Below are 288,358 nucleotides of genomic sequence, written 5' to 3' on the forward strand. Positions count from 1 at the left end.
ACACGGTGTGATAGGCTACGTAAATCTTTACGTAGCCTATCATGGCTGGGTGGGTTAAAAAAACCCAAAAAACCGCATACACAAATGGCGGCGGCTATGGCCGCCACCATTTGCTTTCCTTATTTTTGCCCGTCTTAGTCTACATAAATATTTAGGTAGACTATGACAGCGAAAATAAAGGGGAACGCAAATAGCATAGCGGGCGCTATTTGTGTCCCTTTTTGATTCCCCATTTTAGCCTACGTAAATCTTTATGTAGGCTAAAACGGCGAATCAAAAAGGGACGCAAATAGCGCCCGCTACGCTATTTGCATTCCCTTTTATTTTCGCCGTCATAGTCTACGTAAATATTTACATAGATTAAGAGGGCAAAAATAAGGAATGCAAATGGCGGCGGCTGTAGCCACCGCCATTTGCGTACGCCGTTTGTTTTTTTACCCAGAGCCCTCCGCGGCCGGAAATCTGGCTGCGGACGACTCTGGCCTGGCTGGGCCTGGCCAGCTGCTCCGCGGAGCTGCCGTGGAGCACAGCCGGCCGCAAAGGATTCCGGGGGGAGGGACGGAACGCCTCCCCCCACCACCAACATAATCCGCGAAAGGTAAGTGACTTTCGTACATCCCTAGTGAGGTGCTTGGTTTTCTGAGCAGAAAGTGTAAGAGATAAGATCAACACATTTGTTTCTTATTAAAAAAAAATTTAAATTTCCTTTTCCATTTGATAGTTTTTACATCTAGTACACGTTAATTGGAGAAAAGTGAACTATTTGACCCAGGCAGACCATTCTTCATGTCAGAACCCAGTTCTCCCTAATTTAGCACTCAGTGCAGAAAGCTAGAGCCACACATCACAAGCCACCTTCCTTTTTGTGACATTGACAAAAAAGTACAACAAACATAGCCACCCAATCTTATAGTTTACTGGGAAAGATCCAGCTGGGGTTAAGCACTTCACAGCTTGATTATATACATTTTTAAATGAAATTATGTTCTGTCAGTTCAATAGAATTTACTTCCTAATGAGTGTGTTTAGGATTGTAGGCTTGAGAGATTTACTGAGTTAAGCACATGATCAGCTCTCTCAGTTGAGAGAGCCGATCATGATTAACTTTGAAGTGCTTAAGTGCATCATGTTGACATTATATGGGACAAGGACTCAAATATCACTGGAAAATATGAGCTCACCAGAAACCTGAGATGTTTCAGTTTTGCTTTTGCTGTTTTCACTAACAAAAGAGTCAAAACGTGGGGCGGGGGGAAACCAGAGAAATTATTCTGCTAAAGTCAGCATATGTCATTTTATCCTAGGCAGAGCCACCTGTCTATACATAAGCATGCCAGATTACCTGCTGATATAAATAAATTTAGCTTTGTTGACATTAATGGCACTGTGCCAGGGTAAAGCAGCTATGCCTTCAACTCTGTCCATGTGTTTTTACAATCTGTACTAGAGATTGAAACAATTTTGTTTTAAACAAAACAAAATAAAAATGCACACATGTAACTGCTTTTCAAGAAAGTTGTGAAAGCATTTTTGAAAATGATGTTTAAAACTCCCATAAGCTAGCTAGGAAATACCCACACAGCTGGGTCAAATGCACTTTTTCTTAGTGCATTTAATTACCAGTACAGTCAAGAAAGGCTTCCACGTACATTGGTCTTTGCTAGTCCATGCAGCTGACAATGACTGTTGCATGAACAACCTGGGCAAGTAGATGGATAGCTTCCCACTTTGGTACTGTCCATGAAGTGTGCCAAATTTTTAAAACTCCCTTTTTCCTTGTGACCATTTTTCATTTTTGGACTTGCGTACATGCAGACACACACACCAACAAATGCCACGTATCATGACTAGGGATGTCTGGATTTTGTGAAATCCATCCTGTGTGTGTTTCATGGATTTCATGGTTTCTGTTTCATGGTTTCTGTTATAGGCAAATAATTCCGTAAGGGGGTTCACAACTATTTATGTAATTTACATTAATACATAACATTTAGTGTATTGTCCCCCATTCCATTCAACTTTCCTCCACATATATTTTCCAGGATGGCATATGTCTCTGCAGAAACTTGCGTATTTTCCTACAAATAAATTTGTGGAAATTTAGGGATTTTTTTTTAAAAAAAGACTCTATGCAGCCTAAGGAAGCCAGTCTGCAGCAGATTCCACAGGTCAGATTCGTAGAAATCTGAATTCATTTTAGTCCATTTCTAATTTCTCCAGCATGCCTAATCATGACACAAGCACACATTTTTATTGTTTATAATGTGTCGGCCCATTCATTACAGAGGTTGAATGGGGGTTACATGAAAGGATGGCAAGTCAAGGGAAAGCAACTTAAGGGCACTTCTTGGCACTGAATAAATTACAACCTTAATTATTTGTTTGGAGAAAACAAGTTTGACATCACTAACACCCTTTCCCTCTTTCGATAGAAATAGTAACAACTTTGCTACTCTTTCCTCTCCCCATGATGTGTGACATACTTCATGAATTGAGTGTAGGCTTGATTTAGTTTTATTTCTTCTATTTTTAGCCTAAAGGCTCACAGTGGGTAACAAGATGTTAAAATCTTATTATTGCAGAGCACAGGAGGAGGGAAGGTACCTGTCTTTCACTGAACACTTTTCAGTTGTTTACAACTGCCATCTGGACATCTCGTAAAAGTGACATGAACAGGGATGGACAAATATATGTTTTTGTGCTAGCAATTTACCCTAATATATGCCATTTTGTACACAATTTTCCATAACGTATGCATTTTTGTGCTCATTTTTTGATCAGAAAACTGTATTGCAAAAATTGGAGAAACATGAAAACCAAAAGACAATTGCATTCTGGTTCACATATTACTATGGGAAGTGCAAATAAAGTAAGTTTTTATTAAAATGAGAACCAAACTAATTTCTCCCCATTCCGAGCTATGAATGATAGTTGTATTAAATTCAGGCCTGCCACTTGGGTAGGCTCTGACTTGAGTCTTAGTCATTTTAATCGCATTTTCATAGCTGAAATTTCTGGTGGATTATGCACATTGTTATTAAAGTAATATGATTGGAGCTTTAAAAGAATGTAATGTTAACCAAGAAATGTACCATTTAAAGGTACTTCCAAGACTTTCACTATTTTCTAAACTGTCCCCAAAGCAGCAAAAAGAACTGACGATAGCTTGCAGCTTCCTGAATTCTCATTTTTAATTTAAAAAAATCACTCAGAGAGGCTACAATCCTGTTCCAATTTACCTGTGAATAAACCCCACTAAACTTAAACACTTCTTACTTCTGAGTAGTTATATACAGGAATGTTGTGAGAATTACTCAGCTTGCCAACAGAGAACACTTCTGAAAAGTAACACTGAAATCTCAGGAGGAGGGGAGTACGGACCAAACAATGGCATAAAAATAAGAAACAGAATCCAGCCAGATGAGACATTTGCATTGCTATTTGGACATGTGCAAGAAAAGAAACAAAGAAAATAGTTGGTGTATTTTTTTAGCACTAACTTGAGAAGCACTCATAGAACCGTCTGCAACCTGTGCTGTATATACATGCTGCTTATTATTATATGCAGCACCACATGGGGTTTTAAAAGCTCCAGTCAATATTGCTGCCTCTTTGTATTAGGGTGCTTTATAAGAGCCATCTGTGAAAACAGCTAAATAGAATAGGTATGTGTGTGTGTGTGTGTGTGTGAGGGGGGGGAAATAGTTGTAAAGTGCGAAAACATTTGCATTATTGCAATATATTATACATGGGACTGCTTTTGAAAATTGTCCAGAAACTTCAGCTCATCCAAAATAGGAAGACTGTTAATGGGGACTGGTTGATATATTATACCAATGCTCTGTGAACTGCACTGGCTTCCCTTCCATTTCCAGGTCCAATTCAAAGTCCTGGTTTTATCTTTAAGCCCTAAATAGCTTGGTGCCATTTCCTCCCATATATACCTGCCCAGACCCTAAGATCATCTTCAGAGGCCTCCTCCGGGTGCCTCTGCCAAATGAGGTGAGGTGGTGCCTACCCTGGTTGTGGAATGCCCCCTCCAGAGAAGCTTACATGCCACCTACATTGCTGTCTTTTAAAATGTGTTTTTAGATACCCTGATGTTGGTTTTTACTTTGGTTTTATTCTTTAAAGGTTTTATTTAAAGGTTTTATATTACATTTATCATGTGGTATTTTACGGTTCTAATTTTGGGGAACTGCTTAGAGAGCTTTGTCTATTGGGTGATATAGAAATTTAATAAATAATTAAAAGTGGGTCAGTTGAAAGCAGAAGGGCTGCACAAATGGCCATGGTGGGCTGCATGTAGCCCACACTTAGACTAAACAGCTTTGACAACAACACAACGCACATCTTAGTATGGGAGAGGAATGCTGAACCCTGCCCCCACCTGCCCTTTTCCCTCCATAATCACTACCCAGCCACATTTCCCCTTGCTGGGTGGTGGGTAATAAGCACAGCCTGGAGAAATACATCTGGAGAGAAGTGGTTGGAAATGGGGAAAGTGTTCAGCACCTCTTTCCCATTCTAAGACACAGGTCATGCTATTGTCACATGTATTTAACCCCTTGGTAACATAGGGATATTAGTTGAATTTGACCCCATAGGGAAGCTATTTAGAAACTACAAAAGGGAAATCTGAAGCCCAGTAGTTTGTGATGTGATTAGATATGGAAGCTTGAGCAAAATCTAAAAATTAGGAGTGTGTGCCCAGTAAAAGATTAAGCATTCTGTAATTGCTCTACACATTCACTTAAGTTTTCCACTGAAGACTCTTTGCTGCTAACTCCTTCCAGAGATGGGATACTAGGACTTTCTGGTCCATCTTTTGCTTATAGTGAGTAGATTGTAACAATTATAAGAAAAAGTTATGAAAAATAATTTTAGGTATCACTGGGTAAAATCCAAAATAAGTCATACTTAGAGTAGACCCACTGAAATAAATGGGACTTAAGCTAGTGATGATTAACTTAAATCTCAGTAATTTCAAATGGTCTAATTCTAAGTAAGAGTTATGGCATATTTTACCCATAGGTACCTTCAGAAAACATGATACAGAAAATCTAATAAGAATGATAGTTGCTTCAGAAATTGAAGCACTATATAACTCACCATCATGGTCCTTGGCATACAAGCAAAATGATTCCTCATCATATTTTATTTGACTTCTGTGAATTAAACACTTATATTAATAGTTTTCCACCACAGTTTTAACATTTAATTCTGTATTCCACCACAGCAATGATCAATATGTTTGCAAAAGCTTTTTTTATATGAAATATTTATCAGGATTTCTCTTTGGACTAGTTTTTCATCGTTAAGGAGCAAGTAAGCATTCCACACCAAAGCCACTTTCAAAACGTTTTATTTTAATTTCCCCCCACCCCATCCTTCATGACCTCACACAGTGACTCTGTTATATGGCTTGCTAAAGAATGATAATTAAATCTCTTACGGGTTGAAAAAGTTGGAGTGTGATGAGGCCTGTGCGGCTTCATAAATAAACAATGCTGAAATGTTGAAAAACTAACTCAGTGTCTTCCTTTTAACAGGATTTAAAGTAAGGTTGGCTAGATTCAGTCTCCAGATTTGGTACATAAGAAACTACGAATGAAAGACAGGCATGTTCCCAACTGACAGTCTAAATACAGTCAAAGATGTTACCATCATACTTGGTAGCTAGCATAAAAATGAAATATATTCACCAGCGTAGTCTTATGTGCTCCCATACCTGCCTAATCTTCCTATTGTTTTGCAATAGTATAACACACATGACCGTATAACTTCATAAATTAATGCTGTTCCATTAAGGTCACGAATTATAAGCTTTGGGTTTTCTCAAAGTAGGGTATTGGCATTCTAGATATTTTTCTTGGGGTTTTAGGGTGTATATTTAAGGAGAGGTAGATTGAAGCAAGATAGTTATGCATCTTTAAAAGCTGATTACAGGTTTAACTGCCAATCCTCAATGTATTTACTTGGATGTAAGCCTCACTGATTTCAACAGAACTTACTTCTTATCAAGGGTGCTTAGAAATGCAATCTAAGATTGTAAAAAATAAAAGAGAAAAGGGGAAAACAGGAATATCTGCTCCAGTGATATCTATAGAGTAAGGACTGACATCATTATAAGTTGCATTCAATCAATCAGGCATAACGAACAGCACTGTCTACTCCAGAGTTTTACTTCTTATCAAAAGAACAGTGATCTCAAGTAAGCATTTTGCTACAAGTTATTTTAAAAACAACAATATCTAATATATATCCCAAAACAACATTTTAGTTCAGCAGATGCCAAAGCAGGTCACGACACATGATGATGTAATGGTTTAGGCCACAATTTTGGGAGGTGGGTTGCTAAGTGGGAAACCACCTCCAGTGAAGCGTGGAACTCTGCTTCTCTGTCCTGCGTAGTCACGTTCCATGTTACTCAAGGCTCTCTCCTTTTCCCTGAGATGAGGAAAAACAAGAAAGAAGAAAGGAAAGGGATGTGATGTATTTTTTACACTTTCTCTCTTGATATAATTTCCAAAAGTTCCTAAAGTTTTCATAGCTGCAACTATTTTATCAGGAGATCATTAAAAATACGTTGATGAAAGCCTGTTAAGTTAAACAGCTACATTTAGATGCCTGTTTGGATCTAATTAAGTGACTGCTGATGGTACGCAGAATTATTAAAAATTAGAACTAAATGAGCTCTCCTAATGTTACCCTTCTTGAAATGGTCAGTGTTTCTCATTAGAAGCAGAATAAGTGTAAGGTTTGTCACTTGGAATTTCTAATCTTAGTACTGCTCATCCAAATGATAATTTGTTTTCAAATGAAAGACTGAAATCATCAAAGACAAAAAGGGGAGATATTTTTCCTTTGTTGAATTTTAATGAATAAATCATGTTAGCTACATTTAACAGACCTAGAGTGACAATTATCCAGTTTGTTCTTTCTACACAATACCAACGCTGCCTATATAACTTTGAACCATTGCAGCTACTAGAATTTATGCTGTAGGATGAACAATTATAGCTTGCCTTTAACACTTAAGAGAAAAGAACACAATTTAATAATTCACTCAGTTATTTAATGAGAAAAGGGAGGAGTTCCCAACAGAGCAATGTGATGGGCATATTTTCCTGAACTGAGATACAAAAATACAGCAAAATATTCCAATAAATTCATCAGACCATTGTGAAGTGATAGTATTCTTTGGCTCCTTTTAGACATCACAATGGCTCACATAGGTTTGTTCCATCACAATAAACCAGACTCACATGCTCTCTCTTTCCCTCTCCTTCTCTTACATGACCACAGATTGTTGTTTTGTTTGAACCCAATAAAGTGTGGTAAATCTTAACTGTGTTTTCTTAGAAACAAGTCAGCTTTAAACCAGGGGTTATGACGCTTGCTAGTTTTTTAAAAAAAAAACATACTTAAGATTAATCACAGTTAATGGTTTGGACACAATGCTAAAGTGCAGTTAATCAAAAATAGAAGTGAAAACTTCTATTTCCATGTGGCCACGCTGGAGGGGGGAGGGGGAAAGCAAGCAAGCCCCAAGGTTTACACAGGCTTATCCAGATGCAACCTGTTTTTTATAATAATAATAATTATTATTATTAACAAGATTTGTGTGTGTTCTCAAAAATTCCTGAAGAGAACTATGGTTCAAATAACTACATTGTCATTTAATTGTTCTATTTTACTGGTAATGACAAGGTATGTTCGCCGCTTTGATAACCTCATGGGAAGCCCTAAATTCGTATAATAAATAAAATAAACTATATGGTTTCTTGGAGTTGGTTGTACTGTTTTTATAATGTCAAGAGTGCCCTAGCAGCCTCTTTCAGTAGACTCCAATAGCCAACTAAAGACACAGATGAAAGGATTCTTTTCAAGGCTTTAATCCTTTTACAACTTAATGACTCTTTCAGATGCTAATTGAAACTCCTCCCCCCTCCACCTACACCAGAGGTGGGGGGGAGCAGTCTGAGCGATGTGGGTCACCAGAGGCTAGTGGGGAAAGTAAAGAGCAATGGAAAACAGGATGCACCTTCAGGAAGAGGGGGACAGCCAGTCGAAAAGCGACAGGGTTAATCTGTGCCGTAATCTGGAAAGGGCCTGTCCATCAGGCTGCGAGCTTCTTGGTGGAGGTGGGGGTGGGAGGGGAGGTATCAGGTGGACAACCACACCCAGTCCCCAACGTGCTGGGGCAGGCTGGGCTGGTGATGCCGGTCTAAAGTTTCTTTATACGCTACTTTAGCTTGTTCGATGTTGATCTGTAAGAGGTGGTGTACAGAGTGCAATTCCTCTAAAAATTCATGGGCAGCGGGCACTGAGGCAAGGCCAAGCGAGGAGGGGAAGGCCTTGGGATGGGACCCAAAATTGCAAAGAAAGGAGTTTGGCACCTGGAGGCATGACACACATTGTTATAAGCAAATTCCGCCAGAGGCAGCAGGGCGACCCAGTTATCTTGGTGGTAGCTTCCATAACAGTGTAGGTACTGCTCCAGCGTGGCATTGGTGCATTCGGTCTGCCCATCCGTCTGGGGGTGGTGAGCCAAGGAAAGCCGGAGTGTCACATTTAGCACTGCAAGCAACTCCCGCCGCCAGAAACGAGCCGTGAATTGGGACCCCCGATCCGAAACAAGCCCTTCAGGCCAGCCATGCAGCCGGAAAACATGTGTCAAAAAGAGTTCTGCTGTGTCCCTGGCTGTGGGCAGCCCTGAGCAAGGGATGAAATGGGCCATCTTAGAAAATAAGTCCACCACCACCAGAATGGTGGTCTTACTTTGTGAGCGGGGCAAGTCAGTACTGAAATCGAGGGACAGCAGCTTCCAGGGGCTAGAGAGCATAGGCAGGGGATAGAGCAAGCCACCAGGTTTGCCTGTGGAGTCCTTTGCTTGTTGACAGGTATCACAGGAGGCGACATAGATCTTGACATCCCAACGCACTGAGGGCCACCAAAAGTCCTGCGCAACACCATATAAGGTCTTAGAGAAGCCAAAATGCCCAGCGGTGGAGGAGTCGTGGCACTGATAGAGGACTTTTTCTCGGGGACATTTGGAAGGCACATAGACCCTGCGTGAATGGTAAAGCAGTCCACCTTGCAAGGAGAAAGGGGTAGACTTGGGGGCGCCAGCGGCCTGTCCCAATTCTGCCACCTTCTTGCGCACATAGGGATCCCGAGCTTGTTTGGTGCGAAGGAGCTGTATCCAAGAGTGAGGTTCAACAGCAGCCGCCAAACTTTGGGGGGAAAGATCAGGGCAGGGCAGGGGCTCTCCTCACCACCCAGCTGCAATTCCGGCTTACGGGAGAGTGCATCCGCCTGTTGGTTGTTGGTGGCTCTCACGTGACGGATCTGGAAGTTAAATTGTGAAAAAAATAAAGACCACCTAATTTGATGCTGATTTAAGGCCCAGGCTGTCCAAAGATGTTCCAGATTACGATGGCCAGTTCTCACCTCAACTGGGTGCTGTGCCCCCTCCAAAAGATGTCGCCACATCTCTAAGGCAGATTTTATGGCTAACAGTTCCTTCTCCCAAGTCATATAGTTCCGCTCGGACATGCTTAATTTCCTGGAATAGTAAGCACAAGGCTGCAGCTCACCCCTGCTGTTCCTGGCTGGAAGAGCACGGCCCCCACTGCAAAATCAGAGGAGTCTGTTTGCACTACAAAAAACTTCCATGGGTCGGGATGTAAAAGGATCGGCTCAGAGCTAAATAGACTCTTGAGCTCCTCAAAAGACCATTGGGTGGAGGCGGGCCAGTGAAAGGGAGTTTTCTTGCCTTTGAGGAGGTCTGCAAGAAGAGTTGTCAGCTTTGCACAGCTGGGCAGGAATTTTCTGTAAAAATTGGTAAAGCCCAGGAAATGCTGCAAGTCCTTTTTAGTGGATGGAGCCTGCCAGGAGAGAACTGCTTAGACCTTTGCAGGATCCATTTTGATACCTTCGGCTGAAATAATATAACCCAGGTAGTCCAAGGATGTCAAATCAAACACACATTTCTCCAGCTTAACAAAGAGATGGTGCTCCCGGAGGTGCTGTAGGACAGCTGTCACATGATGTTGATGTGAGTGGGGTCTGAAGAAAATATAAGTAAATCATTGAGATAAATAAGAAAAGTGTCCAAATAATCCCAGAAGATGTCATTCATAAAGCGTGAAAACGTAGAGGGAGCTGACGCTAGGCCCAACGGCATGACTAAGTATTCGTAGGATCCGTACCGGCAGGAGAAATTGGTCTTCCACTCATCCCCCTCCTAGATGCAAATCAGATTGTAGGTGCCACGCAGGTCCAACTTAGTGAAAATCTTGGCTTGCCCCAGGCGCTCCAGCATCTCAGGGATAAGGGGGAGGGGGTATTTGTCAGGGATAGTAATGGCATTGAGGTTTCCGTAGTCATGGACAGGACAGAACTCCCCCAATTTCTTCTTCACGAACATAGTAGGAGTGCTGGCAAGGGAGGTGGAAGGGCAAATGAAACCGCGCTGCAAGTTAGTGTCCAAAAATTCCCTGATTGCTCAGAGTTCTGGCTCTGACATGGAGTATAGTTGGCCAGCCGGGATGGTAGCTCCTGGGATCAGGTCAATGGCACAATCATAGGGCCGGTGGGGGGGCGGCAGTTGGTCAGCTTCTTTCTTGTCAGAAACATCCTGGTAGGCTACATATTTTTCTGGTAGGTTCACTGGAGCAGAAAAAGTGCTTGAGGAAGACGAGGAGGGAGCAGAAAGGGTTAATGCTTGAGCCAGGGCTGGCTTAGCTCCCGGGAAACAATGCTGCTGACAGTAGGGGGATGAAAACTGTACTTATGAAGCTTCCAAGAAATCTGAGGATTGTGTTTAGAGAGCCAGGATATGCCCAGCACAATTGGGTATTGGGGCACCTTGGCCAGGTGAAATTGGATTTGCTCAACGTGCCCCTGGGAACGTAGGGTGACTGGAGTTGTAATCTTGAGTGACTGCTCCAGAAGAGAGAGGACACCCATCAACAGTCTCCATTTTCAATGGGGCAGGCAGGAGCAGAGCAGGAATGTTGTGTTGCCAAGCAAATGTTTTGTCCGTAAAACTGGTAGTAGCCCCAGAGTCCACCAGCACCATGACATCTTCCCTCCCCCCATTGGGAAGAATGGAGGTGCACAGGAAGCAGCAGATGGGCCAGGGGAGAGATGTGTAGGAGGCGTACCCTGGTTGCGGATGGTCCCGCCTCACTAGAGACCCCCAACAGACTTGGGGAGTGACCTAGTCAGGCTTGGGGACAGGAGGTGGAGTCGGAAGTGGGGCTGTCGGTCGGGACTGGCAGAATCTAGCAAAGTGACCCTTCTTTCCACACCTGAAGCACCGACATTCAGCGCGCCACTGCTCAAGTTCTTCCGGCAACAGTGTGGATCGGATTACTTCCAGTTGAATAGGGGTCTCCTCTGCTCCTGCGGCAGGGCTGTGGGGGGGGGGCAGCAGCCACGGGGGAATGGGAGGGAAATCCCAGCTAACAGAGCTCTTCTTGGCTTGGCGGCGCCCTTCCAGCTGACTGTCGATCTGCAGGCACGACTGGATGAACTCAGCCAGCATCGGGGGGAGGTGGCACCTGCGCTAGCTCATCTAAGATCTCATAATTCAAGCCATCCAAAAATTGGGCCACTAGAGCCACATCATTCCACTGTAAATCCTGCAAGAGCAAGCGAAAACTGGTTGCATAACCAGAAACAGAGTCCTTGCCTTGCTTGAGGCGGCGAATATCCCAAGTCGCCATCTCCGCAAGAAGGGGGTCACCAAAAAAACCCCCCATAGCAGTCATGAAACCCTGGCAGTCTGCCAGCAGGGGGTCATTAGTGTGGAGAAGTGCCAAGGCCCATTTAGCCGCCACACCAGAAAGCAGGTTAATGATAAACTCCACACGAATCTGGTCCGTCTGGAAATCCTCTGGCCGGAGATGCATATACAGTTCTGATTGGGCACAAAAAATTTGAAACAGTCCTTTGTCTCCAGCAAATTTCTCCGGCAGTGCTACCGGGCACTTTTGATGGGGAGGGATCAGGGTGGAGGGGGTTGAGTGGCCACTTGTAAGGCTTGAACAGCACCCGTCAAATGATTGAGCTGATCGCAAAGAGCCTGGTTCTCCTGCGTCAATGTGTTCAAAGCCTGTTCCATGGCGCCACCCGAGAGTGCAGGCACTGAAAGAGACCGATGAAGGGAGGAGAGGAAAAAAAAAGAGGAGATGGTGGGCAAGCTGTCAGGATTCCTTTAGCCCCCACTTTATTTCAATGCCAAAGACAAACACAGACAAGAGGCTTCAATCTACAGCTTTTAATCCAATTACTTCACAGTGTCATACAGATGCAAATTCTCAGTGACTTTCAGTCTACAAAGGAATGCTTTCAGGGGAATTCAAAAGGAATTAAGAGAGTTGCCTGCCATTTGAAGGGAAAGGCAGTCTCACTAGCCTAAATTGGGGGGGGGACCTCTCTTGCACGAGGCTTCTGAGCACAGCTTCTCACGCAAGGCAATCAGGTAGACCGTCTAAGTTCCGCCCCTGCCTTCTCTCTCTTTGCTCTGCATCTGTGCCTGGCATCCATTAAATCAGACTCTCCAACCCCCCCCCCCTTTTCTGTTTGCTGTCTCTCACAGGGGTGGGTGAAGAGGAGCCCTCATCCTCAGCCAGCTGGGTATTTGTAACCTGAGAAGCCGGCCCAGTCATGTCTGGACTAGCCTGGGAAAACACCTTCCCCATGTCTGGCGGTTCTCCTTCAGAATCTGAACTGCTATCCTACTCCCTGCACTCAGAAACAACCCTGACAGTACTAGTGAAGGTTCTTAGGGTAGGAAGTGGGGAAATAGGAAGATATCATTTAATTCATTTATTTATTTACTTCATTTATTTGAACTGCATGATATACATCTAATCCACAGATAGAGGGAAAAGCATGGATGCAAAAATCTGGACTAGGGGTGCACGAAAGTCACTTACCTGGTCTCGCAGCTTGCTTCGCAGTGGGGGGGAGGCGCTTCGCTGCTCCCCCCGAAGTTCAGGCCAGGGGGGGAGGCTTCCCTCCTCGCCCAGCCGAAATTCAGGCCGGGGGGGAGGCTTCCCGCCTTGCCGAAATTCAGGCCGGGGAGAAGCGCCCCGTCTCCCCGGCCGCAAACTTCAAAAGAAAAAAGAAAAAAAAAACACCCCTGTGATAGGCTACGTAACGATTAACGTAGCCTATCACGGCTAGATCTGCAAAGTCAACCGTGATAGGCTACGTTAATCGTCACGTAGCCTATCACGGGTGACTTTGAAAAAAAAAAAAAAAAGCGCGTACGCAAATGGCAGCCCCCATAGGGAGCCGCCATTCGCGTTCCTTATTTGGTCCCTGTAGTCTACGTAAAGATTTACGTAGACTACGGCGAAAATAAGGGCAACGCTATTATTATTATTATTATTATTATTTTAAAGTCACCCATGATAGGCTACATGACGATTAACGTAGCCTATCACAGCTGACTTTGCAAATCTAGCCATGATAGGCTACGTTAATCGTTACGTAGCCTATCACAGGGGCGTTTTTTTTTTTTTTTACTTTGCTTGTAATGGCGGCTGCCGCCCCCGCCCCTGACGACCTGCCGAACCGCCGCCGGGACCCGCCGCTGGGAGGGACATTCGTGAAAGGTAAGTCCCATCCCGGGGGGGGCAGGGGGTGGGGGGGCGGAGAATTTCTCCCCGAACAACCTTCGGAGGACCAAATGCGTTGGCGCTTGGCCCCCCGAAGTTTCAGGGAGAAATTCTCCTCCATCCCTAATCTGGACAGACAACTGCAGAACAAAATCAAGAGAATATTAGGTCAGTTAAATAGCCAAACATATATACAGAGCTAAATGGATATGTGCCTGATCATCACACATGAAGCCCTGGTCTTAAACGCTATTACACTGGTTTCCCCCCACCTGCATGTAAGCGTTTTCTCTATTAGAAAATTGCAGTGTCTTAAGTGGTCATACAAGTGATTGGATAAAGAGCACAGTTCTGTTTAACCAAACCACTTGAGATGTTCTTGGAGCCAAGCATAAAATGACAGAAAATCAGAAAATTAAGTAATGCTTTTCAGTTGGCAGCAGCGATCTTGGGAATCTTCAAAAATGGGGATGGTCCAAGATCTTGTACACAATAGCTGAAGTAGGGCAGACAAACTGTATACACAGCTTGCATATTATGGGAGTGGATTCAGACTCTAAGGACTATCTGTAAGAGCTTTCCACTGATATGAAAAGAGAGCAAAGGTATATCTGTAATATCCTAGTTATGAGAGAATAAAGCTCTCACTGAAAAAGGAATAATTGGGAGGGACTGGAACTTATTAACATAAGTCTGGAAATGGCAAACCCAGCATAATGGCAAACTGAGGGATGTACAAGCAGGGGCAAAGAGAAGAGAGGGGTGGCTGAAAAAACCAGGGCATTGGAGGATGGAAAAAGCTAGGCAATGACAAGGGAAAGAGACAGAATGCTCTGGGTCTGCAAATTCTTTCTACTGCACTGCACAAGCTATTTACTCTCAAGATACCCAACAGATTCCAGGTGCCTTGATCATCAGACATAAGCAGTAGCCTGTGTGAACTTTTTGCAAGAATGAGCTGTAACTCATTTACATATCCAATTATCATAAGGCACACAGAGCCCATCCTATTAGACCAATCTACTTCTCTACCTGTCCACACAGGCAGCAATTGACAACAGCAGTGAGGCCAGTGCAGGCTGCACACGCTGCACCACCCAAACTTCAGTAGTGACTTGGGTTTCTATCATACCACATTGTAATACATCTCTCAAACTTATGGGTTTGCACTAAATTGGTGAACACGAATATCCTCTATAGGGAAATCCTTTGGGAGATAGCCAATTCCTTACCACGACAAGGGCAGACATTTGCCACCTTCGATTTGGGGAAAACTCAAAGGCTAGACTAGGGATGTCGGAGGAATCTGTCTGGGGGATGAAGTTTGCCGAGTGTTCAGCAGCTTGGCCCCTCAGACTCCAGCGAGCTGGCCTGACTCGATCTGTATCAAGTCAGGCCAGCTTGTGGATTTTTGAGGGGGGAGTTCCCTTAAAATCACCATTTATGCAAACTGCAACCACAATTTGTGTAATTTATGCAATTTTGCCTTAATTTGCATCATTTGTGCAAATTGTGGCAGTAATAAAAACCCAATTCCAAGAAAAAACTCGCAGATGCAAGCCAAGCTGAGGGCTCCGGGGAAATCTGGCAAGGCCAAAAAGGCCCTTTCCCTTTCCATGCGATGGCCATCCCTAGGCTACACAGGCAGAAAAGACACTAAAAAGTGCCTATAAGCTACTCTTGGGCTACTTGTGCCACATATAATGGGGTACGGTACGGCTACCCTTGAAAGACCAGGTCCGCAGCCTGGGGGTCATTTTAGACTCCCAGCTGTCCGTGGAGGCTCAGGTGTCAGCTGTGAGCCGGACAGCGCTGTATCAACTCCATCTGATACGGCGGCTGCGCCCCTTCCTTCCAGACCAAGTGCTCCCATCAGTAGTACATGCCCTGGTCTCCTCTCGTTTATACTACTGCAATGCGCTCTACGTGGGGTTACCCTTGAAGACGGTTCGGAAGCTGTAGCTGGTACAGAACGCGGCGGCTCGCCTGATTAAAGGCAGCCGCCGGCGAGATCACATCACTCCAGTGCTGAAGGAGTTGCACTGGTTACCAGTTGTTTTCCTGGCCAAATTCAAGGTGTTGCTTTTGACCTTTAAAACCCTATATGGTTCCAGCCCAGACAGGCCGCTTAACAAGATCAGCCTCGGATGGCCTTCTCTCTGTCCCATCAGCCAGGACAGCTAGAGGTGGGGACGAGGGAGAGGGCCTTTTCTGTGGTGGCCCCTACTCTGTGGAACTCCCTCCCTAGGGAACTCCGCCATGCCCCCTCTTTAACGAGCTTCCGTCGTGCATTAAAAACATGTTTGTTCAGGCAGGCATTTGGGGTGGGTTAGGGTATTTTAGAAAATGTTTTTATTGTAGAATTTTATTGTTTTAAACTGTTTTATTGTACGTTGTACATCGCCCAGAGTGGCTGGGTGAACAGCCAGATGGGTGATTAATAAATTTAATAATAAATAATAAATAAATATACACATGAATTATCTTGATATAGGATGAATCTAAGAAGAAAAATCGCATTTACACTCTCATCAATGTAAGTTTTATATTCTCATTATACACTGATTCAAAATAAAGACTATTTGAGGGCATTTCCACACATAATGCTTAGAGAAAGTTCCCAGTAATGGCCAATTTCTCCAATGTCCCCCTGGGAACAAACACCCACATGCACACACACAGAGGTGACCTTAAAGGTGCTGTTAGTACCATATCTCAGATGGACAGCAATGTAGTATTAAATACTGTTGCTATTATTATTTCCACCACTAGCATTGTGTCTTACTTGTTTTCATGTTCCTTGCGTTTTTGAGTGAGGTATTTCTTCTTTACATTCAGAAGCTCATTGGCAAGCCTTTCAATTTCATATTTGTATTCTTGACTCTGTGATTCGTACATATTCAGTTCAGAAGACAAAACCTTAAAAAGCCAAAGCAAAACCAATTACAACAAATAAATACCACAGGTGTTTTGCTCTCTTCCCCTTCATGTTTGGCTTTTAAAGAATTGTGGCTGAAGGCTGTCTCTTGTAGCCCAAGAGCCCATGTCAAAAACCTTGCGCCGTAAGGTACAAAAGGTTTGACTATCCAGATATCTTATAAAAGTTGTGGCATCTCCAAAACTGCCAGTCTTATGTGCAACTGCTGGGGCATTTAGGGGGTTGCACCCCCCCCCACACACACACACACACAGTTTTTTGGGGCCAATAATTACATCATAAGGTACATGGATGAAACAAGCAGCATCTGCTTGGGAATAGTGTATATAATTCCAGACTGTCCAATCTGACCGGCTTTGTTGGGGCATATGCCCTTTCTGACCACTCCAAAAAGGGGAGAGTTAATTATGTCATAAGGTACCTGGCTGAAATGGATACCATTGGATAGAGATCACTTGCCTGTATCTTAAAACCTGCACTGAGCAAATTTCAAGGGTCAAAATTAAGCCCCGCAGTCTGCACAATACCCTGCACATAACCAGCTTTCATCAGCACTGCAAATGGATATTATTTTAAGATCAAGGCAAGGAGCTCTGTCTGCACCAGTTCTGGAATTCATCCCCCCAGTATGGCAGTAAACATGGGGCTCCAGAGCAACTCACCGTGAGGTTTTGTACAGCACTGAGCCATATTTTTGCACTGCCATGATATGCATCTTCACTCTCTCATCAATCCTTGGCCCACCATCTCTTCTCTTAAGGCAGAACTCAACTAATTTGTTCATTTCAGATCTAATTTAACAAAAGACTGAATAGGGCTTCTTCCTCTCCAATCAAACCAAAAGCCCTGCCTCACAGCAGCAGAAGAAGACACAGTCAGCACAAAGACACACAGCTGGGAGAGAGCTAAGAAACAGGAAGGATGTTTTAATTCTTTGTTACTGCTGCATCCAAACAGAGTGGATGCAGCAGCTCCTCCTCCCAGGGGCATCAACATCCAGCTTCAAGCAAATCTGAGGGAGAGGATATCTGTCCAGCCTGTTGTAGGTGACGGCAAAACCAAAAGGGAGTCTCTCCTTTGGGGGAGCCTCTGTGGGGGTGGAACAAGGGCAAGGGCCACCCCATCTGACAGAGATAGCAGCGAAAAGTAATGTGTTTGGTCCCTAGTTTAAGGGTTGTGGATTTTAGTGGCCAGAGTGAGAGACAGGAGGCTGAGGTTTTGAATATAATGAGTCCAGGCTTGTATGTTTTGGAAACTGTCTGTGGTGTGGGGGTGACAACCTTATCCCCATGTTTGTACCATCTGGCAAATCCGATTAATTGCCCCATTGTCACCTGTGAAACTGTTGTATGGATTAATTAAACTAACTAAACAACTGAGAGAAGTGGAATGTAAACAACTGGGAGAGTGGAGGCAATTAATGAGGTTACAGGTAGGGGAAGCATAATGTTGGTGAACTGATATGCTGGGTAAGAGAAAGACATGTTAGACATCTATCCCCCTCTTCTGGTCTCTCCCCCAACCAGAGGGTCTGTGGTTGCATTACTGGCCTGCCCTCAGCCCAGCTGATGCTGCTTTTGAATGCCAGATCAGTTCAAAATAAAATCTACGTCATTCAAGAGTTGATTATGGATCAGGAAACTGACCAGATGTGTATAACTGAGACTTGGATTGGAAGCTGGGGAGTTAGGTCCCAGTTGTGCCTCCAACAGTACTCAGTTCAGCACCAAAATAGGGTCTGGGGTTGCGGACGGTGGGTCACTGTAGTCTACAGGAATTCCATCTCTCTTTTCAGGCTTCCTGTCCTTTCAGTGCAAATCTGGAGTGTTTATGTTTTATATTTTGAGTAAGCTGAACAGATTGGTGATTCTATTGATGTACTGCCCACTCTGCTGCCCATCAATTTCCCTGAGTGAGTTGATGGTTGTCTCAGGATTGGTGTTGAGGATTCTCAGGACAATTGTTGTGGAGATTCTCAACATTCAACAACATTTATGGGTTTTTTATTATTATTTTGGTTGTTAGCCACCCTGTGTTTCAGAACTGGAAGAAGGGTAGGCTACAAAAACACTGAATAAATTGAAAAACCATACTGAGGCAACTGGATCTGGGGCAGCTCAGAACTTCATTACTGCCATTACAATCATGAAGCTTCTCAAGATGACATAAACCCACACATGTAGCAGGACACATGCTAGAATTGGCTTTCTCTACCAGACAGGAGGTTAGTGGTCTAAAAGTAGAGGATTTTATAATCCCTTCTCATCACCAGATCACTTCCTGTTGAGATTGAAAGTTGTGGCAACCATTTCCCTCTCTAACAGCGGAGGCTCTATTTGGATGGTCCACTCCCAGGGGCTGATGCATTCTCATGGATTCCAAAAAGCTTTGGGGTGTTTTCCAGCTTGTATGGCTGGCACTCCAGTCGAAACCCTGGTCAATCTGTGGAATGCAGAGATGAGCTGGGTGGTTGACACGATCACTCCCAAGTGTCCTCTCCCGCTTAGCTGTGTAGCTCCTTGGTATACATCTTCACTGGGGGAAAGTCTGCATGAGAGTGAGTGTGTGAGTGAGCCTGGACAATCACACTGGGAGCCCATGCCAGCAGTAGAGTGGTCACACCCACTTTGGGGTGTTGGCCCTCACATGTCAGAACCAATTCAGCCCTTGGGCTCAAAGAGGTTTCCCACCCTGTAGAATGTTCTATGACAAGAGAAAGACAGAGGAGGTGCAATGCTGTTTTCTCCTTAATCTCTTGGTGGCGTTTTGATACCATCAACCATAGTACCTTGAATATGTTGGATAGTAATCCACAACCAGTAGACTGGACACAGTTATTTGGAGTCAGGTTGGGCCACTTTTGCAAAGTCTAAGATTTTTAACATATTTTCAAGGATGGGGGTGTGTTGTGATAAGGGTACAGATCAAGGAATCCTTGGGATATGGTGTTAAGTTTCAGAGGGTGTTATCAGATGGTGTTAAGTTTCACCTGCTTTTTTGTTACACTCCTGAATAGAGTGTATTGTACTTTACCTTTCAAAAACCAAATGTGAAACAAGGATATGATTTTTTTTTAAAGGATATGACAGGCAGGGACCCATAATACCATGTACATTCATTCTTTTTCATATCACTTGAGCTGTATAATTATTTCTTATGTAAATAATGTGAAACAATGAAAGATTATTATTATTTCTACAGGGACTAACATTTACTAGACTTAATATGATCATGTTAATATTGGTTGGAGTAAAATATGCCTTTGAAAAGAAAATGTTGAAATGCTACAGGCAGTTCTGTCAAAATTTTGGTCACTCCTTGGAATGGGGGGATGGCCCACGCAATTGACGCTATCGACCCTGAACATGCTCTCCCACCAAAGAGACCCAAGCTACCTCCCTGGTTCATAAGGCATAATGAAACAGCAAGGACAACAGCTATAGAGTTGTTTATGGAAGACTTGAAATGAATCTAACTAAACACACTCCATGGCAATGACAGACAAAGAAATAATACTTTTTCATCATCATCACAACTGCACAGCTGTCCAATGGAGTTATTTTAGGTAGTCAGAGGGCTCTTATATTTTGGCCGTTTTAGCGACCACTGCCTTGTTGTGGCGAAGGGGCTTGCGTAACTCAGTGAAGCCATAAGCTATGCCGTGCAGGGCCACCCAAGACGGACAGGTCATGGCAGAGAGTTCTGACAAAATGTGGTCCACTGGAGAAGGAAATGGCAACCCACTCCAGTATTCTTGCCAAGAAAACCCCATGGAACATATCACAAGGCTAAAAGATATGACGCCGGAAGATGAGCCCCTCAGGTCGCAAGGTGTCCAATATGCTACTGGGGAAGAGCAGAGGGTATTTCCAAGTAGCGCCAGAAAGAGTGAAGTGGCTGGGCCAAACCCGAAAGGACACTCAGCTGTGGATGTGTCTGGTGGTGAAAAGAAAATCCGATGCTGTAAAGAACAATATTGTTTAGGAACCTGGAATGTCAGATCAATGAATCAAGGTAAGCTGGAGGTGGTCAAACATGAGATGGCAAGATTGAACATCGACATCTTGGGAATCAGCGAACTAAAATGGACAGGCATGGGCGAATTTAATTCAGGTGACCATCATATCTACTATTGTGGGCAAGAATCCCTTAGAAGAAATGGAGTAGCACTCATAGTCAACAAAAGGGTGGGAAAAGCAGTACTGGGGTACAATCTTAAAAATGATAGAATGATCTCAGTATGAATCCAAGGCAAACCATTCAACATCACAGTAATTCAAGTCTATGCCCCAACCACTGAGGCCGAAGAAGCTGAGGTTGATCGGTTCTGTGAAGACCTACAACACCTTCTAGAACTAAAACCCAAAAAAGATGTCCTCTTCATCATAGGGGATTGGAATGCTAAAGTAGGAAGTCAAGAAATCACCGGGATAACAGGCAGGCATGGCCTTGGTGTACAAAATGAAGCAGGACAAAAGCTAATAGAGTTTTGCCAAGAGAACATGCTGATCATAGCAAACACTCTTTTCCAACAGCACAAGAGGCGACTCTACACATGGACGTCACCAGATGGTCAATATCGAAATCAGATTGATTATGTCCTTTGCAGCCAAAGATGGAGAAGCTCCATACAGTCAGTCAAAACAAGACCTGGAGCTGACTGTGGCTCAGATCATGAGCTGCTTCTTGCAAAATTTCAGCTCAAATTGAAGAACGTAGGGAAAACCACTAAACCTTTCAGGTATGACCTAAATCATATCCCTGATGAATATACAGTGGAGGTGAGGAATAGATTTCAGGGATTAGACCTGATAGACAGAGTGCCTGAGGAACTATGGATGGAGGTCCGTAACATTGTTCAGGAGGCAGCAACGAAATCCATCCCAAAGAAAAAGAAATGCAAGAAAGCCAAGTGGCTGTCTGATGAGGCTTTACAAGTAGCTCACGAAAGAAGGGAAGCGAAAAGCAAAGGAGAAAGGGGAAGATATACCCAACTGAATGCAGAGTTCCAGAGAATAGCAAGGAGAGACAAGAAGGCCTTCTTAAATGAACAATGCAAAGAAATCGAGGAAAACAACAAAATGGGAAAGACTAGAGATCTCTTCAAGAAAATTGGAGATCTCAAGGGAACGTTTTGTGCAAAGACGGGCATGATAAAGGACAAAGAAGGCAGGGACCTAACAGAAGCAGATGAGATTAAGAAGAGGTGGCAAGAATACACAGAAGAACTATACAGGAAAGATCTGAATGTCCCTGATAGCCATGATAGTGCGGTCACTGAACTTGAGCCGGACATCCTCGAGAGTGAAGTCAAGTGGGCCTTAGGAAGCATTAGTAACAACAAGGCTAGCGGAGATGACAGTATTCCAGCCGAGCTATTTAAAATCCTAAAAGATGATGCTGTTAAAGTGCTGCATTCAATATGCCAACAAATCTGGAACACTCAACAGTGGCCACAAGACTGGAAAAGGTCAGTTTACATTCCAATTCCAAAGAAGGGCAACGCCAAAGAGTGTTCAAACTACCGCACAATTGCGCTCATTTCACATGCCAGCAAGGTGATGCTCAAAATCCTACAAGCTAGGCTTCAGCAGTATGCGAACCGAGAACTACCGGAAGTACAAGCTGGGTTTCGAAGAGGCAGAGGAACTAGAGATCAAATCGCCAACATTCGCTGCATCATGGAGAAAGCAAGAGAATTCCAGAAAAACGTCTATTTCTGCTTCATTGACTACGCTAAAGCCTTTGATTGTGTGGATCACAACAAACTGTGGCAAATTCTTAAAGTGATGGGAGTACCAGACCACCTAACCTGTCTCCTGAGAAACCTGTACGAGGGTCAAGAAGCAACAGTAAGAACCAGACATGGAACAACCGATTGGTTCAAAATTGGGAAAGGAGTACGACAAGGCTGCATATTGTCACCCTGCTTATTTAACTTATATGCAGAGTACATCATGAGAAATGCCGGGTTGGATGAATCACAGGTCGGAATTAAGATTGCCGGGAGAATTATCAACAACCTCCGATATGCAGACGATACCACCCTAATGGCAGAAAGCGAAGAGGATCTCAAGAGCCTCTTGTTGAGGGTGAAAGAGGAGAGTGCAAAAGCTGGTTTGAAACTCAACATTAAAAAAACTAAGATCATGTCATCTGGCCCTATCACTTCCTGGCATATAGAAGGGGAAGAAATGGAAGCAGTGACAGATTTTACTTTCTTGGGCTCCAAGATCACCGCAGACGGTGACTGTAGCCATGAAATTAAAAGACGCTTGCTCCTTGGGAGGAAAGCTATGGCCAACCTAGACAGCATAGTAAGAAGCAGAGACATCACCTTGCCGACAAAGGTCCGTCTAATCAAAGCTATGGTTTTCCCAGTAGTAATGTATGGCTGTGAGAGCTGGACTATAAGGAAGGCTGAGCGCCGAAGAATTGATGCTTTCGAACTGTGGTGCTGGAGAAGACTCTTACGAGTGCCCTGGACTGCAAGGAGGTCAAATCAGTCCATCCTAAAGGAAATCAACCCTGAGTGCTCATTGGAAGGACAGATAATGAAGCTGAAGCTCCAATATTTTGGCCACCTAATGCGAAGAGAAAACTCCCTGGAAAAGACCCTGATGCTGGGAAAGACTGAAGGCAAAAGGAGAAGGGGACGGCAGAGGATGAGATGGCTAGATAGCATCACGGATGCAATGAATATGAACTTGAGCACGCTCCGGGAGAGAGCGCAGGACAGGAAGGCCTGGCATGCTATGGTCCATGGGGTCACGAAGAGTCGGACACGACTGAACAACAACAACAACAAGCCGTAACTAATTTATTATACAATTTGTGGATAAAGTCACATGGATTCAGTCAGACTTGGGTGCCATCATCATTAGAGCTGGTCATCAGGATGTACCTTTGGAAATTACCTGTCCAGTTGTTATGGATACATTCAATTTGTAGAATGTGGATAGGATTCTTGGAGGGGCAAGGCCTAACATATGTGCCCATTCTGTCTTATTAAGGTTGCCAGGGGGAGATTGGATGAGTGGATTTGAGGACTGCTGAATGCTAAGACAATTTTTAGAGCCATGTGCTTGTTCAGTTGATTATGTAAATTTGTTGTATTTTATGTTGTTATTTGTATTGTACACTGCCTAGAGTGGCCGGGTAGCTGGCCAAATGGGCGGCTAATAAGTCTAAATAAATAAATCCTTTATAGAAAAGGGGGGAAATACCTTGAACCTCACCCATGCTGGATAACCTCCAGCCAGTCTCTAATATTCCATTCTTGGGCAAAGTGCTTGAGCATGTGGTGGCTTCTCAAGTCTAGTTTTTTGGCAGGCAATCTAGACCCATTTCAATCTAGCTTCAGCTATGAAATGAAGACAGCTTTGGTCACCCTAGTAGACAAGCTACACCTAGAATTGGACTGGGCAAGTGTGTCATTATTGGTTCTGCTGAACCTTTCAGCAACTTCTGAAACCATAAACCATGGTATTTTTCTGGATTACCCAGCCAGGATGAGATTTGGGGGCACTGTCCTACAGTGGATCAGGTTTTTTCCTGGAGGGTGGGTTACAGAAAGTGTCACTGAGAGATTGCTGATCATCACCATTCCATTAAACTGTGGAGTCCTGCAGGACTTGTCCCCTCTTCAGATCTCCATGAAACTAATGGGGGTGTTTGGAGATTGGTATGTGGAACTGTCAGTATGCTAATGTCACCCAACTCTCTCTCTCTGCTTTCCATTTGATTCCAGGGAAGCTGTTGAGGTTCTGAACCAGTGTCTGAGGTCAGTAATTGGCTGGATAAGGGTGAACAAATTAAAGCTCAATCCAGTCAAGACAGAGGTGTTGCTGGTCAGCAGAATGGCTGATCTGGAAGTAGGAATGTAACCTGTTTGGGATGGGGTTTCACTTTTCTTGAAGTCTCAGGTTCACAGTCTGGAGGTACTTCTTGACCCAATGTCAAACTTGAATGCTCAGCTGTCAGCTATGGTCAGGTGTGCCTTTCCCAGCTCAAGATTACTGCACCAACTGCACCCATTCTTAGAGATGTCAAATCTGGCACAGTGACCCATGCCTTAATTACATCCAGATTGGACTACTATGATGCACTGTATGTGGGGATGCCCCTGAAAGATCTTCACAAACTTCAGCTGCTGCAGAATGTGGGCTCCATTACATGTGGCTTTTATCATACAATCGTGGTGGGTCACTCATGGAAATTTGTGGGTCCTTTTCATGATGTCGTCATCTTCTAGTGCCTCTCCTGAAGTTTTTTGGGTTAACCCACAATTATTTAACTCACCGATAATGCAGTAATAAATTATACCACCATTAAAGAGGACATGTATTTCTGGGAATGCACGATATCGCCGTAATGTCGCAGCACCATCTAGTGGCTGTATAAACGGAACACAGGGAACTTCCGCACAAGGGAAATGGCCAAAAAAAAAACCCAAAAGGGTGAGGCACGTTTGTTGTGCCGATCGTGATGCCAGAAAGACTCCGGAAGAAGAAAGCCTGATAGGGTGAAGGATTTCTGCCTCATGTGAGGACACCTTGTGACAGCCAAACTGGGATTATGTTACTTCCTTGTCATAACAGCTACACTGGCTTCCAGTCTGTTTCTGGACACAATCTGAAGTGCTAGATATGACCTTTAAAGCCCTAAATTGCATAGCACTAAGATACTTGAAAGACTGCTTGCTTTCAAATGAGTCTGCTCAGTTGTTAAGATCTGGATAGTAGTGTTGTTACAGTAAAAACCCTATCGCTTTTATTGCTGTTTTTATCACTTCTAATATTTTAATTGTTTTTATGTATTTCATTGCTGTAAGCCACCTTGGGAACGGTTCTGCCCTGAAAGGTGTCCAAGAAATGTTCTAAATAAAACAAACAAATAAATAAATAAAATCATATTGTCAGCATTAAATCTTCGGTAATATTTTTCACATATTAGCATCACACCAGCATTTAGCCATGAGAATCTGTTTGCACATTAAACTAACAAAAACACTTTCCCAGAAATAATGTATCTTTCACAAAAAATACTTATGGAAAGCATTCACTTGGAATATGCAGGTAAACCAACCAGAAGCCTGCGTACAGAAAGGTTGAAATCTACATGACAAAAATTTAACAAAAAGCTAGAACCTGAATGGAAAACATTAGAAACATATGAGCCAGTAGAGTCTGGGTGATCTGCTTCATTTAGTTACATTAGTACTAATATTAATAGCATAGTTGTGACATATAGGCTATTTTAATTAACATATTACATGCACAGGTATACTGTGTTGCTTGTCAGCAGAATGGCTGTGACATTCTGATAATATGAAAAACCTTAAGATAGTCATGGCAAATCTTAAAACAGCTTAGATGTCATAAGGATTAGAAAAAAATGACCTTTCATACTTCTCTCCTTGTTTCTCAGATATTAGCATATACTGCTATTTTATGTTCCCAAGCCAGTTTTATAGCTATGAGAGCCATAAACTTTAAACACATATGTAACTGCTAGGTTTTATCAAACATATTTTATCAAATGCATAATACATTGAATCAATATAAAAAACCTTGATGGCCATCTCCTATCCTTGGTATACACTATATCCCTAGTTACTACCATCTATGGCAAGTGGTTAAGATTTTTGTTTCTTGCAGACATCCTTAGTATGCATGGACAGAAAAAAAAATTCAGAGTATACTCTATTACATTTTCATGCCAATAAAAATGAAGGAAGAGCACCACATTACATATAACCCATGTTGCTTCTTAACATGGAGCTTCAAGTGATTCCAGAAGACATAAACAAGCTTTTCTCACCAAGGAAATCCTGCCTTACAGGGACAAGGGTTTAAGAGAGATTACTGTTGTCAGCCCCCTAATAAGATGCGAGACTAATATACAAGGATGTACTGTTAGAAAAAGATGAAGGATTTAGAAATGTTTTCTCAATCCATTTCTGCTAGCTTGTTAAGGACAGAAGGAAAATGGTTTTGACTGGCACATTAGAAAATCTTGCTCATTTAAAAAATAAATTAAGTCTCATACAAAATTCTGGCACTGTCTCCAAAGGCCCAAGTGGGATGCACATTTATAGTAATAGGCTGTAAATTAATGCTCTAATTAGATTTTCATTTCTTAATTTTATAAACAAACATTATACCACAAAATGCTACTCTCAACACAGTTAAGAAATTTACACACTAGCTTTCTTCAGCAAATCATGTGTAAAGAATTTATGGAAATTTCTCTAAAAGCATACTTCATGTGATTCACTGCTATAAGCCAAAAGATTATTTTTTTCTATGCTTACTGGTTTGTAATCGGCTTAAAGAGTTAAGAATGTAAGAGGAGGTCTGCTGTATTGGAACAAAGCTCCATCTAGACCAGTATTCTGTTTCTAATTTGGCCATCTAGAATACTTCCTAGAGCCCCACAAGCAGGGCACAAAGGCAACACCATCCCCACCACCAACCCCATTGCTTGTCATCAGCATCTGGTATTTTTAGGCTGCAATCCTATACCTGACAGTAAGTCCCATTGAACACAATGGAACTTACTTCTAAGTAGATATGCATAAGATTGCATTGCCAGTCTGGTATTCAGAGGTATGCTGTCTCCAATCATGAAGGTTCCATTTAGCTATGATAAGTAATAGCTGCTGATGTGTTGTGAAAAGTAATTGAAGTGAGGACTGTAAATCACATTGCCCTCATATATAGGGCCAGCCCTCCCATTAGGCAGAGTGAGTTAGTCACCTCAGGCAGCAGAGTTTGGATGTCATAAAAGGGCAGCAAATTGTTAGTTGCTGCCAGGCAGGGAGACAAGTGCTTGTGGGATTTTCTGCCTGAAATGCCAAAACAACTTGCTTTGCCTTGAGAACTACGCAGCATGCCTTGTGTATGTGGGAGACATCTGCTGCTCCATATCAAGTAACAAAATGTGATCCCTTCTCACATATTACTACATGAATTATTATTTGCACCCAACTGCTGAAAGCCTTAGAGTGTGATGAAATGCATGTTTAGACAAAAAAAAGTCCTGCAACTCCCAGCATTCCCCAGTAAGCATGGCTGGCTGAGGAATTCTAGGAGCTGTAGGATGTTTTCTGTCTAAACAAGCATAGGATTATGCCCTTAATTTGTGTATATGCATTGTCTCTATTCTTGTACTAGACTATCACGGGCCAAAGCGTACATAATAAGAGAACCAGTGTGATGTAGTGGGTAGAGTGCTGGGCTGGGATTCAGGAGATCTGGGTTGTAGTCCCCATTCATCCATGAAGCTCACTGGATGACTTTGGGCCAGTCGCTGACTCTCAGCCTAACATACCTTACAGGGTTGTTGTAAGGATAAAATGTAGAGGAGGAGGATCATGTAAGTCACTTTGGGTTCCTTGCGAGAGTAAAAAGGCGGGATATAAATGTAATAATAAATAACTAAAATAAGTAAATAATAATTGCTTCTTTGTGGTGAAACTCATGGTGTAGTGAAAAAAAGAGATAAATGAATACTTCCTCAACTTCAGAGGAATTTTTAGAGCACAAGTCTTCCTGTGCCTGATAATAATGACTTTTTACTTCCTGGGGCTGGGGGAGTACAATGTAGACCTATTTCTATAATGAATTTTTGGAAAGAACTCCTACTTTAAGTTGCTTGGTCTTCTCCCGCAGGGTATGCCGATACAACTGCAACTGTTCTGCTGCTTCTGGTCCTGGCTGACGAGCTAAGATGTGTTTCAGTTCTACATACAACTTCTCTTTCTCCTAGGAGACAAAATGGAATGAAACCAACTTGTAAGTTACACCTACCCTCTTCCCATTTTAGAACATAAAGAAGGAATGCTAATATAAGGACACCAGTACAGAAAGATAAGAAAGAACCACAGCATAAATACATTTCTAAGCTAGCTCTGTTTGTTGAACTGTAGTGCCTTGCTTCTTGCCAACCTGAAAATCATCTTTGTTATCTTAGCGTGATAGATATAAATGCAGAAGTAATTCCACCTGACCCTCACATTGGACAACTGGACAATCTACTGTGCATCATATCTAAAACACAACAGGGCACACATGCAAAAAAGAGTTCTGCAGTATTTTAATGAAAAATACTGCACCATATATTTATAATAAATCAACCTTTCACATTTCCATACCTTCCTATTGGTTTATTTTAAAGAAATCAGTTTACAATTCCTAATGTTCAGAACTGATCATAGTAAGAGCTTATTCTATTTAAATACTGTTGCTCTGAATCTTGCTTATAATAATAAAAAATAATATATAAACATCTTCATCTTTTCAGCATTAATTTGAGCTGTATTTTGCAAGGTCTCTCACTATAGTTCTTACACATCATTTTGTTGTTGTTGTTCAGTCGTTCAGTCGTGTCCGACTCTTCGTGACCCCATGGACCACAGCACGCCAGGCCTTCCTGTCCTGCACTCTCTCCCGGAGCGTGCTCAAGTTCATATTCATTGCATCCGTGATGCTATCTAGCCATCTCATCCTCTGCCGTCCCCTTCTCCTTTTGCCTTCAGTCTTTCCCAGCATCAGGGTCTTTTCCAGGGAGTTTTCTCTTCGCATTAGGTGGCCAAAATATTGGAGCTTCAGCTTCATTATCTGTCCTTCCAATGAGCACTCAGGGTTGATTTCCTTTAGGATGGACTGATTTGACCTCCTTGCAGTCCAGGGCACTCGTAAGAGTCTTCTCCAGCACCACAGTTCGAAAGCATCAATTCTTCGGCGCTCAGCCTTCCTTATAGTCCAGCTCTCACAGCCATATATTACTACTGGGAAAACCATAGCTTTGATTAGACGGACCTTTGTCGGCAAGGTGATGTCTCTGCTTCTTACTATGCTGTCTAGGTTGGCCATAGCTTTCCTCCCAAGGAGCAAGCGTCTTTTAATTTCATGGCTACAGTCACCATCTGCGGTGATCTTGGAGCCCAAGAAAGTAAAATCTGTCACTGCTTCCATTTCTTCCCCTTCCATATGCCAGGAAGTGATAGGGCCAGATGACATGATCTTAGTTTTTTTAATGTTGAGTTTCAAACCAGCTTTTGCACTCTCCTCTTTCACCCTCAACAAGAGGCTCTTGAGATCCTCTTCGCTTTCTGCCATTAGGGTGGTATCGTCTGCATATCGGAGGTTGTTGATAATTCTCCCGGCAATCTTAATTCCGACCTGTGATTCATCCAACCCGGCATTTCTCATGATGTACTCTGCATATAAGTTAAATAAGCAGGGTGACAATATGCAGCCTTGTCGTACTCCTTTCCCAATTTTGAACCAATCGGTTGTTCCATCTCTGGTTCTTACTGTTGCTTCTTGACCCTCGTACAGGTTTCTCAGGAGACAGGTAAGGTGGTCTGGTACTCCCATCACTTTAAGAATTTGCCACAGTTTGTTGTGATCCACACAATCAAAGGCTTTAGCGTAGTCAATGAAGCAGAAATAGACGTTTTTCTGGAATTCTCTTGCTTTCTCCATGATGCAGCGAATGTTGGCGATTTGATCTCTAGTTCCTCTGCCTCTTCGAAACCCAGCTTGTACTTCCAGTAGTTCTCGGTTCGCATACTGCTGAAGCCTAGCTTGTAGGATTTTGAGCATCACCTTGCTGGCATGTGAAATGAGCGCAATTGTGAGGTAGTTTGAACACTCTTTGGCGTTGCCCTTCTTTGGAATTGGAATGTAAACTGACCTTTTCCAGTCTTGTGGCCACTGTTGAGTGTTCCAGATTTGTTGGCATATTGAATGCAGCACTTTAACAGCATCATCTTTTAGGATTTTAAATAGCTCAGCTGGAATACTGTCATCTCCGCTAGCCTTGTTGTTACTAATGCTTCCTAAGGCCCACTTGACTTCACTCTCGAGGATGTCCGGCTCAAGTTCAGTGACCGCACTATCATGGCTATCAGGGACATTCAGATCTTTCCTGTATAGTTCTTCTGTGTATTCTTGCCACCTCTTCTTAATCTCATCTGCTTCTGTTAGGTCCCTGCCTTCTTTGTCCTTTATCATGCCCATCTTTGCACAAAACGTTCCCTTGAGATCACCAATTTTCTTGAAGAGATCTCTAGTCTTTCCCATTTTGTTGTTTTCCTCGATTTCTTTGCATTGTTCATTTAAGAAGGCCTTCTTGTCTCTCCTTGCTATTCTCTGGAACTCTGCATTCAGTTGGCTATATCTTCCCCTTTCTCCTTTGCTTTTCGCTTCCCTTCTTTCGTGAGCTACTTGTAAAGCCTCATCAGACAGCCACTTGGCTTTCTTGCATTTCTTTTTCTTTGGGACGGATTTCGTTGCTGCCTCCTGAACAATGTTACGGACCTCCGTCCATAGTTCCTCAGGCACTCTGTCTATCAGGTCTAATCCCTGAAATCTATTCCTCACCTCCACTGTATATTCATCAGGGATATGATTTAGGTCATACCTGAACGGTTTAGTGGTTTTCCCTACGTTCTTCAATTTAAGCCGAAATTTTGCAAGAAGCAGCTCATGATCTGAGCCACAGTCAGCTCCAGGTCTTGTTTTTACTGACTGTATGGAGCTTCTCCATCTTTGGCTGCAAAGGACATAATCAATCTGATTTCGATATTGACCATCTGGTGACATCCATGTGTAGAGTCGCCTCTTGTGCTGTTGGAAAAGAGTGTTTGCTATGATCAGCATGTTCTCTTGGCAAAACTCTATTAGCTTTTGTCCTGCTTCATTTTGTACACCAAGGCCATGCCTGCCTGTTATCCCGGTGATTTCTTGACTTCCTACTTTAGCATTCCAATCCCCTATGATGAAGAGGACATCTTTTTTTGGTGTTAGTTCTAGAAGGTGTTGTAGGTCTTCACAGAACCGATCAACCTCAGCTTCTTCGGCCTCAGTGGTTGGGGCATAGACTTGAATTACTGTGATGTTGAATGGTTTGCCTTGGATTCGTACTGAGATCATTCTATCATTTTTAAGATTGTACCCCAGTACTGCTTTTCCCACCCTTTTGTTGACTATGAGTGCTACTCCATTTCTTCTAAGGGATTCTTGCCCACAATAGTAGATATGATGGTCACCTGAATTAAATTCGCCCATGCCTGTCCATTTTAGTTCGCTGATTCCCAAGATGTCGATGTTCAATCTTGCCATCTCATGTTTGACCACCTCCAGCTTACCTTGATTCATTGATCTGACATTCCAGGTTCCTAAACAATATTGTTCTTTACAGCATTGGATTTTCTTTTCACCGCCAGACACATCCACAGCTGAGTGTCCTTTCGGGTTTGGCCCAGCCGCTTCACTCTTTCTGGCGCTACTTGGAAATACCCTCTGCTCTTCCCCAGTAGCATATTGGACACCTTCCGACCTGAGGGGCTCATCTTCCAGCGTCATATCTTTTAGCCTTGTGATACGTTCCATGGGGTTTTCTTGGCAAGAATACTGGAGTGGGTTGCCATTTCCTTCAGATTGCTAACTATGACACATGCATCTGAAACCATATAGTTCTTCTTATCTACTTTTGCAGGTGTAATAAATCATGTTTCATATGGTGGCTGATGCAAGACTCTAGTAGTTGCAGTTGTCCATTTTAGTATCTCCTGACTGTGGGATCAGGCTTAAAAACCTCTGAGTGTTTTGCATATAACACACTGCAAATATAATCAGAGGAAGTGGTAATGACATGTGCAACATTCACTGTTGGAGGTTAATGTACAGTGTCAAACTTAATCCTTGCCATCAAGAATTACTTGACACAATTTTCATATTGCATTTTGTATTCCCAAATACACTCCGCATAAATACATCAGTAATTTGTACCCAGTTATAAGTTAAGACTGTTATTCAACAGCAATATTCTGTTGAAATAACATAATGTTTCAAATCTGCATACATATACAAACAACATTTATTTAACCTTCCCAAACAGAAACCTGAGACTATTTTGTTTATCGTATTAATCCTGCTCTTCCTGCAAGGAAGCTGGCAATGTTATTTTATCCTTGCAAGATAGGTCAGGCTGAGATAACCCAAGGTCATCCAGAGGGTTTCAGGACTGAAAGGAAAATTGGTTTCCCAGATCCAAACTAGCTCTCTAGACAAAGCAGTATACTGGCTTTCAACCTGTTGGGATATCACAGTATGTAATAGCATAAACAAAAAAGAAGCATTATCATAAGGTTGTCACAGACAGGAAGACCAGGATCTCTTCTCGATCATCCCAGAGTGCAGGACATGGAATAATGGGCTCAAATTACAGGAAGCCAGATTCTGGCTGAACATCAGAAAAAACTTCCTGACTGTTAGAGCAGTACGACAATGGAACCAATTCCCTAGGGAGATGGTGGGCTCTCCCACACTGGAGGCATTCAAGATAAAGCTGAAGAGCCATCTGTCAGGGATGCTTTGACTTGGATTCCTGCATTGAGCAGGGGGCTGGACTCGATGGTCTTATAGGCCCCTTCCAACTCTACTATTCTATGATCTATGATCTATTGTTTCATGCACTGCTGTAATACATTGATTTTATTTCAGGGGAAGAGCAATCCTATGGCCAATAGACACTGTCTAGACGGCCATAGGATTTTTTGGCTTCTGGGAACTGAGCTTGGAGCCAGCACTCCAAGCTCGATTTCCAGAAACCACGCTCCTCACCCCATCTCCTGCCCCATCGTAGGCAGCATAGCTGCCCATCTCTGCGCTTGGAAACGGAGCGCAGAGAGGATGAAATGAGAGTGTTCCGAAGAGCAGGGAGACCACAAAAGCTTCATTACGAAGCCATGCAGCCTCCCCACCCCCCCCCCCCTGAAGTGTCCTGCCTAGACAGCAATAATTGGCTGTCTGGCCACAAAAGCAGGGCGGGCAGAGCGCGTAGGAGAGGATCGGCTGTGCATAGGATAGTCAGCTGCCTCCGACTTTGGTGGCGGCCAACTATCCCAATAGGACTGTGCCCTAAATATTGTAGCCTATAGAGATACAGCTTTGTTCTCAGGCTACCGAGCTTCTTTTCCCTGTTCCTGGGGAAAGGACTGGTGTCTTGCCTCCCGTTTATGGCCTTATATCTCTATATTATGTCCTGTGCCTTTAACTCTTTGTCTGCCATCTACTGCTCATGCTTCACAGCTCTTGCAGGACTACGGGAGAATCCCAAGCAATATCAACATCCATATCTCCAATGACCATGGCTGCCTATTGTGCTGCTAGGGGCAGTCTGGTGGGAGCCAACCACTCTCTCATCTCCTCAATAATCTGGTCCCTTGATTTGGTTTCTGTTGTCCACTCCCATTCATGCCTCATTTCAAACTCTCCTCCTACTCTTCTCTATAACCTCCTTTGACCCCAAGTACCTTTTCAGGCCAACTTCTATTCACTCCTCACTTTTTTCTCCCCCACCCCTATATTCCAACTTCTCTCTGCCTGTTTGTCTCTCCCCAGCTTCTCTCTGCTCTCCTCTCTCCAGCTTTTTTCCTACTTTCTGTTCTATCTTTGTTCTTCCTTCTCACTTTCTGCTCTCTTCCCTACCCATCATCTCTTCTTCCAGCAGTCTTTGAACGTTCCTGGCTCAGGCTCTGGTTAATTTTTCTTAGGGTCCAAGCTAATATTTCTAAAACACTTTCAAACAACAACCATTTTTAAAAATCACATTATACCCTTGTCTGGGATAAACAGAAAAATCAGGACTTTCCCACTTACTTATGTCTATCTAGCATTATTTCTCCAAGCCCTCATGCTATTGCACTGTTGAAGAGTGGAGGGCTCCCCTGGTGTGCTTAAATCCTAAAATAATTGTCTCAGAGGATTTACCCATGAGCCCCCAGGGCTTCCTTAACACCACTCTAATAAGTAGGGGTTAGGAAAACCATTTCTTCTGAATCCAGAGATTGTCTTTGTTGATATACTTCTGCAAGTGCTCCAGGTAAACAAGCATTCCATGTCTTTCAGAAAAATCACTCTAGAATACAGGGGGAAAGCTCACTCCAGTGACTTTTTACCATCCATCCGTAGATCACAGGAGCATGTGGTGACCACAAGTTATTCAGCTAGGCCCACAAAGCTGTGAGTTTTAGGATCAAACTAGCATGGGACCATTCCACTGACAGTACATTATTAGATTACATGATTGCAAGTGTACAGTGTAGTGTAATGTGCATGTTATATAACATGAGACTTACTTGAAGTTGTGATAACCAACAGTACAATCTGTATTAAACATCAAATTCTTTGAAAGACAGGTAAAGTTAGGGGTGTACGAAACCCCGCTTACCTGGCTCCACCGGGTTCCGCTGGGGAGGGAGGCGCTCTGTGCCTCCCCCTGGAATCCATCATCCGATATCCGGCCGCTGGCTAGCAGGGACGCAAATGGCAGCAACCACAGCCGCCACCGTTTGCGTCCCTGAATTCAGCCGTGATAGGCTACATAAAGACTTACATAGCCTATCACGTCTGGGTTAAAAAAAACGCATACACAAATGGCGGCAGCTATGGCATCCACTACAGCATCCACTACGCTATTTGCGTTCTCCCTTATTTTCACCGTCTTAGTCTACGTAAATATTTACGTAGACTAAGATGGCCAAAAATAAGGAACACAAATGGCGGCGGCCATAGCCGCCATTTGCGTACGCATTTTTGTTTTTGTTTTAACCTAGATGTGATAGGCTATGTAAGTCTTTACGTAGCCTATCACGAAGGGGGGGGGGAACAGACTGCAAATGGCGGCGGCAGCCGGTCGGAAGACCAGCCGCTGCCGCTGAAGCCACCACTGGAGCCGCCGCCGTCTGGAACTTCCGCCCCAGGTAAGTCTCGTCCTGGGGGGATCCTCGGGGGGGCAGGCCGTTCCGCCACAGAGTTCAGGGGGACGAATGCACTGGCATTCGGCCACACCGATATCCATGGCAGAATTCTCTGACATCCCTAGGTAAAGTACAGAAACAATTGTGTTGCTTTTGTTCCCACCTCAGTAGCCAGAAGCTATCTGAAGTTCTTGTGATAGCAATTGGATAGGTCATTAACTGAAAGAGCTAACTAATGTTTAATTAGAATTAAGTATTCTTATTTGCTTGCATTTGCAAATCTAGCTTGCCACTAGATTTGTTTCTAGCTTGTGTAGATAAAGCTTAGTCAATGGAAACAGCTACAGAGAGAGGTCTTACACTGAAGATATTATTCATTCACACAAACACTGCTGTTGTCCCACTGAAGCCAATAAATCACTTCCTAACTAGGGATGGCCCAGGTGCTCGATTCAGTCTGGGAATCCAGCAGACCCGCTCCTGCCTGCACCGCCGAGCCCCGCTCACCAAGCCCATCCCTGCTCGCCCCCTGCCAGTGCTCGGCAAATGGCCTGCACTCACCCTGGCAGACTCGTCAAGCTTTGCAGTTGCCATTTTTTGAGAAATAAAATGGCCATCACAAAAATGCACATCTTTGCACACATGCGAAAATGCGTATCTTTGCGTATGTGCATATTTGCATATGTGAAAATGCGCATCTTTGGAAGTGCATGTTTTTGAGTATGCGCGAAAATGCACATTTTCCAAAAATTGAACATTTTCGCACACCTACTGTGTGCCTTTGCAAAAACGTGCATTTTGCACATGAGAATATGCGCATTCGCCTGTGTGGTGTAATGGCGAGAGTGTTGGACTAGGAGTCGGGAGATCCGGGTTCTAGCCCCCATTCAGCCATGGAAGCTCACTGGGTGACTTTGGGCCAGTCACAGACTCTCAGCCCAACCTACCTCACAGGGTTGTTGTTGTGAGGCTAAAATGGAGAGGAGGAGGATTATGTATACCGCCTTGAGTTCCTTAAAGAGGAAAAAAGGCGGGATATAAATGTAATAAATAAATTAATTAAATAAATAAAAACATACGCATTTTTGTGATCACCATTTTTTTAAAAAATGGCAACCACAGAGCTCGACGAGGCTGCTGGGGTGAGTGCAGGCTGCTCACCGAGCGTGGGAGGGGCTTGGGTGTGGTCCAGGGACCAACAAGTAGGGCAGGGGCTGGGCGGGCATCCGGAGGACCTGGATGGAGATGAGTTCGCACATCCCTATTTCTAACATTGTAATTGCACCAATCAGAAAGGAAAAATACTGGAAGGAGAAATACTGAAAGCTTAAAGACAATATCTAAGAACTACCCTCAGAACGGAAACAATGGATTGTAGGAGGATGTGTATCAGGATTTCACAAGGCACAGTTGTTCAGTTTATATTATTCAAAGTCTGCCCTCATTTTATAACGAGATACATTTCAGAGGAAGGTGAGTGGACAAGACCTTAATTTAACAGAGGGGCACAAAAGAGACAAAAAAGCCCTGTTCAGCACCACCAATTCCACGTCACCATCATGCACATACACATGCTGCTAAACTAGGCTTGTAAATAACCTAGCTGCCTGTAGCAAGGAAGAATTCCCTTCAGCCAAACAGTCAGGGTAATCTTACAAAAGTTGGTTCTCTCCCCTGCCCTCACTTTAATGCCACAAATAACCAATATGGACATTTGTGGACAGGCATGCTATTAAGATATTTTTGTGGGCTAGCAATATTTCTGTTAAAAGGTAAATTTAAGTATATGCGCTAAAAGGCAATTTAAGTATGTTGGAATATTACTGCATGACCTCTTTCAAGGCCCCTCACACCTATTTTGATACACTCTACCTTTCCCCACTCTACCTTTCCCCCTTGGATGGGTGCAGACAACTCTGCACCCATCCAAGCCCCAAGTTTGCATCCAAACCGGTGCAACTGACAGACTAAAACTGACAGATCATAGCCTAAAAGTTCAAAATCATCTCAATAACCTCAGTGGCTGGGAGGACAAACATAATCTGCTACGGGTTTTAAAAAATGAACGGCAAAACTATAACTAGTGCAGACCAGTTAGGCAGTAGTATTCACAAGTAAGATTTAGGAGCTATAGTAACAAAACGAACACGAGTCAAGAGTATATGTAATTCAGAGGCACAAGAGGGCAATCCCATTTTAAATTGCATTAACAGTGGTTTATATCCCTGATTCAGGAGTAAAAATACTACTGCTCTGCTCAGACCTCATTTGAAATACTGTGCTCATTTTGATGCATAACAGTTCAAGAAGGACACTGACAAGTCAAAGAGGCTTCAAAGAGTAGCAAAAATTATAAACAGTCTAAATGGCAAGTCATATGGGAATAGGCTGAGGGAATGTCTGTATTTAGTTTAGAGGGTGGGAAGAGGGTGATGGGGGACATACTGGCTTATTTAATATTTTAAAATGCAGTCAATGAAGGAAAACAGTTGCTCAACATTTCCTAAGATCGAGTGGGGATGCCCTCTTGATGGTACCATATTTGCCTAGAGTTTGATACACTGCAACCCGAAAGAGGGCGTTCTCAATACAGGCACCCTGACTGTGGAACTCCCTCCCCCCTCATATATGAGTGGTGCCTAGTCTTACAAGCTTCAAGACCAGCTAAAGACCTATATGTCTACCCAGGCTTCTGATTAAATTTTCTGCTTTTCTTCTGCCATATTATGTAAACTTATTTATCTGCTACTCCTCTCTTCTGTTTGATTATGCTGTTGTTAATGCTGCATTATTTTACTGTGTTTTATTGCTTGTACCTTGCTTTGGGATTATTTTATAATGAAACGAGAGTAAGAAATTTAGTAAATAAATATGATGATAGGACGCAAAGCAATGGGCTTGAACTACAGGAATATAGCTTTAGGTCAAACAGCAGGGGCTAACAATGTTAGGGATGATGGAGAATTTAGTTTGGTCCAAACCTCCTTAAACAATATACAAATTGGAACGCAGTATTCTTCAGTAGACACACTTCTCAGAATTTTGGGATGCAGTTCTCCAAACAGAAAATATGCACACAAATGTGTACATTAATGAAAAGTACACACAAAAATGTGTTAGTGGTGGTGGTGGTGAGTACAAAAAAGAAATCTACTTGCAAAAATGCATATACAGTATTTAGCAAAAATGCATACAAACCTGTGTATATTAGGCGAAATGTGCATGACAATACATACAAATTTATGTATGGATTTTTATTTTTAAAAGTATGCAAAAATTATGCAAAAATGGGATGGAATGAATTGAAAATTGGAAAAATGAGAAACAAAGAGAAACTGAAATTGACGTATTTGTCCACCCGTAAGCTCAAATATTTTGGCCACCTAATCGAAGAGAACACTCACTGGAAAAAACCCTGATACTGGGAAAGATTGAAGGCAAAAGGAGAAGGGGACAGCAGAGGATGAGATGGCTACATAGCATCACCGATGCAACGAATATGAATTTGAGCACACTTCGGGAGAGGGCAGAGGATAGAAAGGCCTGGCGTGCTATGGTCCATGGGGTCACGAAGAGTCGGACACGACTTAACGACTAAACAACAACAAACAATACTAGAACTGTTCAGGAATAGCTGAGTAGGGAAGCTGTGAAATTTTCTTCTCTTAACATTTTCATGAAGAGACTGGAACTCCCATTAGGAATTCTTTTGGCATAAGTTATTCTCCATTAGAGGACACATGGGATCCCTTCCAGTTCCAAGAGTCTGTGATTCAAAGAATGTAACTATAACTTAAAAATCGCTCAGCTTTATGGTGACTTGAACACTGTTCAGTATCTGCTGAGGTGTCTAATGCACTGTCTGCTTCAGCTGTATGGGATCAGTTTCAGTTTTTGAGGCCTGAGGATATAGATAAGACACTTGTAGCTGTTCAGCCCACAGCCTACTCTCTCGACCCTTGCCTATCCTGGATCATTTGAGCTAGCTGGGAGGGGTTGGCCGAGTGGATCCAGGGAGTGATGAACGCATCTCTGATGATAGAGTGGTGTCCAACGCATTGAAGGAGGAGTGGTGCATCCACTCTTGAAGAAGGCCTCCTTCGATCTGGACATTTATACCAACTACTGCCCAGTCATTAATACCCCTTTTCTGGGAAAGGTGCCCAGGTGGCTGGGCAACTGAGTCCTTGGAGGATACTGATTATTTCGATCCATTTCAATCTGGGTTCAGGCCTCGTTTTGGAAGAGAATCAGCTTTGGTAGCCCTGATAGATTACCTCTTGTGGGAGAGAGACAGAGGGAGTGTGACTCTGTTGGGCCTGCTTAATCTCTCAGCAGCTTTTGATACTGCTGGTCACAGTATTCTTTTGGACTGGCTCTGTGAGTTGGGAAGTGGAGGCACTGTGCTACAGTGGTTCTGTTCCTACTTGTGGTGACAGTTCCAGAAAGTAGCACTGGGAAACTGTGCCAAGGCTTCCTGGCAACTATGCTGTGGGATGCCACAGGGGATCATCTTGTCCCCCATATATTTAACATCTGTATGAAGTCCCTAGAGGCACTCAGGAGTTCTGGGGCAAGATGCCATCTGTATGCTGATGTAGGGATGGCGGAGAATTCTGCCACGGATTTCAGTGAGGCTGAATGCACTGGCATTTGGCCCCCCGAAACCCGTGGCAGAACGGCCTCCCACCACCCACCACCTTGTGGAATCCCCCCGGGATGAAGCTTACCGGGGGCGGATGCGGTGGCGGTGGCTCCGGCGATGGTGGCTGATCTCTCAGCTGGCTGCTGCGGCCACAAATGGCGGCCGTCATTGCGGCCGCCATTTGCGTCCTGCCAGGCTGCTGTGATAGGCTACGTAAGTATTTACATAGCCTATCACGGCGAAAAGCAGGGACGCAAACGGCGGCCACTACGCCGTTTGCACCCCTGCTCTTTCCGTGATAGGCTACGTAATTATTTACGTAGTCTATCACGGTAAAGGCAGCCACGCAAATGGCGGCCACTACACCACTTGCGTGGCTGCCTTTACCGTGATAGGCTACATAAATACTTACATAGCCTATCACAGAAAGAGCAGGGGTGCAAACGGCGTAGCGGCTGCCGTTTGCATCCCTACTTTTTGTCGTGATAGGCTACGTACTTACATAGCCTATCACGGCAACCTGGGAGGACGCAAATGGCGGCCGCTACAACAGCCATTTGCAGCCGCAGCAGTCCGGCCGCGGCCGGAACTCCGGCTGCGGATGGCCCTGGCCAGCGGCTCCACAGAGCCACCACAGAGCCGACCAGGGAGGATTCTGGGGGGAGGGACGGAGCGCCTCCCCCCCACCGCGGATCCCCCTGCACGGAGCCAGGTAAAGGATTCATACATCCCTATGCTGATGACACCCAGCCCTATTTCTCTGCAACATCTGGATCAGGAGAGGCCGTGCATGTTCTAAACTGGTGCCTGGATGCAGTGATGGGTTGGATGAGGACCAATAAACTGAGACTGAATCCTGACAAGATGGGAACTCTATGGGTGGGTGGTTCCCAGGTATGGGAATTAGAGAGTTTGACCTAGGGATGGCAGAGAATTCCGCCACGGATCTCAGTGAGGCCGAATGCCAGTGCATTCAGCCCCCCGAACTCCGTGTCGGAACGGCCTGCCACCCCCCCACCCACCCCGCGGATACCCCCCGGGACGAGACTTACCTGGGGCAGATCTTCCGGGCGGCTCCAGCAGCGGCTCCGGCAGTGGGCGGTCTTCTGACCGGCTGCCGCCACCGCCATTTCCAGGCTTGTGGGAAAAAAAAAAAGACGTGATAGGCTACATAAAGATTTACATAGCCTATCACGGCTAGGTTTAAAAAAAAAAAGACAAAAAAGACGTGATAGGCTACGTAAATCTTTACATAGCCTATCATGGTTGGGGGTGGGTTTAAAAAAAAAAAAAACACGTACGCAAATGATGGCGGCTACGGCGGCCAAAAAATAAAAACAACCCCCCCCAAAAAAACAACCGCGTACACAAATGGTGGTGGCGGTGGTGGCGGCCATTTGCGTTCCTTCTTTTCACCGTCTTAATCTACATAAATATTTACGTAGACTATGACGGCGAAAATCAAGGGGAACGCAAATAGCGTAGCGGGCGCTATTTGCATCCCCTTTTGATTCACCGTTTTAGCCTATGTAAAGATTTACGTAGGCTAAAACGGTGAATGAAAAAGGGACGCAAATAGCGCCCGCTATGCTATTTGCATTCCCCTTGATTTTCGCCATCATAGTCTACGTAAATATTTACGTAGATTAAGACAGCCAAAAAGAAGGAATGCAAATGGCCGCCACCACCGCCACCACCATTTGTGTACGCGGTTGTTTTTTTTTGGGGGGGGGTTACCCAGAGCTCTCCGTAGCCGGAAATCCGGCTGCGGATGACTCTGGCCCGGCCAGGCCAGGCCTGGCTGGCTGCTCTGCAGAGTTGCCGCAGAGCACAGCCGGCCGTTCGAGGATTCCGGGGGGAGGAACGGAGCGCCTCCCCCCCAGCCAGGATTCCGGGGGGAGGGATGGAACGCCTCCCCCCCCCATCAACATAATCCACGAAAGGTAAGTCACTTTCGTACATCCCTAGTTTGACCATTCTAAATGGGGTTGCACTCTCTCATAACGAACAGGTACATAGTTTGGGGGTGCTCCTGGATTCATCATTGTCATTAGAGGCTCAAGTGGCTTCTGGGGCAAGGAGCACCTATTACCAACTCAGGTTGGAATATCAGCTCTGCCCTTTCCTGGACAGGAATAGCCTGGCCATTGGTAACCTCATGTTTAGATTACTGCAGTGTATTTTATCTGGGGCTACCCTCATGGTTGGTCCAGAAGCTGCAGCTGGTGTACTATGTGGCAGCCAGGATGCTGAGTGGGGTGCCTGCCAGTGCACATATTACACTGGTGTTGAAGCAACTACATTGGCTACCTAATAGCTACCAAGCTGAGTACAAAGTCATGGTGTTGGCATATAAAGGCCTGAACAGCTCAGGACCAGGTTACCTGGCAGATCGCCTTCCCCAATACAGTCCTGTGTGATCATTAAGATCATTGGAGGAGGCCTTGCTCATTGTACTACAGCCTGCAGATTGCCATCTTGCAGCAACCAGAAAGCAGGCCTTCTCCAGGGTGGAACCCACCTTGTGGAATGACCTCCCCCAGGTACTTGGGAGGTAACAACTGTAGCATGCTTTAGGTGCCAAGTAAAGACCTGTTATGGAATAGCTCTCTTTTGAGTGAACAGTACTGACTCAATTTTGAGAAAAAGCGAATAAGCCAGGCATCTTCATCCCCAGCTTCAGCAAAGGTGGGAGAATGGGGTTGAGAGTGATCAAGTAAGACTAGATCAAGCAATTCAGTTCCTAATGGACTTTCTAAAATGAATGCCCCAAAGGCAAAGGTAGAGGTAAAAACTGAGCAGAACACAAATGTGCTGAAAACCAAGAGTACTCCAGAGACACTTAGCGTCGCACTTGGAGATGCATGGAACAGCACATGAAGACCCACCCACCACCTCTCCAGAGACACCAGCAGCTACAGATACCAGCAGCAAATAGCAACAGCAGAGGGCAGCAGTGTTAAAGACCAGGGACAAAGGGGTAAACAAAGATTTTATCTGCTCCTTCTTAGCTGCTGTTCTCTTTTATCTCTTTTATCTTTTATATTCTTTTATATTCTTGTATATTTTATATCTTAATATTTTAATATGTGCCTGGGAGGACTATTGAGCAACTCAGGGGGTTGGGGAGGTACCACGATAACTGTGGTCACGGGCAGGGGGAGGTATGGCGTTTGGGGATTAACAGGCCAGCTGAGGAGAAGAGGGGCTAGACACCTTACAGCTGTGCCCTCTTCTGGTTCTTCCCCCAACCTGATGGTTCCTGGCGGCCTTACCAGTCTGCCCTCAGGTCTGGTGGTGCTGCTGCTGCATGCCAGGTCAGCCCAAAATAAAATCTCCCTCATCCATGATTTGATTGTGGATGAGAGCCCAACCTAGTACATATTACTGAGACCTGGGTGGGGGAATTGGGAGGGATCACTCTCTCCCAGCTATGCCCTCCTGGGTACTCAGTACAGCACCAACACCGACTTGAGGGTCTGGGAGCGGGGGTTGCCATAGTCTACAGGAATTCAATCTCCCTCTCCAGGCTTCCTGCTCATTCAAGTGCAGATTTTGAGTGTTTGTACCTTGTGTTGGGTACCCGAGACAGATTAGGGATTCTGTTGGTGTACTGCCCACCCTGTTGCCCATCAGACTCCCTGTCTGAGCTGACGGAGGTGGTCTCTGACTTGGTGTTGAGGACCCCTAGGATGATGGTCCTGGGGGATCTCAACTTCCATGCTGAGGCCGCTGTATCCGGGGCGGCTCAGGACTTCATGGCCACCATGACAACCATGGGGCTGTCCCAACATGTCATCGGCCCAACGCATATAAAAGGACACACACTTGATCTGGTTTTCTTGACTGGGCAGGAGAATGGTGATCTGAAAGTGGAGGAATTAACAGATGTCCCTTTGTCATGGTCAGACCACTTCAGTCTGTTTGTAATTATGGTGTTCTGCCCAGTCTGTTTGTAATTATGGTGTTTGTAATTACGGTACGGCACAATCCTATGGCAGCTAGAAAGCAGCTTAGATGGCCATAGGTGTTTGTAATTACAGTAGGGCACAATCCTATGGCAGCTAGAAAGCAGCTTAGATGGCCATAGTATTGGTCAGTTTCTGGAAACCAATCTTGGCACACCCACCCCACCCCTGCCACCTTGTAGGTGGGGTGAATTGTCCCCAGGCTCTGGGCTCATAAGAGTAGCGCGGAGCGGGGCAAAAGAGGGCATTCCTGGGGGCAGGGAGGGGAGTGCAGAAGTGCTGGTATGACACTTCCTACACATCGTCCGGCCTCCCCACCCCATGCTCCAACATCCCACAGCTAGGTAGCCGAAATCGGCCGTCTAGCCATGAATGCAGGGCAGCTAAAGCACGGAGGAGAGGATCCCCTCTGGGCTCCTCCTGCCGTGCATTGGATAGGTGGTCACCTCCGAGTTCAGAGGCGGCCACCTATCCACATAGGATTGCTCCCTCCATGTTCTTATTAAGTTTTAAATAAATGTCTTAGCAATTATTATATATTTTAGTTGTATTTTATTGTATAGTGTGCATTTTAATGCACTGTAAACCATATTTTTAAATATGGTCAGCAGGTTATAAATATATTAAATAATAATAAATAATAAATAACTTGAGGGAAAGATACCTGTATCTGACTGGCCCTTGAAAAGATTATAAGAAGGATAATTTGTCTATTCTAAGTTCAGTACTAAAGCATAAATTTATCAAATGAAGCTCTGACGTGTTTTTGGAAACCAATAGAGGACAAGTTAGATACACACAATTGGCAACAGTCCATGTATGTTCATAAATAAAATCATAAAGTCTGGTGGGATAAAGTAGCACAGGCAGTTTACAGGGAGTGTCTGCCCTGTGGTGGACACAGCTTAGAAATGGTTCAGATGCTAGAAGATAAAGAAACAAAAAAGTGTTGGTGGTTTCAGAATGCTTCTCCACCTGGCCTCCTTCCATTCATAATTTCTTCATGAAGCAGAAATTCCTTAAAGAAAGAAAACTGTCCCCTGAGTTTATCTACCACAGCCAAAAGTTCTATTTTATGACAGATGGGATATCTTCTGTATCCAACTTCCATATTGGATCGGACCAATGGTTTATTCAGTCCAATGCTCTTTCTTGAATCGTGGCCAATGCTGGCTTATTCAGTGGAAGATTGGAGTTTTAGGGTATTCTGAGAAACCCATATGAAATTACTTCTTCCTAGATTGGAAAAGTCAGAGATGGGGACATACTAATGGTCAGGATTGTAATTCCTTGCTAGTATTAAATTAGACTCATGTCTTCTACAAATGACTTGAATCCTTTAAAAACCACTATAACATTTGATTTTTGCAGTATTCACAAGAAAGAGTTCTACTGGCCATTGTACAATCAGTTAACAAAACTCTTCCTCTAGCTTGCTATAAACTTGGTACCTTGGTGCCCTTAGGTTGTTATAATCAGTGAAAATAAGCAAAAGTTCTAATTCACTAAATATGACAGACACACACCCCCAGCCCCGCACACACACACACAGTTTTAATCTTCCACCTCATCCCAACCAAAAACTTCTGGTTTTAGAAGCCTAAACATGCATCTTGGGCTGAGTTGAAAAATGGTCTGGGGGTGTGTGTGTCACATTTTCTCTTCCATCATGAAAAGTATCCTCCCTTTTTGGAGATTTGTCATTGGTAGGGGTATTTGTTGATGATCTTTTGTTGTTGTGGGCACGCAAAGAGAAGATGCCCCATGACACAAATTCACACAGCCCACATCCCTCTACGTCATAATCCAATTGTGGCAGGCTGGCAGCACCAATGAGTCACAATGAGTCTCAACTGGCCGTAGCTTTGGCACCATTTCTCCCCTTCAAACAGGCGTTCCTCTATATTACTATGTTACTGAGGGCAAACAAAGTTAATTCAGAGCAATGTTTCCTAAATAAGCATTGCCTCTTTCCAAATTAGCTTTTTCACCATAGGAAGAAAGTTGATTTTAAAACATAAGAATTGTGCTGAAGAATAAGCTGGGGCGGTAACGTCATGAAACAGTTTCGCTCATCTAAAAACCTCTTTTCATGGAGAAAATATTTGCCGGAGAACATGCAATTCATTCCAGATGAATAATTAGAAACACAACATACCTTTTTATCTATCTTTCCATTTCTATTAGCTCTTTTAGGAATTTAAAATATGTGTTTGTCCAGGCTTAGCCCTTCCTCAAAGGATTTCTGTTTTACTGGTCCTGCTGCTGCTGCTGCTGTTCAGTCGTTCAGTCGTGTCCGACTCTTCGTGACCCCATGGACCATAGCACGCCAGGCCTTCCTGTCCTGCGCTCTCTCCCGGAGCGTGCTCAAGTTCATATTCATTGCATCCGTGATGCTATCTAGCCATCTCATCCTCTGCCGTCCCCTTCTCCTTTTGCCTTCAGTCTTTCCCAGCATCAGGGTCTTTTCCAGGGAGTTTTCTCTTCGCATTAGGTGGCCAAAATATTGGAGCTTCAGCTTCATTATCTGTCCTTCCAATGAGCACTCAGGGTTGATTTCCTTTAGGATGGACTGATTTGACCTCCTTGCAGTCCAGGGCACTCGTAAGAGTCTTCTCCAGCACCACAGTTCGAAAGCATCAATTCTTCGGCGCTCAGCCTTCCTTATAGTCCAGCTCTCACAGCCATACATTACTACTGGGAAAACCATAGCTTTGATTAGACGGACCTTTGTCGGCAAGGTGATGTCTCTGCTTCTTACTATGCTGTCTAGGTTGGCCATAGCTTTCCTCCCAAGGAGCAAGCGTCTTTTAATTTCATGGCTACAGTCACCGTCTGCGGTGATCTTGGAGCCCAAGAAAGTAAAATCTGTCACTGCTTCCATTTCTTCCCCTTCTATATGCCAGGAAGTGATGGGGCCAGATGCCATGATCTTAGTTTTTTTAATGTTGAGTTTCAAACCAGCTTTTGCACTCTCCTCTTTCACCCTCAACAAGAGGCTCTTGAGATCCTCTTCGCTTTCTGCCATTAGGGTGGTATCGTCTGCATATCGGAGGTTGTTGATAATTCTCCCGGCAATCTTAATTCCGACCTGTGATTCATCCAACCCGGCATTTCTCATGATGTACTCTGCATATAAGTTAAATAAGCAGGGTGACAATATGCAGCCTTGTCGTACTCCTTTCCCAATTTTGAACCAATCGGTTGTTCCATGTCTGGTTCTTACTGTTGCTTCTTGACCCTCATACAGGTTTCTCAGGAGACAGGTAAGGTGGTCTGGTACTCCCATCACTTTAAGAATTTGCCACAGTTTGTTGTGATCCACACAATCAAAGGCTTTAGCATAGTCAATGAAGCAGAAATAGACGTTTTTCTGGAATTCTCTTGCTTTCTCCATGATGCAGCAAATGTTGGCGATTTGATCTCTAGTTCCTCTGCCTCTTCTAAACCCAGCTTGTACTTCCAGTAGTTCTCGGTTCACATACTGCTGAAGCCTAGCTTGTAGGATTTTGAGCATCACCTTGCTGGCATGTGAAATGAGCGCAATTGGGCGGTAGTTTGAACACTCTTTGGCGTTGCCCTTCTTTGGAATTGGAATGTAAACTGACCTTTTCCAGTCTTGTGGCCACTGTTGAGTGTTCCAGATTTGTTGGCATATTGAATGCAGCACTTTAACAGCATCATCTTTTAGGATTTTAAATAGCTCGGCTGGAATACTGTCATCTCCACTAGCTTTGTTGTTACTAATGCTTCCTAAGGCCCACTTGACTTCACTCTCTAGGATGTCCGGCTCAAGTTCAGTGACCGCACTATCATGGTTATCAGGGACATTCAGATCTTTCCTGTATATTTCTTCTGTGTATTCTTGCCACCTCTTCTTAATCTCATCTGCTTCTGTTAGGTCCCTGCCTTCTTCGTCCTTTATCATGCCCGTCTTTGCACAAAACGTTCCCTTGAGATCTCCAATTTTCTTGAAGAGATCTCTAGTCTTTCCCATTCTGTTGTTTTCCTCGATTTCTTTGCATTGTTCATTTAAGAAGGCCTTCTTGTCTCTCCTTGCTATTCTCTGGAACTCTGCATTCAGTTGGCTATATCTTCCCCTTTCTCCCTTACTTTTCGCTTCCCTTCTTTCGTGAGCTACTTGTAAAGCCTCATCAGACAGCCACTTGGCTTTCTTGCATTTCTTTTTCTTTGGGGTGGATTTCGTTGCTGCCTCCTGAACAATGTTACGGACCTCCGTCCATAGTTCCTCAGGCACTCTGTCTATCAGGTCTAATCCCTGAAATCTATTCCTCACCTCCACTGTATATTCGTCAGGGATATGATTTAGGTCATACCTGAAAGGTTTAGTGGTTTTCCCTACTTTCTTCAATTTAAGCCGAAATTTTGCAAGAAGCAGCTCATGATCTGAGCCACAGTCAGCTCCAGGTCTTGTTTTTACTAGACAAGTAAAAACAAGACCTGTATGGAGCTTCTCCATCTTTGGCTGCAAAGGACATAATCAATCTGATTTCGATATAGACCATCTGGTGACGTCCATGTGTAGAGTCGCCTCTTGTGCTGTTGGAAAAGAGTGTTTGCTATGATCAGCATGTTCTCTTGGCAAAACTCTATTAGCTTTTGTCCTGCTTCATTTTGTACACCAAGGCCATGCCTGCCTGTTATCCCGGTGATTTCTTGACTTCCTACTTTAGCATTCCAATCCCCTATGATGAAGAGGACATCTTTTTTGGGTTTTAGTTCTAGAAGGTGTTGTAGGTCTTCATAGAGCCGATCAACCTCAGCTTCTTCGGCCTCAGTGGTTGGGGCATAGACTTGAATTACTGTGATGTTGAATGGTTTGCCTTGGATTCGTACTGAGATCATTCTATCATTTTTAAGATTGTACCCCAGTACTGCTTTTCCCACCCTTTTGTTGACTATGAGTGCTACTCCATTTCTTCTAAGGGATTCTTGCCCACAATAGTAGATATGATGGTCACCTGAATTAAATTCGCCCATGCCTGTCCATTTGAGTTCGCTGATTCCCAAGATGTCGATGTTCAATCTTGCCATCTCATGTTTGACCACCTCCAGCTTACCTTGATTCATTGATCTGACATTCCAGGTTCCTAAACAATATTGTTCTTTACAGCATCGGATTTTCTTTTCACCACCAGACACATCCACAGCTGAGTGTCCTTTCGGCTTTGGCCCAGCCGCTTCACTCTTTCTGGCGCTACTTGGAAATACCCTCTGCTCTTCCCCAGTAGCATATTGGACACCTTCCGACCTGAGGGGCTCATCTTCCAGCGTCATCTCTTTTAGCCTTGTGATACGTTCCATGGGGTTTTCTTGGCAAGAATACTGGAGTGGGTTGCCATTTCCTTCTCCAGTGGACCACATTTTGTCAGAACTCTCTGCCATGACCTGTCCGTCTTGGGTGGCCCTGCACGGCATAGCTTATGGCTTCACTGAGTTACGCAAGCCCCTTCGCCACAACAAGGCAGTGATCCATGAAGGGGTTACTGGTCCTGCCTATTAGCAAAGAAGCAAAAGCTACCACTATCTGAATTGCCTTTAAAAAAACAAGAACAGTACTACAGTGCAAACAGATGACAAATATCAAGAATCTTCTCTGCCTAGTGAAACCAACATTTGAAATGACAAATGATGCAGAATTACAAGAGAAAAGGAGAGCAAAGTTAAAAGGGACATCATTGGCCATGGTTTTTATGGTTTTACTAAATGTATTTAACTGCCGATAAGTTTCAAACTGCACTTCTGCAAGATGTATACATCATAACTCCTCGACTGGAAAGGAGGAAAGAAGTATTTAAATAGAAAGAGACACAGAAGGAAGATAACTGAAGCTATATAAATATTTTACTTCACATTTAAGCTGGCTTTGCTGATCATCTTTTTTGGCTGTTTTACTTGCTGCTATGTAACACCATAACTCTTCCTATCAGGATCCTGGGTGTGGATAAAGAAATGTACCAAAAATGTGTAGCTACTGTACACATTCTTATAATTAATCTCTCAATTGCATGGAATGGGCCAACATTTTCAAAAGCAATTCACGATTTGGAAGATGGCACTTGAGAGCCTGCTCTTGTTATGATTAGAACTTACAAAAACTTGTTATGATTAGAACTTACAAAAAAGTCTAAAATTAGGCATCCATGAACTAAGACACCAAGATAAAATAAAAAATACCTGAAGTTACACACCATTTATAAGTTCAGTTTCCTTTCACAAGGAAATCTCATAATAATCACAGAAATTGCCACTATATAATATGCTCACAATATACAGTAACATTTACTGTATATTCTGTATAAACTGAACAAAAATATATCTAGAAATAAACTTGCCCACAACAAAGTACCAATGTAAATTTTCTTTCAGATTTATTCTTAAATGAAATTTCATTATGCCATTGAAAATGGGATTGAACCTTTTCACCTTGTTTGTATTTTCCATCCGTAGTAAGTGTAGAAAATTGCAGCAAATAATAAAGGTTTCAGAACAAAGTTAGCCAGTGTTCATGTTCCAGCCTTGAATGTTGTGGGGATTTGTAGTTTGTGAGTGGGCCTAGTAATGTGAGTAAAGTTGATGGACGGCAGGTCTTATTTGCAATTGGTTTCCAATTTATTTCTCATAACCATCAACAAGGACCAACCAAGTCCTTTGAACATTGTGCAATGGGGTGTATAATAACCCTATTTAGAGACAACACATGCATTTCTGTTAGAAAGAGAAATCTATCTTACACAACAAAAACTGGTTACCTGTCCAATATATATTACCTCCATAATCTAGCAGCAGCAGAACCACCTGTCTTGTATTACATCCACTGTCCTTCTCCACTAAACACTGTCTACATCTATCACAATGTGTGCCCCTCTGCCACAGGGAACATGTCCCTCTGTCGTCTTTCCATCCCAAATAACTACGGGGACCACATAAATGCAGCAATTATAGACTTTATTAATTCCTGTTACAGCACAGGATCAGTAAAATCAGTAGCTGCAGGATCTCCTCACAGCACCTGTAGTAAGTAGTTCCAGGATAAGGCACAGAGTCTCTCGATCAATAACTGAAAGTATCTGCATGGTCCTGGATACAAGGTCACAGTATGAGGTAAGGCTCTCAAGGCAATACTGGTAAGTATCTGCTGGAGCAGGCTGAAGGTCTACAATGTAGGCAGCTGTGGTTGGGTAAAACCAGAGCAGTAGCTGTAGAATCTGAGGGACTGCTGACATACTGCTGCTTGAGGTTGATGAGTACTTACTTGCAGAGTCAGGATGACCTGTTCCTGAGCTTGCTCGGGAATTAAGCCTGTCTTTTCTCATCCACCAGTTCCTGTAGGCTGCTGACTACACAGGTAGGTCTTTTGGGGTTTGCTAGCAGACCCTCCTTTGCTTTAGGTCCCTGGCCTTCAAGGAACCCAACTGCTCTTCTCCCCTTGCTCTTCCCCCTTTCTTTATCTTCCAGTCTTTGTTACTTCTAGTTGCTCCTTTCAGCCACTCTTCCTGAGCTATTTACTCCACCTCCTTCTTTCCTCCCCCTTGAGCTTCTTGCCTTCAGGCTTTTTTGTTCCACCTCTTCTGTTCCACTTCTTCCTCCTCCCTCCTCCTCCCATTTAAAGAGCCCCTGTCCTGATTCCCTTTTCTTCTGTTTAGCCAGCCCTAACTGTGGCTGGCTACTGCTGCTAGGCAACCAGGAATACCTAAGAGGACTGTACAGTGATCCCTGATGCCTCCTCACAACATCTTTTAAATCTTGCCAATTAATTTGTCACTGGGTTAAGAGTGCCATGTGTCAGGGGGACATCAAAAGGAAATCCAAGGTACTTCTTTCCTCATCAGCAAAACCTTATCACCAAAAAATGACAGTGTGGCATTTCCAAACCCTCTGGGATTGTAGCCCAGTATGCAAAAGTTTAGCAGGGCTAGGAGAACTCCTAGAACTCCGCGAACTCCAAAGTTTAAAAAAAAAAAAGCGCGTACGCTAATGGCGGCCCCCATAGGGAGCCGCCATTCACATTCCTTATTTGGTCGCTGTAGTCTACGTAAATCTTTACGTAGACTACGGCGAAAATAAGGGCAATGCAAATAGCGTTGCCCTTATTTTCGCCGTAGTCTACGTAAAGATTTACGTAGACTACAGCGACCAAATAAGGAATGTGAATGGCGGCTCCCTATGGGGGCCGCCATTAGCGTACGCGCTTTTTTTTTTTTAAGTCACCCGTGATAGGCTACGTGACGATTAACGTAGCCTATCACGGCTGACTTTGCAGATCTAGCCGTGATAGGCTACGTTAATTGTCACGTAGCCTATCACGGGGGCGTTTTTTTTTTTTTCTTTTATTGTAATGGCGGCAGCGGCAGCCGGTCAAAAGACCGGCTGCCACTCCCGCCCCGCATGAACACCCGCCGAACTGCTGGCCGGACCCGCCACCGGGAGGGACATTCGGCAAAGGTAAGTCCCGTCCCGGGGGGGATGCAGGGGACGGGCGGAGAATTTCTCCCCGAAACTTGTTCGGGGGGCCGAACATGTTGGCGCTCGGCCCCCCGAAGTTTCGGGGAGAAATTCTCCGCCATCCCTAATCCTGCCCAATTTTGTTTCATCTGCCAATCTGATCAGCATTCCCTGCACCTCCTCCTCCAAGTTATTAATCAAAATGTTGAAGAGCACCGGGCCCAGGACTGAGCCCTGCGGTACCCCGCTCGTTACCTCTCCCCAGTTTGAGAAGATCCCATTGATAAGCACTCTTTGAGTTTGATTCTGTAGCCAACTGTGGATCCACCGGATCATTGTTTCATCTAGCCCACTTTGAGCCAGTTTGCTCATCAGGTTATCATGGGGCACTTTGTTGAAAGCTTTGCTGAAGTCGAGGTATATTATGTCCACAGCGTTCCCACAGTCCACAAGGGAGGTTACCTGATCAAAAAATGAGATCAGATTCATCCAGCAGGATTTGTTCTTGATAAATCCATATTGTTTTCAAGTAATCACTGCATTGTTTTCAAGGTGCTTACAGACTGATTGCTTTATAATCTGCTCCAGAATTTTCCCAGGGATTGATGTAAGGCTGACTGGTCTGTAGCTCCCAGGTTCCTGTCTGTAGTTCCTCCTTTTTGCCCTTTTGAAGACATGGACAACATTAGGCCTCCTCCAGTCATTAGGTGTTCCTTGACCATATGCCTATCAATCTCAAACTGCAATCCTGCCCCTTCAGCCTGTACTTCACCTTTGCCAGGGGGGTCATAGACCCTCTTTCGGGAGAACACTGAGCCAAAGTAGGAATTGAGCACTTCTGCCTTTTCTTTGTCATCTGTTATAATTTTGCCATCCTTATTTAATAGTTGAACCACCATTTCTTTCCTCTGTCTTTTACTATGCACGTGTCTGAAGAAAGCCTTTTTGTTGCTTTTAGCCTCCCTTGCTATGTGTCCTTTTTTGTTTTCAGGTCATCTCTAAGCTTGTTGTGAAGCCACACTGGCGTCTTCTGTTGTCTTCCACCTTTTTTCTTGTTGGAATTCTTTGTAATTGTGCCTTGAGAATTTCCTTTTTTTTAAACTCCCACCCATCTTGGACTCCTTTTCTCATTACAGTCACTTGCCATTAGACCTTACTTATCATTGCTCTGAGTTTATTAAAATTGGCTTTCCTAAAATCCAGGGTAGGTGTTTGGCTACACTCAACTTTTGCTTCCTTTAGAACCAAGAACTCAAGTATAACATGGTCACTTTCCCCCAGAGTCCCTGTAACTGCTACTTATCCACTAAGTCATCTCTGTTGGTTAGGACCAAGTCAGTGATAACTGATCCTCTAGTTCCTTCCTCCACTTTCTGTAGGAGGAAGTTATAAGCAACACAAGTCAGGGATTTCTTGGAGGGGCCATGTTTTGCAGAATTTGTCTCCCAACAAATATCGGGGAAATTGAAGTTCCTCATTACTACTACATCATGCTTCCTTAAAACAATGGCAATTTGCTTTTCAAAAGTTTCATCCTCATCTTCTCCTTGATTGGGTGGCTGGTAGTAGACTCTGACCACCATGTTCTTTTTACTCTTTGCTCCACTTATTTTAACCCAGATGCTCTCGATACATGACATAACAAAACAATTATCATGGCACTGACAAATTTTGCCTTTGCAGCCCAAAGCTATAGAGGAAATGTTTTGACTTTGCAAACCGATTAAAAATGTGTAACATATCTTTTATCTGATTTTACTCATCTGTGTTTTTTGTATGCTTCTTGTAACCATTGGTTGAAACAATAAAGGCTTTATTAAACTGAACTGAATAAAATGCAGTGGCATAATGCTCAGATTGCTTCATATAATGGTCTCTGTCCTTCACCTTTGAGATGGGATGGACTATGAGATCCTAATGATATAGGGCAGGATATAAATGTTTAAATAAATAAATAAGGGTGCGATCCTATGGCTGCTAGACAGCAGCTAGACGGCCATAGGATTGGTCAGTTCCTGGGAACTGACCTCACAGCCCGTGCTCCAAGGACGGTACCCCCCCCCCGCTGCCTCGTAGGCAGCACAGATCATCCCCACACTCCACGCTTGTAAGAGCAGCGCAGAGCAGGGGGAAAGGGGGCGTTCCTGGGGCCAGGGAGTTCGTAAGTGCCAGCACGACACTTCCTATGTATTGTCCAGCCTCCCCACCCCATGCTCTGATATCCCGTGGCTAGACAGCCAAAATCGGCTGTCTAGATATGAATGCAGGGCGGCTGGAGCATGGAGGAGATGATCCACTCCACATTCCTCCCACTGTGCATTGAAAAGGCGTTCTTCTCCAAGTTCGGAGGTGGCTGACTATCTTCATAGGATTGCTCCCTAAATAAATATGCACAATTGAATACATAAATGATGAAGTCTTAGAAGGAAAAGATAACAAAGTGAATTCATGTAAAACACCTGGAAAATTATGACAATAAGGATAGAGCAAAGATAAATTCTGGATGGGGACAGTAACTACAGAAGGGCCAGCCACAAAAAAGGCCCTGATTTCTTGCCAATCTCCAGTCCCCTTCTCACCATGAGTATTGCATACAAGTATTCCACATCAAAATTTAGAGTGAAAGTTTGGGGGATTTCACTGTTTGTGTCAGTGCCTGCCTTGAATATACTTTGTATAAATAAAGCTCAGGAGCTTGAGGGGGTGCAATCCTGCCAGTCCGAGATTTGTTTTTTTAGTAGCACTCGAAGAATTTTATGGATCTGCTTCTACACTAAAACATGACAATGTATTTCTGAACCTGTCTCTCAATTTATTTTAATACCCTGTGTTTCCTTCTTCTTCTGAATGTGAACTAGCTACTGTCTTAATCAAATTTTATTCTGGCTAGTGCCCTAGCTAAATTCAGGTAGAGAATTGCAACTACAAAGCCAGGTCAAGGAACCTACCTGATCTCTACTGTGCTATGCACAACATGCGACCAACTTAGGGTTGCCAACTCATAAGATAAAATTTTAAAAATCTTATCCTGGATCAGGGCAGGACCTAGCAGTAGAAGAACAGAACCCACAGAAAAACCTCTGCTAATCTGATGTGTACAGCATGTGATTACTTGTCCCCTGCCACCAAGCAATATATCCACAGGCCAGCTCATATAACGCAACAAAATCCGAACTACAATTGTATCACAAGCACAAAACGAGAGAGAAAAGACAGCAAAGAAGTTTTACACTAAAGATGCAATTCATGTGCTGAAGAACACTGCTTGCCCGCTTTGTGCTCTCAAGTCAAGTTGGTTAACAAAAGCCAGTATCTCAAACTATTGAATTACATGCACCTGTAGACCTCTTCCCTAGAGGTAACAGAATGCTGCCCGGGGAAAAGCCAATGCAGTAGCTAATAATTCTGAACACACTAGGGTGTTTATTTTGATAGGGATTTTGGTTGGGGTTTTTTTTTGTGAGTCAGGATGTTGAAGTTGTCTAAAAAATGACACAAATACTAACTCTGTCATTAGGAAGCCCAGTCTGTCATTTTAACTGGAAATGATCAATGGTCTTACTCCTAATGAAGATGTATTCACCCTCAAAGTGGCTGTTACAGATCTGGTATTCCAGTGGTGTTGGCTTGGTTACGTATTTCAGAAATAACTAGTATCTTTGTTACACACCAAGAGCCTTCTTGATACATTTTGCAAATCCCTGTTATACATTTCTTCAGCATTTCTTCCTGTCTCTTATGCACAAATATGAGCAACATCATACATTTTACTGAGAGACAAAAATTCACTTGTTCCAGACATCTGCAAGCCTCAGCAAATGAAAGTAATGTTTTATATATCTCCATCCCTATATGGTGAGACATTCAAGAGTGCCTTTGTAGGGCTTATGGTGTCTTTTAGGAAATCAAATTATTAAGAAATGTACAGGCTGAGCAAATATTAGTGGTTCTAGCATGTATGTCAGATGCTAGGTGCCACGTAATCAGTTCAACATCAATCTTCCCAGAAATCTCATCACCATCTAGAGCATGTTAGAAGCCAAAATGGCTTCTCACAATCTTTCTTAGCAACTACCTAGACAAAAACAGGCTAAAAGTTCCACACACTCTGCTTAGTAGTAGATTTCCATAACAGTTTGGGGTATTGCAGGAAAAGATTTTTTGAGATCATGCAAAATGGAGGTATACTGAGCTACTGTTATTCATTAGAGTGAGATTGATGTCCTAATCAAAGCTCCAAAGAAATCTCAATTATGAGCCACATTTTAACTGTAAGTTTAAAATATTTTAAAAACTTGTGATGCTTATTATTTTAAGGCCAAAAACATTTAATCTGGCAAAAGCCTTAATAGTAATTACTGGAGAAGGAGAGAAACTTTAGTAAGTCTACATGTCTATGCAGTTTGACACAGCATTGCTGAAGAAAACAAGAATCAGCTGATCTGCTTTGGGGGTTTTGTGTTTCTTGGCATTATAAATAAAATGTCAACAGCACTGAACTCCAAAACCATTTTGTTTATGATGTCATGAAGCACTGACGTTTCCAACAGGGCTAAGAACTCTTCTGCAAGCTGTTGCATAGGAGGGTGGTATATTTTGTTAATATAATTATACATTGCTCTATTCATTTTACTTCCGTAAGCTCAGTGAGGTTGTGTGTTTTTTCTTTTTAAGATTTGGCATAATAAAATAATTTTCAGCTCTGAATATCTGTAATGAAATGTTTTATGTGGCACATGAGAAATTAGCATACTGTAACCTTCACTTCCCAACAGTAGGAAAAAGTTGCCTCAAGCTTCCCAAAATATCTGCAATATGAATGTTCTTAATCAACTGTTCTCCAAAGGTCTTATTCTTGTGCTAAAATTTCATATATGTCAGCAAACACCACTAAAAGCTGCTGCTTCCTAAAACAGTTCACTACATATAAATCAGTTAGTCTGCATCTCTCACTCATTGTGGTGTGCATGCCATTTTTGACTTCATTTTAAAAAGTTGTTCCACCTCCTTTCATCAGCATTGCAAAGCTTCATACCTTCAGTACAGGAGAACATGGACAATATAACAAACCCTATATTCTAACCAACATATCCCCCCAGAGCATCTGAAATTTAGCCCACTTCATCTGCAGACCTGAATAGATAGATATCCAAACCTTTGTTCTCCGGTAAAGCTCTTTTTCACAATGCCACATCTTGATGGAACCAGTTACCTCTTTTATAATGTACATTTAGAGTCATTAAGAAGGTGGGTTCAGTTCTAAGTAGTTTTCAGATTTGCTAGTTGCTAGTCAGAAATATAGCTATGCTTTCACTGGTGTCAGATGCCCATAAATATGTGAGACTTCATCCTCCATGAGTCTTCCTGGTAACAACTACCCTCAGTCCCTCTTCTCTGCAAGGAACACTGCACATGCTCTAAAATCCAAGATTCTACTCAAGAAAGAAAAAATTACTATCTAAGTTAGATTGGCGTTACTAATTTTTGTTTGGTATTCTGCACGTGTGGAATTGTTGCCTTCCCTTTTACCCCTTTCCCCAAAATAAATTTTCTTTATATTTCTGGACATCAGGCTACATTGTTTTAAAAGGAAATTTCTTACTCAAACCTTCCCCACACATATGACTGCATGGTTGCTATGCTACCTCTTATGTTCTATTTCACAAGGTAAATTCTAAATCATTTGGGAAAGTAAATCCAAAACACCTTTCTTTTTGTTTTATTTTGTTTTTAGAGCTGGACTGAAGGAAGGGGTCCTTGGCAATAGGTCTTAGAATATTCTCATACAGCTGGACAGCCTAGACTGTTCAGATGAAGATCAGCCTGTGATGGCAACCAATCATAATTGTGTGTTAGAGTGTGGTGGTGGTGGTGGTGGGAATGACGCTCTTACAAAGAAGGGATCCACCTGTAGTGAAACTTACCCCTCCTCCCACTACTGTAACAGGCACACAGGGCCAATTTTATGACACAAAACCAATAGATGTGGGACAAGATACAGAATGGTGCAGAATGCAGTGGTGAGGAAACTAACTGGGGCCCTTTTCTGACAATAGGTTACACCTTTGCCAGCCAGTGCAGGGTTGTTGTTGTTTTTTAGTAATCAGCTACCGGGCCAAGTTTAAGGTGTTGTTGCTAACGTATAAAGCTCTAAACAACTTGGGACCAGATTACCTTAGGGAGCATCTCATCCCTTATGTCCCTGCCTGATCTCTGCAATCATCAGCAGGAGCACTTCCGATGGTGCCACATGCAGTAGAGCATTTAGCACTGCAGCACCCACCCCTGGAACACTTTACCAACTGACATTACACAGGCCCCCACAGTTCTGATGTTTAGACATCTTCTTAAAACTCATCTCTTCACATAGGCTTCCTTGAAGTGTGACCCAGCCAACTATGGTTTGTAGTGTGCAGTTTTACTGCTGATTAAGTTTGTATTGTGTGTTTTATTGTTATATTTATTGTGGTTTCAATGACATATTTTATGTTCACCGCTTTGATACCTTTGTGGAAAGGGGTATATATATTTGAGTAATAATAAATTACATAAATAAATAAGATGTTAATTTGGCTGTAGGTGACTAGTGACATTCATTCCAAAACAAAAACAAAAAACCCCCCATGTTTTTCCATGTTTTCAGATTTTACCAGTTGTGAAATCAGGCCTCATGTCCCCATGTTGGGCTGATTATGGTTGGCATGTGATGGGGGCACCAACATTAATATCAAAGGAGAGACACATTGTTAATGGGCAAGTAGACAGGAAAAAATTGCATACAATTTGATGCATTAACTTCATAGTTGCTTGCCAGTGAGGGGCAGATATGAAGGCAAGCGCTAATTTGGCAATACAGACAGTCCCTTGTTGCTTAGTAAGGTACTCCTTCAAAGGGAACCTACCTATTCACCAACGGAATCTCAAGGTGTAAGACAGTCAGTGTTTTCATAAGACATATGTTCCACTAAGATCATGTTAAATTATGTAAAATCCCTCCTATAGGACCTGGATCTACCTTAGTTCTTGCTTCAGGTCTGGGTTGCAGACAGAGGTTACTCTGGTTGCCCAGGTGGATGCCCTATGGTGGGAGATATACAGGGGAGTGTGATCCTATTGATTCTCCTGGACATCTCAGAAGCTTTTGATACCATAAACAATGATAACCTGAGCTGGAAATAGGAGGGTACTACAATGCAGTGACTCCATTCTTACAATTGAGAAAATTCCAGAAATTGGTTCTGGGAGAATTCTACCCCACCCCATGTCAACTGCTATATGGGATGTCACAAAGTTTCATCTTATCTCTTATGCTATCTAACATGTACATGAAATGGCTAGAGGAAATTGCCTATGAATTCAGAATAAGGCCATCACTTGCTGATGGCATTCACTTCATTTTCTCCTTTTCATCTAATCTAGGTGTAGTGTATTTTCATTACAGGAGACTGGAATGGTAAGGTGGGTAGTCAAACTACACCTGGAATTACAGGCAAGCATGGTCTGGGAGATCAGAAAACATTTACTTCTTGGGAGGAGAGCAATGACAAATCTTGATAAAATTGTTAAAAGCAGAGACATCACACTGACAACAAAGGTCCGCACAGTTAAAGCAATGGTACTCCCCGTAGTAACCTATGGCTGCAAGAGCTGGACTATAAGGAAGGCTGAGCGAAGGAAGATAGATGCTTTTGAACTGTGGTGTTGGAGGAAAATTCTGGGAGTGCCTTGGACTACAAGAAGATCAAACCAGTCCATACTCCAGGAAATAAAGCCAGACTGCTCACTTGAGGGAAGGATATTCAAGGCAAAACTGAAGTACTTTGGCCACAAAATGAGAAGACAGGATACCCTGGAGAAGATGCTGATGCTAGGGAAAGTCAAAGGCAAAAGGAGGAGGGGCTGACCAAGGGCAAGGTGGATGGATGATATTCTGGAGGTGACGGACTCGACCTTGGGGGAGCTGGGGGTGGCGACGGCCAACAGGAAGCTCTGGCGTGGGCCGGTCCATGAAGTCACGAAGAGTCAGAAGCAACTGAACGAATTTTAAAAAAAAAGTGTAGTGGCTAGCATCCTAAAGGCATGCTTGGAATTAGTAATGGACTGTATGAAGACTAATAAACTGAAGCTTAATTCAGGGAATATAGAAATGTTGGTGGTGATTGTTAAGTGATCCCTGGAGTTGGTATTCAAACTGGCCTTGAGGATCAGGTTCACAGTTTGAAGAATGCTGCGAGACCTGGCTCATTTCTGAATACTCAGGTGGCATCTATTGCCAGGAGCGCTTTTTATCAGCTTTAGTTGGTTTTCCATTCAATGGCCAGGTTGTTAACCAAGACGTATCACTCTGACCATATTATACCTTTACTCAAAGATCTACAATGTTTCCCAGTTGATTTCAGGGAACAATTCAAAATGTTGGTGCTTACCTTTAAAGCATTTAATGTTCAGGGCCTAGTATACCTGAAGGATGTCTACTACCTCATACGAACCTGTGTTTGTGCGTAGGAGATTAAAACAATTCTGTTTAGTTGAATCTTTGGAGGAGGATAATCTTTTTAAAGATACTGCTTACTGCTAATTTTAGACTTTTAGTTAATGTATTGATTTGATGGTGTTTTACTGTTTTTATTTGCCATTGCCTGTATTTTTGTTGTTTTAATTTGTTAACCTCCATTCCAAGAGACAGCATTATCTTCATAGACAGAGAGGTTCATGATTTAACAAAATGAAAAACTATGGGTGAAAATTCCACAGAGTTGAAGGGATGCACAATTATCTCCCTGCTTCAGATTGAATTCATAGTAGCCTAGATACTGCAATATCATCCCTCTCTGGCCCTTAAAACTGCTTTTGAGGAGTATATTTTTTTTCCCTGCAGTATGAGGCAGATTGCACCAAAATGACTAACATTTTCAAAACAACTTAATGAGAGAAGAAGATACCTTACAGCCTCTCACAAGATGTTCGCTCTCACCCTGCCTTCCAATGACATGAGTTGAACATATTATCACTATACTCAGCATGTTTTCTAAGGACAAAGTATAAACATTTTCTGCAATAAGGAAATTGTTTTCTGCAATTTTGTTGGCTTGCCTTCCTCTTTGGTTAAGGGCAAGGAGGAGTTTTTCCCTTACTAAGATAACAAATCAATAGTTAAAGTGCCCTTTTGTGGGACACTAAGGCTGCCATCCCATACACATTTACATGGCAGCAAATCCCATTGTACATAGTAGGGCTTACTTCCAAGTAAACATACTGAAAATCACTAACAGAATAAAGGATTAGCAGAAATTAAGTGAGATCCTTTGTGCAAAAGATAGGCAACAAAACAACAGTACTGTAAGATGATACTAAAACAGAACATAGAACCTCTTCATATCATCACAGATGCTCCTAATCTGTTGAACACAGTAGAAGCCATGTAAACTTTGCTTCTTGAGCCATCTCTGTATAGCCAATTTAGAGTTACAAGATTATCTCAACTAACATTACATGTTAGTGGTTACCATGGTAAGAGGCAACAGCTGTCGTTGCCTCTTGTAGCTAGTGAAGTAGCCCGGGTTTATGATTTTCTGGTTCAGAATGTGAACTTCAAGGACTCGTAATGCTCACCTCCATTTGTATTGTAATCTGAACTCCCCACTCCCAGGTTCCATTTCCATACCTAATTCCAAGTCGAGCTGCAGGGGAGTGAGTACCATCACTACTTGCAGCCACCTACTGACAATTCAGAAGAGGTAGGTAAGACTCTAGAAGCGGTTAACCACAATTATTCCAAGCAAAACGGGGGGGGGGGGGGATAACATGCAGCAAGCCCTAAATGTACTTTATTCATTTAAAACATTTTTATCCCACCTCTCTACAAGCTCAAGGGAGTTCACAATAATTTAAAAATCACATGAACCAAACACACCTATATAAGAATAGATCCTCAGCTGTAAAAATAAAATCGAAGTATATTGTTCTTAGCAGATAACTTCAGACATACTTTACCCTTGAATGATAAAGAAAACTAGTTCCAGAAATTGGTGGTATTAGTCAGTTGTCCAAAAAACAAAAAAAGATCATGTGGTATCTCACAGTCTAAATTATTTATTGTGGCATGAGCTTTCATAGACAAGAGCCCCATGCACTCACTCAGATACCCATTATGTTACAATTCAGAATTCAAGGTCAAACTGCAATCTTAACTAAACTTCCTAGGGTGTAAGAATCAATGGAGACCTACTTTAGAGAAAACAAGTTTAAGACAAGGTAGTTAAAGCTAATCATATTCTGCAACTTCTTCTCCCAACACTACACACTGAAAGCTGCAGTTACGTTAACTGCAGGAAAAAAAATATTAGAGTCTTGGGCTTCTTTCTTGAAACCCGGAACAGTTAAGAAGGTTTAAATTCATTTGCAGAGCAGACATGCTATCGCTAAACTTCTGGTTTCTTCAGCTATATCTCAATGTCTGTTAGAAGGTCCACTTAAATATTTGGATGTACACAAGATATGGCTGGAATTGCTGTAGTTACTAATAATCATCATATTGAAGTGGCCCTATAAATGACAGATTTTACTTACCTCTCATTAGCTTTATTCATACCTCTGAGTACGAATAAATCAAACCTTGATAGACAAAAAACAAAAACTCATTGGGTGAGTTTCAGCCATCTTCTAGCATTCCATGGGAACAAGACCCTTGAAGTTCTGAAACCTACCCTGGGGTAAGTGCAATAATAATATAATATGTGCACATAAATCACATCTTGGTTTAGCCTGCCAGTCAGAATTGCAGCAAGTTGAGTGCACCTAGAGCCCATGTTTCACCTGAATAATAACATTTATGCATAGGGAGCACATCCATTAAAATGCAGAGAACAAAGGCTTCCTTGACACCCATCTATCAAGGATAACTTAGATGAAATTACATAAATCCCATCTGATGCATGGGTGAAATTTCATGACCCTGTAGAATTACATTTTAGCTCTAAGGGAACTTTTAAATAAAAACATAAAAAGGATTAAATATTCATGGAGGTTTCCTAACAATAAACTCAAACTAATTCCTGTTCTGGCTGCAACTTTCTCCTCTTCATAACTGGCACCTTTGGCATGAAAATATCTCAAGCTGAGATACTATCAACATAGCTAAAAATGGTAAGGATTCCCCAGGGTTGTAATTTTGATCCAATTTTGTCTAATCCCTCTGTCAAATTTGCATCTTGCTGTTGTCCACAAGAACATTTATCACAAAAAAAAATCTTCTTTCTTTGTGCACATAAAGTAAATGCACAAGGCTCAGTAAGACCTACATTGAGGGGGAAAATTATTACAACTACATTATTTGCGTGCTAAGTGATCTACTTTATTTTCTCCATCTCTTGATGCTAGATAATCACAATTGGCTTTTATTGGAAAACAATTTTCCTTCAGTTAAATGCAGCTGATTACCTCCAACTGATGCAGTTAACTTGATCATTACCATTCCTGGCTTGTTTTTTGAAGTGCAGATTAAAGTGTCCCCCTCCTTCCCTTTGAAGGTTTTGTTCTCATGTGTCTACCTGGGAGGGGAGGAAAAGCTAGCGCAAACATCAGCATTTTTCAAATAAGTTACTTATACTTCTCAGTATAAGTAGCAGCTTTCCTAGCACCCAGCATATGAGTAAACTCTGGAAAATGCCATCAAAAAATTCCACCTGTGACACAATATGATGTTGTGTCACTCCCAAGGCATTCCAGGAAGTGTGGTCAGTGGGAAGCTGCAGAGAGAAACTTGCAGGACTTTAAAAAAAAAAAAAAAAAAAGCAAGGGGAAAAATGGAAGGTAAGGTACGTAAGGTGAGTGATGTACACACACACACACATTTACAGCCCATTCTAGGACAGTCAAAATCTCAGCCAGTTCTTTTTCAACCCGTTGTTGGGTGAAAGCAAAACAAAGACACACCCATAGATTATAGGGGAGAAGAAATTTCCGCAAAATTTGGGGGAAGGGGTTGCTAGTTACCTTACTTAACCGTACAAGATGGTTGAGTGTTTGGGTCTGTGCCATTTCTCTGTGGCTTCCCACCGGCAGCACTTCCTGGAATGCTTTGGAAGAGACGTGACACAATATGATATTGTGTCACTCCCAAGGCATTTCTAGGAAGTGTGGTCAGTGGGAAGCTGCAGAGAGAAACTTGCAGGGCTTTTTTTTAAAAAAAAGCAAGGGGAAAAATGGAACGCAAGCTACATGAGTGGTGTGTACACTCTCTCTCTCTCTCTCTCTCTCTCTCTCACACACACACACACACACACACACACACCCCAAAATGGTGAGGACATTTCTCCACTCCTAGAAAACAGCATCCCCTTTGGCATTTTTATGGGGTGGGGGAAACTTGAGGGAACATTTCAGCTCAGCATTAGTTTAATTCAAGGCCACAGCTAGCATAGCTAGGGTGGGTGGGTAATCTGAATCATAGAACTGGTGGTGCAGTCCCAATCAGACACCTCAAGTAAAGGCTGCAAGATGTTAGGCTCTCTGTACAGTGACCCAGCATGCACATAATGGCTAACTATCGGTTGTTTAACCCAACAAACCATGGGTTAATTCTGGATTGTTTAACCCCTAAACAAGGTTCGGCTGTAACAATAACTCGGGGCAATCCTGAGTTGTTTAGGAAAGCAGAAGCAGGTGAGGGGGCAGGAACCAGCACACTCACTTGCTCCCATGCATTCACAAACAACTCATGGCTTGTTAACCATGGGTTGTTTGATTGTGCAAACTGGGTCTGTGTTATGCCTGTGATCATCCAAAACAGATCAGAGGAAAAAGGGAACGACTATTACTGGTGGCAAGGCAGGCACCCTGGCTATGCTCAGCATCCACTATGATGGAATACCTTCCTTTTCAAGGCAACCAAGGTCACCAGTTATTCAGGCACACAGACACATGACCATTGACAATGCATCAGTTCTGGGCAGTCATCTGGCAGGCACTTCAAACAACAGGGCATCAAGCAATAAACTTTGGGACCCCCTAGGGGCTACCTCTATCATGACAGTTTCAGTGACAAACAGATTAGGAACGTTGGCAGATGGCAATATACCACTTTTAAGTAATATGTTCAACCCATAAGGAACCAGGCATTTTCCTCACATCAAGTTGGGATTATTTAATTATAATCCCATCTTAACTGTAATTATAATTATAATTATTTAATTATGTTTAGAAATAGTCTTTAGTACAAAAAAGGGCCACAGTTGTAAAAACCAATAAGAGATTAGCAAACAAGCACACAACTATAAATGGGTCAGGTAATACTAGTACAATGTTGTAACAATATGAAAACACACAATGAACGTAGTGGTGATCTATTTAAAATAGGATTGTTGTTGGAACAATATAATTATACATATGAAAACAGTGTGATTACAATTGTACTTATACTGGAAGGTAACAGAAGCATCTGTATCACTGGTATATACATATTAATATTATAGTTTGTTCAAAGGATCTTAAAGTCCATCCAAAAAGTCTTTACAGGAATCCAGTGTAATCCTGTTTCACATATGAGTTGCTTCTTCAGATAAATAATAACGTCCTTGGACTCAACAAAAAACGCTGTGGCAGTACTGTAATCTGAATAGTTTTTCGAATGAGGCTGCTTAATCCACTAGCATAGCTTGCATTTTATCTCACAGAGCTCAAACCACAGGCTGATAATTTCTCCTGCTCGAACGTCAGTAAGTTGAGTCGGCAGCTGTCGCTAATTTCTTAGAAATAGTCTTTGCCAGTTCTATCTTTTACAAATGTGAGTGTGAGGGGAAAGTGTAAGATGGTCCTAATTTGCAATTACAGACTCACAGCCTTGTTTTCTGGGCTAATAAATGTATATGTTGCTCAAGCAATGGCTCACAGCTGGGAATCAGCGTATTTGCCAGAGCTGAGTGATGCAGAAAGTAAGACATGGTGTGGAACCTACTACTGCCAGCATTGTTGCACCAGCAGCACCCACCTCTGAAACTCCCTCCCAAAGCAGGTACACCTTGTCCCTTCTTTAATGCTTTCTGCTGTGTTGTCAAAACCTTTGTTTCTATTTTTCCTAGAAACTGATATTCAGAGGCTTATTGCTTCCGATATTGGAGGTAATACATAGTCATCATGATTAGTAGCCGTTATTGGCAGGCTGCCTGGCATTAGATCATTAGCATCTGGTCACATACCCAGGTCCAGATCTAGCAATATAACTTAATCAGCCACACTAAAATTGAGTGGCTCATGATGGAATCGGACATATTAATCAGGAGAAAGGCATAAATACACCCCAGGCAAAGAGTCACATACCTCCAATGTGTTGCATACTGTTAAATATGATGGTCAGATGGAAATCCCCAATCTTGGGTGCAGCACTCCGGGAAGACTACATTTTGATACGATTTGGCAGGGAAGTCCAATTTTTAATGCTGGTATTTATCCTGGCCAAGGTATTTCCCCTTTTTCTTTGGCTTTGTTTAAAAATACTTCATTTATTTATTTATTACATATAGATATCTCACTTTCCTTCAAGGAGCCCAAGGCGGCATACAGGATCCACCTTCTTCATGTTATCCTCACAACAACCCTGTGAGGTGGGTCAGACTGAGAGTCAATGACTGACCCAAAGTCTCCCCGTACGCTTCATGGCCGAGTAGGGACTAGAACTCACATCTCCCAAATCCCAATCCAACAGTCTTAACCACTACACCACACTAACTCCCTATATAAACTCTGGACTTCAGGTCCCTGGTGTTCCAGTGATCCCTACCAGCCCCATTGGCTCTTGGACCCTCATTTCATTGCTGAAATTCATGTTCCTGGCCTTCCAAAGGTGCGTGGTAAGCTCAGTAGTTCTGGCTGCATGCACTGGATCTCACTCCCTCCTGGCTGAGATCATTCTCAAGCCATGGAACATGGGGTTCTACCAGACAGCCTCATTAATCCTTTTTTCCCAGGACACCCAGTTCTGGCCACCTAAGTACCCACTTTTGCTGAAGCAGCAACCCATCTACGGCCCTTTTCAAGGCTCCATCTCCCCAGCAACCACAGGAATTTCCCCATACCCCAGCTCCATCTTCAGGAAAAATCCAGTGGGATCCCTGGAGAGTTAGCTTTTGTTGGGATTGGCCCAAACACTGCTATGGGCCCTATAGTTTTAAATTCAGAAGTGGACCGGGATGGTTTAAAGATCCAATTCAGTTGCAGAAAGCCTGGGGCCTGAAAGAGTTTAGTTCGGCCTGGTTTCTTATCAGATAGCAGGTAGAGAGTGGGGCTGATTGAGATTGCTTGGGCTGCGGAATGTCAGAATGGTGAAAGCTTCACTTTGCCTGGCTTTAACAGGGAGGGGAGTTGTAGCTAGCCAGCTACAAAGTTCATCCTTAAACATGCTTACAGCAAAGAAAGTTGATGGCCTATCTTTGGGAACCAGACAGGCTGGGGAAGATTCAGTTGGGGAAGACGGGGTTTCAAACTTGTTTCTTGGAATGGGAGTTTCTATAGAAAGTGGAGTAAAAATGCCTTCTTTAACGTAGTGCTGGCTTACAGGACAGGATCTCCTATCAGTTAGACTCATCAAGAAGGAAGGCTCTTGCTGCCCCCAACCTTGCATTTAAGCAGGTGCTGAGGCTACAGGGCTTTGCTAGGAACATCCTCATCTTTACTGCTCAAAATCCTTGCTGTTTGGATTTACCACCGTCTGAGCTGCTTGAAGAACTCTTCCCCTGGACTCTCCATCTGATTGGACCCATGTCCATTTGAACCTTGTATCATTAAGAATCTGCCATGGAATATGATGATGGAAACAATGTCTCTATTGCCTGGACCATTTTCTTGTTTGGATTTAACCTTTCCTTAGTGCCTGGGATCATCACAACACCTGGGTTTTTAGCTTGCCTAGAATCTAGCATAGTAGAGGCCCCCAAGGGGGAATAGCTCTACTGCTTGGGACTTCCACCTGCCTGCTGTTATTGTGATACCTAGACTTAGTCTGCCTAGAGCACGGACCAGAGAGACCCTGAAAAAAAAACATCTCTAACACCCAGGATAGACCAGAGAGGCCCTGAAAGAAAACATTTCTCTCTGCACAGACTTTCCGGGGCTCTTGAACTTTGGTCTGCCTTTATGTATGTCCAGTGGAGATTCTGACATATATGCTATTGCTGGAATAAGCGTGGCCTATGTGTATGTGTACTCTAGTGTGTAACTTGCTTTTGAACCACATCTTGAATTGCCTGAAATGTTATCCTGCTTAGATTTATTATGACCCTTGACTTTGCCTTGTATTCTGTGATGTAGAGATTGTGACTTGGAAACAATTGTTACATTGATCTGTGCTATGGTTGTAGTTAAGGGCTTTGGAGTGTTTCTTGAACTAAGCCTTGGGTCTATGGCTGTCATGGAGCTGTAAGAATTCTGAAGAGCGTAACCATTACGTTTTTACTGTTTAATAAATGATTTTGCTGACTTGGGTATCCTGTATCAGAATGACAGAGTGTGTGCCTGAAGGATCAGGTTCATGATAACTTTTCAATTCTGCTCTATTTTCTGGAGGTCCTTTCCCTATAAATTGTAACCTCCACTAGTTTACCTGTTTTTTCTGTCAAGTGACTGTGAGTGTGTGTGCACATGCAAGGTGCTGGAAATTAGTATAAGTATTGTGAATTTAGCCTCCCCAATTGTCCTGGCTTCCCCTCTTGTCATGGTGACTTTGCACAAGGATTAGCCACTGTGCTTCCACCACAGCTAGAGACAAACCATTATAGGTCTTTTCCGGCTTCAAGACCTCGCCATCCTTTAATCCCGTACCTATCTCTCCCCTTCCCAGAAAGCCTTTGTACCCCAATTTGACTAGACCCAACTTTTTCAGCTCTCCCAGAACCATAGTCCACCCCAATCTAGGTCCAGACCTATTGTGCATGTCTACATCCTAGCCTTCCATGCCCTACAGGTTTGGACCCAGGTGGGTATTTAAGCTAATTCCACCACTTTTTCAGGCCTGTGCATAGATGTCTATGTTATTCATTTTGTTTTCTGCCTTGACTGATTAGTATTCCTAGAGTTGTTCATTGTAGGGCTGTTCAACTGATTGAATCAATCTTGATTCATATAGAGCCTTTTACCATGCAACTAATTCCCTATGTGATCATTGTGTATATGCCTTGATTCCTGTGTGTTAAAAAAACCAACTTCCTTTGGAATAAACTTGCAGGCAGGCATGTAATAGGTACAAATCTGCTGAGAAGTGCTATGACCAACACTGGAAGATTCCTTTGGAATAAACTTGCAGGCATGTATGTAATAGGTACAAATCTGCTGAGAAGTGCTATGACCAACACTGGAAGATTCCTTAGATGCATATATCTCCAAATGTGTGTATTTTCCTGCATATGTTAAAAGAGAACATTCCTTAAAACCACTGATAGCCTTATCCTATATGAATTTGTCAAATCCCCTTCACTATATCTGGGTGGCCATCATTACATCTTGCGGTAGCGCATTCCATAGTTTAACTATGCACTGTGTTAAATACTCCATTTTACCTGACCTGCATCTTGCACCATTCAGTTTCATTCGGTGACCCTGATTTCTATTATTATGAGAAAAATGGGTATAGTTGGTGAGAAGTTTGGGGAAACTTAGCTGGTGTACTTTGGGGAAAATTAAAAGAACAATTTTCTTTAGCAACAGATACCATGAGCATACAACCATCGTGAACTCAGGAACCAGATGGCAACAAGATGTAGCTCTTGCTGAGTCATAGAAAGTTGGAAAGTGGAGTGATGGGACTCTAAGTGAGACAGTATTATGGAACTTTAGACTTCAGAAGAGAGCACATCAAGAGCAGCATGACAATCCACAAGGCTAGTAGGTAGCGGAACAGAACTAACAGCAATCAGAAATAAATGCATCTGATAAGTTAAAGAGGGTTCAAAAGAAATATTGTAGCATGCTGAGGACATAGCAACAACAAAAACTTTTAAACCAGGGAGCAGAATGCAAAAGCCTCTGAACAACATCCTATTTTGGCAGCCAAACTGCCAAATGTAAATAAAATAAAAAAGATGTCATGAAGTGAAGAGAGCCTGAGAAAGCACTCCTGGAGGACGCTGCAATACATGGAGGTACCTACATCTTTCACTTTATATATTACACTGGAGATTCTGGTCCAAGTCAGGTCCAAAGCAATTTGAAATAAATGTGGCAGTGTTCGCTCCATAGGCTGCTATGCATCAACACTATTATGCTGTATTAGACATCTGCTTTGAGGTGTGTGTTTTTTCTTTTTCCTTCTGAGAACAGCTCAAGAGGCAGACTTCATAGGGAGGAAATCCTTTTCTAAGGAAGAGTGGTGACCCTAAGCAAACCAAGATCCTGTAACAAAGCAATTTTGTAGAGAAATCGGTATACTAACTGCCTAATGTACAAAGTGAGGGCAAGTGTCTTCTCAAGTAGGAGTTTTCAATAAGGAAACAAAAAGAAAATACCAGGACCAAATTTGCTGGTACCGTGTCTTCTTTATACTAGTGGAATCAACTGATATCAGGACAACTAGCCTTGAATGGAATTAGTACAATGGAGAGTAAGGGCCATTTCCACTCCCTGCCTCTTAACATCTTGCTTTTTTCAGAGTGAAAAAAAGGAGTACATTCACATTTAGTGGGGAGAAACAGAATTTTGTGTTTGAACATAGTAATTCTCAAATATTTCAAACATATACTCACATATGATAAGCCATTTGCATGTGTTTTTTGCTCTTGATATTGGCATAAAGCTGTGACCTCGACAAAAGTGGTCCTGAAAGTTCAGAGTGAAAGTCTGTAGAAAAATGGTAAGCCCTGCTCCATCTCTATGGTGCCAGGCATACTGATGCCCAGCTGACACTCTTATCACAGTTAGTCAACAGGAGTGCTGCTGTGAGGTAGTCAGACATTTACAAAGAGTGTAAAGTGTTGAATTCACAACACTCTATTACTCCAACAGAACACACTGCACCCAGGACTGGGTATACTCATTCTATACATCTGATTCCCACAACATACATGCACCCTAAGCTAAATTGGCTCCAGTTCCCAATGGCACAGCAAAACAGGGAATAAAATGGGGGCAGCACATTCAGTCTGCAATCCCAGGTGAAATTTTAGACACTTTACCTGGTACTCCCACATTTGGCACTAAAGCACCAAAGCACTGAACAGATGGGGGCTTAAACTGGGGTGGGGGCAGGGGCACACATACAAGTTCCACCCCAGTGCCCCAAATGCACTGGCTCCATTTTTTAATTTTGCAAGTTCAGCAGGGTTCCCAATCACTGAGCCTTTAGAAGCTCTCTTCAGACCTTTGCACTGACTGTGCAAGGCCTGAAGAGGAGCCAGCATGAGCAAGGATGCTAGGGCAGGACTTGCATGCACACCTTGCCTACTTCCCAGTTTAAGCCTTCACAAATTCAACAAATGCCTGAATGGGCCTCTAACTGATACACAATACAGGATACATCACTGTGACACTCATAGATCCCATTTTTCTTACCAATACTTATAGCAGCCAAGAGAAAATGCAAGTAGGCCTTCTCCTCTCTTATAGCAGAGAGCCTTCCTATCAAATTTCTGGCTATAAGCCTTCTTAATGGCTAAGCTACTGATAATGAAACAGAACAAAACAAGTCATCCACTGATGTCACAGGGCATAGCCCATTGATTTCAGAGGAAATTTGCCTAATTACACCATGGCTGGGATCTAACCCAATATAATACTTCAACCACTGGAAGTTTATGGCATTTATACAATATGCAAGGTTCCAATGCTAGTATTTGGTCACTGCTAACATTAAAAAATACAATACATCTGGAACAAAATTTCATGTATACTAGAAATTTGACTAATTGTTTTAAGTTTTACTTTGAATTTTAGGCAACAATGAAAGGAACATTTGAAAACTTCTATCCCAATATCATCAGATTGAACCAATACAGCACACACTTCACAGTGACCTTTTTATGTTAAGATTAAAATTCTGACATTAAGGCTAAACATCAACTTCAGGTTGAAATTACTGCTCAAAAATTTGATATTTACATTTTTGAATGGAAATCTCATCACAAATATTTGCTTTGATTAACTGTACAAGAGCTATCTTAAACCAAAACGACATAAGGGTACAGAACTTTCAGTGCTTAAAAATGCCACTATCAAATCAATGTAAGAACTCTGCATATGTCAAGGATTTCACTATCCATTCTTGAATAAAGACAGTTCTTTTTGCATTTCCTCTCAGCTAAAACCTTTTCTGTATCTGCCTTCATTATGTTCATGACAAGTCTTTAGAGAAGATGACTGACAACCAGCAGGTAATATGATGCCATCCCACTGTTATCCAGTCTGAATTTGCAGTTAAGTAAGCCAGACTTTTACTCAGTTAGACAGAAAAATCAAATTTTAAAAAAGGAAGTTGCCCTGAGGGGAAACAGCTAGATTTTTAAACAAATAAAAAGGTGCATAATTCAGTTTTAATGGGACAATCTCCCAAAGCTATGCTAACCATATCCACAAGGTAATTACTATTACTTTGTTCATGTACTGTGTGTAATTTGCTCACTTACAAAATTAATAACAGTATGCAAATAAACTCACACCCGAAATAAGCAAATGCCTGTTTGTAAATCACTCTATGGCACCCTTTGCCATAGGCATCCAAAATATAATCAGTATTGTATTTTATTTAAAGTTTTTTTTAAAAAAAAACTTTAAATTCTAACATAAACCACCATTCTAACATAAACAACCAAAACATGGTTTAAACAAATATATAACCAATGGTAATTAAAAAATTAAGACAATAACCATTAAGAATAAAATAGGGGGTTAAAAATACAAACGACAAGCAGTCACATCAAGAAAGATCCTAATTGCCATAAAAAGCTCAGATGAACATGACGGACTTAGCCTGGTATCCAAAAGGTTACAAAGATGGTGCCAGGTGAACATGGCTCAGGAGGGAGTTTTGCAACACACATATTTGCAGTGACTTTTTACTGCTGTCCTGAGTGGTGGCTAAAGACGGCTTTGCTCATGTTGCAAAATGCAGAATATAGACTCTGGGGTTGCTTTCAAGATGAGGTTTATTGTGCAATCACCCTGCTTCATTCACAGAATTTTATGGGGGTCCAGACAATAAGGTCTTCCATGGGTAATCCTCCCATGTTGTCCCACTACTACTTCTGTCTTTTTCCTTACCACAGAAAATCTGTTAAAGAGGGAATAGCTGCACACTGTGTTTTGAATGGTAAGCTAGAAGCTGTCCATCTAAAAGTACCCTAACATGTGATAGTTTAAAAACTAACCACCACTGGAAGAATCCAGAAAAAACAGGTCTGCTTGCCTGTAACTGTCCTTCTTCAAATGGCTTTCTGTGCAATGTAATATACAAGTGATGCAGATAAGCAGATAGCGAAGCAGAACTTTCTAAAACATTCTGCCTTTCCTAAAGTTCAAAGTAAGAAACAGTTTACCTAACTGCACAGCCAATATAGTTGCACACAAATTCATATGCAAAACTGTCCCAGGCTGCAAACCTACGAAGAGATGTATGCCACATTGGCAGTACCATGTGTTCAGCCAGAGGCATATGTGGCATTTCGATTGCAGCCACTCAGATGTCTGAACAGATAACCCAGTTTCAAACTAAAATTTCCACAGCGTTATCTGAGATTAAGTCCATCTATCCTTGATCCAAACATGTTACTGGAATGAACCAATTCAAGTTGCAGGAGCTTAGATATGCTTCCCACCCCAATTGCAGGACTCCCACATTAGATCTGAAATGGCTTCTCAGAGCTGAAGCAAGTCAGGCTTCATCCTATTTGGATCTAGTTCCACTAGGTCACTGAGTGTGCCCACAACCTTGCCATCTCTGTCCAATTCCCTTCTAAGTAGTGTTGCAGCTTGCAGAATGGTGCTTGAGTCATAAAAAAAAATATTGAACTGGATGACTGAGGCAAGTAAGGAATGTATGTCGTCTCTCATGATTTATTTCTTCCTTAGTATATGAGAGTCTACAAAATACCATCAAGTTAATCTGAGAGAAGTCCACATCAGCATTGTAGACAGATGGCCTTGGTGATGGCTTTCTTGACAGGTCTATGATATCCTGTACCTGTCTGAAAGACTCTTGTCCTGGATCCAACAACCCTGGTTTAGAATTTGGGGCAACATCACCTTTTTAGTCATAGACTTTACTTCTTCAGCATCAGGTCTAGTAAAAGGTTTTCCATGACTGTTTATATTAATTTTAAGGGTTTATAACATTAGTTCATAGAGATTACTGATATTTTACTGTGCAATTTGCATTATTTCAAAATGTGATGAATGACTTCCACAGGGCCTCCAAACCCTTAGGTTGCTTCCCTTTTGTCCATCACTGAAACAAGAGTTTAAACTTCTTGCTCTTGGAGTCCAAATGGCTTTTGATGCAAGCTTTATAACTTTTAAGTACACCTCTTCGTCATCAAGCAAGGTAAGTCTTTTGTCATCATGCTCCAGGGAGAAAGAAGCAATTGGAGATGGCTCTCAAAATGTATTTCATATTTCCTCCCTCAGCCTACTCAGCTAGACTAGATGAACTACTTAGCTGCTGAAAAGGAAACAAAGTTTGTCAGATACTGAAAGCTCTTCTGTGCGTCTGCTCTCCACAGTCATTACAAAAGAGTCAAGCAATAAGGTGCTTGCCCCATCCTTTGGCTGGTGCTAGAAGCACAAAAAGCATTTTGCTGGAGGTCAGATATGTTTCCTTCTAGGTCTTCCACCTTGACAACAATCACCCAATGTAAACAGAACTGCAGCCTATACGAATGAAGTAAACCAAACATTAATTTTTGAAAAGACAGAGGTGACTGAAATAAGGGTTAAGAGACACCAATGCTCTCTTAATTATAGAGATTTTAATTTTTCTCCTCTACAAACATTTTATTGCTGCTGTGTTGAATGCAGCACAATAGATGTTCTCCACACTTTGCATGTAATCATAACTAATGGAGTGGGCATAAGGGAGCTCTCTCTCTAGTCACTTTTATTATGAATAATATGAAATCCCAAAAGTTTATTTAGCATAACATCTAATTACACACCCAAAATATACTGAATGCCCCAACAGTAGACAAAGATCTTTGTTTATTTTAATCTTCTTTGTGCATTGTATTTCCCATTGTTCAAAAAAGCAGGAATAGCTCTTTGAACACTGTTTTCTAATCAAACTACTGCAATCTCAGTTTAGCATGGCAAAAGTATCACCCTAGCAAAAATTTCACTCTTCCCAGGCTTAGGAGGCCAAACTTACCTGAATGTAAAGAAAGACCCATAAAAATTCATCTCCTCTTGGAAGTGGCAAATCTTCCTGCAGCATTTACAGCTGTGGTGTATAGGGACCCATTTATTTCCAGGTTATCACCTTCTACCCACAGCCACATAAAAGAAAGGCTTAGAGAGTGACAGGAATCAACAAACGACCTCATTTCTTCCTGCAATGGCAGAGCAGCTCCTGGGAGAGCAGGGCAATTTGGAACAGTAGCTAAAGGTGGGAAAATGTCAACAATGTGTGGACACAAGGGCCTTCATCAAGATTATTTACAAAAAATACATGGTAGAAGCTTTTGAGCTATGCTTTCAGGCTATGCACAGTATATTCTATCCTGACAACAAAAATCATTACAATGGTTAGCAATTGGGTTATACCAAACAGCCAAGATCATTCTGGACAATACTAGCATTTATTCTAGTTCAATATTTCAGACTATCTTCACCAATGAAATATCGTATCCAGGAATAAAACTGTATACATTGCCATGGTATATGCACATTTACACCCGCTTCTCAGTTCTCTCATTCCCAACTATGAATCCTATTTTTAGTCTCTAGATAAAAGGAAGATTTCAGTGTACAATTATTTTCTGGTTATATTTCTAGTTTCATAATTGTAGGAAAGATGCTTGAAAATCATAAATCTCATTGGGAGTAGGGAGTGTGTTGGGAGTAAGGGACATGTGAATCAGCAAAGCTTGAGCTCACTGAAGTTCCCAAAATTGAATCTTGAAGCTCATTCCGACTTGGAAGCATTTTGTTTTTGTTTTCTTTTCTCATAAAAACCTGTATATTGTTGTGTGTATTTTCCCAAATGTATGCATTAGTTGTGCACATCTCTGAAATGTGTGCATTCTTCTCCCATTGATTAAAGTGTATTTGTGCGCATTTTTCAAATGTACGCATTTTTCATATGTCAAATTCATTTTTTTAGTCCATAAATCACATTGCTAGCTCAGAAACACACGGACTTAGACTGCAGATTGCATCCAAGTCCATGGATAAATCCTACTCAAAAACAAACTGAAATGAAGTTCTTATACATCCCTAGTTGGGAGTTACAAAAATCACCTTTGATCATTTCAGTTGGAAAGGAATTTCATCTGATGAGAGGTAGTTTCTCCCTCTTTCAAAAATGTCAGAATTTGTTTCCAAGTATCAATTAGAACCCATTTGTGAGCAAATATATGCCAAACACTCACCTTGGGTCAGTCACTCTGTCTCAGCCTAACGTATCTCACAGGATTGTTGTGGCAATAAAATGTGGGGCAGGAAGAGAAGGATCATATATGTCACCATATCATTCTTTGGAGGAAAGGAATGATATACATTTAATTAAGAAAGAAATACAAACTGTTTATTTGCTGAGATCTCAATTAATTAATCACACTGGACACTACACAAATGGTAAGAAAGAAGTAGTGCATCACATCAGCTATCTGTTCGTCCAATATCAAGGTATGAACAATTAACTGGTCTTACACACATGGGCAACAAAAAATGACTCAGATTCTGCTAAGGTATATAAAAATACTTTCTGCTGATACATGTTGATATGCAGACCTCTAACTTCATGGATGACAGAAGATGAAAAGAAGAATGTTACCATAGGATGCCTATGGGGAGTTACTGCAGGGCCATCTGCGTTTTAGGAGTAAAGTTCATTTTGCTATTAAGGGGCAAATTAGGGGTTATATAGGATAGTATCCAAGTGTGCCCCAGTGCTAGTGCTAATGATGCTGTGCTAGAGAAACATAAGCCTAATTTTAAAAGGAAACATTTTGCTGGTCTCTCTCCAATCCTGGAGTGTCAATGCTTCCCAATTTCCATGAAAGGGCTTCTGTCTAGGGAAAGATATACAGCTTTTGGAGGGTCTTCTATAAACATATCCTACACCCGCCCTCTCTGAGTAATCCCTGCTTTCTGAGTAAATGTGTGTAGGCAGGTGTGTGTATGTGTGCTGCAAAGATAATCTGGCTCTAACCTTTAAGCTGCTCTTGGTCAGAGCCCCAACCACTTTTGTGCAGCCTGCCTTGGTAGCAGGGGTTATGTCTGAGGCCCCTACTTTGGTTTCGTGTATCTCTGGTGTCCCCTCCTTGAACACTTGTGAAGAAGACAAGTTCTTTGAAGCATCTGTCTTGCCCCACAACCTTGTTCGGAAGTTTTCATAGGCAAGAGACACCAGAGAAAAGTATACAGATTACATGAGTGTGTTTACAAGCTCCAGGTAGATCCCTAGCCATTGCCTTATAAACTATATTGAGGAATGACAGGTGTAGCCAGATCACAACCCCCTTCCCTTTAGCTTAGCTTTCCCTCTAACTAGCCCCATTCCCCCCACTCCCAGCTCTCACCCTGCTCACCCTTGCTGAGAACATAGCTGATTTCCCTGTAACAGGGTACAGTTCTCAGAGAAGGTTAGCAGGTCCATCATTACTATTATGTTTGTGTTCAGACTGCATTGCTTTACCAAGTTAATTTCCTCATAATCAACTTGCGCATTTTAAGTTCATTATAGCAGTTAATAAATGTGCCAAGTGGTGTTATCCTGAAATCTCCGTGTATGAGGATAATTTTGTATTATTCACATTATTAATTTTGGTTCCTATAGATGCTCTATTGACCAATTTCAAAGGTCATTTTAAGCAAATGTGTGTCTCATAGAACGAGCGCATGTTTGTACACATGTCTAGAGTAGCACATGTCCAGAGTAGAGTAGTTCAGTAACAATATTCAAGATGTCAAATTCCTGGAATTTCTGCCTCCACAACTATTGCCAATTTCAGTCTCCCCCTTTTCAACAAGGCACATACTATTATAAAAATATTATGACTTACTACATGTTGTGAGTTCAGATATCTTGGGTCAGATGTAAGGCTTGGACAGTTAAAACATTTCTCTCTCTCTCTCTCCAATTTATCTTTTAATGTTTTTTTTCATTATACAACTACAAGAAAAAGAAATTTTGCTACTCTTCCCCATCCTCTGCTGACAATAAGCCTATTAACAATAAAACACATATATATGCCATAATTTGAGAGGGAGGAGAGAGAAGGAGGAGAGAAAGGGAGAGGTGAAGTGAGAAAAGGTGAGGGAATGCATTAAATCAATCCATATTCCATTGGCATTGACCTCTAGAAGAAGGGAGCAGGCTTGATTTTACACATTAATTCATTAAAAGCACATTGTGCTGACCTGGTCCTCAAAAATGAGCTGGAGTGCAGATAGGACAAGTCAGATACCTGTTAAATCTTTATCTCACACTTACCTGTACTAAACTAGCAGCAGAGACCAGCTCAAAGGTGCCAAAGCAAACCCTAAGAATGAGCTACAAGGTGATGATAAATGAAGAGGTCACATCCTAGTGGAATCTACAGTCCATTTAACTTTTCTGACACTGTATTAATTGCTATATGGTTTTCTTACAGACCAATGTTTAACCTTCTAAGGAAATTAAAAACTCTCTCTCTCTCATTTTGTTTGTTTATTTATTTATTTATTTCATTTCTATACCGCCCAATAGCCAAAGCTCTCTGGGCGGTTCACAAAATTTAATTGTCTCTTCAGAGTTGTATTGACACAAGGACACTGGTTGTACCTATCTAATGGCAAAACACTGAGTAGAAAAATTTAATACAAGGTTCCACATTCAGCTTGTTCTTGCGCTTGCATTTTCCCCTCATATGAGCTTCTGAAAATAAATGGTTTTAACAAAGCCCAGCTTTCACAGAGAGTAAATTGCAAAGCATACTTCATCTAGAAAACCTGCTTAAATAAAAGGAAAAACTCCTGTTGACTTCCAATATGCACTCAATGTGCCTGTCTTTAGCTATATAACAGATTATCCCAGCGATGCAAAATTCCCACTTACTTGATGCATTTACATTCAGTATATTGATACCTAAAATCACAGGAGTCAGACAATTCCACTTAAGAAAAAACACATACATGAACTCAAGCATTGTCATGTCCTACCATCAGATTAAATCACCACCTCGCCCGGAATTTTAGCAGATTTTCCTTTGCTGGGAAAATTCAGGGTGCCTTTTTGGACACAGGGCATTGTGCTGAGTACTATATGAAATGGAGTATACACAGGTCTTTCAGGATATGCCATAAAGTTACGCAACCATCCTTTCAGGTATTAGTGGTACTCCCAACAGTATAAATATGTATCACACAGCATATACTACAGAAATCGTGTGTGAAAGAGGAAATACTTAGCATTCACTGAAAGCAAAGGCAATGATGTTGAAACACACTACCAGACACAGTGTCTGGTAATACAACCCAACTGAAATCTACCACCAGAAGCTATCATAAGCAAAAAATGAAATCCAACCAGCATTATTCTCTAGTGACCTGATAACTACTGGAATAATCAAAATGATTAAGAAAGGCCTGACCAAAGAAATGATGTAGCTTTTAAAGCTGTTGTGTGCAATTGTTGTTTTTTTTTTTGGGGGGGGGGGTGCTATAAGTGGAAGCAGACTACCCAGAAATTGTGGATTGCAGCAGTAACAGGCCAGGGATTGTCTATATGTGAATTAGTGCTGCCATCTAAAGTTCATTAAATTATATGCAGTTTGTTTAATTATACATAACAGCAGAATACCAGAACATCTCAACAACATTCAAGGCTTTTCCACACAATCAATCAATCAATCAATCAATCCACTTCCATACTATTAGACCTCTCAGAAATAATTCTGCAAGTTCTAGTGAGATTTGGTTTCTGGAGGGTGGGTGAGTAAAATGATGTTACTATGTGGTAGGGCAAGCCTTAAGCAAAACACAGTATAGCTTTGTGCCAGTTCAGAAGAAGGGAACTGCACAGGTGGAAGAATCTTGGGAACTGAAAACAAGCTTGCACCCATCATATGGAAGTGGTCCTGCACTGTTGCTGTAAAGCAAAGTAGTGCTAATCCAGCAAAATTATATGCAAGAATGAGTCAAGAATGCAGCAGGAAGCCTTTCTGAATTAGAGCTATCTCACACAAGGAGTGTGCTCATTAGAAATAGACAAATGGACTTCTGTTCCCTCCAATCGTTCACATCACAGGCACTATTCATCACATCACACATTCAGACAACCACATTCCAAACCATCACCACTGACTGCATTAGCTGGAAGAGGAATTGCATTTTCCCAGCAACAAAATATTATTATTTGAAAGCTTGGAAAATACAATATTCCTGAAATCGAAGCACAGCCCTGGGAAATGTTTGGATCCCTCACAGCAAATAGATAACACCTGTACATTTATTGTTGAAAAATCACTCCAATAATCTGGAAAGGACCCAACAGGAACATATAAATGTGAACAGGATACATCCAGCATGTCAACTGTACCTGCAGGAGCAACTCTTTTTCAACCACTTCTTCTGTCTTGCTGATAAGCCGTTTCTGCAAAGCATGTATCTTCTGTATCAACTCATAGGTACTTGGGTCGCTGGCCTGCATGACAAATATACTTTTTTAGTTCTAAGCTCTGTGCCTTGTAGTATGCGCCTGATTACTTATAACTGAAAAGCAGAATATCTTCCATTTCAAATGAGGGCAACTTTCTTACAGAATAAAGCTTAAATTTCAGAGCTGTTATTTATTACCTTAGCAACATGAACAGATCAGAAAGAAAAGAGAAGTTCATACAGGCAGTCTGAGACAGTCGGTGTGGAAAAATCTCCAACTGCTTAGGCTACCAACCTGAACAATACCAGGCTCAAATTGCTCCCACACAGAATAATCATAGAGATCTTCATATGCATTTTATTTAGGTTTTGAAGCACCATTAGAGTGTCAGTAGTGAAAAAGATTATGTGCAAACAACAGAGTATCTTGTGCACATCAGGGCATAGTCATATGGGTGTTATCTCCATTAGGTACTTTGTCTTCTGGCCAGTAGTTCAAGAAGCAGTCACTCTGGATTGTAGTATCTATACTATATTTTAAGTTCTGGTTCTTATGGAATACATAGGAGGCAAAAGGTTGTGTTGCCACAATGTTACAGAGTGAATGCTGTCATCAATTGCTTCCAAAAGTGGCACTCACATGGAATATTGTGTTGACATGCACATTGTCCCAGAACAGTTTATCAACACTAATCAACATTAGAGTTGTTTGCCTTGGGGCATCTGCCATTTAGCTCCAGGCCAGCCTCTTCACAATGTGAAAGTTTAGCCATCGCAACAAGCTGCAAGAAAAATCTCCTATGACAGCAATGTCCCAAGAGCAAAGGGAGTCCTATAATAACGCAGCCAATTACAGGGTTTTTCGCGGAGGGGGGGGATTAACAAACTTATTTTCCGTATATATGCTACACTATTTTCCCTTGTGATCCTAAAGGAGATGGACTGCTCATACTTTTATTTGGTGCTCAACAACCACAAAATAGATGTTGCCTAGAACACGCTGACAAGGGTTTCCTAGAATCCTCCCATCTTTTTACACAAATGTCTCCAATTATTTAAATAATTGCTAAGGACTGAAAAACTGAAGAGTTGTGCCGTCCTCAAGTCTTAGATAGCCAAAGTGTTGATTTGTGGAAATGAGACAGATGTCATATTATTTGTTTCAGATATGTCTCGATGTCTGAGACACTGCTGCAAATTATTTCACCTGGTTTTTGCTATATACTGGGTGTTCAAACTGTTCTAAAACCCCTCTAGTGACCTAGGGTTCAAAAGCTTCATTTCCTGTTATCACATTTACAATTGAATCCTATGCACATCTTGTCAGAAGAAAGCCCCACTGAGTTCAGTGGGACTTACTCCCAAGCAAGTGAGGATAACATTGCAGTCTTACTTATATTCTAGCAAAATTCCCATTATTATAATGGAATGCCATCTAATGACAGTCAGGAAGGGAGGGAGGAATGCATGCACAGAAACACACTGCAGCCCCCTATGATCCCTATCTGGATTGCAATCTCCTATGGGATCCGTATCAGCAGAGGCTAGGTCACACAGCATTAGAGGTAAGCAGTAGGTTTCGCCTTCACCACAATTTTGGCTCCAAGTTCAGTATTTTATTTTTTCACCAAGGAGTGAATGGCAACCATTATTTTATATAAGATAAACTGGTGGGCCCCAGTATCTAGGACAGATAGGTATTTTGCTCCACTTGTGTCTGAGATTAGAATGCAACATTTTCACTTTGTCCCACAGAATTCAATGGGCACCAATGAGAACCAAGGTTGCTTTTATTGGCACAGACCCATCTACAATTCCATTTCTTGGTCACACTTGAATGTCAAAAGAGATTGAACCCAAGAACTGCCATTTACATATATGATTTGGACCCATAGGTTACTCTATTCCATTAGTTCAGGGCAGGTCAAAGCAAATATTTCTCCAATATAAGCAATTGCTCAGCATTTTAATTAAATCATCTTGGTTCCATGTTTTTGACTAGAACTGAATTATAATAAACTACACCATCCTAGATTCTATCTACTTCCAAAGAGAAAAGGTGATCATACTTTTATCAGTTAAAATATGACATAAAAATATCAGAACTGGCTACAGGGCAAGTCAGTACAGCCAAAACATTCAGCTGGACATCTTGAGGAAAATGAATGTTACACCTAATTTGGGAGGTCAGATGAATAACCTTCTGCATGGCATCCAAGACTAATGTGCATGCAAAACAGAAATCTCAACTAGCTTGAGAAATGTTCAGATGGATTTGGCCCACATTTAACTGATTTCATTTATTTAGCTTTCAATTTGGCAGCTAAGGAGTATGTATGCTTACAACACGATATACACAATGCTACATTATTTACTCAGATTCTTCCCCCACTTGTCCACCCAGAATTATAGCTGCCCATTCTGGTTGACTTGAACTACTCTCTGACCTGGATCAAAAAGCCCATGACTAGGGATGTTGGAGAGGAATCCATACGGGTGAAATTCGCTGAGCTTTAGTCAGCTCAGCCCGCTGGACTTCAGCTCACTTCCGCACGAGCTGGCCTGACTTGATCTACATTGAGTCAAACCAGCTCATTAATTTCCTTTAAAAAAAAAATCATTTATGTAAAGCAATTTGTGCAGATTGCAGCTGCAATTTGTGCAAATTATGCAAATTTCGCCTATAATTTGCACAAAATATGCAATTGTGGCTGCAATTTGCTAAAATTACACAAACTGAGGCCACAATTTGCAGACATTTCTATTTGCACAAATAAAAAGCATTTGTTCCCACTCAGCAGCACCAGCTTTGGCAACACAGGGAAAGCTGAAGCGGCACTTTCAGCCCAATGGTTCTGGAGGCTCTGCCCAGGGCAGGAGGCTGGGCAGTGCTGAGTTCCTGCCTGCGGCCTGCTCTGCAACCAGGCCCCACAGTAGGACACCATGCTGGGTTTTCTCCTAATGCCACAGTGGGTGGGAAATGGAGGCTTGGCCTCTCTTCTCCCCCAAGCTGCTTTAGTGGGGTGACCAGACAACTGTAAGGGTAAAGAAAGACCCAGCAGAGACCCACTGGAGGAGGCAGGGGGCAAGTTTAGCTCAGCAAGGACTCCCTTCCCCACCTTCAGTAGACCAGAAATATTTTACACCACCCCCTATTCCTGCCCCCCCACACGCCACCCGCAACAGAAATTACATATACAATATTCTATGCATGGCTGCCTTGTCTCAGAAGATGTGGGAAAGCCCAGCGGGTGCTTGGTAGTAAGGGAGAGTGCAAAGTTTCTCTAGGTGGTTTCTCTGGTTATTTAAAGGCTGCAGCCCTCCCAGCCTCCCCACCCCAGCTTTCAAAAAGGCTGAGTGGAGGAATGGAAGCTGTGTGCACCAAGGACTGAGGTTGAAATAAAACTCTCCTGTTCTAAACGAAATAATTTAAAAAGGGAAAAAGTTCCCGGATTTCAGGAAAAAAAACACATTTTGGCCCGCAAATGCGAACCGAGTTGGGTGGTCAGCGGGAGTCCATTGAGCCCCAAAAGGGCGGGAATTCCCAGCAATGGACATCCCTACCCATGACACAACAACCCCCAGTCAGGGTTGAATATGCAAAATGCTGGCCAGCATGCATCACATCTCACAAAGGCTTAAACAACCCACAGTGGGCTGTTTGATCATGCGAGTCGGCTCTCTGTGTACTCCATCCTACACAACATTTTACAGTTGACAATGGAAAGGTCATTCCTTTTCCAAGGTAGAAATCTCTTTGAACTGTTTAAATACTCCATCCTTCTGTCTAAGCCAATGAGCTATTACTCTTTGACCTGGTTTGCACAATCTCCACAGCCCACCATGGCTTAATTATGCTACAGTGGGTTGCGACATGTGTGGGTGTCCATTTTGAATATTCAACCCCCAGCAAGGCTTTGCCATGGTTAGTTGTATCATCTGAACCCAGGTGGCATGGGTTATTTGAGGGCTGTTTGACCCTCAAACAACCCATGCCATCTGGGTTTGGATGACATGACTAACCATGACAACCCCCTATTGGGGGTTGGATATTAAAATTGACACCCGCACATGCTGCAACCCAGACACCGCAACCCACTGTGGCTCCAACAATCATTCGAACCAGCTCTTTATGTCCAGCCCTTCTGGTTCCTCTATTCTCCGCCTGGGATTTGATCAGTTTCCATTTTGCAAAGCTTTCTCCAATCATACCATATGGAAGCAAAACAAATAAAACCTCCAAATGCACTGTGCATATGAAGACTGTCTGTCATTAACTGCTGTCAAATATAGTATGTAAATTTTAGCCTGTCTGCCCTTTGTGATGTCAATTTGCATAACATTAAAACAAAGTATGCTTTGTACCATGCTACTTATTTGAAAATCTGGGCTTTTTAGAATGTAACACTGTACCTCCAGTTTTCTCCATCTGTGAACATTCATGGGATTCTCCAGCTCTTCCTCCAAGGCTCTACAGCGTGTCCGTTCCTTCAGTAACTCCTTCTGCATATGATAAACTTCCTGCCTTCAAAAGGAGACACACACACACATCATGACCTCTGCAAACGAGCCCTTACAGCAACATATATATTAACTCACTCCTTTGATGAAAAAATTTGTGTAACCATCTATAGCTCAGCCCCATTCTTCTTTCCTATATATTTAATAGTGGTTTCAATTATTCAAGCAAAACATTCCCAGCATTTATTGTAGAAGAGTTCAAGAAGTAATGCTATTTTCAGACATCTCACTGTCTGTTTGTGGAAGAGACTGCCTTGGGAGGTTGTGGGTTCCCCTTTGCTGAAGGTATTTAAGCAAAGGCTGGATAGCCATCTGTCAGGGATGCTGTAGCTGTATCCTACACTGCACAGCCTGCACTGAACAGAGGGCTGGACTAGATGATCTCAAAAATCCATTCCAATTCTATGATTCTATGATTCATCTCTTGCCAACAGCAATAAACTATCCCCATTTACTGAAGGCTGTTGTTCATAGGTCTCTCTAATATGCAGGATACTAGCATGACCATTTGTCACAAAGGCTTTTTTTACTTATGCAATTGGAAACTGGAAATGTGGTTTCAAAAAGCAAACACAATACAATGTGGTAGATGAAAACATGGTAAGTGTAGCAAATATTACCTAGGATTTGATGCCATATGAGTGACCAGAGATGGCAAAATATTGGTGAAACTGTCCAAATATCATATTTATCCCATCATGCCTACTATCAGAAGAAGATAAACACAAGCTGGATCCAGCCTGTCAGGCTTAGACTAACATGCCACGACCAACTTATGACCCAGAAGAGAAAACAACAGAACATCACTTGTCATCTATAGTTCCTAGCTAAGACCACTCAAACGTATCGATAGTGATCTACAACCCATCCTGGAAAATGACACTCCCTTCTCACGGGCCTTGAATGGTAGGCCTGTACTTGCCTGGAGACAGCTTCCTAACCTAAAAAGGATACTAACGAACAACAACATACTTCATAACGGAGATACAGACACAGGAACCAGACCCTGTGGCAGACGCAGATGCAAACTCATCTATTCTGGCAACACTACTACAAAAACTAGTAATGCCATCCACTCCACAACCTAAAAAGTTCATGCACCTGCTCATCTTCCAATGTGATATATGCCAACATTTGCCAGCAATACCTTATGTAGAATGCAGTAGGGCAGAGATGGGCAACATACAGGCCGCAGGCCACATACACCCCCCCCAGCCCATCGCCCCCAAATTTGGGTGTGTGTGAAAAAAAATGGCAGCCACAGGTCTATGAAGTGTCAAAAAGGGTCAAATTTAGCTTAGGATTAAAATCAGCTTGTAAAGAATGCCTTCTGGCATTCCATAGCACTACAGATGCCTTATTCCTCCTGGTGCCCTACTGAGTGCAGCCTGTGGGGAAATCTGGAGTGGGGGGAATAGCCCCTAAACCTTCCACAGTTGCCCTCTGCATTCTATAACAGATAAACAGGCCGGTGTCTACACAAAAGAATAAACTGGCAGAAATCTGATATAAGGAAGGTTTAGAACCTAGTGGGAGAACATTTCAACCTCCCAGTACACTCTATGAATGACCTTAAGGTGGCCATTCTTGAACAAAGGAATGTCAAAGACAGATATCAAAGCAAAATTGCTAAAATACAATCCATGATGAGATTCAACTCTAGTTCCTATGGTTTGAATAAGAACAAAGGTTTGTAATCACAGTGTGTATGGTAAATGGCTCATTTTTTTAATTATGTCTGTGTTACCACCCAAGAACGTTTTGTGAAAGACATTAAGGTAATCATCATATGTAGTTTTTCCATTTCAATTCCCTCTGACAATGCAGTTTACATCTCCACCTCTGCCCCCCACCACCTTCCCAGCATGTGTGTATAAATCTGCCAATCTGAGGTTAACACTTCATGCATCTGATGAAATTGACAGTGTTCATGAAAGCTTATGCCAGAATAAGTTTGTCAGTCTTTAAGGTCCCACAAGACTGCTGCTTTTGGTGCAACATTCTAAGATGGCTACCCCTCTGCTCATTTGTAATGTTTGAAACAATTCTTAGCCAGAGTGGTAAACCCAAAGAACTTTAATAGTAGTAGCAGCAATCAAAGCTACTTAGCTTTGCAAAGGATAAAATTACTCTTTTTGGCAGTTCTATCAATCGTTGGAGAGTTCACTAAAACACAGAACTGCTGATGCCATTAACATAAGCTAATCTTGCCATACTAATCGTGGCATATACTTGTATTTCCATTTGATAATCAGGCATCTAGCCACAGATCCAAAACTTATAATTGATAAAAGACAGAAAGACCAGGTTCGCAGGATCACTGCAGCCTACCGTGGGTTGCAATGCGTGCCAGCCACCCTTTTGAATATTCCATGGTGGGTCATTGCCGTGGCTTATCATGTCATGCAAACTTGGTAAAGGTGGCTTATGTGATGGTTAAACAAACCTTGCATAACCCATGGGCTGTTTTTGTCTTTCATCAATGATAAATTTTGGCTTTAACAAACCGCCGTGGGCTGTGGCAATCAAGTGAACTGGCCCATTGTATATCCCACATTTTCAAGCATTCTAGGATGCCAGCTCCTCAGAGAATCATAGAACACTAGACCTGGAAGGTACTTAAGGTCATCTTCCCCAATTTTTGCATTGTGACACAGTCCTCAATATTCTAACATTAGGCAATCTGCTCACCTCTCCTCTCAGTTTATGGTCAGTCTGGCCTGAGGGAAAATTCTCTTTTACCCCAAATATATCAAGCCACCCAACAGGAATTCTTAGCTCTCTAATGTAATTTCACAGTAAAAACTCCCATGGCCAGTTGTTTCACTTCAATGCACTTTTTAAAAAATCCAATTCTTTTCTTATGACCATAGCCACTACTGGAACACTAGCTTCAAATTTGTCATAGAATACCTTTCATAACAATCTTAGGCTGCATCGTATGCACACTCACTACAGAATAAAATTCACTGAAGTCAACAAGATTTACTTTTGAGTAAAAATGCTTAGGTTTCCACTGTTACTTACACAGCAATCCTGTAGCTCCAGACAGTGTAGACAGAGCTACGACCATGGAGGAGGAGATCCAATCACTGATCTTCCCTTCCACCCCCTCCTAGCTACCACAAAAAGCTTCTCTTATGAAGTTGCAACCAATTCCTTAGGATTGCACTCGTAATTGCCTAAAAGGTGTTTTGCATTTGTAGACAGCTGAGCGTTAGCTTCTTTTCTATTCAAGGCAGTGAAAGGTACTGTGGAATTTTGTATACTTTCACCAACCAAAATAAGTCCAATTAAAAACAAGCACCATACCTATGTTACTGTTCTTATCCTATGGGACTAACAGATCAACTCTCTCTAGGATGTCCTATTAATGTCTGTGAAGTTTGGCCAACAGCATAAATCTTACTTAACAGAAGGCAGAACTAAATCCTCCTTTGCCAAACCAGTAACTCACTGAAAGCACAGTCTTTTTCTTCAATCTACTTGTCTTACAAGCCCACAGTGACGATACAGCAATGTTTTCCCAAATAGACATGTATTTCAAGTATAGAAAAGCCCTTTTTGCTTCTTAAAAAAGTATTAGCCCAAAGAAAGGGGAGATAAATCCAGCAAACCCATAAAGTTTTAGTCTGAAGTAAGCATAATCCCCAATGAAAATTTCAGCAAATCTTCCTACTAGATCAAGCCACCTGATAAATTTGGAAGGATGGAAAACCGAGAATATATTACAGTTTCTTATAAATATGTCAAATGTTCTGTGTCCCCTATGAATTGCCTAATAGAAAGCAGTTCCGCTAATGTGGGCTCTGGGCACCACTAAGTAGTTCACTGAACTGTGAACATCTTTCCCACTGCTGTCTGTCAAGCTTATGTTGCCAGTAACTCAAACAAGGTAAATTTAGGAAGTAGGATAGTTTGATGCCAGCAACTTTCACTTAAAACAATACTGCTTTTTCCTCGCTATTGACTAGTTGGTTCATTTTAATTAAATCTAGTATGCATATGAGGTTAGCTGAAGCAAATTCTTCTTTGAAATAATTTACATGTCAACACAAATCTTTGTCATGCATGAAAACAAGCATCCCTGGTGTCTCAAAAGCAATGTCATGGCCACAGCCACAAGCAAAATTTATTCACTTTTGTCTTTCTACCTGAGTTCTTCCACATTAGCCACGCTCTTGCCAAGTATTGCCTTTTCCCGACGAAGTTTCTTGATTTCCAACTTGAGTAGTCGGATGTCTTCCACTCTTTGCCTGTACTGCATTTCTCCCTTGTTCAGAATTGATTGCTGGATTTTGATCTTCTCATACAGAAGAGCCAATTCATCGTTGCGGCGAACCAGCTGGCTCCCCAGGATGTCTCTTTCACTAATAACCTAGAAATGAGGCAGGCCAAGGCAAGATTCTACAGATGGGCTGAAAGTACGAAAACTGTCAATCATAAAGCATTAGGGACTGTATCTTTATCAGCAAAAGCACAGCATCAAAATGTTACATATCGACAGTACATAAAACATTATTGCCAAGGGTATTCAGCTGCCCAGGCAGACAGCCAAATATTTAGCTAGAATAAGTTGGCATAATTCTATTGTACAACATGTTACTTTTAGTGGGCTGATGCAAATGTACTCCAGATATGTCACATTGGACACTATAGGGAAACTTCTGCTGCCTACCTGGTCTAACTCTTTCTTTTGCCTCATCCTCTCTGCATCAGCTTCAGATATAATTTTCAAGAGTTTCCTTTCTTCCTCCTCTTGTTTCTCAATAAAATGTTTAGTCTCCAGAGCTTGTTGTCTCATTTTAAGTAGTTCACTCTGACAGAAACAAAAGAAACAGGAAAAGAAATTGTGTTTAGTAACAACTTCCCACTTCATAAACCTGGGAATTTAAGATTATTAAGATTTAGACAGTCCTGAACTCTTGTTTAGTTTTCTCATGTTTTGTTCGATTCAGTTAGCCGATTCTCAAGAGCAAATGAGAAATATCATGTAAATGTGCACTAAACTCTTATAAAAGAAAGGTTGTAAACATTATGTCCAACATCTTTGTATTGTATGTCATACCCATGAGAAACATCACTGTGATTTAGGCTCAGTTTGCAATTCTCAAGTACTTCTTAAACTACCAAGGAAAAAACATGAACAAAGCTAGATACTGGAAGATTCAGTTGTGTACAGGAATAACCCACCACCATCTTTACAACTCATCAGACCTGGCTGGAATTGTTACAAGTGGATGATATACATTTGCTGACATTATTGAAAGGTTGCAGTAGAAGTAAGGTCTACCGAATTCAATGAAATTTACTGCTGAGTAAACACACAGAGGATCTGGCTATAAATCATACAGAAGGCTGATCAAAATAATGAAACCATTACTATCAGATTACTTAACAGTATCACCCATGCAGAAGACACAGAGTACTTCGAGACAAAGCCCATAACCATGGCAGCAGTTCAGGTCACCTTCACTCATAGGTCACCTCTTGTAAACACAGAGAACTCAGAGGAACCTAACTAAAAACATGGAGAACTCAGAGGGCTATGTACGATCCTTTAATCTTTAATTAAAGGATAGTGCATAGACAAAATTATGCAGGAAGCAACAGTCCTAAATTCAAAGGAAAAGTGATCATGTTGAATGGGAAGTAGCAAACAGAAGAGAAATTCTCACATCTTTGCACAAGTGGCTCTTGTTTGCTTTTGCCAAGGTGCAGCTAGACCCTCATCCAATAACCAAGCATACATTATAGGTTGGGGTGGGCTACCTGTGGCCCTCCAGATGTTCTTGGACTGCAACTCCTATCATCTCTCACCTTTGATTATGCTGACTAGGGCTGATGAAGTTCAACATCTGGAGGCCACAAGTTGTTTTAGGTGCTGTTTTCATTGCTGGTAGTTCACTGGTAGCATCACAAAGTGTGCTGATCATTTTCAAATATCATACATATGCTATGCTAAGTATTCCTGTGGTACTTTAACCTCTGGTATTCTTAAAAATATCAGTCACTTCATTACAATCCCTGGGAGCAAAATCTCTCTAAAAGCAGCCCATTTCGGACATAATGCCTTCTTAGGACAGAGTATTCTGCAGAGGCATAGATATTTGACCCTACACTGTCACAACTGTTTCTGAAAAGGATCTGATACCAGTAAATGGGGATGGGTGTTTTGTCTCAAGAGAATGTGATGGACAAAGTAAGAAAATAAATGTATGGTGAAGCATATTTGGCTAAAACAATAATTTAAGTTGACAGAATTGTTCTATCACACTAATAAAATACTTTGTTCCACTACTGTTTTCTTCAATAAAACTTATTTTCCCACATGCACAATATTCATACTTCACTTACTCAGTTTTGGTTGCTGATCAAACTCCATCACCAGGACAAAAATGGATGCTGCCTGGTATTAAAACGCAATCAACAGCATGTAAAAGTAGCTGCCTGAAAGTGTAAAACTGCTCATGTGTTCAGCATTGCTGAATATTTTCTTTTTTATTATATCAAAATGCAGTGCTCTCTTTATGTCACAGAAAATACAAGCTGTAAATAATATGTAGCTTTAGATGTTGGCAGAAGCCATTGATATAAACAAATTTGCTGGTTCAAATGCATTAAGTGCATATAAATCTATGCTGTCTTGCATTGTAAAAGTCTAGCCACTGACACACAACCCTTTATGTTAGAAGCGGGTAACTTGTGGCTCTCCAGATGTTTGGCCTACAACTCCCATCAGCCCTAGCCAGCATAGCCAATGGTAAGGGATCATGGGAGCTGCAGGCCAAAACATCTAGAGGTCCATAAGTTACCCACCCCTGCCTTATGTTTAGCAGAGGTCTAAAGTGTATCTGGAATCTGGTGTAAAAAATAAATACAAGGGTGTGAATTAACAATCTGCATGTATAGTGGTTTCACATTCTCTTCTGTGATGGGAAACACATAACAGCTGTATTTGAGACTGCCCGAAAGGAATATGAGGTTCAAAAATTATGTTTGTTCTATCTAATCTCTCTGTTTTCAACAGAACGTATTTCCTAGCAAGTGTGCTTATCTGGTTAGGATTGCACCCTTTGCTTCCGTATTAGTGACAACTCTGTAGCAGGTACAATGCAACTTCAAACCTTTGATAACAAGATCATCTGAAGATGTGGCCTAAATTTATTAACACTATAACCAGATTCAATTACCAATTGATCAGGAACAACAAAAACAGCTTCTAGTCCCATTGCTAGTATATTTTTTGTGAAAAAGCCAGAATTTTACCAGATCATTAAAATATCTTTTGAACATTTAAACAGTTTTAAACCCAGCAAACTTTCATTACTGGGCACTCTAAAAGTGAAAGAATACCTTATGTAAACCAGAACATTTTGAGTAAAACTCAGCAGCAGCGTTTTCACTTAGAGTGCATGCTTAAATTCACTTAGTGTTCAACTGAGTCAAGGGTGACAGGGTGGGTATCAGAACGATGTGACAGTGGCAGGCATGGGGACTGCTCTCATACCTGTCCAAAGCCCTGGTCCCACTCAGGTAATAAAATCAAAAGTTGGTAGCCCTAATAGTTGGTGGCTAGTTAACACCATTTGTTTTCTGTTTGGGAAGGCAGTGGCTTTATTTTTTAAAATCCTCTTTGCAAAGCAAAAATACATAATCAGCAGGGGTGGGCAACATGAGGCTCATGGGCCACATGTCCTCCACCGATCCTTCTGTGTACCCCCTGCCACCCCCAAGTTACCACTGCCACATCGCTGAATTACTACCAAAATTGGCTCCTCAGACCCTCTGATGTTGTCCACCTTTGGATTAGGGTAAGAGGATTCAGGACCTCATTTCTTATGCATCCCAGAAAAATTACTTATTTGCATATTTTCTCAGGTCTGAATTCTTTCAACATCAGTGTTGCCACTATCTCCATTTGTACCATGTCATTTATTGTTGGGAACCATGGTGCCTTGCTACTACTTCTAATCCCTACAGTACTATAGCAGAAGGAAAGAGAAGACAGAGCCAAAGTCATATTTCCCAAATCCAAATATTATACAATTCTTGTGACAAACCTTCCTGACTTTCATTGTAGTTATCGAAGAAGGTAGGTCTGACTTTGCAGCAGCAACAACAAATCCCAAACATCCATGCAAACCTTATTTCTCCAGGCTATCCAATTGCCCCCAAACCTTGATTTGTTCCAGGGTTCCTTCTCATCAATGCAAATCAAAACCTAATAATTGGACAGTGCCACATTCTAGGTATTCAGCAGAAATTCTGTAAGTATCAGAGCAGAATGCCCTCAAGCCACTCACTAAAGTGATAGCAGGCCACAGACACTTTTGTTATCAATAAGTGAACAAGTAAAAAAGCATAGCAATCAAGCTGCTGTCAAACTGCTCGTGGATGACTCCATGGTGACAAGACAGCATTAGAGAATAGTTAAAGCAGAAGTTTTGCACAAGAAGTAAGGTTCTGAATGCTTTCTCCATAGTTCATATAACAACTCTCAGACGGATCAGGAACCCAAATTCATCACCTTTTAACAGAGTTCTATTGACATCCTGTCATAACAATAATGTGCTGACAATGGCTGAAAACCTACAGTCACTGGAGCACAGCACAAAATTGACAAAGAGAAAGCAAAGCAAAACGTGGCAAGGAAGGGATTTTCCCCCCTTTAGTGAAATTAAAAATGATCTCCTACAGAAGCTGTTTCTCTTGATCTTTTAAAGAAGAAAATTGGACTGAACTGAGAAAACGTACATATCATGCAGCCAGGCAGTGCTATATTCAGTGCCTTTAAATAAAAGAAATACTGAAAGTAATTTCCTGCTTTTCTTTTGATTTAGGACAGATTTATGGCTTTCCACTAGTAAATTTCTGCCTGGGCAAAAACAGAAACCCTATTCACAGGGAAATTGTAGTGACCAATTATTTGGTAATGAAAAACTAAAAACTCTTTGTCTGCATGTGTATCTTTTCTTCTGTTTTAATACAAGGGGGGGGGGCAAGAAAACCTCCTAAAATCACTATCTTCATGTAGCATCTCAAAGATTAATTGTAAATATTCATTAAAACCAAAAAATAAGTCTCCAGAGAGTCAAGTTATCCCCCACTCCCAGTCCCATAACACCCCATTAACATATTCCAAGATCACCATGCTTTTATTCAGCCCTACCTTGTTATCCACCTTAGGAAAGAGGGGGGAAATGGTATGCAGAAACTAATATAACCAGTGAGGTCAACATTAATCATAACTAATCCTGCTCTTAACTGAGACCAGCTCTTATCTGGGAACTCAGAACAACTCACTACTCTCACTAGTGGCTTTAAGAGATGAGAAAACTTCTCTACACTCCTATTCCAGTCATACTAGAGTGCCCCCACCTACAACCAAGATGGATAAAAGGACAAAAACAATACCCTTGCTTCACCCACTAAGCAACAACGGCAACCACTGATGGCAACCTGTGGCAGACAAGAGGGAAATAGCCCCCATCAGACAGTGTGCCCTCAAGCATCAAGGCTGGGTGACACCAGATGTTGATATCCGAAGGGACAGAGCTTCTCCTCTTCTGAGGAACAGAACTGGACACTCCCAGCTTTCCATGCTTTAGGTGGGAATAACTGGTGGAGCTGCTGCTAGTATAACTGAAGTTACGCTAAACTGTAAAAGTTCACCAGCAGCATCAGAGCAGCAGCTCCTGCCCTTGATCTACTTTGAAGGGGCATTCCAAAGAACCAATATACTTTGGTGCTGCCCTTCAGCAGCTGCCTGCAAAAAGCAGGAGTATTTTGTAGCTGACAGAAAGGGTTTGCTGAGGATACACAGGTGCGTGCAGGCAGGCAGGAAGTTTCTGCCAATTCAAGCACTTCAACTTTACCTCTGATGAATCCTGGTTCACTTTTTCAAGTGGAAATGCCTTACCTTTAAGGCCTCTTTTTCTTTTTCTATCCGCTGGTGGTCCAGATGTACTTTCACAAGGGCTGCCTCTTTAGCAGAGATCTCTTCTTTCAGCTGGTCTACCTGGTGTGTCATAATCTTCAGTTTCTTTCGCATTTCATTAATCTCATCCTAACAGGAGAGAATTAAGTGTTCATTATATACAAATAGCAATGGTCCAAAAGCAATGGTAGATATAAACCCCACAATAATTTTGTCACAATAGCCATGCACTCCTCACATCCCAGAACTAGTTGCTGGGGAAGGAGGAAGAACAGATTTTCCAAAAGCGGAAGGTGGAGCTGACAACTTGTATAGCCTTGGCCTCTGTGTCCAATAGGAGGCTGCTGTACTATGTGACTGTTACAAAACCTTGCCCAGTAAGTATGGATTATAAGTGATAAACTTTCCTTTCCCTTCACACTTGAAAAAAATAGTTTCCTAAGTTTACAGCTAAGCACAGGATAAATCTGAGTTGCAAACAATCTCTCAAAAGCCCATTTAAAAGTGTGACCTGCCTTAATACTTGTTATGGCTCACAAAACACTCTATGTGCATTTTGAAGAACAATGAGAGGAGACAACTCTTTGGCCTCTTAAACTGGGACTTGTGTTAGTTTCTACACAACTGTAATACAACTATAGTAAATTATAGCAATACAACTATGGTAAATTACAACCAGATGTGTCAAATAGTGTGTGCATTTTGTGGGAAGAGGCATATGTGTACATACAGTTTCAGTCCTTTCTACTATTTGCAAAATCTCCATATCAGCAACATTCCACAGAGTGTGGGGGCTCTTTAATAGAAAGGAAGTTTGTCAGGTGCAAAGTTCTACCATGCCAATAGAAGCACTCTGTAGTCTAGCCTTCCATATAGTGCCTGGCTGGGTATGCTGGCTGGGTATGATGGGAAATGTAGGAGGGCACCAGGTTGGGGAAGGTGACTGTAGTCTAAGTTGTCTGTTCCCAATGCTAACAAGAATATCAACAACAATTAAGATGGAATGGGGTTTTTTTTTATCCTTGAGATGCTTTTTGTTATTACAGTGTTGGACGCTGGGAATGAATGGCTTAGATGCCTACTGATTTTCCCAATGTCTCTTAAGAATTGGTATCAGAACATTGCTTCCTTTAGACCTACTAGATTCATATGAGGAAGATAAGTAAGAATGAAGAAATAATATTTTTGCCACAAAACCTACTGAATGTATGGAATAACAAAGATAAAACCAGAAAATACTAGGAGTGTATGGTAGGACTTTAATACCCCTAAACTCATTCCTCAGCTTTTACAGCCAGACATCTCTCCCTTTGTCCTCCTATTTCATCAGATATTAGAAGCCCAGGATGAAGAAAAGGAATAGTAAATAGATCACCCTTTCCCTGAAAATAGTATGGAAATTTGTGGGATGAACAAACTATTCCAAGCAGTCATAGAGCACATGAAGTTATTTTCAAGAATTAGTTATGGGAAAAGATTCACCAGCTGAATTTCTCTTTGTCATGCAGTGGTTTAGGACATGGGGACATTTTCAGGGGAAAAAACTTCCAAGCAATCCTAAATAGTACTCCAGTATTATCAAGGTACTATACAACTACAAAATAAAAACTCTGGTTCTTACTTAGGTAAATGCATCAGACAAAAAATATGACCTTTGAAAATTGAGCTCGTCATATTGATACACACACCATCACTCATCTGAACAGAACAGGAGAAAATTGAGTGTAATTCTTCTAGATGATTTACAAATGCTCAAGAAAGAAGCCAGCTATTTTAAAAGGTAGTATGCACATATGTTCTCATATATACTACTTCAGTACTGAAAAAACAAAAGGCCCCATTAATTTTTCAAAGGCTGAGGTTACATGCATTTAAATGAACAAGCAACAATTCTCAGGACCAGAAAGATCCAAAAATGTGAAACCATCCCAGCAAATACTGAAATTCAGCCAAGAACTCCTTGGCTGAATTTCAAAAGATTTTACTGTGTCTGCGCTTATATGACACCTTGGAGATCAGAAACACTGTCTGCAGGGCAGGGCAATTGGGGACCTTTTCTTATTAAATAATCTGAAACTGTCTACCAAGAGCTTTGCTCTCTCAAACAAGCTTGTGCCAATTTAGCTTACATCCCAAGAGGGATGACAATTCTGCATAGTTTTTAAGATACGACAAATTTAGTTTTCATGGCTGGCTGGCTTGTTACTGAACGATGAATGACTGTTTTATAGCTTGGCTATAATAAAAAGGAGGATGCTTTAACCCCAGATGTCTTGTCACATTCTTGAATGTTGCAGTTAACTGAAAATGTAAACAAAATAATCCATTAAAAAGTATATCAATAAGTGCAGAAGACAGTATCCTCCATAAGCCCCACAAGGTCTATTCATTTGCATACAAGACCTCAAGGTATTAGCTAATTATTGCAACACTACTTTAGCATAACTCAGGAATGGTAAACTGTTGCATATATTCCATGAAATGGTATCTCCATCATGGTACTAAGAAGGCATAACTAATATAGTGACATCATGCACAATAGTATAATTCTTGCCCCACTGCTTTGGAATAAATTCACAACTCACTATCATAAACACTCCACTCCATAAGGTGCAAGGGTACCTTTGCTAGTCAGACGCATATCTGTACTAGAAATCGCATGGTCAAATTTGGGTTATGCTGTCCTTACCATGCTACTTTTTCAGCTAACTTCTTTACTAACCTGTTCAGCTACCTTTATCTCAGAAATATTTTCTGTTTCTCTGTTTCAAGCCATGAATTTTGCCTTACCCCATATATATTACAGTTTTCCCTAACTAAACAAAGAAAATAATTTGCTGCTTAGTATATCTTTACACATTTCTGTCTATACACAAAACACAGTTGAACACCCAAGGGAATTTTCACCACTTTTCCTCAATTACTTGAGCTGTCACTGAGATACAATTCTATTTAACTCTCCTTTAACCCCCTTAAGCGTTGGATGTCCATCTACTTTCAAGATATCTATTTTCAAGTAACAGCGAATTCAAATAATCAAGTAATTGAAGGGCATTCATTTGTAATGCTCTTCAGTTAGGTTCTCCGGTGCAAATTTCTAAGTAATCTCTGGAATCTGACACAGGCAGCTGCTCTTTAACCCCAGAACCACCTGAGACGTGTCACTTGCTTAACCTGCCTCTTGGTGTTCTTCCATCTTTCAAATACATACATCATGGGATTATCCCCTGGAAGCACATAGAGAAGTCTGTTTCCACAAATATTTAGGCCAATGTCGAAAATGTTTCTGGTGAAACTGTTTCCACAGGAGGGACAAAAATACGGAAAACATCATGTCACCATTGGTCCTCATTATCCTCCCATTCCAGATGTTCCCCGAGAATGGTTGGCTCAACCAAAATGGGGGAAAGAACCTAAGAACAGAATTGCTTTTGGTACCTGAGCTTCAATCAAATTCTTACTGTAGAGGTTTCTGTCTGATCTCACAGCTTCATAGAGATTTTGTTGCTGTTTTAATTTTGTTTCGGACTCTGCTATCTTCTTTTTGTAGTCAAAGATCTGCATTTCCCGCACTTTGATATCTTCCATATGATGGAGGACCTGTCACAGAAAGCATAAAATTAGCACCATTAAAACCATCCTCCTATGATGACTGGCAATGCACTATATACAAATGTAGTTGAAGACAGGCTTGGGCTGACGATGGATTCTTTTTACATATATTTTTGTCTTATAAAAATAAAGTCACTGAGGTTGCAATTTAAAAAAGGGAGACTAGCACTGGGGGGGGGTCTTAACCCTTTCCCCTCCCACCATTTTGCCACTGAAAATCACCCCTTCCATCTGCTTTTACCCCACAAGGAAAAAAATGGGTGCCTCTAACTTTTCCCCCACAACAATAAAAACACCTAGAGTCCCAAGATATAAAAGCAGAATTAGGACACAATCCTGCCGATTGTGCCCTTGGTGATTGGAAGCACCTAAACTCAGAGGTGTCTAATTCTCCAAGGCAGGGCAAGAGGAGCAATCTCCACCGCCCCATCCTCTTGCCCTGCAGATTTTCTTAGATGGGCCCATCTAGCCCATCTAGTGAGAGTGCTTTGCAGGGGAAGGAAGGGGGATGGAAGAAGCTCAAGATAAGTCTCTCCTGGCATCTCCAGTCTCCTCCCCTCCCACCAGAACACCCCCTTTCCCCCTCTATGAGGTTGAGTTTCGGATTTCAGAGAGGCAGCCAGCACAGTTCTGTCCACAGGGGTGGGGGAGGGGGCAGATCTCCAACTCCCCCTTCCGAGGTTGGAGTGCTGTCTTCAACCTTGGAAGGATTTTACAAGCATTCCCACGGTCCCTGGGGTGCTCTCTCCCCAAACAAGCTAAGCTCAGCTGTACTCTGCAATGATAAAATACATTAACAGTGAAATCCTCTACATGTCTACTCAGAAGTATGACCCACTGAGTTTAGTGGGCCTTACTCCCAAGTGTTTATAGCATTGCGGCCTGTGAGTGTGTGTCTATTCACGGATAGGCAGTTGCCTCCGAGTTTGGAGGTGGCCACCTATCTAGACAGGATTTGTGCCCTAATAACTCATGCTCTTTCCCAAAGTGTGAGAGGGTTAAGGAGTGGCAATTAATTTCAAGGGGAGAGCAAAAGAGCAAAAAGAAGAAAAAAGGTGAAAATACATTCATACATACATGAATGTATGGATCATTTTACCCAATGAATATTCTTTATAGCACCAATGGAATTCAAATCCTTGTCATTCTTTTTTTCAAAACTGTCAGTTAATACCTTTTGTACTGCACACCTCATTGCAAGGCTAAAAGCACCCAAGGTTATTTGTCTAATCATGTCTGCATTAACTCTTGATTTTTTAAGGAAAACAAGCATCCATCTCAAGGAGAAAACAAAGAGAGAAATTAGCAGAAGCAAACAACACTGAGCAGTTTAAACAAAAAACAAAAAAAAACCCTGCAATTCTTCAGATAGTTTACTGTGTAGAAATTGCAGGTGCCAGGAATATTGCATTTTAAGACCTTTCCAGGTTACCAAAACATCTGGATTGTTTTCTTTGCTCTATACTATACCACATTGATTGAGAAGGAGGAAACGGTCGGTGGGGGGAGTGACAATCACATAATGGGTAGGCTTAGTAGGGGAGTTATGTCCTTCATCGTTAATGATGTCAGATACATAATCCATTAAAGGTGCAATCCCATGTGTGTTTAGACAGAAAAAAACCTCCTATGACTCCCAGCATTCCCCAGTCCAAAACATCTGGAAGGCAACAGACTGGGGAAGGCTGGCTTAGATACACAAAGGTTCATGCCCCTTCAAAGGCGGAGTCATCACTAATGTTCAGAACAGCTACTCAATAACCGCAGAGATTGCAATCAGCACAGTTGTCCCTACTGAAAAAACTGAAGCACTGCTGGCATACAGTTGGGCTATCAGTGTGCTAGCTTTGGGGTAAAGGCTTAATTAACTGATTACTCTATCAGATACTTCTGACAAACTCGGGAGATAAAGCACATCTAAATATAGGACATTGTATTACAGCAGTGGTGATGGTATTCCAGTGCATTTGTTGCTGACTGTAGAGATGCCTAAAAACTGCTTACAGTTTAAAATGAAAGCAGAGACCCAGTTTATAATCTAACTCCTTTTTTCCTTCTTCCTCGTTAAAAACAAGTTGCCAACAGTAATAAAAGTGAGATCAAAATCAATAACATGTACTTCAAATCTGAAGCTTAGCTCTGTGATTATATAGACTGGAACAAAATCAGAAAATAGGTCATTGAATTTGTAACAATGCAATTTGAAAGTTGATGAACAAAAATGCAATAATAAATTACTTGACTATGGGTGACATCCAATTAAATACTCCCACCAACAGAACTGCTTCTATCAGTGGAATGGGGAGGGGGTGATTTCCCCCTCTGCCCTGGAGCCCCCTACACACTCACAAAATCTGCTCCAGAGGACTGGAACCCTCCAGAGCAAATTTGTGGACTGGAGGGGGGAAAGGAAGAGGTGAAAGTTTGCTAATGTGATGTTACATTTTGCCCTATGTTTTCCAAGTTGGCATTCAAGATTCTGAGACTGGCTTTGCTATAGTAAGCATTTCTAAAACTGTTGTGCGGAAGCAACACCTCCCCTTGTTTCCTTAGCTCATCCAGACATGAACTGGATGAATTCATGAATATAGTTTATAAGGAATTCTAACCTAGTGTCTCAAGAGTTGCCTACTGAGACTGAAAAAACATTTCCCTTAGAATGTTGAGCTCTTTTTTTTCTTTTTCTGAGACATCAGTGACAATTATGACTACAGATGGGCTGGGTGGACAAAGTTTCTCTTAGTGAGCCTCAGTAGACTGATTTTGCTTTTGATGGTCAATTTTTTAAAACTATCAGCCATATCTAGAGATGGATGGAAATTTTGTTGCAGAACATTTGCTACATCAGTTCAAGGTATGAACAAGCCTTTTCTGTAAAAAAAGGCTGTATGCACATAAAAAATGTGCATACACATTAAAAAAAAAAGGCTGTATGCACAGGCAAAAAGCTCATTCATATCTTTAGGTTCATTAAGCTGAGCCCTGTCTGAACAGATTGTCTGAACATGGCCAAAGTCATGGGTTTCTTCTGCCTTCTCAGACAGATGTGCCATGGCTCAAATAGCTTCTACCATCTGAATTTTGTTTACTAACTCAAAGTATTTCTTGTCCTACAAGCACACATCTCACATAGCACTTATTATTCATACTTGGTCAATTTGTTGTATGCTGTCATTTGGAAGATGTAAGATAAACTGTAATAATAGTCTGAGAGAGCAATCCTATAGCCGCTAGACACTGTCTAGCAGGCAATAGGATATGCTCTATTCTGGGAACCAACCTCAGAGCCCACATTCCGAGGTCGGTCCCTGGAAATCTGACTTCCCCCCTTGTCCGCGCTGCCTCCAAGGCAGCATGGAGAAGCCCCATCCTCCATGCTTGGAAGACGAGCGCGGAGCAACTGAAAAGGGGCAGGGCTGGGGGACTGTCTAGAAAACGGCTAACGAAAAAGAGCAAGGCAGGAAAGGCACGGCGGGAACGATCCCGCCATGCCTCTCCTGCCTTGCTTTGGATAGGCAGTTGCCTCCGAGGTCAGAGGCGGCCGCCTATCTACTTAGGATTGCGCCCTGAATCTCTAGCTCTTCAGTATGATTTTGTGAACTCAAACATTCTTGCATTAGAAATTCAAAATGTATATGCTAGACTTTCTTCATTTTGTGGAACTGATCATATGCAAGGGGCAGAGCCTGATCATCTCAGACTGAGCTAGAAGCAGCTGGCATCCTTCCACCAAAATTCAGTTCAAAGTGCAGAAGGTGCATCAAACAATCTATGTAGCAATTAAATTGATAGTTCTAAAGTGGAAAAATAAGAAACGTAGTAAGAGTTATTTCTCTCACAAACAACTTTATCTTGCAATTTGGCACACCATACAATATTACAAATCAGTGCATAAAAATGAGCAGATCTACAAAACAAAGATTCTGCATGAAAATCTTAGTTGTGGCTAGCCAAATCAGCTCAAAAGATTCTAAATTCCATGATCCTGGGAAGCTCTCTGAAGCCCCCCTCCCCAAATATAAAGAGGCAACTGTTTCTCAGATGCTTCAAGAGGCAAATATATTAAAGCTATATCTAGCTGATGCCTTTCTCAATAACCTTATTCTAGGAAACCAGATCTAGGAAAATTACATTAGTGTTATTGTCTGACCCACCCGTCATGCACTGTAATGCTTCCCTAACCTTGTTCTGTTTGCATTTTGCTTTTTTTATTTCATCTTCACCCACTGCTGTACAACCATAAGCATGTTTATTCCAAAAAAGTATCATACCGTTCAATGTGTCTTACTACCACGTATCTATGCTTCAAACTGCAGCCATTGTTCAGTGAACTAAGTTGGTTATCTGCAAACTCTGCAGTAACTATACATTCTTTTCTTCATTCACTACTATGTGATCTTGTCTTTTCAGACTACATTTGAAAGGCTCCTTTGGATGGCATTAAGTGTACACACAATAAAAGGCAGTAAAAGAAAGAAAACAGATTTCTATATTGTCCTGCACAGAAAATTAGCCATGTAATGTGTTTCTGGATAACAACATTTTCTGTTTTTATGGTCTCTGTTTTTATGACCACAAGTGCTTACTTTCCTAAACTCTTAATGAGTTGTTATATTGTTCTGATGTTGCCAGAAGGAGCAGTGAGTCTCCCTACCTGGAATCACTGATGCCACTTCTTTTATCAAAGAAAGAGAACCATAATAAACTAAGAAGGGATTCTTTTCATTACATCTTGCATGATTGTACATGCGAAAGTACATGGAATAAATATTAGCATGACTGAGTTATTAAAGCTTCCTGGGCACCCTTCCTTGACTTAGCAGTATTCTCAAGTTTGTTCATTATATACACTAACTTAAAGGGGCTTTAGAGTTACTGACTGGGTTCACAAGATCACAGAGGGAAAATAACCCCCGCATGTGACAGCCACGAGCCACATAATTAGCATAAACATCTTCATCAGGCGTGGGTTGTCATGACATCTGAACCCGGCGAAGGTGTGTAGCTGGGATGGTTTACAAACCACCCTGAAACTCATGGCTTATTCTAAGGTTGCTGGGTGGTTTGTAAACCACCCCAGCAACCCACCCTCATCGGGTTCAGATGTCACAACAACCTGCACCTGGCGAGGGTAATTATGCTAATTATGTGGTTTGTGACCAGCACAAGTAGGGAGGGAAAATAAACCACAATGGCTTATTTTCCCTCCAGGATCATGCGAACCAGGTTACTATTATGTAGGGGCTTCTTCCAGTCTTCTAAGCAGAGTAATTTGGCAAGCAGGTCATGCCTTGTTATGGATAAATCTTTTTTGACAAATGGAAGAAAGGAATTCAATAACATTAAAATCACCGAAATCCCTATTCACTAAGTTCTTCTTTCAGTACTTTCCTAGTTCAGGCTATTCACAGATAAGATGTTTGCATTTTAGCCGTTTGATTTGTATCTGCAGCCAGGAAGAACAGTATGACATGCACTAAATGATAAATGGAGATTTTAAGTCTTCATCTTCAAGTCTTAATTCTAGACTTGAAGATGAAGATCTCAATGTACGTCCACACATCCTGCTCTTCTTGCAAAATATATCTGCACCAACAAGGGTCAGGGACTTCCAAAGACATAAATTGAGCCAGCTTTCACTTTCTAATACAGGATCTCAATGTAAAAGTTTCCTGGCATGTGATGTTTCTTTTGTGGACACCATTACATGCACTCAGAATTGCTACAATCATTTCAGCTTATAAGGTCCCTCCTGAGGTGGCATTTCATTTCATTTATTATATTTCTATACCACCCCATAGCCAAAGCTCTCTGGGCGATTCACAGAACTTACAATGATAGGTGTGCTTGTTTCCTAACAGGCCTCAAAATCTTTTTAATAATATTGTGCTGACCTACCCTACAGTTCTTAATATTCCTTCGCCTGGTTAAAATTAACCTTGGAGCAGCATTATGTCTGCACTAGTACAAGTCATGATTAGCCTTAACTGAGGTCTGCCAACAAGCTTCTAAACCTGGATTCAATCGCTGGCTTGAAAGCTAACCATGGTTAGTGGTGCAGATATAATGTAGCACTGTAGCTAATGCTAAGAGAAGGAAAATCTGCACAAACTAGCAGCAAAGTAAATTTTCCAAACCATGAATGAGGTGATAAAATCCTGAGATGGTAGAGTGGAATTTATCAATTCAGGCTGCAGGTGGAAGGTGTGATTTTTTTAATATTCCCCTATATAACGAAAACAAATTTGCCCTGCAGTTAAAAACTACCAAATGACAGAGAAGGTGCTAACCCTGCTGTGCTCATTTTCTGTGTGCAGGATTTAAGCACGCACACACATGCACACAAACATTCAAAAATATGATCCCCACCTGCAGCAGCAGTGGCACATTTCATTCTACCACTTCAGAACTCTCACCTCATCAGTCTGCTGCATGTGAGAACCAGGTAAAAGACATATTTGTGAGGAATTGTTCCTTTAGACAGAAACGTCATTTGCCTTTCCTTCTGTTCTCCTATGTTAGCTAAAGGACAAAGACCAGTAACAGTAAGGTTTTCTCAGTTGGCACTTGAGAGTTTTGGAATGCTTTTCCATAAGCTGTTCATCTGACTCCCTCTCTCATGGCATTCCAGAAGTACATAATTATTCTACTTCGTTCTGCTTTTGGAATCAGTCCTACCATGCCTTTTTGTTATTTCAGTATTTATATTAATTTTTAGTCTGTAATTTTAAGATATTATATTTATTTTTTAAAATTCTCGGCCACCTTTCAGGGCAGAAGCCCTCCCAAGGCAGCTCACAGCAATAAAATATATAAAAACAGTTAAAATATTTAAAGGGATAAAAACATAAACACAATAAAATAGCAATAAAAGCAACAATAAAAGCCAGCAACAACAGCAGCAACAGCAGTCATACCACGGTAAAATAACACGTTTTCAAGGCCTTCTTAAAAGCCTGCAATGGTGGAGCATGGCAGACCGCCAATGGCAACTTGTTCTAAAGGTGTAGGACCACTGCAGAGAAAGCCCTCTCACGTCTGGTCACCCAGCTAACTGCTCTCACAGGTGGGCAAATTTATTTGACTGTGTTGACTACCACTTCAGAAGCAACAGTTGAAATGTAGTTTTAAAACTTTTTAAATAAATAAATAAACAAACAAACAAATAGCTCTTCATCTCTGGACTAGGAAGGGATGTAGCTGTCAGGGTGGACACTGAGCCCATAGAATCCCAGAGTAGTTCTGATTCGGAGGAAGAGCAGTCGCTCCTGGGAGAGGAGCACGCCCCTTTTTCCCGGGGCCCGCAGCTGACAGAGATTCCTCCCACCAACATTCCTAGATTAGAAAGCAGTCCAGGGAGTGACCCAGCACCGATAGCAGACTGGTTGGATGCGCGGCGCAGACGCAGAGAGCGGCGCCAAATGGAGAGCGCGGAAAGGAGGCGTACAGCCCGGTTGGCGCTCAAAGAACGGTTGCGCCCAGAGGATCCAAGGGAAAAAGGGAGGGATTCTCCCTAGTCCTTATATTCAGGGGTCTGCCAGTAACTGCCTTTCAAACGGGGACCAACTGTTCCAACTTAGGGCATAGGGATGCTGCTGCTCAGATCTAGTTGCTACCTGTAGAGTTGTAAGTTGTAAAAGAGGAATAAAGCTTTGAAAAGAATCCCTTTGTCTGCCTCTGAACTTGGCTACTGGATTAGACTGAGAGAGCCCTCCAAGGAGCCCTTGACAGTAGCTCTGCTGAGATGGGAAATTTTAAAATGGTGTCACCACATGAACAATTCTCTCCACACTTACCCAACAAATAGAAAGAGCGTGGAGAGGCAAAAGCATTTATCTCATTTTCCTATCGCTTGTTCCCCCACTCCTTTCACCCCTGATGATATGTGTACTGTTAATGACAAAGATTCACCACCATAAGCACAATACAAGATACTGTAATACAAACAAATCGCACTTAGATGGGATAATATTGTAAAGAAATTATAGGTATTGTCATACAAGAAGGCACACATCATATACAACTGATTTAAAAATCTATTAGTCAGATGACGCTACAAAAAGTAATCATAAAGTGAGCAGGCAACAATAATGAGAAGAAACAGTCTGAAAGCATGCCGGTCAGTGATACACTGTACTGTAGTGCGCTTCAGCAGCCTCTTGAGCATACAGTCAAGCATGTTACAGCCACATAGCAGGTCAAGCAAGCAAGTTCTACCTAACCAGGGTGAGTGAACAGAACACACAGGGCATGGCATCTATTTCTAGACAGATTCTGCTAAAATTTGTACTTAAGATCAGCTGCAGCTAGGCTTTGGAACTTCCTTCTGAGAGAGGCCCATTTCACATCCTCATTAATGGCCTTCTGGACATTGGGAAAGACCTTCCTTTTAAGTATGGCATTTGGTTTGTAATTTGATGTTTTTAATCTGTCGCTGATTTTTGAACATTTTAAATATTTTGATTGCTGTATTTTTATGCTTTGCTGTTTTAGTGCTTTAGGCTGCAAACCTATACAATCTTACCTGGAAGTAAACCCCACTGAACTCAATGGGACTTACTTCTGAATAGACACATATAGGATTTCACTGGTAGTGTTCATTAATTGCTAATTTATGGGTCAAACAGCAGCAGAGAATAAAAACACAGCAGCAATCAAATATTTATGTACATTGAGCTATCCAGAGGAATGGTAGATATACATTGTTCAGATAAATATAAATACTTTTGCACACTGAAAAATAACTTTTTATATGGTGGGGGGAGGGAAGGCTTGGAATTTGCATGACCAATCTATAAATCTCAGAATATTACTTGCAATGCAATCGTTTTACATTATTTATTTATTATTATTTATTAATAAATTTATTAATCGCCCATCTGGCTGGTCACCCAGCCACTCTGGGCGATGTACAACATACAATAAAAACAGTTTAAAACAATAAAATTTTACAATAAAAACATTTTCTAAAATACCCTAACCCACCCCAAATGCCTGCCTGAACAACAACGTTTTTAATACATGATGGAAGCTCATTAAAGAGGGGGCATGACGGAGTTCCCTAGGGAGGGAGTTCCACAGAGTGGGGGCCACCACAGAAAAGGCCCTCTCCCTCATCCCCACCAGTCTAGCTGTCCTGGCTGATGGGACAGAGAGAAGGCCATCCGAGGCTGATCTTGTTAAGCGGCCTGTCTGGTGCTGCTGGAGGCGCTCCTGAAGATAGGCTGGGCCGGAACCATATAGGGTTTTAAAGGTCAAAATCAACACCTTGAATTTGGCCAGGAAAACAACTGGTAACCAGTGCAACTCCTTCAGCACTGGAGTGATGTGATCTCGCCGGCGGCTGCCTTTAATCAGGTGAGCCGCCGCGTTCTGTACCAGCTGCAGTTTCCGAACCGTCTTCAAGGGTGACCCCACTTAGAGCGCATTACAGTAGTCTAAACGAGAGGAGACCAGGGCGTGTACTACCGATGGGAGCAGATGGTCGGGAAGGAAGGGGCGCAGCCGCCGTATCAGATGGAGTTGATACAGCGCTGTCCGGCTCACAGCTGACACCTGAGCCTCCATGGACAGCTGGGAGTCCAAAATGACCCCCAGGCTGCAGACCTGGTCTTTCAAGGGTAGCCGTACCCCATTCAACACCAGGTCAACATCCCCCAGCCTCCTCTTGTCTCCCACCAAAAGTACCTCGGTCTTGTCAGGGTTCAGCTTCAGCCTATTCCTCCCCATCCAGCCACTCACTGTCTCCAGACATTTGGACAGGGATTCTACGGCCAACCTTGGTGAAGATTTAAACGAGAGGTAGAGCTGCGTGTCATCCGCATATTGATGACACTGCACCCCAAACCTCCTGATGATAGCCCCCAGCGGCTTCACATAGATGTTAAATAGCATCGGGGAGAGGATGGAACCCTATGGCACCCCACAAGTGAGTGGCCACAGGTCCGAAACCTCCTCTCCCAGTGCTACCCTCTGGTACCTGCTGGAGAGGAAGGACCGGAACCACCGCAATATGGTGTCCCCAATGCCCAACCCCTCCAGGCGGTCCAGGAGGATACCGTGGTCAACGGTATCGAAAGCCGCTGAGAGGTCGAGGAGAACAAGGAAGGAGCATTCACCCCTATCCAGAGCCCTCCTCATATCATCTACCAAGGCGACCAAGGCCGTTTCTGTCCCATGCCCAGGCCTGAAGCCCAACTGAAATGGGTCTAGATAATCAGTTTCTTCCAAGTGTGCCTTCAACTGCACCGCCACCACCCGCTCAATCACCTTGCCCAAAAATGGCAGATTTGAGACTGGGCAAAAGTTGTTCAAAACTTGAGGATCCAAGGAGGGCTTCTTTAAGAGTGGTCTTAACACTGCCTCCTTGAGGGCTGATGGCATCACTCCCTCCTCAAGGGAGGCGTTCACCACCACCCTGATCCCCTCACCCAGTCTCTCTCTGCAGCTCATAATGAGCCAAGATGGGCAAGGATCAAGTAAGCAGGTAGTCGGCCTTACAGATGAAAGCACCTTGTCCACTTCAACAGGAGGAAGAAGCTGGAACCGATCCCACAAAATCGGTTTGCCACAGGCCGCCTCTTGCTCACTAACTGTATCCACAGCGTGCAGAGTAACACACCTAATCTGATCAATTTTATCTGCAAAGTGCCTTGCCAAGGCCTCACAGGAGGCCTTAGAATGCTCGAGTGGTTCCGGAGCCACAGGACCGACCAAGCTCCGGACCACTTGGAACAGCCTCCTGGGACAGCACTCTGCAGACGCGATGGAGGCAGCATAATATTCCTTTTTTGCTGCCTTCACCGCCACGTGATAGGCTGAAGATACAGCTCTAGCCCGTGTCTGATCGTCTTTGGAGTGAGACTTCCGTCACCGGCGCTCTAGCCGTCTCAACTCCTGCTTCAGAGCTCGTAACCACGGATTGAACCATGGTGCAGTCCGAGCCCTGTACAGGGGGAGAGGGCGTTTCGGAGCCACCCGATCTAATGCCCCAGTGATTGCGGCATTCCAGCCACCCACCAGGGTCTCGACCGACTGGTGGCCGTTGGCATGCCCCAAAGAATCGCCAAGCGCGTTCAGGAATCCATTTGGATCCATAAGACGCCTAGGGCGGACCATTTTAATGGGTCCTCCACCCCTGCGGAGGGGTTGTGGAACCGAGAAGTCCAACGTCACCAGATAGTGATCTGACCATGACAAGGGGGTGGTGGATATACCCCCGACTTCCAGATCACTCCCCACTTCTCCAGAAACAAACACAAGGTCTAGTGCATGACCGGCTACATGGGTGGGCCCAGTTAGAATATGGTGCAGCTCCCAGGAGGCCATGGTCTCCATGAAGTCCCGAGGTGCTCCTGTGAGGTTGGCCTCCGAATGTATGTTGAAGTCCCCCAACACCAGTAAGTTAGGGGACTGTACACGCACATCAGAGACCACCTCAAGCACCTCGGCCAGGGAGTCAGTCGTGCAGCGGGGTGGACGGTACACGAGCAGAATCCCCAGACTGCCCTTCAGGCCCAACCTCCAGTACATGCACTCAGCAACCTTGGTCTCCCGGAGAGGGGGTGTGGTGAAGACCAAGGACTCTCAGTAGATAACAGCCACTCCCCCTCCCCGATCCCCAGCCCTCGGCTGCTGTGCATACGAAAATCCAGCTGGACACATGGCTGCAAGGGTTGGAGCAGCAGCCTCGGCCAGCCAGGTCTCCGTAATACATGCCAGGTCTGCACCCTCATCCAGGATCATGTCATGGATGAGGGAGGTTTTCTGGGTAACAGACCTGGCATTGCAGAGCAGCAAACGAAGGCCAGAAGATGGGGTCACGCCTCCCCCAGCCATCCTTTGGCTCTGGACAGGCCCGGAGCAGGGGACAGATACTACACATCTCTCCCTTGTTCCCCTTACCTGGCCTGCCCCTAGCGCTCCACCAGCGCCTGCCGCCCAGCCTCGGTATCTTCTGGCCCCCAACACTCCCCCCACTGCCTCCATCAGGTGGACACATGCCCCCTCGCTCCCGCCTATCAGGCAGGCTACCCACCCCTAAAACCACAACAAAATCCCCCAGGAAAAAGAAAACACACACACACACACACATACAAAACAATTAAAAATCCCCTTAAAAATAATGCCAGGCCGGAGTCCACAGGGAAGGCCAGGTGGTGGTGGTGGTGGTGGTGGTGGTGGCAGCAGCCACCGCCGCAGGCCCAGCAGCAGCAGCAGGCGCGCCTCTTCCCCGGTGGTGGTGGTGGCCTCTCCTGCAGGCCCTGGCTCTCCCAGGCCACCTCAGCCAGCCAGCTTATGTAGCCCCTCCAGGGAGGGCAGGTGGAACAGAACAGCTGGCTCAGTACCTGGGGGCCTGGTCCTGCAGGGACTGGCGGTCTGCCAGGCAGAAGTCTCCAGGGAAGGCCTGGTGGTGGTGGTGGCGGCAGCAGCAGCAGGCCCAGCAGCAGCAGGCCCGCCTCTTCCCCGGTGGTGGTGGTGGCCTCTCCTGCAGGCCCTGGCTCTCCCAGGCCACCTCAGCCAGCCAGCTTATGTAGCCCCTCCAGGGAGGGCAGGTGGAGCAGCACAGCTGGCTCGGTACCTGGGGGCCTGGTCCTGCAGGGACTGGCAGTCTGCCAGGCAGAAGTCTCCAGGGAAGGCCTGGTGGTGGTGGCAGCAGCAGCAGCAGGCCCAGCAGCAGCAGGCCCGCCTCTTCCCCGGTGGTGGTGGTGGCCTCTCCTGCAGGCCCTGGCTCTCCCAGGCCACCTCAGCCAGCCAGCTTATGTAGCCCCTCCAGGGAGGGCAGGTGGAGCAGCACAGCTGGCTCGGTACCTGGGGGCCTGGTCCTGCAGGGACTGGAGGTCTGCCAGGCAGAAGTCTCCAGGGAAGGCCTGGTAGTGGTGGCAGCGGCGGCGGCAGCAGCAGCAGCAGGCCCAGCAGCAGCAGGCCTGCCTCTTCCCCGGTGGTGGTGGTGGCCTCTCCTGCAGGCCCTGGCTCTCCCAGGCCACCTCAGCCAGCCAGCTTATGTAGCCCCTCCAGGGAGGGCAGGTGGAGCAGCACAGCTGGCTCGGTACCTGGGGGCCTGGTCCTGCAGGGACTAGCGGTCTGCCAGGCAGAAGTCTCCAGGGAAGGCCTGGTGGTGGTGGCAGCGGCAGCGGCGGCAGCAGCAACAGGCCCAGCAGCAGCAGGCCCGCCTCTTCCCCGGTGGTGGTGGTGGCCTCTCCTGCAGGCCCTTGCTCTTTAGAAAAGAGCATGTTTCTTTATAGTGGAGAAATAACTGAAAAAATACATGAGCAATTTCAGCTCAAGCTTTTGAAGCCAGAAGGAGTTTGAATGTGAGTTTTAGTGACTGAGATAGTGGCAGCACTAGAAAAAATATTTGGAGTGGTGAGCATAAAGAAAGATTGAAAGCGATTCTGAGGGGGCAAGCTCTTTCCTCACTCACTCAAGCTATTAGAGATAACAAAAGCAGGAAATATTTACTCATTCAACACCTAGAGTTCTAACTGTAGCCTCCTACCAATGCCTCTAATGACGCTCTGCAAATGGGAGACAAATGAAAGCAATTTTCTAGGGAGCACCTGCCTATCTTTGCCCATTTAAAGCACCACCTATGGACTGATGGGAATAGGGCTCAACAGAGCTCCTAGAACCTCTACAGAGTCCTTCCATTTCTACATTCCTGCTAATTAACAAAACCGCATGCATGTTGCTCATACTAATTAAGTCCCTGACAAAAACTGGAATATTCAGAATCATTTAGTCCTCAATAGCCACATTTCTACCCTAAGCAAAGCGTGCTAGTTAAATAAATAGATGCTAATTTTCTTAATTTGCATAATTTACCCCATCACTGAATTAGTTCTCTGGCAACATAGTTGAAGATGTTTAATGTAGATTCTAGACCTCTTGCTAATACCCAAGTTTACAAAATTCTGCACCTATGGCGTCCTATAAACCCACCCCAAGCAGGGATTGCTGACACCTCTTCAAGGTTTTCTGCACAACAGTAAGAGTTAGAAAGCTTTGTTTTAAGCTGATTTTTTTCCGAACACTAACTGCAGAATATGTGCCTACTTAGACTCTTTCAGATGCCTAGAATACACAGAGGATTACGTATAACTGACGTATAACTGATGTATAACTGTATTGTTTTATTATGTTGTTCACTGCTCCAAAATCTTCTGATGAGGAGCGGTATATATATATATATATATATATCTGACAGACAGACAGACACTTTATTAAAATCTTTGTATCCAGAAAAGTTAAGAACTAAAAGGGTCATTTTGTCACCTCTGAAAGAGAGAATTAACTGTGTCTGCAAAGAGCTCTCTCTTACCTTCTGTGTGAGGTCACTAGCTTCATTGATATAGCGGTCTCTCTCCTTCTCCAGCTGAAAGATAATCTTCCTCTGTTTTTGAGCCTCATCTTTATAGTTCTGAATTTCTTCTTCCAGGTTCTTCTTTGACTGTTCATGGAGTTTAACAAGGTTCATCTGCTTTTGAGTAACACTAGCAGCCTTGAGCAAGTTCTGCAAACACAAGGCCAAGGCAGTTAGTACTCTTATAAAATTAGTGTTTTCATACAGCTTATTAATGCCAGACACTCAGAGCCACACAAGATGTTACATGAGAAACATATCTAACCGTTTCCTGATTCTTTCTTCTTCTTCTTTTAATTAAAAGCAGGTATAGGAGGCTTCAGCTGGGAACAGAGAAACAGCAGGGGGATGCATCATTCTTTCCCCTCTCACTGTTTTTCCTCCACTACTGACTGCAACATGCCACAGGTGCTTTTCATGAAAAGAGAAATATTGAGAGATTATGTAATATCTAGTTTGATTCTCACTTCATCAACGAAGTAAAGATTCTTCAGAGGTGGTACTCTATACCCAGTATCTCATTTAGAAAATGCTCATCCCCAAGAAACAGAATGCTCCATATCAGGTTTGCATGTTTACAGCAGACAGTGGTTTACAATGAAGAGAATTATCTGCTACATATGAATGACAAGGGCTGCAATGGAAACAGTTTGCTACCTATCAGAGAGATAGTTAACTTTCTCCACATGGTTTGCAAGATCTATTATTCTTCTTTCTTGGCTGTAATGAAACTCAGAGGGAAAAAATGCCATTCCTGAGCCCAAACACACTTCAACAAACAGAAAGAAAGAAACCCTTTCAAATCTTGGGCAATCTACTCCGGAGAAATACCAGTTCCCAGCTGAACAGGGAGATGATGCTGGGCATTCCATTTCTAGATCAAATGCTATCGAAAATATCTTTATTACAGCAGTGGGCATTTGTGCAGCAGAACTGGCAACAAAAGCTCATGTTGCATGTATGGCTTTCTCTTGTGTGCATATCCCTCCTAAGACTCTAAATTTTTACATGATGAAACAGAACACTGGATACTCACTATCCATGTTCCTTGCTGTTCAAAGCACAGAAGGCATCCACAATGAGTTATGCCATAACCAGGCTTTTGCCTAGTTCCTCAACCCTGGCTCCTCCTCTCCAGTTCATTTGTGACTAGGGATGTTGGAGAATTCCACCACGGACTCCAGTGAGGCCGGCCCCCCAGAGAACGTGGCGGAACGGACTACCCCCACCACTACCACCCAAAATCCCCCTCGGAACGGACCTACCTGGCGGCAGCAGATGTGGCAGCAGCGGATGCGGCAGCTCTGGGTCGTCTTCTGGCCACTGCCAGGCTGCTGCGGCTGCAAATGGTGGCTGTCGTAGCAGCCGCTATTTGCATCCGTGCCTTAGGCCATGATAGGCTACATAAATACTTACATAGCCTATCACAGCAAAGAGCAGGGGTGCAAATGGCGCCCATTACGCCATTTGCACCCCTGCTCTTTGCCGTGATAGGCTACGTAAGTTACGTAGCCTATCACGGCCTAAGGCACGGATGCAAATGTTTGCATCTGCAGCGCAGCGGCAGCGGCCGGGAGTCTGGCTGTGGCCAGCTGGGGACGAGGGACGGATCGCCTCCCCCTCCCCCCTCCCCCAGCGGATGCCACGGACCGGAATGGTGCTCAGTGATCCGCTCATCCCTATTTGTGACCAAGCAACAGATAAAGCATGAAGTCAGAAGGTATTCAACAACAGGTTAGAGTAAGCACAGAATAATAAGTAACTATTACAGTCTCTATAGAAAAACCAAGACTCAGCCCACTCCTTCAGAGGGGGCAGGCCTCAGCCAGACATGCATAAAACAAACATAATTATGACTAAGCCAAGAACCTGGGTGTGCGGTGTGGATGCCTCCTTTGCTTCGAAAAGGAAGAAACCTTCACAGTGACTATCCAATGTTCCATTCTCTGTTCAAGCAAGGAGGCATGAACAATGGGATGTGCACAAGCCAATCAGTGTAATTCTATGGGAGGGACAGAGGCTGAGTCTTAAGATCTATTTACCACCTGCTGCAGCATTCCCCACCCAAAAGCAGCCTTGGCTGAGTCGTAGGTAGCAAATTAGTAGTGTCTGAAAAAAAAGTATCAGAACTGGACCAAGTGGTCTCCCTGCAGATTTTAGACAGGGGTGCATCACTGCTGAAAGGTGCAGAAGTAGCAGCTGCCCCTGTAGTGTGTGCCATGATATGTCTAGGTTTTGGAATGTGTTGCAATTCATATGGAGTAAAAATGCAAGCTTTAATCCATCTTGCCAAGGTGGCTCCAGATCCCGTTTTCCCCCATGGCAGTGGGATGGAAGGAAATGAACAGGGAATCTGACTTCCTAAATTCCACTGTTCTACATAGGTAAGTGTTGACCACTCTACACACATCTAGCTTATGCCAACCCCTCTCCTTAAGGTGAGAAGGATTGGGGCAAAATGAAGGTAGAAGTAGGTCCTGAGATCTGTGGGAGGTAAAGTTAACCTTCGGGATGAAGCAGGGTGCAGAGATGGTCTCTGGCAGAAAGAAGTCAGCTCTGCGGTTTGTCAGGCCAATGTTATAGCCTCTAGGAAACAAACCATCTAGGGGCTTCTCTATACAAGGCTATTATTGTGCGCTCGTGACCGGTCAATCACAATAGCTTGTGGGTCCATTACATGACGTTGTCAACTTCCAGGGCCTCTCCCATGCTTTCTGGCCATTATTGTGACTTTTTTCTTAACAGGGAAAATGCAGTATTTAGCTTTAATGGTGCTTCAACAGCTCATGTATTCCCGCAATTCCGCTATACCACAGGACCATCTAGTGGCTGTATAATGAAACATATAGAACTTGCAGACAAAGGAAATCCCTGAAAAAAGCACGTGTAAAGGAGCTAATCTTAATCCTGCAAAGAATCCAGAAGCAGAAGCCCCAGTAATGGTGTAGATAAAGGCCTGGTGTAGAGAAGTCCTAGGAGAGCAGATGGAGAGAGAAACAACACAGAGGTTCAAGGGGAGCCTTGCTGAGAGCAGTAAATACAACCTGTAGGCTACAATTTGGAAAACAATGCACCACTGGAGGGCTTAGCAGCACAGCTCCTCTCAAGAAGCGCCTGAGGTGTATGTGCGAACTCAAGGTGCTTTGAGAGTACTGAGCTTAAGGCTGATGCTTGCCTGTGCAGGGTATTTACCTTTAAACCTAGATCTAGATCTGCCTGCAAAAATCAAAGGATTTTAATGTCTGCTTTTTTTGTAGCCTGCTTCTTTCCATTTGCACCACTGCAGGAAGATCTTCCAAGTTGTTGTAAATATGTTTGGTGCAAGCTCACCAGGAAAAAAGCAATGACTTCCTTCCAGTAACCTGGGAGTTGGTAAGCTTGCCTCTCAGACTCCATGCAACTAGGTGCAGCCAACCTCGATATGGATGTAGGGATGTACGAAAGTCACTTACCTGTTCGCGGATTATGTTGATGGTGGGGGGGCGCTTTCCGTCCCTCCCCCCGGAATCCTCAACAGGGGTGGAGGTGATCCGTTCCTCCCCCCAGAATTCTCCGAGGCCGGCTGTGCTCCGCAGCAGCTCCGTGGAGCAGCCGGCCAGGCCCGGCCAGGCCAGAGCCGTCCGCAGCCAGATTTCCGGCCGCGGAGGGCTCTGGGTAAAACAAAAAACAAAAACCCACGCACGCAAATGGCGGCGGTTATGGCCGCCGCCATTTGCGTTCCTTATTTTTGCCCTCTTAATCTACGTAAATATTTACGTAGACTATGATGGCGAAAATCAAGGGGAACGCAAATAGCGTAGCGGGCGCTATTTGCGTCCCTTTTTAATTCCCCGTTTTAGCCTACGATTTACGTAGGCTAAAACAGGGAATCAAAAAGGGACGCAAATAGCACCCATTACGCTATTTGCGTTCCCCTTGATTTTCACCGTCATAGTCTACGTAAATATTTACGTAGATTAAGAGGGCAAAAATAAGGAACGCAAATGGCGGGGGCCGTAGCCGCCGCCATTTGCGTACATGGGTTTTGGGGGTTTTTAACCCACCCAGCCATGATAGGCTACGTAAAGATTTACGTAGCCTATCACATTGTTTTGTTTTGTTTTAAACCTAGTCATAATAGGCTATGTAAATCTTTACGTAGCCTATCACGTCTTTCTTTTTCTTTCTTTTTCTTTTACAAGAGTGGAAATGGCGATGGCGGCAGCCGGTCAGAAGACCAGCTCCCACCGCCGCTGCTGCTGCCAGAGCCGCAGCCGCCCAGAAGATCCACCCCAGGTGAGTCTCGTCCCGGGGGGGATCCGCGGGGGGGGTGGCAGGCCGTTCCGCCACGGAGTTCGGGGGGCCGAATGCACTGGCATTCGGCCTCACTGTGATCTGTGGCAGAATTCTCTGCCATCCCTATATGGATGCAAGATTGTTTCTTGATGTAGTAGGTGTGGAGGCACAGGGAAAAAACAGGGGGTATTGTATGCCAGGTGCAAGATTGTCGAAAACCAGAGGTGACAGGACCAGAATAGAACTACCAGCATGACCTCTGCCCTTTCTACTTTGATTTTCTGTAGAACCCTGGCTAGAAACAGAATTTGAGGGAAGGCATAGAGACGTCCCTGCAGCCATGGGGAAGTTAAGACAGCCTAAGCTTTTGCACCTGATGTTAGGAACATTGTGAAGTATCTGGGAATTTGTGGTTGTGAGAGGAAGGAAACAGAACCACTCTACAAGCATTGCTGAAGTGCCCTGAACACCTTCTGACTCAGGCTCCACTCCTCTGAATCGATCTATGTTTGACTGAGGAAATCCATCTGTACATTCTGTGTACTTTGGATGTGCTGTGCAACTATGGGAAGGAGGTTGTTCTCTGCTCAATGTAGGAGATCTAATGCCTCCTGGTGAAGTGAACAAGACCGGGTTCCTCCTTTGGGGGTGTTTCCACCCACGATTTACTCCGAGCTGGCTGCATGTTGAGGTTGTTAGGGATACATGACATTGTGGCCATCCAGCAGCCATCCCGGAGCTTAACAGGGAAAAACTGGATTTCCTGAGACTGCTTAAAGTCTGATTCTTTTTCTTACGTCGAGTTCTCCTTGGTATAGTTGTTGTATGCCCCAACTCCCGCATTTAGCTCAGGTATGCTGGCCCTGCCCAGGGGTATGCCTTTCGCCATGACTCCAGTCAAGGGGTGTTTCCTCCCATTGTGCTGAATGAGGCTTGCCCTCTCAATGACCACAAAAATAACAGAGAAGCCCCTCAACTGACATGGCACATTTTAAAGCACAATTCCTTAAGTGCGATTAAGCATGATCTCGAGGCTCCAATTCATTGCCTTAGAAAGTAACTACTTCACAGCTTCCTTATAAAGATCCTGTGGGTTAAAATGGGAGCTGGTTTCCATCTCTTTCCCACAACCATCCCATTAGTGTCTCCTCAGAAGTAACTCCCATTGTGGTCAATGGCACTTGCCTTTGAATGCCCATATCAGAACTTACAGAGATTCCCCCTCAATTGAAATGGCACATTTTAAAGCAAAATTCCTTGTTGTTGTTGTTGTTTATTCGGTCAGTCGCTTCCGACTCTTCGTGACTTCATGGACCAGCCCACGTCAGAGCTTCCTGTCAGCTTTCGCCACCCCCAGCTCCCCCAAGGTTGAGCCCGTCACCTCCAGAATATCATCCATCCACCTTGCCCTTGGTCGGCCCCTCCTCCTTTTGCCTTCCACTTTCCCTAGCATCAGCATCTTCTCCGGGGTATCCTGTCTTCTCATTATGTGGCCAAAGTACTTCAGTTTTGCCTTGAATATCATTCCCTCAAGTCTGGAACAGTCTGGCTTTATTTCCTGGAGTATGGACTGGTCTGATCTTCTTGCAGTCCAAGACACTCTCAGAATTTTCCTCCAGCACCACAGTTCAAAAGGATCTATCTTCCTTCACTCAGCCTTCCTTATGGTCCAGCTCTCACAGCCATAGGTTACTACGGGGAATGTTGTTGTTGTTGTTCAGTCGTGTCCGACTCTTCGTGACCCCATGGACCATAGCACGCCAGGCCTTCCTGTCCTGCACTCTCTCCTGGAGCGTGCTCAAGTCCATATTCATTGCATCAGTGATGCTATCTAGCCATCTCATCCTCTGCCGTCCCCTTCTCCTTTTGCCTTCAGTCTTTCCCAGCATCAGGGTCTTTTCCAGAGCTTTCTCTTCGCATTAGGTGGCCAAAATATTTGAGCTTCAGCTTCAGTATCTGTCCTTCCAATGAGCACTCAGGGTTGATTTCCTTTAGGATGGACTGATTTGACCTCCTTGCAGTCCAGGGGACTCGTAAGAGTCTTCTCCAGCACCACAGTTCGAAAGCATCAATTCTTCAGCGCTCAGCCTTCCTTATAGTCCAGCTCTCACAGCCATACGTTACTACTGGGAAAACCATAGCTTTGATTAGACGGACCTTTGTCGGCAAGGTGATGTCTCTGCTTCTTACTATGCTGTCTAGGGTTGCCATAGCTTTCCTCCCAAGGAGCAAGCGTCTTTTAATTTCATGGCTACAGTCACCGTCTGCGGTGATCTTGGAGCCCAAGAAAGTAAAATCTGTCACTGCTTCCATTTCTTCCCCTTCCATATGCCAGGAAGTGATGGGGCCAGATGCCATGATCTTCGTTTTTTTAATGTCGAGTTTCAAACCAGCTTTTGCACTCTCCTCTTTCACCCTCAACAAGAGGCTCTTGAGATCCTCTTCGCTTTCTGCCATTAGGGTGGTATCATCTGCGTATCGGAAGTTGTTGATATTTCTCCTGGCAATCTGAATTCCGACCTGTGATTCATCCAACCTGGCGTTTCTCATGATGTACCCTGCATATAAATTAAATAAGCAGGGCGACAATATGCAGCCTTGTCATACTCCTTTCCCAATTTTGAACCAATCGGTTGTTCCATGTCTGGTTCTTACTGTTGCTTCTTGACCCTCGTACAGGTTTCTCAGGAGACAGATAAGGTGGTCTGGTACCCCCATCTCTTTCAGAATTTGCCACAGTTTGTTGTGATCCACACAATCAAAGGCTTTAGTTTAGTCAATGAAGCAGAAATAGACATTTTTCTGGAATTCTCTTGCTTTCTCCATGATCCAGCGAAAGTTGGTGATTTGATCTCTAGTTCCTCTGCCTCTTCGAAACCCAGCTTGTACTTCCGGTAGTTCTTGGTTCGCACACTGCTGAAGCCTAGCTTGTAGGATTTTGAGCATCACCTTGTTGGCATGTGAAATGAGCGCAATTGTACGGTAGTTTGAACACTCTTTGGCATTGCCCTTCTTTGGAATTGGAATGTAAACTGACCTTTTCCAGTCTTGTGGCCACTGTTGAGTGTTCCAAATTTGTTGGCATATTGAGTGCAGCACTTTAACAGCATCGTCTTTTAGGATTTTAAATAGCTCAGCTGGAATACTGTCATCTCCACTAGCTTTGTTGTTAGTAATGCTTCCTAAGGCCCACTTGGCTTCACTCTCGAGGATGTCCAGCTCCAGTTCAGTGACCGCACTATCATGGCTATCAGGGACATTCAGATCTTTCCTGTATAGTTCTTCTGTGTATTCTTGCCACCTCTTCTTAATCTCATCTGCTTCTGTTAGGTCCCTGCCTTCTTTGTCCTTTATCATGCCCGTCTTTGCACAAAACGTTCCCTTGAGATCTCCAATTTTCTTGAAGAGATCTCTAGTCTTTCCCATTCTGTTGTTTTCTTCAATTTCTTTGCATTGTTCATTTAAAAAGGCCTTCTTGTCTCTCCTTGCTATTCTCTGGAACTCTGCTTTCAGTTGGATATATCTTCCCCTTTCTCCCTTGCTTTTCGCTTCCCTTCTTTCCTCAGCTACTTGTAAAGCCTCATCAGACAGCCACTTGGCTTTCTTGCATTTCTTTTTCTTTGGGATGGATTTAGTTGCTGCCTCCTGAACAATGTTTCGGACCTCCGTCCATAGTTCCTCAGGCACTCTGTCTATCAGGTCTAATCCCTTAAATCTATTCATCACCTCCACTGTATATTCATCAGGGATATGATTTAGGTCATACCTGAACGGTTTAGTGGCTTTCCCTACATTCTTCAATTTAAGCCGGAATTTTGCAACAAGCAGCTCATGAACTGAGCCACAGTCAGCTCCAGGTCTTGTTTTGACTGACTGTATAGAGCTTCTCCATCTTTGGCTGCAAAGGACATAATCAATCTGACTTCGATATTGACCATCTGGTGACGTCCATGTGTAGAGTCGCCTCTTGTGCTGTTGGAAAAGAGTGTTTGCTATGATCAGCGTGTTCTCTTGGCAAAACTCTATTAGCCTTTGTCCTGCTTCATTTTGTACACCAAGGCCATGCTTGCCAGTTATCCCGGTGATTTCTTGACTTCCTACTTTAGCATTCCAATCCCCTATGATAAAGAGAACATCTTTTTTTGGTGTTAGTTCTAGAAGGTGTTGTAGGTCTTCATAGAACCGATCAACCTCAGCTTCTTCAGCATCAGTGGTTGGAGCATAGACTTGAATTACTGTGATGTTGAATGGTTTGCCTTGGATTCATACTGAGATCATTCTATCGTTTTTAAGATTGTACCCCAGTACTGCTTTTCCCACCCTTTTGTTGACTATGACTGCTACTCCATTTCTTCTACGGGATTCTTGCCCACAGTAGTAAATATGATGGTCACCTGAATTAAATTCGCCCATGCTTATCCATATTAGTTTGCTGATTCCCAAGATGTCAATGTTCAGTCTTGCCACCTCATGTTTGACCACCTCCAGCTTACTTTGATTCATTGATCTTACATTCCAGGTTCCTAAACAATATTGTTCTTTACAGCATCGGATTTTCTTTTCACCACCGGACACATCCACGGCTGAGTATCCTTTCGGCTTTGGCCCAGCCGCTTCACTCTTTCTGGCGCTACTTGGAAATACCCTCTGCTCTTCCCCAGTAGTATATTGGACACCTTCCGACCTGAGGGGCTCATCTTCCGGCGTCATATCTTTTAACCTTGTGCTACGTTCCATGGGGTTTTCTTGGCAAGAATACTGGAGTGGGTTGCCATTTCCTTCTCCAGTGGACCGCATTTTGTCAGAACTCTCTGCCATGACCTGTCCGTCTTGGGTGGCCCTGCACGGCATAGCTTATGTCTTCAAAATCCACACCGTTAAATCTATCCCCGATATTATTATCCTTCCTACACACAGTTTGAGCTGCTGGATTTTGTTAACCCGGAAGTGCTGCCGAAACAGCTGCTTGGATCTGAGTAAGTAAGGGCACAATCCTATGCAAGTTTAGACAGAAGAAAGGCCTACAACTCTCAGCATTCCCCAGCCAACTATGCTGGGTGGGGAATGCTGGGAGTTGTAGGACTTTCTTCTGTCTAAACATGCATAGGACTGCACCTTAAACTATTGGAATCCTTAGAAGAATTGGTGGGGGTGGGGCCCTGTTGAGGAGGGAGTTCAGCAATATTTTTATTCTGCATGACTGAGGCTCCCTGGTGGGGAGTACTAAGAAGAAGCTGCCTCAGAGATGGTCAATAAAAGGCAGGAAACGGCTGGCACATGTCATCATTCCCAAGCTCTGCTACCCACCCATCCAAAACAACAAACTCCACTTGTTGTTTATGAGACTGGGTGGCTTTCTGCTGCCTAGCAGGAGGCTAGCATGGCTCCTGGACCAATTCTTCTCTCTCCTCCTCTTTGAGCACTGCAGGGAAAGCCCCAAAATGGCGGGCAGGAGTCATATGCTCTGGAGTGGAAGTGGGAAAAACCACATCCACCGGATAGCTGTGTGTGCAGCTCTGAGAGAAGCAGCCTGTCTGACTCCCAAATTTTCTCCTCGTTTGTCAGGCACTGCTGCATTTCGGTCAGAGAGCACCTCAGCTGCTTTGCCAGAGGTCTGGACCTGCCACTGACCTTGGTTTCTTCATCCCATGCTCCAGAGGACTCTGTGTCATCCAAACTTCTTCTGTTGTTCAGCTGGCATGTTTGCTCTCACAGGCAAAGCACCCAGGAGCAAAGGAGGAAAATACAGGAAAAAAGGGGGAAAGAAACCATTTTCTCTTTTTCTATATACAGAAAAAGGAAGAAAAAAAGCAAGGGGAAAACAAATCTGAGGTACGGAAATGAGGACAATAATGAGACTAGCTGTGTCCTGGGCAAAGGCAGGGAACAAACTGGAGAGGAGGAGCCAGAGCTGAGGGGCTGAACAAAAGCATGGTCATGTGATCCCTGCCTTGCTCTGGGCAGTAGGGAGACATAACCCATTTTGGATGCCTCCTTGCTCGAATAGGGAACCACAACTAAGGACCACAAGTAGTTTTTGGATATGTGCAAAGGCCTGAAATATCTGCTGTGCATACTCACCTTGTTCAATATATCTCTTTCTCTCACAAGCTCATCTATAGCTTTCTTATCCATCTCTGCTTGCTTTTTTGCACATTCCAACTCTAAAGCACAGGAAAAGAGTACAAACTTTGAGTTCAGAATTAGCATAGGTTGAACAAATCAAGATATTATGGAGTCAGTTTTTTAAACTCAGTTCATTGAATGAGAAACTCCTCATGATCCCTTTTTAGAAACTTAACAAATGGAACCTGCAATAAAAATGTTGCAATGTGGAGTATTTCTGTTCACGGCTGGCTGACTAAAACCAGCCATGAACCCTCTTTCAGGATACTCCATTCTATTCCTACTTCTTCCTGGCCTCTTCCAAGATACTCTATTCCACTCCCAATCCCTCCTGGTTTTCAATTTTTCCCACATTCCATGACCACTGGGCATGCTTGGGGTTCAGAAGATTGTTTTTCTAAATAATTTTTGTAGTTCCACAAACCTTGGGGTTCCGAAAACCTGACTGCTGATACCTCCCTTTTGTACATGAAGGGTGCCGTTTGGGGCATATAACTAAGTTCCAGCAGCCCAAGAACTGAGATCACTATTAATATATGTAAGTGGGACCTGCAATAAAATGTTGTGGTGTGAAACGCTTCTGTTCAGCCAGTCATGCTCTCTTCTAGGATACTTCAATCAGTTCCTACTGCTATCCAGTTTTATGCCCCCCACCCCCGAACAGTCAGTCAGCATTTCATGGCTATTAAGCATGTCCAGTCCCCATTGGGCTATTTTGGAGGATTCTGCTCTAGGGTTTTTTCTAAAGATTTTTTGTATTTCTGCAAACCTTGGGGTGTTCCCTCAAGCCAGCTGATTTGCAAACATTTCCCCAAATTTGTGTAAATTTCCTAATTTGCACAAATTTCATCCATAGATTAAAGTGGGACTGATTCAGTCTATAGAGAAGATTTGCTCAAATGGAACTGGGAATCAGGAACAAGACAAACACGAACACGTGTTTGACAATTTGTGAATATTTTGCATGCTCACGTTTTGCAAGCAAAAATTAAAGTCTCATACACCCTGAGTTTTTGGCTGCATAAGCAATGGTACTCACAACCTGAACATAAGAAATAAAGGAAACGGTGATGTTTACAGCTTGCCCCCAAAATGATGGAGGCAAGGTGTATGGAAATCTGTGGGAATTTTTGATCCCCATAATAGGGGCTGTGATTCAAAAACAAATGTATTCAATCTGTTTATAAGAGTCATTTAAAAAAAAAAACTCTGGACACGGATTTAGATTTAGGTACTGAAGATTCATCACTGTCATTATACACTGAACTATTCAATATTAATATCCCCCTCTTTCATCTCAGGGATCACTTCAGTGTATTCCTGCAATGGAGGGAGCAATCCTATGTGGATTGACAGTTGCCTCCAACCCTGGGGGCGACCGCCTATCCAGTAGAGGGCGGAAGGAGTGGTGAGGAGCGGAACTCCTCCTCACTCCCCTCGCCTGGCTTTCGTGGCTAGACAGCCAATTTTGGCTATCTAGCCACAGGACCTCACAGAGCAGACAGCGGCAGCCGGACGACACATAGGATGTGTCGTACCAGCATTTCTGACCTCCCCAGCCTGCCCTGCCCCCAGAAACACCCCGTTTTCACTGCTCTATGCTGCTCTTATGAGCGTGGGGCCGATCTGCGCTGCCTACGAGGCACTGCAAGAGGGGGTAGAGGTGGGTTCTCCAGGAACCGACCTCGTAGCACAGGCTCCCAGGTCACTTCCCAGGAACCAACCTATCTTATGGCGATCTAGCTGCTGACTAGTTGCCATAGGATTGCACCCTAAGAGAAGTGGGCAAGAACTAAATATCCATAGCTACTCCCACAATTTTCACTGTATTCTCAGCCAAGCACCACACACATTTCTCAGCCCAGCTGATGGCAACTGCTGAGTCAAGTTCCTTACTACTCTGCATTCAACAATTTTCTACTGGAATTCTGTAACTGCTACCACATTCTGCAAAAGTTCCTCCATTTTCTGAATCTGTTAGTATTGGAAAATCTGGTTTGACTTACAGCACAGTTGCTTTATACAGGGAAACTGTGGCAACACACCATTAAGTATTGGAGGCAATAAACACAGGCTACAGCCAGTTTAAAAGAAGTTCAAATCAACTTATGTTATTACTGCTTTTATACACTGTCAGAAAAGGCTATCTAATACTGTTTAACTACAAGCACCCCCTAAAGCTGAGTGCGGGAGTGTAAGTGAAGGCATGAGATACAGTTACCTGCTTCTTCTCTGGAGGCAGCATGGCACCTGCTTGTTTAGGCAAGAGGAAGAAGGAAGAGGAAGGGAGGGAGAAGGAAATAGGAACTGATCAAGCTACATGACATTCTCTATCACTCCCTAGCGTTTGGAAGCATGCGGAGTTGTTCCTATTATCCAACAATTAGTACCATGTCAATCATATTTTTTCTGTAACGTTTCAAAGGAAAAAACATGTATGCAAAGCACATGGTAGATATTTGTCAAGGAGGTACAACTGGCCAAATTTCACAGCTGCATACTTGCATTTCCAGGATCCCCTGAAAATATTACAAAATCCACAGAGTTGACCCACCATGAAAATCCAAAAGCCTGCCTTTTCCCTTAACACTTGAGAAAAGTTTTTTCAAACCAAGTTTCCACATAATTGCTTTGAATTTGACTCTTACCTTTCTCCAGTCCACTTATCTGGTTTTTAAGAGTGTCCCTTTCATATTCTGCTTGTGTTTTGTGCTCTTCTACAACACGTAGTTTTCGCTGCATAACCTCCCTCACTTTGGAAAGCTTTGCAATCTCTTGACGCATCTGAGACAACTCATCTTCTCTCGCCTATGGAAGGCAAAGAAATAGGAATGGAGAGACAACACTCCTTCAACTCCTTCCTTCACTGCTATTGTCATGTGTTTGGTAAAATAAAACAATAACAGCCATTGTCCTCTCCAATAAAAAAATGCTTCCAAAAATATCTAGAGGCTGTAAGGTTTTGCAGAGCACAGCTTAGGTTCCTCCATCCTCTTTTCTCCCCAATCTATTCTTTTCTCTTTCTGGATTCATGAATGTCTTGGTTACTGAGGAACATTTGCCACTACAACTAGCCTAAGGACTAAGGTGCCTTCCTTCCTCTTTTCTACCAATATGGCATCAAGCATCATCTTCCCATCAGGAGAGCCTGGATAGGGTATTATTGTCAGGTTTCCTTTAGCCCCCACTTTACTTCAACGCCTGAAAACAAACACAGAGGAGAGGCTTCAGTCTACAGCTTTTAATCCAATTACTTCACAGTGTCATACAGATGCAAATTCTCAGTGACTCTCAGTCTACAAAGGAATGCCTTCGAGGATTCAAAGGTAGTTAACAAGAGGAGGTCTCACTAGCCTAACTTAAGTGGGAGGAGGTCTCTCTCGTGAGGCCTCTAAGCACAGCTTTTCGTGCAAGGCCAATCGGGTAGACCATCTAAGTTCCACCCCTGCCTTCTCTCTCTTTGCTCTGCGCCTGCGTCTTGCGTCTATTAGGTCAGACTCCCTAAACCTCACCTCCTCCTGTTCACTGCCTATCATGGGGGGGGGGGGTGAAGAGGGACCCACATCCTCAGCCAGCTGGACATCTGTAACCTGAGAAGCCGACCTAGTCATGTCTGGACTAGCCTGGGAAAACACCTCCCCCATGTCTGGCGGTTCTCCTTCAGAATCTGAACTGCTATTCCACTCCCTGCACTCAGAAACACCCCTGACAATTATGCAGTTCTTATGTAAACAAAAGACTACACCCCTGCTCTGTTCTCTCATGCATTCTGCTTTCTGTATGAAAGTAATGGAAAATAAAGGAACCAAGGTGTGAAAGTTAAACCTATCTTTCCAGCAAATGTATGTGCATATGTCTTTCTATGGAAATGTAACTCCAGGGATAAGTATGCATGTGCTCTTCTGTATGTGAGAAAAGAAAGAGGTACAAGTCTACTGTGTATCTAATGAACTAGGCTTTTGCCTACAAAAAAAACATGCCAGAATTAATGTGTTAGCCTTTTAAATGCCACAAGACTCTTTGGAAGTATCATGGCTTCTAAAGGAAGTTTATCTGGTTTTATAATAGCTTGTAATAACATATGGGACTGGTTTGCACAATTGGTGGCTGGCAGCATGGCTTAAATAAGCCACGATGGCTTGCGGCGCATGTCAGCCAACACTGTGAATATTCAAGTGCAGTGGGCTGTCGCCATGGCTTATCATGTTGTGCAAACATGGGCAGGGTAGATTGTTACTGTGGTTAGCAAGCTACCCCAGAACCCAAGAAAAGCCTACAGTTTCTGGGTGGCTTGTTAACCATGGTAACAAGTGACACAGCCCAGGTTTGCACAACACAATAAGCCGCAGCAATCACCCGCCACAGTCTGAATATTCACAATGGTGGCCAGCATGCACTGAAAGCCACCATAGCTTGTTTAAGCCATGCTGCCAGCTGCCAATCATGTGGACTCAGTCACCTTCTATGTATATAAAAAAAGGATCAGAAAATAATCTTGATAGCCTGTTGTGCTTAAAGTGAATCCTTATGCTACACCAAGTCTGGGTAACACGTTTCAGAAATCTCTAGTAAATTGTTTTCATTGTTTTCACCAACAGAGCCCCTTGAAAGAGAACACTTTATCAGCAAGTGACTTCCTCTGTTTAGGAGAATAGGATGTATTTTACTAAAGCTCAATAAAATATTGGTTTTCTGTCCTCTTCTTTAACATAAGCCATGTTGTAACTACAGATATGCTCTTGACTGGAGATTAGACACAACAGATGAACAATGGCAATATCTTAGGTTTATATAGTGTTTTTCATTTCAAGGAGAGATTGACCTAACTTTGAAAGGCAGGAACCTCTAGGATGACACAAAAACAGTACAAAAAAACACAAAGGGTTAGAGAACAACACAGAAGGGCAAGGAGAGAGTAATTGGAAAAGTAACCTTTTCGTTGAAAAAAAATAGTGTTTATGAGCAGATTGTGATGCCGTCACTTTCCATGTGTACTCACTTTCAGGGACAAATTATACATGAAATTAATTATGTTAATGCAATTAATGTGCACGTTTTTTGTTATGCAAATAGCAGCCATTGACCAGAGGAAAGGAGAGGTTCAACCCTTTCTCCCACGTTCCTGACAAAAATTGCCTTTCCAAAGCTGTTATTTTTATTCCAAGGGAAGTCTCCGTTGGTGCCAAAAGAGCAAAACTTCAGACATCTGAACTACTAGTCACACACACATAAAACAGCCATTATGTACAATGCTATTTCTGAACTGGGATTATGTCTGATGTATGCTTAAAACCTTGAACTTACTCTCAGCTCCATGGTTTTCTGCTGGTTCTCTTGCATGAGTTGTTCAATGGCCAAACTATGCTGTTCATTCTCTAGCTGGAGCTTAGCATTTCTCGCTGTAGATTGTTCCAGTTCTTTCGTGGCTCTTTCATTGAGGATCTGTGGATTGTGGCACAATGCAGTTGATTACTATACCTCCAGGATTACCTCCTCAAAAAACCCAGTATCACCTCAAACTTTTCCATGTTTCCCTCACATTTTATTCTCATTATCACATGCTCTTTATCACCACATTAGTAATTGAATATGCTGAGAAATGTGATAATTGTTCAACAGCTTGGGTTCGGGGATGGAATGAATTACACCGTGGGTGTAATCTTTTTCCAGTCTCCTTCACAGGTGGAAGACAAATATTTTAATGCCTGTTTGCCATTTGGCAAAAAGTGTACAACACTTCCTGTAATAACTGCAAATGAGCATGAGAATCAAATGGTTTTAATCAGCAATAGTGACAAGGACATATGAATTTTAGCAGGGAAATCCTACATTAATAAGGGCATGGGACTATTCCGCAGTGGTAGACTGCATGCCTTACTTCTGCAGAAGGCCCCAGTTTTAATACCTAGCATATCTAGCTAAAGGATTGCAGGTGGCAGGGAATTCACTACCACAAGGCATGGTGATGGCCACCAAATTAGATGTTTCAAAGAGGATTATACACATTGATAAAGCTATTGTAGCAGCCATATCGGGGGTCAGACTAAGTAGCCTCATGCAGTCTCATGCTTCATGTTCTTGCTGAGCTCTTGCTCTCTGAAATATATGTTTATAAGCTGACGAGACACAGGAATTTCTTGTCAACAAAGGCTAAGGTCATGGTGATATGTATATCATGTTCTCTGCTGTTCTCTGCTTATCATGGCTACCCTATAACCCATTTCTTGTATTATAAACAATGGTGCTAGGAGAAGAAATGTTGAGGACTGCAACCCCACACGGGAGGGAGAGGAGGAGCCATTTCCTATGTGTCACAATATCTATAAAAACAATGTGCTGATGTAAATCGGGGCTTTTGGCTCTTTGGAAGTGATTCCAGCCTTAAGCCCGTGTTAAATAAAGAAAAACTCTTTTTCTTTCACTCCGTGGTCTCTCTGACTCTGAGTTCTGCAACACTATCAATGGCTACTAGTTATGATGACTGTATATATTTGATTTCATTGAAATCTTGTGGTCCAGAAATCTCTGGATCAGAAAATATGACATTTTCCTTTTAACTTATGAAGAAAAGTGGCTCAGAAGCAACTGGCTCAAGCCCACAAATATCTTATATAGGCAGTGGCCCAATTAATATTCCATAGTTGCAACTACTAGGCAACATCCATTCTGTCTAGGTTGCCACGTCTTCAATGTGACAGTTTCAAAAGCCTCATAAAATAAGATATCCTATCATTGTTGAGATCAAGCCAATAGGTATTGCTAGGCCCAAACAAGTAACTCTGCCTAATGTGCCACAGGAGAATTTTTCAAACATAGACTAATCCCCTCTTTAGAATCCTTCCTTCTAATGATCTCGTATTTGTTCCTTGGCAATACAGAAAAAAACAAATAGGAAAAAGAAGTTCCCTATCATCTCACAGGATTCCACAGAAATGTCTCAGACATTCATTTCATTTCATGTCTTCTGGCTTCCTGCCTTGCTCCTGTCTTGTTGGTGCCTGGTGTTTCCCAGCCTTGAGTATTATATAACTCACCCCACCTATGGATGTCAGTTATTGGTTCCTTCACCTTCAGCTGTGTTCATGCTGTGGTAGCAGTGACTGCTGGAAACTGGCTCCCAACTGAAAGGTGAGAGCAGATGGAGGGAGAGCGGGAAAGTCTTTACCCACAGTGAATCATTAAGTGTCTCCATCTATTTCTCCTGATTTGAGTGACTATTCTAAAAGGCACTCAAACTATTAAAATATTTGAGCTGAAAAAAACATTATTTTAGAATGCTGCAGAGTATGAAAAGAGTCCCCAGGTGCTATAGAGAGAAAACTAAAGGCTGATACTCAGCAATACTGTTTTAATTAACACAAGGTACTAGGGCATAAATCTGTGCATATGGCATAATAGTTATATCTTGCTGCAAATCATTAGGGAGCATTCTCATTTGACTTCAGTGTGAGTGGAGCTGGGGATGGGCTTTTCCTTAAAATATATATTGTCAAGGAAAATGCCTAGAAAGTCAGTATTGTCCCTCAGTGTTTTAATTCTGTTCTGAAATTAGTAAATGAAACTCTTCCTGTTATACCCCAAATCTGACTTGATCTTAGAGCCTATACATGTCTGTTCTTGAGATATTTTAACATAAGAGCTTACAATAATACCTTTTGCTCTTTGAGTTGCTGTTCTAATTTCAGGAGTTCCTCCTTGTTCCTATTCATACCCTGCTGCATTGTCTTCATATCATTTATCTTGTTCTCTAATTCCGTCTGGACCTGTTTCAGTTCCCTTTCCATTTTGTCTTTCTTTCGGGCATCCCGTGAAGCTTCATTCTGACGCAACTGGATTTCTTGATGGAGCTGTTGAAGAAGGGAAAAATGGCAATACTTCATTTGTCTTTAAGTTGGGGAATCACTAGGTATATACTTAGCTATTGGTAACTTTGACAGTCTTTGACACTGGATAGTTTGTATGTTGTATTTTACAATTGATTAAGATCTTAATCAGACACACTATTAAACAGTATCAATACTACTACTATTAAAACATTTACCCATAAAATGTGTTGGGCACAGTGTGTTAAAAGTGACCAGAATGCTGGCCACAAAACTTACAACTGATATTGGGCAATGTGGGTTTAAGTAGATGAAGTCAAGGCTTTACATGAGGAATCGAGTTGAGGATCAAATGATAGTGGGAGACCAGGTAAGATGAGACTAGAGTGATTCAGAAATAGAATTGCTAAACAAATTTTGCTTGAGGGAGATTTATGGGAAGACAAAGAAGTGGTCTGATGACTAGAGAAGGGAACACTGTTCCAGGAATGGGGGTGGGGCGGGGAAATGCAATAGCAGCTAGGGATGGCTAAAAACTATCCTGTTCTTCTCACAAACCCAGCTTGATTTTGCAAGTACTTGAAAATCGTCAATGAAATGGTGAATGAAATGGTCATAAAACCCAGCTGGAGATGCCCACCTCCCTTGTCAGTCCCCCACTTACAAAAAAAGTGAGAATTAACTGGCAATCCAGCCTGCCCTGGATCCCTGCCTGTTTCCCTCTCCTACCTCTGCCTCCATCCCCCCACCCCAGTAGTTTTCCTTGTCTACTGTATAGATTGTATACCATTCAGGGTAGGGACCTGCCCTCTCAGCCTTTGTAAAGTGCCAGATACATGAACGGTGCGATCTAATCCATGGTAAATAATAATGATCTCCAGCAGGAAAAGACATACTGCTTATCATTTGCTGCTGTGGGAAAGGCACATACAGCTTCTCTGGAGCCCTCCACTGCCCGCTATCTCCTCGTATAACGTTTGCTTCCTCAAGAAAGGAGGACTTGTAGGGAGGGGTACGCCTGCCTCAAATTGGGGTCAGATTGATTCTTCAAACATGGGCCCTTCCATTTTTGAGCACTTGTGCTTCAAATAATTTACACATTCCTAAAAGACGCCGATCATAAACAAAGAGTGAGAAAGAGCAAGAAGGCGTACAAAGGGGGAGAAGTGGTAGACATAACAGATGATAGGTAAAACTAGCCACTAGCTGAACATTAAACTCCATGAGGAAGCCAAAGTCTCCAAGATAATGACTTCAGAACCTAACTAGAATAGGAAAAATTGTGTGCATCCTGTGAAATATTACTTGAACCACAATGTGCATCAACAAGAAACCCCAAGCTTAGGAATAATGATAATTAGAGGAAGAACAAAACAAGATATAGTACATAGGAACGGCACAGTCAAAACTTAAATTGTATGGAGCCACTCAGACATAGATATAGAGGGTGTGGATGGTAGCAGACTCAAATTAAAGCAGAAGAAGAATGATCAAAAGAAGAATAGTAGTTCCAGTTGGTGCAGATTTGGCAAAAGGGAAATGCCCCCACAGAGGGCAAGCTATTCCAGAAAGAGATGTCAGAGATCAGTAGATGAAATTAAAGACACTGATGTTGGCCTGTCACTGACAATTTCTCACTAAGCTGCCAGAAAAACGGTTTAGGAAGTGAAACAACAGGTGACAAGTTAACAGAGATGAACTGCAAAGGCAGAGAAGCCTTCTAGACAAAGGCAACAATGACAGCTACCTAGGGGGTTGCACAGACCTGAGTGATGGTGGAGTCTGCCTCAACTTTAGTCCTTTCTGCCTCTTGCTGTTGATCTGCCATATGTGTTACATTTTCACGTAACTTTACAACCTCTGACAAAAGTTGGTCTCGTTCCTTTGTTACTTCTTCCTTGAATTTTAGCAATTCCCGCATGCTGGAAGAAAAGAGATCCCAGTCAGCTATGTGCAGCCTACTCTGTGTTCTCAGCACAAAGCGCTTTGCAGGAAATAGAAGTTTAAAGTAACTGTTTTGCATGTAACTGTTTTGCATGTTACTCCCCTTCCATTAGCCCCCAAAAGCTGTCAATTAAATTATATGTCTATTGCAGTTACTAAAAGCACCCAATTGTGGCAAAAATATAACATCTTAGTAGTATAAATAATACCCCAGTAGTAGTTTTTATTCTTCTGTTCATTTACTGATTTAAACATAGTTTCCCCCAATATTATCATCAAACCTCTAATTCATTGAATACCTATTTCCCTACTCCTTTCTTATAGCATCTTCACATTCCTCCCTGTGGATCTGAGTAGGTTAGCTTAGCTAACCTGTTGACTACATGACAGTTTAGGATCCGAGGGATGGAATCAAATGCTCCTCTATAGCAAAAAATCCTTTCACAGAGACAACTAGCATGAATGTTCTAGCCTCAGTTCTTAATAACATGCTAGATTTCTTCAAGTAGGAAATATTTGCATATGGAGGAGTATTCAACTATGTCAGCCTCACCTACGGTCTGAAATGGTATAGCTCACAAACAGGTTTATCACCTCAGTGGGAACTACACCTTTATGTCTTTATCATCCGCTCCAAGGGCAGTATCCAATCAGACACCAGCACTAATGTAAATTACATTGCACTAGTGCGAGGAACCTCTAGTACAGCCTTCCCCAATTTGGAACCCTCCACATGTGTTAGGACTGCAACTCCCATAATTCCCAGCCAACATGGCCACTGGCCATGTGTTACAGATGAGGGACTTTAAGCTATCTGTCTATAGCTCAGTACTTTGAGAGCATTTAGCTGTCTGTTTACCACCTAATAGCAGATTAAGTACTTCTAAACAAAGTGGACACCTAGGATTGTTTCATGGGTTGCAATTCAGGCTTTGTACTAACAAGAATTAGTACAGGAAAACCTTTTTTGATCCATTTATCATTTTTATTATAGATATGTTTACAACATAACATAAGAATATAACTTGCATATAATGACATAAAATAATTTCTGTTGTTAAAAAGAGCTTTGCTAAAGATACTTAGATCTTGATAGCGTGACAAGAAATAGAACTTCTTAACTCTTTCTTTTTCTTAGACTTCTTGTCTTAATAGTTTAAAAAAAAAGAGATCTCTTTAAGTACCAAGTTCCCTATTCAATAGTGAATAGGCTATTCGGCTAACAGGTACATGGGCCTTGTGAGCTTCTAAGAAGAAGCTCCTGCATTGTAAAATCAGCACACCTTTATACTCTTTGTGTGGAAATTACCTCATAACTAATATTGTCAACTGTCCCAAAGTTAGGGCTCACAGTCCTACGGCACAATCCCATGCAGATAGACGGCTGCCTCCAAACTCAGAGGTGACAGCCTATCCAATGCAGGGCAGGAGAAGCACGGAGAGAATTGTTCCCTCTGGACATCTCCTGCCCTGTATTATCGGCTAGACAGCGCTTTCAGCTGTCTAGCCGTGGGAGGGCAGAGCAGGGGAGGAGGCCGCTGAACGACACACTGTACAGGCATTTCCACCCTCCCCACCCCAGAATGCCCCCGGAACACCCCGTTTCGGCTGCTCCGCACTCCTCTTGTGCACGCGGAGCATGGGGCTTCTCTGCACTCCTTACAAGGCAGCGTGGAATGGGGGGGAAGGTCGGTTCCCGGAAAACAAGATAACCTATGGCCATCTAGCTGCTGACTAGCAGCCATAGGATTGCTCCCTCCATTATCTCATTGTTATTAAACATTCTTATAAATTTAGAACATACATAAAAGGTTTACACGTACACTTTTCAGGCTTTTCAATTTTGAATTTTACTTTTGAGAAGGTAACTCTTTACCTGAAATTTGCCAATTCAACCAAAGTCTATACATTTTTCTAGACATCTACGTATATATCAGGCTTTTTGATGTGTATACCTTATTGTTGTTCAGTCGTTCAGTCGTGTCCGACTCTTCGTGACCCCATGGACCATAGCATACCAGGCCTTCCTGTCCTCCGCTCTCTCCCGGAGCGTGCTCAAGTCCATATTAATTGCATCAATGATGCGATCTAGCCATCTCATCCTCTGCTGTCCCCTTCTCCTTTTGCCTTCAGTCTTTCCCAGCATCAGGGTCTTTTCCAGAGAGTTTTCTCTTCGCATTAGGTGGCCAAAATATTTGAGCTTCAGCTTCAGTATCTGTCCTTCCAATGAGCACTCAGGGTTGATTTCCTTTAGGATGGACTGATTTGGCCTCCTTGCAGTCCAGGGGACTCGTAAGAGTCTTCTCCAGCGCCACAGTTCGAAAGCATCAATTCTTCGGCGCTCAGCCTTCCTTATAGTCCAGCTCTCACAGCCATACATTACTACTGGGAAAACCATAGCTTTGATTAGACGGACTTTTGTCAGCAAGGTGATGTCTCTGCTTCTTACTATGCTGTCTAGGTTTGCCATAGCTTTCCTCCCAAAGAGCAAGCGTCTTTTAATTTCATGGCTACTGTCACCGTCTGCGGTGATCTTGGAGCCCAAGAAAATAAAATTTGTCACTGCTTCCATTTCTTCCCCTTCCATATGCCAGGAAGTGATGGGGCCAGATGCCATGATCTTCGTTTTTTTATTGTTGAGTTTCAAACCAGCTTTTGCACTCTCCTCTTTCACCCTCAACATGAGGCTCTTGAGATCCTCTTCGCTTTCTGCCATTAGGGTGGTATTGTCTGCATATCGGAGGTTGCTGATAATTCTCCCGGCAATCTGAATTCCGACCTGTGATTCATCCAACCCAGTGTTTCTCAGGATGTACTCTGCATATAAGTTAAATAAGCAGGGTGACAATATGCAGCCTTGTCGTACTCCTTTCCCAATTTTGAACCAATCGGTTGTTCCATGTCTGGTTCTTACTGTTGCTTCTTGACCCTCGTATAGGTTTCTCAGGAGACAGGTAAGGTGGTCTGGTACCCCCATCTCTTTCAGAATTTGCCACACTTTGTTGTGATCCACACAATCAAAGGCTTTAGCGTAGTCAATGAAGCAGAAATAGACATTTTTCTGGAATTCTCTTACTTTCTCCATGATCCAGCGAAATCATGGATTTGGCGATTTGATCTCTAGTTCCTCTGCCTCTTCGAAACCCAGCTTGTACTTCTGGTAGTTCTCGGTTCGCATACTGCTGAAGCCTAGCTTGTAGAATTTTGAGCATAACCTTGCTGGCATGTGAAATGACTGCAGGTGTATTGGTAGTTTGAACACTCTTTGGCGTTGCCCTTCTTTGGAATTGGAATGTAAACTGACCTTTTCCAGTCTTGTGGCCACTGTTGAGTGTTCCAAATTTGTTGGCATATTGAGTGCGGCACTTTAACAGCATCATTTTTTAGGATTTTAAATAGCTCAGCTGGAATACTGTCATCTCCGCTAGCTTTGTTGTTAGTAATGCTTCCTAAGGCCCACTTGACTTCACTCTCGAGGATGTCCGGCTCTGCTCTTCCCCAGTAGTATATTGGACACCTTCTGACCTGAGGGGCTCATCTTCCAGCGTCATCTCTTTTAGCCTTGTGATACGTTCCATGGGGTTTTCTTGGCAAGAATACTGGAGTGGGTTGCCATTTCCTTCTCCAGTGGACCGCATTTTGTCAGAACTCTCTGCCATGACCTGTCCGTCTTGGGTGGCCCTGCACGGCATAGCTTATGGCTTCACTGAGTTACGCAAGCCCCTTCGCCACAACAAGGCAGTGATCCATGGAGGGGTGTATACCTTACACAATATTTTTTGCTCATTAACTGATAAGCAAAAACTTTAAGTACACTTTTGACTTGGAATTATCCAGTCTCACACCTGTTCATTAGTCAAATAACTTTTTGGCCCAAGTGATAGGGCTTTAAATCAGCATTTTCTCATTGGATACCATTCAGTTCATCTTGACCATTATTTTTATACCAGTTACCCAGAATTCATTGTGAACCTCCTTGTATCTTCTTTATTGATATCCGTTACCCTATTGTGTATTGAATTTTCTGGATTCCTAATTATCTTCTTTGCAACATGCTTCATTGCCTGGGGCTTGCAGCTCTAAGACAAGACAGCTTTTGTTTTGTGTGTGTGTGTGAGCACGCGTGTGTGTGTAAATAGTCACTTTCTTCAGTAATCATTTCAGGCACATTGCAGATTGTGCACCAACTTTTTGTGGCAGATCCATGACACATGCTGGCTGGGAATTATGGAAGTTGCAGTCTTAAAACATCTGGATGGTGCCACGTTAGGGAACAGTGCTCTAGAGCAATGGAAATAGCATTAGCTGGCATGACAGGATTCTCCAAAAATCACATCACAGCACTTAATGCTATTGCTGTTGCACTAGAGGTCCCTTACCCTAGCACATCATAATTTATGTTAGCACATAAATTTATGTTAGCACATAGTAGCCTACTGGATACTGGCCAGAGGGTGCAAATACATAGCTTTTTACCCATGAATCTAAAATATATATGCAGATTTTTGCAAGATTTTTTGCTTCAATGAATAAGCATAGTCTCAATGAGAACGAGGCATCAATGTATGACAATTTCCCCAAGCCCCTCCAGATCCAACTTACCTATGCTCTTGACCCAATGATAATCCAGATCCTTGTTCCACTAATTTAGTTAGGTTCAAGATTTCATCTTTGAGAGACATGATGGTTTCTTTTGCTTTCTGCTCCTTCTCATAAGCAGCATCCACCAATTTCCAGGCCTTTTCAATCTCCTGTGAGTATTAGAAAAGAACTGTTTCATATGATATACAATTTAAAATGAACAATAAGCTATTTTTTCCCTCCGAGTTAATGAATCAAGCTTTTTAGTTTTCTTTCATGCTTAGATTTCCATCAGTCTTCTATCCCAGTGGCCAATTGTTTGGCCACTAAACAGTAATACTCTGAGTCAACGAATCCATATCTAGAAATCTGGAACAATATTTCTAATGTTTTGCATTTTTAAAATTCTTTGTTTATGTTCAGCTATATAAATCTAGCTTAACACCCACTAGAATATATGGTCAAAAGTTTCCCTAGAATTTCACACACACACATACTTAAGTACTTTTTTTTTTAAAGGAACACATTAATTGCTATCATGTAATTAACATTGCAACTAGTTTGGCTCTGAGTTGATGCTCTAATGTTTACCAAGCAACAGTGATTTTCAGAGTGACAAAACTGATGCAGAACATTTCCATGTTAAGCAATATGGTAGTTAATGTGGGCTGATTTTAAATAACCAGAACCTTGTGTTTTTTCATGCAATTTTCCACCTATTGCTTCCCAGTGATGAACTTTATTTCTGAATGTGCCCCAACATGATGAGAATGAGATTTATCATCACCTGGGAAACTCTAGCTTTCTATTATTCTCCAGAATATAGTAAATTCACATCTGAAATGGAAATGCATTCAGAAGAAAAATTCACTATGCAAAAAATAAAAAAGGAAGTCACCCTGTGGTGACTTTTATCCATATAAAAAATGAATGTGAGAATGAGTCCTTTATTTGATTACTTGTGCATTGATAACACATTTATAGTTAACAACCTCAACTGTTCCTTTTTCTAGTTCCTAAAGCTTACTCTTCAGTTCAGGATCACATTTACACACATACCTAGCACAAGATGTATAAGAACAGACACATTGGCCTCTGTTCAAGTATGTTGAAAGCTTAAAAGCTAAGCTTATAGACTAAGGGCCAAATTAGGTGTGAAGCTAAACCCATATTTGCATTTAATGTGCAAGTTTTTAAAAATGCAAATAGCAGCTGCCAGAAGTGTGTATGTGTGTGATAATCATCAGGATTGCAGCAGGCAAGGGGGAAATTAGCCCTTTCATTCCCAATCACTCCTCTGAAGATACTGGGTGTCATCATATGAGGTGCTTATCGTGCACTCGTGGTGGGTTTGCAGGTCCTTTTCATGACATCATCATCTTCCGGTGCCTCTCCCGCCATTTTTTAAGTTTATTCCACCATGATTTAACTGGCCAAAAATGCAGCAATATATAAAACCCGAAACAAAGAGGTGGTGAAAATTCAGAATGGTGAAATGTTGCACAATATTGCAGCGCCATCTACTGGCTGTATAAATGAAACATATGGGGCTTATACACACAGGAAACACCCCCTCCCCCCAAAGGCAGGGAAGGGCATCTATTTTGCCAATCATAATCCCACGAAGACTCCAGAAGACAAAGGCTCCAGTAAGGGTGCGTGATTTCAGCTTCGTGTGATGACACCCACCTTTTGCACTGAAAGCAAATCCCCCATTGGTGCCATACAATCAAAATAATTATTAAGAAATCCAGGTACAAGTCAAGCACTTGGAAGTAGTTTTCATTTTTTTAAAAGATGATTTTGCGTTCCAGGAAACATTTCCACTTGTATTACGGATCAAGGTTCTTTAACAAAACAGACAAAGGCAAAGAGAATATTTTATAAGAATATCATATGACCCCAAACCCCACATAATTCAACGGAATCCATTACTTCTAAATACTGCAACTCCAAAGCAAGCCACTGCATAGATTCCTATAGAGAATTGAGACTCCAGGAACAGTAGGAACCTGTATTGCTGATGGGATTTACAGGGCCCTGAACAGATTAGCAGGGGGCAGGACATTTGCATCCCCATCACAGTGCACTGGGCAAGGAGGTTCAAACAATAGGGATGAAAACTACCCCTCCTCCCAACCAGCTGCCCGATGAGAAAGGCTCTCTTTATCACTGCACAGCACAGAAAGCCAACAAACTGCCCGTGGAGTTTGTCACCAACATTTTGCAAGTACAGCACAACCATGTAGCTCTGCATTACTTGTCACTGAAAAGTAATTCAATTTGAAAATCAGAAAGCACAGAGTTGAAGATTTAAGGCTCTCCAAGCCTCTAGTGGGGCCAAATAAGTTCCTGCAGGAGAGTTATGACATACAAGTCATGGTGCAAATGGAGTTAACTTGGGTACAAACAGAGTTAACTTTCCACAGACTGTACATCTGGTATGGAGGAAGCATAGGAAGCCAGTAGGACAAGCATTGATTATGGAAGAACTGACACCCATCCACACCTCCAATGTCACAAAACTCTTAGGGTTTAAGATACAGTTTGTATCTTTAAAAGATGTTGCTCCCAGGAGTTATAGTTCTTTAATAGATCACTTGTTGGTTTTTAACCAAAGTGTCCTCTACACATACATACACACACACTGGAAGGGGATCCACTGATACAAGTCAGATGACAACGAAGGAGCTGCAAGTGCTTTGAGCAAAAGGTTTTTTAAAGGAGCAGAATCAGTGTTAGATGCTGAGAACGTGAGTGGCAAGGGCAGCCCCAAAGATGTCAAAGCATTGGGCAAGCAGTGCCAGCCTTGTAGCAAATATTTTTAAAGCTTTTAGGAGCGTATGTCTTTATAGGCCTTGACAGCAGTGTTAAATTTTCTAACTTGAGACCCACTTTTGAATTTGCTCATACCTTGTGGCCCTCCCATCCCAATACCAATAATGGGTTCCATAGATGAACATATGCAGCCTGCTGCAGCAGAAGCTGAAGGGTTGAGGTACTAACCCAACCCTTAAGATACATAGAAAAAGACATCTCCAGTTCTGTCCTAAAGCCACATACAGGAAACTATAATTAGAACAAAGCTTTTCCTAGGCTCCCTTTTCCTCAAATCAGGTTGGATGATGGGATAGTAGGGATATAGTCCCTACCACAAATGTGGATAAAGGAAGATACCCTCCTAGGGACATCCAACACACTGGGTGGTGGGGAGAAGGAGGCTTCATTTTATTTTCCCCTGGATTTTCACCCCATCTTCAGATGTCCCCACACCTTCTAAAGGGAGTTCACCCCACTCTAAGGTAGTGATTCTCCATGAGCACTCACTGGATCATAGCTCTTCTCCATGGTGTTTTGGAATGAACAAGGGAGCTCTACAAATTATAGCAATGGCTTAAATATTCTGAATTTCAATGCAGTGTAACTGAATGTGAATGTATATTGTATATACATGTTATTAAATATTTAGTATAGATATTTCCCTACATAATCTGATCTTCACAACAAGGTCTTTTTTACCCCAATATTACCAAGTGAGCGGAGGGCAATAGTCAGGGGATGTCACTCTGATCATACCTGGTCCCCATAGTAAGGATCATAGAAACATTGACATCTTACAGATTCATAGGCTCCATTTATTACTACGTCTTTAGTTATGTATTTGCTTATCAAGAGTGTGAGTCATGTTTTCTTCCATTTACCCTTTTCAGTGAAGCTATTGTTGTCTGATCATCCTGAGAGAGTTTTAGAGCGGTAGCCACTTTAGCCGAATTCACCACAATCTCTGCATTCAGTTCCCTGCATTTTGCCATGAGACGCTTTTCATTCTCATAGGACTTTTTCAGTACTGCATGGAGCTTTTCATATTCCACACGAAATTTCTCCAGGCTTTGATCTCCCGTAAGCTCACTGATGACTTCTTGGAAGTCTTTTTCCAAGGCTTCAAAGACATTTTCTTCTATTGCAGGCTTGTCATACCTTTCCTGGACAAAAGGAAAGGTAGAATCTGTCAGACAATCACCAAAGTCATCTTGACAAAGATAATAATATATACCAAGAAATTGGTATTAAAGCTCCAAGGTATACCTTTGATTACAACGTCTGTGATTATGGCACCTTTGTTCCTACCATATGAAGCTTACATTCCATCCTATTTCAAGTGAGCAGCCTCTTCTGGCAAGCAGAGTCTTTTGACTACCACTTCAGCCCATCCATAAAGACCTACCAATAAGCAAAGTATCCAGTTGTTGTTTTGTGTATTGTATTTTATTCTGTTAGCTTCATGTAATTCGCCCAGAGAACTGGTGTTATTGGGTGGATTAAACATGAATAAATAAATACACAAACAGTATTTTCAGTACCAATATTTCTATCACCACAATCTTTGTTTACAACAAGATCCTTGAAGCTGCCATTCTAAAGGAAACTATTATTTAGTTCTTTTACTCTGGAGTAAAAAAACAACTCATCACTCCAGCCTTAAAAGAATATTCCAGACCCCTAATTTTATAGTCCCAGGAGAACTAAAGAGTTTATCAAGGACCTGGCAGGCCACAATACATAGTTGACATGTCACTGTCTGGAAGCCATATATGTTTGACAGCCATGGAGCACTCCAATTTTTTCTGCACTTTTGTACACTTTGTCCTAATTAATTACTGGGAAGAAGATACTGAGTTTGAGTAGACCACAGCAGGTCTGACCATCAAAACGGACCTTACAGCATAATCCTATGCATGTTTACTCAGAAGTAAGACCACTGTGTTCAATGAAGCTTACTCCCTAGTATGTTTGTTTAGGATTACAGCCTCACAGCATAATCCTACGCATGTTTTACACAGAAGTAAGCTCCACCATGTTCAGTGGGACTTACTCCTTCATACGTATGCTTAGGACTGCAGCTTTACAGCATAATCCTATCTGTGTTTACTCAGAAGTAAACCCCACTCTATTTAATGAGATTTAGTTCCCAGTAAATATGCTTAGGTTTGCAGCCTTAGGACACAATCCTATGCAGGTTTAGACAAAGGCCTACAGCTCCCAGAATTCCCAAGCTGGCTGGGGAATGCTAGGAGTTGTAGGCCTTTTCTCTGTCTAAACATGCATAGGATTGCGCCCTTAAATTCTAAACTTCTATTTCTCCAGGAGGAAAATGCAACTTTACTCATCTCAAGTCCTACCCACACATTTAATGAACAACTAAAGGTTAAAATGAGCTCACCAAATTCTAGCAAGATACCCTTATTTCTACGGCGTATGGAATACCACAATTTGATGTAATGGGTGGCACCCAGGCACACAGTGTAATTCTATACATGTCTACTCAGCAGTAAGCTTCACTGAATGCAATAGGATAGCAGTCTACAGTAATTTAACTTAGTTCCCTTGAAACCCATAAGATTTAAGTTAGTCATTATGACTGATTTTTCATATTGATTTCAATGGGACCCTAATTCACTGGATCCAACCCAGTGTGACCAGCATGTTGTCACTGAATTTCCCAGCCTACCAGATCATGTACCAAATTACAGGAAGGTGGGCTAGAGGTAATAATCAGCCAACATGACACTAAGCCTTCAAAGATAACACTAAGTCAGCAATCCTATGAACACTTAGGGTCCCTTCCAGATTTTATCGCACCACTGCCCTGCCTCATTCATGGAATTTTACAGGAAGGGGTGGGGTTCAGATGTCATCATCTTCCACTCATAATCCTCCTGTGTTTTCCCACTGCTTCTTCCATCTTTTTTCTTACTACAGAAAATCCATTGAGAAGAAAAAGACAGAAGAGCTGCAGAACACCTTCCAATTGGCAGTGCTAGGAGTTCTTGGTCTGGAAACATCCTTGAGAGAAAACCACAGTTATATCAGTGGGACCTACTTATGAAAGCACGTGAGTAAGCCTGGGCTCCATGTGCCTTCTTGCCATTGCACTTCCAACATCTGTTTAGGTAAGGATAGAGAACAGGCATCTCCTGGCCCTCTTCTGTGAAGTCCCACAAAATGTTCACAGAATCCTGAGCATCGTTCTTTATAATGTTTCCGGGCCTCAGGGTGCAGACAAAAGCTTAGAAATCAATCATGTGATAGAATAGTGCCCAAAGTGCTAAAAACAAACCAGAAGGTACTTATACTGATCCTACATGACCAAATCCTAAACACATTTTATGACCATTATTCCATGGAACTGAATGGTTTCAGGCTTATATTATAGATTATGGAGCCTTCTAGGAATACTCCAGGGGGGCAGGGCCATCTGTGGTCTGAGACAACACCAGGGGATGTGGGTGGGTTGAGGACTTACCCACATGATGCTTTCTGAGTTCTTCTCCAGCCAGCAGCTCAGTCAGGCAGCTTCATCTGTCCCACAGTCTTTCTCCAATGGGAGAAGTCATGGGACAGGCAAAGTGGCTTCACTGTGTATGGAACCTCTCCCACTGAAGTGAAGCTGGTTCCCAGCAGATGCATTAGGAGGATCATCCTCCCGACATGCCCACCAGGAATCAAATAACATCAGGGCTGGTTGTGATTGCCCTCCCATTATAGACTATATTCTAATATGGCTGCAAACTTATGTACCTTTACCTTGGAGTAAGCTCCATGGAACTCAATGGGGTTTACTTCTGGGTAAACATGTATGGGATTGTGCTATAAGTATCTTTGTGACCAAATATTTTCACATATTAACTTTAGTAAATGTAAATTAAGATCTTAACAGAACATCTGCAAAACCCTTTGCCATTATAAGTTGTCACAATGTATGAACCAATGAACTGGCATCTCGACCACATACATACAAGTTACATAACGTAATTGCTCTATGAACTAGTTTGATTACTCTTGCACTCTTTGGAAAGTTGTAAGAGTAAGCCCAGTTTTGTGGAAAACTCTAAAATATCCCAAGGCGACTACACACGTACCCTACAAACTAATCTAACAGTTGGCATCCCCCCCCACAAATCATTTAACTAATATACCTTATTTTTAAAGCCCACTGCGTTATTCTTACTCCATCACCTTTTTTTAAAGTCATGAAAACTCTTGCACAATTGTGTGGAAGTAATCCAAAAGCCCTGTCTATGTCTAGAAGTTAATTACTTTCCTGTTGTCTACTAAAACTGTTGTTTACTTTTCAAAAATTAAGTTGGCCTGAAATAATAGGTTGTTCTTAAATAAAGACATGTTGATCACTAATCATCACCCCATTTTCCTCTGTGTTCTTAACTATTGGATTGTTTTATTATTTTTACTAACATATTTCTAGGTCCAGAAGAAAATATATATCACTACTGTATCACCATACCACCACTGAATGTATGGCCCACAATATAACACCTGACAATAAAACTGCTTCTATTCGTAATGCTTAAAATATAATGGTGTTCTCTGCCCATGATAAACTACATGCTGACAGAAAAATGTGAGTGAAATCAAACTGAAGTAAAGATGTTTTGTGAGCTAAGGACAGTAGCAAGGCGGCCTGTGTTTTATTCTCCCAGTCTGAGTTCATGCCAAACTCAGTTATTCAGCCCATAAAGATTGGTTTATTGTCCTCAGGTTTGCCCAGAGTATCAAGAAACACAGGCTGAGAACATTTCAATTAATAACGGACAAAACTGGAAAGGCAAGATGAAGTGACAGAAGGACTGTTTGCAACAAAGTGGAAAGGACAGCTATATTAGAAGACACAAAGAAAATGGGTTCTCCTAAAGAAATTCCTGTAAAAAGAGCAGAGGCCCACATGCAAGAGACCTGAACAGGCAATTGGGAGGGGGGAAAAGGAAGAACTGATGGATAAAGTGGGGGAGTGGAAGAATTAAAATACTAATAGACTTTAGAGAAAAAGCAAAAACATGGGAACAGGTTATGAGACAATGAGGGAGGAGGGAGGCAGGGTAGGAGTAGGAGAAATAAGTAAAAGCAGATGAGGGAATGGGAAATAGAGAAACAAAAAGGGGGGAGAAAAAGAGAAAGTGGGGCGATCAGGTAGGGTCAGCATAGGTTATACACTACAAAAGACAGACATTAGTCGGGGCATCTAACTTTTTCTCTCTGTTTCTATTTCAGCACTACTGGAAGACACACTGATGTCTGGTCAAGACCATAGGAGAAATGGTGATGAAGAAGCAATGAGCAAGTTTTTATTTGCTTGCTTACAATATTTGTATGCTGCCCCATAACAAAGTTCTCTGAACAGCTTACAAAAAAACAAAAATTAAAAAACAATTTAAATACAAAATAAAACATAAAACTATTCCAGAAAGTGTCACCAATACAGAGAAAGAAGACATTACGAGACAGGAAACTCAGAGGAGATGATAAGAAGAGGTTATAGAAGACAGGATGAGAGGCAAAGGAATAGAAAATGAAATGGAAAGGGGCAACAGAGGCAGAATGGAGCAACAGGAGAAATGTGTTAAGAATGCAAATCTGTAATATAAATGGGATGGGAAGTGTTTAAAGAGGATAAGACAAATTCATGGATGGCAGTTCTAGGACATGACAAAAGGTATGGTAAAAGAATGGGGTAAAAGAGCCTTCCACAACCTGGTGCCCTCCATGGCCATGGTGGCTAGGAACGATGGGGGTTGCAATCCCACACACCCAGAGGGCACCAGGTTGCAGAACTCTGGGGTAAAAGGTAACACAAGGAAAAAGTGGGGGGAGAAGAATTGTAGGGGGGAACACAATAAGACTTAAATTAGAGCTGTAAAATCATACATGTACTTCTCTGGATCAGTTAATCCAGAAAAAAGCACCACCTGGTTCTGTCACTAACATGGAGTATAATCCTCCCACCACAAACTATTTGTGTACACCAGAATAATGTCGTTAGTAAGTCTGAGTGTGCGCCCTTGACGTATGGGGAACGATGAATGGGTGGCAAAAATGTTCAAAGTGACGGGCCAACGTTTTATAGAATACGGGGAGAAAGGATATACGGTTGAATCCACAGTTAGCCATACTTAAGCACAGAACCACTGAAATCACTGTGGTTTCGGTTAGTTGTAACTAACTTTTCCCACTGATCTCAAGGGGTCTACTCTAAGCATAACAACGCCTAGATCCAAGCTGATGTTAGCAGTAAAAAAAGAAAAAAAGTGGAACTTTCAGACTCTGAAAAACACAGGTGAAATTCACGTTATGAGGTTTACTGCGATTCACAAAGGGAGGCTATTTTACCTTCTCCCGCAGTGCGAGCGAGGGGCAGCAGCAGGGGATACTGGAAATACCTGGGGGGGCGCCCACCATGCCTTGTTTCGTTCTGGTGGCGCCCCAGGAGGAGGAGGAGGAGGAAGGGGTACTATTAGGAGGTGGGCGCTGAAAACCACGTATTATGCTCAAGAAAGGAAAATGCAGGGAAGCGGGGACGCTACAGTGAAGGGGGAGACGGCAGGGGCTGCCACGGGAAAAGAAACGGGAGGAGGCTGCGCTGTCGGGGGAGGGGGTGGGGCGGGCTCACCTCAGCCATTTTTGCAGCGGGGGAGAGGGGAGCACAACCCCCGGGGTGTGAGGGGGGAGCAGGCGGAGCACCCCGCGCTGAGAGAGAGAGGCGGGAGGGCCTGTCCTCCTCGCTCGGCCGCCGCGGCTGTGTACACGGCCGCCGCCCGCGTCTCCTAGCAACCTCTGCCCCTCCCTTCTCGCATTCTGGCGGGAGGCGGCTGGCGGGACGCTCTCCAGGCTGGGGGGCGAGGGAGGTCCGCAGGGGGTCTCTCGGGCGCGGGCAGGGCGCGTGGCGGCACCCGTGGCCTCTCATCACCTCGTATACAGCCTTTTTTCATCGGAGGTAAAGGGTGTCGCCAAAACAGCAATAAATTACACTACGCCACTGTCACATTAATAGTATTTTATTTTGCGGTAGTTTTTATTTCAAATATTTCCGTGCCGCCTTTCTGGGCAAAGCCCTCGAAAGGCGGCATGCAGTGAAGTTCTATATGCGTTTACTCAGAAGTAAGTCTCACTGAGGTCAGCGTTCAGTGGGACTTACTTCCAGGTAAGTGGGTATAGGATTTCAGCTACCTATCAGCATAATTGTTGTGAACCGCCCAGAGAGCTTCGGCTATTGGGCGGTGTAGAAATGTAATAAATAAATAAAGCCTCAGAACGAAAAGAGCTCCTGACAGCAAAAACGTCAGTTGCTGTGTTTTCACTTTGAAACCACTTCAGGACTTGGGCAAATGTGAAGTAGTAGTGAAATATTGCGATTAATAATAATTGCGAATAAAATAGCAAAGCTGTCTAAAAACATTACGCAGTGAACAACCTTCATATAAAACCAATCTAAAATAATGAAAATGAAAAGCAGTTTTAAAAACCAGCAGCAATATAAACCATTAAGGTTGCAATCCTATGCAAGTTTAGACAGAAAAAAGTCCTGCAACTCCCAGCATTTCCCAGCTAGCATGGCTGGCTGGGGAATGCTGGGAGCTGTAGGACTTTTTTTTTCTGTGTAAACATGTATAGGACTGCACTCTAAATACTCCAACCCATCCTAATAATTCAGCTAAAAAAGGAGATTGAAATACATCCCTCTCCAAGGCTTGTGAGAAGAGAAACATCTTTGCCTGCTGCTGAGAAGTTAGTAATGTTGATGCCAGGCAAGCATCCCTGGGAAGGGAATGTCATAAACAGGGTGCCACAAGAAGGTGCTCTTTCTCTGGTCGCCAACAGCCTCAACTCAGGTGCCAGGGGCACCAGTTCCTCAGCATCCTGCTCCAAAACGTGATGAAATTTCGGGAAAACAAGGAAGGGTTCAGTCACTGAGGTCAGAGCAACACACCCACAAAGGCTGGGCTACACGCCTCATGGGCAGGACTATGATACCAGACCCAGTGCGATTGTGGAAACAGGTCAGTAACAGAGCTGCAGTAAGCTGGAAAAGTCGGACTATAAGCAGTCTCAGAAGAAGCGGTTTTTCAGCTATAAAATGTGGGGCTGGTGCTGAATGGCCGCAACATCATGGAAACACAGAGACCTCACTGCACAGCCAGGTTGGAGTAAATCGTTGGTGGAATCACAGCCCTGGAGGAGAACCTCCAAATATAACCTCACTACAGGGGCATGTTGATATTGGGGCAAGCATTCCTTCAGATATCTCTGTCCCAAACTATGTGGGGGTTTAAAGGCAAATACCACCACTTTGATTATGATGATAGTAATAAAGCTTTTATTGTTTCAACCAATAGTTACAACAGGCATACAAAAAACATAAATGAATAAAAATCAAGTAAAACAGATGTTAGACGTTTTTAATCATTCCACAAAGTGAAAAATTTTATTCTATAGCTTTGGGTTGCAAAGGCAAAATTGGCCAGTGCCAGGAGAATTATCTTACTGTGACATGTAAACAGAAAAATTATTTTCTCTGAATCAGACCAGATGAACTTTTTCTCAAAAATGGGATCTAAATACTTGGGATGACTCTGGGAATAGATAGGGCAATAAAACAGATAACGAGGCAGGTCCTCCACTTTGCCACTACAGTAAGGACAAAGTCTGGAGGCATAACACGTTTTGTTAAAATGCCCTTCCAAAACTGCCATTTTCATCTGCTGCATCCTTAGTCGGGTTAGAGCTGATCTAAGACGGGGATTAGAAATAATAGTCAAATAACTTCAACATTCAAAATTAATCTTCGTCTTTGCAAACCAGGGTGCTATGTTGTTACTGGAAACTGCCCAAAGATCCAATTGGGTAGAGACACTGTAAACCCTCTTCTTAAAAACCGCTTTACAGTGGGCTATATTTAAGATACTAAAATATTGGATTTGTTGTTTATTCGTTCAGTCGCTTCCGACTCTTCGTGACTTCATGGACCAGCCCACGCCAGAGCTTCCTGTCGGCCATTGCCACCCCCATCTCCCCCGAAGTCGAGTCCGTCACCTCCAGAATATCATCCATCCACCTTGCCCTTGGTCAGCCCCTCTTTCTTTTGCCTTCGACTTTCCCTAGCATCAGCATCTTCTCCAGGGTATCCTGTCTTCTCATGATGTGGCCAAAGTACTTCAGTTTTGCCTTTAATATCCTTCCCTCAAGTGAGCAGTCCGGCTTTATTTCCTGGAGTATGGACTGGTTTGATCTTCTTGCAGTCCAAGGCACTCTCAGAATTTTCCTCCAGCACCACAGTTCGAAAACGTCTATCTTCCTTTGCTCAGCCTTCCTTATGGTCCATCTCTCACAGCCATAGGTTACTACGGGGAAGACCATTGCTTTAACTATGCGGACCTTTGTTGTCAGTGTGATGTCTCTGCTCTTCACTATTTTATCAAGATTTGTCATTGCTCTCCTCCCAAGAAGTAAACGCCTTCTGATTTCCTGGCTGCAGTCAGCGTCTGCAGTAATCTTTGCATCTAGAAAGACAAAGTCTGTCACTGCCTCCACGTTTTCTCCCTCTATTTGCCAGTTATCAATCAAGCTGGTTGCCATAATCTTGGTTTTTTTGAGGTTGAACTGCAACCCAGCTTTTGCACTTTCTTCTTTCACCTTCGTCATAAGGTTCCTCAGCTCCTCCTCACTTTCAGCCATCAAAGTGGTATCATCTGCATATCGGAGATTGTTAATGTTTCTCCCAGCGATTTTAACTCCAGCCTTGGCTTCATCAAGCCCAGCACGTCGCATGATGTGTTCTGCGTACAGGTTGAATACATAGGGTGGGAGTATACAACCCTGCTGTGCTCCTTTCCCAATCTTAAACCAGTCCGTTGTTCTGTGGTCTGTTCTTACCGTTGCTACTTGGTCGTTATACAGATTCCTCAGGAGGCAGACAAGATGACTTGGTATCTCCATACCACCAAGAACTTTCCACAATTTGTTATGATCCACACAGTCAAAGGCTTTAGAATAGTCAATAAAACAGAAATAGATGTTTTTCTGAAACTCCCTAGCTTTCTCCATTATCCAGCGGATATTGGCAATTTGGTCTCTAGTTCCTCTGCCTTTTCTAAACCCAGCTTGTACATCTGACAATTCTCATTCCATGAATTGCTGGAGTCTACCTTGCAAGATCTTGAGCATTACCTTACTGGCATGTGAAATAAGTGCCACTGTTCGATAGTTTGAACATTCTTTGGTGCTTCCCTTTTTTGGTATGGGGATATAGGTTGATTTTTTCCAATCTGTTGGCCATTCTTGTGTTTTCCAAATTTGCTGGCATATGGCATGCATCACCCTGACAGCATCATCTTGCAAGAGTTTAAACAGTTCAGCTGGGATACCGTCATCTCCTGCTGCCTTGTTATTAGCAATGCTTCTTAAGGCCCATTCACCCTCACTCTTCAGGATGTCTGGCTCTAGCTCACTGACCACACCGTCAAATCTATCCCCGATATTATTATCCTTCCTATATAGATCTTTCGTATATTCTTGCCACCTTTTCTTGATCTCTTCTGCTTCTGTTAGGTCCTTGCCATCTTTGTTTTGGATCATACCCATTTTTTCCTGGAATTTACCTCCGATGTTTCTAATTTTCTGCAAGAGGTCTCTTGTCCTTCCTGTTCTATTATCTTCTTCCACTTCCGCACATTGCTTGTTTAAAAATAATTCCTTATCTCTTCTGGCTAACCTCTGGAATTTTGCATTTCATTGGGCATATCTCCCCCTATCACTGTTGCCTTTTGCTTTCCTTCTTTCTTGGGCTGCTTCCAGTGTCTCAGCAGACAGCCATCTTGCCTTCTTGGTTTTCTTTCTCTTTGGGACGTTTTTTGTTGCCGCCTCCTGAACAATGTTGCGAACTTCTGTCCATAGTTCTTCCGGGACCCTATCTACTAAATCTAGTCCCTTAAATCTATTCTTCACCTCCACTGCATATTCATGAGGAATATTCGTGAGCTCATATCTAACTGATCTGTGGGTCTTCCCTATTCTCTTTAGTCTGATTCTAAATTGTGCAATAAGAAGTTTGTGATCTGAACTACAGTCAGCTCCAGGTCTTGTTTTTACCAATTGCATAGATGTTCACCACCTTTGGCTACAAAGGATGTAGTCAATCTGATTTCAGTGTCGACCGTCTGGTGAAGTCCATGTATCAAGTCGTCTGTTAGGTTGTTGGAAGAGAGTGTTTGTTATGCACAGTGAGTTGTCTTGGCAAAATTCTATCAGCCTATGTCCTGCTTCATTTTGTTCTCCCAGACCATGCTTGCCTGTAATTCCAGGTGTCGTTTGACTACCCACCTTAGCATCCCAGTCTCCTGTAATGAAAATAACATCTTTGTTTGGCGTACTATCCAGTAGGTGCTGCAGATCCTCATAGAACTGATCTACTTCTGCTTCTTCAGCATCTGTGGTTGGGGCGTATATTTGGATCACTGTGATGTTAAATGGCTTACCCTGAATTCGAATTGAGATCATTCTGTCATTGTTTGGATTGTATCCAAGCACTGCTTTGGCCACTTTATTATTAATTATGAAGGCTACTCCATTTCTTCTGTGGTCCTCTTGTCCACAGTAGTAGATCTGGTGGTCATTTGATGTGAAGTGGCCCATTCCAGTCCATTTCAGTTCACTGACACCCAAAATGTCTATATTTAATCTTGACATCTCCCCAGTAACCACATCCAATTTGCCCTGGCTCATAGATCTTACATTCCAGGTTCCTATGGTGTGTTGATCTTTAGAACATCGGATTCGTCGTTCACCACCAGCACCATCGGCTGCTAGCCATACTTTCGGCTTTGAGCGAGCTGCGTCATCACATCTGAGGCTAGTTGAACTTATCCTCTATTCCTCCCCAGTAGCATTTTGACCATCTTCCGACGTGGGAGTCCTATCTTCCAATGGTATACCGACATATCTCTGGTTGTACTGATCCATTTAGTTTTCATGGCAAGAATACTGGGGTGGGTTGCCGTTTCCTTCCCCAGGGATCGTATTTAGTCTGGTCTCTCTGCCATGACCTTCCCATCTTGGGTGTCCCTTCACGGTTTAGCTCATGACGTCATTGAGGTGCTCAAGCTCCAGCACCACGACAAGGTAACGATCTCCTTTGCTGAAGAAAATATTGGATAGAGAAGCCATAATAATGAATTTGGGAACGCCACTTTGAATTGTGTTCAGAAATGGAGTGGCAGCCAGTGGAGTTTTTTCAGCACCGGCAAAAATTTGTTCCTGACTATTATCCTCAGAATAGCCTAGCAGCTGTATTCTGAACCAATAGCAGTTTCTAAAGAAGAACACATTATCCTCAGAATAGCCTAGCAGCTGTATTCTGAACCAATAGCAGTTTCTAAAGAAGAACATGCAGCACTTTGTAATAAGAATACTGGTGTAAACCTGTTTCTCAATTGTACCACTTCTTATCACTATTGGGGGCTCACATGCTTGATTGCTCCACCATACCAAAAATAAAAATCCTTCCATGTAGAAAACTAGAACAAGGGGGGAAAGAATCTAGCTTGTTTTCTATGTGCAGGGTTATTATTTTGTATGAGGAGGAATCAAGCACGTTAGCCCCCAACTGCAATCTGAAGTGGCACGATGAAGAAATAGGTGTACCTCATTATTTGCTGCTGTCTGTAAGAACTAAACCTCAGTTATGAAACCAGAACTCAGGTCTAGTTCTTACAAATGTAGGGCAAGGATCAAAACCCAGGTTTAGTTCTTACATAGCTGTGCATCCTTATAGTAGCCTTGCATGGGGGAAGGTGGGATTTGTGCCCATACCAGCAGAGGTCTATCCTCCAACCAGTGGAGACTGGTGGCTCTGGTTTCAGTGAAGCTGTGAATCCATTCTGGCTTTCAGTCAGAACCAGCCAGAGCTCTAAAAGGAGCTATCCAATGTGCTGAACCTATTTGGGGGATAGGTTCAGCACCTTGGATAGCTCTTTTAGAGTTCTGGCTGGTCCTTACTGAAACCCAGAATAGATTCACAGTCCCACCGAGATTGGAGCCACCAGCTTCCACTGCCTCCAACACTTTGAAGATCAACATGGGGCATTCTGGTGTACTTGGAATACACTTATTCTCACTCCAGGAATCAATGGCTGGGACATCAACACTCTATTACAAATTTCTGGATGTTCTTTTCCTACAGCATGCTGTATTAAGAAAACAACCACCTTATAATACGTTGTCAACCATTCAAAATTAACCATCCATGTGAACTGGCAAGCTGTGTGCTACACAATACCTTACTGTTTGTGTGTGTTCTTCATATGCATGTGCACTAGAGATCATAAGATGCACTCTGACATTTAATTAAAAAGTAGGTGAGAGGGCTGAAACCTGAACAGCAGCAATTCTAGCGCACTGTGTATGGATACAAACAAAACAAAACAAAAATTAAGAAATCCCAAAAATCTTCCCCAAAGCAAAACAGGGATAGTGCTTATTTAACTTATAAGCAGAGTACATCATGAGAAACACCAGGTTGGATGAATCACAGGTCAGAATTAAGATTGCCAGGAGAATTATCAACAACCTCAGTTACGCAGATGATACCACCCTAATGGCAGAAAGCGAAGAGGATCTAAAGAGCCTCTTGTTGAGGGTGAAAGTGGAGAGTGCAAAAGCTGGTTTGAAACGCAACATTAAAAAAACTAAGATCATGGCATCTGGCCCCATCACTTCTTGGCATATGGAAGGGGAAGAAACGGAAGCAGTGACAGATTTTATTTTCTTGGGCTCCAAGATCAACGCAGACCGTGACTGTAGCCATGAAATTAAAAAGAAATTTAACAGCGACTGATAGCAGAAAATTAAAAGTACCTAATAAATAGGAATAATTAGAGCATATGAAGGAATGTAACATAGACAAAGTAATGTCGCTAAACTACTGCATTAGCAGCAGGGTTGTTTTGGAGGAGCTTAATTTCTAAAACAAACAAAAAAAGCCCGAGGGCTCAGGTCTGCCAGGCATTTGCACCTTCTGACCGATAAGGCCTTCCTACATATTCCACAAGTATGAGGACTGATAACTGTTGTTCCATGGGCAAGGAAAAATACTCAATATATGCTCAGAGGCACTCTCTGTTCCTTTATGTTATGTTCCAAGATAGCCCTCTGGAGCCTTAGCTCAAATTAAAGCTCAGAACAAGGGTAGGATTGGCCAAGCATAAGAAAGTCTATTTTGGAGCAGTGAGGAATATTCCAGGAAGGAGGGCAGATTGTGGGAGAGTGAGGAAAGGCATTGGAGTGGAACAGGAGATGATTTGAACCAGGAAACTGAAAGAGCATGTGCCCCAGTGCCAAGCAAAACCATGGAACAGATTTAATTCCATCTTAATTGGTTTAAATGCAAGCAGCAGAGCATAACTGGTTTGTGGATCAGGCTTTAATTAACATTTATAAAATGACTGCATACCCTGTGGTTATGAACTGCATAACCAGAATCTTAATGCATGTTCATTTGTTGTATATTCTCAGAATCTCTCACTTTTACTGAACTGTTTGCCTCCATTCTATTTTAGTGACAATGAAAGTGAAGCCAGTGAAATGAATTCCATTAAAATCCGTATGACCTGAGAGTTTATTTTTAATACAGACATTTCTTCATTTTTCCATCTGTCATCTATTCCTCTATCCATTACTTCTTTGCAGATATTTTTGCCAATATTTACTGTCTGGTAGGCTTTTGAACCTACTGACTTAACCAAAGACTACATAAAAAGCAAGTCTACACTAATTGCTTTGTGAAGGCCTCTTGTGATTTGATACATGGCTTGTCTGCATTGCAATGAGTATCATCTGAATTGAAAATGTCTGGAAATCAGTGTGGGCACTGCCATTACCACCCTAAAATTAAATTGTATCAGTCTGGAGAGAGTAAAATTTCCTGCTTTAGATTAAGGCATGACCAAAAAAAGTGAGCCAACAATCCAGATACCATCTGCCTTTGAGTTGTGCATCCCTTGTCGAGTTCATTAAGACTTGTGTTTGTTCAAATAATGTTACTGTGCTATTGCAACATTCATGTGTGCAATGATGCAACTGTTGTGAGAAGTTTTGTAAGATGAAGATGACTCTAGAAGTAGGCAAAGCAAGCAAACCCTGTATCCCAAGATAGAGCCCAAATGGCCTGCCACAAACTAATGCATACAGACACATCTATACATGCTGTGGATGCTCAAGATAGATATAAACAAATATCTTGAAACTTCAGCACCATCTCACCTATGAGCCTTTTGGGAGAATAGATATTCCTTACACCAGGAAAAAGCACTTATTTGTTGTTGTTCAGTCGTGTCCGACTCTTCGTGACCCCATGGACCATAGCACGCCAGGCCGTCCTGTCCTGCGCTCTCTCCCGGATATGTTATATTATAATAAGGACAAACTCTAGGTGGCACTATACAACCATAATATTACGGTGGAGATCTATATACCAGCTAAACTTAGCCTTCCCCTAATTTGTCTATTTAATTAAATACACCCCAAACGCATTAGTCTTATTGCATGGATGGGGTTCTCCATCTCTTTGATCCTTTTGGTTGTTCTTTTCTGTTCCATTTCCATCTTTTATTATACCATTCTTGAGATCTGATGGCAATATGATATATTTATATTATGGCATTATGATTGTGTTGTCTGCTGGATCTTAACCATTAATTTCAGGCTGCACAGTGATATTGGTAACTTTATAGGTTTATTACTAGAGTTATATGCAGCTTCCTCGCAGGGCTCTTATTACAGGCCTGCAGCAGATTTCTCTGATGGAGTCAAGTAGGTCTATCATGTAAGCTACCTGGATAGGAGACTGCTTCAGAACCATGAATAAGCTGCTATGAGATGCAAGGTGAGTGACAAAGACAGATAAATCATGGGAGTGGTAGCATTTTTGCCCCATGTATAAATTCTGAGGATTTGCAATCCAGTACAGAAACAGTAGTGTCAAGAGTGTCTGGCTTTTCCCACTATTCTCAGCTTCTTCTCCAGCCAAGTCCTATGAATCTGCACATAGAGGTAAGGTCTAGTAAGCTTAATGAGGATTACTGCCAAGTAACTGTGCATAGGCCTACAGCCCCAGCAACCTTCTTCTGGCTCATCATGATATAAGAAGCTTTTCCTAAATAGGGCAGAATCAGTAAAACCACTCAATCGGCAAAGGATTTTGATTAACAAGGGTTTATGTGCACATAAAACCACAGGATCCAATATTTCATGGTAAGGAAATGTGAGAGAGGTCAAGGAAGAGAGAGAAAGAGACAGAGAGAGAGAGAGAGAGAATTGCACTTCTTGCAGCCTGATCCTGTGCAGTCAGAAGCCTCTAAGGGAGCAATCCTATGCATGTTTAGACAGAGAAAAGGTCTACAACTCCCAGCATGCCCCAGCCAGAGTTGTAGGCCTTTTCTCTGTCTAAACATGCATAGGATTGCATCCTATGCCTGTTGAATTCAGGTTGCTTCCACACAGATGGTGCCAAGTGCTACCGATCAAAAGACATGGTGGAGCTTCTCTGTCTTTCCCTCAATAATGTATTGTCTGTGGTAAGAAAAAGAAAGGAAAGAAACAGAAAAAGTGGTGGGAAAATGTGGGAGGGTTACAAATGGAAAATGATAACATCTGCTCCCCCTGCCCCACCCCACCCCCCATGCCACTGATGAGGTAAAGTGGTAGTACAATAAAAGCCTGGTCTGGAAGCGCCCTAGATAGCCTCAGGTGTGTCTGCCTCTGTATCATATCAGGCTATTCTTGTTACTCCAAAAAGAACTACGTGCTACCTTTGCACATGTGTTCCCCAACTGCACGTTTGCCACTGAATGGCAACAGAGGACAGAGCAGAATTTGCAGAGGAGAATCATTGGGCTGTGTGCGCGTTCAGCTCTTTCCCCACTCACCAATTATACCCTGCAAATTCCGACTCTAGCAAACTTCTAGCCTAGTCGTGTTTCTTTCCTCTGCCAGAGCCAGATGGGGTGGAGAAGGGGGATGAGGAACAGCCCATGGGCTGGGAAATGGAGAGAACCAGTGATTTCATGAAGGGTTAGTAGGAGCACTGTCTTTCTCACTGCCAGCTCCCCTCTTCAAATGCCCCCCTGCATTAGCATTAGGAGGCAGGCACATGTTTGCTATTTAAACAATGTATTACTCTTCTCATTCGTTTCGACAGAATTTGCTTCCGAGTTCATTACAATTTCATCCAAAACTGCCTGATCATTATTCATAATGTTAGAACCATTATCTTACCGGGCATTGCTGCTGTAAGGGGGCTAGTACTAAGAGAACATAAGGTATCCCTTTATCTGCAAGAGAGATTAGAATTTTCCAATAGGATTTGGGCTTTTCTATTTTCTTTCGACCTACCTCTGAAATATCTTTACCAGAGTTTCTGCTTGCTTTTAAAATTATTAATTCCTTAGGTTTACTTCATCTGTTTCATAGCCTTATAAATAATAATGATTGTAAAACTGTCAGTTCTCTATTCGAAGCATAAATAATAGCAGTAGTGTTGCAAGTGGATGTTAGAGGCACAATAGGTAAGTAAAAAAAAAAAAAACCTATAGCCTAAGGCCTGTAGCTCTTCCATATATGAAGGGATCACACTAAAGTTCATTCTATAAAGGAAAAAACAACACATGGTTGCTTTTGTGATGCTTAAACAGGGATACAGTTTCAAATAAAGTATGCACAATAATCCTGTTAGGAATAAACTGTGCTAAAAGGCTGGAAGTTAAAAGCAAAGAGCGTGGAACAGAATTATGTTTGTTACAAGATACCACCATCAAGAGCGTTTTGCTAGGATAACCAATCAGTCCTCAGAGATGTGTGTTTATACCACTCTCTAGACCAGCCTTCCCTAACCTGGTGCCCTCCAGATGTTTTGGGCTTCAACTTCCAGCATTCCTGACCATTAACTATGCTGGCAGGGGCTTCTGGGAGTAGAAGTCTGAAACAACTGCAGATCTATCTGCCCACCACTGTTCTAGATCACCTTTCTTTTAGAATAATCTCTCTCAAGAGTGGCCCCACCTGGGAGGCAAGGTGAGGCTGCTACACCTCATTAGCATGCTCACCTTGCTAATTACCAGTCCAACGCAGTACAGCGTTAGTTGCACACAAACCCACTGACATCTATGAACGTAGATGCAGCTAACTCTCTATATAGAATCAGGCAGTACAATTAAAATGTGCATGATTAATCAACTAAGATATCTTTAGTGGGGGGGGGGGTGTTTCCACCAGTGATTTACTCCAAGCTGGCTGCTCATTGAGGTTGTCAGGGATACATGACGTCGTGGCCATCCAGCAGCCACCCCAGAGCTTATCAGGGGAAAAACAGATTTCCTGAGACTGCTTAAAGTCCAATCCTTTTCTTCAAGTTGGGTTCTCCCCTGTATAGTTGCTGTGTGGCCAACCCCTGCATTGACCTAGAGTACACTAGCCCTGCCCAGGGGTGTGCCTTTCACCATGACGCAGGTCAAGGGGTGTTTCCTCCCAATATGCTGAATGAGGCTTGTCCTCTGAATGCCCACAGAACTTACAGAGATCCCCCTCAACTGACATGGCACAGCACAGTCTCAAGGCTCCAATCCTCCTTTGTTTGGCTTATTGCCTTAGGAAGAAACTACTTTGACCCTTCAGTATAAAACTCTTGCAGGTTGAAATGTGGGCTGATTTCCATCTTTGTGTTCTCCCCCTGCCCCCCTTTCCCAGCACAAGCATACGTGTGTCTACTCAGAAGTAACTCCCATTGTGCTCAATGAGGCTTGCTCCAGAAATGCAGGTGCAACTGGACTTTCAGGGGAAAGGAGAAAAGGGGGAGGGGGGAAGCCTCTCCTATTGGTTGAGCAGCCCCTGCAGGTCAGATGACATTCACTCCAACCCCCGCCCCTACAGGAAGTATGTTCTGTGAAGCGATTTTTACTGCTGCAGAGAACCTCCTTGTGGAGCCCTGCATGGACTAAAGCGCAGCAAAGCTGATTCCTTTTTAAAAATCCAGTAGTCCTCCATTAGCTTCTCCTTCTGTTGTTGTGGAAACATGGCCCAGGTGACGGTCATACCAGAATCATATCTGTACGGTACCTGCCAAAGCTTCTGTAACTATTGGAGCAGCCATATTAGCTCTTAGCCGGGCCCATGGCTAGCTTCAAGAAATAACATGGGTTTACAGTACTGGCTCAGATGTTTTGTATCCCCAAGTTTAGCAGAAATACAAAAAATATTTAAAGAAAAACTCCTTAAGGGAACAACCCCTCACCCCAATGGTCAATTGAGACTATCTGTTTGTGGTGCTGCAACTCCCATCAGCCATAGCCAGCATAACCAATGGTAAAAGATGATGGCGATTTCAATCCAACAATATTTGGAGGACCACACATTCCCCATCCCAATATTAATTGCCTGATTAGAATTCCCCCAAAATAAGCAATACTCTGTTCAGAACATAAGTGTCCGGTCCTGGCTTCCCAACAGTGAGGCACAAGTTTCAGTAAAGCTTTTATTGCAATAATTCCAGTAATTGGTTTTGAGCCTTTACAGTCCCAATATAAATCAGCTGAGAACAGATGGTTAAGGAACAATATAGTTCCTTAAGCAGGATCAGTTTCTGGATTTCCCAACAAAAGGCCCAAACAGACTTGCGTTCTGAAGACAGAGTAAGTCCAAGCAAGTTTATAGTTCCATCAAAGAAACAAGACAAGGAAGCTTTTCAGGTTAGAAATATGTTGCATCCAGCAAACTCTACTGCCTGTGGCTCTCATTTAAATACAGAGAAGTGGCTGCTACAGATTGCTATCAGACATTTGATCCTGGCATGGAAACCTAGCTCGCCAAGTGCGCTCCACCTCACTGGACGCCTCTATTCCAGCCTCTTAAGTTGATTGTTGCATCTTGGGACACACTCCAGAAGCCCCCTCTCCTGCAGAGTCCTCCCCCTGCTGCCCCGTTGCCATGGGACATGTCCCTGGTTGAGAAGCAGGGGCCTCAGTCAAGGTCGAGTCTCCCAGCAGTGGAAGATAGGCTGTAACAGCACCCTGAGTCTCACCCCCTCCCAGCTCGTAACCAGGTGGGAGGCCTGATAGAACTGGATTCTCAGATATCTCCTTCCCACAGCTGGGCCTGGCTTCACAGCATCCCCCTCTGACTCAGAATTGGTGTCACAGGCTATCGTTCTTCCCAGACTGGGACAAGGTCTGACAATAAGAAGAACACCAAAAGTCTGTCCGGTCCAGTATTCTGTTCACACAGTGGCCAACCAGCTGTCGACCAGGAACCCACAAGCAGGGTATGAGCACAACAGCACCCTCCCATCCATGTTCCCCAGCAACTGTGTACATAAGCTGCCCCTGGTACTGGAGATAGCACATAGCCATTGAGACTAGTAGCCATTGATAGCCTTTTACTCCAGGAATTTGACCAACCCGCTTTTAAAGCCATCTAAATTGGTGGCCGTCACTACATCCTATGGTAGCAAGTGCCATAGTTTAACTATGCACTGTGTGAAGACGTACGTCTTTTTATCTGTCCTGAATCTGCCACCAATCAGCTTCATGGGATGACCACAGATTCTAGTATTATAAGAGAACAATGTCTCCCTATCCACGTTCTCCACACCATGCATAACTTTATACACCTCTATCATGTCTCCCCTCACTCACCTTTTCTCTAAGCTAAACAGTCCCAGATGTTATAAACTTTCCTCATAGAAGAGTCGCTCCAGGCCCTTGATCATTTTAATTGCCCTTTCTTGCAGTTTTTCCAACCCCACAATATCCTTTTTTAGATGTGCTGACCAGAACTGTACACAATGTTCCAAGTGTGGTCGCACCATACGTTTGTATAAGGGCAGTATGATCTTGGCAGCTTCATTTCTGATTCCTTTCCTAACTATTCCTAACATGGGATTTGCCTTTTTCACAGCAACTGCACACTGGGTCAACATTTTCACTGAGCTATCCACCACAAGCCCAAGGTACCTTTCTTGGTCAGTCACCGCTATTATTTATTTATTTCATTTCTATACCGCCCAATAGCCGAAGCTCTCTGGACAGTTCACAAAAATTAAAACCAGTAAAATATAAAAGCATTAAAACCACAATATAACAATACAACCAGAATAAAACCTAGCAGCCATGCAGAGATTTAAAATACAGATTTAAAACACCAAAGCTAAAAGACTAGGAAGCTAAAATGCCTGGGAGAATAAAAAGGTCTTCACCTGGTGTGGGAAGGAGTACAACGTAGGTGCCAGGTGAACCTTTCTAGGGAGCTCATTCCACAGCCGGGGTGCCACAGCAGAAAAGGCCCTCTTCCTGGTAGCCACCCAGCTCACTTCTTTTGGCAGGGGTTCACAGAGAAAGGCCGCTGAGGACGATCTTAGGGTCTGGGCAGGCACATATAGGAGGAGGCGATCCTTCAGATTACCTGGCCCCAAGCTGTTAAGGGCTTTGAATGTTAATACCAGCACTTTGAATCGCGCCTGGAAATGGACTGGCAGCCAGTGCAGCTGGAAAAGTACTGGTGTAATGTGATCTTGCTGGCCATTCCCTGGTAACAATCTTGCTGCCCTGTTTTGGATTAGCTGAAGTTTCTTCTGGACCGTTGTCAAAGGAAGCCCCATGTATAATGCATTGCAAAAATTCAAACAAGAAATTATCTAGGTAGCTCAGAACCCATCAGACTATACTTGAAGTTGGGATTTTTTGCCCCAATGTGCATCACTTTACACTTGCTTACATTGAACCGCATTTGTCATTTTGATGCCCATTCTCCCAGTTTGGAGAGATCCTTTTGGAGCTCTTCGCAATCCCTTTTTGTTTTAACCACCCTAAATAATTTGGTGTAATCAGCAAATCTGTCTACCTCACTGCTCACTCCTAATTCCAGGTCATTTATGAACAAGTTGAAAAGCATTGGTCCCAATAAAGATGCCTGTGGGACCCCACTATTTACACCCTTCTGTTGGGAGAAGTTACCATTTATTCCTACTCTCTGCTTTCTGTTCTTTAACAAGTTACTGATCCATAAGGGGCCCTCTCCTCTTATTCCATGACTGCTAAGTTTGCTCAGGAGTCTTGGACTTTATCAAAATCTTTTTGGAAGTCCAAGTAAACTATGTCTGCCAAATCACCCCTGTCCACACGTTTATTGACATTCTCAAAGAACTCTAAAAGGTTAGTGAGACAGAACTTAACTTTGTGGAAGTCACATTGATTCTTTTTCAGCAGGGCTTGTCCCTCTATATGCTTACTAATTTTAGCTTTAATAATGCTTTCAACCAATTTACCCAGAACAGACATTAAGCTAACTCGCCTATAATTTCCCAGATTCCCCCCTGAATCCCTTTTTTTACATTGCCGTTACACTGGCCATTCCCCAATCCTCTCGTACAGAGGCTGATCTTAGGGATGGTACATATTTTTTGTTACAAGATCAGCAATTTCAAATTTGGATTCTTTAAGGATGGCTTCCATCTGTACCCAGTGATTTATTAGCTTTCAATTTGTCAGTAATTTCAGCTGGTCCAGAATGTTCCAGCCAGACTGTTGACGGGTTACAGAGAGCATATGAGTCCCTTGTTATGACAGCTTTGTTGGCTACCGGTCTGTTTCCGGATACAACTCAATGTACTGGTTATGACCTTTATAGCCTGATACAACTTGGGACCAGGCTTCCTGAATGACCACCTTCTCCCATACAAGCCTGCCTAGGTTTCAAAATCATCATGGGAGGGAGGCCCGTTCACTCAGTGCCACCACCTTCAGAGGTATGTTTGGTGGCAACCTGAGAGAGGGCCTTATCAGTGGCTGCTCCCAGATCATGGAACTCCCTGCCTAGGGAGGCTAGGTTGGCTCCCTCTTTGCTGTTCTTCCATGTTTCTGTTTAAGCAGGCCTTCACCATGTAAGCTGATCTGTTGGGATGGTTGCTGCTTTTATTCTGTAATTTGTGTGTGAGAGAGTATAATTTGTGTGTGTTTTATCTGGTTTTTTTAAATGTATTATTGTTGCTTTTAACCAAGTTTTTATCTTTCATTTTAAAGTTCCTATGGCTGTTATTGTCTTTTTGTCTTGTTGGAAAGGCAGGGTATATAGTGAATGAATGAATGCATTCTCTGGCCACTGAGTATGCCCAGTCGTCATTGGGCTGTTTGGTTCCTCCCCTCCACCCCAGACTTAGGGTGCAATCCTATGCATGTTTAGACAGAAAAAAGTCATACAACTCCCAGCTTTCCTCAGCTAGCTGACTGGCTGGCGAACGCTGGGAATTTTAGGACATACATAGGATTGTGCCCTAAATGTATCTTATCATTTGTGTTTCAACCTGCTTCCAAGGAGCTTGTGGCAACAACTCTGCAGGGTGGGTTGGACTGAACGATAGCAATTTGCCCAAGGAAAGCTCCATGGGGATTTGAACCCATGCTCCTAACATCAATATGCTTGGTTGTGACAACAGGCCATTGGTCAGACTCAACTATGGGTATCTACAAGTTAAAAAAGAAGAAAGAGTGCTCTTGGCACTCTATTTAGAGGGTGGGGGGAGAAATGTTTGCATGAAGTATTATTTATTTGATTTGTACCGTGCCTCTTTACCAAAAATGGCATGCAAGGCAGCTTACAATCACTAATAAAGCTTGATAAAAACAATAAGCAAATGCATTAAAACACAAAAACACACGACTAACTAAGCAGAGTAAAAACAGCATCCAGCTCAACAGACCCGCTTACACACCAAATGCCTGTTTGAATAAGCCAGGCTTTTCCCACCAGCAGAAGGACAGCAGAGAGGGAGGCAGCCTAGCCTCCCTCAGCAGGGAGTCCCACAGCCAGGGAGCAGCCACTGAGGACCTCTTCCACACAGCGCGTAGGTAAAACTGTGGAATTTGCTACCACCAGATGTAGCGATGGCCAACTGGGATGGCTTTAAAAGGGGGTTAGACAAATTCAGGAGAGGGCTATCAATGGCTACTAGTCCTGATGGCTATGTACTACCTCCAGAACCAGAGGTACACCAGTTGCCTATGTACACCAGTTGCTGGGGAACATGGATGGGAGGGTGCTGTTGCACTCACATCCTGCTTGTGGGTTCCTGGTTGACAGCTGGTCGGCCACTGTGCGAACAGAATGCTGGACTAGATGGACCCTTGGATCCAGCAGGGCTCTTCTGATGTTGCCACCAAAGGTGCCTCTGAAAGTGGCGGTCTCGAAAGAAGGGGCTTCTTTCAAGGAGGAACTGTGTTGACATTTGCAGTCAAATTTAATGCAGTGTAACAGCCGTCCCCCACCCGGCGCCCTCCAGACGGGTTGGACTACAACTCCTATCACCCCCAGCCAGCTGGCTGATGGGAGCTGTAGTCCAGCACGTCTGGAGGGCGCCAGGTTGGGCAAGGCTGCGAGAGGCCACGAGGAGCAGACTCCGGAAAGTGGTTGCTTCACCCCTTCCCTCGCGTGTTGCACAACAGGCAAAAATTAAGGGCGCACGCAACGCTGAATTCGTTCCCCTTCAGTGAAGGGCCTGCCTTACTGGAACCCCTGCGGGAACGACCTGCCTGGGTTGGTCCGGCTCTGCAACCTGAATGGGGGGGGGGGGAGGCTTGAGGGCTTGTGCTGTTCGGAAAGCCGAGGATTGCCCTCTTTTTTAATCTCTCGCTCTGTCCTGCCCTTTTGCCTTCCACCTTAAGAACGTCCCGGGACTCGACAGAAAGTTGAGCGCGGGTTTTCTTCTGACGGGGAGGGGCGGGGGAGTTTCTCAGCGCGAAAAACACGCGCGCGCCGAGCCTCAGGAAATGAGTAAGCTCGGGAGCGACCGTAGTAACGCTGGCTGGTAGCACAAAGGAGCGGGCGGGCGGGCAGGATGCTCTGCGGAAAGGGGCGAGGGGCCAGGCGGGGCCGTCGGCCGTCGAGCAATTCGGTATGAAAAAACCGTGAAAGGGGCCCAAGGGGTCGGTGTTAATCGTCTAGCGACGTCCAAAGAGAAGTCTGCTGCAGGGCGAAGTAAGTACAAAGTTTCCCACTCTGCTGTTCAAAAGGCCGTTCCACGTCTTGCAGCTGCTGCTGCTTCTGCGCCCCCCCCCCCCAGGGGTCGGTCTTTGCTTTGTGTCTGAAAACACAACCTGGTGGCAAAGGTTTGGTCCCTGCTGTGGTTGCACCAATGAGCGTGCGACGCCTCCGTCATCGGCGTCGAGGAGAGAGTCCCTCTGCTCTCCCCTCCCGGCTGCGCGCAGCCCTCGGAGATCGTCTTCTACTGCGGGAGGGCGAGCAAGCGGATCCTCCCCCCCCCCCCCCGTCCTCTCTCTCTCTCACATCCTCAGACGGAGGGGCTTCGGAGGGGTGGAGGTGGGGCTAACACACGTCTCCCCCGGAGAGGCGCTCGTCGGAGGGGCAGGCGGGCTTGCACGTCGTTTGAAGTCGCCTCGCTTGTTCCCTTCCCCCAAAGAGAGTGGCAGCACATCTTTGAGCTAGTCGAGGAACTGGGGGCGGAAGAAAAAAGACAGCTTTTAAAACCACTTACTCCTTCCCGTGCTCTTCCCCCGCTAAGGCGTTTTGATTTTTATTTTACTTGCTGGGTGGATGTTGATGCATCATTTGTTTTATTTGCAAAAGATGCATTTCCTGGCCTGACGTGATCATCCGAGGGACGTCTCACATCTCATGAGGCTTTTCCTTGCCCCACGCGTATGCTTTCCTTAACTTTGTAGCCGTGCTCTTTCTCTCCCCTCTGCTTTATTATTTCTCCCGCCCTACCTCTAGCCTCGCTATTTCCCCTCCACCTCTTTAGCTTACTGTGTCTCCTGCTCCTAGCCTCTCCCCTTGCTCTTTCTCTGCTCCTTTGCCTTGCCCTTTCTCTCCCTTGCTCCACTTCAGCTCACTTTTGACTAGCCAGGCCCCCGTGGCAGCCTTTATGTGACTACCCACATCCTCTGTGGCAACCATTTTGTGGTGGTGCCCAGAGCAGTTTCTCAAATTCCAAAGTGTGCCCATGGGTCTAAAAGGTGGGGACACTTAGCTCAGATGTAAGACTTGTTGACTATTGCTTCACTTAATTTTTAATAGGTGTACTTAGGATCAGGGTTTTAAACCCTTTCATTTTACAGTATCAGTTTCTTGGCTTCTCAGTAATACAGTCTTCAATTTACGCCCCTAGAGAGTAGAGCTACTATCATGTAGTGAAGGTTATCTTTAAGTCAGAGGTAGGCAACCTTTGGGGGCCATGTGGACACTTTTGGCGATTTGAGGAACTGTCCTGCACACTATCACAAAATGGCTGCCATGGGAGGTGTGGCAAAGGATAAGTAAACTGCCCAAAAGACTGAATGCAAGCTGGGGGCTCAGACCTCAGGTGGGGCCTGAGCCCCCAGGTGCTAAAGAACTCCTTTGAACCCAGAGTTTTCAGCACCAACAGAAACCTATTTCAAAGCTATCCTGGCCACCAGTAAGAAGATATGTTAATTGGGGGGAGGGGGGTTAAGTGGGAGGGGTAGCATGCCTTGCTGGGTGCCAAGAAAAGTGTTTGGAGGCGCATTGGTGCCCACAGGCCCCTGCCCCTGCTTAAATAAAGATGAAGAACTTTTCAACACTCATTTCTTTCGATTCATCTGGCCTACCGTAAGGACCATTCATTCATATAAAAGCTGGCCACTCATTAAACCTTGAGCTGCAGTCCTATGCACCCTTGTCTGAAAGTGAGCATCACTGACCTTACTAGCACTTTTTCCTGAGTCTGTGCATAGAGTTGGGCTGCATGGGACATACTTTGGTGTTGTTTTTTTACTAGAACCCTGACATCTGCCAGCCAGAGCCTGGCGCAAAAGGCATAAAACTGAGATTATTTATTTACATTTGTATATCACTCCCCATCTAAAGCAGATTCTGGAGCAGTGAACATAAGAAGTACAATAGTAAAAAAGATAAAAGGTTAGAACACCATATTGTCAGGAGTGCCCTAGCTGCCTCTTGCAGTCCCCTCCAATAGCCAACTCAGGACACAGACAACGAGGATTCTTTCCAAGGCCTTATTCCTTTATTACTTTATGACTCTTACAGATACTAATCACTAGTGACTAAGCAAGGAACTGCACTGGGGATAGATAGCAGAGTAGCCTAAGCTCCAGGTAAGGCAGTTGGTCCCCGTTTGAAGGAGAACCACGGGAAGACTCTGAACTTATGGGCAATGGAGAGATCCTCCCTCTTTCCCTTGGGTCCTCGGGGCGCAACCGTTGTTTTAGTGCTGCACGAGTGGAGCGCCTCCTTTCGGCGCCCTCCATCTGTCGTTGCTCCCTGCGTCTGCACCGAGCATCCAGCAAGTCCCCCTCCAGCTCTCTCTCACTGCCAGGGTCACTATCTCAGGAATGCTGGCAGGAGGAATCTCTGCCAGCTGCTGTGCTTGTGAGAGATGAGCAAGCTCCTTTCCCACGGATTGCTGTTCTTCCTCAGAATCAGAACTGCTCTAGGGCTCTGTGGGCTCAATTTCCATCCTGACACATACTGAAATTATTAAAAACAGAATGCCAATAAAAAACATGGCTGGCCATTTAAGGAACGCTTCCTGGGACAGACCTGTTTTCAGGAGGCGCCGGAAGCAATACAGTGTTGGTGCCTGCCTGACCACCAAGAACAGGGAGTTCCAAAGAAAGGGGGCCACCACACTGAAGGCTGTTCTCCAGGTGGACTCCAATCAGTCCATAGGTCCATGTGGAGCCACCACCAGCATGCCCTCTGATGATCTCAGGTTGTTAAGGGAGAAGGCGATCTCGGGTATCCTGGTCCCAAGTTGTTTAGGGCTTTGGACACTAGTAGCAAAACCTTAAACTGAGCCCAGTAGCGAATGGGCATCCAGTGCAGTTCCCCCAGCAAAGGAGTTGCATGCTGAAAAGGGGCAGCTCCCGACAACAGCTGAGCTGCCGCATTCTGCTCTAGCTCCAGCTTCTGGACCAGCCTCAAGGGCAGCCCCGCATAGAGTGCATTGCAGTAATCCAGCCTTGAGGTTACTAGCACCTGTACCACTGTGGCCAAGCTACCCTGTCCAGAAGAGGCCGTAGTTGGCGAGCCAGCCAAAGCTGGTAAACAGCACTCCGAGCTGCCATGGCCACTTGGGCCTCCAGCAACAATGATGGATCTAGGAGTACTCCCAGACTATGAAAATGAAAAAATTCTGAGCCCCCTGGGCATTGGTTTTGAGTGTCAGATTTAATGGAGCTCACTGACCTTCCGCACACCAGTCCACGTCTGGTTACTGGAAGCTTTCTTCATTTCAGCAGTATAATGTAGGTAGTATAAACAATTGGTGTCAGAAAGCCTTGCTGGTTAACTGCAGATCACCCAGAGATCTACAAGTAGATTCAGATCTACCTTGTGCCCACCTCTGTGCTAGACACGTTTAACTCTACTACTTTAGACAATCCTTGGCTACTTCTGAATAGTTTAGATGGCTTTGAAAAGGGTATCAAACAAATCAGTGGCTGTTAGTCAGGATGGCCACTGCATACCAGGGAGCAACAGTGGGAAAGGGCTATTGCCTCATGCTCTGCCTTTGGACTTCCCACAGGCATATGGTTGGCCACCGTGGGGAAAACAAGACCTGATGCAACTTTGGCCTGATCCAGCAGGGCTTTTCTTTGACTTGGAAGAATACATAGTAAGGCTGCAGAGATGCCTCAGTCTCATCATACAGCAGGGAGAATACTTAAAAATATTCCTTCCAACTGTTTTAAGACTGCTGTGAGACAGTTCTCTTGAAATGCAACAGTTCTCATTTGTGCTAGGCTTTGAAACTTTGGTCTCGCTGTAGCCATCTGTTAGACGATGAGGCTTCCTGTATGATGGTTGAAAGCTAAAACCCGAGATTCTTGTGTCTATTTGAACTTTGTGGCTTTTTTTTTTTACTTCACAAACACTGAAATTATGTTTGCTTATCTAGAGATGCTGATCCAGCAGAGTGTATAATTTTGATCTCGGGACAGGCACCACATTTCATAGACCACAGAGGTTTAGACTGATGTACGCTCATTCAGGAAAGCTGAAGCTCTTTCTTATGATGATATGTGGTGGGTGTCTTAGGGAATGAGGTTAGTCTTGGGAGCAGGACTTACACTGTCACATTACACAAAAATGTTTGTAATAAAAAACCTGACAGTCCTGCTTTTATTATGGCAAAAGCATTGTGGGGAATGCTTAACCAGCCCTGCTCCACTCCTTCCGTTTTCCCCAGCTTTTTGTGGGGAGGGGGTCTGGACGTATGCTTGTGAAGGCACCCAGTTCTAAATATCTTTATTGGAAAGATAAATTTATTGGAAAGGCAGTCCCATTGATTTCACAGGGATTTACATCCAAGTAAACACACTGAAGATTGTAACGTGTGTGTGTGTATACTGATAATTGTGGGCTGGGCTGCATTCTGTGAACAGAATACTGCATTCTCCATCTTTGAAGAAGGCCTCTTCCTCTTTTTCTATATAGAGAACCATAGTGTGGAGCCCTCCTGACCTGTCTTTTGTTAGAAGCTGGTATTACGCAGGTGGAAAAGTTTGTTACATAACAGAAATTCAACACAAGAATTTTTAAAGGAAAACATATGCTTATTTGTTTTCCTGAGCAGGGCAAATGGGGGGAGAGCGGAGAAGGCAATTTAGACTGGGGAAAACAGGGTGGGGCAGTTCACCCTCCCTCTTCCCCCAGGACTGCTGCTCTGATTAGAGTTGGACACCCCCCCACCCCCCCGGTAACTGTTTTTAACTAAACATTCAAATGTTGGGAGATTCCATCATTGAACTCCCATCTCTTGGGTATTTTGGCCCTCATATGCCGGGGATTACAATGTTTGCCTTGGCCTTGCCTGCTAAACCAAAAAAAGATGTAGCCACCAGTCCTCCCCCACTTTCCCAACAATCTCCCCCACACACACACTGTGTTCTCCCAAGAGAAAGGCAGGTTGGAGACTGTGTTGGCTACACGAAAGTGCCCCAATCACCCTTGTGCAGCAACACCAGACGAGCCCTCTTTCCCTGCCAGCTTCACCCTTGGGAGAGGCTGGCAGGGGGAGCCTGGTGGCTTGGCACCCGAGCAGCTGCCCCCCCGGCAGTCTTTTCTCAAGTCTGGAGCTGGGGAGGGGTATGGATTGCTGGGACAATCCCTGCCTACCTCTGCAGCTTCAAAGTTAGAGAGAAGGGCTGGCCATTCGTCACGCTCACGAGAGCACAGAACCACTCTCAGCATGGTGAGTGGAGTTACTGAAGCCTGCTCAGATGTCACTTCGGATAACGGAAAGTTTGCCAACACAGGAACAGGCCGTTCCTCAAAGAGCAGGTATCTCTTAATATGGAAGTTTGAAGCAATGATGGCTAGTGTGGTGTTACCCATGCAGATCCTGTTACCCCACTTGGACTAGACTCAATATGGCTAGCTTGTGGGTGTCAGGAGGAACTAGCACTTGCAAATGTGCTATGGTTGATGGGAGGACGCAGCCACCTGGAAGCACCCTACCAGAAATATTAACACTAAGAGTTAGAGGGACTTGGGGCCTGCTCACTTCTTAATCAAATGCACCTGGCACAACCTGGAGAAAGGTGCATGTATGTGTAGGTGTCTAGCCCTTTCTAAAAGATTTGCCCTTGATGTGTCTGTGTGCATCTCTAAATCGTAGGAACATAGGAAGCTGCCTTATACTGAGTGAGGCCCTTGGTTCATCTAGCCCAGTGTTGTCAACACTGTCTGGCAGCAACGGCTCCCCAGGGTTTCAGGCAAGAGTTTTTCCAGCCCTACCTGCGGATCGAACCCTGCTGCGGATCGAACCTGGAACCTTCTGCATGCAAAGGAAGTGCACTGAGCTACGGCTCCTCCTGACTCATAGAGCCACAAAATGTCTGTCCAGCTGCGTATTTTCCAGTTTAGGATTTTAATAGCCAATTGTTTCTAGGAGGCAAACATTCCCATTTTCAGAGCTCTGAGTAGGGCGTTGACACTCTTTGGGTGTGGCATGGGCAGGGATACAGCTGTGTACGAGGGCGCCTGGCCCACATGCTGCCAGAGGCAGTCCGTGCCAGCTCAGCTGAAAAAGCAAAATTCTTTCCCCACATTTTTCAGCAGAGAAGCAGGATGTGAGGTAAATAGGCAAGAATGGAGCAACGTGCAGAGAACAGACCGAGGTACATCAGGGAAAGCAACACATTTGGACAACTGGGCACGACGTTACATTAGCTGAACTGATGTAGACGTCAAATATTACACTTCTAATATTCTAACAACACATTCTATGCCCGCTTTTGTTACTTTTCTGCACTTCAAACAGCAGCAACCAAATACAAGTCTAGGCGGTTTGTTCAGTACTGAGGACTGTCTTGGAAAGTATATTTTGAGATGAGGATTACTAATATTTTGCACGTTTACAAACATTTTTTAATGAATCTAAACAATTCCAGGGCATGGCTGATATAGTCTCATATCTGAACGACTGAACAACAACAAATGAGGCTAAGGACGCAATCCTATGCATGTTTGGACCGAAAAAAAGTCCTACAACTCCCAGCATTCCCCAGCATACCATAGCTGGCAGGGGAATGCTGGGAGTTGTAAGACATTTTTCTATCTAAACATGCATGGGACGGTGCCCTTAGGGTGGCCAGGTGCCCTCTTGTACAGAGGACAGTCCTGTATTTGAAGGGTTGCAAGAGGACTGTCCTCTGTTTTGAAGGCATCCTCTATTTAAAGGGCTGCCCAGTCCAAGTCTGGAATAAAGATAAAGAATCCTAAGTGGGGAGAACAGGGGCCTTGAAGTAGCCCATCAGCGCTTAGCAACTAGACAGCAGACTGAGAAAGGCACACAGGTCACCTGGTCGCAGTTTTCCACACTATGGTGAGATGTATTTTTATTTAAATTACAGCCATCATTTCTAAATGTGCATCTATACAGAGTGTGCACCCTTCATGAGCCATAAATGTTAGACTGACTTTACCCTGCAAGGTAATATTTTTTTCAGAATTTTGCTTTGCTTTTTGTTTTTCCACTTCTGGCAGGGTAGAACATGTCAAGTCCTATCTCAGCTCTGAGCCAGTTGGGGAATTCTGGGCCATTCAGAAACTATGAGAGAATGCGTCCATCTTTTTAATTATTTATTTACTTGTTTATTTATTATATTTATATGCCACCCTATAACCTAGTTCTCAGTGGCTGCTTACAAGAAGAGAAAAATAAATTATAAATGTATGCACTAATTCTTTAGAACGTATAAAAACATAGCCCAGGCAACACAAATGTAAAGCAGGAACAGGTTGAATAGGCCAGGGAAATGGAAAGGTTTCCCGTGGCACTAAAATGACATCAAGGTAGGCACCAGGAGAGCTTCTCTGAGGAGGGCATTCTACAGCTGTGATGCCACCACTGAAAGAGCTGTTCGCACAAGAACCATCCACTACATGGGGGCACCTGGAAAAGGGCCTCAGAAGAAGATTTATTTATTTTTATGTGTACTCTGCCTTTCTACCAAAAAATGGCACTCAGTGGCACTTAAGGCACTTAAGGTCAAGGCAGGGTTCATATGGAGACATGAAATGTTGTGTGGTGTCTTTGTATTTGCTTTCCGAGCCTTTTAAACACAGTGATATCTTAATTTTCTCCATAAGAAAGAGTGCTAGAAACATTTTGCTGACATGAAAAAAGATAATCACAACAAACACACAACACTAAGAAAAGAATTTACTATGAAGAAAATGAATAGAATTCTGTTTAAAAAACCAGAACTTGAGCTAATTTTTTCTTTTTAATATGGTTTGGGGGGGGGGGGTGCCCTAGGTCACCTTTGTCTTTCATTTTCTTTTTTTAAATTTAACTTTGACAGAAAGCAGTGGGCAATCTTAGATGTGTCTACATTTAAATTAGTTTACCATAATACTAACAGGAACAACAGATATTCACACATATAGACCTAACTAGAAATTGCCCATAGGCTGTAATAGTGCTGTTAAGTTTGACTCTCTGTCTGGAATCTTATTGGCTAGATTATCCATACTATATCTTCTGGGAGTAGTTTCTTCTCTCCTTCATCCACTTCTGGGTTGACATGGATATTCCAATGCCACGAAAGAACTTTTATACAAGATTTCTTGGCAACTACCTCCTCCCTCATGATCAAAGCTGTATGAGTTGAATCACTTGCCTTGAGACATCCATCTTCTATGTCTAAACTAGGATCTCCCTTCTTTTGGTCTTTACTGGCATTGGAATTAAAGTTCAGTCTTGTTGAACCAGTTCCTTATTTCTGTTGTTGCAATCTTACGTAGTTCAGCTTAATTAGATGTATAAGAACCATAATACCATTGCAAGGTCATAAATGTGTCTTGAAAAATCTGTTACTCATTGAGAATTATTGTCTTTAGTAAAAAGACAGACTTCCCAAAGTTTAGTTTCTGTAGAAACTGTGCTATTTGGATTAACTTCTCAAGGCTGATGGAATCTGCACCTTGCCTGTACAAACAAGCACAATGCTTCCATCCTGAATTAGTAGGAAAGGTCCATGCTAAAGGCAGAAAATGGCTGCAGACATGCCTGGGTAAACTTGATAGTACTAGCTCTGTCATGGGGCCTGGCACTCGCTCCTGCTAACTGCTTATGGCCTACCAGATCTTGGATGCTCTGAGCTAGGCCCTGTGGGGAGTATTTAGCTGTCAAGATACCTGCCATAATGAAAGGGATAAGACTGAAGTACTTATTAGGGCTGTCACCAATTTGAAGAACATGTTAGGGCGCAATCCTATTGGGATAGGCAGCCGCCTCTGAACTCGGAGGCGACTGCCTATCCAGTGCAGGGAAGGAGAAGTGCAGAGGGGATTGTCCCCTCTGCACTTCAGCCACCCTGCATTTGCAGCTAGACAGCCGATTTTGGCTGTCTAGCCACAGGAAGGCGGAGCGGGGAAAGCGGCTGCTGGAGGACACATAGGATGTGTCATACCGGCATTTCTGCCTTCCCCACCCCGGTATGCCCTGTTTTTGCTGCTCCGCGTTCCTCTTCCGAGCATGGGCTGTTCTGAGCTGCCTGCAAGGCAGCGTGGGCGGGGGGGAAGGTCGGTTCTCAGGGAACTGACCTCGGAGCACGGGGCTATGGCCACTGACTAGCGGCCATAGGATTTCTCGCTTACTTGATTAATCAGATGAGTGTTAACTTATCGATTTTGCATCAGTTTGCATATACATAAAACAGTAGATCTGAGGGGAAAGCATTTTTCATTTGTGCAAAATATGAAGGAGCTTGCATATATTACAGCAGGCACCGTTTTAGAAGGGGGTATCTGCTCCTGTGCAGGAGTGAAAAGGGAATGCCTTTTGTAAGATGGTGCAACTTTTTATAAATTGTTGTATTAAATATAATCAACATTTGGGTGTGTGTTCCCAATTAACTGGGGATATGCAATGTGTTGCCCAATTTAATGGGGATGCCCTTTTAGTCTCTTCAACAGGTTTTAGCCCTGCTTCCTGGATGGGTTCCCCCCAACTCCTAGACCTTAGTCTTTGATTCAGGATCTTAGTGGAAAACTGCTTTTTCATCGGGAGTGGCATCGTTTCTTCCTAAACAGAATTTATAGACATGGAGCGAGTCTGTCCCACTTGTGTGTCCTCAGACTCATGATGCATCGTTCCCACCATGCTGTAAATTAGCTTTTTAATGGCGGAGGGAGCCTGTCATCTGGCTAGTGAACAAAGCCATCCTTTGTTGCCCTCCTAACTACTAGCTAAGCAAGTGTCTGTGCTCACTGCAGACATGTTCCAAATGAGCAACATGTGGGCTAATTGCCTTGTATGTGGTGCATCTGCCATGGAGACGCATGTTGTTTTTCTAGAAAGAAGAGGGTGAGTGATCTTGAAATTTAAAGGAAAGTCAGATCTGGTAATTCTGCGGCATCCAAGGCACACCTTCGCACAATCTCTCTGCAGTGGTCAAAGTAGATTACATATCTCTCCAGAACTCCCGTAATGTTATAGTGGTATGCTTAACCCAGCAATGGAAGTGGGTGAAATGTTTTGGTGAGGCCTTGCACCTGTCTGTTCTTGCTCTCTTTATTCCCTAGCTCTCTTTAAATGGGTGTCTGAGTTGCAGAAATGTAGCTCTCCTTTTAGAAACTACATGCAATGTTAACAATAGATGTTTCGCTTTAAAATTCATCTTAGAGCAAAACCTTGATTAGGCCAACTGAAGGCTACAAAAATAGTGTGCAAGCTTTTGAGTTCCCCAGAACCCTTCATCAGGCAAGATGGTAAACCAAGCAAAAAGCGGGGTCGGGGGGATGGCTGATCTTCAAGCCATGGAGTCTGTAACCAAATGTAGACTCCATACCTTGAACATCAGTCACTTTTTCCTCCCTTTCCCCTAACATATATTTTGGCATTTTTCTTATGGTCAACACAGCCACCTTTGCTTTTTATATGTTTTATGTGAGTGTCTTCACAACTACCAAATAAGTTGTTCATGAGAGTTACAGTCTTTGGTTTATTTGACTCTTACACAGAGGAAAGGAAAAGCAAATGCAGTAGATGATAACTCCATTTTAGTATCAAGTTTGTGTCTGAGTGCCTTTCCAAATAAAAATATGGATTTTGTTCATACTGCTCTTGTTATGCTAGCATTGCTGTCTCACTAAGTATAGCCAAGACTGAACTCATTTTTTCTCTCAAGTGCCCTTCTCCCCATATTTCTCCATATTGTTTGACAGCATCATTATCCGTCCTCACACTCCACTCATCTCTTACCTTGACTACTGCAACATTCTCCTCTCTAGACTTCTGTTATTATATCTATGCTCTGCCAAGAATTCTGCTGTTAAAATCATTAACCTCTCTTGTTTTCACCATGTGATGTTCTTCCTTCAACCTCTACACTGGCTTCTTGTCTCTTACTTGTTAGGTTAACTATGGGTTGTTTAACCCATGATTAACTCATAGTGTCCAGGTTCAGACAACACGGAGCAATCTCCAATCAGCCCGATTGGAGGTTGCATATACCAAATGGCAGCAGCACACGCCCAGCACGCACCGTGGCAAATTGTGAGTTAGTTAATGCAGGATTTGCTGCCATTACATGTGATCAGGCCCGTAGTGTTCCATATTTAAGAAGTACAAAGTGGGCACTGACTATTCCTCCTGCTTCTTCATTGACACATTGAGCTGGTTTGCACATAACAACAACCCTGGTTAATTAGACCATGGTTTATTGAATCATGGGTTGTCATTATGTGCAAACCTGGAACTGTGAGTTAACTATAGGTTGTTAACCACAAGCAACTCATGAAGAGAACCCATGCTTTGTTGTTGTGTTGTGAACTGTGGGTTGTTTAAACCATGAGTTGTCATTAAGTATGAACCCAGAATCGTGGGTTGTTCATGGGTTGTTTCACCAGGGTATAGAGGCAGCAGGCAAGAGCAGTCAAAAACCCCAGTTGCTGCCAGTACGGTAGTGCTGCAAAGGCAGTTGGGATACAGGGAGCAAGTGGGTGAAGGAAGAGGGAAACAAACAACCCAGGGACTGAGAAAACAAACCATGGTTTGTTTAATCATCTGCCAGATAGACCTTGGGTAGGGCAACAAACCATGGTTTAAATAAACCATGGGTTAGCATTACGTGCAAGCCAGGTTATTGGAACTTGTCTCCCAGGTGGTGCAAACAACTTAAGTCGGCCTTCTCCCAACATGGGGCCTCCAGATGTGTTGCACAACAATTCCCATATTATGACTTAAGGCTTCAATAACTTGTGTGAGAGAGATGAGGAAACCTGTGAATTTTTGTTTACTTTTATACCTAGATCTGTTTTTCTTCCCTTTCTTGGTAATTGGTAAATGTTGTGGAGAAGTGTTTTGGCCCAAGTGTGCATTTTGTCATCATGTGTTCTCATTGCTTTCTGCCACCTTTTCTCCTTTTCTTTCGACTACTTCCTATCCCAAGGCATTTTCTGAGGCTAAGCAGGCATGGGACTGGTCATTTATTCATTCATTCATTCATTTAGCGTATGGCACACATTGCCAGGGAGTCTACAATGTTTTTACACAGTAGATGTTCTGGCGCCGATAGTTGCAAGTCTTTGTTGCACTGCTGCACCATAAGAGGGGGAGCTAGCTTTGCATCAGCTGGCCAGCAGCATTCTTAGGGAAGTCGGCTCATCCAGGCATTTTCTCCACCGCTCCTCCGCCCATCACGTCCAGGCAGATCCAGCACTAGTTCCTGCTCCCCGCATAGAGTACTGCCAGCGTTTCCCCCCACCGAAATGGGGGTACCTATTTATCTACTCGCAGATGGTATGCTTTTGAACTGCTAGGTGGGCAGGAGCTAGGGATGAAATGACGGGAGCTCACTTCTGTCATGCGGAGCTGGGCTCGAACCATTGAAGTGTCGACCATTTCTGCTTGGCAAACTCCAGCGTCATTAAGCTGCTGCGCCACCCACGTCCTGCACGATAGACTGCCTAGAAACCCCATGTATGCCACCTTGAGCATGGAAGTAGGATATAAATATTCTAAAATAAAGAGATATAAATACATACATACATACATACATGCTGGTGAGAGACTGCAGAATGGCAACTGGGAATGGATCTCAGCATGGTTATTGCTTGAGAGGGACACCCAAGTACATAGGGATATCACTAGAGCCCTGTGTTTGTTTCAGTATGTAACATGGATTGGATAGATCCTCCTCTCTGTGCTACTGAACGATTAGAGTTGCAATCCTACACCCATTTACCTGGGAGCAAGCTCCACTGAATGTAACGGGACTTACTTCTGAATAGACATGCATAGGATTGTACTGTAAGAGTGGCAAGAATGACTCATGTGATAAGTAGGTAATTGCACAAATAATTTAATAGTGTAACTGGATTGGTTCCAGGAGCAAATTATTTGGTTTGAGTAAAAAATATTTTGCCTCATTGATCAAGAGAAAAATCAATTAAAGCCTGGTAGTGATCCTACAATAATAGACCAATGTGATGTTTGTGTGCACAGCCCAGTTTTCCACTTGAACATAGGGATTTGTAGTTATGGTGAAATGCTATAAAATGTACTACATGATAATTTTGCAGTTATCTGTGGGGTCTTACTGGGTCTTACAAATTGCTGGGTCTTACAAATTGTTCCCTTGCTGATAAGAACAGAGCTGGCCAGCAGAAGGAGGGCATGGCAAAAACTGTCTGAGGCTCACGTTATCTAGAAAAAAATAAGACGTTCTTTCACAAACGTTATTTTAGGTGGTTTGTAAAAGCCATTGTTGTGATCAAATGAGACACATCTTTTTTTTTAAGCTTCTCATTGAAACCAGAGCAACTTTCAGAACGTAATTGTAGCACATCCCTCACTCAAGCAAAACAAACAAAGCAGTATGTTATTTTTAATACTTGTAGTTGTACTTCTCATGATTGAGAAGTGGTGACTTGGAGTTGGCTGTACTAAGACTCTTCAGCACAGCATCCCTTTCAAGTTAATTTGGATCAAGATGTTAGGCTTTAGATCAAACTGGTAGAAAATTACTTGATCAGGTAACTTTTAGGGGTGGGGGGAGTGCATAGTCCTTCAATGCAATACTGCTTCTGTTTGGCTTGTAAAGTAAATGTCCTTAAACTGCTTAACCCTATGTAGATCCTATTGTTTTCTGATGGAATAAATATTTGACCCCGTGTATCCATTTGGATTGCCAGGCATTCATGCTCTGGTAAAGGAGGAGTCACTTTGACCTGTATACAGGAAAGTCGTCAAGATTTCCATGAAAATTATTTATTTCTAATAGTTGAAAGGGAGATCCTTTCCAAACATTCTCAGCATGTATGCTGGAAAGAATGGCCAGTGTTGTTCATGTGACTGACCCCTCTGGCACTGAGCTATCAAAAGCAGGATGTTTCTTCCTACTATTTACGGTGAGAGAATTTTGAGACGCGTGGCAAAACGATAGCTTTCTCTTTTGGAATTTCTACAAAGTTAGCCCAGGTGAGCCTGTCTTATCTGCTGTGATCCTATTCCTATTCGATAGAAAATTGGTAGAAGATTACTTGATCGGGTAACCATTTCGGAGAAAAAGTGCATAGCCCTTCAATACAATTCTGCTTCTGTCTGGCTTGTCTCCAAGGCCATATTGATGGGGAAGGGCAAAGTAAGACAAGTCAAATCTCGTTGTTGTTGTTGGTATTATTTTATGTTGTGGCAGCAGATTGTTATCAAGATCTTTATCATAAAGGTGTGCAAGCATAAAAATAAAAGTTCCATAGTGGGTGACAAGAATAGGGTTCCCATCTTTCTTCTGCCCTACTCCCACACCTAAAACTGTAATCTGACATTGAATGAAACTGTCAATGCCATTCCTGGGATACAGATAAACTGTGATATGAAAACTTCACCTGCTTGATTTCTGCATAGAAGCAATAGGGTGGGCAGGGGAAGTGATAACCCTAGACATGAGAGCGTTTCATTCTTGCGGCTGTACAAAATAGCCTACAATCTTGAAAATGTGTCAGAATAACCTAGGAGGATGCAACAAACATAAAGGTGTGCAAGGACACACTGAGGTCATGTTTGCTAATGTGAAAGGGTGTGTCTGAACACAAAGCACCTAACCTGTAAAATGTAAGCACCCATTCTCTCTCTCTTTCCCCCCGACCCACCTGCCCTTCACTGGGTAAGATTAAGACTGCATCTGGTTCATTCCCAATCACTGAAAGTCGATGATGGATATATCTCTAATAACTTAAGAGAAAATTTCAAAAAGAGGTCCACCTGAGAGTGATCCATATGTTCTCCATACTTTGTCCTAGATTTCTTTTCCTATAATGTTGGACTTAGAGTAAAGAAGCTTTTCTTAAATGAGTCTGTTATTTTTCTGGCCATCATTCCTTTAGCAGCCATTTGTCAAAATGGGCAGGCTATTATGCAACCTCATGGGTCTAGATAATCAGTTTCATTCGAGATTGCCTCGAGTTGACAGGCAACCACCAGCTCAAGCACTTTGCCCAGCAAAGGGGATGTTGGCTACTGGCTTATAGTTGTTAACATCATCTGGGTCCAGATTAGGCTTTTTCAGGAGTGGCCTAATTACTGCCTCATTTAAAGAGGCTGGTACCACCCCCTCTCTCAAGATTAAACTCATAACAGACTCTCTGTTTTTCTCCCCACTCTCTGCTGCCCCCAGTTCTAGTATTGGCCCTCAGATAATTGGTCAGTATATGTCTTGCATTTGAATTATTCCTGGGGTAAATAAATAGAGCAAAGGTTGGACTAAATGATCTGTTCTGTTTGGGTATCTGTAGAACTGTTTTATCTTCTACAGCTTAAGCTTTGGAATGCACCTAAGACCCTTGCACTGCAATCCTATAAATGTCTATTTGGAAGTAAGGCTTGACCCAGGGAAGTCTGTGTAGGATTGCAATCCTGTACTCCTAACAACTACACAGTCACTTGCCCCCAGCACTATTCACTTTTGACCCTCCACCCCCAGCAGTATATACAAGGCTGTAGTCTAACATGAATTCCTCTTCCAGGCACAAGCTTAATAGTTACATTCTGCTGTATGCACAAGCACTTTGCTTAAATTTTAAAATAAAAACTTATTTTACCTTATGACATTAACGGAATCATTTTAAACTCAGCATCTTAACACTGCCAAGAGTGAACATTATTGTAGGTGTACCTAGTGGGAAATACCTTGTTAAAATGGATATAAATTGTTGGTATAAATGTAGACTGCAGAAATGTAAATGGCTTTTCTTTGCTGTAGCCTCTACATCATTTATGATTTAATTATTTATTAGCTGCCCATCTGGCTGGCAGGCCAGCCACTCTAGGCAGCATACAATACAAATAACACGAAACAACAAATTTACATAATCAACTGAACAAGACAACATTGCTCTAAAAAAAAAAAACAACCTAGCCCACCCCAAATGCCCACCTGAACAGCCAGGTTTTCAAAGCCCGGTGGAAGCTCATCAAAGAGGGGGCATGGCGGAGGTCACTAGGGAGGGAATTCCACAGAGTGGGGGCTACCACAGAAAAGGCCCTCTCCCTGTCCTCACCAGCCTAGCTGTCCTGGCTGATGGGACAGAGAGAAGGCCTTCCGACACTGATCTCGTTGAGCGGCGTTCCTGGTGTTGTTGGAGGTGCTCCTTAAGATAGATTGGGCCGGTTCCGCAGGATTGCCTTGGAGCGGAGCTGGCCCGGACGGATTCTGGGGGGAGTGACAGATCACCTCCCCGCAAGGGCGGATTCCCACCCGGACCAGCAGGTAGGGAACCTGCCCATCCCTATCTACAGCCAAGCTTGGTGAGGATTTAAATGAGAGGTAAAGTTGCATATCATCCGCATATTGGTGACACTGCACCCCAAACCTCCTGATGACAGCCCCCAGCAGTTTCACATAGATGTTAAATAACATTGGGGAGAGAATAGAACCCTGTGCCACCCAGCAAGTGAGCAGCCGAGGGTCTGAAGTCTCCTCCCCCAGAGCTACCCTCTGGTACCTACCAGAGATGGAGGAATGGAACCAGCATAATACGGTGTCCCCTATGCCCAACCCCCCCAGGTGGTCCAGGGGGATACTGTGGTTGACAGTATCAAAAGCCGCTGAGAGGAGAACAAGGAAGGAGCATTTGCCCCTATCCAGAGCCCTCCTCATATCATCCACCAAGGTGACCAAGGCCATTTCTGTCCCAGGCCCGAAGCCCAATTGAAATGGATCTAGGTAATCGGCTTCTTCCAAGTGTGCCTTCAACTGCATCGCCACCACCCGCTCAATCACCTTGCCCAAAAACGGCAGACTCAAGACCGAGTGAAAGTTGTTCAAGTCTTGGGGATCCAAGGAGGGCTTTAATCCACCTTCTTGAGGGCTGATGGCATCACTCCCTCCTCAAGGGAGGCATTCACCACTGCCTTGATCCCCTCCCTAAGTCTCTCCCTGCAGCTCATAATGAGCCAAGATGGGCAAGGATCGAGTAAGCAGGCCGGCCTTAAAGATGAAAGCACCTTGTCCACTTCCTCAGAAGGAAGAAGCTGGAACTGATCCCACACAACCAGTCTGCCACTGTCCGCTCCTTGTTCACTAATTGTATCCGCAGCGCACGGAATCGCACTCCTGATCCAGTCGATTTTATCTGCAAAGTGCTTTGCAGACTCATTACAGGAGAACTTAGAATGCACTGTTGGTTCCGGAACAATTGGACCAACCAGGTTCTGGACCGCTTGGAACAGCCTCCTGGGACAGCACTCTGCGGATGCGATAGAGGCAGCACAAAAATCCTTTTTTGCTGCTCTTATCGCCACGTGGTAGGCTGAAGCTACAGCTCTAACCCATGTCTGATCATCTTCGGAGCAAGATTTCCTCCACCGTGCTTTAGCCATCTCACTTCCTTCTTCAGAGCTCACAACTGTGGGGTGAACCATGGTGCAGCCTGAGCTCTGTTCAGGGGAGAGGGCATTTTGAAGCCACCTGGTCTGATGCCCAGGTGATTGCAGCATTCCAGCCATCCACCAGGGTCTCGACCAAGTGGCCATTTGCATGCTCCAAAGAATCCCCAAGTGCAGTCAGGAAACCATTTGGATCCATAAGACGCCTGGGGCAGACCATCTTAATGGGTCCTCCACCCCTGCGGAGGGGTTGTGGAACCAAGAAGTCCGACCCCACCAGGTAGTGATCTGACCATGACAAAGGGGTGGTGGATATACCCCAACTTCCAGATCGTTCCCCACCTCTCCAGAAACAAACACAAGGTCTTACACATGACCGTCTACATGGGTGGGCCCAGTTGGAATAGGGTGCAGCTCCCAGGAGGTCATGGTCTCCGTGAAGTCCCAAGGCGCCCCATGAGGATGGCCTCCAAATGTACATTGAAGTCCCCCAACACCCACAAGTTAGGGGACAGCACACGCACATCAGAGACCACCTCAAGCACCTCAGCCAGGGAGTCTGTTGTGCAGCGGGGTGGACAGTACACGAGCAGAATCCCCAGCCTGCCCTTTGGGCCCAACCTCCAGTATATGCAGTCAGCAACCATGGTTTCCTGGAGAGGGGGTCTGGTGAAGACCAAGGACTCTCAGTAGATAACAGCCACTCCCCCTCCCTGACCCCCAGCCCTCGGCTGCTGCGCATACGAAAATCCAGCCGGGCAAATGGCCACAAGAGTGGGAGCAGCAGCCTCATCTAGCCAGGTCTCCGTAATACATGCCAGGTCTGCACCCTCATCCAGGATCATGTCATGGATGAGAGATGTTTTATGGGCAATGGACCTGACCTGTAATATTACTATGTATAATCTTCTTTGGTGATCTTCTTTCTAAACTGGAGTTTCCTAATCTTTTAAAATTTTCAGCATATGGCATATATGGCATGACAGCAGGGATCACTTGAAGAATTCCCAGATAATCACTCTTTAGAGCACAAGCTTTGAAAAAGACAGAAGATGTCACTGAAACAGCTACCTATATATAACGTTTCACTCTCCCTCACCCCTGTGTGAGTTGTGTGCCATCATGTTTTAATATGGCTTTGAAATTTATACGTGCTACAGTTTGTCAGGACATATTGGCACACATAATGGTAAACCAGGGGTAGGTAACCATTTTATGCATGGGCACATTTGGCAATTTGGAAAACTCCTGAGCACCACCACAAAATGGCTGCCATGGGAGGCATGGCAAAGGGCAAATAACCTCCCTAAAAGGCAAGGCAGAGGTGGGGTCTGAACCTCAACACATTAAACAATAGTTCTGGGCCCCAACATAAACCTGTTTCACAGCAACCCCAGCTGCCAATAAGAAAATGTGTTAACAACTGGGTGGGCTAGGGCACCCTGGTGGGAGCTAAAAAAAGGTGTTGGGAGCACATTGGTGCCCACAGGCATCTTATTGCCTACCCTTTCCTTAGTGTCAGTATTTCCCAAAATGTATGTATGTATACGGAAGATGTAGATGTAGAAAGAGGAGTACTTGAAATTTTTTAACCATCCTGGTTTGCTTGCTGGATCATATTTTTTTTGTCTTTTCCATTAATTCAGCCTTGCCTCTTTCCAGCGGGATTTACTTCTGAGTAAACATTTCACAGCAATCCAAGCTGTTAGTAAGAAAATGTGTTCTTTTTTTAAATGGGAGGAGTAGGACACCTTGGTGGGCACCAAGAAGGGTGTCTGGGGGCACATTTGTGCCTTCAGGCACCATGCTGCCTAGCCCTGTGCTAAACTGTAATTTAGTATTGCGTGTCTGAGCCTTATGCGCATGTTCTCCCCCTTCCCCTCCCCCCGCCCTTTTGCTTCTGATTTTAACTAACAGGTTTCTTGTTATATCCCAACTGGAAACTGTGGTTAGTATTTCAATAAACCATAGTTAACATGGCAGGATCACTAACTGTGTTGTTGAAGTTGGCTTGTTTCAATAAACTATAGTTAACATTAACCATAGTTTGTCTGGGTTCTGGTATGTTGGTTGCATTTGAAGTAATGTTAAACCATGCTTTAGTGTTACAGGAATTAACCTAGCTTCTCTCTGGGTTTACACACTCCTACCCTTCCCTCTTCTCCCCTTCAGCACAACCACAAATAGAAGACGAGAAGCTTCCATTTTAGATTAACTGCAGTTTAACATGTCACCCAAACCTTAAACTGTGGTTGATCTTAACTGTGGCTAATGAAAACAAGCCACAAACTATGAAGGGCATATGGATGGAACTCGTTGCCCTGGAAGATCTGTCTCACCCCCTCACTGATAACATTTAGATGCCAAGTGAAGACTGTTTTGTTTTGGCATGCCTATGGCATATAACTAGTTTCTGATTTTTGTATTCTCCTGGATTTTTGTCGATTTGATTTATTTCATGGTTTGTTAGTATATATTTTCTCCCTTTTCAAAAACGATTTTACTATTTTTTAATCTTGTTGTTAGCAGCCTTGGATGTTCTGGCAACAGGATGATAAATATTTTAAATAAATAAATAAAAAGTGTGTGTGTGTGTGTGTGTAAATAAATAAATAATTTCAGGCAATGTGCACAGTTTTTCCTTGTTAAGCAGCTGCCCTGATTGGTATTCCACCTCAGAGGGCGGGGGGAGGATTTGTAATGCAATTTTTTTGTATCATCGCTAAAGGCAGTGTCCTTAAGTCAGGGGTGGGCAACATGTGGTTGGCCAGATGCCCTGACCTACAGTTACCATCATCCCTCAGCATTGGCTATACTAGCCAGGGCTGATGAGAGTTGTGGGCCAAAACGTTTGGAAGGCCACAAGTTGCCCACTCCTGCCTTAAGTGATTCCGTTTATTTCCTTGGGAAAAAGCTTTTCAGCAATTTGCTGATTGCAGCAGTTTGCTGACAGGATTTTCATCCTAGCCCTTAGGCCATCCCTCCTCCATAACCATAACTAGTTTTTATAACCTCTGCACAATGCTGCCTAAGCAAGAGTCTGAAAACGCCCTATCTTGTGCCAAGGGTCCTTCTCAAGTTTTTACATGCTCCTCCTCTCTTTCCTTCAGATTTTTTTTAACTCATCCCAGCACATTTCAGAAGAACATAGAAGGAGCTAGTAAAAATGTTCAACCTCTTTAACAATCCCAGCTGGAGCCACATGCATTTTTGGTGTGAAAAGGAAGAATGTACTTCTTGCTTTGAGCAGAACCTCCTTTGGCAGGCTTATCTGAACGCCACTTCCCCTGTGTCTGAGCTTCCTACCAATGTGGCCCTGCCCAAATTGATTGGCTTCTGTTGAGTTTGTTACCAGCTTTGTGGGTGTATCTAAAATCTGGAAGAAAGGAAAAGTGGAAAACCTGGCGTGGCTCCTTAGGATTCCAAACAGAGGCATTTTCAGGCATTTTCCTATTTCATAATCGCAGACACAATGAAAGCAAAGCAGTTTAATCGCTACATAACGGAAGCCAAGTAAACTCCTCCCGAGGGCCTGTACTCAATGTGACTCTCCTCTTTCCCCAGCACACACCATAAAGGTAATTGTGAAAAGTGTGAGGTCCTGATGACACCTCGTTCTAGCTGAATGCATGGGCAGGGCGATAAAGCATTTATAAATTAATTAACCAAGCTTTTTGTGTTTGTCAGCACTGGGGCTATGGGTGTTATGAATCCAAACTCACACATGCAAAAAAGAAGCCACAACCACACCTTTCACCTCGGAGGCGAATGCTGATGGCGCATGAAGGCATTAGCATCGCGTCTCATCCAAATGGCAGGTCTCTTAAGGAGAAAACCTCCAGGCCTGTTTCACTCTGTTCTCAGCGTTATGGCTACTTATGCATACACAGAAGTCAAGCTTTGGTCCTGTGGTTTGTTTCTGCAATGCACATTAAGCACTTTTTAAAGTCACTTAGGTTTCAGTGGGGGAGATTAAAATAACTGAGCATTAGACTTGAAAGTACTGTTGGGTCTTGCCTGTAGTCAGGACTTTCCATATGCTGAATATGCACTGGCTACAAAGAAAATCCTGGCACTCTGTAGATTTAGGCAAGAAAAGCCTCTGAATTCAGCAACCAGAATCACTTAGTACAGTGTTTAAATTAAACATGTGGAATGTGCAACAAAATATTGCAACATGGAGTTCCGCTGTTCAGGCTTCCAGCCAGTCTGCCAACCATGCATGCTTTCAGGACACCTATTCCACTCCCTCTCTTCTCCAGTTTTCTACCCACCCCATTCCCCTGGCAACAGTCAGTCAGCATTCTGTAGTCACTGGTCATGTTCAGTACTCACTGGGCTGCTTTGAAAAGCAGAAATGGGGGGTTGTTCCCTTAAAGCTTGGGGGGGGACTTCTAAATATCTTGGGGTTCCCTCTTGTGTATGGGTGGGGCCATTTTTGACTACATAAGGAACTTCACAGAGCAAATGAGCTTGCTGTAGATTAGGCTACATTGCCTGCGTTTACATCCCAATTTTATTCTGATTTCAGAATGTTTTATGCCGTTTATTTATTTTGCACAAACTGAAGTGACAGCAGGAAAAGGAAATTGCAAGCAGAGGATGTGGCAGGGAGTAGAGAGAGGGGGTCACAATCCTGATGAAAACCAACCAATTTAGGGTGCAATCTTATGCATTTTAGACAGAAAACGCCTATAATTGCCAGCATGCCCCAGTCAGCCATGCTACCTGGGGGATGTTGGGAGTTATAGGACTTTTTTCTGTCTAAACATCCATAGGATTGCGCCCTTATTTAGCTTGCCCAGAACAGCCTTTTTTGACCTGGTGCCCTCCGGAGGTGTTGCACTACAACTGTCACCATCCCCACCCAGTATGGTCATTCTCTGCTGGCTGAGAATGATGGTAGTCCAACTCTGTAGCCCAACCTTTGGAAGGCAGGACAGGGAAGGCTGGTCCAGAACAACTGTGAAGTATTGGCAGCCTTGGGTTCTTCTGAATTTTATCAGGTCTCACCTTAGCTGTTGGTATTTTTTTTTCAGCTGTCAGTAAAAAACATCTCTCACAATTACGTAGTACACATGCCAAAGCTGTATTCCGTTGTTTTGGCTAATCTCGGGTGGGGAACGGCGAAGACCGGGCAGCCAGGCACCTGAATTGAGGGTTCACGTTCTTGGAGTTTCCAGCATTCTCCGTTCCAGATTATTCAACTACCTTCCTGCCTAACCCATGTCATGAACTTGATTAAACACTGACACATTATCTTTAAAAGGAGCATGTTCTTTCATTTTAAAAATGTCATTTTAATATGTTCTACTGCTTCAAACTGACCACAGGAGCCAGATCCATTTGATAAAGTAATGAAATTGCGGGGGACGGGGGGGGATGATGCAGCCTGTACACTGGTTGCTGTCAAGTGCCTTTTCTGCTCATGTCCATCTCAGAGGCGCCTCTCCTTAGCATTTCAGGACCAAAGCCCAGTTGCTGGCACCCCGCCATGCTATATTTGAATCTCAAGATATACACACTGTTCCATAATAGAATTCAAAAAATACAGAGCCAAGAAAAGGAAACTGTGGCACTTCCTGAAGATCTCTTGTGAACTGACCTGCAGGGTGACTTTTGGCTTATTTTTACACAACCTCTGTGGGATTGGAGAATAACTATGTCTCTCTTTTTTAAAAATACGATATATTTAAGTCCGTCTGGATGCCTTCTAACTGAAGTATAATCTAAATAATAAACAATGTTTTTTTCCCTGACCATCCATAACCCCACCACCACCTTTCTGTCTCTTTTTGAAGCAAAGGAGACCTAATTCTCTTCATTCACTGCTCCTTGTATGGAAAAATGTTCTATACGGGGCTGGCTCTGCTGCGCAGCAGGGTGAAGCAACCTGCGTTAGGTGGCACAGTGAGGGGGAAATATATGAAGGCATTCGTGTCTAAAATGGTGCAAGAAGGCTTAAAGTATTGGTGTTAGCCGGTGGTGGGAGAGGTAGATTTGGGTTCCACTTCAGGCAACAAAATATCTTGGGGTGGCACTGGTTCCACGTGCTTCATAATCGTTCACTTCTCACCTTGTTCAGTCCTTGTGACACCCCTACTTAGATCCACGCACTGGCTTCGCAGCCCCTCCTGAATTTCACACAAACCTCTTGTCCTTGTTTTTAAAGCCTTCCACTAACTTGCCCTTTTCTGACTTGCCCTACCTTTCTGTCCTTCGCTCTTGATATGCCCTTGCCTGTGACCTTTACTCCTTTAGGTTCTGTGACTCCTGCTTTTTCAAACCACCACCTATTCTCTCTGGCTTCCCTTTATGCTTCAAACTCCTTCCCAGCAGTGTCACTTGCTCTCTCTTCATTCAAAACCCTCCTCCTCTGTGAAACCTTTGCCATAACTCCCCAATTCCTTCCACCCATCAGCCCAAGAAAGCCTAAATAACGTAATTGCGGCTGATCACTTTACCCTTGCCTCACCTCCTCCATTCCTCCCCTTTCTTAATGTCTGGGCTGCAAGGCAGAGCCCCAATTGTTTTGCTTGCAATACTGTGTTAGGCACCATGGTGTACACTAGGCCTCTGCAACTTGTGATTCACTAAGCACAATGCAGCGCACCAGACATGTAACCAGTAAATCTGGTTTTGCTGCCCATCTGAGACAGCAGAAGCAGGCTCATCTAGCCCCTGCAAGGCCTCCATTCATGGCTGGCTGGCTGAATTCTCACAACCAGGCTGAATTCCCAGGTTGTGCAGGCTGTTGTACACAAGTGGCGCTTGATAAACATTCTGTTAGAGGTTCTGTTATGTATTCTAGGGGGTATTGTGGGTTAGTTATTGTTTTTGAACCTTGGCAGCTCCTGTAGAATTGGGAGCAGCAACAGTGGGTGGAGTTTCTGCTAAGCCTTCACTTCTGTGTGTGCTGGATAAAGAACAGCTGTGTTTGAGGCCAGCTGATTCCTGTAGTCATTCCTACTACCAATACAACAGGTCCTTTGTGTGTTTACAGCAAAGCATGGTTGTGATTTCACTGTTAGAGCACCTACATTTGATGTGTGGCTTTCCATCTGGAGAAGTGGTGTGTTATGTAAAATGCCCAACATCCTGACGGAGTTCCACCAACATGGGTATTTATGCTGGTTTATTTATTTATTTATTCAAAGCATTTATATCCCACTCTTCAGTCAAAAGACTCCCAGAGTGGCTTCACAGATATATGCATGTGTGCCACTTGACATCTTTGCACTTGCTTACTGTGCATTTGACTCCATGAAAAGTATTGCTTTGGCTAGATTTGTGAGGATCCATTCACACAGGTAAATCACTACCAGGTTTTGCAGTAACAGAGTGATGAGCATGCATGTTTGAGATGAACAAGGCTGTAAACAGTGCAGAGTATAAAAGCAGGGAGAACCTGCAGCATAAACAGCCAGCACTGTGTATATTTCTTGTATACAGGGGTGTGTGAGAGTAAATTTCCCCAACAGAGAGTGAGGCAAGGGGGAAGAGAAGATATAGGAAGTTAATAAAGTAAAGGGAAGAGGTGGTAGGGTTGTTATTTTTTTAGATCAAAGGAGAATATGAGCCCAAGAACACATGGATATTATTTTATCACTAATATATTGGTAGATTAGTTAAAACTCTTGGGAGTAAACAGTTGCATAGCTTGGGATGGCCCATAGCTCAGTGGTAGCAAACATGCTTTTCATTCAGAAGGTTCTGAGTTCAATCTCTGACATCTCCAGTTTAACGACCACGAAGTACTGTGTCCAGATCTGGGTAACTGTGTCCAGTTCTGGGCACCACACTTTAAGAAGGATGCAGACAAACTGGAGAGGGTTCAGAGGAGGGCAACAAAGATGATCAGGGGACTGGAAACAAAGCCCTATGAAGAGAGACTGAAAGAACTGGGCATGTTTAGCCTTGAGAAGAGAAGACTGAGGGGAGAAATAATAGCGCTCTTCAAGTACTTGAAAGGTTGTCACAGAGAGGAAGGCCAGGATCTCTTCTCGATCATCCCAGAGTGCAGGACACGGAATAATGGGCTCAAGTGACAGGAAGCCAGATTCCGGCTGAACATCAGGACAAACTTCCTGATTGTTAGAGCAATACGACAATGGAACCAATTGCCTAGGGAGGTAGTGGGTTCTCCCATACTGGAGGTGTTCAAGACAAGGCTGGACAGCCATCTGTCAGGGATGCTCTGACTTGGATTCCTGCACAGAGCAGGGGGTTGGACTCGATGGCCTTGTAGGCCCCTTCCAACCCTACTATTCTATGATTCTAAGCACACAAGGGAAAGAGTCCTGTCTGAAACACTTGAGAAGTGCTTTCAGACAGAGAATACTGGCCTAGATGGCCAAGTAGTCTGACTTTGGATAAGGGAGCTTCCTGTGCATGAATTTTTCTTGTTAATGAGCTGGATTATATTTATAAGCCCTAAACGGCTTGGCATCAGAGTATTTAAAGGCATGTTTCTTCCCCATGTACCTGCTCAGACTCTTAGGTCATCTTTAGAGGCTCTCCTCTGGGTGCCTCTTCAAAGAAAGCAAGCTGGGTGGCTACAAGAGACAGGGCCTTCTCAGTGGTGGCACCCCACTTGTGGAATAAACTCCCCAAAGAGGTTCACCTGGCACCTACATTGTTCTTTCCAGCACCAGGCAAAAATACTTTCTCCCAGTCTTTTCAGATACCTAGTTCTAGGTTGTTATGGCTGTTTCATCGATTCTTGTGCTGTTTATTGTTTCGTGTTATATTGTATTTTATTCTTTTAATTATTTGTATTGTATTTTATATTTTAAGTGTGTTTTAAAATGACATTTTAGTTTTTTATCTGGTTGTAACCTGCCCAGAGAACATTAGTTACTGGGTGGATTAGAAATGTACTAAATATGTACATAAAATAAGGGGATTTTATGATGAATTTTAAAGTGGTGCTTTAGCAGTAGCTTGCAGTTGGGAAGGATTTAATTTCTCTGCCAACGTACACATCTGTATGCCATACCCTTGTAAGTAAAGGAATACCTGGCTTTATTACCATACCCCCCTCTTGTTGCCATGGAAACTAACTGCCAGGCTGAGGGCAGGGAGAGGTGGCCACTGGCAAGGTAATGGAATATACACTGAATGACTTAGAACCACAAAGGACAGAGTGATACATATTAAAGCAGCTCCCCTGCATAAAAAGGCAGGACTGGATCAGTCACCAGGCTGTGCCATAGGGGCCCCTGTGAAACCAGGCCCCTTGCTGTTCTACAGTGATCAAAGAGCACCTCTGTACAGAGAGGTTTTGTATCTGGCTTCTTGCACCAGTCTTCTGGACAAAAGCGAACAGCATCCAGGTTTGCTTTTCTCATGACTGTGGAGCAACAGTTAAGTTCCCTGTTGTGGGGCAACTTCAGTACTGATAGTCTGCATTGCTAACTTCCTGTGTACTATTCACTATTACACTATTCACATTCACTATTCACATTCACTATTGGGAGAAGTGAAAGGTGTTTGTATCTACATCACTGCCTTAAGCTATGTAGATGTGTGAGATAAGCTCTATAAAGTAGCCTTATATACTGTAATGGGCTCTTGTAGAGGGCTTGACATCCTCCTATCACCAGAAAATGGTGCGTTAATACGCAGCTGTACAGAGCGTGGCTTCATGGGGCCTTCATTCCAGGGACAGGATGTCCTTGTGCAGTGAACCCCATTTTCACATACCACAAACTTGCAGAGGTCTATAGGCCAGCCTGGTCCCATGACCATCTTCAAGAAAGGTGAGGAGAGCCTGCACTGTGCAGGTGTAATGTCAGTATAGGGCTCTCCCATATTGCATTATACACATTTTCTTATGGGGGTTTCTTGTAAATATTTCACTGGGTGCTATAGTGAAAACTGGAACCATGAGGAATTCTTCTGTCACAAGTTCCTTGTGCCCTTTATCTGCACAAATATGGAAGATATTGAACCTTGCTTTGTCTGGCTTCCTGTGGACAGATAATATACAACCTAGCCTTTTTTCTTGAATCCAGCTCTGTGCTATGGAAGAGGTAGCACCAAAATGCTACCAGTTGCTTAGCTCCTTTGAAAAGTTCTAAAAGCACATGCTCTGGCAAAATGTCAGATGCAGATAGTCGTAATCAAGCTGAATTCAGATGTATTTGACTGTATTAAAGCCAACTGCATCTGACGATCTGGTTCTTTTTTATGTGTAGACTCTGCAGTATTCATTGTCAGGTGGTTGTTCTTCAGTCGTTCAGTCGTGTCCGACTCTTCGTGACCCCATGGACCATAACACGCCAGGCCTTCCTGTCCTGCACTCTCTCCTGGAGCATGCTCAAGTTCATATTCATTGCGTCGGTGATGCTATCTAGCCATCTCATCCTCTGCCGTCCCCTTCTCCCTTTGCCTTCAGTCTTTCCCAGCATCAGGGTCTTTTCGGGACAGTTTTCTCTTCGCATTAGGTGGCCAAAATATTTGAGCTTCAGCTTCAGTATCTGTCCTTCCAATGAGCACTCAGGGTTGATTTCCTTTAGGATTGACTGATTTGACCTCCTTGCAGTCCAGGGGACTCGTAAGAGTCTTCTCCAGCACCACAGTTTGAAGGCATCAATTCTTCGGCGCTCAGCCTTCCTTATAGTCCAGCTCTCACAGCCATACATTATTACTGGGAAAACCATAGCTTTGATTAGACGGACCTTTGTCGGCAAGGTGATGTCTCTGCTTCTTACTATGCTGTCTAGGTTTGCCATAGCTTTCCTCCCAAGGAGCAAGCGTCTTTTAATTTCATGGCTACAGTCACCGTCTGCGGTGATCTTGGAGCCCAAGAAAGTAAAATCTGTCACTGCTTCCATTTCTTCCCCTTCTATATGCCAGGAAGTGATGGGGCCAGATGCCATGATCTTAGTGTTTTTAATGTTGAGTTTCAAACCAGCTTTTGCACTCTCCTCTTTCACCCTCAACAAGAGGCTCTTTAGATCCTCTTCGCTTTCTGCCATTAGGGTGGTATCATCTGCATATCGGAGGTTGTTGATAATTCTCCCAGCAATCTTAATTCCGACCTCTGATTCATCCAACCCGGCATTTCTCATGATGTACTCTGCATATAAGTTAAATAAGCAGGGTGACAATATGCAGCCTTGTCATACTCCTTTCCCAATTTTGAACCAGTCGGTTGTTCCATGTCTGGTATCCTTCTTTTAAGAAGTCTTACTGTACTGTTACTTAGATCTAAAGTAATTTTTGCGTTTGTTGTCAGGTACAAGTTACTACACTTACTTGGAGGACAAGACTATTGAAATTAGTGGGATTTATTGGTAAGTGAAAGCTAGTCCACACATGCAGTGCTGGTGACTGCAGCATCTTTTTTTTTTTTTTACTTCCATGTGTGCATGGCCCATCCTGGAAGTGGTATGTTAAACAGAATGAACGTACCACTTAAAACATAGGAAGCTGCTTTATACTGAGCCAATCCATTGGTCCATCAAACCCAGTACTGACAACACTGACTGGCAGGTCTGCAGGGTTTCAAGCAGGATTTCTCCAGCCCTACCTGGAGATGCCAGGATTTGAACCTGGGACCTTCGGCATGCAAAGCAGCTGTTCTACCACAGAACCTCCCTCCCAGAACACAATATTTTTCTGTTGAGCCAGTTCATACATCCAGCTGTCAATGAATAATGTACGCATATGTGAATCAGCCCTTGGTAGGAAGCATTTCCAAGTAAAGAAAAATATGTGACTCGTTCTTTATCAAAGTGAATAACAGTTTTTTTAGAAAAGCAAAGCAGTGATATAAAAAGGGAGGCTTGTATTTACTATCAGTTTTTCTTTGCTTTTAGAAATGCTTTATATTGTTTAGTGCCATTGATAAGACAATTTTAAATGACCCCCTGATCCTCTTTCATTTTTCATTCCATCTTGTAAAAATTGTGTGTGTTCTTGTATCCAACTCTTTGTTTGTTTGTTTGTTTCTGGCTTCCCTAGCTGCAGTTCCTTGTTCTTCTTAGGAAAACCCTTGTCTCACTTGTATTTGGAGATGTGGATAGGTGATGTGATGTGAGCCCCATGACACTTAAATGGAGATCAACCTGCAAAGTAAAAAAAGACTAAGGGCCAAAACAGACATTATTTTATTTTTAGGCCAGATGTTTTGGCCTACAACTCCCATCATCCTTCACCATTGGCTATGCTGGCTAGAGCCCACAGGAGTTGTTTTGGCCTACATCAGGAGGATCAAAAGTCGCCCACCCCTGCTTTAAATCTCTCCAGTAGCTACATCTTTTTTTCATTCTTATTGTAGACTAGGTGCAGGGTGATTTTAATATCGGGATTGGGGGGGCCCACACCTACTCCAGAGTAAAAATGAAAACGTTATGGCTGCTTGATAAAGATTTAAAGTTATATTTGTTTTTGGCCCTAATACAATCTTATGACATCCAAACGATACATTCAGTTAAGTTTATGACCTCTTTCTGAAATTGCGTAGGTGCATATCTTTGTATCTCATTAGGTTACAGGCTAGAAGTGGGAGCAGGACTTATTCTCATAGTTATGGAAATATTAAATGGAGGTCTGCTGGAGTAAGAATTGCCACCTACCTGCTCCTCCTGGTCACATGTGGTTCATAGTTCTTCATGCAGGATATAACTGGAGTGGGCCACATGTGCTACGTATGGTTCCATTACATGGCTGTATCTGCCATGCAGTTGGGTCTTCAGATTTTTCTTCTATTGGGCTCCGTACTATTACCATACAGTGATGATGTGGTATATAGGAAGAATTCCTCCGCAAACAAAATCCTCTGATAACATTAGCTAAGCCCCTTCCTGAGATTGGAGCAATCATTGTGGCATCATGATGCATGTTAGGGAAAGAGCTTGTTGTGGGATCCAGGTTCAAGGAGCAGAGACTTTTTGTGAACCACGGTATTTTGAGGCATACTAGGCTAGGCCATGCAAGTAAGAGACTCTTAACAGCACTGCAGATGATTCAGGCAAAATAGGACTGTAATGCAAGTGTTAATGAAGAATTAGTTAGACATGTCATATGGCCACCTTTTACTACAGGGCTGGGCAACTTATAGTCTACAGTTCCCATCATCCCTCACCATGTGTTATGCTGGCTAGGACTGATGAGAGTTGTACACTAAAACATCTGGAGGGTCACACGTTTCCCTTTCCTGCTTCACTAATAAGGAATCAGTTTCCTCTCTGCAGTACCTACTTATCTGAAACCGTGGCCCTGGAATATACTGACTGTTACACAATACCTTCTTAGCAAAAGATAACTGTTTCTTGTATCTAGAAGTTCACAGACATTTCTAGAATTGCAAAGGATTTGTGTATTTCTTCCCCTATGCTATGAATGCAGTTAATTACCTCCTGTCGATTTGCAGTTGTGAACAAAGCTGACTGTGTTTCTCTGCCTCTTTCTCACAGAAAAGGTTTTGCCATGCCGGCAGGAGTCTTCCGGGTGTGTTTGGTGGTTATCACAGCTATTGTAAACCACCCACTCCTCTTCCCAAAAGAGAATGTCACTGTCCTTGAAAACACACAAGAAGTCATCCAGAAGATGAAAGAGCGTGAGGAGAACCTGAGGCTAGAGCAGCTTAAACTGGAGGAGGAGATTGCGATGCAGGAAGCTTTAACAAAGTCTTCAGAAAAGGCCACAGAGCCAGAAAAGCAATACAACCACGATCCCCTCTCTTGGAATTTCTGGACTGCTTTGTCCATGGTGGTTTTCCTTCTGATTGAGTTTTGGAGGCAAGACTACCAGGAAGGGAACTGGCCAGATTATGTCAATGAGGAAGATGAAATTACTGTTCTAGGAAAAGCATTCAAGGGGGTCATCCTGCCAGACAAGGTCACACTGGCTCATTTCTATGAGAGATGTCTCCAGACTGTGACCAGTGATATCGCCAGGAACCGTGAGCTTGTGGAAGGCTTTGCAGATGACTTGTTGGAAGCTTTGAGGAGTGTGTGTAACCGGGATGCAGACATGGAAGTGGAAGAATCCATAGGAGTTGGGAGCGTGTATGAAAACTGGAGAGCTCACAAGCCCTTAGCATGTGACTTCATTGTCCCTTTTACCCCTCCGGAGCCATATTGTTTCCAGTTTGAGACCTGGTATTCAGGAGAATCCGTCCCAACAGACAAACAAGGTTACAGTACGATAAAGATCAGCCGGGCAGATGAGAACTCGACTGGCTGTATCTGTGACAAGACTAAGCTGGGGGAAGACCTGCTGTGCCTCCTCCATAGCAAAATGAGCCAAGCTAGGCAGAATAATCAAATGGAGGACCTCCTTTGCTACAAAGACACTCGGTATCTTGATTTTGACCAGGTTATGACATGGTTCCAGGTAGCACTTACCAAGGCATGGAACAAAATTTCACACAAGTATGAGTTCAACCTCACTTTCAACCACCTGGATGCCCCTGGTGCCCTAAAAATCAAGTTCAGGTCTGGAAAGATGATTGCCTTCAACCTCACCCCTGTGGTACAATATGCTGATTCTGATATATATTTCATCTCCCATTTCCCAAGCAGTAGCTTGTCAGAAGGCCCCACTGGCAACATTCACTGGTTTCTCACATTTGCAGTATATGAGAAAAGATACATCCAGTTTGTTTCCAAAACCCTGCCAGCTAACTCCTGCCACCTCAGCTGCCTCCAGATTCTGTCCTTCCTTCATGGGAAACAGCGCAGTCTAACAGGAGCAAGTAGCCTTACCAACTATCACTTGAAAACTGTGATGCTGCATTTGCTACAGACCCATCCTGGTGCAGACTGGGCCTCAGGATATCTGGAGGCCAGGCTGCAAGACATGCTCAAATTTTTGGAGAAAAGCTTGCAAGAAAAGAGGCTTTACCACTTTTTCATTGGAAACAGGAACCTGCCAGAGGAACTGGGGGTTCCTGTGGAGTTCCAAAAGTTGGAACCTCTGAACCTTTTCCGTCCCTTTGTACTGCAACGAAGTGCTTACAGAAAAACTATGGACACGTTTCATGAGATGCTAAAGAACACATCAGCTTTAATAAATGAGTATACTATGCATGTCCCCAATGGACGGGCAACCCCACTAAATAAGGAACCTCTGTAGCAATATCTCTGAGAACTAGGATATGAGCAGATCTCCCCATGGGGGAAACTTGTATTTGCTCTGGGGTTTACAAATGGCTCTGAAGATTGGTGGAATCGAGATATTTTTCTCATTTTCTTCCCAATGTTGTTGGCTGATATTTATGCAGCTTTTAATTTTCTAGCCACTGTATATAACTTTATTGTGAATAGTGTAAGCAAGAAGCAGGAATCTAATTTATTCCTATATCGACATTACAGTCCTTGGAATTGGTAGAATCTGTGTTATGTTTTAAGTTGCAAATCATATCAAGTTTGCAAAAGAGCGCCTTATTTTCAAGGGCCAACAGTTCTTATGGGAGAAACATAGTTTGAAGATTGGCAGTGGGAGATGTTTAGTCCTGAATTTTGCAAAGTGGTTAAAAAAAAAATCACTGAGGGGGAATTCTTTAACTTTGTCCTAAGCTAGTGTAAAAATAGATTGAAAATGCCAATTCTGTAGAACTTCCTACACTTGACTGTCAGTGCAATCCTACACATATCTATTCAGAAGTCCCATCGGGTTCAGTGGCACTTACTCTCAAGTAAATGGGTTGCAGTTTAAATAGCTGTTATACACTTTTGTACTCAAAACCCCTTAAGTGGATCCAGAATTTCTATCCATGACCAGTGAAATACATTCATGTCTATGAATACATGGGAATAATTCCAAAAGCTATCCAGTGATGCAAAGCTCTTGGACATGGCTTTTCTACATCTCATCAAATGTTACTCCTGTCAAGCTTGACACACCAGCAAAATACTTTTTCAGGTTTCACTCCATTAGCTTTTCATCTCTTAATGCTTCTTTTTAAAAACTGTGTAGAGCTGAAAACAAATGCTTGGCACCAGACTTAACGGGCAGAATATTTCCCAGAATTATTTTTATGTATTTATATATGAAAAACAGCAGGCCAAACCCATTCATTATCCTGGTGCCAGGCAGCTGAGTTTACGATGTACTGCACACACTGTGGTTTATTTTTACATGTGTTTGTCATGGGCAGACCCCAACAGTAAACCGGTGCTCTTAACAGAGCTGAAGGACAATGAGCTGGTTCACACAATCAAAGAGCCTGCTTTGGGTTGTTTAAGCCATGATGAGCTGCGGTGTGTGCCAGCCAGCATTTCGCACATTCCACCCCCAACTGGTGGTTGTCGTGTCGTCTGAACACAGCCACCATGCATATGTGAGGGTTAAACAACATATGTGAGGGTTAAACAGCATAACCCATAGTCTGGTGTAGTTCTCAAGTAAGATGGAACATAGAGTGTATAAAATTATGCATGGTGTGGAGAAAGCAGAAGTTTTCCTCCCTCTGTCATAACACTAGAACCCTGGGGTCATCCCATGAAGCTGAATTGTGGGAGATTCAGGACAGATTAAAGGAAGTACTTTACACAGCATGGTTCAACTATGGAATGTGTTACCACAAGATGTAGTGATGGCTGCCAACTAGGACAGCTTCTGATCCAGCAGGACTCTTCATATGTTCTTATATTTAATAAAAGTGTTCAAAGGTGCTAACAGATTCACAATACAAATAGCTAGAAGTCAATAAAATATTTTGTGCACACAAGTAGTATAGAAGGCAAAGAAAAACCACATGTAAGAATTATAAACCTATCCAGTAGGTTGGCTAGTTACAGATCCCACTGGAACCAGCTTGCTCACATATCTCTTGTCCATTAGCCCACTATAAATCATATGTTATCTGACAAACCTTACTAAGAGTGAAGGCTGAGCAAGTCCAGTCTCCAGCAGAAAGTAGTGCTGGAATATCATCAGATCCGATGTAATGTGCTTCTCTTTGCCTACATTGAGGATATAAATCCAGGATTGAAGAAAAGTTTCTATAATGTAAGAACCTTAAGGTGAAGATGGAAGAAACAGTTAAAGCCTTTCTCTGCCTTTTTTAAAGACCAGAGCTCTGGAAAATTGGTTTTGCACAAATGACTAGAAGTCTTAGGAGGCTATAAAAAGAGGTGTCAGACACCTCACTGGAATACCTTTGTGTTCATAGCGTTATTTTTGTAGGAAACTTCTGCACTTAAAATCTTAATGTTTCTTCCATTCTTGTTAACGTGCTATATAATTGACTCCCTGTAAAATACTGGCTCCAGTTATAGGCCTATTAAACAACCCATTGCAACTTCAGTTATTTTAAGTAATTACATGGTTGAAGTGGAAAATACCTATCTTCTTTCCCAGTCAGCACTATTTCTAGTTTCGTTACACTCTCGAAACAAATCTCTCAGAGGAGAAACAAATCCAAATGTTTATGGTATATAAAAAACTTCTGAAGTTGAGGATTTTCAAACAACATTTTCACAAGAATTGCTATCTCTACCAAGGGTATCGTCAAGCACCCATGAGATACTTTATTAAACTGCAGCTTTAGTATGCAACATGATTTTAAAACACCTTCTACATTTAAATTTAGTCAGCATGCAGCAAGATGTTAATAGTACCATCCAAGGCATGTGTACTCAGAAGTAAATCCCACTGTACAGAGGCAAGGCTGAATTTATGAAAAAAACAAAAAAATGTGTGATCCAGCAAGCAAACCAGGATTGTTAAAAAAATACAAATATTCCTCTTTCTACATCTTCTGTATAATACACTCATTTGGGGAAAGATTGCCACTAAAAGAACAGTCCTATGGTTTCTGTGAGGCTGGTTCAAGGGCCATTGGAGGCTGCAGGCCTCTCTCTCTGTCAATGGGAAGTCCACCCATAGCGGTCCTCCCTGGGTGACAGTGTAGCTTTGTAGTACTGTGGCTGTCGTGCCAGCAGTGGGCTGAAAACACGGCACTTTGGAGGCATGGCATGGGTGGCTTGAGTATTTACAGGATCTCAGGCGTTCTTATTACCCCAGGATGGCCCCAAACAGAGTTAAGAGACTACAGCAGCCAGAGAGGTGGTGTGGATTCCACTCCTGTTGGAGGCAATTGGATGGGGAGGGGAGGCCATCCCACCACCTCCTACTGTGGCTGGTATGAGCCAGCAGGGCTTAGGAAAAGGCAGATCCGTCACAGATCTCCCCCACCTACCAGTACAATTGCTCTGACCAGATCAAGTCTGGTACACACCTGGTAGTAAGCCCCATGGTACACAATGGAACTTACTTCTGAGCCAACAGGCACAGAATTGTGCTGCATACATCTGGTAATAGCACTATTATGAGTTTACTCAGTACCCAGTCTCTAAAATGTTCTGGAACGTGTCTAGGTTGCAGTTTACCATCTCATAGGTAGGACAGCAGGTCCTAACCCCAGAGGCTTTTGTATTGTTTTTGAAGTTGTGCCCAAGGAAACTAGCCTAAGCTTCTCCTGTCACTTCTGCTGACTGAGGCAAATTCCAGACACTTATGCTCTTCAGGGAGGATTATAGCTGTGTGGAAGAGCACTTGCTTTGCATGAGGGCTCAGGTACGATCCCTGGCATCTCCAGGTAGGGCTGAGAATGTCCCCTCTGAAACCCTGGAGAGCTGCTGCCAGTCAGTGTCGACAATATTGAGCAGGATGGATCAGTGATCTAACTTGGTATTCGGCCGCTTCCTTTGTTCCTACATTTCTCAGTTTTTAACTGCCAACAGACTTCATCGTCCGTTAATGAGAAGAGCGGCACCTAATGAAATAATTCCTTCTAGATGGCTCTAAAAGGCACATAAGTTTTCCCAGCACCAGACCTTGGTAATCTTACCCCCCTGGCAAAATTTCTAAAATACGCAGGCTGAAGCAGGAGCTAATGAAACATGCCTGGGCATTCACAAGACAGCTGGTGCCAAGGCTGTTTTCCCTTGACGTGCCTTCAGTGGCTTGGTTTTGATGTCATGCTCTTAGACACCCTTTACATGGACCTCTACTGGCCTGAATGCGGCCACTTCCACAGTTGCTCCCACACAATGTGAGTACATGTCTGGCTTTGCTTGCATTTTGCTTACGTAGAAAGTTGCCTTATAGAGAGTCAGATCATTGGACCCTCTAGCTTAGCACAGGGGTGAGTAGAGAGTAGATCTCCAGATGTTTTAGACCAACTGCCAGAAGCACCATCCAGCACGCCCAATGATCAGGAATGCTGGGACTTTTAAGTCCAAAACATCTGGAGATCTACTTTCTACCCACTCGTTGTCAATAACAGCCTTCCTCAACCTTGGGCCCTCCAGATGTGTCAGAAGACAGCTGTCAGGAGCACCCTAGCGGCCTTTTTCAGTACACTCTAATAGCCAACTCAAGACACAGATGAATGGATTCTTTTCAAGGCTTTAATCCTTTTACAACTTAATGATTCTTTCAGATGCTAATCACCAGCGACTAAGCAAGGAACAGCAGAGTAGCCTATGCTCCGGGTAGGCAGTTGGTCCCCGTTTGAAGGAGAATCACTTGAAGACCCTGAAATTATGGGCTAGGGAGAGATCTTCCCTCTTTCCCTTGGGTCCACAGGACGCAGCCGTTGCTTGCGCGCCAAACGGGCACTACACCTCCTTTCTGTGCCCTCCATCGCTCGTCGCTCTCTGCGTCGAGCGTCTAGCAAGCCCCCCTCCTGCACTTTCTCACTGCCAGGGTCACTATCTATCTCAGGAATGCTGGCCGCAGGAATCTCTGCCAGCTGCTGTGCCTGTGAGGGACGAGCTGGCTCCTCTCCCACGGATTGCTTATCCTCCTCAGAATCAGAACTGCTCTGGGGTTCCATTGGCTCAGTTTCCACCCTGACATCAACTCCTATAATCCCCCTACTAAAAACACCCTTTTCAATAGTTTCACAAAAATACATTAACAATGGGACTATCCCATAGAGATCATGAAATTCTGAACCAAGGGCAGCTTTAGCATGGATACTGAAATTCCTCAGACCAGGGAGGTTTACCATCCCAGGCCAAATACCACATCTTCCAAATCACTCGGAGACTTCGCTGGGTAGTCAATATACCAGAAAAATTCCTGGTCTAGTCCTGGCTCCCCAACACCAAGCCTGATACTATCTGCATTGGATACCTGCACAAGAAAAGGACTGCCACTATAGGAAGAGGGGACCCAACCTCCTCAGACCTATTCTCTAGCTTGGTGCTGGACCAAGAACACGCTGGGGCAAGCCATGCCAACACGGATCACCCATGTCATCCAGCCAGGACTCTGACATACATTCTAGGTCTGCCTGCTCCTTAAATATGAAATCATGGAGCAGTGATGGTTTTATTGCTGCAGACATAGCATTAACCAGCACCCAGTTTAGAAAGAATCAGTAGCTGTAGTTACAAAACATCCTGAGCTGGATGGGGGAAGAGGTATTAGAAGAAGAGATAGCTCTCAAGGTTAGCAGTTGAGCTGCACAGACACTAACGGGGTTCCCATCTTCACCATAGTCTGGTGAGCTGGCTTTGCAGATGGAACGCTAAAACCATAGTTAAGGGCTGACAGAGGAAGAATACACACCAGAGATGGGAGGCTTTGTGTCCCGAGGCAGGCTCCTGATTTTCAAGCTAAGCCTTGCAGGGAGCCAGTATTATGTCTGCACTGGCTCTTGAAACTGAAAGACACAGAACAGCTGCCACCAGGAAAGAGTAGTTTAAAATCATTGCACATGACACCTGTCAACCAGATGGAAAGGTGCTTGGGGCCATGCCTCATCAAAAGAGGCAAGAGGTGTTTCCATTCCACCAATTCAGAAAACCACAAGCAGCCTCTGCTGGGCTGGCTATAATGAATGCACTGGTCCTCAAGGTAAGCTGAATGAGATTTATGCTTCATTTGTTACTCATGGAAATTCACAAGCATTGCTCGTTCTCTGGTTTCTCATCCTTTCGGCCACAGCACTGTAACTTCCCCATAAAAGGGAGCTTCCGTCATTCTGTAAATGAACCCAGAATCATGCAGCTCTCACACCGATCCCAATTTAAGAAGAGTCCCGCCAACATAGGAACCTGCCTTCTACCAAGTCAGACTCCTGGTCTATATAGTCCACTATTGTCAACACTGACTGGCAGCAGCTCCCTGTGTTTTCAGGCAGGAATGTTCCAGCCCTCCTGGAGATGGCGGGACCTTCTGCAGGCAAAGCATGTGCTCTTCCACTGAGCTACAGCCCCTCCCAGAATCAATCAGTCCCCTGTTGTTTTCCCTTCTATAGCAGCTATTCTGTGCCTGTTGTGATGGAACCAGAATAGCCGACAACTAATTGGTAAATTACAAAGTAGCATATTTCATTTGTTTCTGTTGCAGCAGCATATGTATTAAGGAGCTAGCAAACCATTCTAGGAACACAGTGGAGCCTGCTCACAAGCAGTATTTGTCTGTAAACACTCAAAGTTTTGGGTAACAGTGGAGTAGTTTGAGCCCAGGGATATTGTTTTCCACTGCAGAAGTCACTGATATTTCCCCCGGTAAAAGCCTTGAGGAAACTGCACCATCCTCTTGAAGGACAACTCACAAAAAAAAATTTAATTGGTGGACTTGCAGCTTAGTTCCACTAGCTGGTTTCAGCTGCATCATGCTCCAATACGCTGGCTACATGCTAAATTGTAAATAATTGGGGTGCAGTGTGTACAACTTTCGAAGGCACAACAGCTCTGGAAAAGTCAAGAACTGTACCTCTGACAGTTTGAAAGGCGATAATCCTAAAGGAAATCAACCCTGAGTGCTCATTGGAAGGACAGATACTGAAGCTGAAGCTCAAATATTTTGGCCACCTAATGCGAAGAGAAAACTCTCTGGAAAAGACCCTGATGCTGGAAAGATTGAAGGCAAAAGGAGAAGGGGACGGCAGAGGATGAGATGGCTAGATAGCATCACTGATGCAATGAATATGGACTTGAGCACATTACGGGAGAGAGTGCAGGACAGGAAGGCCTGGCGTGTTATGGTCCATGGGGTCACGAAGAGTCGGACACGACTGAACAACAACAACAGAGAACCATGTTCCAATAATATCCCTATGGCAGGGGTAGGCAACCTTTATGGCCATGGGCACATTTGGAACTTTGAGAAACTGCCCGGGGCACCACTACAAAATGGCTGCCAGGGCAGGTGTGGCGAAGGACAAGTAACCTGCCCAAGACTGAGCACAAGGCAGAGGTGGGGCCTGAACCCCACACACTAAAGATCTCCTTGGACCTCCAGTTTTCAGCACCAACAGAAACCCATTTCCAAGCAATCCCAACTGCCAGTAAGAAAATGTGTTTTTTTAAGAAGTGGGAGGGGTAGGGCACCTTGGTGGGCACCAAGTAAGGTGTCCGGGGATAACACATGGCCTACCCCCTGCCCTATGCAATATAAAACTGCTCACAGCAGAACCCCCCTTCCCCTTAAAGTAACAATTATGCGATTTCTGAGGGTTCCCAACTTGCCCAAATTTACCCTTTGGCCCCATCGTCTGAATAGGAGGATGCAAAGTGGAACGGCTGTAGTCCAGCAGTAAAGCACTGCTTTGCATGCAAAAGGTCCCATTTTCAATCCTGGCATCTCCAGGGAGGGCTGAGGAAGACCCCTGTCTGAAACCTTGGAGAGCTGTTGCAAGTCAGTGCAGACAATACTGAACTAGATGGACCAATGGTCGGACTTAGTATAAGGCAGCCTCCTATGTTCCTAAAGTGGGAGGAACGTACATTCAGTTTATTTCCTTCCCTACTTTAAGTCCCCCACTTTTTAAAAGGCAAAGACATGTGTTAGGCTGGAAACTGAGCCGACAGAACCCCAGAGCAGTTCTGATTCTGAGGAGGATCAGCAATCTGTGGGAGAGGAGCCAGCTCATCTCTCACAGGCACAGCAGCTGGCAGAGATTCCTCCTGCTGGCATTCCTGAGATAGATAGTGATCCTAGCAGTGAGAAAGTGCAGGAGGGGGGCTTGCTAGACGCTCAACGCAGACACAGGGAGCGACGAGCGATGGAGGGCGCGGAAAGGAGGCGTAGCGCCCGTTTGGCGCGCAAGCAACAGCCGCCTCCCGTGGACCCAAGGTAAAGAGGGAGGATCTCTCCCTAGCCCAAAAGTTCAGGGTCTTCAAGTGATTCTCCTTCAAACAGGGACCAACTGCCTACCCGGAGCATAGGCCACTCTGCTGTTCATTGCTTAGTCGCTGGTGATTAGCATCTGAAAGAGTCATTAAGTTATAAAAGGATTAAAGCCTTGAAAAGAATCCTTTCGTCTGTGTGTTGACTTGGCTGTTGGAGTGTACTGAAAGAGGTCGCTAGGGCGCTCCTGACAACATGACATCCTTCAAGGGGGCACTCCACACATGCTCAGAGGCACTCTGTTTAGCCCAGCGAAGCTTAGGCTAGCATAGTCTATGTTTGACTTGCACACTCACATGTCCAGCTGTGTAACTTTGCTTGCCACTCCAAGAAGAGGAAACAGGAAACATCTGTATTTAACGTGTGTTTATTTCTGAAGGGCAATCATCAGTATCAAAACAGCAACTGAGCCAACATAGACACCTACCCTAAACTGATGAGGATGACAGAAGAGAGACAACATTACAACCTTGATTGGTGGGCAAATAGGCAAACCCTAAAAGCTTTCCTGCCCCAGTTTAATGCATCTTTCTTTTGAGAGCAAAAGCCTTATGCAGGTGGTCTGTCATTTCAGCACAGCCATAGAATCCACTGCACATCCAACACAATACCATATTAAAACTGAGCAATAATGCACCTTAGGTACCAGATATGCATACCGGAGCAATACTTCTGCCAGTACGTTTTGTCCCTTGTCGAAGGGGCTTCCATCAGCAATCAGAGCCCATAGTCACAGGCCTCGGGGCTGTTCTTCAGATACAGCTCAAGATAGCCTTTGCAGGTCTGAGTGTCTGTTATCGTAGCCTGAACTGCTGGATCCAGCTTCATGACTTCAACCCAGCGTTTTAATGTTGGAGCATGGTCCAGACAGCTGTAGAAGAACAGAAAAGGTTTTGAGACAGCTGTGGCTATTTTCACTTTAAAGTAGGAGAAGGGATGTGGCTAGCTCAGTGGGAGAACACATGTTTTGCATGCAGGAGGCCCCAGTTTCAATTCCTGGTCCCAATGCAAAAGGTCCTAGTTTCAATTCCTGGCATCACCAGGAAGGGCTGGGAAAGACTGTCTGAAACCCTGGAGAGCCACCATCAGTCAGCACAGACCAGGGGTGCACAACCTGCAGCCCTTTGTCACCCACTTTTCCCCTGCAAGGGCGGGGGGGGGGGGGGAGAACACGGTTCCCTGGCTTCCAAGATCAGTTTTCCTGCTGCTAGCAGTGATGGAGGAACAGCAATCTTGGTGGAGATCACTGGGGCATGGGAGAGGCGTTTACATCCACACACATCCCAATAATCCCTAGCTCTCAGCAGAAAGGAAGGGGAAATATTTGCGGGGAAGATGTGTGTGCACGTGACTGTGGCCCCTGGCTCCCCCAGCCAACACTGGATGCAGCCCCCAGGGCCAAAAACGTTGCGCACCCCCAATGTAAACAATACTCAGCTAGATGGACCAATGGCCTGACTTGTCATAAGGCAGCTTCCTCTACTCTTAAGTGCGCATGGAAGGATGGAGGGAGATTCTCAACATGCATTGTGCTTGGCCTCTTTAAAGGAATAAAGTGCCCCAAAGTAGATATTGGTACAACCAGACTGCTCCAGTTTAGAAGATCAGATGCCACATTGCAGCACTTCCAAATTCTGACAGTTTGAATTACAGCGGATTTCCAGCCCATGTGGCTGACAGAGACTAGCACAGGGCTGTGCAACCGGCTATGACTGACTTCCCATGGTGTGTTAACATAAGAACCATTTTACTGGATTAGACCAAAGTCTATCCATGTATTTTATTCAGGTATGGTAATTCTATGCCACTCTATCACCAGGGTACTCTGGGCAATGCACATAAAACAAAAACAAAAAAAAAACCCACAATACAAAACAATCAAAATAGTTACAATATAACATCACAGCATGACAGGAAGGAAAACCAGTAAAAAGCAATTAGTGCCCCAAACTCCCATAGCACAGCACAGCTTAAGGCTTCAAAATACCAGAACCTCAGAAATCCTTAAAGAGCCTTTTAAAAGTTCTCTTAAAGCCCTGGAAGCAAAAGAAAAGAAAAGAAAAGAAAGGTATTCGCGACCAAAAATACAAGGAGGAGAATGGCATTCCAGAACTTGAGTGCTATCACTCCCTAATAACAACCTGCAGAATCGCACTTATTTTATTTTTATTTATTTTATTTCTACCCTTTCTACCTAAAAATGGTGCTCAATGCGGTTAAGCAGGGGCACCCAAAGGAGGACCTCCAACAACAACCTCAAAGTCCAGGTAGGTACATGTGGGAAGAGGCAACCCTTCAAGTAACTGGGCCCCAGTTTTCTCCTTCCAGCTACCAGCCAGAGGACTCTGGAAGCTTACAAGTGTAGGGTGCAAGGAAAAGATAATCTCTGGTACTTGGAAACACACTACCTCTGACCATGTTCTATTTAGCCAGCATGGCTAAAATCAATTAACAGATTTATCCTCCAGAGTGGCCCAGAAAAGACACTTCTTCCTCGTTTTGCACTACATATCCCAACTGGGATGGGGTGTGTAGCGCAGCTATCCACAGCCTAGAAATAAAAACACCTGCTACCTGGTGAATTTGCTCTACCAAGTTTAACTTATCCTGTCCCAAGCCAAGTCATTATTCCATACATTAATAGGAAAGGGAAGCAAAGAACTTCCACTTGTGATGGTCCTGTATCAACAGCTGAGCTGGATTTGAAGACTGGTTCAGACCCAACATGATGCCAAAGAACAGAAAGTAAAACTTCTTCTATTGGATTTATTCTACAAGCATGGCATGATTGTTCAGGCCAGCTGTTTTCTTTACTGAACTAGGTTTTAGCTGGTGGGCGCTATTTATTTCTTATTTCTTTTTAACTTCTGAGTTTCTTTTAATTATGGTACATTTCATCTGTATTTTATTATTGTTAGCCACCTTGAGCACTATTTTTGTGGGAAAGCGGGTTATAAATTAATTACATAATTCTGATACAAAGTCAATTTTTCATAGAAATCCCAGAAAACTGAGCCTGAACTATTCAAAGGTCGGTGGTAGCTGGAGAAAAAGCTCAATAGTCAAGGAAATTTGATCTTTCTCTAATTACTCCCTAGACACCTCAGAGCATAACATGACACTATTCAACTTGCCAATATTGTGATCCTTTTAAATCCTTCCACAGAAGCCGCACAAGTATCAAGTTTTGTGCATCACTTTGGGTTACATGGTAAGCTATCTGTACACATTCTGTAGCAGTAGCTCTATTAGCTGTACTGGGGGAAAAGTCTCCAGTGGCATCTTAAAGACTAACAGATTTATTGTAGCATAAGCTTTCGTGGACTAGAGCCTGCTTCATCAGCTGCATGAAACGTTATCCCCAGTTGGCAGATATTACACACATGGATACAGAAAAGAGTTTTATAAAACAAAGGGGCAAGAAAGCCATGAAATGCAAGTAGCTGTAGATATTTCAGCGTAGATCCCATGGGTATTGAATATATTACCAAAAAAAGAGTGACCTAGTCACAATAGAAGTCACAGTGATAACACTGACTTTCTAGCAATGCTGTGCTAGACTTAACGGGAGAGTTTGGATGATCATACATCAGCTTAAGAAGATGATATATGAACAAACATTTCTGCCAAGCACAACAGCCCCTTAATTTCTCTTTGACAGTGGGAGCAAACAAACGAGGACGTTTTCCACTGGCTGAGGTTTCCTATTTTGTCCAAACTGGGATTAGCTGCTTTGGAACCAGCCAAGGTAATAAACTATGGTTTGAAGTTGGCTCAATATCCTGGCTTGTTCCAAAGCTGTTAAGCCTAGTTTCCCAGCTTGGACAAAACAGGAAACTATAGCCTACAGAAGACTTTCTGGTTTGTTTGCTTGCTCAAAGGGAAAGAAACCTACTGTCTTGATCAAGGCTGAATTGAACAGAACCGAATTTGCCAATAGACGCTAGTTCAGAAGAGAAGGGATAACCCCTCCTTGTGTTTGTGTTTCCCCATCTACCTCCCTAACCTGTTCTTTGCCTTGGAGGAAGATAGATGGGCACATTCAAGTGCCAGTAAAGAGAATGATCCCCCGCACTTTGTCTGCCTGCCTGCCTCCCTCTCTCCCCCCACCCACTCTACCCCTTTGCAAAGTACAGATAAAGTAGAACAAGTGGAGACAGATCTGTCCTGTCAATAGTGCTCATCCTTCTCACTGGTTATCCCAAGGAACTGGCTAAGAGACTGGTGGAAGGTGGGCAGCTGGAGAATGACACTCAAGTGTGAGAGGTATAAAAGATTCAATGGTCTTACTCATGTAACTGGAAAGCCTCCATACGCTCAAACCATGGCCAGATCAGATAGTCAATCATGGATACAGAGTTCCCGCCAAAGAACTTAGTCTTGTGGTTTACTAGAATCTAAAAGGGAAAGACATATGACATTTCTTAATAAAAATGCACAGCACACCACAAAAACTTGCAGAAACCTCAAGTCCAGAGCGTGGAAACGGAGAGAGACTGCCTGTCGCAAGGGAACATTTTTACACTGAACCAAGTACAATTTCAGCCCTTCTAATCCCATACTGCAGAGCTGTGTGGTGCTTTAACCTGTACTGGTCCTTAGTGGACTTCCCAGCAGATCAGGGGCCAATGTGGGTTGTACAGCTGGATTTTAGGTGAAAAGGCTTCAGAGAGCTCTTGGTATTATTCAATAGTCCTTTGTCCACTTCCTGTTGCATGCAGAATTGCAGCTGAGCTTCTACGTCTCGGGGGTGGGATAGTGCTTTCCCTCTTATGTACATCTTGCTATGTTCTGTCCATACAGTGAGCAGGCATAGCAGGTGATCAGTGTTTGTCCCCTCCCGGAGTTCCCTGAAAACATTTAGGGGGAGGTGGAAGACTAAATCTTGCCCGAGGGCTCTTCTTGCCATGGTTGTAGAACATCTGCACCTAGAGATGCGCCATCACATCTTTTTTTATACCCAGGTGCCTCACATCTCTTTGCAGGGATTTTTGCCTTGTGACACACAGAACTCCCCACGCATTTTAAGGGCTTCTTCACATGGAGCTTTTATCCTCCCATTGAGATTGCTCACTCAGGGAAGTTTGCGGGCCCTTTAGATGACGCCGTAAAACTCCAGGGCATCTCCTGCACTAAATGTCCTTTATTCCATTTTTAAATAGATCAGAGAAAATGTGGTATCAAATTACCCCGCTTGTGTTCCGCTCGACGCTTGAGTTCCCTCCATGAAAAGAGAAATAACAGCAAGAAGAGGAGCTAGATCAATGAAATATATGGAAGACTCAGATAAGGGGGAGAGGGAGGGGGGAAGGGGAAAAGTAAGCACGTGTAAAGGAAGTCCATTGTGGACGGAAGCAGAAAGACCCATTTTAAATGCGGGATTTTAGGCTGGTGTAGAGATGCTATAAATCTGTCCTAATGCATCTACATTAGCATAATTCTTATTTGCACTATTTCATTAAAGTGAAACTGAGCAAATTTAGAAGGGGAAGGAAGAGGAGAAGGCACTGGCTATAGATGTGCTGGGATTCTGTTGGCTTCTGGGTGCTGATGAAGGGCGCCAGGGGCAGAAAGTTCTTCAGAAACAGCTTGCTTCCCCAGCACAGGAGTAATGGCTTATGGACTACTTGAAGGAACTGCTGCTTACTTCCCTTCCTCCCTCGGCATCCCAAGCAGTGAAGGAGCAGTACCCACATGGTGAGGTTCCCACTGGCTGTTTGAAGCAGGTCCAGCAACGGGGAAAAGAGAGCTGGAGAGCTGCAAGAAGCAGATGCCACTTAATCCTGTGGCACTGGGAGACAGAGCGCATGAAAGTGAAATGGCAGAATTTTAATTTTTAAAAATTAAGTTCCTGGAGCATTTGGAAAGAGGAATGTTGCTTTTAATCAGCCCCCTCCATATCGCTCCTTTCTGGTATCAGCCCGACAACCCTGGATTGTGACAGAAGACTTTGGGCAAAGCTGGGATGGGAGGAAGAGCAAGCCCTGGGAGGGGCCTGATTAAGAAAGAGCTGGTGATCACTCCCAATAGGGAAGTGAAGAGGCGTGGTGATAACAGCTCAGCCTCCCCAGAAGTCACTGCAAATGTTAAAGCCATGCCTCTTCAATAAGACAAAAGAGTACCCCTAAGGAAATCTACCATGCCGAAGACAGCGTTCCTCTTCCATTCTTAAACCCATAAGAAACTTGCTGCACGCTAGGAAAAGGTGAAAACAGCATGGCGAGAACACAGCAGGACCACAATTGGGTGACAGGACTATGTGGACGCCCTGTAAAAAGTAAGTGAATGAAAAGTAGATACTCTAGAGTAAATGCCTTGTGGGGAAACACCCTGGATTGTCAAAAACCCAAGTGTCTGACAGAAACAAATCTATACAAGTGTGAGCATGGCTCCCCCTAGTGGACAACAGCAGATAACCTTCAATATATATCTCCCACAGTTGCTCAGAGTAATCCAGTAGTAGTTTTGCAGAAGAACCACCACTTTCAGTACACACCTAAGGAAGACGCTTTTAGGATCAAACTATTAGGCTTCCGTTGCCCTAAAAGCATGAAGTACAGCCACAAAAATAAGAAACTGCAGTAGGGAGTAGGTGGCTGTGTTGTGTCAGGAAGCTGCCCTAAGATCTTGCCAAAAGAATGTTACTCAAAGAGGCAGAAAAACCCAGACAGACTGTCCAAGCAGCCAGTAACACAACAGGAGGAGCTCTGGTGCGAGAGGAAGATTGTACCCAAGAGCTGGGCCTGTTGTTAGTGGATCTGGCTGGGATGGAGGTTTTGGGAATTTGGCCTGAGGTAGAAGAAGTCATTAATGTCTGTTAAATCCTTAAGAACTGTGACTAAGCAGTCTTGTGAAAACTCCAAAGTAAATATTAGTAATCCTTTTTGTACAAAATATCCCTTTAATAAATTACCTTGTTAATAGTTCATCTTGTCTCTAGTGTTGGTGCCCATCTCACGTCTAAGGGTGCAATCCTATGCATGTTTAGACAGAGAAAAGGCCTACAACTCCCAGCATGCCCCAGCCAGCAAAAGGCTGTAGGCCTTTTCTCTGTCTAAACATGCATACGATTGTGCCCTAAGTCTCTTATACCAGCTGTTAGGAGGTTTTAAAGTATACTAAGAGATGTGGTGGTGGTGAAAAAGGGTCAGCTTGAGGAATCCTGAGTTATAGTGGCAGAGAGTTCCTTAGGCCATGAAATATAAGTATTTGCTGGAAATAAGAAATCCCATAGGTATGACTGCCCAGTGAGAGAGCAGCTTACCCATAGGTGGTGATGGTCCTGGGGAGAAGAAATTCCCCATACCAGTGATTTCTGATTTGAGTTTAGTTTCACTTTCTCCTTTCCTCCAAATTATCTTTAAATGAATTCTCTTTTAACTTTGCAAAGTTGTGTTACTGAATATAAGCCACAGAGGTTTAAAAGTCTCATGCTGTAATTTAGGGCGGGGGATCAAAGAATAACAGTGCACCCACATGCATGTCTTTTCAGAATGTCGATTTCACTCCCAGTTAAGTGTGTATAGGATTGCAGTCTTAATCCCCAGCCAGAAAATGTTGGTGTAGGAGAAAATAGAAGGGGAAGGGGAGGCCAACATTCATGTTTCTCTTGAACAGCTCCAAAGCCCTTTTAGATACTTCTAACTATAAGAGTGAGAAAGGGAAAAATGAAGTGTATGATCTGGTTCACACCAATGACAGCACACCATGGCCTAATTTTCCCATGGGGGCTGTCACATTATGCCAGGCGCCCGTAGGCACCATTTTGGCATGACTACCACAGGGGCTCAGCTTGCCGTGGCTTGCCATGACGTGCGAACCCAGGTGTCAGGGGTTATTTGAGGATCAGACAACCCTCAAGTAACCCATGGCTTGTTTTAATATTATTTGAGGGTTGTTTAACCCTCAAACAACCTCTGTCACCCAAGTTTAGACCATGGCAACCCCTCACTGGGGGCTGAATATTCAAAATGGCCACCCGCACACACTGCAACCACAGTGGGATGCAGCAGTTGTGTGAACCAACCGTGTGTGTGTGTGTGTGCGTGCGCGCGCGCGCGCGCACGCATGCGTGTATACAGGAAAAAAGGGTGAGGTGAGGAATCTTTTGTTTCTAAAAATTAGAGCTTCTCACAAAAATCCAAAGGTGTGCTGTTTAAAAACAGCAACCGGGGTTTAAATGGTATCTCATGCCTTTCTTCCTTTTGTGGGGTGGAGAAAAAGGGAAGGGTGGAGCCATAAATTCAAGTTGCAATCCATATATACACACTTATCTGGGAATATGCTCTGTTTAAAACAGTGGGACTTACTTCTGAGTAGACAAGGATAGGACTGCACTGTTTAATCTCCAAGCAAGAAACGTGTCGGTTTAAGGGGGTGGGGGAGAGGATTGAGAAATAGAGAGAAATACTCTGGGAGTCTGTGAGACAAATTACTGCTCCTTTCATCACTCCCCTTCTAAAAAGAAACACTGTGCCAAGACATGCTAGGTCAATCTACTGAGGGCAGGGGTGGGGGTGGATATTTAATGCCAACGCTCTTTCTTTAGTCAGGGCTTGGGGAGAAGATGAGAGAGAAATATATACCTTCAGGGTGAGTGGATTGGATATGAAATACCCCTCCATTTATTTATTTTTTTTATGGGGAAAGTAGGAGAGAGAGAGAGGGATTTGGGCATGAAAGGATTTGGATCTGGACCTGAAAGGCCCAGGAAAAGTGGGGGTGCATGAAGGACAAATTGAAAGCAAGCACAATTTGTGACACTGCACAACATAATCACTGATCACAGCGCACATCTGTTAAGCCATCCACCTTAGCTTCCCATTTCCTGGCTTTTTGGAGTTCAAGCCAACTCTGGTCTTTTAAACGGGCAGATTTTTTGATAATTGAATAAATGCCTAAATTTAGCCAGAAAATTGAAGGGGACCTTTAGCACAGTCAGGAAACAGGGAACCTCACTACCCCATGACAAAGTTTTGTAGCGCTTCTGGAAGGGATTGGGATAGACATGGGCTACTTGTGGCCCTCCAAATGTTGTTGAACTACAACTTCCATCATCCCTCACCAATGACTCTGCTGGCTAGGTCTGATAGAAATTGCAGCCCAACATCTGGAGGGCTATAGGTTCCCCACCCCTGGATTAAGGATCACTAACTCTTACCTCTTCAAGTTTCAGAAACTTTTCACAGTACTCATTCTTCACAGCCGACACATCCTCTCCACTCTTGGTGGCCACTAAGTACTTGTAGCTCAGAGGGGTTAGCTAAGCAAAGCAGAAATTACGATGTTACCAAGGTGCAGAAATGTTTGGCATTTTAATTCAAGGAAGATGCTGATTGATTAAAGTGACAATCCCACCATCACCAGGTGTTACCAGGAGAGAGATCTTGTCCACATAAACCCCCTCAATAACAGGGCATTAGCTATACCCCAGCATTGCGTGCACTGGTGAAGTGTTCTGAACTCAAGAAACCCTTTACCTTGGTAGACCTTATATTTCCATCTTCTGCATTATAAAAGGTAGTAGTAGTGACCTAAACCAAGTTGCTTTCCTCCTCTAAACTGCTCCTTGGTATTTACTTGATTGGATTCAAACCTATTCCCATTCCTGCATTTAATGGTATATTACAGATACCAAAAAAATAAGTTTTAGCTAACATACAACAAACATTATTAATTATCACACCTGTTCTTCATACTGAAAGAACCAATACATTATATTGTCATAGACAGAAGTGAATGGTGTTCGGAAGGATAGAAGAAAATGCAAAATGAAGGGAATCAACCTGTGGAAAATGCCTCAGCTACAGAGGAAAGGAACACATCAGAAGCTTGTACCAGAATGTTTCCCTTCTGTACAGCACTCAGACTGACCCTGTTTTGATATAAAAGTCAAAGTGGACTCAAGAGGAAGAACAAGGCTAGATTGCATGACAAAAGTCCCCTTTGGGGACTAGCGTTCCTACTTTTGGAAAACATATAGCTGCTACCCTACCCTGTCTGTATGTCCTACATTCACCACAGTTTTCCCACCCTGTCCCTAGTCCTAGAAATTCCAATTTTCTCAATTTTACTTCATGTATTCATAAGAATGGTTAGTCTATCCAATCTGTCTTGGACCACAATCTGTGCAAGATGCCTTAGGAAGCATATGATAGCACAAGAAAAAAAACTATTTGTTGCACCCAGTTCCTGGTCATTTAAAGCTCAGAGTGATACCCAGCACAAGACTGCATGCCCAGTCACCTTAAGACTATTATACTTCTTCCATTAATATGTTTATTCCTCTGTAGAATTCAGTTTTCCCATTCCCACACATGTAAAGATTAAAACAGAGCAGTCATGTTCTCCAGCAGATTATGTGTAAACATACCAATCCCTTCTTAGCTGTATTTTAGTCTTACACACTGAAATGGGTTTCCGGATGTCCTTCAGTACACACCTTAGAGAACTGTTCCAAGAGCATCTTCTGATAAGCTTTTTCATAAGGGTCTGTAGGATACAGCTTGTTCCCTGGATACGCTTCATCCAAATACTCACAAGTGATTGGAGACTCATAGATCAGCTGACCCTTGCTTGTCTCCAGCACAGGTACCAATCCAAATGGGCTTTTCTCAAAAAACCAATCTGGCTTGTTTTTCAAGTTGATATTGACAATTTCATGGCTAAAACGTATGAGATGAAGAAACACAGAAAGGTTACTTTTGCCAGCAATCTGTTGCTATGAGAGTCAGTAATAAAATCACCCAAGTTTCTAAGCGGTATCCAATAGTCTCTGGCCATATACCGTTTTCAAAAGGCTTTCAAAGATTGCTTACAGAAATCCAAAATCAATCCCTAACCGTTGGTAACTGGAAGATTAGGGTCTAGATCAGGGGTAGGCAACTTGTGGCCCACCAGATGTTTTCGCCTACAACTCCCATCATCGCATACTATCAGCTATGCTGGCTAAGGCTGATGGGAGCTGTAGGCCAAAACATCTGGAGGGCAGCAAGTTGCCTAACCCCTGGTTTCGATCCTGATGTCAACTTTATATTATTTAGGGCACAGTCCTATGTGTATTTAGATAGAATGGCTGGCTGAGGAATGCTGGGAGGTGTAGAACTTCAATCTTATTTATATAGAAGAGTTACGTCCAACCTTTCCACTATAAAATAGTGCTCAAGGCAGCTATCAATTTATTTTTATTTTTTTATTATTTAATTTATTAATCGCCCATCTGGCTGGTCACCCAGCCACTCTGGGCGATGTACAACATACAATAAAACAATAAAATTCTACAATAAAAACATTTTCTAAAATACCCTAACCCACAATAGTAAGAAGATACAACAGAACAATTAACATAATTAACACAATTAGGGCACAATCCTATGCATATTTAGATAGAAAAAAGTCCTACAATTCCCAACGCACCCCAAGAGCCATGCGCCCTTAAAGGCAGAAATACAGTACAGCAGACAATTCAGACATCAGAGTCAATATTAGAAACAAACACAAGGCTAATAAAAAGCCTACCTAGACAGTATCATCTTCACCAGGCAACCCAAACTAAAAAAGAGGGGGCAGAAGATTCCCCTGGAGGAAATTCCACAGCTGGACTGAGACCATGTTGTAACTGGCTGGTTGCCATTACAACTCAAAAGAAAAGTGTCGATGTGTACCGGAAGGTGACTGGATTCTAGGGCCACTAATTTAAGTTGCTGGCCACCGCAACACACAATGTAAGCGTAAGCAGCCTAAAAATAACTATTTTGCAAGGCTTCCTGAAGGTAAATGATACCAGGCGGCGCAGACACATTCCACTGTGCACCTGATTCTCTAAAAATGACTAGGGGTAGAGGGGAACAAGAGTAAAGAATTATCAATTTCATTAATGGAACATTGGGAGACACGTTCTCTGAAGCAACCAGATTAAGAAAAGGGTTTCAAGTATTTCTTCAACAAATAAACTTGTAATTGATGTTTGATTTTATTGCAAAATTAAGGCAAATCTTACGGGACTGTGTATACAAAAACAGATTCTTAGCATTGTATTATCATAGGGCACTCACTATGGTATAATTTACCTTTTTTTTTTTTTAAATCCAAGTGTCATAACTCTTTTTATTGCATCACAATCCAATAAAAAGAGGACTGAGCTGGAATGTAACCTGGTAACTTCTACCACTTCAGTTGATACATTGCAAAAAATTCCAAGAAGGTAACACAGCCTCCAAATGGGTGGCAAGAATAAGGAGGATTACACAAGTCCTGTGCAGTGTTGCAATCAAAGAGGGAAATACACTCCATCAGATAGGCTATTAGAGCACCAGAAATGTTCACCAGGAATTAGTAATTTCCCAGCTCTCTCCACTTTTCCACTAGGCTACCTATTAAGTCCCCCATGATACCTTTCGTCTGGTCCTCTCAATGTAGTCTTGCTGGAATATGATTAGTTCTTAAACTAGAAAACTCATCAAAAAATGAAAATAATGTAACTTTAAAGTTTGAGAAGGTAGGTAAAGTGCCAGTTTGTAGGCAACTCCTACCTCTAACGTGCAGTACCTAGTGGCCACCTAGAGATGTGAAGGCCCAGAAAAAAACAGTAACATTCAGAAACCCCCCAGAAGGGGTGTCCGTTTTTTCCAAGGACTGGACCTTTTTTGTTTTGTTCTGACAAATTGGAAAAATAGAACAGCTTTGGATTATGAAACACTTTCCTTTAGAATTTAAGACAAAGTATTGTTACTCAGCCTTTACTCCCCGCAAAATGTTTTCTAAAAACTATGTAATAAGAACACTTTTATAGAAAGACTAGAAAAGTAAAATGTCTGTAAATAATGAAGCCATGGGGAAAATATTTTTTTAATCCTCTCTGTAAGATTCCCAGCATAGTTAGTTCTTTTATTCCTTATTAACATTCTTGATCTAAAATGTCTTTTACTGATAGACATGTATGCTCAGTTTCCCCAACATGTGAGCAGAATCACCACTGCGCATTCTTGACAGCAAATGTGCATTCTTGACAGTTTCAGTTTTCTTCTACAGAGTCCTGTGTTTCTGGGCTTGTTCTGTTTAGATGCTGTAGCAGTCATTTAATGTAGTTCTAATCTATTCAGACAGTAATTACAAATTTATTAACTCAGTTTACTTTTAAAAGTTCTAAAATAGTTTGCTCATATAATTATGAATATAAGTTAAACATAAAATAACTTTAAGAACAGAAAGGCTGCTTTATGTTCCTAAAGCAGCCCTCTCCAACCTGGTGTCCTCTGGATATTTTGGACTACAGTGCCCAGCATTCCTGACCATTGGTCATGCTGCCAGAGACTGATGAGAGCTAAAGTCCAAAATATTTAGAGGACACCAGGTTGGCGAAGGCTGTCTCAAAGCAACAAAGTGACTTTAGATCTGGAAGGAGCGCTAAAAAATATTGCTTATTTTTCAAATTTTACCCAAATTTCCATCCCCCTGCCCCAACCAGGAAAAAACAGTTTTTTTCTCATGGCCTCAACATTTCCAGAAATTTTACATCTCTATGGCTACCTAGCAGTTTTCAACTAAAAAGGGAACTTGGTATTTTTAAAAAAATGGGTTGTAGCGCAGAACATAACACCCCAATGAAATGAGGAAGATAAGAGTACTGGATCTTACTTGATTCCTTTGGCTTTCAGTACTAGCCGTGTTCTCTGTGCAAAGGGGCAGTAGCGCATACTGTAGAGGCGGATCACCCCCTCAGGCACAGGACCTGGAGCAGAACTTCCTGGAAGACAAGCAGGCTTGGGTCATTCTGGCCAGAGTTAGCAAAATTATAGCCTTTCCCTGAACACAAACAACAAGCAGGCCATGAAATGGGGCAGAGAGGGGGACACAGCAGAGGAGAAAAGAAGGAAGGAAACCTTTCTAACAATTGTCCTTCATGTATATATTTGGTAGGCTTAATTGTCACAACCCAAGCAATAATTCCAATGGCTTATTTCACCCTGACAATATACATCTTAATTCGGATAGCAGGGGAAAGGAAAAGGTGCCAGGAGTGCAAGGACCCCAAGCTATGTATTTCAGAGTAATCCTACTGCATTCGCCTGCAATGTAAGCAGTTTGTGCATTGGAGTGTTATGGTGTTCTCATATTAGGGCTTCAGGCTGCAATCCTATACCCACCTACCTGAGTGCAAGTCCCACTAAACTCAGTGTGATTTAATTCTGAGGAGATACAAACAGGATTGCACTGTAAAACAGATTTGGCAGAATATGTTTAGATTTGCAGCACTCATTTCCTCATCTGGCAAGCAGTTATGGGGCCCATCACCTCTATTCACACAGGACTGTAGGCTAGGGGTAGACAGTGAACTGGTTCAGACGACACGCTGAAGCTTGTTGCTCGTCGTCAGTTATATGGTGGGTGCCGTGTTGCGTATCCAACCCCCACTCAAGGGGTGTCATGTCTAAACACAAGCAAGGGTTGCATATTCAAAATGGCAGCCACACGCACTCCAGCTAACCCAGAGTGGGCTATGCTCGTGTCATGCGGACAGCTGCAATATGAAGCTCCAGAAACAAACTAGAACTGCCTCTCACCCCCATATGCCATTTGCCATTTTGAATATATTTTCAGATGCATAGATAAGGCTTGACACATGAAGGCAATGCTCACGTGCCCCACCCCCTTGCTTCATGCTGCTCTGAGTAGTTTAGGTCGCAATCTACACACACATTTACCTGGGACTAAGTTCCATTGGACTCAGTCGAGCTTACTCGATTGACATGAACAGGACTGCACCATTCACTTTTCTGCAAGTGCAAAATTCCATAAACAATTGTGCCAACATTCAAGCTGATAGGCCGGGGGGGGGGGGATTTAATCCTTTTCTCCCTTGGTGCAGTCCTGTGGAAAATCTTTCTTCTAAAGCAGGGATGAGGAATGTGTGGCATATCAGTTGTTGTTGTAATTTAATAGATTTATATACCTTTTACCATTTTTAAGAAATACCTCTGAGCGCTTTACAAGAGAATGTAAATACATTTTAGTATACATTAAAACTAAATAAAAATATATAATTGCATATATATATATATATATATATATATATACACACACACACACGTTGATAAGGCCAGTAAGACTAATGCTACACCATAATTAATAAGCTGGGCAGCACACACTCTCAGGGAAGGCCTAGGTGGAGAAATGGGCCTTCCTCTGGCGCCTAAGGCATGCTTTAGTCCGCACCTCCAGAATACCAGGGCGGAGGTCACTGCACAAGGTGGGTGCACCACGGAAGAGGCCAGTTTCCTGGTTGCTGCGAGAGGGCAATCTGCAGAGGTCGTGGTACAACCAGCAAGACCAGCATGCTGCGGGACTGCAACTCCCATCATCCCTCACCATTGGCTAGGGCTGATGGGAACTGCAGTTCCACGATGGCTGCCACACGTTCACCACCCCCTGTCCTAAAGCAAGGAAAAGGCAGAGAAAAGAGCAAGGGCGGCGACCAGCCGGAAGCAAGAGATAAGGAAGCGGTACAATCCCGTCCATAAGGAGAAGCGCAGGCCAGCACCCAACCCGCAAGGGAAATGCTGTATACAGCCAGCCTCCCCGCACGCGGGGCCCTCACCTTTTCCTAAGCTTCTCGCGAATTCCCCAGACATTATCCCTGCCGTAAAAGATAGCAGAAGAACCACGCGCTCCGCGGAGGCTTTGCCGAAAGCTCCGGTCTTCTCGCCGAGCTCGAAAGAGCCCCGACGCGGGTTGGCTCCTCCCGCCCTATTATTATGCAACAGCACCGAGAAAGTGGGCGGAGGTCGCGGTAGGTGGGCAGGCGGGAAGGGAAAAAAAGCCGTGCCATCCTAAATGCCCGCTGAACGTCCCCGGTAGTAAACTCCGATTGAACGCAGTTGGGACGCAACGAGCCTGACTAATGTGCACAGAATCGGGCTGGAAGGCTCCAGTTCTAACCACACGTAGGAAGGCTGCAACTGGCTTCCCCAACCTGGTGCTCTCCAGATGGGTTGGACTACAACTCCCATAGTTCCCAGCCAAAGTATGGGAGTTGTAGTCCAACACAGCTGGAGGACACCAGGTTGGGGAAGGCTGGAGCTACGAGTTCCCAGTCGTTATTTAAATATAATATGGATCAATTAAAGGCACAATCTTATGCATGCTTGGACAAAGAAAAAAGTGCTGTACCTGCCAGCATTCCCCAGCATGGCTGGCTGGGAATGCTGGGATTTGCAGGGCTTCTGTCCATATAAACATGCACAGGATGGTGCCCTAAAGGACATAAAAGGCACAAAGACAGGGTGGGAAGCCGATCCTTATAACAGAAGTGCAGTCAATTATGTACATGGAGAGAAGGGAGAGGAAAGAGAATTAACTCTATACAGCATTGGCAAAACATGGGTGCTGAGCTGATCTCCGGTGTCCATAAGTCTTTATCATTTTGAGACCTTGAGGATCCATAAATAAAGTGTTGTTTAAAAAAAAAAAACATTCAAGTGCAATCCTATGCATGTTTACACTGAAATCAGTCAATTCCCAGTATTCCCCAGCCTGTCATGCTGGATAGGGAATTCTGCGAGTTGTAGGACTTTTTCTGTATCAACATGCATAGGACTGGGCCCTTAATGTTATTATTTGAGGAAGGGGCATTCTACTTTCTTTGGGGACTGCAATCACACATTTGGTGCCTTTGGTGATCTTTGCATGCTATAAGTGCAATGGATGAAGCCCACACTACCACCCACTTTTATGAAGAGATAGATTTTAAGCATCTGCACATCTTTGCATGAAGCTTTCATCCCAAGCATGGATGAAAAGTCAAAATGGTACCCTGGCTGTGGATTGAGTACACACACACACACACACACATATATATATATATATATAAAATAAAATTCTAAGCATAAGTAGAGATTGGAAGCATAACAGTGGCGCTGGCAGACACTCAAAGCCAATCCTGGCTCTTGCATTTAAAAGCAGCAAATCAGGAGCAGGAGGAATACCCAATAAAGCATGTCTTTTGATCAGTGAAATGCCAATTTTTAAAATTATTTATTCATTATTTCATCAATGCATAGCACACTTTTTGGTACACTGTCTTGATGGCTTTTCAGCAGATAAGGTGGTACATAAATGTTAATACATAATAATTTTAGGAAATCTACTCACAAACTGACTTGCAGAAAAAGCAGTAAAATAATAAAAACAATACAATACATATCATGAAAACTGCACAACTAAAAGGGTTGATAAAAACCAGTGAATTTATAAAAGTATTGTGAAAGTACTTGCTCAGCAGGGTGATTGCAATGGCAGGAAACACCTATGTTCACATCATGGCTGCCCTATACTTGGTTCCACAAGCTTCTTCTTTGAACAGTGTGGCTTAATCTTCAGCAGTAATGAGTCAGCATTTTGATACGCAAAGATCCTAGCTGTGTGGGGTTTTTTTGCTTTTATAACTTCCTAATTTTCAAGGATTCTATGTGGCTTTCACCACTTTTGAAATGTTTTTCTTGTTTTTGTTTTAATTTGTGCATTAGATTGCAAAGAGAATCTATCTTTCATAGTTCTAAATGTTTTAGAAACAACAAACTTGATTTGAATACAGCACTATGCTCACAGACTGTTGTTGCACATACAATAACGTTGCCAAATTGGGTTTGAGCATCCATTTGTTATAGAAATTTCAGTTGTAGTATGTCTGTTATCCCATGATTTTATAAGCTAGGCTATGTCTGTTTTACCTCAGTGTGAGACTGCCATGCTAAACAAAGACACAGCGCCTTATCAGAGACTCAAGAATGCCAAGAATGTGTTTACTAGAGTACAAGGCTACCTCTCTGCGCATGCCTAGATATGTCAAAGGTGCTGCCTGTCTTCTGTTTCCCTCTCAGCTAGACAAAGAGATTAGTACAGCGCAAGCGTAAGACAGCCCCAAAGGTCTTGCCTATATAAACTTTTGAATCACATCACTTGATTGTAACCTTTGATGGAGCGTTAGCCCCAAGGGTTGCCTTATTCTGCAGAATAAAATCGTGTTGGACCATATCTCTGCCTCCTCTCGTTCTTGGTAAACGAATTGGAAAGTCTACCAGGGAAAAGAACACAATTTTTGTAACACATTCACGCTTGCCACTAGTTATGTTTCTTCCACTCTCCCTCGCCAGACCTGCCTACGGCACTAATAACCACCACCACTTAAACTGAACAAGATATAAAGCCAGGGTGTTGAACCCCTTTCAGCACAGGGGCCAAATTCTATTTCAGAGAAGCTCTTGGGGACTTGCATGCCCATGGTGGGTGGAACCAAAGGCAAATATAGCAGGGCCAAAAATGCAAGCATATTTTAATTTATAATTAAACTAATAACCACCACCACTTAAACTGAACAAGATATAAAGCATATTTATATCTTGGGGACTTGCATGCCCATGGTGGGTGGAACCAAAGGCAAATATAGCAGGGCCAAAAATGCAAGCATATTTTAATTTAACCAGGAAAGAGATCTTGGGGTTGTGGTGGACAGCTTGATGAAGATGTCAACCCAGTGCACGGCTGCTGTAAAAAAGGCAAACTCCATGTTAGGCATAATTAGAAAAGGAATTGAGAATAAAACTGGCAAGTTCATACTGCCCCTATACAAATCTATGGTGCAACCACACTTGGAATACTGAGGAATGAATTGAGATCCCAGGGAGGACTGGATTCGGCCCCCAGGCATAAGGTTTTGCATCCCTAATATAAGGTCTGGAACCTGAAAGGGTTCAAGTCCTAGCAAGCATCAAGTAATAAAGAGGAAAATGTTTCTGAATATGTGAAAAATGCCTTTTATCACTGAAGCAGCACAACCACTCTAGGATTCGAGGATAGAACTTTCAAATCAGAAGGTGTCCAAGATGACACCACCTTAGAGCAAGCACTTTAGGAAACCTATATCATATGTGCATGTCTGGTGCTCTCTTGGACTATTTGCCTGTACTACCAGCAGATGACTGGGGAGCGGTGTGGATTGCTTAGGGTGCAATCCTGTTTAGAAAGAAAGAAGTCCTACAATTCCCAGCACTCCCCAGCCAGCACAGCACAGGACTGCACTCTTAGCCTTTGTCCTTCAGCAGTGAAAAGGCTCAGGCATGTCCTCAGCATGGAAGACTGAGATTTTACCACACACGCTCTTCATGACTTCAAGTTATACTTGAAAGTTGGTTAAAAGCAACTTCAGAGGTTTATCGCTTGCTTTTCATGTTTAGAAGCTCTCCAATATTTAGCATGCTGCTCCACAATCTCTTTATTGCTAGTTTATTATTTCACTGAAGTATTTATAGCTCAATCAACTTATCCCCTGGCGGAATGGCACATGAGAACAAGCATAACTGGAGGAGGCCTATGCCCTTGCCTAGCAAGCCAAAAGGTGTTCTTGGCTCTTCTCAGTGACAGACATCTGTGTGTGCCTGGCTTGAACTATCAGAAAGAAAGAAAGAAAGAAAGAAAGAAAGAAAGAAAGAAAGAAAGAAAGAGAAAACAGAAGGCTTGGCAACCTGTCTGTATACTATTGCTATCTAGTTTCACAAGGAAGGAAGAAAATACTCACTTATTGTATCAACAGTAAGAAGGTTTAAAATAGGTGGATTAACATGCTGACTTCTTTCTACTGGGTAAGCATTTCATCTTGCAGGCCATGTATTGAGATTTGTCCTACCCTCTCACAAGGCGTTATGGAGAATTAAAATTAGATTCTAGGATTTAAAAAGCCCTTCGTTTTAAGTGAAAAGTGATGCACACACCAACACAGAGTCAAAAATGTAATGTGCACTCACACACGCAGTGCAATGCAGACTTGCACACATGAGACGAGCTCACATGCATGTCTGTTTCAGAATGACACCCACCCTAGACTACACACCTTAGAACTGCACACAAGCCACTTCAGTACATACATACTGTGACAGGGACCCACACGCACACACAGATAACACAGTGCAAATCAATCCAAGCCACAGAGCAGAGGTGCAGAACCAAGGACCAAACCCAGCCTTCCTTGGGGTCCCAATTCATCCCCCTGGGATTCCCCAGATGGCCACACCCACATTCCCCAATCATTTGGTGGTTTTCTAGCTTTTATGCAGTTTTCTTCCCATTCTCAAAGGTTACAATCCCTCTCCTAAAGCTTAGTTATTGATAGCATGCGCTGTAAGCTAAAATATGCTTGCATTTTTGGTATTTTGGGCCCCACATGCTCAAACCCTTGGGGTCCCAATCTGGCCCTCCAAGGTTCCCCAGATAACTGTGCCACCTTCCCTTGGCCCCACCCCTTTCCCCCAACCACTGATTGCTTAGCCGTTTTCCCAGCTTTTGTGCAGTTTTTTCCCCTTTCTAAAAGATTGAAATGCCTCTCCCAGGGCTTAGTTACTGGCAGTAAGACCTTTAAGCTAAAATCTGCTGGTATTATTGGCACCACCCCATTTTCCTTCAGTCCCACCCACCACTGGAATGCAGCCCCTGAGAGCTTTTCCAAAACTGAATCTGGCCCTTGGACTGAAAAGAATTTCTGTACTCCTGTCACAGAGAATACCTACATAAGAAGAGCCATGCTGGATCAGACCAAGGGTCCATCTAGTCCAGCATTCTGTTCGCACAGTGGCCAACCAGCTGTCCACCAGGAACCCACAAGCAGGACATGAGTGCAACAGCACCCTCCCTACCCACTCATGTTCCCCAGCAACTGGTATACATAGGATCACTGCCTCTGGTACTGGAGGTAGCACATAGCCATCAAGACTAATAGCCATAGATAGCCTTTTCCTCCAGGAAATCTATCTATCTATCTATCTATCTATCTATCTATCTATCTATCTGTGATTAACAACCTCACCCTGAATCCCCCATCCCTTGCACCCCCCTCCTGGTATGATCAAGGTTTTTTTTCTTTTGTATATGTAAAAATGTGGAAAAATGACTCAAATGAAAGTATAAATAGCAGGTGTGGAAAAGGAAGAATCACACTGATGTCACAATACAGACTCTCTCACAGACACATGTAAGGATATGTGGCTGATATACTTAATGACAGTCATTCAAGGCCACAATATAGAGCTAAGCGCACATGACACACTGTGACAAACTCACACACGTGCCTTGACATGGACTCACAGAAACACATCTTGCCATGCTAACTCCACAACATGGACTCACACACAATGAATGAATGCCATAACACATGATGAATGATGCCATAACACAAAGTCCTGACAAAAAACATACACACCCTGCACCCGAAGCAGCTATTTACTGTGAGACAGAAACTGCATTGATGCCACAAATTGAATCTGGGACCTTCTGCATGTAAAGCAGCTGCTCTACCACTGAGCCACAATCCCTCTCTAAGGGAACCCCTGGCCCCAAAACACCAGCAAGTGTGAGCAGAGAGGAAAATCAATTAAGAGTCTTGTGGCACCTTAAACTCTTTGTTGTTTATGCTGCAACCAAATAATACAGCAATCCCTCTGGAAATTGTTACCGGGGGGGGGGGGATTCTTACCCTTCTTTATGTTAATAAATTAAGTGCATCCTCCAGTCTTGGGCAGAGGAAAACCTTGTTGCAGGAGCAGCTGTGCTTGCTCACACGTGATGTGTGCTACAGTGGGTAAGGGGGAAACATCTTCTAAAGATGTTTTCCCCAAATTTAAAAACAAAGAAGCTAAACAATAGATTCCCCAAATGGTAGGGCATTGTGTAGACTCTATCTGCCCTCCCAACTGGGAGAGGGAAGTGGGAGCTTGGGGAAGGGCCTCAGCCAAGGCCCACAAGCTGGATGGGCCAGCCTTGTGGTCAAATTGGTCCACTGCTCCACCACCATCTACTTTTCCTGCTTTTGAAAAAAGAGATGACTAGATAGATGCTGCAACTATGCAGCTATACAGTGGGGGAGTGGGTGCTCTTAAAATATATTTTTAAAAGCTTTTCATGTTTTATAACTTGGAGAGGGAGAGAATTGTGTTGCTTGGCACTAATAATTACATAAGAAAAATATTCCATAAATGCTTGTGACAGTAGCACAATTCTATTTCATACAGCAATTGCAGTAACAATAAATGAGCTGTTCGGGGGAAGAATCTAATTTTCTCTACAAGAAAAAAGCAACCTGGAAGCAAAATGTGCTGCCTATGTACAAATAAGAAATAAATGCATATTTGTTGCACAATAAACTGATAGCTTGGAATGGCTCTGAATGCATAAAACCTGTGCGCTACTGACACGTCAACATCTTCGGTGAATTGTCACTCTCAGATAAGGCCCCATCGTACAGCCTTGGTCAGATCATGCTCTGCAGCTGTAAAATGGGAGCAATGACCTACCTCACAGAGTTGTTGTGCGGGTCGCGAAAGACAGAAAGCCTAACAATGCAAGCTTACACGTGTCTGCTCAGAAGGAAATCCTATTGAGTTCAATGCTGCTTAGTCCCAGATAAGTGTGAACAGGATTGCAGCCTGAAGGTTTAAGGCTACATTCCTCCTTTAATCAGCCTGCCACTATCTTCGTCCTACGTATGGAACTAAGTTCCACTGAGCTGAATGAGGCTTCCCTTTAAGTGTGCAGCCCAAATCTTCATATGGGAAAGGAACTTTTTTAAAAAATTAAGCATTTATATCCCGCTTTAACGTATTAAAAAATAACTTTAAGGAGGCAGCTTGTAAAGGCGCTTGTCTCCTTCCAGAAGCAGGGATGGAGGTGGGGAGAGCCCATCCTCAAACCCTTGCCAGCATTAACAAGGTGGACGCGAGTCAGAAGTGCGAAAGACACTTCGCTGGGATTGGCTTTTAAAGCAGCCCCAGCCCCGCCCCCGCCCCCGCCCCCGCCCCCCACTTACAGCACGTGACCTGAAACGCCAAAGCGGGGCGGGGGGGAGTTCCATTTTAGCCAATGGCCGGAACCGGCAGGTGTTGCTAGGAGACGGATGTAAACGGCTCCCCTGCTGGAGGAGGATCCGGCAACACAGCGGGTACCATGGATGCTGGCAAGGGGGCCGGTCGCCGCCCGGGATCCTCTACGCAGAAAGCTGAACTGGAAGTGAGGTGCGAAGGGGGTGGGGGTGGGCTGCCTGGTGTTTACTGTTTCCGACAGCGCCTTCCCCAAGACCCTTCCTCCCAGGTGCAGCTGGGTCATCTTAGACCCTGCCCTGTTCTGAAGCACGCCACGAACATTTCTCTTCTCCACCCGCCCCCCCCCCCACACAAATACATTCCGTGTTTTGTGTTGTTTATTGGGTCAGTCGCTTCCGACTCTTCGTGACTTCATGGACCAGCCCACGCGTCGTCACCCCCAGCTCCCCCAAGGTCGAGCCTGTCACCTCCAGAATAACATCCATCCACCTTGCCCTTGGTCGGCCCCTCTTCCTTTTGCCTTCCACTTTCTCTAGCATCAGCATCTTCTCCGGGGTATCCTGTCTTCTCAGTATGTGGCCAAAGTACTTCAGTTTTGCCTTTAATATCCTTCCCTCAAGTGAGCAGTCTGGCTTTATTTCCTGGAGTATGGACTGGTTTGATCTTCTTGCAGTCCAAGGCACTCTCAGAATTTTCCTCCAGCACCACAGTTCGAAAGCATCTATCTTCCTTCGCTCAGCCTTCCTTATGGTCCAGCTCTCGCAGCCATAGGTTACTACGGGGAATACCATTGCTTTAACTATGCGGACCTTTGTTGTCAGTGTGATGTCTCTGTTCTTCACTATTTTATCAAGAGTTGTCATTGCTCTCTTCCCAAGAAGTAAACATCTTCTGATTTCCTGGCTGTAGTCAGCATCTGCAGTAATCTTTGCACCTAGAAAGACAAAGTCTGTCACTGCCTCCACGTTTTCTCCCTCTATTTGCCAGTTATCAATCAAGCTGGTTGCCATAATCTTGGTTTTTTTGAGGTTGAACTGCAACCCAGCTTTTGCACTTTCTTCTTTCACCTTCGTCATAAGGTTCCTCAACTCCTCCTCACTTTCAGCCATCAGAGTGGTATCATCTGCATATCGGAGATTGTTAATGTTTCTCCCAGCGATTTTAACTCCAGCCTTGGCTTCATCAAGCCCAGCACGTCGCATGATGTGTTCTGCGTACAGGTTGAATACGTAGGGTGGGAGTATACAACCCTGCCGTGCTCCTTTCCCAATCTTAAACCAGTCCGTTGTTCTGTGGTCTGTTCTTACCGTTGCTACTTGGTCATTATACAGATTCCTCAGGAGGCAGACAAGATGACTTGGTATCCCCATACCACCAAGAACTTGCCACAGTTTGTTATGACCCACACAGTCAAAGGCTTTAGAATAGTCAATAAAACAGAAACAGATGTTTTTCTGAAACTCCCTGGCTTTCTCCATTATCCAGCGGATATTGGCAATTTGGTCTCTAGTTCCTCTGCCTTTTCGAAACCCAGCTTGTACATCTGGCAATTCTCATTCCATGAATTGCTGGAGTCTACCTTGCAAGATCTTGAGTATTACCTTACTGGCATGTGAAATAAGTGCCACTGTTCGATAGTTTGAACATTCTTTGGTGCTTCCCTTCTTTGGTATGGGGATATAGGTTGATTTTTTCCAATCTGGTGGGCATTCTTGTGTTTTCCAAATTTGCTGGCATATGGCATGCATCACCTTGACAGCATCATATTGCAAGATTTTAAACAGTTTAGCTGGGATACCATCATCTCCTGCTGCCTTTTTATTAGCAATGCTTCTTAAGGCCCATTCAACCTTACTCTTCAGGATGTCTGGCTCTAGCTCACTGACCACACCGTCAAATCTATCCCCAGTATTATTATCCTTCCTAAATAGATCTTCCGTATATTCTTGCCACCTTTTCTTGATCTCTTCTGCTTCTGTTAGGTCCTTGCCATCTTTGTTTTGGATCATACCCATTTTTGCCTGGAATTTACCTCCGATGTTTCTAATTTTCTGCAAGAGGTCTCTTGTCCTTCCTATTCTATTATCTTCTTCCACTTCCGCACATTGCTTGTTTAAAAATAATTCCTTATCTCTTCTGGCTAACCTCTGGAATTTTGCATTTAATTGGGCATATCTCCCCCTATCACTGTTGCCTTTTGCTTTCCTTCTTTCTTGGGCTACTTCCAGTGTCTCAGCAGACAGCCATCTTGCCTTCTTGGTTTTCTTTCTCTTTGGGACATTTTTTGTTGCCGCCTCCTGAACAATGTTGCGAACTTCTGTCCATAGTTCTTCCAGGACCCTATCTACTAAATCTAGTCCCTTAAATCTATTCTTCACCTCCACTGCATATTCGTGAGGAATATTAGTGAGCTCATATCTAACTGATCTGTGGGTCTTCCCTGTTCTCTTTAGTCTGATTCTAAATTGTGCAATAAGAAGTTCGTGATCTGAACTACAGTCAGCTCCAGGTCTTGTTTTTACCGACTGCATAGATGTTCACCACCTTTGGCTACAAAGGATGTAGTCAATCTGATTTCGGTGTTGACCGTCTGGTGAAGTCCATGTATAAAGTCGTCTCTTAGGTTGTTGGAAGAGAGTGTTTGTTATGCACAGTGAGTTGTCTTGGCAAAATTCTATCAGCCTATGTCCTGCTTCATTTTGTTCTCCCATCCATGTTTTGTAGCTGCTTCTAAATTCCTGATAGGGTAGAGCAAAATTGTTTGCTGGCCCTGATACAAAAAGGGATACTCTGAGCATGTGCAGATTCTCATTTTAAATTCACTTAAATCATAGCACCACCATGACTACGGGAATAAAATAGGATGCTGATGCTAGACGCATTTTCTGGGGTATCAGCATCGTTTTGTTATAGAAAAGGATAATCTATTTTTAAAGTAAAAATATATAAAGTGACTTTCAGTAACCATGTGCATGCCTGGCAGGGTGCTTCATTTTTTAAAGTTTTTAAAAAAAAATTAAAATTTTTAAAGTTTTTAAAAATGAGAAAGGAAGGGTGCTTCAGTGACCACCAGCATCAGCCCCTTGCCCAGCTACGGACACTGGGCCTGTTTGCTGCTGTCCCTTATCAGCTACCATTCTCTGGGTGGCCATTTGCAGGGCTCCTGGGAAGTAGGTCCTGGACTTTGGCCCTGAGATCCAGCCCTAGCTGCATCACTGCTTCCTCCTCCGTTGTAAGGCTGCATGCTTCTGCACATTTACCTAGTAAGTAAGTTCCATTCTTACCAAGTCTCCAAAGCCCACCCATTTGTAGTAAGGGAGGATCAAGTATTTGCTCTACGGAGCATATCTCTAAAAGATTCTCTCCATCTCCCCAAAGCCTTTCCCATGATCATCCATTTGTGCCTCTGCTTTAGTTAATCCAGAATCAGTATTGCCCATGTCAGAATTCTGGATTTCACACGGAGCTGTCCTTCAGGCCAGACACATACTTCAAGAGTATAGATGCAGAAAGGGTTCGTAGATTTGCAGATCAAGTCAAATAAAAATACCCCGTGAGCTGGCCCTTTATCAACCTGGGTTATACGTGCATCAGGAAGATGGTATGTGTGTTGGCTTTTGATGCATCTAATTGGTTAAACTTTTTTTTAAAGTTTCTGAATGGCTAACCATAAGTTGTGCTGTACATCCATATAAACTATAAATGTGACTGAGTGTTGATAACAACAAAGGAAGTCTGGGACCTTCCCTCCATCTATTACACTGTTTTTCATTTATGGAGGTATGTCATTGACATACCTCCATGAATGATGATGATGTTGAAATAAATACATTATTAAAGTCCAAAAAGAATTTCATCTATCATTCGTTCGTTCATTCAATATGAATTGAGGTCAAGGATTATTGCACCCTTTATCAAAGACTTTTCTATCTAAGTGTGTTGTATGTAATCATACTACACAAACTGCACTGGATTTGCTCAGTGGAAATTTTGTTTTATGTCATCCAGTACTGTATGCTGGAGAATAACTTTATTTCTCTTAAAATGCCATATAATCCTAATTTATTTTTTCTCCCAAGGTGGGTGCAGGGATTCACCAACAGGAATATTGGTTTTGTCAACAACAGGACTATCTGCTATCCATGCGGCAATTACATCATTTTTATTAACATCGACACACAGGACAGGTCAATCGTGCAATGTCAGTATGGAAGTATAGGAGCCTTTGCAGTGAATGCAAACCAAAATGTTGTTGCCTTTTCTGACCGACAGCTGAATCCTACAATCTATATCCACAATTTTCCAGGACTAAAGAAAGTAGCCAAATTAAAAGGTAACTAAACATGTGGATACCCTCAATCAAAACCATCTTGAAATAAAACTTGCTTTAGGGGAAAGCTTGAAAAAAATATATTGAATTAAGAGACCAGCCAGGTAGAGAATCAGTATTCATATTCCTGTGTTGCTTTATTCCATAACAATCCCATACATATTTGCCATGCATAAATTTAGCCTATGATGGAGTTTTAAAACATTACTGAGCTCAGTTTCTAAGGTTGCAATCTTATGCATGCTTAGAAAGAAAAAGTCCTACAATTCTCACCATGTCCCAGCCAGTGTGACAGCATAGGAATGTGCCTTGAATAAAGTGAATAAAAGTCATGAGAATGATCACCAATAATAATTGTGCAGTAGGACCAAATTAAAAAAACAGAAATGTCCCTGAATCAGCCCAGTATGAGGTCCTCAGAGACTAGTTTTGTGATGTGTGAATTCTGTAAAAATGGAGCAAGACAGAAGGCAGGGTGGGAGACCAGTTATGTCTGATTCAAAAAATAAAATCAAGAGCAAATATAAGCTGGCCACTACCATACATGTTGTGGTCATCAGTAGGCTGGATTTGTATAATATGCTGTATGGGGGCTGCCTTTCAAGACTGTTTGAAACCTTCCATTCTGTTCAAAATGTAGTTGTCAATTTAGTTTCAGGGAAGAGCCAAAGGGTGCAGTACATTATACTGGCGCTAAAACAGCTGCACTGGCTTTCAAAGTGTCTTGATCCAGGCTACTTACGAAAACTCTTTCTTTCTTACTAGTCTCCTTGCACACTTAGATCCTAAGAAGATACTTTTCTCCAGGTCCCCTCTTTGGCAGATGAAGTGGAGGTATTTCTCCGTAGTAGCGCTCTCTCTCTCTCTCTCTCTCAGTCTCTGGAACTCCCTCTCTGGGAAGCCTGCCACGCTAGCTCTATCCTTACCCTCCTGAAATTAGAGAAGACCTTTTAATTTCAGTAGGCGCACGCGCATGCGTGTGTACTGTTTTAAGGTTGCATACCTAAATGCATGTATGAGGGAGTAAGCTGCTAGTAAATCCCTAGTAAGCTGCTAGTAAGTTATATGGGACTTACCTCTAAATAAACATGTTTAGGATTTCACTGCATGTCAACTTTTTTATCTTTCTGCTCCCTTGCTTTTATGAGTTTGTAATTTTAGTGACTGTATTCTTAATTAACTGTTATGCTTTGATTGTTGTTGATAATTACTTTCAATATTTTGTAAGCTGCCCTGAGGCCATCTGGAGCTGTAAAACATTTTTTTTTACACCCAATCAAGATATTTTCCCACTAAAATGTATCATGAAACTAACCCCTGGGAGACCATCTCATTAGCTAACTTGGGCATATGTTTTATGTTGTGTGCAAAAAGTTGGAGCAATTGTTTTTATTCCATGAGCGATAATGACTTGGGATATTTCTGAATGAGAAGGAATTTAATGTGAAGGGAAATTTTCTGAAATCATGACTTTCTGATAACTCTTCAATGAGTGACAAAAATCTCTGGAATTAATACATTTACAGCACATTTACATCTTATGCGTATCTACTCAGAAGAAAGTCCCATTGAGTTCCCAGGTAAATGGGTATATTATTGCAGTTTTAAAGTGGAACTTTAAGAATGATTCATTAATGCCTTGAAAATAAGATGTAGTCTTCTTTAATCCATGGAGGGAGCAATCCTATCACCGCTAGACAGCGGCTAGGTGGCCATAGGATACCTGGTTTTCCGGGAACCGACCTCCCCCCATTTCCGCGCTGCCTCAGAGGCAGTGCAGAACAGCCCCATGCTCCGCGCTCACAAGAGGAGTGTGGAGCAGTCGAAAAGGGGCGTGTCTGGGGGTGTTCCGGGGTGGAGAGGATGGAAATGCCTGTATGACACATCCTGTGTGTCATACAGCAGCCTCCTCCCCCGCTCCGCCCTCCCACCTGTCTAGCCAAAAGTGGAGGGCAAGAGAAGCTCGGAGGGAAGAATCGCCTCCATGCCTCTCCTGCCCTGCATTGGATAGGTGGTTGCCTCCAAGTTCGGACACGACCACCTATCTGAATAGGATTGCGCCCTTAAAATATCTACATTTTCTAGGTGCCATAAAATGTCCTGTCCATCTCCTGCGTGTGACCTCAAACAAATCCCAAACCATACTTTTCTTTTGGACCTCACAAATGGCCTTGCCTGAGGAACAAATCCATCCTCAAGGATGCCTAACACTTACTTCAGTGGACAATCTTGGCAGCTAAGCATGAGATTTACATGCATTTTTTTGTGTTTTGTTCCTAGTCATTTATATTTTATTTACAAGTATTTTATTCACTTATTTATTTATAAAATTCCTTAGCCATCTTTCTACCAAACAAGATACTCAAGTTGAATGGCAGCCCATATAACATATACTAAAATAAATAAAATGAAAAATAACAGTGCCATAAAAGTCAAGATTCAGATCAACAGCATTTATCTACAAACAGTATCACCTAAAGGCCGGCTGAAATAAAAAGCTCTTTGCAATTATTCAAAATCTAAAAGGAACTGACGCTAGGCAGGCCTCATAAATGATTGTTTATTAGTGTTTTCAGGGAAGGTAAATAACAAAGAATGGTGCAAAAGTTCCATACAAAAAGGATGACTATTATAAAATATACAAATAGTGTCTCTATTATGAAATATAAAATAGAATATAAGCACAATTCTAGGCATGTCTGCTCCAAAATAAGTTCCAGAAATAAGTTCAGTGGGGCTTCCACTCTCAAGTAAGTGCATAGGAAGTAAGCCCCACTGAGTTCAACAGGACTTCTGAGCAAGGATGCTTAAGATTGTCCTCTAAGACTTGTTCCGTGTCATTGAAATGGAGATAATATTTATCTAGTTCAAAATCCAAAGTTGCAGTCTTCTAGATTCACTATTTTTTAAAAAAGTAAGTTTGCTCATTTTTAAAAAGTAGGTGAGAAAGCTCAGGCCAGATAAGGTGTGATGTGGGAGATCTGTGATTGGATATCCTGACATCTTTTTTCTGCAGCCATATGGGGCGGGGACGGATTTGGATCAAAAGCATGGCACTGGAAAGAGTTTAATCCTTTTGTCAAGCCATTTGCCCCTGCTGGAATCTCTCACACACGCATACAAAGCTGTTATTAGCTACAGGGTGTGTGTGTCTAAATCAGGTAGCAGTGTCATTTTCCAAATAGCAGTTTCCAGGGGCCTTTTTAAGTTGGAGAAAGAGTTTAAGCCCCTCTTCTCCAGGCCATGCCCTTATTTAGGACACATTTTCTAAGCTTCCTTTTGGCTAAAGTGCTTATAGTCAGGCTCAAATCCTATGCATGCTTACATGGGAGTAAATCCCATTCATCTCACTGGGACTTACTTCTGACTAACCATGCATAGAACTGTCCAGAGTAGGTGTGGTTCCTTGGATGGGGCCTATTATCTCATTTTTGTTGTCTCCTAACCAGAGATATGGAAAACCTTTTAAGTTCTTCTGTGATAATACTGATTTAAATCATCTTCTTAGATACAGTAATGTGAATTGTTATGGAATTATCAGACAAAAGAAAATTGTTCTGGACAGCCTACATATTCCAGAAGTTACCTCCTTCCTCTTGGGGGAATAGAGAGCAATGCTGGGAAAGTTACAATAATTCATATCAAGCAGAACCACAAGGGATGTGCAAAATGGTTCCTTAAAAAGGATATAGAAGAGGCAGCACATATCTGCCTTGGCCTGGATACATTGTGTAGTTGTTGTCTGTTTTGGAAGCAAGAAGCAAAGGTTGGGTAGAAGCAGTCTTTAGGACTTTGTGTTTGTTGGATGCTGGGCCTCAGACTGCCTGCTGTTATCCATCCATTTCCTTTCAGGCTGGAAAAGTTGAAACAGATTTGTCCAAAGAGTCATGATGACTCACAGTTGAAAGATAATGAGACTTCCCAGCATAATAGTATGATAGGGAATGAAATAAAACACCCAACTTATAGCATGAAGCATGCAGAGATATAAAATCTGTGCTGTTTTATATTTTAGGACAAGCCAGCCTGGACTATACCTTGCTAGCATTCAGTTATGCAAGTCCTTACCTAGCGAGTTACTCTTCACTCCCAGAATTTTCCCTTTCAATATGGTAAGTGTTGGACACATTGTTTTAATATGGACAGGGATATAGTTCTTTATAGTCCCTAGGGAACTCCGCCATGCCCCCTCTTTAATGAGCTTCCGTCATGCATTAAAAACATGGTTGTTCAGGCAGGCATTTGGGGTGGACTAGCGTAATTTTAGAAATGTGATGTTTTTAATGTTGAATTTTATTGTGTAAACTGTTTTTATTGTTGTACATCGCCCAGAGTGGCTGGGTGACTGGCCAGATGGGCGATTAATGCATTTAATTAAATAAATAAATAAATTTGTGTGTCTTAAAATGGGTTTCTGGGTATTTGTAGCTAATTTTGCAGCTCAGACAAAATAATGTTTATTTTACTTCTTTGTTGCTGCATATATAACGTCCACAAGCACCTAATCACACATATTTAGCCTGCACACGTACACTCAAGGTCGCACAAAATGCTAAGCCAAAATACTTCAGAATCCTGGCATATTGTCCACAATCAAGCGTGCTGCTGTATACTGCTTAATGGCACCCGCTTGTCTCCTCCTGCAAGTGGGAGTGGCTGAACTAACCAGGAAGTGGCTAAATTAACAAGGAAATTACCAAGGAGGAAAAGCTTATAGTTATGTCTGAATCAGGATTCCTGCTTTGTTGCTCCTCTAACAAGGCAAGCGAAGTTTTGAAGTTGGCTTCCGGATCCAGGCTTGTTAGGGGAGTGAGCAGAATAATATGGAGTTTGCAACACTAAGCTTTTCTTCACTGGTACATCCCTGGTTAGTTTAACCACTCCCACTTGCAGGAGGAGCCAAGAGTGATTGGGCAACATAGACCAGGGTGCTTTCTCATGGAGGCTAAGCCAGGATTCTGAACAACTCTGGCTTACCATTTTGTGCAAATGTGGTCTGTCTATACACTTATTCCAAATGGCTGCCTTCAGATTACTCTTTTGCCTGCAAAATGCAGGTTAAATCACTCAGTCGAAATTTTTTAAAAACGTGGAAGTCCAAATAATCATAATCCACTGCCAACAAGCACTGATAGCAGTCTTCTATAGCTTCTAAAATGTTTCTCATCACACTACAGATAAGAATTGCCAGTTCACAACACTCAAGATTGGCCGTTTCAGCCGTAGCCCTGAAATTCTGAAATAAGTTGTCTGAGACGGTATATCAGCTCAGCACCCTGTTAGTTTTAAGAAAGCCATGTAAAACTAAGCCCATCAGTTCCAGCAGGCATTTGGGGCCTCATTTGATCCCTTTTTTTGCTGCTTGAATTGTTTTCAGTTAATATATTGTTGCAGGATTTTTATCACATTGTTTTTTTATTATGTCTGTAGATGACTTGTGTATGACTTGTGTATGACTTGTTTTATGTTTTTAATTATTTTAAGCTGCCTCAAGATTTTTGGAGAGACAGAATAAAAATTGACAAAACATTTTAAAATTTTAAATGTAAATGTGTGCTCGACCCTTGCCCTTCATGGGCATTACATCAATATGGCATCAAAACATCACACAAGGAGGGGATGTCCAGCTGGGTCCAGGAGGCTGTAAATTCCTCCTTGATAGAGGGATCGGTGCCAGCCTCTTTGGGCCTCTTTGCCCTCTTTGCCTCTTTGCCCTTGCTGGGCAAAGTGCTCGAGTGGGTGGTTGCAGGACAACTCCAGGCACTCTAGAATAAAAGATTATCTAGATCCATCTCAACTGGGTTTCAGGCCTGGTTTTGGAATGGAAACTGCCTAGATCACCCTGTGGGATGACCTTTGCCGGGAGAGAGACGGGGAGTGTGAGCCTGTTGAGTCTCCTCTCAGCAGCTTCCGATACCTACCTACACTGGATAGGTTGTCTGGGTTGGGAGTTGGAGGCACTACACTGCAGTAGTTCTTCTCCTACTTGGATGGCTGATTCCAGAAGGTGGTGCTGTGGAATTAATGCTCTGTGCCTTGGCAATTATGCCGTGGGGTTCCACAGGGCTCTATTTTATCCCCTATGCTGTTTAACATCTGCATGAAACTGCTGGGGGAGGTTATCCAGAGATGTGGGCTGAGGTGCCATCAATATGCAGATGACACCCAGCTCTACCACATCAAACACAGGTGAGGTAGTGGCTGTTCTGAATCGGTGCCTGGGCACAGTAATGGACTGGATGAGGGCCAATAAACTGAAACTCAATCCAGACAAGACGGAGGTACTGTTAGTGGGTGGTTCGTCTGCCCGGCTAGGTGATGTTCAACCTGTTCTGGAGAGGGGGTTGCACTCCCCCTAAAGGATCAGGTTCGTAGTTTGGGGTGCTCTTGGATCCAGAACTGTCACTTGAGGCATAGGTGAACTCAGTGGCACAGAGCACTTTTTATCAGCTTAGGCTGATATACCAACTATGCCCTTATCTGGACAGAGATAGACTAGTTACAGTTATCCATGCTTTGATAACCTCTCGTCTGAATTACTGCATTATATGTGGGGCTGCCATTGAAAACAGTCCAGAAACTTCAGCTAGTCCAAAATAGGGCTGCAAGATCATTACTGGGACTGGCCAATGAGATCACATTATACCAGTACTTTTCCAGCTGAACTGGCTGCCAGTCCATTTCCTGGCCCAATTCAGAGTGCTGGTTGTTGTTGTTGTTCAGTCGTGTCCGACTCTTCGTGACCCCATGGACCATAGCACACCAGGCCTTCCTGTCCTGCACTCTCTCCCGGAGCGTGCTCAAGTCATATTCATTGCATCAGTGATGCTATCTAGCCATCTCATCCTCTGCTGTCCCCTTCTCCTTTTGCCTTCAGTCTTTCCCAGCATCAGGGTCTTTTCCAGAGAGTTTTCTCTTCGCATTAGGTGGCCAAAATATTTGAGCTTGAGTATCTGTCCTTCCAATGAGCAGTCAGGGTTGATTTCCTTTAGGATTGACTGATCTGACCTCCTTGCAGTCCAGGGGACTCGTTAAGAGTCTTCTCCAGCACCACAGTTCGAAAGCATCAATCCTTTGGCACTCAGCCTTCCATATAGTCGAGCTCTCACAGCCATACGTTACTACTGGGAAAACCATAGCTTTGATTAGACGGACCTTTGTCGGCAAGGTGATGTCTCTGCTTCTTACTATGCTGTCTAGGTTTGCCATAGCTTTCCTCCCAAGGAGCAAGCGTCTTTTAATTTCATGGCTACAGTCACCATCTGCAGTGATCTTGGAGCCCAAGAAAATAAAATCTGTCACTGCTTCCATTTCTTCCCCTTCCATATGCCAGGAAGTGATGGGGCCAGATGCCATGATCTTCATTTTTTTAATGTTGAGTTTCAAACCAGCTTTTGCACTCTCCTCTTTCACCCTCAACAAGAGGCTCCTTAGATCTTCTTCGCTTTCTTCCATTAGGGTGGTATCATCTGCATATCTGGGGTTGTTGATAATTCTCCCAGCAATCTGAATTCCGACCTCTGATTCATCCAACCTGGCGTTTCTCATGATGTACCCTGCATATAAGTTAAATAAGCAGGGCGACAATATGCAGCCTTGTCGTACTCCTTTCCCAATTTTGAACCAATCGGTTGTTCCATGTCCGGTTCTTACTGTTGCTTCTTGACCCTCATACAGGTTTCCCAGGAGACAGGTAAGGTGGTCTGGTACTCCCATCTCTTTCAGAATTTGCCACAATTTGTTGTGATCCACACAATCAAAGGCTTTAGCATAGTCAGTGAAGCAGAAATAGATGTTTTTCTGGAATTCTCTTGCATTCTCCATGATCCAGCGAAAGTTGGCGATTTGATCTCTAGTTCCTCTGCCTCTTCGAAACCCAGCTTGTACTTCCGGTAGTTCTCGGTTCGCATACTGCTGAAGCCTAGCTTGTAGGATTTTGAGCATAACCTTGCTGGCATGTGAAATGAGCACAATTGTACAGTAGTTTGAACACTCTTTGGCGTTGCCCTTCTTTGGAATTGGAATGTAAACTGACCTTTTCCAGTCTTGTGGCCACTAAGTGTTCCAAATTTGTTGGCATATTGAGTGCAGCACTTTCACAGCATCATCTTTTAGGATTTTAAATAGCTCAGCTGGAATACTGTCATCTCCGCTAGCTTTGTTGTTAGTAATGCTTCCTAAGGCTCACTTGACTTCACTCTCGAGGATGTCCGGCTCAAGTTCAGTGACTGCACTATCATGGCTATTCAGGGACATTAAGATCTTTCCTGTATAGTTCTTCAGTGTATTCTTGCCACCTCTTCTTAATCTCAACTGCTTCTGTTAGGTCCCTGCCTTCTTTGTCCTTTATCATGCCCATCTTTGCACAAAACGTTCCCTTGATATCTCTGTTTTCTTGAAGAGATCTCTAGTCTTTCCCATTCTGTTGTTTTCCTCGATTTCTTTGCATTGTTCATTTAAGAAGGCCTTCTTGTCTCACCTTTCTATTCTCTGGAACTCTACATTCAGTTGGATATATCTTCCCCTTTCTCCCTTGCTTTTCACTTCCCTTCTTTTGTCAGCTACTTGTAAAGCCTCATCAGACAGCCACTTGGCTTTCTTGCCTTTCTTTTTCTTTGGGATGGATTTCGTTGCTGCCTCCTGAACAATGTTACGGACCTCTGTCCATAGTTCCTCAGGCACTCTGTCTATTAGGTCTAATCCCTTAAATCTATTCCTCACCTCCACTGTATATTCATAAGGGATATGATTTAGGTCATACCTGAATGGTTTGGTGGTTTTCCCTACATTCTTCAATTTAAGCTGAAATTTTGCAACAAGAAGCTCATGATCTGAGCCACAGTCAGCTCCAGGTCTTGTTTTTACTGACTGTCTAGAGCTTCTCCATCTTTGGCTGCAAAGGACATAATCAATCTGATTTTGATATTGACCATCTGGTGATGTCCATGTGTAGAGTCGTCTCTTGTGCTGTTGGAAAAGAGTGTTTGCTATGATCAGTGTGCTCTCTTGGCAAAACCCTATTAGCCTTTGTCCTGCTTCATTTTGTACACCAAGGCCATGCTTGCCAGTTATCCCGGTGATTTCTTGACTTCCTACTTTAGCATTCCCCTGTGATGAAGAGGACATCTTTTTTTGGTGTTAGTTCTAGAAGGTGTTGTAGGTCTTCATAGAACCGATCAACCTCAGCTTCTTCGGCATCAGTGGTTGGGGCATAGACTTGAATTACTGTGATGTTGAATGGTTTGCCTTGGATTCGTACTGAGATCATTCTATCGTTTTTAAGATTGTACCCCAGTACTGCTTTTCACACCCTTCTGTTGACTATGAGTGCTACTCCATTTCTTCTATGGGATTCTTGCCCACAGTAGTAGATATGATGGTCACCTGAATTAAATTCGCCCATGCCTGTCCATTTTAGTTTGCTGATTCCCAAGATGTCGATGTTCAATCTTGCCATCTCATGTTTGACCACCTCCAGCTTACCTTGATTCATTGATCTGACATTCCAGGTTCCTAAACAATATTGTTCTTTACAGCATCGGATTTTATTTTCACCACCAGACACATCCACAGCTGAGTGTCCTTTCGGCTTTGGCCCAGCCGCTTCACTCTTTCTGGCGCTACTTGGAAATACCCTCTGCTCTTCCCCAGTAGTATATTGGATACCTTCCGACCTGAGGGTCTCATCTTCCGGCGTCATCTCTTTTAGCCTTGTGATACGTTCCATGGGGTTTTCTTGGCAAGAATATTGGAGTGGGTTGCCATTTCCTTCTCCAGCGGACCACATTTTGTCAGAACTCTCCGCAATGACCTGTCCGTCTTGGGTGGCCCTGCACGGCATAGCTTATGGCTTCACTGAGTTACGCAAGCCCCTTCGCCACAACCAGGCAGTGATCCATGAAGGGGAAAGTGCTGGTATTAACATTCAAATCCCTAAACCACTTGAGGCCAGGTTATCTGAAGGATCGCCTCCTCCCATATGTGCCTGCCCAGACCCTAAGATAATCCTCAGGGGTCCTTCTCCAGGAGCCCCTGCCAAAGGAAGTGAGGTAGGTGGCTACTAGGAAGAGGACCTTCTCTTCTGTGGCAGCCCAGCTATGGAATGAGCTCCCTGAAGAGGTTTGCCTGGCACCTATCTTGTACTCCTTCCCGCTCCAGGTGAAGACCTTTTTATTCTCCCAGTATTTTAGCATTTTAGCTTCCTAGCCTTTTAGCTCTGCTGTTTTAAAACTGTATTTTAAATCTCTGCATTGCTTTTAGGATTTATTCTGGTTGTTCTGTTATATTGTGGTTTTAAGCTTTCATATTTTATATTGCTTTATACTGTACTCTGTGGTTTTAATTTTTGTGAACTGCCCAGAGAGCTTCAGCTACTGGGTGATATAGAAATGAAATAAATAAAAAATAGAATGAAAAAATAAATACCAAATTAATATTTGCTTTCTTTCACTTTTGTTTAGGGATTGGCACAAGAAAGTCCTCTTGTGCAGTCAGTCACTGCCAGGGGTAGAAGTGTCCGCAATGAGTTTTAATCCCATGAGTTGGCACCAGTTGTGTTTGTGTGATGGGACTTCTGTTACTCTTTGGAATATTGAAAGGAATAATGAAGAGCACATTTTGAAGTCAAAGTAAGTAAGGGTATTAGAAAGTTAGACATGTTTAATCCTTTATGCCACTCTTTTTATACCACCCTTTCAGAGTATTTTGCAATCTGTGAAGTGTAGAGCATGTTTTCGGGTCGTGGTCTATGGACTGGGGTGCTATTATTTGTATCAGCTGCATAATCTATGTGTCATGGGGGAAAGTGTATGGGAGCTGGTCTTTGCATATTACCAAAGCATGCTATAAAAATAACATGAAGCAACCCTCATGATTCACTGGCTTTGAAATCAAACTTTCCTGTATTTAACCCATGTTTCCCAAAAGCCGTTTTTCTCATTCCTTCAGGCCAGTCAAGCTTCCTGGTGAAGATGGATCTTTAATAGATGAGCAAAACAGCTTCTTCTCCCATCCGAATGTCGCTGATCTTTATTTTGGCCCTGTGCTGCCCAATTCAGCCATTGCTGGCCTAGTAGGGGATGAAGCAGAAACATTTAAGGTTAGTTCAGCCATGGGTAAACTTGTAGTCAAGAGCTGCTGCATTGGAGTGACACTGAGAAAGGACAACTTTTACCTAGGAGCCAGTACAGATTGGCACAGAACAGTGAGCACTGTTCTCAAGAAAATGTGGGTATTTCCAGTCATAACTGAAAATGGAATGCACAAGTTCTTAGGCATCGGGATGTCCCTCTTCTTTTTTAACTACTGTTGTTTTTAAAAAATGCCTGAACTGACAGTGTATCCTCCCAGGGGCAGAAAAGTTAAAGGAAATTCATAAATGCGTGTGATTGTTTCCAGCTCTAATATCAGATCATTCATAGCATTCAACCGTCTCCAGTGGAGGTGGAAAACTTTACAAGGAGATTCATACGTGTGACCTTCTAAGCTGCTTTTGGCACTCTCTTTAGAACTAGAGATACTCCTGCTCTTAAGGGCCCACTTCTACATGTAATGTTGGAAGTTTCAGTAGCTGTTAAGCATCAACAGAGTAATGTAACTTCCAAAGCCATATGAAGAGGGGCCACAGCTCAGTGGATGAGCACCCACTTTGCATGCAAAAGGTCTCAGGTTTGATCCCCAGCATCTCCAGGTAGGGCTGGAAAGACTCCTGCCTAAAACCCTGGACAGCTGCTGCCAGTCAGTGTCGATACTATTGGGTTAGGTGGACCAATGGTCTGACTCAGTATAAGGCACCTTCCTATGTTTCTAAGTCCTGCAACAGAAAGCAATTAGCGCAGCAAGCCGGGACAGATATATAAATGGTTAAAGCATTGCTGATCTCTCTCTCTCTGGTTTATATGTTCCTCTGCTTTCCTAGCTGGTAAGGGATAGTTGTTTTTTCAATATTCAATGCATTTGGGGATAAAAGCAAAGAAAAACACGAAGTAATAATAACTTTAGCATGCAAGCAGTACAGAATAAAATAGCATAGTGCAAAAGTGAGTATGGAGGGTCAGCAACATGTTTGAGGGGGCCCTGAGCAAGGTGCCCTCCAACCCCTCCCTGAAAGCTTGCCAGGAGCAGAAGACTGGGTGGCAGCCAACCTAGCACTGAAGATAAGTGCTGAGTAAAGCATCTTCATTCCCCCACACTGTCTCTGAATGCCTCAGTGTACATTGGGCCCAGAGGCATTAGGGGTAAGTGAGATGGTGGTGGCTACACATACAACTGCATGACCAGCATTTCTCTTCCCAGCACCAGGCCCTAAACAAAAGGGGGGGATTTTTAAAAGAGAGGCCAGTGCCAGCTGTGGCAGATCTTCTGGGGACTATTTGGACTACCACACTTGGCGCTGTTAGTATGTTATTAGGTTCACTGTCGGGAATGTATTATTTATTTATTTATTTATTTATTAAAGATATATAACCCACCTTTCTCTTAATGATCTTCAAGGCGCACACACGCGCACACACACACCCCTACAAACCCCAAACCCATACAATCCAGCAGCTCTTAATTCCCTGGCCAGTGGATTCGTCCAGAGTGTACGATTCAGCTCTGCGATTCAGGGCAATTGGCAGTTGGAACAGAGTGTTCTGTTTGGCAGCAGATGGGGGAAACAAGCCCCCTGCAACTACTCTTTCTCTGGCCAGCAGTGGGATTGCATTGGTCTTCTCCTTGCCTTGATGTTCTTCTTGGGAGGCAGGGAATGCAAACTGTCAGTGGCCATTGGTCCCCTCGCTGGTAGACTGGGCCAGAGTGTGCCTCCCTTCATTTCTGCAATCCCAGGGCTAAATAGTCCTGTGTCAAAAAGTACGTGTAAATGCACCCTCAGTAGTCTTGATAATGGTTTATATGGTGTGCAAATCCTTACCTGACTTTGAATAAAAATCAAATTGAGGAATGGTGTACACTTGCTTGCAGTCTGTGCGTAATTGACTTTTGTAACTGAAATTCCTTGATTTTTTTTTTTAATTGAAGCCTAAAGATGATATTCAGCCTTGTGTTCACCCTACTGTCCACTGCTGGACACCAACCTCTGATCTGTATATGGGCTCTGAAGAAGGATATTTTTTGAAAATCGGTGCCGACACATTCAAAGCTGTTATTGTCCATCAAAAACGTTCACCAGATGCTAAAGGTGAGAATCGTTTTGAAGCCAAAGATTATCCCAAGCCTTTTCTGAATCACTGGGAATAGGACACAGTGTTTTAGACCTCATGTGATTCTTTTCCTTCAGGACCACCTAAACCTGGGCAACCCACTCATTCCAGACACTGTTGTAAATTTTTGCATATAGGCCTGTTTAATTATTTACAAGACATCCATGCCTAAGGCACAAATCCCACTTGTTGCTTCTTATTCTTTTCTTTAAAGGGTGGCTGTTTAAGAGTGGGCCTTTGAACTGTGAAGTTGCTGCGAATCTTGACCCCCTCACCACCCTTCCTTGCTCTGGAAATCTGAAATGGCATGTCTGATTGGATGCTGTTGTTAAGATATACTTTCTCTGAAATGCAGGAGAGTTACATTGCCCACTCGGTACCAGGAAGCATCTGACTTCCCCGATCAAGTATATCCGATTCCTCAGTTAGTGTGTATAGCCATGCCATATGAAAACTTGAACTCACAACCTTCACAATTGGTGCCCTTATCACTGTGTCACCAATTTTCCTAAAAATCTTCATATTTATTATTTTTAACTAAGGGTGCAATCCTATGCATGTTAAACTGAAAAAAGTCCTACAACATCCAGTATGCCCTAGCCAGCGTGGCTGGCTGGGGCAGGCTGGGAGTTGTAGGACATTTTTCAGTCTAAAGATGCATAGGATTGCAGCCTAATGGTATTATATGTAAAACTATCCCAATAAGTACTTTAATGTGGCTTTTGACATTATTTAGAGACAGGCATTATACTAATAGTAAACAGACTCCTTCCATCTTCAAAACTAGGTGGAAGGAAAGTGGAAACTTGGTCAGTTGCACATCCATCTGTGGGTATGCCTCGGTCACAAATTCCTTCTGATACACAGATAATGGTAGGGGTATACAGTCCCCAAACCAGTGCCCCACCATGTGTAGAAGATGATTACAATCTTCTGTCTCTGAAGCAGCAATAGGAATTTCAGTAAACCAGTACATTCAAATTCTACAATATATGAATTTGCTTTACAGCTACAAGTGGGTTGGTGTAAATTAAAAGAAACAAAGCCTTCACATTACATCACATCTGGCTCTAGCAGAGTTGTCAATAAATAATACAGGCCACAACTGACACATTTTCATTTCCTCTCCAGCAAAAAAACGGGCAACTTTTCGATCGTTGTCACACAGTTCCATCAAAGGAGAAGGTATTTACTTTTTCATGCTAATTGCCTTTGCAGAAAGCATCTGCCACTCTGGGGGATTTTAATAGTATTCTTCATGTGCATTGCTCTTTGGTAGGAAACCTGGGACGTGGTGTTTTTCTCAGAATGCTCTCCAGTGCTGGTAGTATAATTGGACAGCCAAGAAAACAAGCTGCCAGGATGTGATTGCCTCCTATAGAGGTTTTATTATTAGCTGCTCATTCTCAAAGCACCAAATTTTAGCACCTTAAAAAATAGGTACAACTGATGGATAGTACTATAAGAAGGAGATATTCTCCCACTCTGTGAAAGAGAGAGCACATGCCTGTGTGTGTGCACAAACATCCCAGCCAGTGTAGAAGGGGGGCAGTTCGGAGGGGATGAACTGGCTGGGAGACGAGGGCTATGCCTTAGCACTTGCATGTGTGCCACACAGTTGTCATCGAAGACGGGCAAGGGAAGAGCAGTTGTTTGGGATCTGGAATGGTGGTCAAGAGCCCTCCTTTTATCTCTTCCCAGCCCTCTGTGGGTTTCATGTGTTATCAGAAGGACAATAAGGATTCAAGTAGTGGAGTAAAAATGACAATTAAAGGGACCATATCCTGATGGGTTTCAGGGAGAAGTGCATCAGGACAGAATATTAATAACCCCCTCCTGAAGAGCACACCTGCACAAAATGCATCAGGATTGGGTACAGCATTGGGTAAACAATTTTTGCTCCCACTATTAACTTTTATGTTGTGAGTCATAAAGTGAAACCGTCCTTTTGGCTTTGTTTTGGAGGGAGCAAAAGTTAGAGCCCTCCATTTCACTTTCTTCTCATGCTCCCTGGTCCATTCAACTCAAGGTTCCAGCACCAACAGCATCAAGAAGACAGCTGTGATCTTTTCTGCTCTGGATTTGTAACTACCCATAATCCTATCACAACCCCCTGGGAGCCTGGACATACTTCCGGGTGGAGGAAAAAATAGTTCTGCTATTTACAAAAGGGATTTATCTATTGCTATTAGACAAATCAGATACAGGGCTCTCTAAACTTTCTCTTTGGATAAGCACTTAGTCCCATTTGATATGAAAATCCAAATTAATATAGAAGCTTGATGGCCTGTATGGGGTAACCGGATAGTCATGGATCATTTTGTGATGACCCAGGATCCTTTAGCTCAAGGGTAGTCAAAAAGTAGATCTTCAGATGTCTTCAACTCACAGCATTCCTGACCATTGGCCATGCTGGCAGGAGCTTCTGAGAATTGAAGTCTAAAACATCTGGAGATCTACCTTCTGTCACCCCTAGTTTAGTTATTGTGGTCCTTGTCTCAGCAGAGTGGCACTCCTGTGAGGCAACGTCCCGGCACTAAGCCTTCACTACTACTTTGAGGGATTATAATAGTATTCTTCATGTCCACTGTTATCTGATAGGAAGCAAATGGCCAGTATTGATGGCTGCGCCAATATGGTGGAACACCTAGCCCTGTGAAGTATGAGTGGCCCCCCACTCTCAAAGAGCCTTTCTACATGAAGCTTTTATTGTGTGCCTATGATTACTTGCTCTTGGTAGTTTGCAGGTCCTTTAAACGACGTCATCATCCTCCATAGCCTCTTCTGTGCTTTGCAACCATTATTGTGGCTTTTTTTTTCCTAACAAGGAATGTCTAGTATTACTTAGAAATGGCGGAATGAAAGTCTCATGTAATTGCGCAATTCCACTATACCACAGCACCATTTAGTAGTTGTGTAATGAAACACAGAGAAAGGCAGAGAAAGAAAAACCCTGGAAATAAAGCATGTGTAAAGGAGCCAGTCTTAATCCTGCAAAGAATCTAGAAGCAGAAGCTTCAGTAAAGGTGTGGGATAAAAGCCTCATGTAGAAATGCCCAAAGTCTTTCACCACTTGGCAAAGATGTTTCTATTCCAGCAGGCTTTTGCCTGCTACATGTTGTTTTGTTTAAAGGTTGTTTTATCTATGGCATCTCCCACTGTATTTTGATTGCCTTTGTAGTTTTATTGAATGTACGCTTTTATATCGTACTGTGGTGTTAAATTGTTGTGAGCTGCTCTGAGTAGTGCATGGGTGCTAGAAGTGTGAGATATACATTTCTACATAAATCCAAACAAAATAAACACGGTTTCTGGTTGTGCCACATTACTGTGTGGCATTACTGCTTTCACAGGCTGTCAGTTCATTATAAAGGCTATGAAATTCAGGTGATAATGTTTTGAGATCTCATACTTTGTACTGAATACTTCACATAGCTGAAGGAAGGAAGGAAGCTCAAAACGTGATCCTGCTCGCCATGGCACTTCATAAGGATGGACTGTATGCAGCTGGAAATGTAAGACATCATTTGGTAGAGTCTTGTAGTCTCTTGCTTGCCCAAGAGTTTGTGGAGCAAGAATAGTAGAGGACTGCTGCACACACAGTGTATTTGTACCCCTGAACTTTCCACAGAGAAGAGGCTGGTTTTTTAGTGGGCTCAGGCTGTCACTTCCAGGCCCTGGCAGTATAGCTTTTATATTAGCTAATTGACATGTTCATTTGACATAAATAAATCCCAGCCCCAAACACTGCAGAGAGAACTGTGTTTTAGAGATCCCAGTGCATAACCCCGGCAGTAAAGATGCCAAGCATTCAGAGAACCTTTTGTCTAATGCTGTAAATATTCAGCAATCGGAAGATTTCATACATTGCTAGTTATGGAATAGACATAATGATACCAGAGGCCACCTAGTGTAATCCCCAGGGGTGGATCCTCTTACCCAAGATCCCTGTCATATAAGCTCATGTCATTCAGATTGTCCTGTGCCTCAAGCAGAAACCAGGAATAAGCAAACAAGTAACTATAAGCAGAGACAGGAATGTACACTTTGCTTTGAAAGACATTTAAAAATATTTGTCAAGACAACCCAGATTTTGAGCCAGTAGAGTAGGGATGTGGAACCTCTGATCTGCAGAGGCTCCACATCCAGCCCCTTGGGTTCCTTTGGTGGAGGGGGGGGGGGCGGCGGATGCTTAGCCTCCAAGCCCTGCCCCCTGGAGGAAGCCCTGCTGTTATCTCAGATCTGAGATGCCAGCGGCAGGGGACTCAGCCAGTGCTGGAAGGAGTGGCCACTCTTTCCAGCACCTGCCAAGTGGCTTCGCCCAGCGTCCCCATGGAGACAATGTGCGCTGTGCGAAACCAGGGACTCAGCCAGCACTGAGTAGAGGATGAATTCTGTAACCTGTTGAAATCATGGAAATTAATCAAATGTGTAGTTTTACTTATTTTCCATAAAGTGTTTGAATTATTATTAGTAGTAGTAGTATTCACTTATGAAGTGCCTTAAATTTTCTAAGTGCTGTACAGAGATCAGAAAGATAAGAGTCCTTGCCTGCAGGGTCATCATCTAATATATATGATACAAAAGGAAAAAGGAATGGGGAGGGAAGAGGAAAGCAAGCAAAATCACATACCAATTCTTGAAGTTACATAATCTCAATAGTATCATCTGATTTGGACAAGTGAGCCTTCCTGCCTTTCAGTACACATACAGTACATTCACAACCCAGCAGCCATTATGTCTGCAAGTCATGAGGAAGGACAAAGATTTATGTGGAGTACAGAAGTCACAGTACCACCACAACTATTTATCCACGTTCTAAAAGAGGTGGGGAATCTTTTTTGTCCTCTTGGGACTGCATTCCCTCATTGGAAATCTTCTGGAGGCCACATGCCAATGGTTAGCATACTTAGACCCAAAGGCAGGCTGAGTCAGAGCCACCCCACACTTCTTTTCCTCTCATAAGCACAGGCACAGTTCACATTGCCAATGCATCCATTAAGTTATCTCTCTTCCCCACTTCTCTCCCTGTCCTGTGTGACAATTAGCCTTTTTAAAAGCCTTTATTGAGAACAATGAAGGCTTTTTAAAAAGCCTAATGGCTGTGTAGAGGGGAATTTTTTTGAGGGGGAGTGTGTCACTGTGCTTGGGGAGGTTTAACCCTTTGCTCACTAGCTATGACCATCTGGAAAATGCTCCCCTTGTGGTGGAAGGCTCCACAGTGACATCCAGCCCCATAGACCAATGGTTTCCCACCCTGTTCTAAGATGATGATAATAAATTGTATAGGGCTTTCAGGTGTTCAGAACATTTCACATCTAGCTGTGTAAGTCTCACAACAACTAAGTAAGATGTTAGTATTATCACCACCTACACTGCAGATAGGGGTACTGAGGCCCAGAGAGAGTGGCTTGCTGAAGGCCATCTTGTAAGTTCATGGGGGCTTACTATGGGGGAGATTCAAACTGGGGGGCTTACTATGTGTAGCTCAGTGGCTTAGCTACACTGCTGCATCATCCTACAGGCAGCACTCACACAGAAGACGGTTTCCTACACATTTCCACTTCACCAGGCATTACCACACACATTCAACCCCTATCTTCACTGCCTTTTAGGGACTAAGAATATGTTTGGTTTAGTTTTAATAAGAAGAGAGATTATCAGGATACTGAATTGTGCCCTGTGATTACATAATGGTAGAGCACTGCAAACAGAAAAAGAGCAATGCAAACACATGAATAAAGTAACGATATGTAAATAATGGTTTCAAACATCTTAATACAGAAGACATTAAGGTCTTATAGAATATAAGAATAATACAGAAGCACTCTAATTGAAGTCAACTGAGAGCCATATCAATACATGTGATGAAGGCAGCCACGTTTGATTTTCATGTGTCTGCCCCCTTCACATCTAAAATGGAAAGTTGGAGGGTTACTGTTTACAACAAAATGTGCATATCCCATTTTTATACGTGAACAGGGGAGACCCATGGAGAACAAATGTGGCTGCTCACTGCCACATCTAATTTGGCATTGAGAAGGCCATGTTAATATGGAAGATTAATGGAAACTACAAACCAGGATTACAAGCCGTGGTTTGATTCTGTGTGTAAGAACTTAGACAGAACTTAAACCACACATTCCTGGTTTTGATATGATGGGAGATCGCAGTTTACCAAACCCTGGAAGTATTGCATTAAGGTGCACAAAGGGGTGGGGGCAGAGTACACAAGCACCACACTTGTTGTCAGATGAACGCACCAGTTCAGATGTAATGAAATCATTACATCCAAACTGGGCCGCAGTCTTTCTACAACGGGTACATCCAACAATATTGGATGCAAATGATATATGGATCCTATTGGCTGGTTTTGTTCTGGGAAACAAGCACTGTGGGGAAAATAAATCTTACTTCTTATTCAATAGGAGACGTTATAGTCCATTATACTGTTGTCTGCACTTGTTTGTCAAATGTGCCTTAACATGTAACATTTTGATAGGACCCAGGAGTCATATGACGTGAAGCTTAAGGTTCATTCTTCCCCTCCTCTGGAAAGCTTCTTTATTTCAATGGCCAACAAGCAAGATGTCCTCTCCTCTAGTGACTTAAATGGACAAGCAGGGAAGGTTTAGGATTCCCATAATGCAATCCTGGAGTTGCACCAAATGTGCAGATGCTGACTGCCTATTCATATGGTCTAAGGGCCAAATTAGATGAGACACTGAAAATCTATCATTGGATATCCTCTTTCTTTAAATTAAAAACAATAATGGCAGGGTAAGGAACAAACTGGATCAGGACTACAGCACTGGTGGAGGGCAGGGATTAACTTTTTATCTTACACCATGTTCCCAATCTAAATTGCCCCTTCCTAAATTGCTATTTGCCAGTTCATGTGTGTTCTCCTGAACAGAACAAATAGTAGCTTGTTTTGGTAGGGTACCAAGTGTTTGGTGAAAACAGTGTTGGGGGGAAAGGGTTAACACCACCACCACCACCACCACATGTACACACCCTGTGCAATTGTCCCAGTGTAATTCCACCTATCAGTACACACACACACACACGCCCCTCTGATTTTGAAAGCAATTTTTTGAAGATGGGAGATCCATTCATGGATGTCCAACATCTGATCTAGTTTAGTTCCAAGCACTCTCTGAATTTCCTAAAAAAAATTTGGGATAACTGGTTGGTCTGGGTACTGTACTGCTAATTATACTGTCTATGGTATGTATGTTTTTGTCTAGGATGGTTTTGTGCGTTGTTACAAATTCAAAGGCACAAGTTTTCAGATGGAAGACTGCCTGGAAATGGAGGAGCCAATAACAAGTCTTATCTTCTCCCCTGATTATGTTTACTTATTGGTAGAAACAGAAAAGGTATATTGTCCAAGGCTAAAGTACCACTAAATAAGGTTTCTGGCTTTTGTATTTATTGGGATTCTTTCGTGCATCATAAAACAAGCCCATAATCACTATAACATGGGGACATACATAGTCAGTGGGCATGCAGTACACGTGGGAAATGATAGTGATCAGATGATGCTGGGTGGCTGACTTCCTCTAACTTTAATTTTTACCTAAGTAATACCAATAAGGAGTAAGCAGCAGATTAAGAGAGCAATTGTACAGTCCTGAGGAGAGTGTACCAGGGGCCATAGGATTGTGCAGATTTTTCTCTCCATGACCAGATAGAACTCCATCTTTGGAGAAGAAAACCTGAGCATGGACCTCCTCTCCCAGACAGACAGACCTCCGCAATGGCTTCCTCCCCATGGTTGGAACTCCAACCTCGGGGAGTGGGGGGAAGGGTATGTTGGGGGCATACCAGAGGGTGGAGAAGGAGAGGTCATGGATCTGTTGAATCCACAGCTCTGTCATACCCCAACCATGCCCCCACAATGTAGGGCAACTTAGACCAGCTCTGAGGATTTTTTTCCTTGAAATGGAAAATAGCCCCGCAGAGGGGCCGAAACAGAAACTTCTGTTCCTTCCACCTTGTTGGCAAGAGCCCAGCAAGACTTTGGGTAGATCAGAGCCTCCAAGATCAGAGTGTTCTGTCGTTCAGACTCCTTGCCCTTAAGATTGATTCCTAATTCATACATCTAAAATTAACTGTGGGCATAAGCTTCAGTAAAATCAAAGGCAGAGGGCATAATAGCTCTTAGCAAGTTTCTTATGCTCTTCACACTTGCATTTTAGCACACGTTTTACTTGTGGTGGTGTTGCTGGAAGGGTTTCTATCTCTTCCAGATTCACATTTCACAAGGACTGATTTCTATTTTAAACTGGATTTAGTTAGTGCTGGAAGAGCACTAAGTAGGCATCCAAGAGCCCCAGTGAAACATCCAGCTTGGGAATGCTATTTCTGCCTGCAAGGAATACATGTTTGTGTCCTTGCAGCATTTATAGGCCACCAAGTTACAAAACAGTGTTAAAAACTAGAATATACGTATTTTAAATGCCTGGGCAAATTAAAAGGTTTTCACCTGATGCCAAACAAAGAATAATGTGGGCATCAGAGGAACCTCTCTGGGGAAAGCATTCCACAACTGGAGTTCCACCACTGAAAAGGTCATCTCCGTAGTAGCCAAGCGCCTCGCCTCACCTGGTGGAGGCTCCTGGAGAAAGACTTCCGAAGAAGATTTCAACATCTGGGTACTTCATACTTTCTCCTTGTTGTGGGGAAATAGCCACAACCATTTCTTATCATGCAGTGAAATACTAGAAGTTAATCAGGATTATTAAGTAGTTGTTAAAATTTTGATGGAATTGCATATGGGTGCTACATAGATGAAGTAGTTAGTATAAGTGGCAACCAGTTTTTCAAAGTATTACAAACATTCATAAGACAAACAAGTTACCTAATGGTGTGTTAGTCACTTTGATTTAAAATATAGTTGTCAGTATTTTAACTGAGAAAGATGGGTGTATTTTGCTAAAATAATTAAGGATATGGATCCTGATTGAATACTTCCTCTTTTCTTCCCTTAATGAATTTCCATTTAACAGGGATCAGTCTGCATCTTTAATCCTAATAGCTATGAAGTTGTTACCCTATTGTTGGATGCAAGTATAAGCCACTTCGTGGCAGCTGATTTTATTGTTCCAGGAACCAAGTACTGTGTGGTAAGGAATTATCACTTTTATTAAATGGCAAAAGAGAAAATACAGAATTTTCAGGGATATAACAGTCCCTGGTACCATTATTATGTTGCAGTTTTCCTTTGCGAAGGTTATTATAATCCCAGTTTCTAAATGGAACTTGAAAGTTTATATCTGCTTTGATTATTGCAATTTGGCTTTTATTTTGCATAACATTTAATCTAAGCAACTACATAAGGAGTTCCATGAATCTAAGCAAACCAGCAGCTTGTGAGCTTGTTATTCCAGCGTACAAGAACCATGACATGGAAGCTAACCAGCCTTCATTCAGTTCAGCTGCTGGAGAAGGAAAAGACATTTTCCTAGCAAGCCTAACATTTCTGCTTAGGGTATTATAAACAGGGAGCAGAGTGATAGATAACATAGGGAGGGTTCGCACCATCACAGAGGGAAAATAAGCTACGGTGGCTCATTTTCTGTCCCTATGCAAGCTGGTTGCAAGCTGCCTAACTAGCATAATTACCCTCGCTGGGTGTGGGTTGTCATGACATCCAAACCTGGCAAGGGTGGGTGGCTGCAGTGGTTTACAAACCACCCTGAAACTATGGCTTGTTCTAGGGTTTCAGGGTGGTTTGTAAACCACCCCAAGCCACTCACCGTTGCCAGGTTCAGATGTCACAACAGCCTGCGCCCGGAGAGGGTAATTATGCCAATTAGGCGGCTCACAACCAGCACATGTGCAGAGGGAAAATAAGCCACTGTGACTTATTTTTCCTCCGTGATAATGCAAACCCAGTCATAGTCTCCAGAGTCTGTGCAGTAATATAAATTTGTGCATTCATCATATATGACAGTAGGCATGCCTTGCCCTACATTGCAGTTATATCCATGTAGAAAAATTGTCATGTGTGAAGGTGGCCCTGAAGATGGTATAATTTCTAGCTTGTCCTCCGCTTCATGGTTCACAGTCATAAATTGAAATAACAAAGCACATTCTTTGTGTACTCATTATGACAGCAAATAACTTACTGAGGAGTAGTAATCCTCTGAAATAAGTGGTTGTACATTTACATCATCCTCTGGAATAAGAGGAGGACGATAAGCACTGACGTTAGCCATTATCACCGCAGGTAGATCCTTGCCATTTTCCCTCCATTGGAAGCTAATCTGGAATACACTGACTACCATCCAAGGTTTAGATGTAGACTCTGAAAAAGGAAAATCTCCAAAATAATGAAAAACTGCTGAGAACTAGAGTAAACTCTTTTTATACCGGACCTGTATGCTGTATTAGTGGTAGGCTTTGGGGTTTCAATCCTACTACAACGGTTCAGACCAGAAGACTCCTATTTGAAATCAATAGCAGCTGTGCCAGTTTCCATGTCAATAGATGGCTACTTTAATTATTGTGCCACCTTAGTTATTGTTCCCTAGGTATTATTTGCCTAAACGGTGAGCTATCTTATGGGCAAACTAGATGAGCAGTACTTCTTTGTGTTTAAGCATGTAACTGCCGTAATCATATAGAAAAGGGGGTTGGGTTTAATTTTAAAAGCAAAGAAGGTTCATGAGTGAGGGGAGCTGAACCCTCCTTCCTCCTGTGTCTTACCACCCTCAAGCCCCTCTCCCTAAATGCTTTTCTCAGAGCCAGGATAACTTCTGATATCACAGTCCCAGATGGGACAAAAGTGCCTGAAGAGTGGGTCTTCAGGAAGATAAGTCATGGGTAGTTGCAGGGTGCGGGGGCATTCTGTGCTTTTCACCTCCACAGCCCCTTAAAAAAAAATGGGCCCCACACCCCCTTTCTATGTACATGTGGGGCAGTTCCTTGTTTAAGCACCCAGAATTACTACCACCACATCTAGTTTGGCCCTTACGTAAACTTGTACTAAGCAAGTAGAGTGCACTGATGTACCAACATGACTAGTATGCCAAGTCATCAGCCTGGTTTGTTTTCTATAACAACCACTCCCTTTCTCTCCTAATTTACTTACAGGGTTTCCCCCCGCCCCCTTTTTTATATTGTAGTCTGTAGCCGAATCAGGAGAGGTGCATGTTTGGCAATTGGACAATGGCGCTTTTATCAGCAAGCTAAGTCTACACACCTTGGTATACACAAATGGAATTCGAGTTTTTAATTAATAAGATGTATTATCTGTCTCCTTATATATGCCATCAATATGATTGGCCCAACAGAGCACTAGAATAAGCACATACTGTTTTGAGACACACACAAATATTTCAGGTAAGAAAATTCTCCAGTAGAGTTTTTGGCAGAGGAAAAATAAGCAGTCTATTTTTTAGAGGAAAATTGAGCCTGTATGGAGTGAGAAATATATTATAAGATTTTATAATTATGGATTCATGCTGTTTTACGTTGCATGCTTTTAAATTTCCCTGAAGAAGTTGCCTAGGCAAATGTGTTAAGATGGGAAAAAATGTAATAAAATAAGGACTAGTGATGGATGAACCTACCCCAGCAGAAAGCGTAATTTGCTAGTCAAATTACAAATTCCTCCATCCACTCTTGGACTAAAGTTCTGCATTAGTCCAAGATCTCGGTTATATACAAATTGTCGCAAATGTGCATCAACAAAGTGCATAACTATATTATGTTCTCTCCTCTGATTGGCTGTTCTCACATGCCCTATGGTTGCCCTACACTTGGTATGGAGCTGCTAAAGCCAGGGTGAGTGGCCGTGGCATGAGCAGAAGCTGCAGAAGAGGCACTTCCATCTGCCAAAGCCCAGGTCTCCTCCTCCCCTACCAGCCTTCCCAAGCTGTGCTGCTCCACTCCCCATCTCCTCCTCTTTGGATTCCTTTTCCAGCGCCCTCACAGTGCCACCCATCAGCACCGAAGTCTAACGTTAAATTTTACTTACCAAACAACAAAAAAAGTCTGTCTGATACTACAGAAAAATGGCTTTGGTTGACTAGCTGGGTATAGAAAGGAAGCAAAGCCATGAGTGAAAATGACACGTTGAACAAGGTGTGGATACTAACCTACATGGCTTTTTCTTCAAACGTGATTGGTATGTTGAAGGATTTCACAACCAAACTTTTGTACACTACACACACTTGATCTTAGCCATAAGGTGAAGAAGCAATTTTACACTGATTGGCTTGGCAAGCTTAGGAGTTAAGTGACATCACTGCATAAGCATTGCAAACAGGACATTTACATTACTTTAGTCATACAGACTGCACAAACGCTCTAATCAATCTCAGTTTGAATAACAACAACATTTGAAAGTTAGTTCATCAAAGCTCGGTACACATATGGCATTATTGTTTTAAACTGTTTTTATTGTATGTTGTACATCGCCCAGAGTGGCTGGGTGACCAGCCAGATGGGCGATTAATAAATTTAATAATAAATAAATAAATAAATAAATAAATGAACATAATAGATTCTCCTAACAAACCACCTAATTTCAAGTTTGGGCAACATCCCTAATAAAAAATATTGTGCAGAGGATGGTCTAATAATGATTCATGCAAGATTAGGTGGATTTGTCTTTCAAACCCCATGAAAGATAAGTTATGCTTGAGAAAATGAGAATACTTATCATCCTAGAATCTTTTTATATATAGTCTTATCATGGAGACCTTCAGTGTCACTTGTTCCTTCCCTAGGTCACTGCAATGGCTTGTAGCCTGTCCTCTCATTGTCTCGCAGTGGGAACTAAAAAGGGCCAAGTCTACTTCGTAGATCTTACTGATGTTGACTCTCCTAGGGTTGTTCATCGGGTTCTACTTTCCGAGGTTCCCGTGCAATTTTTGCAGTAAGTAGTTAAACAGGGCTTAGCAGAGAAGAGTGTCTGGTCCTGACCACAAGAGGAGGCCCACTGGGTATGACAGATACCTGAGGGTAGCTCAGGCTAGAGCTTCAGGACCGTGGATACCTCCAAGAAGACTACTTGCCAGAAAAGGGTATGGAGCCCAGGACCTTTCATTCTTGAGCCAAACTTCCCCTTCCAGGCTCCTCCCCCTTCCTGAAGAGTGAAGAACTTTAAAGGGGTAGTTCTCTGGCTGGAGCCTAGCACTCTGTCACCTCTCACTCAGGCCCCACCTTGTGTATTGCCTGTACTAGCTACCAGGCACTGGGGAGCATGAGGTCCCTGATGTTAAGGGTGGCAGTTCCTCAAAAGGATCTAGCACAGGGGGTGCTGCCTCTATAAAGGCCTGGGCCTGGGTTCAGCACTTCTCCAGCTTTCACCAGTTGTCTGCTGCTTAGGGTTGGGCATCACCTAGTAGCTTAAAACTATGTTTCAAGCTGGAACTGTCTTTATTCCACTTCACACCAGCAGATGTATTAATGTCCAATATGATGCCGAGGAGTAGTAAGAGCTGCAGCTCAAACATCACTGAAATGCAGCTATATGTGTAGATGATCCACTGCACAGTAATGTGAAGCTGAACAGTTTGCCCAAACCTGCCCTAATCACATAGGCATTTCTGGGATAAATAATCTAAATTCCAGACATTCACATTGTAAATAATTAGGATCAGTGTGGGCATTAAGGGCTGCGTCAGTTACCATGTTTCAAGTCAAAAATTGTACTTGCATCTTAATGTACTGCTTTTGCTGTTCTTTTTTCCAAAGCTATGAACAAAGTGGTCAGTTTCTCATAACATCAACTACAGATGGAAATATCTTTATTTTAAATGCTATGCCCTCAACGTGTTTTGAAGTCCTTGGATGTGTAGGTAATATATATGCATTTGCAGATATTTATTTCCTGTATATGCCAATGGTAATTGTTTATAGATATGATTAAGATTTATTTGAGAATTAACTTTCTCCTTGAAAGAGAATATCATCTGGTTTGCATGCTGCCTTCATTTATGGGCCATTTTTCAAGTCTGTTGATTTTTGCAAATGCCCTGAGAATCTTCGCTTTGGTTCCTTGAAACATAATTGTGTATGTTTAGCTTATATAGCTGCAGCAGAAAGTCTGGAGTCAGTGTTGCAGAGAGTAGAGAAAACAATGTTTCTAAACAATTTCCGTGTTCATCAAGATTTTGAGGACTGGCTCATTATTTGATCACTTGGGGTTAACCACTAATGTATCATAGTTTTGAGCATGTTTATTCAGATTTTTTTTGTAGCCGCCTTGTTGATTCTAAGCAGTCTGGGAACCCCATGAACATTACCTTTAGTTCCATGATAGAAGAAAGGCAGAATATAAATGAACTAAATTAAGTAAAATAAATCATTATCATAGCTTGGTTTTTGCAGGCCTTTAAATATTATATACTGATAGAAGGGGAAATATTAATTTGATGTTACACCTGTTTTGAAATATTGACTTCTTTTCATTTTAGCACTGAGCAGTGAGATTGTTGACCTGACTTCACTCTATGATATAGAGAAGGAATCATCTGAAGTAATTGCACTCCTTTGTCCGCCAGATATCAAAAGGGCAAGAGTAGAGATATTTAATCTTCCTACAAAGATTGTTTTGGGTAAAAATGAAATCTTGTGTGACATTGTGCTATTATGTCCAGCACAAACCGTTTTTGACAATCATATATACTAACAGAAAAAGTATTATCTGACTGTGGACCCTTATGTCACCAAAATACCACCATCCATGCACAGGAGGGAGGTATCAGTAGGCTTGGGGAAACCCAATGTTTGCTGACTTACAACAACAACAAAATCTCTAGGGGAAAAATCTTGAAAGGTGGGGTGGGCGGGGGGAAACCAAAACAGTTCAGTGAGGAGGACTAAGCACGCTCAGTGAACATAGAATGACTGTTGGGATATGTTGGGGACAAAAAGTAGGGGAATAGGAATGGAATGGTATATCATGGAAAACGGCATGCCTGGCTGGCTGGCCCTTTGAAGAGAATCTTGAACAGGGACACTCCACTGTGCAACGTTTTAGTGCAGGTCCTAGTTGTCTTCTTCTAATAGGCCCAGATCAAGGAACTTAAACTTGCCTTGTACTTTTTCATAACTGATATTTTCAGACAGAAAACTACTGACATGGAAGTAACTTTTCTCTGTCTTTCCCTCTTCCACTGTGATTCTTTTTAAATCTGCAGAGAATGAGGAGTGCATCACAGAAAGAGGGATGTTGAAAGACAATGTAATTCGGAAGCATGCGTATGAATTAGAGTTCCCTATAACATCTCTGGTCATGAGAAAGGACAGCACAGTGTTTGCCTATGCTAGCCAGGCACCTTTTATCTGTAAATATCAGCTTTCCACAAAGGTATCGTGTTGGTTTTGGAGTGTTACATTCTGCTGCACCTGCCTTACAAAGTAAGCCAGCAGCACATGTTTCTAACTAATCAGTAGATGCTACCACCACCCACTCCCACAAGCAGCTACTGGGGTAGACTATTCAAAGACAGGTAAACAACCAGCCCAAACCCTGGCCCCTACTGGCAAGAGCTTGGCCTATTCTAACCATCCTCCGTAACTCACTTGATAATGTGCAACCAAGCAGTCTAGGCACAGCAGGGAAAGAAAGAAACCTCTCTCTCTCTTGTTAGTTTTGTCAGAAATCAAACCTCCAGTTCCAAATTTTAAAAAATCAATATTTTAAAAAATATAATAATTGGGGGCATCGTGTGGCTGTGATTTAACAACAGCAGCAACAACAAAATTTCAAAGAGACTGTACAATAACACTTCTCATATTTCATCTAGCTTGACCCGTAGTGTACATCTTTTACAGGTAACCAAAACCTCCTTCTGAACCAAATTACAGTCCTTCAATCATTCCAACAGATTACATGCCTTCTGTAGCTGACACTGCATGTGCCACAGCAGACCAACCTTAATGTTATGATAGCCTTCCCAAATCCACTGTGCAAATAGTTTGGAATAACTGGATTGATTTCCTAGATGTCCAGAAAATTATCATCACTGACACATGCCAGGACCTGGCAGTCTCAGGACCTGCCACCGCATTCTTTTGCAAATGGGGCACTTGCAGCCAACCTCCCAACTTTGCCTTGCAGGAGGTGAGGATACTGGAGGGCTCTGTTTACAAAGCTGAAAGGCTGCAGTGGGCAGTGTTATGCTGCACAGTGCATCTAGGAAAAAGGAAACCTGGGAATCATGAAATCCTCACTGGGAAAGCAAGGCTGTGGAGTCTTGGGCAGCAGCTACTACTTCTGTGTTACATTTAGGAATGAGCTGTATAAAACACAGAAGCGACGTGGTCTCTGCCAACAGGGCCTACAGAAGGAGGGGCTGAAAGAAGGGGACAGGGCTTGCAAGGCAAAGGATTATCAAACACAGGGTGAACAGAACTAACAAGGATCAGACTGGTTGGAAAAGCTGAGGCTGTAACGATCTAAGAAATGGTTTTGCAGAAATGGGATTTGAAGAGAGATTTGAAGGGCTGGAGGAGGTTTGTAGATGAGAAGAGGAGAGGTTGGTCTATTCATAGGGGGCAGCATAGTAAATGGGGATGTAAGTAGGAAACCAAGGGGGCTGCAAGGAACAGTCTGCATAAGGTTTAATTTGGCTCTGTCTGGAGACAATAAAATGCCCAACCCTCTGTTTTGTTTTGTTCTGTTCTGTTCTTGTTTAATTATTTGACATGAGCATCCTTGAATACTACTTCCATTGTATCTGCTATATGTAATTACCTGTTTGGTTCACAGATAACCTGGAAAGACCAGCCAATCACTGTTTCAGAGAAAAAGATACCAAGCAAACAGTTTGGACAGGCTTTCCTGCGCTTGTCACCTCACAGGAAGTGGTTAGCTTCAGCTGCAGAAAGTGGACTATTATTTATCCATGATGCTTCAAGTATGGTAATTGTCAGAGTATAATTCCCATTCAACCTGTGCTCATCAGAGCGGTCAAACAAATTTTATTGGTGTTTAAGCTAACTGTTTGTTCTGCCAAAAAATGGCATTCAGGGCGGCTTACAAAAATAATTTAAAATAGATTAAAATAATAAAACACATTAGAATACAGGCTTTGGAATGCCCTGTCTTCAGGAGTTCAACAAGCACCAACTTTACAAGCATTTCCATACCAGCCCAAGACTTATTTATTTGCCCAGTCGTTTTAAAGTTGGTTTATGGTTTTAGTCTCTTCTGCTCTTTTGCTGCTCTCATTTGTTTTTATGATGTTGTTTAACTGTGTGTTGTGTTTTTAGCATGATTAGTTTTATTCATGCCTTGCGCACCACCCTGATAACTTTGGATGAAGAGCAGTCTGAAGATAATTTTAATAGATAAATACATATTCAGGCTGGCACTGAAGCCTATAGGGCACAGTTGACCCATGGAACTTTTTCTGAAAATCATAGTGCTGGTGGCACATGAGCTAAGGCACTGGAGACTGGCTGCTGGAGGCCCTAGTTCAAGAACCCCATTCCACACATTACATTGAATGGGCTGATGCAGATGACTCAATTACTGTTAAGATATGGAGAACTGGTCATGGGATGATGTGCTTAGTCTCCCAACCCTTCCTCTGTGATGCATAAATTCCCCAACCTTCCCTGATAAGCTTAACTATGTTTAAACTTAACTAATTTTAACCCTGATTAATGAGAAGATTTGCTTGCATACCCCCTTCAGTCTCAACTTAGCATCAGCCATGGTTAAAGTTGTCAGAGCAAATATGCACCCACTAATCTAGTGAGAAAGTCCAGTGAAATAGGTTTCCCGATTTCCAAGTATGAAAAAGTGATGTGTTTCATGCACTTTCAGGACTCATCTACCATCAGTAAGAAACTCATGTGAATATGTAGCTCTAAACCATGGCCTTGGTCCCTAAATTACAGTGTTGCTTTCTTAAACATGAACATGACCATTAAAACGGACATGGCCACACCAGATATTTTCATATGTATTTACTTTTCAAATGCAAGCCTTCCCAAGCTTGGTCAGTTGGGCTACAAATTGCAATAATTAAACAAACTGGGCCTGTGTAGACATAGTGGGCAGTATACAATGTTGCCGCCACACTTACACAATCGATGTAGCACTAGGGTTTTCCAAGGAGGTTGCTTACGCTATCATCAATTGCATAAATGGATAGTACCCTATGTTCCCAATCTCTTCACTACTCCCTAATCACTGACCGCGTTTGGATGATTGCAGGGGCAAAAGAACCCAATGTGAGTTCTTCCTCCACCCCCACACATGCTGCGTGCACATGCTGCGTGCATAACCATGATTTGCATAATTACTGGTGATGCAGCATGCAAGCCATGGATTGTGTGATGGGTAAGAAGTCACCCCTGCCACATGTCAAGTTCAGACAACATGGCAACCCGCTCTGCATCGCGGGTAATTATGCAAATCACAGTCACACGCACAGCACACGCGGAGGCAGAGGAAGAACCAATGATGGGTTTTTTCACCCACAGGATTGTCCAAATCTGATCTTTCTCTTCTCCAGAATGACTACCCTGGCCAGCAGGTAAAAGTGGGTTTTTTCTCTTCCCTTTCCCCTCTCTCAGGATGTCCTGGCTCGAGAGTACTGCCATTCATATAATGGACGGGGAATCAGATCACTGGCATTCTCATTGGATGGGCAACATATGCTTGTCAATGGCATGCAAGATGGAGCACTTGTTTGCCTAAAATGGAAGTATGTATGAGTTCAAGAATACCTATGTATGGTGTAAAACCAGACGTTCAGACTTTGAATTTTACTATTCAACAGCAATGTAAACATTTTACTTTGTCTCTATATGCAGTATCCTCCATTGCTGACTTATAGGATTATTATCTAATCCCAAACATTTTTGAGGTTTTTAATTTTAAATGCTACGATTTCATTACTATCTGTAGAAATAGGTATTCTCTGCCACAAAATACATAGAATGTGGGATGCTTCAGGAGATCCCTGCGGGTATGTAGACTGACTGTGTGATGCCAGCTTGCCTAGACATGAATATTTCTACAAGGGAGGAAGAAAAAGAAGCAAATTGTCCAAAGGTAAAATCTTTGGAAAATGTTGAGATAGTATACCATCAGTTGTTGTAACTACTTGTTTTACATCAGTCAAAAAAGAACAGCTACAATCCTTGATTGGTTGAAAAAAATGTGATCAATCTACTAAGGGCAACAATATAATCTCACCAATTTTCTCCTCTCATTTTTCTCACTCCCCCAGGAAGCTTGGAGAGCGCAAAATGAAGGATGCAGTTGACTTCGGGATGTATCTTCTTACCATGCTTAACAACTATCTTTTTCATGAAAACTCATTTCTAAGGTCCATGCCAGAGTGGGCGATGACATCAAAACCCACATATGAATTATCCTTTGAGAGTACTTCTCAGGTCTTACACTTCTTAAATGTATTAAGATATGCAGCAAAAATGTATTGGATGGAGGGAAGCTGGGAAGTAGAATCAGAACAATGATTTCTTGTAAAGGATATACATCTTTGTTCTTATTGTTTTTGTTGACAGGGTTTTTTTTTCATTTCTGGGATAAAACTCATGAAACTAGGTATGGTAATGGCATATCCAATGCTATATGGACCTGTGATGTATATGTGTGGAAATACATGGAAGAGTGTCTGTGCATATGGATCAGCTGGGAAGGTGTGGGGAAATGACTGATGAACGCTATGCATAAAGTAATGTGGTGTGAAAAATTAAGAAACAGATATTAAAAGCCATTACACCATAGATCAAATATGTAACCAGCTATATATAAATATTGAAAAATATCTGAGTTGCAGATAATTGTATTGCAGGAGAAGTCAATGGATATCAGGTTCTGTCTTAATTATTATTTTTTAGATGAGGTTCCATAAGGGATCGATTGTTGAAATGACAGATCAAGATGAATACTATCTTCTGACCCAAGCAAAATCTGGTGAAACTTCATGGTTAGACCAGAAAGCAGTGAAGGTATTTTCAGTACTATAGTAAAGTCTTAATGGTAACTTGTCATATTGTCATGCTACCCTGCAAAAAAAAGCCTATTTTTAAAGTACACCAGTATCAAAAAAACTTGTGGAAACTGATCAGAACTGAAAGCCAAGCAACTTCAGCTGTATCTATGCTAGTGTCCCTTTTTTCATTTCTGTTTGGTATCTCTTTGGCCCAGTTCAGATGTCACATTCCCTGTCCAACAAACCATGTTTTGCTGGGTTGGGAAAGTGCAACACGTTTGAGGGTTCCCATGTCTAGCTTCATAGAAGACTTTTGGGGGTTAGTTTGCAATGACATCTAAACTTAAAACATGGCTTGGTCCAGGTTTGCAGTCCTGCTTTGCAGGGAGCTCTCAAGCAGTAGTTTCCAGTTGGGATGTCACAGCAAACTATGGTTTAACAAACCAGGAAGTTTTCCTCTGAAGAAAAGCATGCCAGAGGTGGTGGAAAGAAACAAGAGAGTGCTCAAGTTCATTGCTAGCTCCCAGTCCAACAAATCATGGTTTGTTGGACCAGGAATGCGATATCTAAACCAGTAAATTCATTTGCCGCTCCCTGGAAGTTTGCAGTAGACCATACTAGAAATAGCACATGCAAATCAAGATTGGGACACTTAATGAAAGCTGATCTGCTGGTTGGAAGGGCCCCATCCTGCTGCATGTTACAGATTCAGTTCTGGTCTATCTCACTGCTAAGGGAAATGAAAGAGCCAACAGAGTTGTTGTTGTTTTGACTGAAAATACAGATAGTTGGGTTTTCACATTATAATCCCCATTAGAGTTTTCCTTTGCTTTGCTTCATATACCCAAGATTGTATTGTTAATTATTTTTCTGTTCCACTCCTCTTATTCTTTTCTACCATCTGTCTCTCTGTTACCCTCCAGGCTATCAAGGATGAGACTAGCAAGTTTGCTGAAATGAGAAAGGAAATAAAAAGTGGAATTAAAGAGCTCCGTAAAAAGGTACGTGTGGACCAGTTGTCAGACTACTTCCAGAGACACTATTAAGGCATTGTCCTTCAGCTTCCCCAAAGCCATTGCGACATTATGATTTTATTTATTTACTTACTTACTTACTTACTTATTTATATTATTGCATTTATATCCCGCCTTTTTTCCTCTTGCAAGGAACCCAAGGCGGCTTACATTATCCTCCTCCTCTCCATTTTATCCTTTATTATGATAACACTGCCCACTTCATTGTGGCTTTTAGATATTCCTTTAAATCCATTGTTCTATCGGGACCCTTTTCCCACAGAGGTGGGAAAGGTCCAGTCTGTGGGCCATAACCTCTATGGAGGTTCCCCATCCAGCCCATGGAGGCTTGGGCTTGCTCCATATGACCTGCCCAAGCACTGCTGCCTGGAAGCTACCGGGGGCACGGGGAGGAACCCCCACTGTAATCTCCAATCTGTGATGGGAGATAAAGCAGGGATTTTCCTGCGCATTGCTTCCCCTCCCAGTTGGGAAGGAGAATGGTGTGCTGTGGAATCCCCGCTTTATCTCTGATCACAGATCGGAGATAACAGTCAGGGTTCCCCTTACGTAGTGTATCACTGTGCATGCCAGTTGGGAGGGCAAGTGGTACGCTAAGTGCTTCCTTGACCGAGGCGCCATGTGGACAAAGGCTGGGAAGAATGTGTTTGGCCACAGCATGAAGAACTTTATCAGGAGGGCTTTAAACTGAATCCTACGGGGGAGGGAGACATAAAGTTGGGGGTAACAACGGACGAAGGCTCATGCACCGCAACGGAGAGAACAGCTCTGATAGCGCCCAGTAATAGTCTTCAGAAACGTGTAGGAAGAAAGCCAGACTATAAAGCACATGGTCTTCGATGTCTATATACTAATGCCCAGAGTATGGGAAACAAACAGAACAAACTTGAACTCTTAATACAGGAGGGAAATTATGACTTGTTAGGTGTAACTGAGACTTGGTGGGATGACTCTTGTGACTGGAATACAGCAATTGAAGGATATAACTTGTTCAAAAAGAATAGGAGGAACAGAAAGGGAGGTGGAGTTGCACTATATGTGAAAAATACATATCTCTGCACAGAAATACAGGAGGATGAGCTTGGTAGCCCCTTCGAGAGCATCTGGGTTAAAATAAATGGAACAAAGAATAAAAGGAACCTGGTGGTCAGAGTCTACTACCGGCCACCCAATCAAGAAGAAGACGAGGATGAAACTTTTGAAAAGCAAATAGCCAATGTTTCAAGAAAGCATGATGTAGTAGTAATGGGGGACTTCAATTTCCCAAATATTTGTTGGGAGGTAAATTCTGCAAAACATGGCCCCTCCAAGGGCCTCCAATTCCTGACTTTTGTTGCGGATAACTTCCTCCTGCAGAAAGTAGAGGAAGGAACTAGAGGATCGGCTATCCTTGACTTGATCCTAACCAACAGAGATGACTTAGTGGATCAAGTAGCAGTTACAAGAACTCTGGGGGAAAGCGACCATGTTATACTTGAGTCTTGGTTCTAAAGGAAGCAAAAGCTGAGTGTAGCCAAACGTGTACCCTGGATTTTAGGAAAGCCGATTTTAATAAACTCAGAACAATGATAAATAAGGTCCCATGGCAAGCAAAACTAACGAGAAAAGGAGTCTAAAATGGGTGGAAGTTTTTAAAAACGGAAATTCTAAAGGCACAATTACAAACAATTCCAACAAGAAAAAAAGGTGGAAGACAACAGAAGAAGCCAGTGTGGCTTCACAAAAACCTTAGAGATGCCCTGAAAACAAAAAAGGACACATATAGGAAGTGGAAGGAAGGCCAAGCAACAAAGGAAGAGTACAGGCAGGTAGCACAGAATTACAGGGATAGCGTCAGGAAGGCTAAAGCTGAGAATGAGCTGAGATTAGCAAGGGATGCTAAAAGCAACAAAAAGACTTTCTTCAGATGCATGCATAGTAAAAGACAGAGGAAAGAAATGGTGATTCAGCTATTAAATAAGGATGGCAAAATGATAACAGATGACAAAGAAAAGGCAGAAGTGCTCAATTCCTACTTTGCCTCAGTCTTCTCCCAAAAGAGGGTCTATGACCCCCCTGGCAAAGGCGAAGTACAGGCTGAAGGGGCAGGATTGCAGCTTGAGATCGATAGGCATATGGTCAAGGAACACCTAATTATTCTGAATGAGTTCAAATCTCCAGGGCCAGATGAACTGCATCCTAGAGTAATAAAGGAACTGGCAGAAGAGTTCTCAGAACCACTGTCTATTATCTTTGAGAAATCATGGAGGATGGGTGAAGTGCCAAATGACTGGAGGAGGGCTAATGTTGTCCCTATCTTCAAAAAGGGCAAAAAGGAGGAACCTGGGAACTACAGACCAGTCAGTCTGACATCAATCCCTGGGAAACTTCTGGAGCAGATGATAAAGCAATCCATCTGTAAGCACCTTGAAAACAATGCAGTGATTACTCGAAGCCAACATGGATTTGTCAAAAACAAATCCTGCCAGATGAATCTGATCTCATTTTTTGATCAGGTAACCTCCTTTGTGGACTGTGGAAATGCTGTGGACATAATATATCTCGACTTCTGCAAATTATATTTCCTTTAAAGAGAAAGATCAGGCAGCCAACCAGGAAGCAGAGCACCGATCATTGACTCCACTCTGGATCTGATACAAATGAAACCATCATATCCTGATGAGCGAACTAGCTCAAAGTGGGCTAGATGAAACAACGATCCAGTGGATCCACAGTTGGCTACAGAATCGGACTCAAAGAGTGCTCATCAATGGGATCTTCTCAAACTGGGGAGAGGTAATGAGTGGGGTATCGCAGGGCTCAGTCCTGGGCCCAGTGCTCTTCAACATTTTGATTAATGACTTGGAGGAGGAGGTGCAGGGAATGCTGATCAGATTTGCAGATGACACAAAATTGGGTGGGATAGCTAATACCTTGGAAGACAGAAACAAAATTCAAAGTGATCTTGATAGACTGGAGCGCTGGGGAGAAAACAGAATGAAATGTAATAGGGATAAATGCCAAGTTCTGCATCCAGGAAAAAGAAACCTAATGCACAGTTACAAGATGGGTGATACTTGGCTCAACAACACTACAAGCGAGAAGGATCTTGGAATTGTTGTCGATCACAAGCTGAATATGAGCCAACAATGTGATGTGGCTGCAAAAAAGGCCAATGCTATTTTGGGCTGCATTCATAGAAGCATAGCTTCCAAATCCCGGGATGTACTGGTTTCCCACTACTCAGCACTGGTTAGGTCTCATCTGGAGTACTGTGTCCAGTTCTGGACACCACACTTTAAGTAGGATGCAGACAAGCTGGAGAGGGTTCAGAGGAGGGCAACAAAGATGATCAGGGGACTGGAAACAAAGACTTATGAAGAGAGACTGAAAGAACTGGGCATGTTTAGCCTTGAGAAGAGAAGACTGAGGGGAGATATGATAGCGCTCTTCAAGTACTTGAAAGGCTGTTCCAGAGAGAAAGGCCAGGATCTCTTCTCGATCATCCTAGAATGCAGGACACGGAATAATGGGCTCAAGTTATAGGAAGCCAGATTCCGGCTGAACATCAGGAAAAACTTCCTGACTGTTAGAGCAATACAACAATGGAACCAATTCCCTAGGGAGGTGGTGGGCTCTCCCACACTGGAGGCATTCAAGATGATGCTTTGACTTAGATTCCTATGTTGAGCAGGGGGTTGGACTTGATGGCCTTGTAGGCCCCTTCCAACCCTACTATTCTGTGATTCTGTGGAGGAGCCAGGGAGGCTTTGGGGCATGCGTGCTTTCCCTGGTCGCGACAAGACCCCACATGGATGGGCACTGATGTGAATGACCAAACTCTGGGAGCAAAAGAGATCATGTGGATCTTCCCCATGTCAGTGTCCTGAGAGGCTCCTGTGGCAGCTTCAGCTGCATAGGAAGGGCATTTAAGAGTGGATGAGCAACTAGTGTGTGGCTTAATTTCAAAGCCTTCATCTTTTTTCTGTGCTTTATCACACACATGCAAAAAGGAGCAAGCCCCTGCATATCTAGCAACAATAACCTATTCACATGCACGTGTTGCTTCTTATTGGAAACCTGCAGAGTAGACTGTTTAGGCCAAGTCAGGTGCTTATCTTCAGCTGTTTAGTGTACAGTCCTTTAATTACACTTGGCTTTCCTCCTTCCTTTATGGGATTGGAGAACAGCATGGAGGTGCACCATTGCAGTCCTTAGGGCTAATTCAAATATTACAGCAAGTAACTGGAGGCTGCTCGAAGTGTTGCCATTGAGGTGTGAATCCCAAGGGACAATCGTTAGATGCACTCCAGCATTCTGTTTGGCTGTGGCTTCCTGGTACTTCCTAGGGCCTGTCTTCATGGGTGATTTGCTGCGGATTGGGACTGTTTGGAGGTCCTTTGCAGCACATGACATCATGGCCAGCCTGCAGCCACCCCAGAGTTTATCTGTGGGGAAGCCACATTTTTGCAGAGTACTTTTACTCCATTGTTTTTCTTTAATTCAGCTCCTCTGCACTTCAGCTGCTGTGTGTCCATCCCTCCACTTTAAATTCAGTATGATTGGGCTTTCCTAGGGATGTGTCTTTCACCTGGCCATGACTTTGGTAACCTAGATAGCTAGAGTAACTAGCCTGCCTTTCCAACTCATCAAAGCACTAGAGCGCTCCTCCGTGCCTTCAGACTTGCACTGGACATCCTTTCCATCAGTGGAAATAACTAGCCACCAGTTCCCAGCCCAGCCCCATTAAAAGCCATGATTATGCGCTTCTCTGGTTCTTCCGTTACTTCCCCACTTCTCTGATGCTTGTGTAATTTTGCTTCTCTGATGCTTGTGTTACTTTGCTGCTTCTCTGCACAGAGGGAAAGGGCTGGCTGGACATGCCTCCCTCTGCTAGCGCGCCTGCTGCCTCTGCTGGCTGCCTCCTCTACTCCCTGTCCTGCATTCTTTAATTTTCACAGTACCACCTTGATACAGCAAAATACTGGGGCTGCAGGCTCCCGCTTCTAGCTGCCTCCTTTTGTTAGATAGCTAGTACTTGAAACAGCATGGCTCCAATTTTGTCAATGGGAAAAGGACGCTACAGAGTCTCAATGGGGGGAAAGCAGGCAACAGAAGCTGCAGGCTGAGAATGGGTGAAGCAGCTAGCTCACTGTATTTACTCCCTGGAAGGGTGCAACTGGGGTTTTATGACTGGGCAACAGAGGTGCAGACTGTCAATGGATGAAGTGGCTAGACCCCTGTATTTACTCCCTGGAGAAGGAGAAAGGGGGTGGGAGCTCTAATTCCCTTACTAATGGCTGGAACGGGGCAAAATAGCACTGGTGGGGTGCTGTCATGGGGAGCCTTTAGATGCTGTTGGGGTTAATAACATGGTAGCCGTGGGGAGCCTGGACAGTGGTGGGAAACAAGCCTCTCTTGCTGGTTGAGTAGCATCTGCCGGGTTGATGATGTTCAGTTCTACTCCCCCCACCCAACCCGGAAGTATGTTGCTTTCAAGCACTGTGTGACCCATGAAAAGTGGATTTCTAAGGTACATACACTCAGTTTTTCTTGCTTTGTGTGTCTCTGATGGACCAAAGCTGATTCCATGAAAATCCAGATAATACTCCAACATGTTTCTCATTCCGTTGTCATGAATATCCCCCCAGTGCATGAGCGGAATATGTTTGGTGATGCATGTTTGGTGATGCCCTTCACTTTTTATATCAGCATGAGGAAACACTGGTTCTCCAATCTTATTGTACTCCAACTCCCATCAGCCTGAGCCAACTTGGCCAATAGTCAGGGATGATGGGAGCTGCAGTCTGAAAAATCTGGAGAGCTGCAGGTTTCCCACCGCTGCTTTACATACATTACATGCCTCCCTCACTGATCTTTTCTCACTGACCCTTTTTCTTTAAAAAAAAAATAGATTCAGGAAATGATGCTGGAAAATTCAAAGGTACCCAAAATTGAGAAACTGGACCAACAAGAATTCAACCTGGACATAGAAGAACAGGAGAAACAGCAACTGCATAGTGAAACAGAAGTGGAAAGGGTATGGTCAACTTGTGGGGAGATAGTTTAATTTGATAGCTGCAGAACAGAAAGACGCATTGGCTAGAGCAGGGTTAGGCAAGCTTTCGGACACATGTGACATTTTAAAAAAGTGTCTTGGGCAGCACCACAAATTGCTGTGGGAGGGGAATGTTGGGAGCACCCCCTTCTCTGAATTTTCGCCCTTCTGCAGGGCACCCTTTCCCTCAACTCTGTTAAAGTCAATGGTGCAGTCTCACTCCATTGACTTCAACAGAGGTAGAGAAAAGCTTGGCGATCAAGGGTGCACTCAAGGATCAGCCACAGCCACCATGTTGCTGACCCCTGGGACAGAGAGCAAAGAACTAGAACGCAGGAAGATTAAATGCTGGCAGAAACTTTTAAAGTAACTACTTTGGGTCATTGGCAAAGTATAAAGTAATAGTGTTAGAAATTTTCTCTTTGTGATGAGTAGCATGAGGTTGAGTATTTTTTTAAAAAGCAGCATAGAAACATTGAAGAACACAGACGTGGTAAAAACATATGGCACTGAATCCAAAGTCATGCAAGTGGACGTCCACTGGTGTACCAGGACTTCCCCATCCTCCCCTTCCTATTGCAGCCCCCTGCATGCCCACCAGATCTGCTCCAGTGTCCCCCCGCCCCCGCCAACCCTCCAGAGCAGATTTGGGTGGCTGCAGTGGGGAGGGGAAATCTGTGCCAGAAGCAGTTTCCTTTCTGCTTGCAAAATGACACCACTGGATCCGACTCATAGCCTTTGAAGTTCCTTCCAACTCTGTGTTTCTATACCAACAAGTTACTAAGGCAACTGTGGCTTCTGCTTCAACTGTTTCCAGAATCTGAAATAAGGAAATCCGAATTCTCCAGATTGGTATGAGGAAAGCATCCCACAACAGGTTAGCTCCCCCTATCGCCCAGGAAAAGCAGGGACCCATGTGACTGAGTTTTAAACACTGTTGGCCTGAAGCTCCTCCTAGCCAGCTTGTCCCTGCATTTCGCCTAGGACAGAGCTAATTCTCATCTCCTCCTATCTCAAGCCTATACTTATCTCTCTTTCTAAAATTTCTTAACCTTACCTTTTTGACCTTTTTTTTCTCACAACCAGCCTTTTTTTTCACCCTCCCCTTAAAAAAAAAGCAAATAAAACCATTTCAAAGCCTGAAAAGAAAAAGAAAACAATGACTCATGTGAGAATCCTTAAGAAGCCATCAGCGGATAAAATGATGATCTGCCAGGACAATGGAACAGGAAAATCACCAGTTTGTGGCTTCGGCTGCCTACTGAGTCTTCCAGCCACAGAGGATCAAAAAAGAGATCACCAGCCTGAGGCTACGGCCCCTCTCTGAGTCTTTTAGATGCCAGGAGGGGCGTAATCCCGGCCTCAAAAGAGGAAAGAAGTGGCCGAGGCTGAGGGAGTTGCGGCCCCACTGCAGGCCACCCTCTCCACTCGGAACAGGAGGAGGAAGTAATGGAGCAACAAAGGCTAGATGCTCCAACAACATCAAGGGTGAGACTGAATTCATTTTTTTCACAGAGGATTCCCGCCAAACAAATTGGGTGGTCATTTTAAGTTGCAGTTTTGATTCCAACTTGCAAAGGGAAGCCCCTCCTCCCTCCACTTCCTCCATTGCTCAGAGAGGGAACAATGAGAGAGCCACCACTAGGGATGGCGGAGAATTCCGCCACAGATTTCAGTGAGGCCGAATGCCAGTGCATTCGGCCCCCCAAAACCCTTGCCGGAACAGCCTCCCACCCCCCGCCACCCTGCGGAATCCCCCTGGGATGAAGCTTACCTGGGGCAGATGCGGAGGTGGCGGCAGCTCCGGCAGCTGGTATCTTGGCCAGCTGCTGCGGCCGCAAATGGTGGGCGTCGTAGCGGCCACCATTTGCATCCTTCCAGGCTGCCTATCACAGTAAAGGTAGCCATGCAAATGGCGTAGCGGCCGCCATTTACGTAGCTCCCTTTACCGTGATAAGCTACATAAATACTTACGTAGCCTATCACGGCAAAAAGCAGGGGTGCAAACGGCATAGCAGCCGCCGTTTGTGCCCCTGCTCTTTGCCGTGATAGGCTACGTAAATACTTACGTAGCCTATCATGGCAGCCTGGAAGGACGCAAATGGCGGCCGCTACAACGGCCGCCATTTGCAGCTGCAGCAGCCCAGCCACGGCCGGAACTCCAGCTGCGGCTGGCCCCGGCCGGCGGCTCCGCCGACCTGCCGCGGAGCCAGCCAGGGAGGATTCTGGGGGGAGGGACGGAGCACCTCCCCCCCATCATGGATGCCCCAGCACAGAACCATGTTTCGTACATCCCTAGCCGCCGCCGCCACCACCACCATCTATCACAAGCACGGCTCAGTTAGATAAATCAGTCTTATCCCAGATCACTAAGGCAATACTGCCAGGCAGACTGCCAGTCCCTGCAGGACCAGGCCCCCAGGTACTGAGCCAGCTGTGCTGACTACTTCCACCTGTCCCTCCTGGAAGGGCTATATAGGCTGGCTGGCTGAGGTGGCCTGGGAGAGTCAGTATCTTCAGGAGAAGCTACCACTCACAGAAGAGGGCCTGCTGCTCTCCCTGTGGACTCCTGCCTGGCAGTGTTTGTAAGGGGGATGCATTGTTTTTATTTTTGTTTAATTGTTGCTGGGGGGTGGGTTTGGGGGAGATTTTGTTGTGTTTTTAGGGGCAGGTAGCCTGCCTGATAGGTGGGAGAGAGGGGGCATGTGTCCACCTGACAAAGGCAGTGGGGTGAGCATTGGGGGCCACACTATACCGAGGCTAGGTGGCAGGTACTGGCGGAGCGCTAAGGGCAGGCCATGCCAGGTAAGGGGAATAAGAGAGAGATGCGTAATATCTGTCCCCTGTTCTGGGCCTGTCCAGAGCCAAAGGATGGCTGGGGGAGGCATGACTCCACCTTCTGGCCTTTGTTTGCTGCTCTGCAATGCCAGGTCTGTTACCCAGAAAACATCCCTCGTCCATGACATGATCCGGGATGAGGGTGCAGACCTGGTATCTATTATGGAGACCTGGCTGGCCGAGGCCGCTGCTCCAACTCTGGCAGCCATGTGTCCAGCTGGATTTTCATATGCACAGCAGCCGAGGGCTGGGGATCAGGGAGGGGGAGTGGCTGCTATCTACCGAGAGTCCTTGGTCTTCACCAGACCCCCTCTCTGGGAGACCAAGGTTGCTGAGTGCATGTACTGGAGGTTGGGCCCAAAGGGCAGTCTGGGGATTCTGCTCGTGTACTGTCCACCCCGCTGCATGACTGACTCCCTGGCTGAGGTGCTTGAGGTGGTCTCTGATGTGTGTCTGCAGTCCCCTAACTTATTGGTGTTGGGGGACTTCAATGTACATTCAGAGGCCGTCCTCACAGGGGCACCTTGGGACTTCACAGAGACCATGGCTTCCTGGGAGCTGCACCCTATTCCAACTGGGCCCACCCATGTAGCTGGTCATGTGTTAGACCCTGTGTTTGTTTCTGGAGAAGCAGGGAGTGATCTGGAAGTTGGGGGTATATCCACCACCCCCTTGTCATGGTCAGATCACTATCTGGTGACATTGGACTTCTCAGTTCCACAACCCCTCCACGGTTCAATCCATGGTTACGAGCTCTGAAACAGGAGGTGAGACGGCTAGAGCACTGGTGGCGGAAGTCTCGCTCCAAAGATGATCAGACACAGGCTAGAGCTGTATCTTCAGCCGATCATGTGGCGGTGAAGGCAGCAAAAAAGGAATATTATGCTGCCTCCATCGCATCTGCAGGGTGCTGTCCCAGGAGGCTGTTCCAAGTAGTCCGGAGCCTGGTCGGTCCTGTGGCTCCGGAACCACTTGAGCATTCTAAGGCCTCCTGTGAGGCCTTGGCAAGGCACTTTGCAGATAAAATTAGTCGGATTAGGAGTGTTATTCCGTGCTCCGTGGATACAGTTCGTGAGCAAGAGGTGGTCTGTGGCAAACCGGTTTTGTGGGATCGGTTCCAGCTTCTTCTTCTGCTGAAGTGGACAAGGTGCTTTCATCTGTAAGGCCGACCACCTGCTTACTTGATGCTTGCCCATCTTGGATCATTATGAGCTTCAGAGAGAAGCTGGGTGAGGGGATCAGGGTGGTGGTGAACGCCTCCCTTGAGGAGGGAGTGATGCCATCAGCCCTCAAGGAGGCAGTGATAAGACCGCTCTTAAAGAAGCCCTCCTTGGATCCTCAAGTTCTGAACAACTTCCGCCCAGTCTCAAATCTGCCATTTTTGGGCAAGGTGATTGAGCGGGTGGTGGTGGTGCAGTTGAAGGCACACTTGGAAGAAACTGATTATCTAGATCCATTTCAGTCGGGATTCAGGCCTGGGCATTGGACAAACGGCCTTGGTGGATATGAGGAGGGCTCTGGATAGGGGTGAATGCTCCTTCCTTGTTCTCCTTGACCTCTCAGCAGCTTTTGATACCATTGACCATGGTATCCTCCTGGACTGCCTGGAGGGGTTGGGCATTGGAGACACCGTATTATGGTGGTTGCTGACCTTCCTCTCCTGCAGGTACCAAAGGGTAGCACTGGGAGAGGAGGTTATGGACCCGTGGCTGCTCACTTGTGGGGTGTCACAGGGTTCCATCCTCTCCCCGATGCTATTTAACATCTATGTGAAGCCACTGGGGGCTATCATCAGGAGGTTTGGGGTGCGGGCTCATCAATATGTGGATGACACGCAGAACTTCCTCCCATTTAAATCTTCACCAAGGTTGGCCGTAGAATCCCTGTCCAAATATCTGGAGATGGTGAGTGGCTGGATGGGAAGGAATAAGCGGAAGCTGAACCCTGACAAGACCGAGGTACTTTTGGTGGGAGACAAGAGGAGCCTCCATGGACAGCTGGGAGTCCAAAACGACCCCCATGCTGCGGACCTGGTCTTTCAAGGGTAACCTTACCCCATTCAACACCAGGTCAGCATCCCCCAACCTCCTCTTGTCTCCCACTGTAAAATACGAAGGTATTTATTCCATTTTCTTTCTTGTCGCCAAAAAGGGCAAAGGCTAGAGACCTAGGCTGGACCTCAAACACCTGAACAAGTTTGTCAGATACCAACAATTCTATATGGAGACACTCCAAACCATCAACGAAACCCTTCCAAAATTGACTTTTTGATATCAGTAGACGTTATAGAGGCATATCTGCATTTTCCCATCTTGCTGCTTCACAGAAAATTCCTATGCTTCACCTACCAGAATTGTCATTACCAGTACAAAGTGAGGCCATTTGGCCTATCCTCGGTGCCCCGCACCTTCTCCAAGATCATGGTGTCTCTAATAGCTCACCTCTGGCTAAAAGGCAGGCATATTTACCCATATTTGGATGACCTTATCCAGTCTATTTCCAGTCACAAGCCTCACAGGATCGGCGGACAACTGTCGAATGGCTAGGCCAGCACAACTTCATCATAAACAGAAAGAAGAGCCACCTAGCGCCCACTCAACACCACCAAGGGCTTCATATTCCTCTCCCCAGGGAGAATAGTCAAGCTTCAGGACTGTTTGAGGGCAGTTCATTATCAAAGAATAACCAGCTTAATGGACACAGCACATCATCTGGGTTTGATTATCTAATGTCTTGGCATTCTCCTGTGAGTCAGACTGCACTCTCTCCCCCTTCAATGGCTCCTGCTGTCCTTCCAAGCTCAAATAGCAAAGAGAAATCACCTCTACATCTCCCTCAACATGTCAGAGACTCCCTCAGATGATGGCAACACCTCCAAAATCTACAGGCAGTCAGCCCCTTCCAGGAGCCAGATAGGCTCACACTGATGACAGATGCCAGTCTCAAAGGATGAGGAGCCCACTGCAACTCCCTCCTGGCTCAGGGAAAGAAAACGCAGAGGAAAAACTCCACAGCATCAACTGGCTGGACCCCAGGGCAGTCAGCTAGGTCTGATATCCTCATGTCAGCTGTTACATTCTCACGTTCCTAGTCAGAACGGACAGCACAACGGCACAAGCACACACAATGTTTCAAAGGGGTACCAAATCCCATTCCCTCCACCTGGAGGCCCAGAGCATGCTGTTATAGGCTGAGTGGAACTTAGCCTCCATATTAGCCCAACACATCAAAGGGATTCTGAACCATACAGTGGACTAAGTTGACAACAAATAGAACCACAGGAATGGAGCCTATATCCAGCAGTGTTCCAGGAAACTGTACACTGCTTTGGCCCACTCACGCAGGACCTGTTTGCATCCAGACACAACCACAAGCTGCCAAGATTCCTCTCCAGATTCCAGTCTTACAGAGCTAAAGGAATAGATGCACTGTACATCAACTGGCCGAAAGAGAGGCTCTATGCATTCCCTCTAATCCCCCTGCTAGCCAGAATTCTGCAGAAAATCAGAAATGAACAAGCAGCTATAGTCTCAGTAGCCCCCTTCTGACCACAGCAACCTGATTCTCCAAGATCCTAGTCCTCGCAGTGCAAGGACCATGGTTCCTGCCCCAGAAGTCAGACCTCTTGTCTCAGGGACCAATACTCCACCCAAATTGGCTAAAAATAGCTACCTGGCTGCTAAAAGGTCCATCTACTTAACCCTGGGCTATTCTGAGGATGTCATATGCCCCTTTCTGGCATCTCACAAGGACTCCACCACCAGAATCTATTAAATACTGTAATGCGCTCTATGTGGGGTTACCCTTGAAGACGGTTCGGAAGCTGCAGCTGGTACAGAACGCAGCGGCTCGCCTGATTAAAGGCAGCTGCCAGCGAGATCACATCACTCCAGTGCTGAAGGAGTTGCACTGGTTACCAGTTGTTTTCCGGGCCAAATTCAAGGTGTTGGTTTTGACCTTTAAAACCCTAAATGGTTCCGGCCCAGCCTATCTTCAGGAGCGCCTCCAGCAGCACCAGACAGGCCGCTTAACAAGATCGGCCTCGGATGGCCTTCTCTCTGTCCCTTCAGCCAGGACAGGTAGACTGGTGGGGACGAGGGAGAGGGCCTTTTCTGTGGTGGCCCCCACTCTGTGGAACTCCCTAGGGAACTCCGTCATGCCCCCTCTTTAATGAGCTTCTGTTGTGCATTAAAAACGTGGTTGTTCAGGCAGGAATTTGGGGTGGGTTAGGGTGTTTTAGGAAATGTTTTTATTGTAGAATTTTATTGTTTTAAACTGTTTTATTGTACGTTGTACATCGCCCAGAGTGGCTGGGTGACCAGCCAGATGGGCGATTAATAAATTTAATAATAAATAAATAAATATCCTGGAAGGCCTTCTGCAGTTGAAGTGAAAGGGAAAAATTAATCCATGGGTGGCAGGCATCCAGGAACTCCTAGCCTTTCTCCAGAAAGGCCTCCAAATGGGTTTAAACCAGGCACCCTGCACAGACAAACATCAGACCTGTCATCAGTCCTTTCCAAGCTGTGTAGGCAGCCACTAAGCTCACAACCTCACATCAAAAGATTCCTTTGTGGAGCAGCTCTCAAAGTCGTCCTTCAAACAGGTCCGACCTTTATCCCTACGGTCAACACTCTGTTCCATAGTCACAGGAGCTTATTCTGCCCTCTTTCTGCCCTAACCCTTCTCATCCACAGGAGAAGGCCTGGAACAAGCTAGATGTCTGCAGAGCTGTTAATGTTTACCTAAGAAGGACAGAGGCCTTTCACAGATCAGACTCACTGTTTGTTTCCTTTCAACCTGTCATTATGGGCAAGAAGGTTACCAGAACTACTTTAGCTAGGTGGTTAAAAGCTTGTATTGTTTCGGCCTATGAGACTTCACATCTCCCAAAGCCTTTCCGAGTCACAGCTCACTCCACTAGGGCACCAGCCACATCAGCCGCCTTAAGTACTAATGCTCCCCTGGCAGAAATCTGCAAAGCGGCCACCTGGATAAGTCCTAATTCCTTCATAAGGCATTACAAAATATACACATATGCCTTAGCGGACGCATCCTTTGTCAGCAGAGTCCCCCAGCAGGTAGTAGCGCTACAACAGACTAAGACTTATATTTTTCCCACCCAAATAAGGGCTTTAGCATGTCCCATTGTGGGATGCCTTCATCTCACCAACATGGAGAACGGAACATTGGTACTTACCGAGAAGGTTCCTTCTGGTTTGGTGTGCGGAAGGCATCCCAACCACACCCTGCAGCACCACCGAGTCTGTTTGCATAGGTAATCTGGCCACTCGTCTCTGCACTTGGCTGGCCAGAGCTTCTCCTAAGGATCCTCAAAGTTTGTTTTCTCAGATTTGTTTCTATGTATTTACTGATAAAGTATCTGTTCCTCTGTGGTTCTTCCTTACCTATGATACAAAGAGATGTTTTCTTCCTCAATTTCTGAGCTTTAGCCATGGACGGAACTAGCTAGGAGGAGCTTCATACTAATAGTGTGTAAAACTCAGTTTCTGTTTTTCCTGGGCAATAGGGGGCGCTAACCCATGGGATGCCTTCCACAAACCAACCCCAAAGGAACCTTCTAGGTAAGTACCAATGTTCCATTCTCCTACTCAAACTATTTTTTAATTAAGGAAAACGATGAACATTTGCATAAATTACAGATTCTTGGATGTATATGTTTTTGTATAATGACATTTATAGAAGGAATTGGGGTGGTAGTAATGGCAAGGAAATGCAGGAGTTTTATGTAAAAGTGATGTAGCCTTGGCGTTTGGGGCAAGGGACTAGACACTGGAGAAAGTGGATGATGAAAAGATTCCAAGGCTGGTGTTGCTTTAGTGTTTCTTGTCTCCTGTAGCATCTGCCTGAGCCTTCAAAGGCTCAGACTACAGGTGGATTCTAGTCTCCTAGGTGACAACAGTTGGCAGATTCTAACATGACACCCTTGGGCTATCATATGCAATCAATATTCAGAACCTATTTCAAACTTGTTTTCCCGTTTTCCCCTTTCCCCTTTCCCCTTTGTTTTTGTTTTTTTCTTAAAAAGTAACCCCTTTTGACATTAACCAGGACTTGGAGGATGTTTCAGCCATACCCCTTGCTGGAGATTTTCTCTGTGAAGTTGTGAACTCCACCCACCAGAAATGATATCCCTTACATTACTTATAATCACTTATCTTGACACAGAAGTGCTTTGCCCTTTGAATGTATAAAGAAATTAGGACTTGCAATGGGTTTCAGGAGTTGGTATCCCAGGAAACCAGCTGTGCCCTCCTGCAAACACTCTCATTCTGTTCTGGTATACTGCAACTAATGCAAATTCAGCTGCAACCTTTTCAACTCCAGAATCTATAGCAGCCTTCCCCAACCTTGTGACCTCCAAATGTGTTAGGCTACAACTCCCAGCAACACGGGATCCTGTAGATCACAGGCTGATCTATAGGAACAAGTTTAGAAGGAACATAGCCCCTATAAGTCATATTTCTAAGATGTTTGCTTCATTGTATTGATGGCACGCTCCGGAAGAGAGCGGAGGACAGGAAGGCCTGGCGTGCTATGGTCCATGGGGTCACGAAGAATTGGACACGACTGAACGACTGAACAACAACAGATTTATACATCTAAATTCCACTGAGATTAAAGAACACAGTGACATAGATATGAAATTCCTAAACAGATACTTTGTATACCCAAGCTTCCAGTTCTGTGAAATGCCATGGGATTAATGCTTGGAGCGCTCACAATAGTTTAGAAGGGCTTTGATGTCTAAGGTTTTCAGATTAGCACTAGTTAATATCTGTACAGAGTTTACATGAATAACAATGTAAAGCAATGAAATTAGTATCCTTCATCTCATTTGTTTTCTTTCTTATGAAAAAGGTAAGGAAGGATATAGAGATGGAAAATCTAGCCAATTGCTATTTACGCGAAATCATCAAACAGGCATGCTGGGACGCCATGTCTATTAAAGGACGTTCAGTTAAGGTAGGTTCTTTTACTTTTTCTTTCACACCTTTCTCCTGTTGTAACTTTCTCCTGTTGTAATCAATTAATAACTAAGTAAAGTTATTAAGGGCACAATCCTATGCATGGCTGGCTGGAAATGCTGGGAGTTATAGGACTTTTTTCTGTCTAAACATGCATAGGCTTGCTCTGTAAGTCCAGAAAAACATTCCCATGTCACAAACCTGTCCCTAGATCTTGTAATACAGGAGTCCCAAGATTGATTTTCTGTTGTGTGAACTAAGTAAATATATGTGGGATTTTGTTGCAGTCTGAATGGCTGCAAAACTCCTTCTGTAAATTATCATTGAAGCAGCATACAATTTTCTGATATTCAGCAAAATTTTGGCACAGTCTGAAGTTCTGTATCAACTATATTTAGTAAGCAAACAACAATTGCATTTTTAAGTCTTACTGATGTCGGCAGGAATGTAAAGCATTTGGAAATCAAAAGGGCTTCAAAATACTATTATTCTTTGCTTACTTAAATATAGCTGACCTAGAAAAACTATGATGATGGACTTTGCAATGAAAACCAGACTTTGCAATGAAAACCTTCAGAGTTGTCAGTCATTAACAGCATAATTCAATACATGTCTACTCAAAAGTAAGTCACATTGATTTCACTGCGGCTTGCTCCCAAGTAGGTATGTATAGGGTTGCAGCCCAAATTATGAATGGGGGCGAGGAGGAGAAAATGTTTATTTGATTTCCATAATTTGTTCCGGTTGCAAAACACTCACATACATAATCAGGGGATGCGTGTAAAAAAGTTGAGACTTCATAATTTGACTCATTAGTTGCAGCAAGTCAATTATATTGACTTAAAATTTCATCTGTTTTGCCCAAGACACAGCTCAGAGAAAACTAAACAAATGCCTCAAAGGAGATTTGTAAGAGTCTAGGGAACTATCGGCATGCCTAGGGAAGCTCCAGAGCCTTGATGGAAAAGGAACTAGCTTGTTTGATGAACCTATATGATTTGCCCCAGTCCAAACAGTGTATAGCTTATGCAAAACCTTATTCATGCATTTGCTATACAGTCTCTCATTAGCCTCCTGTTTCTTGATCTTTTTATCTTTTATTTTTTATTATTATTTAATTTATTAATCGCCCATCTGGCTGGTCACCCAGCCACTCTGGGCGATGTACAACATACAATAAAACAATAAAATTCTACAATAAAAACATTTTCTAAAATACCCTAACCCACGTCAACTGCCTGCCCGAACAGCCACGTTTTTAATGCATGACGGAAGCTCATTAAAGAGGGGGCATGACAGAGTTCCCTAGCAAGGGAATTCTCCAGAGTGGGGGCCACCACAGAAAAGGCCCTCTCCCTCATCCCCACCAGTCTAGCTGTCCTGGCTGAAGGGACAGAGAGAAGGCCATCCGAGGCTGATCTTGTTAAGCGGCCTGTCTGGTGCTGCTGGAGGCGCTCCTGAAGATAGGCTGGGCTGGAACCATATAGGGTTTTAAAGGTCAAAACCAACACCTTGAATTTGGCCCGGAAAACAACTGGTAACCAGTGCAACTCCTTCAGCACTGGAGTGATGTGATCTCGCCGGCGGCTGCCTTTAATCAGGCGAGCCGCCGCGTTCTGTACCAGCTGCAGCTTCCGAACCGTCTTCAAGGGTAACCCCACGTAGAGCGCATTACAGTAGTCTAAACGAGAGGAGACCAGGGCATGTACTACTGATGGGAGCAGATGGTCGGGAAGAAAGGGGCGCAGCTGCCGTATCAGATGGAGTTGATACAGCGCTGTCCGGCTCACAGCTGATACCTGAGCCTCCATGGACAGCTGGGAGTCCAAAATGACCCCCAGGCTGCGGACCTGGTCTTTTAAGGGTAGCCGTACCCCATTCAACACCAGGTCAACATCCCCTAGCCTCCTCTTGTCTCCCACCAAAAGTACCTCGGTCTTGTCAGGGTTCAGCTTTAGCCTATTCCACCCCATCCAGCCACTCACGGTCTCCAGACATTTGGACAGGGATTCTACGGCCAACCTTGGTGAAGATTTGAATGAGAGGTAGAGCTGCGTGTCATCCGCATATTGATGACACTGCACCCCAAACCTCCTGATGATAGCCCCCAGCGGCTTCACATAGATGTTAAATAGCATCGGGGAGAGGATGGAACCCTGTGGCACCCCACAAGTGAACAGCCACGGGTCCATAACCTCCTCTCCCAGTGCTACCCTCTGGTACCTGCCGGAGAGGAAAGACCGGAACCACCATAATACGGTGTCCCCAATGCCCAACCCCTCCAGGCGGTCCAGGAGGATACCGTGGTCAACAGTATCAAAAGCCACTGAGAGGTCGAGGAGAACAAGGAAGGAGCATTCACCCCTATCCAGAGCCCTCCTCATATCATCTACCAAGGCGACCAAGGCCGTTTCTGTCCCATGCCCAAGCCTGAAGCCTGACTGAAATGGGTCTAGATAATCAGTTTCTTCCAAGTGTGCCTTCAACTGCACCACCACCACCCGCTCAATCACCTTGCCCAAAAATGGCAGATTTGAGACTGGGCGAAAGTTGTTCAGAACTTGAGGATCCAAGGAGGGCTTCTTTAAGAGCGGTCTTATCACTGCCTCCTTGAGGGCTGATGGCATCAAGTAAGCAGGTGGTCAGCCTTACAGATGAAAGCACTTTGTCCACTTCATCAGGAGGAAGAAGCTGGAACCTATCCCACAAAACCGCTTTGCCACAGGCCGCCTCTTGCTCACTAACTGTATCCACAGCGTGCAGTGGTCAATTTTCTAATCTGGTCAATTTTATCTGCAAATCTGGTGCAGATAATGCAAATTATCACACCTAATCTGGTCAATTTTATCTGCAAAGTGCCTTGCCAAGGCCTCACAGGAGGCCTTAGAATGCTCAAGTGGTTCCGGAGCCACAGGACCGACCAGGCTCCGGACTACTTGGAACAGCCTCCTGGAACAGCACTCTGCAGACGCGATGGGGGCAGCATAATATTCCTTTTTTGCTGCCTTCACCGCCACGTGATAGGCTGAAGATACAGCTCTAGCCCGTGTCTGATCGTCTTTGGAGCAAGACTTCCGCGACCGGCGCTCTAGCCGTCTCACCTCCTGTTTCAGAGCTAGTAACCGCAGATTGAACCATGGTGCAGTCCGAGCCCTGTTCAGGGGGAGAGGGCATTTTGGAGCCACCTGATCTAATGCCCCAGTGATTGCAGCATTCCAGCCACCCACCAGGGTCTCGACCGAGTGGCCGTTGGCGTGCCCCAGAGAATCCCCAAGAGCGTTCAGGAATCCATTTGGATCCATAAGACACCTGGGGCGGACCATTTTAATGGGTCCTTCACCCCTGCAGAGGGGTTGTGGAACCGAGAAGTCCAACGTTACCAGATAGTGATCTGACCATGACAAGGGGGTGGTGGATATACCCCCGACTTCCAGATCACTCCCCGCTTCTCCAGAAACAAACACAAGGTCTAGTGCATGACCGGCTACATGGGTGGGCCCAGTTAGAATATGGTGCAGCTCCCAGGAGGCCATGGTCTCCATGAAGTCCCGAGGTGCTCCTGTGAGGATCTTAGAGTTCAGCTATATGCTTTTCTCCAACAATTGCAATAAATGGCAAGTCCGATGCTTTTACTAGTTTTACATTGCAAACAATAAAAGAACTTCCAAGGGAAATGAATCATAATGCATATGAACATTATGAGCTCGGCAAACTTTATATTTTGAACCAGATAATTAGAAAGCTTTTGCAACATTGCCAGTGCTCTGTGGGGGAAGAGCAGGGGTTAGGTATCACCTTGAACACATATTTGTAAGGTTGTGGCCATGTAGATTTCTCCATATGAGGAGATGGACCATTAGAAAGCCCAATTCTGTTATATTTCGGCAGGACCTGAGGTTCAGATCGTGTAAGTGTTTGGATGGAGCAGACAGAGTTTGCATAATTCACTGGAACATGCCCAACCCTATTGAAATTAACAACACATGGGTAGGGGTGCTTTTTCATGGAATCAGTGCTAGAATATTCCCAGTGGGTTGTATCCATTCACTCAGGTTTTCTGAGTGAAGCTGCAGACCTCTGTGTTACTTATTGCTGTTATTTAATTTTATTCTTAGGGTTGAATCCAGACTAAGTTAGTTGAACTTAATTCCCACTGAAATCAATGAGACTTCACTTAGTCAATTATTATTTTTCACTTTGATTTCAGTGGGACCAAAATTCAGCTAATGTAGTTTGGATCCAACCCCTAGAAATAAAGGCACACACAAAGAATTCTGTAGCAGCTTGAAGACTAATATTTTGTATATTTCTTTACCAGATTTTATCCCACCTATTAGCTAAAAAGGTGCATGAGAGTTCGCAATATGTAAAAGAATAACACTAACACATTTGTTGTGGCATAAAGGTTTTGTGGGCC

The 288,358-nt window shown here is 43.5% G+C and overlaps 4 protein-coding genes across 13 annotated transcripts in view; 2 read left to right on the top strand and 2 right to left on the bottom strand.

Annotated features, from left to right (window-relative positions):
- Positions 1 to 5,348: 5,348 nt before the first annotated feature.
- Positions 5,349 to 148,146, bottom strand: CFAP58 (cilia and flagella associated protein 58). Its single transcript, XM_084846372.1, has 18 exons — positions 147,847 to 148,146; positions 142,085 to 142,366; positions 138,405 to 138,553; positions 133,624 to 133,780; positions 131,688 to 131,882; positions 129,340 to 129,477; positions 126,684 to 126,843; positions 123,991 to 124,073; positions 113,593 to 113,784; positions 99,099 to 99,260; positions 95,643 to 95,789; positions 90,399 to 90,539; positions 89,875 to 90,098; positions 85,613 to 85,724; positions 81,141 to 81,245; positions 28,227 to 28,346; positions 16,426 to 16,559; positions 5,349 to 6,450 (listed from the first exon to the last, which is right to left on the bottom strand). The coding sequence occupies exons 1-18, from the start codon at positions 148,138 to 148,140 to the stop codon at positions 6,330 to 6,332; spliced, it is 2,916 nt and encodes a 971-aa protein (XP_084702498.1). The 5' UTR covers positions 148,141 to 148,146; the 3' UTR covers positions 5,349 to 6,329.
- Positions 148,147 to 165,061: 16,915 nt separating this feature from the next.
- Positions 165,062 to 200,867, top strand: ITPRIP (inositol 1,4,5-trisphosphate receptor interacting protein). Of its 4 annotated transcripts, XM_084846375.1 has the most exons (3): positions 165,954 to 166,244; positions 194,849 to 194,906; positions 197,031 to 200,861. In XM_084846375.1, exon 3 carries the CDS (start codon positions 197,044 to 197,046, stop codon positions 198,691 to 198,693), a length of 1,650 nt encoding a protein of 549 aa, XP_084702501.1. In that variant the 5' UTR covers positions 165,954 to 166,244; positions 194,849 to 194,906; positions 197,031 to 197,043; the 3' UTR covers positions 198,694 to 200,861. The 4 variants fall into 4 exon arrangements, with proteins under 4 accessions (XP_084702502.1, XP_084702500.1, XP_084702501.1 ...); XM_084846376.1 differs by lacking the exons at positions 165,954 to 166,244; positions 194,849 to 194,906 and adding an exon at positions 165,062 to 165,118; XM_084846374.1 differs by lacking the exon at positions 194,849 to 194,906 and having other exon boundaries at positions 165,706 to 166,244; positions 197,031 to 200,867.
- Positions 200,868 to 207,063: 6,196 nt separating this feature from the next.
- GSTO1 (glutathione S-transferase omega 1) lies at positions 207,064 to 224,115 on the bottom strand. 7 transcript variants are annotated; one of them, XR_014789495.1, is made up of 7 exons: positions 223,980 to 224,072; positions 220,348 to 220,456; positions 217,154 to 217,376; positions 215,873 to 215,974; positions 211,003 to 211,109; positions 207,372 to 207,583; positions 207,064 to 207,145 (listed from the first exon to the last, which is right to left on the bottom strand). XR_014789495.1 is itself a non-coding variant. In XM_084846380.1 (6 exons), the coding sequence occupies exons 2-6, from the start codon at positions 220,404 to 220,406 to the stop codon at positions 207,430 to 207,432; spliced, it is 645 nt and encodes a 214-aa protein (XP_084702506.1). In that variant the 5' UTR covers positions 220,407 to 220,456; positions 223,980 to 224,115; the 3' UTR covers positions 207,064 to 207,429. The 7 variants fall into 7 exon arrangements, 4 of the variants coding, with proteins under 4 accessions (XP_084702506.1, XP_084702507.1, XP_084702504.1 ...); XR_014789494.1 differs by lacking the exon at positions 223,980 to 224,072 and adding an exon at positions 222,308 to 222,433; XR_014789496.1 differs by lacking the exon at positions 223,980 to 224,072 and adding an exon at positions 221,926 to 222,041.
- A 5,579-nt stretch (positions 224,116 to 229,694) lies between these two features.
- The window catches only part of CFAP43 (cilia and flagella associated protein 43), an 84,944-nt gene continuing 26,280 nt past the window's right edge, over positions 229,695 to 288,358 (top strand). The window contains exons 1-22 of the mRNA XM_084846382.1: positions 229,695 to 229,763; positions 233,651 to 233,904; positions 237,917 to 238,013; positions 244,362 to 244,529; positions 244,849 to 244,999; positions 246,922 to 247,081; positions 248,235 to 248,288; positions 250,539 to 250,618; positions 254,354 to 254,485; positions 256,118 to 256,234; positions 258,239 to 258,319; positions 259,847 to 259,995; positions 260,817 to 260,920; positions 261,539 to 261,679; positions 262,265 to 262,434; positions 263,839 to 263,991; positions 265,656 to 265,786; positions 266,315 to 266,480; positions 266,949 to 267,059; positions 267,967 to 268,044; positions 273,971 to 274,096; positions 283,835 to 283,939. Of these exons, the coding sequence (XP_084702508.1) occupies positions 229,696 to 229,763; positions 233,651 to 233,904; positions 237,917 to 238,013; positions 244,362 to 244,529; positions 244,849 to 244,999; positions 246,922 to 247,081; positions 248,235 to 248,288; positions 250,539 to 250,618; positions 254,354 to 254,485; positions 256,118 to 256,234; positions 258,239 to 258,319; positions 259,847 to 259,995; positions 260,817 to 260,920; positions 261,539 to 261,679; positions 262,265 to 262,434; positions 263,839 to 263,991; positions 265,656 to 265,786; positions 266,315 to 266,480; positions 266,949 to 267,059; positions 267,967 to 268,044; positions 273,971 to 274,096; positions 283,835 to 283,939 (2,796 nt within the window). The 5' untranslated portion in view covers position 229,695. The remainder of the gene's footprint in view (positions 229,764 to 233,650; positions 233,905 to 237,916; positions 238,014 to 244,361; positions 244,530 to 244,848; positions 245,000 to 246,921; positions 247,082 to 248,234; positions 248,289 to 250,538; positions 250,619 to 254,353; positions 254,486 to 256,117; positions 256,235 to 258,238; positions 258,320 to 259,846; positions 259,996 to 260,816; positions 260,921 to 261,538; positions 261,680 to 262,264; positions 262,435 to 263,838; positions 263,992 to 265,655; positions 265,787 to 266,314; positions 266,481 to 266,948; positions 267,060 to 267,966; positions 268,045 to 273,970; positions 274,097 to 283,834; positions 283,940 to 288,358) is intronic.

This window comes from Heloderma suspectum, chromosome 3 (genome assembly GCF_057233095.1).
Source record: "Heloderma suspectum isolate Gila_16-S chromosome 3, 16-S_ref, whole genome shotgun sequence".
Lineage (NCBI taxonomy): Eukaryota > Metazoa > Chordata > Lepidosauria > Squamata > Helodermatidae > Heloderma > Heloderma suspectum.

Excerpts from the sequence above, each read along its gene's own strand:
- CFAP58 (XM_084846372.1), bottom strand. The coding sequence starts at position 148,140 with ATGAGAGGCCACGGGTGCCGCCACGCGCCCTGCCCGCGCCCGAGAGAC. Across the intron at positions 142,367-147,846 it reads CCGCTGCAAAAATGGCTGAG|GAAAGGTATGACAAGCCTGC; the intron begins GTGAGCCCGCCC and ends CCTTTTGTCCAG. Across the intron at positions 16,560-28,226 it reads AGAAGACCAAGCAACTTAAA|GTTTTGTCTTCTGAACTGAA; the intron begins GTAGGAGTTCTT and ends TGGCTTTTTAAG.
- ITPRIP (XM_084846376.1), top strand. The coding sequence starts at position 197,044 with ATGCCGGCAGGAGTCTTCCGGGTGTGTTTGGTGGTTATCACAGCTATT.
- GSTO1 (XM_084846378.1), bottom strand. The coding sequence starts at position 222,341 with ATGTCTGGGGAATTCGCGAGAAGCTTAGGAAAAG. Across the intron at positions 217,377-220,347 it reads CTGAAAGCCAAAGGAATCAA|CCATGAAATTGTCAATATCA; the intron begins GTAAGATCCAGT and ends CATACGTTTTAG. Across the intron at positions 207,584-211,002 it reads GAGGCTTTCCAGTTACATGA|CTGTCTGGACCATGCTCCAA; the intron begins GTAAGACCATTG and ends GTTCTTCTACAG.